This window comes from Ips typographus, linkage group LG12, assembly GCF_016097725.1.
Source record: "Ips typographus isolate SLU linkage group LG12, UJ_Ityp_2.0, whole genome shotgun sequence".
Taxonomy (NCBI): Eukaryota; Metazoa; Arthropoda; class Insecta; order Coleoptera; family Curculionidae; genus Ips; species Ips typographus.
The window spans coordinates 9878517-10129154 of record NC_138433.1 but is presented as its reverse complement, the minus strand read 5'-3'; the positions used below and the strand labels follow the sequence as shown (position 1 = coordinate 10129154).

The 250638-nt window shown below is 37.1% G+C and overlaps 3 protein-coding genes, 4 long non-coding RNA genes and 1 pseudogene across 8 annotated transcripts; 4 read left to right on the top strand and 4 right to left on the bottom strand.

Moving 5' to 3' along the window:
- Positions 1-15474: 15474 nt before the first annotated feature.
- LOC145736241 (uncharacterized) lies at positions 15475-16230 on the bottom strand. Its single transcript, XM_081990542.1, has one exon. It carries the CDS (start codon positions 16228-16230, stop codon positions 15475-15477), a length of 756 nt encoding a protein of 251 aa, XP_081846668.1.
- Positions 16231-40648: 24418 nt separating this feature from the next.
- LOC145736485 (uncharacterized) lies at positions 40649-42040 on the bottom strand. Its single transcript, XM_081990937.1, has 2 exons — positions 41386-42040; positions 40649-41325 (listed from the first exon to the last, which is right to left on the bottom strand). The coding sequence occupies exons 1-2, from the start codon at positions 41806-41808 to the stop codon at positions 40660-40662; spliced, it is 1089 nt and encodes a 362-aa protein (XP_081847063.1). The 5' UTR covers positions 41809-42040; the 3' UTR covers positions 40649-40659.
- Positions 42041-70734: 28694 nt separating this feature from the next.
- Positions 70735-215099, top strand: LOC145736461 (uncharacterized). The gene is made up of 2 exons (XR_014179951.1): positions 70735-70903; positions 214849-215099. It is a non-coding gene; the product is annotated as an uncharacterized LOC145736461 (long non-coding RNA).
- LOC145736496 (uncharacterized) lies at positions 175686-181817 on the top strand. The gene is made up of 2 exons (XR_014179981.1): positions 175686-176246; positions 181170-181817. It is a non-coding gene; the product is annotated as an uncharacterized LOC145736496 (long non-coding RNA).
- LOC145736619 (uncharacterized) lies at positions 196725-198093 on the bottom strand. The gene is made up of 2 exons (XR_014180054.1): positions 197376-198093; positions 196725-196928 (listed from the first exon to the last, which is right to left on the bottom strand). It is a non-coding gene; the product is annotated as an uncharacterized LOC145736619 (long non-coding RNA).
- Positions 198095-199426, bottom strand: LOC145736618 (uncharacterized). Of its 2 annotated transcripts, none has more exons than XR_014180052.1 (3): positions 199016-199426; positions 198247-198960; positions 198095-198187 (listed from the first exon to the last, which is right to left on the bottom strand). It is a non-coding gene; the product is annotated as an uncharacterized LOC145736618 (long non-coding RNA). The 2 variants fall into 2 exon arrangements; XR_014180053.1 differs by having other exon boundaries at positions 198101-198412; positions 198512-198960.
- A 17502-nt stretch (positions 215100-232601) lies between the features above and the next one.
- LOC145736240 (uncharacterized) lies at positions 232602-234799 on the top strand. Its single transcript, XM_081990541.1, has 6 exons — positions 232602-233149; positions 233712-233924; positions 234096-234248; positions 234311-234507; positions 234568-234730; positions 234789-234799. The coding sequence occupies exons 1-6, from the start codon at positions 233080-233082 to the stop codon at positions 234797-234799; spliced, it is 807 nt and encodes a 268-aa protein (XP_081846667.1). The 5' UTR covers positions 232602-233079.
- Positions 234800-234803: 4 nt separating this feature from the next.
- Positions 234804-237133, top strand: LOC145736505 (uncharacterized; annotated as a pseudogene).
- Positions 237134-250638: the final 13505 nt, after the last annotated feature.

The following is a 250638-nucleotide window of genomic DNA, read 5'->3' as shown; positions in this document are numbered from 1 at the left end:
TTTACAAAGTAATTACAAATATTAATAAAATTCAAGTTGCCGAGAACCAAATTATTGAAGGAATTAAAAAAGATATAAAGAAAACAAAATTGAAGTTGAATTTAAAAATAAAATGAAAAGGGAAAGTGAAATAAAAAAAAAACAGGAAAAGTTTTCCCAGTGCCAAGCCGTCTCTAACTGCCCTTACCAGTTTTTAAAGACGATGTTTGGGTCCTGGAACCTTTAGTATCCTCTCCCCAGTAGTCAGTAGTGGCCACCGCTGATTTCCAGGTAGGAAATGGGGTCCAGAGACTGGTGACAGGTACCTAAGGCAGAAAACAGCAGAACACCAGGGAAAACGAACAAACAGCTTCAACACTTGTTCCGGCAACCAAAAAGGTGACCAGAGGTAATGACAAGTGTTGAAGTTGTTTAAAGCAAACTAATATAAACTAAAAAAACCAAATAAAACTAAATCAAGTAAGGAATTGACCTGGTGGTTCAACTCTGACTGAGGCTCTGACCTTCTTAAACTCTGTGGCTACTGGTCGGCTTTTCCCACACGTGGGTTGGTCCGGTAAACTCTGGACGGAGCAGTCCCGGTTATGCTTATTTAATCCCCGATTGAAAAGTTCTTTGGTCGGGAAAACCCTTAGATCTTTAAAAAAAAATTTAAGTCACACACGTGCCACAACGCTCAGAACCTAGGTCAGATGTCGGCAGTTCGGGTGCTGTAGTGGTAAAAAGACCGATATCACAAAGTGGGCTGATTAAATAGGCCACATGGCACCTGACACAAAGAAACACGACCACAAACCGACGCTTCCCCGACAAAAATCGAAACTAATCACGTGACTACGGCACCTGATAACTCATCAGGTCACGCACCCACATTAACCACCAAAATGTGCACAAAGTGCAAATGGAGCCATCAAGCGATCGGAATCGGTCTACTAGTGTAACTAGGCCCATGGACATTAAAAACACAAACCAAACGAGTTACGGACGAAAACTCTATTTCGTACGTAACACACTCCCCTAAGTAACCAAAAAAAAATTAAACTTGTTTAAATTAAACTTGTTTAATTTTTTTTTTAAGTGAAAAAGCACCTCGAAACTAACCTGAAGAAAAGCAAACCAAAAGACGGTAAACCACCAAAATCAAGAAAACAGATGATGGGCGCAGTATACCATTTGAAGGAGGCATACAACCTTTCAAGCAAAAATTAAGCTCATCACAGCTATGAAGTAGCTCTGAAGAGGAAAAAAAACAAGGTACCAGTTGACTCGCTCCAGTCTCCCACTCAAACAATATTCCCAGGAGAAGTCGTCATGACCCTACAAATCTCTAACCGGTTTATGTCCAGAAAATTAAAGCGGGGTTGAACATGAAACCAACGTTGCGTAAACCTCGTTATGTGAGAGGAAACCTCATTCATTGGTCTCGGTAGAGATAAACAGAGACACGACTCAACGCTCCGGAAAACCACAGAAAGAGAAACCGAAACAAATCACCTGGCAGGTGGAAATGAAATAAAGAAAACTAACAGGAAAGAAGACAATCGTCCACCAACAAAAGGAAAGGTTTTTGATAGGAACCCTCTCTAGAAAACCCGAAAAATACACCGAACGGTTAGTGTATCAGTAACCACACAAAAAAATTAAATCTACTGGGGTGTTCCGAACGAAACCACTGACGCCAAATCTCACGTAACCAAGCAATTGGGGCTGAGGTCGAACACAGTAGAAAGTCCCGGTACTCCAGGGCCATTAAGGTACTTACAGGGACTCTGAGACTCTCCCCCCATGACCTACCCTCCCAAAAACCTTAGAGGTTAAGTGACCATGGCGGCACCCAATTCCGCTCAGCCCTTTACAACAAAGCAAAGTGGTTACAAAGAAAGTCAAATCCGGTAAAAGTCAAAATCAGGTAAATTGTCAAGTGTAAAAAGTCAAAAAATTGACAACAAGACAAAATAGAGAATAGAAAAAAAACGAAATTCCCTACATGTACGCAAGATTACACATTAACGCATTCAAGTTGCGGGAAAAAACAATTGACACAATTGAGCAAAAGAAAAAATTGACTCCCTGACACTCCTAAATCGTCCCAAGAACCCTGACCACACGGTAACACTCGTTCCTGAACAAAAAACTAAGAGGAGTATCCAAAACGGGAAAAATCAATAAAGACACAATTGAGAAAAAATGTACTCCCTGACACTCCCAAATCATTCCAGGAACCCTGACCACACGGTAACACTCATTCCAGAACAAACAAATAAAGGGGAGTATCCAAAGCGGGAAAATCAATTAATTAAAGACACAATCGAGAAGAGAAGAGAAAAATTAAATCCAATAATAAACAAGTCAAATTAAATTAAATTAAAAATGATACACGATGTTAAAATGTGTTATTCTGGGTAATACGGTATCCACAGAATCTTTCAATTAAACAATTGAGTATATTAGTACCCGCCACTGTCCCTTAATAATGACACTCATTGAAAAAGGTGTTAGGTAACAAATGTCATTATCACCAAATCAAGAAAACACAAACTTGTTCATTATGGATTCAATCAATTAGGAAAACATACGACCGACTCAAATCGTGTACACCTATTAAACCAACGGAATTGCATACAAAGTTAGAGTCAATCCTAACAAAAACTAAATCTCAATAATCAGGAGTCAGACGAATGAGCATCAGAATGCTCAGACTCGTCACTTAAAGTCACATCCGGTTTAATGTCAGATACATGCCAATCTCCCAAATTATTTCCATCCCTGTCAACCAAACGGTATACTAAATTAGAGAGGACTTTAGAAATAGTACACGGAATGTACCTAGGTGCCAACTTGGCAGCAAAACCGTCTATTGCTTTAGATAAAACATAATTTTTCCACCAGACCTGATCCCCAACATGATACTTAACATCTCTCTTTCGAAAATCATAACGTTGTTTACTTTGAATGTAAGATTTATGAAGTCGTTTCCGAACTTCTTCATAGATGTTAGGTAATTCCTGAACCGTATTGGGGTTATGCACTTTATCATGAATTTCCACCTTATTGTCAGCATTATCACTGATTAAACCATAAAATGAACCATCAACAGGTATATTCCTGCCAAAGTTTAAAAATGCAGGAGAGAAACCAGTAATTTCATGTTTAGCCAGTCTAATAGCCTGGGCAACTTGGAAAATAGATTTATCCCAATCTCTGTGATTTTCATGAATGTAGGATCTTCTTGCAGTGATTATCACTTGGTTGACTCTTTCAGTATGGTCCACTTGTGCATGATATTTAGCGTTAAACCAAATTTTCTGGACATTATACTTAGTCATGAGATTTTTAAACTCCTTGCTAGTAAACTGACTACCATTGTCACAAGAGAAAATTTGGCAAACCCCAAACAAAAGAAAAACTTGATTTTCAATGAACTTAACTATGGCCTTAGAAGTCGCTTTCGCCATAGGGTGCACAAGTACAAATTTAGTGAACCAATCCACCACAACAAGAACGTACTGGTTTCCCGATTTTGATCTTGGATAAGGACCAATAAGATCAGCTGACAATAACTGGAAAGGAAAATTAACATTTCGGTATTGACCCATAAGACCTGCCTGCGGTAAATGACTAGATTTACTAGCAGCGCAAATAGTGCATTTTCTAACATAACGGTATACAGAATCTCGCATATTTGCCCAATAATACAGTTCAGCAACCCTAGACAACGTTTTAGAGATGCCTAAATGACCGGCTGTTTCATGATCGTGAAACTTTTCAAGAATTTTCCGTCTATGAGCCGTAGGCACAACAATTTTCCAATTGGAAACATTGCCATCCAAGTTGTACTTAGAAAATACATGTTTATAAAGACAATTATTTTTCATCTTAAAAGTCGGAAATTTATCAGGTGATTCTTGAACTTTCACTAACATGTCACGATACCATTTATCCAAAATTAGATTGGTCAAATTTAAAACTGCAACATCTTCCAAACTTCTCGAAAGAGCATCAGCTACAGTATTGGCAACACCCTTTCTATGCACAATATTAAATGAATACTGAGATAACTTAACAATCCATCTAGCTACGAGCAGAAGGATTTGCATGTTATTCAACCAAACTAAAGAGGAATGATCAGTATGGACCGTAAAATGTGTCCCTTCCAAATAATATCGGAATTTTTCAATGCCAAACAAAACAGCTAACAATTCCTTTTCAGTGGTTGTATATTTACGTTGACATTTGTTTAAAGTCCTACTCGCATAGGCAATAGGGTGTTCCAAACCGTCCTCCTCTTGATACAACACACAGCCAACTCCTGTGTCAGAAGCATCACACATTAAACTAAAAGGCTTGGTATAATCAGGGCTGGCAAGAACAGGAGCAGTAGTAAGTGCCTCTTTAATTTTAGCAAAAGCAATGTTTGCTTCAGGGGTCCAAACAATAGGTTGACCTTTTTTACGCCCTTTCAAAAGATCTGTAATTGGACTACATAGGGAAGAAAAATCCTTAAGAAACCTACGATAATAACCTATCAAACCGACAAGTCTACGAATTTGCGTAGTATTCTTAGGAACAGGGTAATCCAAAATAGCAGAAACTTTATCAGGGTTGGTCCTAAGCCCATCACGATAATATAACCTAAAAATTTGAGAGACGACCTACAAAATTGACTTTTGTCCAAATTAATAGTCAAACCAGCATCCTTAAGACGCATAAATAGTTTTTTCAAAATCTCACAGTGTGTGTCAAAGTCAGGGGTTACAATAATAATGTCATCAAGATAATAAAATACATAAGGCTCTAAAGCCGGTCCTATAACCATGTCCATTAATCGAAACACTCTTTGGGCACTATCATTCAATCCAAAAGGTAAAACTTTATAATGGAAAATCCCTCTACCATGCACTGCAAAAGCGGTTTTCTCTTTTGAAGTGTCATCAAGTGGAATTTGATGAAAAGCTTGCTTTAAATCAATTGAAAACAGGAATTTAGCATCTCGAACCTTGGTGATAATAGAGTGAATAAGAGGCATTGGATACGCACTAGGAATACTAACAGAGTTAAGCTTCCGAGCATCCAAGCATACTCTAAACGAGCCATCACTTTTTTTGACAAGACACATAGGCGAACACCAAGGTGAATTAGAAGGTTCTATTATACCAAGTTCCAGCATTTCATCCACCTGCTCGTTAAGACACTTTTGCATTGCATATGACAATGGGTATTGTCTCTGTTTGACAGGCTTTTCATTACCGGTGTTAATGGTATGTTTAATTAAATGGGTTAAACCCAACTTATTTTTTGGTGCAATAGTTTTATACAGATCCTTGATCTTATTAAGTTCTTTAGTCTGTGTCAAAGTTAACTCTTCAGCAGACTGAATCTTATTTATAACAGACACTGAATTAAAGATTGATTGATATGACAGGTTTCTAAAATTTAATTGAATATTAAATGCTTTAAGAAAATCAATGCCCAAAATCAACTCATGTTTTAAAGAAGGAATAACTAAAATTTTCAAAAGTCTGGTAACATTACCTAAAGTTATAGGAGCCCAAAAATAACCTGACACACTCTGTAAGTTTCCGTCAGCAGTAGTGACGTGAAATGACGAATCTTCGGTCAAACATAAGTCTACGTCTTTAAGTATCTGCAGACCATCAAAACCCAAAATAGAGATAGAACTACCACTATCAATCAAAGCCAAAAACGAACAATCAGAAATTCTAACATTTAAATATGGACGGTCATCAAACGATTTTTTAGCACAAACAGGGTTAACGGAAAATTCCGTGGACAAAGACAACGCACCGTCTTCAGTAACTTGACTATCACCAACAATAGGAACTTTTTCAGACATAAAAAATTTCACTTGGTCCAATGAATTTTTTGTCGACCTGACAGAAGGATTGTTGGTCTTCCTGCCAGGTCTTGTGACGTTTTTTGAACAATTAGGACAGTTGGACTTCGTAAAATTTTCTTTACCACAACTGTAGCAATACAAACTCCTTTCGGCAGTACATTCAGTGTTTATATGACCGCGTTTCCTACAATTCATACGGCATTAAATTTTCTCTGATAATGTCTACAACTTCTTTTTCAGAAGGAGCCTCAGTTAATCGATTAAAAAGACCCTCCATAGAACTAATAAATAAACAAACTGGTTTTTTAGGGTTTTGTTTCCTAGCTTTGATTTCTTCTAATAAGTTTCTATCATAGTGGTCACGCAAAAAAGTCTCTTTTAATTTACACACTAAATCATCCCAATCAATAAAACGCCCCTTTTTATGATGATTATACCACTCGCAAGTCCAAGCTTGCGAATCAAAAAGGTCTCCAGCAGAAGCAAAAACCTCATCTGTTGAACAGCCACGAGACATTCTAAAGGTTTCTACCTTTTCAAGAAAAGCCATTAATGAACCCTCGCCAGTAAACTTTTGCAGTCCCCATTTATGTACAGGCACAGACTTGCTAACAACCTGACTAACTGCATTAGCATTAAAACTGACAGAACCCAAATTTGGGTCGAGAGGAGTCGAAGCAGCTGGAAAAACTTTAGCATCGAGATCACCTTCCAAAGTTAATATCTCAACATATAAATCATTCTTCCTTTGAGTTTCCTCATCAGAAGTATGATTCATACGATTAAGTCGGCCTGAGACATGCCAGAGCCGAGTTGAAATGTTCTTGTATGAAGGATCACTAGATGTACCGGTAAAACCTACTATTTTCACCTTAATTGATGCAATAGATAACACCAGCTCCTTTTCATCAAAATCAAATTCAAATGGGTTCGACACTTGACAAATACTACGATTGGCATTTTCTTGAGCCAAGAGTCAACTCAAAATTTTACGTCTCTGATCAACAGTACCCAATCGCTTAATAGATCTGATGGAAATTTCATAATCTAGCTCATGGGCTTGCAAGGCATTAATTTGGAGAGCCATTATTAAAATTTCTAGTTTAACCCCAAAAACTAAATAAACACAAGTGATATATAAATTTTACAGTTAAAGCGCAACAAAAACAACTGACTTGGACAACAATCAAAAACTTGATCACTACCTGTGATCCAAGTTACTCAAAACTGATCAAATAAATCAGTCAATCAATAATTAAACCCTTAATCAAATTAAGGAAAATTAAAATTGTCCAAATCAGTACAAATAAAATCTCTACCAAAAGAGAAAATCAATTCGCACTTTTAACTGCAAAACCGAACCACAATGTTATAGGTAAAACTACAAAAAAAACTTAAGATAACGGGGCAAACCTGAAACTTCGGTCTAAAAATAGATTGGCACGGTCACAAGCAAAGCAAAAGGTAAAAATTCAACGATAGTACGATAAACCAGCAATTCCAAACTTGACACTCTTTAATTTAATAATAAATATTTTAAACTATCAACACGTCTGGCACCGTGAAAAAATTAAGCAAATACTGTAGCCATGCAAAAATACACATGCACAAACAAGGCAGTCTGATAACCCACAATCCAAGCGCGTTCAATCCACTAAAAATCAAAAAGGCCCCACGTTGGGCGCCAATTTGTTATGATGAAACCTCACGTTAATGAGATTTAATGAGATTTCAACATTTTTAAATTAGATTGCTCAAGATCGTGGATTAATTGCATGAGTTCACAATTAGCTATAAATGAACACACTTGAATATTCTGCAGGAAATCAAACGAACCGTTAGTTGTATATGTACACGTGTATATTACAAATGAAAAAGAAAAACTACAATATTCACAATTTACAAAGTAATTACAAATATTAATAAAATTCAAGTTGCCGAGAACCAAATTATTGAAGGAATTAAAATAGATATAAAGAAAACAAAATTAAAGTTGAATTTAAAAATAAAATGAAAAAGGAAAGTTAAATTTGAAATTAAAAAAAAAAACAGGAAAAGTTTTCGCAGTGCCAAGCCGTCTCTAACTGCCCTTACCAGTTCTTAAAGACGATGTTTGGGTCCTGGAACCTCCAGTATCCTCTCCCCAGTAGTCAGTAGTGGCCACCGCTGATTTCCAGGTAGGAAATGGGGACCAGAAACTGGTGACAGGTACCTAAGGCAGAAAACAGCAGAACACCAGGGAAAACGAACAAACAGCTTCAACACTTGTTCCGGCAACCAAAAAGGTGACCAGAGGTAATGACAAGTGTTGAAGTTGTTTAAAGCAAACTAATATAAACTAAAAAAACCAAATAAAACTAAATCAAGTAAGGAATTGACCTGGTGGTTCAACTCTGACTGAGGCTCTGACCTTCTTAAACTCTGTGGCTACTGGTCGGCTTTTCCAACACGTGGGTTGGTCCGGTAAACTCTGGACGGAGCAGTCCCGGTTAGGCTTATTTAATCCCCGATTGAAAAGTTCTTTGGTCGGGAAAACCCTTAGATCTCTGGTCGGAAAACCCTCGGATCCCTGGTCGGAAAGCCCTTAGATTTCCGGTCAGAAAGCCCCTAGATCTCCGGACGGAAAACCCTCAGATTTCCGGTCAGAAAGCCCTTGAATCTCCGGTCGGAAAGCCTTTGAATCTCCGGTCGGGCCGAACACAATACTGTGTTGGAAAATTGGGCCGATACAAAATAATTCAAAAGAACTAACAATAAAACCAATTTACCTGTAATTCGGCCAGATGATCACGGATTAAAAAACAATTTAAGTCACACACGTGCCACAACGCTCAGAACCTAGGTCAGATGTCGGCAGTTCGGGTGCTATAGTGGTAAAAAGACCGATATCACAAAGTGGGGTGACTACGGCACCTGATAACTCATCAGGTCACGCACCCACATTAACCACCAAAATGTGCACAAAGTGCAAATGGAGCCATCAAGCGATCGGAATCGGTCTACTAGTGTAACTAGGCCCATGGACATTAAAAACACAAACCAAACGAGTTACGGACGAAAGCTCTATTTCGTACGTAACAACCCACATAATGCGAAGAAAATACTGTTACGGTTTGGGCCTACTATACTCGATTCGGGATGGAATCGAAGCGCCGCAATATCTGGCCGGGCGCGTATTAAAGTAGGCCACAGTTAGGAAGCGCCACACCTGGAAGATTCGAAGCAAACCGCGAAGCGTTTCGCGGTCATTCTAGAACGTGGTTTGCGAATATAAAAGAAGCGGCGTTGACGACGGCGTGGTAGTTAAGAGAGTAGTGTAGTAGTGAATTTGGGAACGCGGTTAAGTTTAAATAGTGGAATAATTGTGGAGTTGTAGTAGTGTTTTTAGTAGCTGTGTTAATTATTGTACGGAGTGTTTTGAAGTGTAATAAATTTATTAATTGTTGAGTTAAATTGACTTTGTGTGAACCCACGGGAAAAACGTAACAATTGGTGAATTTGAACTAAACTTCGGGTTAAAGACTTGTGTTCAGAACCGGACTAGAGATTTTCGGAACAGTGGTGTGTTAAATTTATTTTATGCCAATAACAAGACGTCAAAGTGCAAACATGGAGGCCCAATTTGCAGCTATTATGGCAATGCTTGGAAAACAAGAAGAGATTCGACAGCAAGACAAAGAAGAACAAGAAAGGATTCGACAACAAGACAAAGAAGAACAAGAAAGGATTCGACAACAAACAGAAAAGATTCGACAACAAGAGAAGGAAGAACAAGAAAGGATTCGACAACAAGAGAAGGAAGAACAAGAAAGGATTCGACAACAAGAGAAGGAAGAACAAGAAAGGATTCGACAACAACAAGAAAGAATGCTACAACAAGATATAGAAATGCGTCAAGAAGATAGAGAGCGGCAAGAAAAACGTAACGTAGAAATATTGAACGTTCTAGCACGGAACAAGACAGAAATCCAAGAGTATGTATCCGATAGTCTTAAAAAGATGGAGTGTGATGTTGAGGAAAAATTAAAGGATGTTCGGGAAGACATTAATGATGTTCGGGACGACATTAATAAAATTCAGAATGATGTTGAGATAAAGCTACGCGACTTAGAGCAGAAAATTGACAGCAGAGGAGCCAGCTCTACAGTGATCACCAGAAACGGGCTCAACAAGATCAAGCCTCCCACATACGACGGTCAAACTTCATGGGCAATGTACCAACTCCAATTTGAGGCCGCTGCAAATGCAAATGGATGGAGTAACAAGGAAATGGCTGTAGCACTAATAGTGGCATTACGAGGACCTGCATTGGAGCTGTTACAGACGGTGCCTATCGCCCAACGAAGCAACTATGAAGCATTAGTAGCTGCATTAGAACGTCGTTATGGGGATCAACATAAGAAAGGACTGTATCGAACGCAATTAATGGCAAGACAGCAGAAAACTGGTGAAAATCTAGAAGAGTTTGAAACCGAAATTCGTCGCCTTGTGCATCTGGCTTACCCAGCCGTCCCGGATGAAATCCAAGAAGAACTTGTGGCACAGTATTTTGTAGATGGGATTCGAGATCTGGAGGTAAAGAAATGGCTGAAGATGTTCAAAGGGAGCAACAACAGCGAATTACTGATTCGAGCGCTGGAAATTGAAGCTGCGTGCAATGATTTAAAGCCAGAGCCTATTCAAGAGGAAAGAGTACCGCCAGCCGATCATGTTGCTACACCAATGAATAAAATTGAATCAATGTTCGGCCAAATAGTGCAACAAATGGCAGCATTAGGAAATAGTCAGTCCACACAGTTAGAACGATCACGTCCTATCACTAGAGTGGAATGTTATCGATGTGGACGCAAAGGACACTATAGAAGGAATTGCAGACAGCGGTCTTGTTCTCCAAACCCACAGTGCCGACGAAATCAGGACATTAGAACAAATCACTGGAACTCTTCTGTTAAAAGAAACATTACATGTTATACTTGTGGACGTCAAGGACATTACCAATGGAATTGCAGACAGCAGTCTCGTTTACCGACCCCGCAGAACTGGCGTAACCAGGAGCAGGAAATGAAGAATCCAGAAAGTCATTTACCGCGATATGTAGAGGATCGTCAAGCTTTGGATAGTGATTTAAGGTACCGGAAAGGACAAATTCATAATGGTTGGAGGATTGGTACAAAAAGAATGAAGAGCAGCGTTTCTAAGGAAGACATATTGAAAGGACAGCGCTCAGACTCTGATTTGAAAGTAATCAGAAGATGGTTAGAGAAGGATTTGAAACCGGATTGGCAACAGATTTCCAGATATGGACCAACAGTAAGGGGTTACTGGTTGCAGTGGAATTCGCTTCGCCTGCGAGATGACTTAATTACTCGCAAATGGGAAAGTCCAGACGGAAAACGCTTTGTTTACCAAACAATAGTGTCCAATTCCTGCAAAGAGAATGTGCTGCGAGAACTACATGACAGTCGCGGAGGAGGACACTTTGGAGTAAACCAGACTTTGGCTAGAATAAGAGATCGGTTTTACTGGATTAACTTCAGAAAGGACGTTGAGGAATGGTGTAAACGGTGTGACCAGTGTTCGTTACAGAAGGGATCCATCACAATTCGGGAACTTGAGAGAGAGAAGATGAAACCAAACAACAACCGTATGAAGATGACACTGGACCACAGACCAACTGGTGGCAATTATAAGGAAGGTGATGCTGTCTGCATGTTTCAACCCAGGAGGAGCAAAGGATTAAGTCAAAGATGGCAACGACACTGGGAGGGACCTTACAATGTGGTAAAAAGGTTAAACGACGTCGCCTACAGAGTCCAACGCAGCCCCAAAGGCAAGATGAAAATTGTCCATCTGGACAGACTCAAGAAATACCAGGGACAAGATGAAGCGGATCGGGACGATCAGCTTTAAGAGGGGGGCAGTGTTACGGTTTGGGCCTACTATACTCGAATCGGGATGGAATCGAAGCGCCGCAATATCTGGCCGGGCGCGTATTAAAGTAGGCCACAGTTAGGAAGCGCCACACCTGGAAGATTCGAAGCAAACCGCGAAGCGTTTCGCGGTCATTCTAGAACGTGGTTTGCGAATATAAAAGAAGCGGCGTTGACGACGGCGTGGTAGTTAAGAGAGTAGTGTAGTAGTGAATTTGGGAACGCGGTTAAGTTTAAATAGTGGAATAATTGTGGAGTTGTAGTAGTGTTTTTAGTAGCTGTGTTAATTATTGTACGGAGTGTTTTGAAGTGTAATAAATTTATTAATTGTTGAGTTAAATTGACTTTGTGTGAACCCACGGGAAAAACGTAACAATACAAATAAATCGTGATACTTTATAAATAGTATAAATACTTTATCAGTAGCCACAGCCCAAAAATCTGGTAAGTTGCGTTATCAATATACCTCATTCAATGTCTCTACTCAACTTATTTACTTTGTAGCAAAATTCTTTAAGAAAACACTGGTTTTGCTTGCAAATATTTAATGAGGATGACCGAATCACCTATCTCAAGCCTCTTCATAACACTACCAAACGATTTAAAGTGATAAAAACAATGGACTAGGAAGGCCTGCAGATGTTTGAAGATAAGTTGCTTTACTATACAGGGACCACAAAAGAAGGCAAATACTTCCCTCAAAAGTGATGCAATTTAGTGCCCTATGTGACTGTTACTTTTATTGTATCCTTCTGTTTTGTAGTGTTATCAACACACCATAGTGTTTAAGTGGTTTTACATTGTATGATGTTAATAAAAAGGCATTTTTTATAACTGATTGTCAATGTTTTTTTCCTAGTTCTACGGGATAAGGTAAGTACTGATATTTAATTAGCTCCATTAGTTAACTTAAACATCATTCACCTACAAGGATACTTGTAAAATGTCTACTAACCAAGAATAGTTTATTTGCAAGTAATGTGTAACTCGAGTTCACATTTGATTAGTAAAGGTATGTCGTGTGAAATGGTGTATTGAATTAGAAGCAAATTGTTTCTCTTTAGAGACTTTCAATCCTCGTTTCACCTACCTTTGCTAATTTGGAACTCCATTATTATCCAAACAAACATTAGGTTAGTAAGACAGTAGTTGTTTTTAGCATAGCTTGTATGGTGAAAGGTTTACCCACTCACACTCAATCTGTGGAACAATCACTGTTTATGTGGTAAGACCAGTTTTCTTTGCCACCATTGTACCTAAGCTTTTCACTTGAAGAAAATGTATACTACCTTACCTACCGTACCTTGAACTGTGAATAAATAATTAATACAAATGTTCAGTGTACAAAGTTTTATTTGGAACAATTGAGTGTGTGGAAAAAAGAACACAATTATAATGTTAATACCTAAACCTAGAACAGAACAGCTCATGTAGATAGCTCAATTGAAAAGTTGGTTTTTTGACAATACCTACCCATATACAAAAACTTTTGTCTTTCTGTCATATTCTGTTCCTAGAAGGGGTTTCTCAGAGTTTCACAGTCCCATCAAATTTTGGGATTTAAGTCAGATGTCAACACTGAATTAATTTAAGTTTTAGTTGCAACACTGATGAAGACCCTCGCTGATGATAGTCCATGAAGTTAAGCACATTGAAGCTAAATCACACCACTTTTGAAGGAAGTATTTGGCCCCTTTGTTGTTGTCCCTGTACAGTAGGAAACTTATCTTCAAAGATCTGGCTTCATTGTCCACTGTTTTCATCACTTTAAATCGTTGGGCAGTGTTATGAAGAGGCTTGAGATAGGTGATTCGGTCGTCCTCATTAAATATTTGCAAGCAAAACCAGTGTTTTCTTAAAGAATTTTGCTACAAAGTAAATAAGTTGAGTAGAGACATTGAATGAGGTTATAAATGCAACTTACCAGATTTTTGGGCTGTGGCTACTGATAAAGTATTTTTATCACGATTTATTTGTATTTTCTTCGCATTATGTGGGTAGTAACTCAAAATTATTATTACTAAATAAACTTGTTTTGAATGTTTTGATTACAGAATGACTGACAACGATTTGTTATGATTTTGAAAGGTTGGTAGCACGGCTGGATATAAACTTTCCTTAACGACCGCTTGGCGCGAGAATTTCCGAATTTTAGAGCCGTTTTTCGTCTTAATGGTAAATCTACGGTATTGAAAAAATTACAAGTTGATAGCCGAAAATGTGCTCTACAACTTTTAGTGTGCGAAGCGAAGCAAAAGAGCGAAGTAGTGAAAAGTGGTAAACGTGACTTTAGTGGTTTAAAAATGATTTCTAGTGTTGTAAATTTTAGTGTAATTAGGTATTGAATAAAGTTTCTTGAGTTTATTCAAAGTCTCACGTCTCTAAAAGAACCCCGTAAAGTGTAACAATTTCAAATGGTGAAGCAACAGATAAGTTTTATTGCAGCACATGTGCGAAATTGACCGTTGGGGTTAAAAAATAAATGTGTTCTTTAAAGAAGTTAAAATTTGCTTCGCTTGAAAGAAATTTTGCTGAACCCTAAAAAATTGTTCTTAGTATCAATCGAGTATCTATCTGGCATTGGTTAATATATTTTTGGACTTCTACTAACGATCCAAAATAGTTTCATCATTGCTACTTTGCCGCTTGTATTAAAATCACATTATCATCACATCACCCTTTTTATTTTAAATAAAAAAAATCACTGTAGGTATATTCTTATAAAATTAGAATCGCAATGTGTTTCTAACCATTTTTTATTAATACGACTTTATGTCTATCTACCGTTTCCGAGATTTTGCTACATTTAATGTGTTTTTTTTTTGTCACTGAATCAATGAGGTTATATAGTCCTCATTTTGAGCAATTGTTAAAGTAAATTAATAAAGATAATGTATTTCAGTTTTTATAATTATTGTTTTAACAATCTTCATCTAGCTTACCTTGTGTTCCGATCAGCATACCTGACAACGAGAATTTATTTCATTTGTTATAATTGGCTTTACTACTAAACCTTCTTTTTTAAATTGACATTGCTGACAAACTAATAAATAAACTTCAATTGTTTGTCGTGTGATGTTACAATATTTTCTTTTCAGGTCATAGTCCATAACTGAAATGATTAAAATTATAAGTGTTAGTAGTTTTAACACTTACGATCTCTTTAAATAAAAAGTACATAAACTCACATGCTGATAATAGTATTTACGACTTTTCTTTGTAATTATTAATTATTAACCAAGGGAAAGAGGTTTTGGCAATAACGATGATGATTATAATTACCTCTTTTAAGTAGCAGGTATTTTATTAATTTTGAATTTGAACTGAAATACAAAAGTTATCCGGGATTATAAGCCGTGGTCCAAAGACATCTACACCAGTGAGGGCTGCACATGCGCATAACGGCTACGCATCGGCGCGCAAGAAGTCTGGCGCAAGGTTCGTTTCCACTCCTGATCCAACAAGGTGATCTCTTCCTTTCTGTTGATGATGTTCTCGTGCTTAAAGATCTCAATGGCATCTCTAGTTAATCTAGGATAGTCACGCTGTGATTGATCCAAAACCTCCACCTCTTCAAAACGAATATCATCTCCTCTAGAAAGTGCATGTTCTGCCACCGCTGATTTTTCGGTCTGTCCTAGTCTGCAACTTCTCTTGTGCTCTGCTATTCTTGTGTTGACTCTACGTTTAGTCGTTCCAATGTATGCGGATCCACTGCTGCAAGGGATCCTGTAAACTCCAGAAGCCGATAAAGGATCCCGTTTGTCCTTGGCCGATCTGAGACTCTGTTGTATCGTGCGGGTGGGTTAAAAGACCGTTTTCAGACTCGACCTTATGCTTCTCTAAAATTCTTCCAATCGTATCCGTGACCTTGTGTATGTATGGTAAGCAAGTCCAACCAACTTTCTCTTCAACATCCCCCGTTTGCTGTCTACGTAGTTCGATGTTTCTTGGGCGTGTGGCTCTGTTGAATTGTTGTCTACTGAATCCGTTCCATCCTAAAACCATTTCCAGATGTTTAAGCTCCTTTTCTAATTCTGATGATTCGCAAATCCTTTTTGCCCGCTCCGATAGGGTTTTGATCACTCCTCTTTTTTGGCTAGGGTGATGATTAGATCCACTATTGAGATAACGATCCGTGTGTGTTAATTTTCGATACACCGTGTGAGCCAGTGTTCCATTAGGTTTCCATCTCACCATTACATCCAGGAAAGGTAGACGTCCTTCTTTTTCGGTCTCCATAGTAAATTGAATTCTTGGATTTACGGAGTTTAGATGTACCAAGAATCGCTGCAGTTCGTCTTCACCGTGGCTCCAAACTACAAAGGTGTCGTCAACGTATCGAAACCAGCACTTTGGTTTCTTTGGAGCGGTGTCTATGGCATTTATTTCAAATGTTTCTATAAAATAGTTTGCTATTACCAGACTGAGAGGACTGTCCATTGCTACACCATCATTCTGTTCGTAGAATTCACCCTGCCACTAGAAGTAAGTAGTGGTTAGGCAGTGTCTGAAAAATTTGGCGATGTCCAGTAGAAAATCTCGTTCTATCTGCTCCATAGCCGTTTTGATGGGTACCATAGTGAATAAAGAAACGACATCAAACTCACAAGGAACGTCACCTGGAGATAAAGTTAAGGCATGTAATTTGTATTTGTCCACTGTTGATAATGTCCGCCGCAGATGTGGACGAAACGTCAGGAAGAAATTCAATTTCACCACGGCTTATAAGCCCGGATAACTTTTGTATTTCAGTTCTAACCGGCCGTGAAAGCCTTCATAATTTTCAATTTATTCAAAATAAATCATTACTTCACATACATGCTTTAAACTAAAAAAAATCATCAAAATTGATGATAAAACAAAATTGGTATTTATTTTAGTTTTACATATAAAAACTACTATCAATTCAATTTTATTTGTTCTCCACTTATACAGAGTCTTTTAATTACAAGAGAATCTTAAAGCTTACAAAAAGATCTAAAGGAAAATTTGGCTCGATGCCAAACAAAAAAAAAACTTTACACATAATATGATTTTTTACATCTATAAAATATACTTTCTATTTTTTGGTTAATTTATGCCTTGGCTGTATCCAGATTTTCCCAACGCTTCATGGTTTAAGCAGAAATTTTCCACCTTGTTAAACATTGTCCCTAATATTTAATATTATTTTTTTAAGGGAGCACTGAAAGTACTAACTACTTTTATAAATTATTATTTTAGGCTACGGTTAAAAATATAAGGACTGTAAGTAATTAATATTTATTAGCGTAATAAATAACTCTTCTTTATTTATACATTCATTTATAAGCGTCAAACAAACGTTCTTCCTGCGTAGAAACCTCCATTTTGTTACTAGTACAAAAATAAATTTCAATATTGTACTAGTAAAGAAATAATGTAATTTTGGATAAACGATGAATGGATTTGCTTGACATTGACATAAGTTGGTTGATGTTTAGGAGAAGAAAGATAAATAAGGTTATAGTGCTGGTGTATACAGTGGTAGTCACAGTAGATACGTCGATATTCATCAATTTAAAATGAAGAACGCTTGGAAACAAATATAGTATATAGTAGTCCATGTTACTCGCAGTGGAGGTGAAATCGTAAAAGTGGTGAAAAAACACGCAACCTTCTCCACAATATATTTATTAAACCCTCAAAATGAGGTGAAGGTCAAAATGCCTGACATGTTTCGAGCATATAGATGCTCATCTTCAGAGGCTGTATAAATCTTAATCTATTAAAGAGTACACCGCTAAAGTGGAAAACCTACCTTAGGTTTGGTAAACACCGCCGACTGTCTTTCTAGACGGGGAGAGACAGTAAGACCCAGATTGAATTTACATTAAGAATTTATGTGAAACATTTTAGAGTTAATAAATCTGAAAGTAATTGAGAAGTTGATATTAAAATTTTTATATAAATTAATATAGTTATCTATTATGGGGAGAAAAAAGAAAAAATAAATTGACTACCATTAAATTAAATTAATTAAATAAAATTGACCGGGCTACATTCGCCCTGGGTCAGGGTGACCCTTAATGTTGAACTACAGCCCTTGACAATTCCCACCGGTTCACACAGGCAGTCAGGACAAAATGGACGATTAAGTGGAAGAATTCCAAAAAACCGTTAAGCCCTGATAAGATGTAAAAGCGAAGAGTAGAAAACCGTTGAGATTCGAATTCAAAGGCTATAGGGGGCGCTGATAAACCGTTAACAAAATGACCGAAAGTGATTTACAAAGTGAATACTGACAGACTGTCAAGTGATGCTGTCGTCTGCCAACGTTGTCACTGTAGCGGTATAAGAGAGGGAACCAAACAAAGTAAACAAACGACTTTAATTAGTTGATTAAATTAACTTGAAGGTTTAAGCAAAATTAGAATGGATTATAATTGAAAGACTTGTTTTTTACATGCGCGACGAAGGGGAGCCTGAAGGGAGGAAAGTCACAAGGGGGAGGATAAAGTTAAAAAAACAGGGAAGAAAAGGGGCAGACGTGGTGGCAGGGTTAAAAATTCAGAGACCTGAAGAACGCAATGGCCGGGTGAAGAAGTTGGTCATTCAAGCAGATGTGTTAACTGTCAATGGAAGCATTATTAATTTCCAGAACCTCCAGAAGATTTCGAAGATTGCTCTTTTCACATAGATGTAATGCTTTTTTACCCCTGTTCAATGTTAAAGGAGTGATTAGTAACGGTGAGGTGTCGAGCAAAATTGGATTTGATAGTAGTGTTATCTAAGTTCGGGTTCTGCTGCAATTTATTAGCCTCTCTAGTGTATTCATGGACTCTGGTTGAAAACTTTCTACCTGTTTGACCGATGTAGAGAGCTGTACACTGTGGGGTACAGCAAGACAACCGGTAAACTCCAGATCTCTGAAGTAAGGGAGTGGGATCTTTTAAATTGGAACGGAACCGCCTGGAATTATGTTGAACTTTAAAACAAATGTTGATATTGTGTGATTTAAAAATGTTTCTTAATTGTAATGAAACAGTGCCATAAAAGGGTATGGAGAAAAAGTTGGTTTCTTTATTTACGTCAGGTATAATTAGATCTTTGTTAATGTATTTGTTAAAATGGTTGTAATTAAGTTTGTTTATTAAAAAGGATGGAAAGTTATTATTCAAGGCTATTGTTTTATCCATGAAAGTTCAGTGTTAAAGTTATGTTGGGACATTGGAATGCTGACAAGACGATGGAAAAATGAGTTTAAGGATGCAATTTTCTGGTTGAAGGGAGGATTGGAGTTGTAGGGTATTAAACAATCAGTACAGGTTGGTTTATGGTAGATTGAGAACTCTATGTGGTCAACTGATCTGTAAAGGAGAATGTCAAGGAAAGGTAACATATTTGATGACTCTAGCTCAACAGTAAACTTGACCGAACCATGCAAGTTACATAACCATATTAAAGAGTAGTAGGAGCTTATTGTCATTTCAAGATTTGCCATGAAAATTTCCGCCAATAGAGGTGAAAGGCATGATCCCATTGCAAGGCCTTTGGATTGTGCATAAAACTTGTTATCAAACTGGAAGAAATTCTGATCAAGAACCAAAGCTACTAGAGACACCAAATCCTCCACCTGGAAAGGGTCAATGTTCTCACAGCTGAACAGTAATCCCTGTACTAGGGAAATGCAGTCTTCAGGAGGGATGCTTGGAAAAAGGTTCGACACATTGAAAGATACCATCATAGCGGTTGGAGGTATGAATAGATTTTTCAATTCACAACATAATTCAGTGGAATTTTTAATTGAGTATCTGTTGTTGAAGTTGGTGATTTGAAAAATTGTGTCGTTCAACCAGGAACCAGGAGGAAAGACGGTGGCAGGGGGAACCACAAAAGGATAAGTACAGGTCTGATGGGGATGCTTTGTTTATGAATCTTATGAAGACCATTTAGTTTAAGGACTGAAGGATTAATAGGTGAAATTCTAAATTTATTGAATCCTAAAGGGGAAAGTGTGGTGTGGGTTCTGTTAATGACTGATTTAAATTTGACAATAAATTTTTCTAGAGGAGATGAGTTTAAGGTTGTGAAAGAATCCGAGCTGAGGAAATCAAGAACCTTGTCCACGTATTGGTTCTTATTTAAAACCAACGCAATTGCCTTTGTCGGCTTTTGTGACAATCAAGTCGTTGTATTTGACTTTCTGGCGGATTGAGGACAAGCTTCTGAACTCTCCAGAGGGGGGGGGGAGGTTGAATGTGATGAACTTAAAGTTAGGTGAGAGAATTTGTTCAACTGGGCAGAACAAGAAGATCTAACTATACCCTGTGACGAGACCCTTATTTAAGATGTCAAAGTCTGACAAGGTCAAATTGCAGTTAGAAAGGTTGAGTGTTCGGGGGTAGAAGCTGAACGTTGAATTTGAGTTGCGCTGAACCACAAAAGCGCCGCAAAAACCGCAAAAAACGTTATTGTCAAAAATGGGGGGGGGGAGGAGAAGAAGCGACGAAACCCCTGTCGTTTGACGGAGGGGAGAAGGAAGTATTAGGAAAAGTTGTATTTAAGGTAGGGGGGTGGTGTATAGGCAGGCACAAGTGTATTATTAAAAGAACTCAGACGTGTGAGCTTATCGTGAAGGGTTTTAAACTTCTTCTGGTCTTAGTCTTGTAAGGCTATCTACATTTGCACTCATTTTTCCTGGTCTATATTGAGCAGTAAAACTGTATTCCATTAGGAACATACTCCATTTGGCCAGTCTGGAACTTGGAGCCTTAATATTCAATACATATTTCAGTGACCGATGGTCCGTCATAATTGTAAAATGAGTTAAGTAGATTCGGTATTTCTTAACAGCGTACACTATAGTTAGGCAATCTTTTTCAATTGTCGAATACCGCTGTTCAGCAGTATTCAGCGTACGGCTGGCGTAACATACAGGATGTTCAACTCCGTCATATTTTTGCGTTAAAATGGCGGCGATTGCAGTTGCACTTGCGTCTGTGTTCAAAATAAATTCAAGATTCATATCTTGGTACTTTAGAATAGGCGGCTTAATCAAAGCTTGTTTCAGAGTGTCAAATGCAATTTGATGGTCCTGTGTCTACAGCCATTTTTCATTTTTCTTGGTCAACTGGGTCAATCGGTGACTAACCTTGGCAAAATTTAGAACAAACTTGCGATAAAATCCACATAGTCCAAGAAAACCACGTACCTCTTTAACTGTCTTTGGCACAGGATAGTTTTCAATAATTCCAGTTTTCTCAGGCTGTTATAAGTTCCAGTTTGCACCGGCTTTTATAATCTGTCCGAAGTATTCGGCTTCCCGTTGTAAAAATGTACATTTAGTTGGTTTAAATTGCTCTCCCGCATTTTTTCGAATATATGACGTAGGCGCTCTAAATGCACGTCAATATTGGCTGGACTAAATACAATGATGTCATCCAAATCCACGAGGCACTCATTGTAAGATTTGCAAATATATGGTTCATCTAGCGACTCCATGTAGCAGGTGCGTTTTTCAATCCCATGGCCATTCTAGTAAACTCATAGTGATTTTCCGGAGTCGAAAATGCACTTTTTTCTCTATCTTCAGGGTGCAAGGGTACTTAAAAATATTGTCACGATCTAATTTTTAGTCGTAACGCGGGGACGTGTAGGCTGGGGTCGTAGTTAAGTTAAACTCAAAGATTGGATAACAAAAACAACAACGTTTATTCATAGAGAAACTAATAAAGAAAGATCAAATGAAAACGGAATTTATAAAAAGCATTGTCAGACATAAGTTGGTTTAATTCAAATTATAGAGTTTGTACTTACATGATAATTGATTCACAAACCATTTTGGATGAGGGTAAGTGTCAGGGTAGAGTTCCCTTAACTTAAGCGACCGAACCGTCTAGTTTCGCGGATAATTTCTAACTCCCTCTTTCCCAATTTCTCGGCTATTTATTGTAAGGTATTGCGATCCCTTAGTCAGTTCAATTTTTTAATTGCTTGTCTAAGCACTTGGATCATTGTCCGAACAATTGATGACTTATTGCTGACTGGCGATTGCAACACCTTAGCTAGCTTCCGTTCTAAAAAGGTTCGATTGCTTATTTTGCAACTCAAGTGGTCGACGACTTGTTTCGGTCAGTGGCCGATTATTTGCTGAATAAGTAATTAACGAAAATCTACTTGTGACACATTCCCCCGGCCGACAAAAGGTAGTCCCTAGCTTTTCACAATCTTAAAATTAAAAATAAATCATAAAATGTAGTATCTATGGACATAAGTTCCGATAGGTTGATAAAAAAAAAATAATAAATTCAGTTATTTTCGTTAGTATCCCGTTCATACCCCAAAAGAAAAATTATAAAAGAAAACATATAACAATTGGGATAAAAAATAAATGTTTTTGTTATTTTCTTACCTCTAGAGTTTGTAAAAAAAAAACTTAATGTCTCTATGCTTTAACACTGAGGGGGGAGACTTTTCACTCGCGATTCACTAATATTCCGCGCACTATTGTCTGTTCGGGGATTCTATCTTCTTTTCGCGGCACTTCACTGCACTAAACACGGCTTCTGAAGACAATTTGGACGGTGTCTGGAGTCTGGAACTACATATCTGTTTACTGCTCTGGACGTGCAAGTGGAACAATTCCCAGAACTGTATTTTCACGATTGCCATGGTGTGTGGTCCGTGATCTAATTAGTGACGAGCCGGAACGGGACTGAATTATATCGGGGTGACCACAAGGGTACACCGCGGGTATCCATTTGTTAGTTATATGGGGCTGAGGTGACCGCATGGATACACCTCAGGGATTATATTTGCATATTATTTCATTATATTATTATTTGTATATTATTTAATTATATTATTATTTGTATATTATTTCATTATATTATTATTTGTATATTATTATAAGAAGGGAGTGAATGGAGTGTCTATTAGACTCAAAGCCAACTATTTTCAACTACTGTCAGCCCAACGGTGGGGCTTAAATCCATACAGGGTTGATTTTAGTGTGGACATTGATGACACCAAAACGAAAAAAAAAAAAAAAAACTGCTGGCTATCGGCGTCCGTCAATTTAATTTGACGGGTTATTTGTTTGACGGCACCGTGCTCTACACTCCCCATCGGCTACATCCTGAGCCGTGCGAATGTGTCTTTCATTTAAGATGTTGAGGATTGACAGTTGCTACGACGTACTGACGCAATGCGGCAACTCCAGAAACCCCCGTCAGGAATTCTAGCAGCGTCTTACCGGATACAACAACAAAACTTATCGTATTGAGAACTTGACGGGAGCCGATTTGGGATCATCCCCCGCGGCAGGTCACCACGGCCTAGTGTGTCTATTCCTACCGCGGCCACGATCACAAACCGACTCAACTGTGGTCGCGGTCTGACGTTCCCTGGTTGGTTTTTCATCGTCAGCGTTTCCAGTCTCCTGTGCCTGTTGCTTTTAGCTTTTGCTGATTTCCGTTTCCATTTCCAGTGGCGTGTATTAGTTTTTACCGAGTCTGATCCAAAGCCTTGATCGCTCTTCATTTTGTAGTGGTTTCCTTCTGGCTTCTTCGCGTAGTAACTCCCGTCAGTGTTAAACGCAATAAAAAAAACGTATTACTACCTACTGCTAATTAAATCTTAATGTCTAACATTCCCGTTATAATCGTAAAATCCCTCGTAAAATATATAGGCATATTGATAATAGCCTTAGTTAAGTTATGCACTAAAAAAAAATAAATCCCTTTGTTTTTCTCAAATATGATATAAACCTATATTATAAATTGTCCATTTGCCTGTCACTGGTTTTGTTTTAATACATTGTAAAGGCTTACTGCGATTCTTCGAAAATTTGCAATATGCTTATCAAGCGCTGCTTGCCCATATTATATCATGTGAAAACAGTTAACGTCCTCATATTGAAACTTGTAATCTTTTTCTTACGTGCCCCGTTTGACTTTTATAAAGTCTTCAAGTTACATTTTTCAACCGTTTATTTATTACATTTAGCAACTCATATAATTTTTGAAATTGTAAACCCGTGGAATTTAACGCCCCATATTTTGACTACGGTACTTAATTACCGCATATGCTCGTAGTGTATTTTTTTGCCCCAATATACTTTTTCTTTCATTTGCCCCTTCTTTTTATATACACTGTGTGTAAAAAGTCCGGCAACCCTGAATTATTTCGCAAAATATACAACTTATTGAAAAATATCCTATATAAATATTGACGCACTTTAAACGTTTTACCGTTAGGTGACATTCAGGAATATACAGGGTTAGCCACAATATGGCAATGAATTGAGGTTATGTTTTTTCTTATGGAAGGACCATGTTTCAATGACATTTTCTGATTCGCTCTCTTATTCTAATCACATTTCATGTAACATGTTGTATGGTTATCTTAAACAGTTTGGCAGCTATTTAATTATTAAAGAAAACTACACTTTAAATAAGTAAAAAATTTTTATTTGATTAAATGCTGAAAATGTGCCCCTTGAACTGTCTGACAATGAGCTAAATTAAAATAAAATTTTTCAATGACGTTTTGTAACATGTCGCGTGTTATAAGGTTGCATTCATCCATAATTCTTCTTCTTAAATCATCTAAATTTGTCGGTTTTGTTGCATATACCTAATTTTTTAAGTGACCCCATAGAAAATAATCTAGACGCGTCAAATCCGGTGATCTAGGAGGCCACTCTATTGCACCTCTACGACCTATCCAACGGTTAGGAAACACCTCATCCAAGTACGCCCGTACATGTCTTCCAAAATGTGGTGGCGCACCATCCTGTTGAAACCAAGTATGCTGGAAATTTGGTCCGACTATGTTAATAATTGATGGCACAATTTGGTATTGTAACAAACGAAGATACATCTCTGCTGTCAAATTCCCGTTAATAAAAAAAGGTCCCACTAATGTGGTTTCGACAATTCCGGCCCAAACATTAAGTTTTTGAGGATGTTGTGTGCGTGTCTCTCGCATCCAATGAGGATTTTCACTTGCCCAGTATCTGCAGTTATGCCGATTTATAACACCATTCAACATAAATGTTGCCTCATCAGAGAATACGATTTGATTAAACACATTTTGATTTTCATCGAATTTACGCATCATTGTCTCACAAAATTCCAATCTGCGATCAAAGTCTCCATCTGAGAGCTCTTGAACTAAAGTTATTTTGTATGGATGATATTGATTTTTTCCTAAAATGTTTCCGACAGATTTAAACGAAATATCTGTTCGGGCAGCAGCTTTTCTCAAGGATAAGTGGGGATCTTCTTCATAATGCAACAAGGTTTCCAACGCTTTATCATCACTTGTTGCTTCTTTTGGTCTTCCAGAACGGATTTTATTTGTGCAAGTTCCCGTTTCTTCAAATCTGCGAATGGTTCTTAAAACAGTAGATTTTGCTATTGGGGCTCTATTTGGGAAATTAATGTTAAACTGTTCCACGGTTTCAAAATACGACCTCTGCCTATCGCCAAAACCTCTTATCATAAGCAGAGTTACACGTTCCTTTTCTGTAAGGGACATTGTGTACAAAAAATTATTGACACTACCAGCTAATGTCAAAAATAGGTACCCGCAATCTACTATCAAATGTAACAATCAGGTAAAGGTGAGAATTACTATCGATAAACATGGGATACCATGAAAGCAAATTTGTCTTTAATAATTAAATAGCTGCCCAAACTGTTCAAGATAACCATACAACATGTTACATGAAATGTGATCAGAATGAGAGAGCGAATCAGAAAACGTCATTAAAACATGGTCATTCCATAAGAAAAAACATAACCTCAATTCATTGCCATATTGTGGCTCACCCTGTATATTCCTGAATGTCACCTAACGGTAAAACGTTTAAAGTGCGTCAATATTTATATAGGATATTTTTCAATAAGTTGTATATTTTGCGAAATAATTCAGGGTTGCCGGACTTTTTACACACAGTGTATATATGCCATTATATAATTATTAATCTTCGCGCGCGCTTTCTATTAATTATTCTCGTATGCTGGATTGTGCAAGTTAGAAATGAAATAACGATGATATTTATTCATCAGCAGTTTATATGATCATACCGCGATGACTTAAATAACAAAGTGATTGTCATCCGCTTGCAGCATAGGAGAAGAATTAATTGTCGATACATGTATCATTTTTTCCTTTTTCCCTTACTAAGGAAAATCACTTGCGTACTTTAGTACACTCTATTTGGGCTAATACTGTTTCGCCTTGGGACAGTGAGCGTAATTCTTTATTTTCTTTTAATTCGAGAGTAAAAATTTTTGATTCTGTAGAGCTTTTATTTTCGCCCATCTTAGTAATTTCAATTCTTTTTTTTTCTTTTATAGGCGATTTCAGATTTCCACGGCGTCTGCTTTTCCTGCAGTTTACTACGTATTTTATGAGTTTATGTGCTATAATAATTACGAAAAGAAGGAGGCACGCACAAGTAGTATAAAAGAATACATCATGTAGATATTCAGAGGATGATATTTCTTCCCTTTTTTGTCTGCTCTTGCGGCAGCTACTAAATTTGACGCTACTATTACCTTATTTTACCTTGGTGGCTGATCGTTTTGCCTCGTGTTACACGTACCCCTTGACGTACCCTCGTCCGAGCCGAACTTAGTCTGACAGTTTATTTAAGATAAAAATAATTTAGTTATACTAAAAAGTTGATCAAATCTATTCATTCATTGTAATGTGAGTGTAATGTGCTTTGAGGAAACGTAAAAATACAAGAAATAATCGGTCGAGCTTTCTGTAAAAATTTTTATATTAGTCTTTTTTTTTTTTCCCGTTTTCAACTTTAACATTGGGTCTGTTCTTATAAAATTCTTTTACGGCCCTTATTTACACATACAGCAAACAGAATTGCAATGTGCAATTTAAAATAAATGTACCTCTACCAATACAGACATTTCTGTATTATTTAAACACGCTGCGACATCATCACAATAATTATACATCATCCCGTTGCACGGGGTAAATTCATCCCAATCTAGGGGTATTTTCATCCCATTTTAGGGGTAATGTGCACCTAACACTCATAAGTACACAACGTAATAGCTGAAGTCGCTATAAGAACACAAATCATTGTTGTGCATGTTTACATCACCGCAACATAATAAGAAACCTTTATTTCGTTTTAACAGGTCGCTTGTAAGAACAAACCCTATGTGTCACTTTTATTATACAAAACTAAGCTACGTCATCAGGTGTTTATACGAGTTCGATTATTTCTTTTGTTTCATACTCGCTAGTTTTCTTAACAAACAAACAAAAAAAATTGAACGCTCTTTTGGTTTTAATTTTTACTTTTAACTAGAACTTTTCAAGTCCGATTCTTCTTATTTCAAAGATCTTATTTGAGTCACTCTTTTGACAAAAAAAAACATTTTTTTTTTTTTTTTTTTTTGACAAACGTTGTTATTAATGTCGTCCAACCTGTCTTAGCTTGTTTGATGCAGTTTACTAACTCTGTATATTCTTTCATAGTTCAAACTTTCTTCTTTAAAGTTGTACATACTAATTATGATATACTCGGCATGTAGGTAATGAAGACCTACATTTAGACTTACCCGGCGCCTCCACCAAGTTGTCACGATCTAATTTTTAGTCGTAACGCGGGGACGTGTAGGCTGGGGTCGTAGTCAAGTTAAACTCAAAGATTGGATAACAAAAACAACAACGTTTATTCATAGAGAAAGATTAAATGAATACTGAATTAATAATACTGAATTTATAAAAAGCATTGTCAGACATAAGTTGGTTTAATTCAAATTACCTTGTACTTACATGACAATTAATTCACAAACCATTTTGGACGAGGGTAAGTGTCAGGGTAGAGTTCCCTCAACTTTCGCGACCGAACCGTTTAGTTTTCGCGGATAATTTCTGACTAACCTTCCTTCCAAATTTCTCGGCTATTTATTGTAAGGTATTGCGATCCCTTAGTCAGTTCAATTTTTTAATTGCTTGTCTAAGCACTTGGATCATTGTCCGAACAATGGATGACTTATTGCTGACTGGCGATTGCAACACCTTAGCTAGCTTCCGTTCTAAAAAGGTTCGATTGCTTATTTTGCAACTCAAGTGGTCGACGACTTGTTTCGGTCAGTGGCCGATTATTTGCTGAATAAGTAATTAACGAAAATCTACTTGTGACAATATTTATATACGTGAACGAGAAAAATCGCAACTCTTTACCGAATTTAACTTACAGGCATTAACATTTGCCTTAATGAAATGGGCCAAGCGCATCAGGCGACCGCCTTTTATAGATCGCGCCGATCTCGCGATGATGCCAAATTGAAAGCACGCGGCGACAAGAATTTTCTTGCAAGAAGTGCGTTTCGACGAGTCGAGTACCTATAAGAACTTTATCTTGCACCAATCACAGATATGGGAAAAACATGATCAAAACGAGAGCAAAATATGTTCAACACTGGAAAAATGAGCAGAAAAATCAAATTTCCTGATTTTACGCAATAAACAACCGATTTTTATACAACATTTTTAGATTTTTACCGATTTGGAGCCAGACGTTCGGCAATCCTAGTATTTTTAATCACTTAAAATAATTGAGTGTTTTAAATGAAAAGCGAATACGTGTTTGTTTTATTTAGTATGATATTTAAATTTGTAACTACATGTAAAAAACCTACATTGGCATTGTATCCTGTACTCTGTACTTTCTTTTTAGAATACTATGATTGTCAGATAATTTGCAATGTTAGAAACAAAAGTTATGTAAGGATTATTCACATTATTCCACACAGAAGATTGTGGCCAAAATATGAAACTTTTAAAAAGTTTTACTTTTTTTGCTGAATGGGAAAATATTATTGCCACTTTTAAAATAATTTTTATTTTATACAGGGAGTCTTAAAATCTCTGAAAGTATAAAAGTTATGATTTTTAAATTAAACACCTTGTATATTATTGCATTTTTAGATTTTCCTTTTGATTATAAGAAAGTGTGGTTAAATGCATAGCACATCTATCGTACATTGTTTTCGCGTAAATGACAACCATACGTCAAAAATTTTCACTTAAAATTCCGTATAAAGTATTAAACTTATAAAACAAGGAAAATGACTTTTTTTTTTTTTTTTTTTCTTTCTCCATGGGTCTGTCGGCTGTCAGCTCCAGATAGCACGTAAGCCTAATGGCTTATTGTACTGTCCCCATGTTTGTGGTACTTTAGTTACACCAGTCCATTATCCCTGTTTGCCGTACGAGGTGAAGAAGGTCCTTGCTTGGTGCTCTTTGTATCTCTTTCAGTACTAACTTAGTTTTCCCGAAGATTGTTTGTCGCCTTTGACCAAGTGCTTCACATTCACATATGATGTGTTCAAACGTTTCGATTTCCTCCCCGCATAGTCTGCAGTCCAGGTTATCATCGAATAGTTTCATGGTGGACAGGTGTTGTCTCACAGGTCCATGCCCTGTGAGAAGCGCTGTTAGGTGTTTCAGTTCTTTCCTGCTGTACTTTAGCAGTTCTTGAGCCTTATTTTTATTTGGTCCTGCAATAGCTTGCTTCCCATGCTTATTTCCTGGGTACGTCTTCCAGCGTTCCAGGTGTTTTGTATTGATCCATTCTCCAGTGACCCGTCTTGTTGAGCATCTAGGTATGCCTACAGATGGTTCTGGTCCAATCATGTTTGCATTTGAGCCTTGCCTGGCAAGTTCATCTGATTTTTCATTTCCAGGAATGCCTGAGTGACCTGGTACCCATACAAGTTTTACCCTGTTATGTTCTGCCAGTTCCGTAATTCTCTGTAGACACTCATCTACCAGTCTTGACGATGTTTTGCACGTAAGCAGTGCTTTCAAGGCCGCCTGGCTATCAGTTATTATTAGAATTTGCTTATTTTTGTAAGTCCTTCTAATGTTTTCTTCTATGCACCATAACAGAGCATATATTTCCGTTTGAAAAACTGTGGCGTGTTTTCCTAGTGGTATGCTGATGCTTACCTTAGGTCTCTCGCCATAAACTCCTGCACCACTTCCCCTTTCCTGTCTAGATCCATCTGTGAACCATATTAGACAGTCCTGGGTCAGTTTTTTCGCATTATTTATCAAATTTCCTCTGAATGTGATATTTAGGACACATGTAATCCGATCTCATTTCAAGAATTGGATCCCTTACTGTGTTCCAAATTGATGTTGTACCTGTCGTTGTTATGTTCCCCGGCAGGTCAATCAAGTCCCGGAGCCTTTGGTAAGCACATCTTGCCTCCCCTAAAATTATTAGGTCCAGTGGAGGCAGGTCTAATATAGCTTCCATGCTCGCAGTAGGAGTGGTTCTTATTGCACCAGTTATGCCTAGACAGGTCATTCGTTGAATCCTCTCTAGTTTGTGTATCGCAGTGTTTTGTATGACTTTTGGCCACCAGCTTACAGCTGCGTAAGTTATTGCTGGTCTGATCACCCTGGTGTACACCCAGTGCACCATACCAGGTCTGAGACCCCATGTTTTTCCATACATTCGTCTAACCATTGCAAATGTGGTTACCGATTTGTTTATGACCTTTTCCAGATGCTGGTTCCAGGTTAGTTTTGAGTCTAGGATGACTCCTAAATACTTAACCTCTCCCTTGAATGTTAACTCTTCACCATGAAGAAAAATTGGTCCAATTCCATCCAATTTTTCCTTCTGGTAAATGAGACGATGGTGGCTTTTGTGGGGCTTATATTCAGCCCTTCACTTGCAGTCCATCTTGCTACAGTATTTAGGGCCATTTAGGGGGAAAATGACTTACACATTCCTATTTTAGTTTTTTCAGTAAGCTATTTGGCAATATCATTCTTTGGTTTGAATTAGATATTTTTTTGTTATTTCATTCAGTTTTAAATCTTATCTCTAAATAAAAAAACTTAAAAAAATATGTTGCAGCAACAAAACCATGTTCACAGTGATTTTAATTCTTCAGAAATTCGGTAAATATACGTGAAAGTAGATTTTAGAAAGTAGAAAATGAAGAATTAAAAAAAAAAATCAAAAAAATCATGATTTTTTTAAAAAAATCAGTGATTTTTGATTTTTTTAATAAAAATCAAAATTTGCCCAACCCTGGTTGAAACGCCCAGAGACAAAAACTTACAGGGGGTCAATATTTACCTTTTAGTCGGACACATGGAAAAACTACCAAAAGTTCGTTTTTTAAATGGATCCACCAATATATTATGGTTTGTAATAAAAGCACATTAAATTTAGAACAAATCTATGTGTACTCTTCCTATACCTAACTTCAACCGTTTCTGACTTAATAACAGTTTTTCCTTAAAGTGCGTATAAAATTGTAATCCGTACTAATCTGAATACGGACACCTGCTTGTGCTAAGTTTCAAACAAGGAAAAAAGTAAATTAACAATCACTATGTCACCGTCTGCGCTTATGGTTGCTGGTTACGATTTCTCTATGTGACCACTGTGTGCACCGTTTACAGCAGTACACCCATCCATTAAGTTACGTATACGAAAATATGCGTACAGATGTGTATGGTAAATACATTCTTCGCAACTTTTCGTATAATTTTCATACGTTTTCATACCTGGGTGCTAGATTACCACTCAATATTTAATGAATTTTTATACTGATTTTATGCTACAATATCAAATAAAGCTTCAGCTAACATTGGTTGATACCGAGGGTAAAACTTGACATTTCTTATATTCTCGTGGTAATATTATTTTTTTTGTTTCAGATATTCTCCCGGTGAAGCGAGAAGCAAAAAAAAGTCATCCAGGTCAATCTTCGAATTCTTATTTATTTTAATAATAAACTAAAGATTGGGGGCGCGGGTTGTGTGTAGTTTTATTTGCTATTTCGATTTGTTGTTATGCCATATGCAGCATTGTTATATCCACAATATCTGGCCGAATACTTTTTATTTAATTTCCAACTAAATGCTGAAGTATTAGAAACATTGTCATTCCTTTAAATGTCAATCTACGCATGGCGAACTGAGTAACTGTGCAGAAGTTGACATTGGGAGTGAACAAGGACCAGCAATCAGTCAATCATATCTATCAAACGTACAATTTATTTTCCAACTGATTAACATCTTACAGCAAATTTAACTATTTGTGTCTGCTCAGCTCCTATTTATATCGAAGAATCAATGCTAATCACGTGTGTTTTCTAACAACTATCCAGAATGCCCATTTATTACCCTTAAAGCAGCACAAATGTACTTCACGTTTTACACGATAAACATGTGTTTTTGATGAACAGCCTGGTAACTTGCACCTGGTATTATTGGGTTGGTCATCATATAATAGATAATGATCAACTCCATCTAGTCTTTTTTCTTTTACTGGTTTAGTTTCAACTCTTTGCCGTTTTGTAAGCTTGGCCTACCTCGTTGGGATGACTTTGCGTAATATACAAGTTTTTTGGCAACTTCATGACGAAACTGAAATAGATCATAAGTTTTGCTTCTTATACCCAAAGATTCGGCTTTTTTCCTTTACTGTAGCCAAGAGTTAACAAGTACAACGTCAAATGCATGGGAGATTACTCTAAGTGTCCATTTTCTAGATCTTTCATATGGGATCGATACAATGACAACAAAAAGTCCTCAGGAAGAAATTCCATTGGACCACGGCTTGAAAAAAAAAAAATATACACAAAGGGCCTGCATTCGCTTAGTGCGTTCTTCCATGTGGCCCGCAGATTACATATACAACTTAAAAACTAATATGGACAAACATTTCTATGACTATTAGTAATTTTAGCATATTTCTAATAGGCTTTCATGCAAGTACTTTTTTAAAGAACCTTTGGAACAATTGGTTATTTTGTGATAAATTGGTGAGTTCAGAATTGAGATAGCCTTATAAGGAAAACAATTCTTAAACCTAGCAGTCTTGTGTTGGGGTATATCAAACCGTATCATATTTCTTAACGCTAATCCATGTAAGTGTAACCTATTCCTAAAGTAACAGTATAAATAATTTGGTAGCTTATATATAAATATTTTTTGCACATACATTGTGAACTGCAGCTCAGCACGAAGGTTGTACTTCAGAATTTTATTAGCTACATATGTCGGGGTAATGTGGTCATATTTATATTTATTGTGTGCAAATCTAATGCACGCATTCTGTATTTTTTGAATTTTGGTTTTGTACTCAATTGATAGGTAGTTATAGTAAACCACGTTACAGTAATCGAATTGCGACAGTAACAAAGAGTCTATTAATTTAGTTTTTAGGTCTTTAGGCAACAGATATTTATAGGGATACAAACATTTTAGTCTAATCATTAGTGACGCCGCCTTTTTGTCTACATGTGACTCGAAACTTAAATCACTATCGAAATAAACTCCTAAGTTTTTTGCACTCCTAAGATATTTCAGTTCAACTCTTTGAATTGCAGGCAACAAGCTGAGAAATCTTGTGCTGGAATGACTAAGGACTTTCTTGTATTCTACCTCAGCCAATTCACAAAATTCTTTTAACTTTTCAGTTCTTACTGCAAAAATAAGGAAATATTTAAATATTTTTACAATTGAAGACCTTAGCGCAATACAATGGTAAGCCTCAAAATCAAAAGTTGAGATATTACGGTTTAAAGTTTTCAAAAATTCTGTAAAAAAATGGTTTTGATTTAAATATTTCAAACTTTGTCAGTACATTATGGCAAAGAGGAAAAAAGATAAGCAACTATTATTTAAAAAAAAATATATTTTTTTTACAAAAAATGGAGTTTATTTTGATAAAATGTGGCTTAACATGTTTTTGCTTAAACTAAACTCATTATAAAAATAACCGAAAAAATTCAATACTACTCATCCAAGGTTTCAATCTCTTCGTCTAAATTGTCAACAGCAACATTTAGTTGCGTATAAAATGCATGGTAGGCTGGCGGTATGTAAGGAAGTAATGTCTGTATGTTTTTAATTTTTTTTCTGCAATTTTAACTGACTCGTTGTATTGAAGTTTAAGATCTGACAAGCTTGTCATTGCAGGTCTACCTTGTTTTAAAACATTAATTTCCCTGTACTGACTGTGCTTTTAACGAAAAATGACCCAACATTTTCCGACTTAAAAAGAAAACTATACGTTCCTGCAAATTCTAAGTTCTGCTTGTCAGGAAAACGTGCTTTTTTGTTAATATTAGCTAATAAAGGCTCAAAAGAAAAAAAATCTTTTTGGGTCATTTTTGTAACAACAAAAGAGTTTTTTTTATTTGCTTTTTCAATAATATCTAGCCAACCTTCTGGTGAATAAATAACTGGAGCCCGATGTCTCTGGCGTTTTTTGATCAGAGCAAAATCTCTGTCTGACGGCATAACGGAATGACCGCTAAGAAGAAAGTGATGAGTTATTTTTCTAATTTTTTTTACTTTTACCAATTGCAACCAAAATGCCATCATCTGCCAGTTCTTATTCTGACCCGGACAGTTATCAGTAAAAATAACAAGTTCATCATAATCTAATTTTGTTTCTAAAAATTTCATTAGGACAGACGCCACTTCATCAGCTCCGCGCTTAGCCTGATCTTCAGTCCACAAATACATAAAACCTTTTTTATTTGTGCAATCGTGAATTCCAAGGTTATACAGCCATATCTTTCGGCAGTAAAATGCTGGACCAGTTGTGAGCTTTGGAAGGGGCATACTTTGTTGCAAATCAAAGGAGATTACCAATTTTTTTTTAGCAGGCGTGTCTATTTCACTTTTAAGCAATTTTTGCATTGTGTCAGCTCTAGCCTGGTGCAGGTTCAAAAATGTAGTTAGCTCTTTTTCTAGCTCTATATTATTAGCTTCCTTTGCCGCCTTTATTTTAATACCCATCTCATCGCAGGTCTTGCAGGTATCCGATTTTGGTAGTTTGAATCCTATGTTATATTGGGTACAGAATATTTTTCTGTAAGCGCTCTCTTTAACTGGACTGATATTTTGTTCCCTACACCAGGGCATATAGAAATCTGTATACAGTCCAGTAATAGTCATATCGCAGTTCAGATATAGCTTGTCTATATTTTTGGCTCTACTGTAGTGGCTTTGATATTTAGGTATTTATTCAATATGAGTTTTAACCGAATGAATTTGTTCGTCCGAATATCTGTTGGGTCTAGTATTGTGTTTGCCACGCATATCAGGTTTAGGAACCATAGCCCCTCCTACCTTCATTTTAAGAATCCTTTCAACTCTTCCCCGAGATTTCTGAAGACCGTGAACACTCAAGAATTCAGTTTTGCATATTTTTATTTCTTCGTCTCCTATATTAACCAAATAATCAGCGGTAAACTTTCTTCTGGATACATTATTCTTTTGTTTTTTCTTGTATGACCTTTTTTTGTTTTTTGCTCTTATACAACCAAAAAGATAACTATTTTGGATATCGAATGAACTCAAATCCCAAAATTTTGTGAACAATTGTTCATGGTTACCTTGCAATTTCTATCTGCATTTATTTTTACAGTCACAAGGCAAACCAATTTCACGCGGATTGATAATCTTCTTAGTTTTTGTGGCCGTATATTGATGTCCCGAATTGCGCCTCCTTTTTCTTTTGTTTCGTTCATGGTTTTCTTTATTCCGATGTCTCCATCTTGTCGGCTTCGGTTCCTCTGGAGAGTCTTTTTTACCCCTGCTAAGCCTAGCATAATGCTCTTGCGATTCATTCTAAAACATAATAAAATAAGACTTAAAATGCAACTTAAAAAAAAGTTTACGCAATAACATGTCAAGCCACATGGCATACCATGTTTTTGCATGAATTAGTTACAAAATATTTTTACCCAAGAACATGGTAAGTCAAAAAAAAAAAACAAAATGTAGCTTACCTCTGTAGAATCTGACGATATATTATTGTTACTTGGTACAAAGTCATTGTCGGCACAATTGTCATCACTATCCTCAAAAAAATCAGAACTTGAACTGCTATTTCCACTAAAAACGAAACGAAAGTCATGACGCGCTGTGTGGTAGGCGAAAATTGCTTCTTTTGCAACACAAGCTAAGTCCTGGTCCGTAGGTTCAATTTTCTTGAAAAAAACGAAGTGACCATGTTGCTTGTAAGTGATGCATTAACAATGTTTTTATGTTTTTTAGTATTTGTGTGCTCCAATACATCTCGTCGACCTCCAAAAGCAATTGAAAATTTGCAAAAATGTTACATTTGGCACATTTTACGTTATGATCTACTTTTCCTTTTTTGATAAAGGAAAAGTCACCCTTCAATTCAGGTGGAAATTCGCACTGTTCGTCTGTCACCCGTACCTATTAAAATAAAATACTTATTAGTCTTTGACTTAAATCATTACGGGTTCTGATCCGAAATTACAAACCGAATACCAATTGGCCATAAGACATTTAAATCATTTACAATTTTATTATGTAACACATTTATACTTACTAGTTTTTTTGGGATACAAACACTACTAACTTATGGTGATATCACGAAAAACAGCTATGTGTGAACTGTGAACGCTCAACGCTGATTGAAACCCAGTCCAGACAAAAATGTTTAAGGTCAAGGCTTTGGTGATTCACCGAATTAAGCAGAGCTCGGTAAAGAATTTCGAGCGCTCCGAACATCTTCAGCTCTCACTTCAGCTTGTCGAACTAGGCTCAAAAAACAAAAGATTTCGATTTTCTTATGCAGTATTGTGCAGTTGAAATCGACGAGTATGTCGATTTATGTATGATTAATAAACTGACACACGTGACATAACGCGGACCAGACAAAACGGACACTCTGAAATAACGGACTGTCCGTTGGAAAAACGGACGTATGGCAACCCTACGTTATACAGGGTGGACCATAAGTAATAGGACATAGAGCTACAGCATATTCTTGACATCAAAATAATACGATTTAGCTAAATTGTCCTATGCCGAAAGTTAATATTAAAAACGATACAGGGTGTAATGGCCCAAAAATGCCTTCTTCCAATTTTGGGTCTTACAAGCTTATTTTTGGGGTTCGAGGGGCAAGCGCTATACCCTAAATGACACAACCACCAATCTTGGTTTAAACATTTATTCAGATTCCAAAAACATAGATAATTACCCAGCTAGGTACGGTTTGGTACCAAAGACTTAGGTCTAGTTAGCAACTCTGGCTTTAACGTACCTTCTGGACATGTTGTGTTGAGTTGAAGCGACAGGCTTTAGGTCAAGCGGCTACGTGGTTTATTTACGAGAATTTTGGAGGGTTTTCCAAACACCTTAGTTTCACAAATCTTGCACACTGAAGAATTTTGGTAGAACTTATTTTGCACTACTGAACATGACTAGAACTTGACCCCATTAGGTTTTTTTTGGACTTTAACCGACTTTTCACACTTGTCTTCGACTTGACGACGTTTCAGTTTTGACTGCCCGTTTCTGACTGACCGTTTGCCAAAATGGTGTGAATATTTATACTACGAAATTTACATCATTCTGTGAGCAGGAATGCGACAGGTCAAAAGGTGGAATTTCAAAAACATGTCGACGAGTGCAATAAATAATAATAATTTTTTTCCTGCAGCTGCAGGCAATAAAACATTTTTGCTTGGGGGTCAAAAAGGTGAGAATTTGTGGCGACAGTATGACTTGGAAAAATTCCTTTCCTTATAAACACCTACTAATAGAAATATATCCCCGCTTCTGGATTAACGACGCTGGCCAATTAAATCTCTTAGAGGTTTGGCTTAGGATTTGAAGTCAGATTTTTCTTTCAAACTAGTCTTTCATTTAAGTGTTGTGTCTAGTAGTGTTCAGATGTGTCTCAAACTAATTCCGTAAGTTCTAATTTAATTTTGATTACAATTTTGACTTTGAAAAATAAACAAAAAGAAAATTGCTAATATTTTCCCGGGACATCACATCCCACCCATTCCTGTAGGACAAAGCAAATATAAAATATATTTACTTTGTAACAGTGCAACGTTTGAACTACTCCGAATCATATGTTCAGCGTAAATCCGAGTCATTCACATCGCACTTGACCTAAGGCAATGTATGAAAACCTTGTCGAATAAGCAAATCTGTCCAGAAGGTCTAACAACAATCGCTTACGCGTGCCAGTCACAATAAAATATTTTTAAGTCTACTATGCACGTATAAATCCTATCCTACGATTACTCAACAAAATCTAGTAACAATAAAATAATGTTCCATGATTACTCCCATAAACAATTGAAAAGGTAAATAATTATGCGGCACTCAAAAGGAAAAATAAAAAAAATAAAGAATAAACTAACGTACCGACTTTAATTACCAACCGGTCACTCTCGGGATGTTCCTGGCTGGTTTGGATCATGGGCCCGTCGTATGCGTACCCCCGTTTGGCTTCCAGGCAAAAGGTCTGCCTCCAAAACTGGGTAGGGTCGGCTAGCGATTGGCCTAAGAACTCGCGTTTGCCTTGTTCGGCCAACTGGATCCTGGTGGGTTGGCGGTACCATGGGTTGCATCGGCGGCGGCAATAGTGATCCGGCTGCGACTTCCTGAGGGTGAGTTTGGGGTCTTAAGTGCGGTTGTGGGGGTTCAGCTGGGCTACATCGCCGGATGGCGCAAACGGGACAGGCGCAACCTTCAATCATGACATTGCCCCATGCGTTTCATAATTGCGACGGTGTAAACATATTCGGTGGAGGAAGGACGCAGAAGGCACAGTCACATGGTCGGGCGGGGTCTGTTCTCAACAATTGGAACTCCAAGTGGATCACTTCCGTCCATAAATTTAACAGAGCCCGGGTTATTTCCAAGGGTTGAGTCACTCGAGGTCGGTAGAGAGTCGCCAGTTCCCATAGGTGGTAAAGAGCCATCCGGTACAACATAAATTTGCTACCTCTGTCCCGTACTAATCGGACATAGTAGAGAAATACTACTATGTACTCCATCACTGTTTGTTAACTCTTTTTTTTTTCGCCAAGTAATAACTAGAGTAACTTTGAATTTGGTAACACAACCGGCAGGATTATACACTGGCTATCCCCCATTTAATTGTTGCTTCTTATATGGACTTAAAGTTTACGTCATTTTAAGCATCATCCGTGGTATAGACTAGGAATCTGCGGACTTTTCAAATTCCTTTTTGTGGCCAGGGTCGGTTGAGGAATGTGAGTTCCTCGACAAAATTTGTTTAAGTATGTTGAGTTCAAAAAGGTTAATTTAACTGTACAGATTAAAAGCGGTTTTATGGCACCTTTATTTCCTGTTTTGTTCACTTTGTTTACGAACAAAAAAGTCGCAACTTGCATCGTCAATGTTTTCTAATTGCCGGACTTCGGAAAACTCCTCTCGCACTTGGAAATACGTAGTTTCAGCCTGCGTGGAATTATTTAATATTTTAACCGATTCTTGGTTTTCATACTCCTTGCTTTCACTGGGAGCGCTTGCGCTTAATTTTCGGTCTGTTTGTGGAGGCTTAGAGTTTGTCGACACATTCTTGCTGGGTTTTTCTTTCCGTTGCAATACAAATAGAGTTAGAGTATTCCAAAATGAAGCAAGCATGTGGAAACTGCATCCAAGAGCTTTATGAATGGCCAACGCATTTAAGGTCGTCTCAAAGACAAACTTAACAATCCGAAAGGTTACATAGAGTCCAAGTATTCCACTCGATATATCTCCTAAAATTGTAAACTACCCACACAGTCTCTGTAAGGTGGATGATGCGATTTTTTCGCTTGAACCAACACAGTACTCTCAGTAGTTGTTGTTGAACAGTCTGGGATGGAACTTGTAGAGGGAGAGGGTAATGTCAGTATTGAAGCAGAACTTCCAGAAGATACTGGGTCGAGCCAGTCGAGCGGCACTTGGATGTCCACTCTTGTTTCTTGCTGTTTTTACAAATTTCACGGTGCGCCTTTAGTCGCTGAACAATCCCTTGAATTTCTTTCTTGCAATTCTTACAAGTCGCTCTACAACCTGATTTTTTTGAATCCGTTGTTTTGAGGTAAAACTGCCATACGCTGTCTTCTTTTCTTCCAGCCATTGCGTTGTTTTCAATTTATATTTATATACGTGAACGAGAAAAATCGCAACTCTTTACCGAATTTAACTTACAGGCATTAACATTTGCCTTAATGAAATGGGCCAAGCGCATCAGGCGACCGCCTTTTATAGATCACGCCGATCTCGCGATGATGCCAAATTGAAAGCATGCGGCGACAAGAATTTTCTTGCAAGAAGTGCGTTTCGACGAGTCCAGTACCTATAAGAACTTTATCTTGCACCAATCACAGATATGGGAAAAACATGATCAAAACGAGAGCAAAATATGTTCAACACGGGAAAAATGAGCAGAAAAATCAAATTTCCTGATTTTACGCAATAAACAACCGATTTTTATACAACATTTTTAGATTTTTACCGATTTGGAGCCAGACGTTCGGCAATCCTAGTATTTTTAATCACTTAAAATAGTTGAGTGTTTTAAATGAAAAGCGAATACGTGTTTGTTTTATTTTATTATTTTTTTAACTACATGTAAAAAACCTACATTGGCATTGTATCCTGTACTCTGTACTTTCTTTTTAGAATACTATTATTGTCAGATAATTTGCAATGTTAGAAACAAAAGTTATGTAAGGGTTATTCACATTATTCCACACAGAAGATTGTGGCCAAAATATGAGACTTTTAAAAAGTTTTACTTTTTTTGCTGAATGGGAAAATATTGTTGCCACTTTTAATAGTATATTCTATATTAAGAGCCGAAAGTATATATTTGCCGCTTGCACATGAAAATTGCAGCGTGAGGCGAAGCCGAACGCTGCAATCATGTAAAAGCGGCAAAAGTACTTTCGGCTCGAAATATAGACGATACTTTTTCGACGACTGACCATGCTACCTTTCACTCCTTCCACTTCATACAATTAAGTCACAACCCATATTTTTACACTCTACTTTATTATGAAAAACAGCAATATAATTATTAGTTTAAACTCTATTTTCACTGTTATTGTGGACAATGTAATTTATAGTAAACTTCTTACAATTTTGAATAATGATTGGCTCATTCTTGTTATCAGCTACGACTGCAGAGGAGGTCGTTGCATAGCTAATTTCATTTCCTAAGCTTCCGGAACTTTTTCCTAGAATTTTTTCCGATATCTGTGTTTTGTTTTGAATAGAATCTTCAATGTAGCCTTCTGCTGTTGTAGCTGAGCGCCAACCTCCTAGGCGTTTTAAAGTAGTGATACTCGCTCCTGCGTCTGCTAACAAGGTAGCCGAAGATCGGCGGAAGCAGTGCCCTGTATAACTAGACACATTAGGCAAATTTAAAAAAGATGCTATCTGTTTTGGCATGTTTGCAAAAATGTTCATTCCAACCACTTGCTTGTTACATATTCCATTCTTGTATCGTAAGAAAAATCGTCTGGTTGGTGTATTTGGAGGGCGCAATTCAACATATTTACGGTAGAATGAAATATAGTTAGTGTTCTCAACTCCACCATTTGAGACAATAAATGTACGTGAGATATTGGTTTTTGTGTTTGGTATTTTTATTATGAGAACTGATTCCTTGTCTTCTATGTCATCAATTAACATTTTTGTTAATTCGTCGCGTCTGCATGCACCGGAGATCCCGAATATTAAAGCAACCTAAAAATAATTAAAATGGCGTTTTGTAAAGTAACGGGTATACAGTGTTGAGCATATTACCTTGATCATTAAATATCGGTCATCAGGAGCTTCTAACAGAAACTTATTAATTTCCTCACGTTTGAAAATTTCCGACTTTTTGGCTTTATAGCCTACCGACTGCCTCTTTAAAAAGGCAATCACTTTGGTATATTTACTAATGTCTATATCATGTTTAATTAAAAGGGTTGTTCGAAGCATAGAGTAAATAGACCATAATGTTGAAGACTTCTTTGATTTTCCAATTTCAGCAAGATATGTGAGCACTATATTCTCTGAATATGACGACCCCGCTTTATTTGCTAAACACCACTTAATAAAAACTGAATACTCCTTCTCGTAACGGGTTTTGGATTTTTGTGGAAGTAAATTTAAAGTTACATTCCTTGCACTTTCTCGAATGTGGGGTGGAGTAGAAGGATAACTCACATCGCTTGAACTCATTGTTACCGATAAATCACTTTCACGGAATGTGTATATTTCAAACAGGTATGTCAAGCGTTGTTATGGAAACGCCGAAAAAGTTGGTGAGTAGATTGTTAGTAGAAAGCGAAAACGCTCTAGAGCAGAAAATCTCTCTTTCTGCTCGCGCGCGGCAAATAACCCCTTTCTGCTTCTAAATGGAAGCGTACATGAGGTACTTTCAAAGTAAGTCGTCGAAAAAATAATTTTTATTTTATACAGGGAGTCTTAAAATCTCTGAAAGTATAAAAGTTATGATTTTTAAATTAAACACCTTGTATATTATTGCATTTTTAGATTTTCCTTTTGATTATAAGAAAGTGTGGTTAAATGCATAGCACATCTATCGTACATTGTTTTCGCGTAAATGACAACCATACGTCAAAAATTTTCACTTAAAATTCCGTATAAAGTATTAAACTTATAAAACAAGGAAAATGACTTACACATTCCTATTTTAGTTTTTTCAGTAAGCTATTTGGCAATGTCATTCTTTGGTTTGAATTAGATAATTTTTTGTTATTTCATTCAGTTTTAAATGTTATCTCTAAATAAAAAAACTTAAAAAAATATGTTGCAGCAACAAAACCATGTTCTTCAATCTAGTTCACATCAATCTAGTTTTAAATTTTTAAAAAATGTAAACTCTACTTTTACTTTAGGTGTTTCAAACACCAACATGTGACGTTGCTTTGTGATCTTGGTATCATTTTGATGGCAATAAATTTATTATTATTATTATTATGTTCACAGTGATTTTAATTCTTCAGAAATTCGGTAAATATACGTGAAAGTAGATTTTAGAAAGTAGAAAATCAAGAATTAAAAAAAAAATAAAAAAAAATCATGATTTTTTTAAAAAAATCAGTGATTTTTGATTTTTTTAATAAAAATCAAAATTTGCCCTACCCTGGTTGAAACGCCCAGAGACGGAAAATGACAAAAACTTACAGGGGGTCAATATTTACCTTTTAGTCGGACAGATGGAAAAACTACCAAAAGTTCGTTTTTTAAATGGATCCACCAATATATTATGGTTTGTAATAAAAGCACATTAAATTTAGAACAAATCTATGTGTACTCTTCCTATACCTACCTTCAACCGTTTCTGACTTAATAACAGTTTTTATTTACAACCATATATGTAATGCTGTCATTACTAACGTCATTGAAGGTTAGGAAGTATCATATTGCGCACCTCTACTTCCCGCCCTCACTTCCCGCCCTCACTTCCCGCCCTCATTTCCCGCCCTCTAAAATTGTGATTGTTAATATTTAAAAAAAAAAAAAAGATGATTGAATCAAATTTTTTAAATGTCAGATAAAGTCGGATCGATATTCAGTTCGCAAATAATAAATTGAGAAAAATGTCCTGGATTACAACTCGAATTGTATGCATTCTAACGGTTATAATGCCTATAATACATTACAATACTAAAATTAACATGATCTAAACTAAAACAAACTACTTATTGAAATTAATGGTTACATTTGAATTATTATAAGTGTTTATAGAAATATTTAGGCCAGTACCAGCACTGGCGTCTCCAACAGTTGTCTCTTTGGTCGACAAATTAATTTGCTGCTGAATGACTGAGGTTTGTGAACTACTTGCAACAGCTTCAGAAGACATGGCACGTTGGGACAGCATAACGGCAGTTTTGGTTTTATTCTCCATTGAGCTATCCACATAACCTTCTGCCACAGTACTAGATTTCCATCCTCCCAGCCTTTTTAATTTTTTCTTCCCACCACTTCCTATATAATTCAATAGCTTGTAGGTAGCGATGCTTACTTTTCTCTGGCACCAAGCCGTGTGCTAATGCGTCAGCAGCCTGTCGTATTTCTGGCGGGGTACACGTCAATTCTTCACCGGAGGACATTTTTCTCAATTTATTAATCCGGAAATGAATATCGATCTGACTTTTTCTGACATTTATTTATATTGGTGAGATGTTTACCACATAGCTACGGTAACAATATACCTGATTGATTATTCTGAGAAAAATGCCTGCTTGGTAGTTTTTTGTTAAATGTAATATTCTAGATATGTTCAGAATGAAACAATGATTTGTAAATTTTGATAGAAATATGATGGTAGTAAATAAAATAGTATACAAACCTCGGTAGGAAGTTTCATTCCTGTCTCGAGATCCTAGCTAAACCTCGACGCTTCGCGTCTCGGCTATCTAACTAATCTCTCGACAGTAATGAAACTCTTCCCACCCCGGTGTGTAATATACTATTACGGCCGGTGTCAATAGCAACGGCCGAAAAAAAATACAGAAAAAAAGTAAATTAACAATCACTACGTCACCGTCTGCGCTTATGGTTGCTGGTTACGAATTCTCTATGTGACCACTGTGTGCACCGTTTACAGCAGTACATCCATCCATTAAGTTACGTATACGAAAATATGCGTACAGATGTGTATGGTAAATACATTCTTCGCAACTTTTCGTATAATTTTCATACGTTTTCATACCTGGGTGCTAGATTACCACTCAATATTTAATGAATTTTTATAATGATTTTATGCTACAATATCAAATAAAGCTTCAGCTAACATTGGTTGGTACCGAGGATAAAACTTGACATTTCTTATATTCTCGTGGTAATATTATTTTTTTTGTTTCAGATATTCTCCCGGTGAAGCGAGAAGCAAAAAAAAGTCATCCAGGTCAATCTTCGAATTCTTATTTATTTTAATAATAAACTAAAGATTGGGGGCGCGGGTTGTGTGTAGTTTTATTTGCTATTTCGATTTGTTGTTATGCCATATGCAGCATTGTTATATCCACAATATCTGGCCGAATACTTTTTATTTAATTTCCAACTAAATGCTGAAGTATTAGAAACATTGTCATTCCTTTAAATGTCAATCTACGCATGGCGAACTGAGTAACTGTGCAGAAGTTGACATTGGGAGTGAACAAGGACCAGCAATCAGTCAATCATATCTATCAAACGTACAATTTATTTTCCAACTGATTAACATCTTACAGCAAATTTAACTATTTGTGTCTGCTCAGCTCCTATTTATATCGAAGAATCAATGCTAATCACGTGTGTTTTCTAACAACTATCCAGAATGCCCATTTATTACCCTTAAAGCAGCACAAATGTACTTCACGTTTTACACGATAAACATGTGTTTTTGATGAACAGCCTGGTAACTTGCACCTGGTATTATTGGGTTGGTCATCATATAATAGATAATGATCAACTCCATCTAGTTTTTTTTCTTTTACTGGTTTAGTTTCAACTCTTTGCCGTTTTGGAGAAGGTTCTTCAATGCCGTTTTGTAAGCTTGGCCTACCTCGTTGGGATGACTTTGCGTAATATACAAGTTTTTTGGCAACTTCATGACGAAACTGAAATAGATCATAAGTTTTGCTTCTTATACCCAAAGATTCGGCTTTTTTCCTTTACTGTAGCCAAGAGTTAACAAGTACAACGTCAAATGCATGGGAGATTACTCTAAGTGTCCATTTTCTAGATCTTTCATATGGGATCGATACAATGACAACAAAAAGTCCTCAGGAAGAAATTCCATTGGACCACGGCTTATGAGCCCGGAAAACTTTCATATTTCAGTTCAACTCTTTGAATTGCAGGCAACAAGCTGAGAAATCTTCTGCTGGAATGACTAAGGACTTTCTTGTATTCTACCTCAGCCAATTCACAAAATTCTTTTAACTTCTCAGTTCTTACTGTAAAAATAAGGAAATATTTAAATATTTTTACAATTGAAGACCTTAGCGCAATACAATGGTAAGCCTCAAAATCAAAAAGTTGAGATATTACGGTTTAAAGTTTTCAAAAATTCTGTAAAAAAATGGTTTTGATTTAAATATTTCAAACTTTGTCAGTACATTATGGCAAAGAGGAAAAAAGATAAGCAACTATTATTTAAAAAAAAATATATTTTTTTTACAAAAAATGGAGTTTATTTTGATAAAATGTGGCTTAACATGTTTTTGCTTAAACTAAACTCATTATAAAAATAACCGAAAAAATTCAATACTACTCATCCAAGGTTTCAATCTCTTCGTCTAAATTGTCAACAGCAACATTTAGTTGCGTATAAAATGCATGGTAGGCTGGCGGTATGTAAGGAAGTAATGTCTGTATGTTTTTAATTTTTTTTCTGCAATTTTAACTGACTCGTTGTATTGAAGTTTAAGATCTGACAAGCTTGTCATTGCAGGTCTACCTTGTTTTAAAACATTAATTTCCCTGTACTGACTGTGCTTTTAACGAAAAATGACCCAACATTTTCCGACTTAAAAAGAAAACTATACGTTCCTGCAGTTCAAGTTCTGCTTGTCAGGAAAACGTGCTTTTTTGTTAATATTAGCTAATAAAGGCTCAAAAGAAAAAAAATCTTTTTGGGTCATTTTTGTAACAACAAAAGAGTTTTTTTTATTTGCTTTTTCAATAATATCTAGCCAACCTTCTGGTGAATAAATAACTGGAGCCCGATGTCTCTGGCGTTTTTTGATCAGAGCAAAATCTCTGTCTGACGGCATAACGGAATGACCGCTAAGAAGAAAGTGATGAGTTATTTTTCTAATTTTTTTTACTTTTACCAATTGCAACCAAAATGCCATCATCTGCCAGTTCTTATTCTGACCCGGACAGTTATCAGTAAAAATAACAAGTTCATCATAATCTAATTTTGTTTCTAAAAATTTCATTAGGACAGACGCCACTTCATCAGCTCCGCGCTTAGCCTGATCTTCAGTCCACAAATACATAAAACCTTTTTTATTTGTGCAATCGTGAATTCCAAGGTTATACAGCCATATCTTTCGGCAGTAAAATGCTGGACCAGTTGTGAGCTTTGGAAGGGGCATACTTTGTTGCAAATCAAAAGAGATTACCAATTTTTTTTTAGCAGGTGTGTCTATTTCACTTTTAAGCAATTTTTGCATTGCGTCAGCTCTAGCCTGGTGCAGGTTCAAAAATGTAGTTAGCTCTTTTTCTAGCTCTATATTATTAGCTTCCTTTGCCGCCTTTATTTTAATACCCATCTCATCGCAGGTCTTGCAGGTATCCGATTTTGGTAGTTTGAATCCTATGTTATATTGGGTACAGAATATTTTTCTGTAAGCGCTCTCTTTAACTGGACTGATATTTTGTTCCCTACACCAGGGCATATAGAAATCTGTATACAGTCCAGTAATAGTCATATCGCAGTTCAGATATAGCTTGTCTATATTTTTGGCTCTACTGTAGTGGCTTTGATATTTAGGTATTGATTCAATATGAGTTTTAACCGAATGAATTTGTTCGTCCGAATATCTGTTGGGTCTAGTATTGTGTTTGCCACGCATATCAGGTTTAGGAACCATAGCCCCTCCTACCTTCATTTTAAGAATCCTTTCAACTCTTCCCCGAGATTTCTGAAGACCGTGAAGACTCAAGAATTCAGTTTTGCATATTTTTATTTCTTCGTCTCCTATATTAACCAAATAATCAGCGGTAAACTTTCTTCTGGATACATTATTCTTTTGTTTTTTCTTGTATGACCTTTTTTTGTTTTTTGCTCTTATACAACCAAAAAGATAACTATTTTGGATATCGAATGAACTCAAATCCCAAAATTTTGTGAACAATTGTTCATGGTTACCTTGCAATTTCTATCTGCATTTATTTTTACAGTCACAAGGCAAACCAATTTCACGCGGATTGATAATCTTCTTAGTTTTTGTGGCCGTATATTGATGTCCCGAATTGCGCCTCCTTTTTCTTTTGTTTCGTTCATGGTTTTCTTTATTCCGATGTCTCCATCTTGTCGGCTTCGGTTCCTCTGGAGAGTCTTTTTTACCCCTGCTAAGCCTAGCATAATGCTCTTGCGATTCATTCTAAAACATAATAAAATAAGACTTAAAATGCAACTTAAAAAAAAGTTTACGCAATAACATGTCAAGCCACATGGCATACCATGTTTTTGCATAAATTAGTTACAAAATATTTTTACCCAAGAACATGGTAAGTCAAAAAAAAAAACAAAATGTAGCTTACCTCTGTAGAATCTGACGATATATTATTGTTACTTGGTACAAAGTCATTGTCGGCACAATTGTCATCACTATCCTCAAAAAAATCAGAACTTGAACTGCTATTTCCACTAAAAACGAAACTAAAGTCATGACGCGCTGTGTGGTAGGCGAAAACTGCTTCTTTTGCAACACAAGCTAAGTCCTGGTCCGTAGGTTCAATTTTCTTGAAAAAAACGAAGTGACCATGTTGCTTGTAAGTGATGCATTAACAATGTTTTTATGTTTTTTAGTATTTGTGTGCTCCAATACATCTCGTCGACCTCCAAAAGCAATTGAAAATTTGCAAAAATGTTACATTTGGCACATTTTACGTTATGATCTACTTTTCCTTTTTTGATAAAGGAAAAGTCACCCTTCAATTCAGGTGGAAATTCGCACTGTTCGTCTGTCACCCGTACCTATTAAAATAAAATACTTATTAGTCTTTGACTTAAATCATTACGGGTTCTGATCCGAAATTACAAACCGAATACCAATTGGCCATAAGACATTTAAATCATTTACAATTTTATTATGTAACACATTTATACTTACTAGTTTTTTTGGGATACAAACACTACTAACTTATGGTGATATCACGAAAAACAGCTATGTGTGAACTGTGAACGCTCAACGCTGATTGAAACCCAGTCCAGACAAAAATGTTTAAGGTCAAGGCTTTGGTGATTCACCGAATTAAGCAGAGCTCGGTAAAGAATTTCGAGCGCTCCGAACATCTTCAGCTCTCACTTCAGCTTGTCGAACTAGGCTCAAAAAACAAAAGATTTCGATTTTCTTATGCAGTATTGTGCAGTTGAAATCGACGAGTATGTCGATTTATGTATGATTAATAAACTGACACACGTGACATAACGCGGACCAGACAAAACGGACACTCTGAAATAACGGACTGTCCGTTGGAAAAACGGACGTATGGCAACCCTACGTTATACAGGGTGGACCATAAGTAATAGGACATAGAGCTACAGCATATTCTTGACATCAAAATAATACGATTTAGCTAAATTGTCCTATGCCGAAAGTTAATATTAAAAACGATACAGGGTGTAATGGCCCAAAAATGCCTTCTTCCAGTTTTGGGTCTTACAAGCTTATTTTTGGGGTTCGAGGGGCAAGCGCTATACCCTAAATGACACAACCACCAATCTTGGTTTAAACATTTATTCAGATTCCAAAAACATAGATAATTACCCAGCTAGGTACGGTTTGGTACCAAAGACTTAGGTCTAGTTAGCAACTCTGGCTTTAACGTACCTTCTGGACATGTTGTGTTGAGTTGAAGCGACAGGCTTTAGGTCAAGCGGCTACGTGGTTTATTTACGAGAATTTTGGAGGGTTTTCCAAACACCTTAGTTTCACAAATCTTGCACACTGAAGAATTTTGGTAGAACTTATTTTGCACTACTGAACATGACTAGAACTTGACCCCATTAGGTTTTTTTTGGACTTTAACCGACTTTTCACACTTGTCTTCGACTTGACGACGTTTCAGTTTTGACTGCCCGTTTCTGACTGACCGTTTGCCAAAATGGTGTGAATATTTATACTACGAAATTTACATCATTCTGTGAGCAGGAATGCGACAGGTCAAAAGGTGGAATTTCAAAAACATGTCGACGAGTGCAATAAATAATAATAATTTTTTTCCTGCAGCTGCAGGCAATAAAACATTTTTGCTTGGGGGTCAAAAAGGTGAGAATTTGTGGCGACAGTATGACTTGGAAAAATTCCTTTCCTTATAAACACCTACTAATAGAAATATATCCCCGCTTCTGGATTAACGACGCTGGCCAATTAAATCTCTTAGAGGTTTGGCTTAGGATTTGAAGTCAGATTTTTCTTTCAAACTAGTCTTTCATTTAAGTGTTGTGTCTAGTAGTGTTCAGATGTGTCTCAAACTAATTCCGTAAGTTCTAATTTAATTTTGATTACAATTTTGACTTTGAAAAATAAACAAAAAGAAAATTGCTAATATTTTCCCGGGACATCACATCCCACCCATTCCTGTAGGACAAAGCAAATATAAAATATATTTACTTTGTAACAGTGCAACGTTTGAACTACTCCGAATCATATGTTCAGCGTAAATCCGAGTCATTCACATCGCACTTGACCTAAGGCAATGTATGAAAACCTGATTTTTTTGTTCCAAGCCCTCAGTCAAACGCAGTACCACTTTTTCACCCAAAGAATGCTCAACGTAATTTTTGCTTTTTCTTGTGTAAATATCAAAATTCTAAAGATATCCTTCAGAACCAACTAAAGCCCATACTTTGAACCCACGCTTTATTGGTTTTTTTGGCATGTATTGCTTCAATCCGCATCTACCTTTAAATTTAATCATCGACTCATCGATGGCAATATTTTCATGCGGCTTGTAGTGTTTTTGAAAATTTTTTCGTAATGCCTCGATAAATGGCCTAACTTTGTATAGTTTGTCAAAATCCGGTTGTTGTCTGTTTGGGAGTAAGGCATTATTGTTCAAGTGCAAATGGCTTAACATCCAGCCGAATCTATTTACAACCATCAGTTTAGAAATATAAGGGTCATTCAAATCATTATCAGTCCACCAATAATCACAATAGCTCGGAAGCACTTTTATTCCCATGAGTAGGTTTATTCCAAGGAATAATTTTACTTCGTCGGTAGATGTTGGAGTGTATTTTTTACTACTTTTTTGGAATTCCTGCTCCGCGTATAAATTAGTTTGGAATGCAATATCATCTATTACGTCATTTGTCAGGAACAAACTGAACAAAAAATACGGCGTAATATTATCGTTCTCAATTTGTAATAGCTCTTGAGATAAACCATATTCGTGAGTGAAAGAGTCAGGTACCCCAGCAGATGTAATATTATATTGAGACCATAGAACAGGAGGTTCTGGTAGTGAGGTGTTTTTACTCACATATTTTATAAGCGATTCGTCGTCAATGGATTCATCTGACTCCTGTAAAACTAGATCTTCGCTTTCAGAAAACACTTTTTCCAAATTTTCATCTTTGTCATCAGAAAGAACCGAATTCTGATCACTTGGTATGCTATACACATCCTCCAGTTCCCTCTCAAATTCCGCTTTCGACATCCCAACCAAACTGAATGGAAGATAATCCGAATCCATGGCGATCACCTAAGATGCGAAAATAATCAAACATCACCTAATTGCATGGAGATCCAAAATCTGGACACAATATATATATAGCCTAATCTCAAACAAATTTCGATTTTATGCGAAACTTTTTAAAGTATATATAATCTAAACTAACTATTATAACTGTCTTAATGTTAAAAATCACTAAATTATACTTACTATTTTGATTAATCGTAACAAACAGTGGGTGATTAAAATATGCGCAATTACTCCTACTACAACGCGTGTTTGTAAACAACGGACTAAAAAATTGCGGGAAATTTCGCTCCACGACCTTCGCAACAGGATATTACGCGAGTGGGGCTTGTGGTTCATTTTTTGAGCGACTGTGCTGCAAGGTATTTAGCGAATTTGAAGTGGTTTATTTTATGTACCACTATGCATCTGTTGACAAATATTAAGTGGTCCAAATTTTGCTCCATGGTGCATCAAAGAGTTAACGTGTTGGAGCAATCTGCTTTTTAAACTGTTTGGAAGAAACTATAAAATGAAAATTATCAAAGTCGTGTAAATCATAAGGTAATTCCAAATTTGATACTAATTTTAATTTTGTCAACTCATACCTTAAGTGCCTTGGGGTAATTATGTTTGGATGCAATATATTTTGCTTTGAAAATAAGATTGATGCTATCATTACATCAAATTCTTCGTTTAGTTCATTGTATAATTGACTAATTAAGCTGAGATGATCAGTAACCGTTTGACTGTAAGTTAAGGAGTTGATTCTTTTTACAGTATTTTTAGAGAAATTATTGAACTAACATATTTTCATTAAGTATAACAATTTCAATTGCTATAACTGCATGTCGTGATTTTGGTGGACAATGGTTTCTGTGTAAAATATTGCATCATCGGCATCTGGAGTTCCAAAAAGTCATTTGATAGCATATGAAACACCGTCGAATAATTCGCGTCTAAACCTTTTGACGTCTTCGTGACCAGTAAGGTGGCAAATCGAATCGAATTTATCATTTAATTTCTCAATATAAAGTTCTATAAGTTCTAATGATTATTTACAAGCGAATTTTAGATTACTGCTTTAGTCTTTAGTTTTATTACTTCTTTTACTATCAATTTTCCAAACACATCTTATCGAAACACACGTATACAAGTGCAACAGCTATACGTCTCACTTACGACATCTTCTCCTATTTCGACTTCTAAGGCGCTGTCGTTATTATTTTGGTTTTCTTCTCCCAATAACAAGAAAAATTTAAATTATAAGCGTTTGCAGCTTTACAACACACATCGCAATTCATATGAAAAAAGTCATGTTTATGCACTAGCAAAAAAGACACTCCCTTGTAGTGATAAGCAACTTTTTTGTAAAACTCATCAACAAAACCTTCATGACATTCAATGCAAATATTCATAATTAAATTTATAGATCTTATCGCAAGAACATAATGGAAATTACAAAACACTATTGATTCATGGTGTCGTACAGCACGATTCCATAACCACCAATCCTTATCGCGTTGATTAACAACTCCAGTAATACCGGGTGCGGCAGAGAGGACGGACGGTTTTAATAAAATCATAAAATATTAAATTTTTACTCAAAAACAAATTTATTGATGGAATCAGGTTCGCAAGGAAATAGCATTTGAGACAGTCAAGTGTGGAAAATCACATCAGGCATGTGGTGGCCGAAATCGTTGATGCAGTGCTGGAGGCGTTCTTGGAAGTTCGCGTAGACTCTCTCCAACATCGCTCTCTCAACTTGGGCGACTTCCACGCGAATTGCGTCCTTCAATTTGTCCAGAGTTCGGGGATTGTTCTCGTATACCAGGGATGGGAGGTAATTAAAAAATAACCGGTTAATGATTGACCGGTTATTCCCGCTAAAGGTTTAACTGAAATCGGTTAACCTGTTCAAAGTTAACCGGTTATTAAAATAACTGTTAAATAAAGTGTTTTAACATTTTTATTTAAAAAAATCCACATTTCTGATTTCCGGTACATAAATAAAATAAAACATTTCGGGTCCTTAGACGATAATTAATACATATTGGAAAATCAATATTAAATTTCCCAATATTCAACGTCTAACGATCCTAAGAAAACCAACTGATCAGAGTGCTTTGGAGTCAGACGACTTCTTTGATCAGTGCTGACATTGTTTAATAATGAAACTAGTCGCTCTGATGGCACCGAAGCACCCAATACAGTTGGATATTTTGAAGCAACTTGGCAGGTCCCTGGAAAAGCATTCTTGCTGTTCTTCCAATACTCCAACGGGTCCCGATCTCTTGGTTGGATTGGTTGATTGAGATAAAGTTTTAATTCACTTGGAAGTCCTTGTTGACTGCCTCCATGGCCTCCAACATCCTCAAGATTTTGATTTTGAATCGCAGCAAATTCGTCATGAATACTCCATATGTCTCCACATGACGTTCTTGTTGAAGTTGAGTTAGAACTAGAACTAGAAGTGCCAGCTTGAGGGGGACTACCGGATCCTTGCTTTCTTAATTTCATTACTCACAACACGAATAGCATTTGCCGCATTTATGGGTAATGCAAAATGTATCTTTTTAAACCTGGGGTCCAGTATTGTAGCTGCGGACAAAAGGGTATTAGATTCCAGTGGAGTTAATCTCTTTACCATTTGAATTTTTAATTCTTTCTGAATTAATTCCACTTCAGCATTACTAATGCATATTCGGTCAAAAGAAGTTCTTAAACAATTTGCAAGCGGAATTACTAGACTTCCTGAAACATATTTTTCTCCGGATATGTCTTTTGTCTAAGTAATTGAAGACATTTCTCAATTGTTGCGATCTCAGATGGTGTTAACATGGCAGGAGGTTTTTTGTGCACTGGTGAAAGAAGAATTTTGCCCACATGACCTGACAGTAACACAAATCTTTCAAGACAATAAAAAGTTGAATTCCAGCGTGTTGCTCTCTCTTGAATCAAATATAAAAAAGTTCCATCACTCTTTCCTTATTTTCTTTGCTCCTCGCGCAACATATCTTGTGCTATATTACTGTGCTTAAAGAAAGCCACAATTGCCTTGATCTTCTCAATTATATGTTCAATGTTTTTATTCTTTTCACTCCCTAGGGCTTTTGACACAATTAAATTTATAATGTGTGCAAAACAGGGCACATGCCTGTCATTTTGTGATTGATTTTCACTTTCTGAACTGTCATCGGTGGTAGATCCAGATAGCAATAATTTTACACCACAAACAATATTTGCTCCATTATCAGTTGTAGCTGAAACTATTTTTGAAGTGGGAATTTTCCATTCATTTATCATTTGACTCAAATCTTCACAAATATGTGGACCAGTATGATGTGGTATAAGGTTTCTTACTCCAAGATTCATGATCTTCATAGCTCCTTTGTCTTCATCTAGAACATATACATAATTATACAGAATTCATACCACACAGAACCTTTAATTATAATATGAATTTTGACTTATCTACTTCAAGAAACTCACCAATGTAATGTAAGGTTAAAACAATAAAACTGCATGTGGCATTCATTACAGTGGCTATGTCAGTAGTAATAGCCAACACTTTCTATATCAGTTCAGAGTAATATATTTTTGTTCAATAAGGGTAGTAATCTACAAAGATATAAACTAACTATAGTATTGAGGAAATAAAAATTAAGGCAATTATAATTACAGTTTTTCTACTTGGAGGTAAATATAAAGGAGCGACAACATGTAGAAACTTGGTCAAGCCTTCTCTCTCAGTACAACTTAAGGGCATGTCATCTTTACAGATCATATAAATTAATGCCTGAGTAATTGAAACATTTTTTTTTGCCACCTCCTTAAAAATAAATAATAAGATATTGTAACTTGAATTGGACTTATATGCAACATGCTTACTTTCATAACTTCTTTGGTGGTTGAAGATGTGTGATATAGTAGGTTGTACTAAAAAGTTACTTAACACTGATGAAGCTCTCGATGAGGCTATACCACTTGAGCCAGCAATAGTAGTTTCTGAATCTCTGGATGAATCCATATCAGAATCCTTGTTGTATGTGTTCTGGGAACTATTGGATATTACAGATTCCTATTTATAAAAAGGAATTAAATCACAAAAAGATAGATATGTAAAGTATGTGATTTTACCTTATCCATACTTGACATTGTGAAGGCATCTGTATCTGTGTCTGTATCTGATTGCACATCTTCAACAATGACAGGCTTTTCTGCTGGTTTTTTTAACTTTCCTGATGTGGAGGGACACATTTTCTGCAGCTTGGCTGATAGTGAAGAATGTTTGTGAAAAAGATGGTTTTTTAAATTAGTTGTTCCACCACCCATTTTATACATTTTTCCACATAAGTTACAAATTGCTGCATTGTTAGCTCGTTTAGTAAAATAATCCCTAACTCCGCTTTTTTTACTAGACATTTTATGTAGTTAGAACGTGTGGCCAAAAACTAAACCAAAACCAATCAGTTCAATCTGTCCCCGAATCTTCAATTCTAACTGATAATAAACAACCGGTTAATTTATCCCATCCCTATCGTATACTTAGCCTTGAGGTGCCCCCATAAGAAAAAATCGCATATGGATAAATGTGGGGATCGAGGAGGCCAATGAACATCGCCAAACCTGGAAATAAGGCGACCAGGGAAGAGAGGGCGAATAACGTCCATTGATGCTCTGGCTGTGTGGGCGGTCGCCCCATCCTGTTGGAACCACACACGTCGGATTGAAGTAAGGGCCAATGATGAGAAGTGGGCTTCGTCACTCATGATCAAAATGAGGTTCTCATTTTGATCGATCAGTGCTTCCATCTCACGTGCGAAGTTCATTCGATGTGCATAATCTACGGGCTGTAACTGTTGCACAATGGCCAATTTATAGGGGTGAAAGCGGAGATCCATATGCAAAATTCGCCTTACCGAACGATCACTGAGGCGAAGTCCAGCAGCATGTTTCCGGGCAGATCGAGTCGGACTGCGAAGAAAGGCTTGTCGAACGCGTTCAACATTTTCAGAAGGTCGAACGGTTCGCGGAGCTCCTCTTGGTCTTCTGTTGATCAGTTCACCATGCCTGCGAAGTGATTCAACCCAACGAAGGATGGTGTTTCGAGAGGGAACAGCTCTATTCCGATGAATGTTGAAGTGGCGACGAAACTCACGCTGTACGACGGTGACTGACTCATTATTTCGGACGACACAATCATAGGTGAAAACGCGGTGCTCCACCGTCCACGGCTCCATGACGACAACTGGTAAAACAATCAGTGTTGCAAGAGCGATCTACTGAAATATTGCCACGAGCGGATATGAAAAGTCGCCACTTTGTCGACACGTCTTTCAAGTACATGGGAGAGTAAATATGTAAAAGAAAACAATGTTTTTTACGGAACAAACGAAAACAAACTTTATTATCCTAGAATAAATATAAAAAAGAAAATAAATACATTCCTAAATTTGGCAAAATAACAAAAATAAAACAAAGTCTATTACTCACAACAACAAAAAAAATAATAATATTAAAAAAAATACAAAATACAAGAAAAACAAAACATTCAGTTTGATTCACTATCGGAATCTGAACATAATTTTACATCATCTTTTTATACAGTGTGACCCATTTAGAATGGAAACACCCCTTTAAAATTTTAGGTTATGAACCGATTTCAATGATTTTTTTTTTTGAAATAATTAGGAATGAAATGTCTATTACGGGAGAAAATTTTAAATATTTATTTCAGTTTTCAGGTCATATTACGATACTTTTTCTTGATAGAAAATGGAGAATTTTTATTAGCGATTTTTTTATTGAAAAAATTACTACGCCACTGGATCTATAGTGCTTTCAAATGGCTGTGACCAAAATTTCATGAAAATCCATCCAAGTTATGACAAATTAAAATTCAAAAATCCTCTAAGCTAACGGTCACAAAAGAACACCCTGCATCAACTGTTGCCATGGAAATGGTGTTACTATTTACTTGTTTATTATTAATTATTAATTGATTAATTTAATCTTTACAAAAATCTAACTGTAACAAAAAATTATCACCCAATTTAAATCTAATAAATTACTATATTATCATTTAGATTGCAGTTGCCTCTACTAATCCACCATTTAGTTCAATACATTTGTCGTAGCGCTTCCGAATATTTGCGGTTACATTGCGTAGTTGTTCGGGGCTAATTTCTGCACATGCTTGTCGAATTCGTGCGCATAGTTCATTTCTGTCTGTTGGGCGGGTTTTGTAAACCTTTTGTTTGAGAGGTCCCCAGAGAAAGAAGTCTAAACTTGTGAGATCTGGAGATCTGGGTGGCCAATCTATCAACGGACTTCCACGACCTATCCACCGGTTTGGAAAATGTTCGTTCAACCATTGACGAACAGCTCTGGCATAATGAATTGAACATCCATCCAACTGGATAAATAAATTCAAACGTTCATTGAGTGGAAGATCGTGAATTTCATCCAAAAAGTTGGTATTTAAAAGTCGTAGAAAGTTTTGCGCGTTCATGTTGTCTTCAAAAAAAAAGGACCAATAATTCGCTCATTCAGTATCCCACACCATACGTTGATTTTTTGAGAATACTGGCTTTTACAGTTTATTACCCATCGGGGATTTTCCGTTGCCCAATAGCGACAATTTTGTGATGACACTACTCCGTTTGAAGTGAAAGATGCTTCGTCGTAAAACAACACATTTTTTAGAAAGTTCCTATCGCTTAAATATAACCCTTGGGCCCATAAACAATATTCCAAACGTTTATTTTCATCACCTTCTTGCAATGTATGTAAAAATTTTGGTTTGAAAGGTTTAATATTGTTTGCCTTAAGACATCGCCGAATATTTTCTCGAGGTACATTCAAATCTAATCTAGCATTGCGTAAACTGGCATTTGGACTAGGGGAACGTGGGGCAAAGTGAAGACCTAGAAGACCTAATGGTATAATAGTGTTTAAATAAAAAAAATAACGGTTTTTAGAAAATACAAAAATAACTTTTATTCTTAGAAAAGTATGCATAACACTTTATAAAGTGAAAAATTAATTAAACATTTGGTAACATTGAATTATCTTAACTTCTTAAAAAAATGATTGACACAACACCTGAACACCTTGCCCCAAACTGCGGGCAAAGTGGAAATATGTTGCTAGTGTTAACAAAATCGAATTTTTCCATGACGGAGATTTTCGAAACGATTCCGCCTTCCTACAATTTCCTCTGGATATGCAACGCTTTCATCTGGAACCTCAGGAAACACATAAGTATCGGCTTTGTTGCGATACTGTCGCATGAAAGACACTAAAACACTGTTAGAAAAGCAGCTTTTTATTTCCGCTATGAACTTTTTACCATAGCGCTTTTTCTTGTCTGTTAGTTCGACTAGTAGAAAATCTTTGGTGTCAACTGCTTCGTTGTAACAGTTTCAAAAGAAAGTTGTTCAATTGATTCAACCTTCTCATACTTCTCCTCTTCGCAATCAGACGAAGGTTCAGAAGAGTCATCACAAAGTTCACCGTTGGATGATTCCGAAGTTGTAGACTCTATATCTAACCCTATAGACTTCCGCCTCTTAGGGTTGTCAATGTTCCTCGAAACTAATTTTTGTTTAACACTTCTTGACACTTTAGGAGTGCCACGGCTTGCTGATGCCTTTACTTCTTCCATATTTGGAGTGCTTGTTAATATCATAGTTTTACCTTTTCTCGTTTGTTTTCTTTCCTTAGGTCTAGCCTTAGGAACAGGCAAGATTTCACTGGGAGAATAATAAAGTTCGTAATGTAATGTTATCTTTTGATTTAGTGTGGGAACATTCAGGCTGAGGCGATTCGGCACGGAAACATCCAGATTGAGGGGATGTGGCACGAGAACATCCAGGCTGAGGTGATTCGGCATGAGAACATCCAGGCTGAGGCGATACAGTATGAGACTTCTGATCATGTTGAATTTCTTGTTCGGTAGTTTCTGCAGGTAGAAACAAATCTTCGGGAAATATATGTGGATCGTAAGGGCAAATTCCCGTGCTCTTAAAACCGCTTATTGCGTTTTGCACAGTAGCGGCACGCTGAAATGCTTGTCCAAATAGCGCTCCAACATCATGCACAGTTATGACTTGTCCGGGATGGTTTCTAAGCCAGTTTTTTGCAGTCTGTTCATAAAATGCATTAAGTGGGAACATGAATGCGACATCTAATGGCTGAAGGCGATGTGATGTGTGTGGTGGCAATACAAGAATGTGGACGTTATTATTTCTAGCCATATCTATCAAGGTTATATTCTTAGTATGGGTCGCATGCCCATCTAGAATTAAAAGAACGGGATCCTCAGCAGTTGGTTTTGCATATTTCAAGAAGTGATTAAACTATATTGGCGCAAAGATATTCGACTGCATCCATCCCGACGGATGGTATTCAACTATTGTCTCTGGAGGTAATCCGACTTCAAAGAGTGGATTTCGTCTGACTCTTGGGCAAATGAGTAATGGAGGCAAGTAAAACCCAGATGCGTTACAACATATTTCTGCTGTCACAAGAGTTCCACGCACCGCAGAACATAAGACTCCAACTTGTTTTTTTTCCTTTTAAGGAGAGGACTTTTGATGGCTTATTCGGAACGGTAGAAATTCCTGTTTCATCACAATTAAAAATGCGACTTGGTGTAAATTTATATTTCTCCATTAGTTCGCTGAGCAGTTTAAAAAACTTGTCAACATTTGGTTTATTAAAAGCAGCAGCTCTAGCAGCCGATGTGTTTTCTGGCAGGCGCAAGGAAACTGTTCTATTCCTATTTAGAAATCCGCTAATCCAATCTAATCCAGCTAAACGCCTTTCAGAATTAAAATTGTTTGGAATTCGGTTTTTGTGTGCATATTCATATGCTAGTGCTGTTAAATCTTGTTTTGTTAGTCCAAACAATTTGCTCTCCATTAAGAGAATGTAATCTACCAATTCCTGTTCTTGGTCTTTATTGAAAATAGGTTTGTAGCGCCCTAATGATTTTTGACAAGCCTCATTGGGATGTTTGTTTGACTTTACCCGTCGATGTAACGTTCCCACTGGAACATTGTATTTTTTGGCAGCATGAAGGTAACCGCAAGTTCCATTTCTTATTTCTTGAATAGCTCTTTGCATGGAATCTTCATTCCAGGAGTGCTGTGTCGAGGTTCTTTTATAGTCTCGTACCATTTTCTATAAATAGAAAATAATTTTAATCCTAAATGTTATAGGAGGTAAAGTGGAAAGACACTCCACGTTGCCCCATTATTAGTATTTTCCACTTTGCCCTTGTTTACCTGTTTATAACCTTTCAAAAATTTTTAGAAAACACACTGCTTTTTACCTATTATTACAATTTCATTATTTGCCAGAATGTTTTTTTTATTCTCTAGCTCAAAACTGGATTATTTTTGTGAATTATTGCAGAGATAAAAATCAGTTTCTTACCTTACGAAATTACAATTTGCCGGCGCCCGATTTAATTTTGTTCCATACTCACGTGTGGTTGCTCTGCAGTGTAAACTCTTACTGCCCGAAAGAAACGATAGCTAATGCAAATGTTACTATTGAAGAGGATTCTAGGTGGCACTGTTTTAAGTATTTATATATACGAAATTCCACTTTACCCCGCTATTCAACTTTGCCCCACGTTCCCCTACAGCAGGAGAATTTCCAATAGATCTAGAAAAACTGTTATTAAAAGCGAATTCAACATCTGCAAGGACACAATCCCATTTATTCAATTCAGGAGATAATTTTGACAACATCGGTCGTAAGTCTCTATTAATCCTCTCGATTTGCCCGTTGGCTCTAGGTGTTCCAGCTGCAACTAAAATAAGTTGAACATTGTTCTCATCAAGAAAAGTCTTAAATTCCTCTGATCGAAAATTGGAACCACGATCAGCTATAATCCTATTTGGTCGACTATAGCTATTGAAGTAACTAATTAAATGTCGAATAGTTTCAGCGGCGTTAGTTGTACGACAAGGAAAAAATTTAACAAACTTGGAAAATCCATCAATCACTGCAAAAATATATTTAAACTGTTTACCTGTTTTTTCCAGGGGACCATAATGATCACAGTGTATAGTGTCGAAAGGAACATAACCCTTAGGGATTGGGTGTAAAACTGCTTCACCTTTTCCACTTCGTGAATTATAAATATTGTCACGAACGGAAAATCCATTGATTGAAAAGATGGACTGATTAACTTAAAAAACATCGAGGATTGCGAAATGTTAAGCGCACGAGGCAAGGTCGCATCACGTTGCACCGAGTGTGTCATCCTCCGAGTGCACCATATCGGTGATGAATCACCACCACCTGCTATGCAGAAATGTGAAAAACAAGCGACAATAACAAACTGCGTCAGCCGATCAATCGGGTATAAAATACGCCGATTTTAGCAGTGTAGGAGAAGTGTGAACCGATCAACGGTAGTGTGACCAGCTGACCCGAGAAGTCGTAATGTCGACTCTCCTCGGAAAAAGATTAAGTTAATTAGTCCGTTCTCTAAGTTGTTTAAAAACGCGAAGTGACCAAGCCATTGCCAGGAAAAGCTAAGTCCTTAGCTATGATTATGTAAGTACAATTGTTAATTGTCAACCTTTTATTTTACAACCGTATTGTGCATCCATTTGTGTATTCCGTATTTAATAGATCTAAGTGTTATACAAGGAAAACTCAGTGTCTAATTCCATCCCTAAAACTGAGATCCCGGCGCGACATTATCGTCGCGAGTCAGTTTAATTGGTGAACCCAGAAGGGCTCATAAAATAAACGTGACATTTGGTGGAGGCGCCGGTCTGTTTTGGGATGGATAAAAAACAATAGTTGAGTTTTTTATTTATTTTTATTTTTCGGGGTATGATAAAGAATCAGGAAAATAATGTGTGGACTATAAAAGAAATTTTAGTATTATTTTCTTTTGGCTAGGGATAGTAACGTTGATTTATTTAGTGATTTTTTGGGGATTACCTGTGCTATTGAAGCGTTCATTTGATAAAATTTTGGTTTAATATGGGTGGTACATCTTCAAAAGAGGAGGAAATTATTATTTCCCAAGCGGGAAACAGTGGAGGTGTATCAAATAGTTCAGGAAAAGATAATTCATGGTCAGCAAAGGAAATTTTGGTTATTATTTTTCTGTGCATGGGAATATTGATGCTTGTGTATTTTAGCGTCAAAAAATAATTAGTTTGATGAACAAGCAAATCGCAAAGAAATTGCTAGGAATAATCAACTTGCTTAAAAAAAAAATTTAATTTAATCTTTTGAAAAATAATTTGAAAAAAAAAATAAATATAGCACTAAATGAATTTAAAAATTGTCCATGAGTGAGTCGAGTGACAAAGATCGAGTAAAAACTCGCAGTAGGGCTCAAAGTTTGTCGGAAAAAGAAAAATTCGTGTTACGTGAAGCTATCGCTAGGGGTCGAAACCCAGAGAAGGTGATAAAAGAGTTAAAAGATTTTAAACCCGAGCATCACAGTTCGACTGTGAGTTTCCCTGCTCCGACACAAACAGCCACTTCTTCACACAAACAGAAGCTTGACAAACCCAGTTCAGTTTGTTTGACAAGCAGTGCGGACGAAGAAAAAACTCTTGACAATACTGTCGTGGGCATTGGCATGGCTCAAACTTCCCAAGCCTCGGCTTCGACTTCTAAGCCCCAATCTACGGAAGTTTATTTCAAACCAAGAGCTTCGTTAAGTAGAACTCCGCCAAAACCACGTGAAACAAGAGGATCCTTGGCAGGAAAGTCCCTTAGAAGTGGGTAGAGCCACCAAAATCCCGCCCCTCAGAATTATTACAAAGTTCTAATAATTCTTGCCCACCCCCTGTGATCCGGGAAAGAAACCGTGCCAAACGCCCTAACGATATTTTAATAATGGCTAACATGACATTACAGGCAGCTTTGGCTGAGCCAAAAACTCCGGCCACCCCAAAGTTTACATGCCCATCTACATTTAACTCCTTCTATTGACTCTCCCAGTATTTTTATAAATAAATACGAAAAAGCAGCAATTGTGAATAGCTGGTCAGAAAATCATAAAATATCTTATTTGGCTAATTTTTGGAAGGTCCAGCTCATACGTGGTTTAGTAATTATATTAGTGAACCAGAGAATCAGATGAAGACATGGCTAAATATTAAATCAGATTTTTTAAAAGAGTTTCGGGAGAACAGCCACTCAGGAAATTAAATTTAGATTAACCACCCGCAAACAGCAGGACGTCGAGGACATTAAAAAATACTATTATGATCTATTGGCAAACGCAAACGAGGATTGACCCAGAAATGACTTTGACGCGTTTAGGGATCATTTTGAAATGGGTTACATCCATCTTACTATGAGATGTTATTTGCTTAGTTCTAGCAATAGAAATTTTGACGATTTAAAACAATTGGTCATTAAAATAAGCGAATATAAAAGAAAGGACATTGGTAAACCAAATGACACAAAGTACAGCTTTATTGTCAGTATCTGCGGCAGTCAGTAACAGTAACAGTGGAATAACCCAACAAACCGGCAAAGGACCTGGAATGACACCAGGCCACGGACATTTTTTAATAGGAATTTTCGAATACGGTTCAAAATCAAGCACGAAATACCTGTGTTCCAAGGGTGAATAATTTTAGACCGAATCAAAATAGTCCGAGGAACACCTCATTCAATAGGGGGCGACAATTTGTAGGAAACAATTCGCAACAACCCCGGAACCAGGATACTTTTAACGGGAACAGAAATCAGAACTGGAGGAATAATAATAGCAATAATTATTTGCCTCGTACGAGAACGCACGACGGCCGGGTTATTTGCATTGATTGCCGTAGGCCCGGTCATGTGTCTTGCAACTTCAATAATAGGCCTTTCCAAAGGAATGCACCTCAAGGCCGAAGAAACCCAAACGACAGAGGACAGTTTCAAAACTAAGAAGCCCGACCGAAATTGTCCAATTGTCATCTACGGGCACCAGTAGACAAACATTAATAGTAAATATCACAGTTAACGGTAAAGATAACGTCCCTGTTTTACTTGATACAGGAGCTTGTAAAAATTTAGTCGACATAGATTATATCAGTAACATGAGACGATTACAAGACAATATACAACTGATAACCGCGGGAGGTTATCCAGTTCAACCTCTCGGCAATTCTGAGGTAATTATAAAGTTAATGGCACAATTATTTCCGTTGAGGCACTAGTGGTGCAAAATTTATCAAAAGCCTTAATTTTGGGACATAACTTTTTGGCTAGTAAAAAATCATTGATTGACTATAATGCCAATACTGTGACATTATACCATGAACTTGACCCATTGATTTTACATTTTGGCAACAATGTCAACAAACAGATCAACAATGTCCTACAAACAACTCCTATACTGCAATGAACAAATGGAAGATACTAATAAGGTATTTGCGAACGTCGAGATTGAGTCACCGCGCGAAGTTTCAAGGTTGCACTTGAAACCGACTACAGGGTCGAGGTTGGTCAGCGAGATAACGGTACGACTGAACTGTGCCTTATCTCCGCACGAGTTCACGAAGTACTGCTTTATCGAGAACGATAAATACCTACGACCAAAAGGGTTGATTTGTTCAAATATTTTTGTTAGAAATGGCAAATGGTACATCAAAATTAATAATATGAGGTTTAAAAGACGTAGTTCATATTGAAAAACACACAATCGGTGTATTTACAGGAAAATATAGAAATGGATATAACAAAAATTCCAGTTCATTTTATTGATGAAACTGAAGATGATGAGGAAATGATTACCATGAATGAACCATAATCTAAGCAATGTAACAAACCCAGAATTGTGTAACAAGTTGCAGACATTACTTTCAGAGTATAGTGACGTTTTTTTCAAAAACACCAAAATATATGGGAAAAACCGATGTCATTGAACATGAAATCGATGTAGGGAACGCTAAACCTATAAAACAGAAAACCTACAGAGTGGCACAAAAGAAAGAGAGATAATAGATGAACAGATAAGAGAATGGAACAATACGACATAATAAGGCAAAGTAACTCGCCCTGGGCAAGTCCCGTCGTATTAGTAAAGAAAAGTCGGGAGAGACACGATTTTGCGTGGATTATCGCAAGTTAGACAATGTGACGGTAAAAAATTCATGGTCAGGATCTAATATTGAGGATATTTTGACGTACTTAGGAAACGCCAAATATTTCTCATCGTTAGACATGTATTCAGGTTATTGGCAAGTCAAAGTAAAAGAAGAAAGTAAGCCACTCCTGCCTTTACCAGCGCCAGGTCACGGATTATGGGAATTTAACGTAATGCCTTTGGATTGTGCAATGCCCGGCAACATTTCAACAGTTGGGAGATGTAGTGTTTAGAGATTTGAAATGGAAAGAAGTTTAATTTACATGGACGACATTATAATATTTTCTAAAACGATAGATGAACATTTAGAAAATTACGTAAAGTTTTCAATAGACTCCGAAGTGCAGGCTTAACACTAAACCTAAAAATGTGAATATTTAAAGGAAAAAATAATCTTCTTGGTTTATACAATTTCAAAAGACGGAATTTTTCCTGATAATCGAAATTAGTTTCAATTGAAAATTTTCAAAACCAAAGAATGTAAAAGGTGTACAAAGTTTTTTGGGACTTTGTAACTACTATCCGGAAGTTTATAGAAAATTTTGCAAAAATTGCACGTCTTTACATGATGTTAACAAAGAAGCAAAATAAATTTGATTGGCAGGACATACATGACAAAGCATTTGAACCGCTAAAACAAAAATTGATTAGTGAAACCAGTTTTGGCACATTTTCAAACCAATAAAGGATGTGAATTGAGGGTAGATGCATGTAAAGATGGAATCGGAGCAATATTATTGCCAGGAAGATCATGAAATGCGTTACACCCAATAGCATATGCAAGTAGAAGCCTTAGTAAAGCTGAGAAAAATTATTCTATAACAGAACTTGAAGGGTTAGCAGCTATATGGGCGCTATCCATTTCAGACATTTTATTTATGGAAAACCTATAAAAATAGTGACTGATCATCATGCGCTAGTTGGTTAAAAACCTTGAAAGAGACTACTGGACGTTTAGCGCGTTGGGCGTTAAAGTTATCTGAATTTGACTACACGTACATCATAAATCAGGAATTGCTCACAGAGATGCAGACTGCGTAAGCAGATATCCTGTTTTGCCAGCAAATACGAAAGTACAGGAGATTGGACGAAATACCAACCTTTTTATTGGATATGCGTAACATTGCAGAATTGCAAGCAAAAGATAAAAACATTGTGGAAATAGTTCAGGCTATAAAACATCCTGAAGAAGCTACAATTGGTATACGCAAGCAAGCGAAAAATTTTAGGCTTGAATCAGAAGTTTTGTACCGTATAAACCCGCATGAAGTGGGCCGGACTAAACTTTTAGTGATACCGCAACAGTTAATAGGGGAAATTTGTACTCCCCACCACTCAGAACCGCTGAGTGGCCATTTGGGATTGTCAAAACCTTAGCAAAGATAAAACAAAGATACTATTGGCAAGGGTTGCAAAAGGACGTGGAACGTTTTGTAAAAGGATGCCCGGATTGTCAGGCCAGGAAAGGCCAACAAAATCAAAAGCCTATTGGTCTGTTACATCCTATTCCAGTTGGCACCCCATTTGAAAAAGTTGGGATAGATTTGTTAGGTCCGTTTCGCAGAAGTAGCAGCGGAAAAACCATGATAGTGGTAGCGACAGATTACGCCACAAGGTGGGCGGAGACTGACGCATTACCGAGCGGCAAAGCCGGACCTGTAGCCAAAATTTATACTAGAGAGAATTATTACAAACACGGTGCACCCAAAGGAATTGTTAAGCGATAGAGGGAAAGTTTTTCAATCAGAATTGGTTACGGAGTTGCTAAAAAAGATGGGGACAACGAGTCAGTTTACTACTGCGTATCATCCCGCAACTAATGGCTTAACAGAAAGATTTAATAAAACTTTAGCCAATATGTTATCTATGTATACTAATACTGATCAATCTAATTGGGATGAATATCTTCCACATGTGACTTTTGCGTACAATTCTGCAAAACAAGATAGTACTAAATTCTCACCATTCATGCTGGTGTACGGTCGTGAACCTATTTTACCAACAGGAAGCAAACTTGTGCCACCCTTAGAAAGTAGTAATAGCGACCAAATTAGAGACATTGGTTTAGGCAGTCAGAAATTTGGCAGTTGAAAATATAAAACGGCGTCAAGACATAGATAAATTACGTTATGATTGTAAACACCGCCATGTTGAATTTGAAGTGGGGGACCAAGTGAAAGTTTTCACCCCTATTAGGAAAGTAGGAAAAAGTGAAAAATTACTGCTTAGATGGTTTGGTCCTTATTACATAAATCGGAAAATGTCTGATGTGGACTATGAGATACGAAAGGGCATTTCGCCAAAATCTAAAACTGAAGTGGTCCATGTAAGCAGAATTTTACATTATCATGACCCATGAACACCAGAAGGAACCCCGCAACAAAATAATACAAGCATTTCGGTTAATAATTTATTTTGTTAAAAAAATAAAATTAACAGTTTTGCGCGTGGCTGCCAATGGCTTCGACAGCCAAACGCGGCGCCACCGCTGTTGAGGCGTCGTTGACGCCGCCTTCCTCCTGATCTTCCTCTGGGGGATGCTGGAACCCCAGGAGGAGCCTCCACCTCCCCTGCCACTTGAGGGGGAGCCCTCCGTCTCGCTGGCCGTAGAGGGACCAGCTTCCACTTCAGTAGAGGACCCCAGCTTGAGGCTGGCTGCACCCACGGTGTGTCTGGCCCGCTGGGCAGCCAGGAGGGCCATCAAACCGGCACCACGGCCCCGGCCCCGGACCTTTTCAGGGGGGACGTCACTTCCAGGTTCCATCTGAAAGGGAAGATATTGTTAACATTGGATAGCGAAACAAAGAGAATTTTTCTTTGGAAGGAAAAATATATCGAAATGATGAATAATAAAAAAACCACTTATACTTACTTTCAAAAATAACACGACACAGAAACAAGAGTAATGACTAAAATGCACTGTGAAGACGAACTGTGCGGATGTGATAAGAAAACTGTATAAATACAATTCAGATCCCTCTCCACCGGAAAGCCAGGATGCTGAAATTAGCAAATTACTTCCAGACGATGAACTTGTCAAATGTTAAGGTTATCAGAGAAATGTTTTCCCAACAACCAAATGGTGCACCATGCTTAAACCCATGGGATTCGCTGATTTGGCCAGTTCGGAATAATATCTTAATGAGACCAGACATTGTTCAGTGCAGACCGATTAATGCATAAAATGCAAAAATGCAATTAAGCATAATGTTGAAACAAAGTAACAATTATAATGTACGGCTCCACATATTGAGCTATGTACCTATTTTTACAGGGCCCAAGGATTTTATTCTGTTATCTGCGTCTGAATTTTTATTGCGCAAATTCTTAAAATTCAAGAACAGATATCACTTTAATTTTCCCTATGAGATAAAAAATGGTTACATGTAATATTGTTATTGTAATGTAGGTACCTACAAACGAATAAAGATGAGTAATGATGTTGTCGGTGTAATAATCACCTTGACCATATAGTTGTTTATGCATTTGGTGAAAGAAAGCAACTAATTCGCGAGCGATAAGACAAATTTGATTCATCGCTACGCGCAGTTATGAATAATGACTAATTACTGGATTAGTTTAAATAAACCCGAATGGGACAACAATTTACAGTGTCATTTTAGAAATCGGTCGTGAAGTAACACTTGGGTAAAGTCAACCTATAAGTTTCGCGGAAGTGCCAAAAATGGAATGGATTGTGAATTTCTTGTTTTACATTAGGTGTGTTACCGAAATAAACACCAAACTGTATTTATACAAGTTGGCACTGTACCACTTGTGGGAACTGCAAGGAGAGTTTGATCAAGTGGTACCAATACAATTATTGGGGATTACAAAATCTCTACTTGGCCTGTGGACTCAGATCATTCATACGGAGTATACCATACTTCTACTTAGCGAGAAAATACGTCAAGGGGGCACTCCGTTTTCGACATGTGATTGTGCAATTTGCATATCACCCCAACAACCTCAATATCGACCTGAGGATTTTTGGCGAGCATGGGAAAATGTATTTTTGCAAGGATGTCCTTGTGCTACATGTGTGTACGGGAGAACTCAATTTTTGAGTCAACCAGGTCATCCGCCATATCCGCATGCTATGTACGCATGATATGACATATCAGTTTCGGGTACCAGTAGTGCCCCAAACGCAGGAAAGGGATGAAATATCAGAAGTCAATTCTGCTGGCACATCTTTCGGGGGTGCATTTGGATCTCCGGAATCGCACGCAAGTCAGGTCGACCGCAATCCGGCACTAGGCCCGAATCCGGAAAACCTGGCGCAGGTGCCAGAAGGGGGGTCCATTAATCAGCAACAGACTGAAGAACTTCTTAGACACGCGGTAACACAGCCGTTTATCGCGCAATTAGAACCATTCGACAACATGGGCCCATATGCGTATCAGCAGCTATGAGATCTGCAATCTAATTCTATGTTACCTTCATTATTGTTTGTTTATTATGTATTGTTTTGTATTTTAATGGCTATATATATATGCATATGTTGATACAGACGTGATATACACAAGTGGATGATATATAAAAAAATATATATACAATAAAAATTTTTGGAATGTATGATGCCATATTATCCCCAAATAGCGAGTATAATCTAGTCACATTGTCATGAAATTAATCCAATTATTTTTTTAGCGCCATGAACTAATAGGTGTGATAAAAAATGTTTCGCTGAAGAGGCGAGTATTCCTGAGACGACGCTCCGACAATCTTGTTGGTTGATAACGAGCTACTAACATAAAAGTTCGACGTTGTTTACATGACTAATCGTGATTACGCGGTGCATACACGGGATTCCTTGCTTTACAGCAATTGGAAAATGAATTTCACACGTTCCATTTTTATTTTTTTAATGGAAAATGGGTCGTACATACTAACAAATAAATAAAGGTTACAAATGATGCTCAAATTAATTTTGTTATAAGACATAATATTGTATATTAAGCCTTAAGTAGCACATACTAACCTTTTGTCTTCTATTTCATGTAACACTGAGGGCTATGTAAGAAAGAGGCGAACTATGATGAGCCATTATTTTTGTTGGAACTCCCGATGGGCCTGTACATTAATACGAAGGTCCAAGCTAGCCGAATCATCGATTCATTGATCGACCCACACCACAAACATTTATGGAACAGTGATCACAATGGTGTTCAGTGATGTGAAATGCGAAGTTTGGCTCATAGGACTAAACCTCTATTGAACTTTTCTCAGTGTTGCAATATTTTTTTTTGTTCTGCCATTGCCGGAACCGAATATTAGGTTTCTTGTTAGAATAAGTACTAACTTATTATTAAGACATGATTGTAAACTTAACTGAGTACCATGAAATACTCACATATGTAAACCTACTAACCATTTATCATAATATCTTGGTATGTACCAATGTACATTTTTGAATTTATGTTAACGATATGTTTTTTTTTTTCTATTGTTTAAAGTTTTATTATGTTCATATAAAACTGGGGACCAGTTTTTCTGGGGCGGAGGCATATGTCACGAATGGAAAATCCATTAATTGAAAAGATGGACTGATTAACTTAAAAAACATCGAGGATTGCGAAATGTTAAGCGCACGAGGCAAGGTCGCATCACGATGCACCGAATGTGTCATGCACCGAGTGCACCGTATCGGTGATGAGTCACCACCACCTGCTTTGCAGAAATGTGAAAAACAAGCGACAATAACAAACTGCGTCAGCCGATCAATCGGGTATAAAATACGCCGATTTTAGCAGTAGAGGAGAAGTGCGAAACCGATCAACGGTAGTGTGACCAGCTGACCCGAGAAGTCGTAATGTCGACTCTCCTCGGTCAAAAGATTAAGTTAATTAGTCCGTTCTCTAAGTTGTTTAAAAACGCGAAGTGACCAAGCCATTGCCAGGAAAAGCTAAGTCCTTAGCTATGACGATGTAAGTACAATTGTTAATTGTCAACCTTTTGTTTACAACCGTATTGTGCATCCATTTGTGTATTCCGTGTTTAATAGATCTAAGTGTGATACAAGGAAAACTCAGTGTTTGATTCCATCCCTAAAACTGAGATCCCGGCACGACGTTTAACGTCGTGAGTCAGTTTAATTGGTGAACCCAGAAGGGCTCATAAATTAAACGTGACAGTATACTCAGGCATTGCAATAAAGAACATTGTCAAAGTTTGCTCTGCACTTGTACTTGACATTCGAAGCGAACAGCATGTACATTACGAGGTTCCCCATCTGCAAAAGAAACTGTCAAACTTATTTTCGTAGAGGGACAGCTAACTTGTTTTAGATGTTGATACAGCTTTTCACCGGCAATACTGTACTTTGCTCCAGTATCGACAGTGGCAAGGCCTCGCAATCCTGCAATTTCAATCTCAAGAATGGGTTTTTCATTTGAATATGAACTTGAGCAAATTTCAAGGTTTAAAACATCCACAGAATTGGTCTCAGATGGACTGGGTCTTAGAGTTCTTCGGCACTGTGGACAGTTACTGCGAAGGTAACCAGCAAGTCCACATCCATAGCAAGAAAAACTGGGTTTCACTGTGGAACTCGAGGTGGAAGGTATTGACAACTTCCGTAGGTTTTGTAGACGCATATTTACGACATGCTTCATCTAATTTTCACTTTGGGCGAAGAGTTACTGAGATTACTGTCAAGTTTTCTGAGAAGTTAGCTTCAACAGCTCTAGCTTTGTAATTAACGTTTCAAAAGAATTAATGGAATCACGTGGGACATTTCGTCTAATACGACTATGTAATAGGCCATATATCATGTCAATTTGACTCTTTAAACGCTCATCAGCTGATGGTAATTTGGACAAAAGGGCTCTTGCTTTATTCACAAATATATCTGTAGGCTCCTTACCTTGTTCTTGGAGAACAGTTCACGGTAAATTTGATATGGAGGCTGGTTTCTTCCAAAAGCATGTTGCAAAGCTTCCATGGCATCTTTCCATGTTGTCACAGTTGTTTTTGCACCTTGCCACCAGGTTGCAGCATCACTGTCTAATAGCATGGATAAACCGAGAAGTGCATTTGCATCAGATACATTTGCACACTGTTTGTACACTGAAATGCCATCGATAAAGGCATCAACACTGTCTGTACGTTTGCCCGAAAAGCGCGATTTGCAGTCCACAAAGTTTCCTTCTGGTATGAGTGCAGGCACCGGTTCCACGTTACGGGGAACGTTTATCATTACTCCAGTAAGCAGTTGTTGTAACATTTCCTGTGTCATTACGATGTTGGTTGCCATGGGTGGATAATTCAACGTTGGGTTGTTGGCTTTTTGCAGTTTCACGTCTGAGTTATCGCTGAGTTCGGGAACTGTCTTTTTCCATTAACAGGGCACCAAAACGTGGTGATTGGCGGCAAACTAAGCCGAAAAGCAGACGCAGAGAATCAACAAGATTGCTCCGAAAAGTCTGAGAAAAAACACTACTACACGAAAAAGAATTTACCGGCACCACGTTGGGCAGCCACTTTGTAGCCGGTTTACGTTTTAGAGTCCTTTATTTCTAATTCAAAGTATTAAAACTAACTACACAACAACTTTCGTCCACAACAACCTTCATAATCCTATTTTTGTCACCCGTCAGTTCTGTCAATTCTTCCGAAAAGGCACTGTCAAACGTCAGTCTGTCACTTTGAAGTCCCTACAACCCGCCTTACAGCGGCTTGTACGGTGGCTGCATACCTGGTCGCTACATTATACAGGGTTTTATTCATAAAACTCCAGATTTCTTGAAAATTTCTCTCTCTAATTATGTATGGATTATGTCACACCAGTAGTGTGAATTCTGTCTATTGAACATTCAATTTTTAGTAAATTTGACCTCGTCGCTCTAAATAATATTATTCAAAAACAATTCTTCTCCATAGTGACTAGTCCAGCAAAAACTCACTAAAAACCACTCTCTTCGGAAATCCAACCTCTTTGAAGTGTTGCACTAATTTAAATGAAAAAGGGTGAAATTTATGTTTCTTCAAGATCCTTTGAATTGAGCTTTAGGATATGTTGTAACAATGGAATTTGCTAGATTGAAAATACTAGGCGAAAGACTTATTTTACAAAACAAGATTGGGTGGTCACGGGACCTCTTCAAGCCACTCGGTGAATGCCCCAGGCTAACTACTCACGGAGAGTGGTGTAGGTTAACAAGCTAAATTTCAATGGCGCCACCCACTTTGCACCGTCGTGTTGGGCTTGAGGAGAGCAGTAATCGAACGGTAAAGCGGGAAATCCCCAAACGCTAGACCAAATATCAGTAATGCAAAATACAAATCCTAAATAATACCACCAAGTACCCCGTTTTATGGCAAAGGCCTCTTCTTTATTTAAAAACAAAATTATCGACTGTCAAAAATCAAAGTATTCGATTAATGTACTGAGTGACAATTCAGAACCTAACCTTAAAATGTCAAGTTCAAAAGCACAGCAATATGTATCACATGTTGTGTATGCTATTTATATCAAATCAGTTTACAAAAGGGGAAGGTAAATGGTTATTTTAATGACGGGCTCAAAGTTGGGTATTTGGGAATACGGAACCTTAACTACGGTACAAGTCTGGATAGGTGAGTGTTAATTGTGTTCACAGAAGGTTGGCAAAAGAAAAAGGTAACCTTCAATCAAATATTTTAGATCAAATTAGACAAACTTGTGCTTCCAAGCAGCACTGGACCCCAACTAAATGCATTTAGTGTGAGCTTACAAACCCAAAAATCTTAGTAAGCACACTCTCACTGGTAATGGAAGATGTCAAAGTTCCTTATTACTACTATATAATGACTGCTTGTGCTCAATGGTGAATCAGAGACCAGGAAACTGTGTTTGCAGCCTGCAGATCTGCTTATGACTAGACTGACCTTATTTCAAGATTGCGAATACTCCCTGGACACTTCAGTTAATGCTGCACAGGCAGGCCTAATATGCCAATCAATCAGGACAGCTTAAACTCTCAACAAGGGCTGATTGCAAGTGTATGTGCTGGTGTTCGTTGAGTTGGTGTTCGTTGAGTTGGTGATCGATTGTGTCAAGTGCTGTTTTCCTTGTGGAGCACCGGAGGTAAAGTGGGAAAGGAAAAAAAACCTAGAAAACATGTTCTAGTTACAATGACTGTCAAGCACGCTAGGATTGACAATAGCAACCTACATTAAGTGAGTATTTATAAGCACAATTGCAACTTAAACTTACCCGAGTTGTTGATGGGCTTTTCCTGGTAATACAAAATAGGAATTTACCAAAGTCTTTTCTTTAAATCCCCAAGAAGGTATTTCAGAAACTTAATTCTATATTTTTAAAGACTGATGAACCTACTTTGATTTGAAAAATCCGCTCAAGCGTTAATGGTTAATGTCCACCATGTGGAATCAAAACCCAAAAGAAAATGGCAGTTTGCCTAAACTAGATTCTAGACCATTCTTAAGTTAAGCTGCAATTGGTCAAAATAGACACCTGTAATAAAACTATTTTACCATTGGTCGTTAATTTGAACTCTAAACATGACAGAATACAAACGACAAAATCAATACATCAATCAATACAGTCAACCGTCGCTGAACCATCATGTCAATGTCAAACCAGAGAATGTTTACATGTATTATTTATTGAAATTAAAGTTTTATGTATTACTATCTTTAAGGTTAGATTACTTTAGAAGAAGTGAAACATTTTGCTTAGTTGCTCAGATAGTGTGTGAATTAGTTAAAAAAAGGTAATTTGTGACAGCCGGCCTACTGTAAATTGCAGTAGAATAGCGAAATGTAAGTACCCCCCCAAAATCAAAGAAAACAAACCTTTTGCCAAAAAAAACCCGTAACAATGTCTGATTCTGCGGAAACTTGTCTTATTAACGAAGTTTGGATTTCCAAACAAAATAGCCCCAAAATTGCAATTTCTACATTTGTATTATTAAGGATTGGTTTTGTTTTAATATAGCTTTTATCTTCACAGATCCCGTATTCTTAAAATTTTCAATTATTTGCTTCACAGTTTTTCTTGATGGCTTTGGTTTTTTCTGGATAACGAGCGGCAAATACCTCACACGTTCTACTCACAACTTTATCACATTCTCCGTAAATAATAACAGATTTAAGTAATCTTGGTTGGAATAACGTAACTGCGACGGCATATTTGCAGTTGTCAAAACACTCAAAACTAGTGTTATTAACATGCTCTGCAGGTCTCCAATATCACCGTGTGTCAAGAGCTTAGCCAGCTAGAGTACCAGCTAATCCCAACCATGCAGCCTAATAAAAAAATGTTTATTTCTCAAATAAAACGAAATGGGTTGGATTTAGGTATAGGCAAGTAAATTGAAACGTATAGTAATTTTAATGCTCAAATGATTACTTCATAAAAAATGTGGGTTTCTATTTAAAAATCTTAAAATTTTTTCATTTTTTTTAGTGGCAAGTTTATGATTTTTTTTGACGACCCTGTATACAAATGGGGTCATTACGCACCCTCAGTTTAATAAACGATCCTTTATTTACAATAACCCAAAGTTTCATTGCAAATGAAATACGGTTTTGACAGAGTACAAAAATATGTTGAGCGTTGCAACTGTCACTTTTTTGGAAAAACATCAAATATTTCGAAAACGACTAGAGATAGGCATAGGGTATTGTAGACAAAAATTGGTCAGAATTTTGTGAGGAATCCAAATATGTAATAATATTGTCACAAGTAGATTTTCGTTAATTACTTAGTCAGCAAATAATCGGCCACTGACCGAAACAAGTCGTCGACCACTTGGGTTGCAAAATAAGCAATCGAACCTTTTAGAACGGAAGCTAGCTAAGGTGTTGCAATCGCCAGTCAGCAATAAGTCATCAATTGTTCGGACAATGATCCAAGTGCTTAGACAAGCAATTAAGAAATTGAACTGACTAAGGGATCGCAATACCTTACAATAAATAGCCGAGAAATTGGGAAAGAAAAGTTAGTTAGAAATTATCCGCGAAACTAAACGGTTCGGTCGCGAAAGTTAAGGGAACTCTACCTTGACACTTACCCTCGTCCAAAATGGTTTGTGAATTAATTATCATGTAAGTACAAACCTTATAATTTGAATTAAACCAACTTATGTCTGACAATGCTTTTTATAAATTCAGTTTTCATTTAATCTTTCTTTATTAGTTTCTCTATGAATAAACGTTGTTGTTTTTGTTATCCAATCTTTGAGTTTAACTTGACTACGACCCCAGCCTACCCGTCCCCGCGTTACGACTAAAATTAGATTGTGACAATATATAGGGTGTTCTAAAGCCCTTTGTTAACTAATTCTGAAAAATATGCCAATAGAACGGATTCCGAATAGCGCTTTACATCTCTCTGCTGGCACCACATCTTGAATTCAGAGTAGGTTTTTTTCGTATAGTCTCCGGCTTTTCTCAGGTAGTAAATTAGAAAAACGGCTTTTGCTGTATTTTTATATCGGGAGGGGTCAGGCTTTCCATGTTTCTACTTACGTATTTGCGCTTATCGATATTTTAAATTAAAATTTTAAATAATGAAAAAACTGACATTGACAGTTAGCTCTGTCGGATGGTGAACTAACCTAGTGGTAATTAAAGTACGTCTATTTCCGTCTGTCTAATACAGTTAAAAAAAAGATAGAACTACTATGAGCGTATATTTGGTTGTCTATGATAAAATCGTGCATTAAAGTAAAACAATTGAAAATCATGCATTAATGGGACTCATTAATGAACGATTTTGTATCTGTTATCATCTATTAAAAAAGCTGTTCTTTATGCACAGCCACACATTTATTGCACATCATACTGTCATACTAATTTACAATTCTGACAGCCTATTTACAACATCGCAGCACTGAGTTTTAAAAGTACCTATCTAAACCTTAAAACAAAAAATAAATACCTAGACTAAAACTTCACTAACAAAAAATTTGTCGGTAAACAAATCGGGAAGTTAAAATTCAGTTATTGATATACACGGGGTATCTTCGCCTTCTAAAACTGACGGAATCTCTACTAACTCAGTAGGTCCTACCATCTGAAAAATCCCTTGAATCTATTGAGCCCGGGTCCGGGTAGTAAATAGTGTTATTGAACTTCTCTAACATTTGCTTGGTAATTTGAAAAGAATTGCAACAAACTTAGTTCATAATGCAGTAAGATTTAATCATTAGCAAGGAGTTCAACATTTTTAAAGACATTCTATTTCGAATTTTTGATTTTGTGATATTCATGAGACTGAATATTCTTTCTGCCGATGCATTTGACATCGGCAGAGACAAGATTTTTAAAACAAAGGACGCTAGTTCATAAAAAACTGGAATGTCTGCTAAATTTTTATATTTTAGGACAAAAGCCCAAAACTTATAACTATTACCCAATTCGTCACTGGTCATCAAGGAACGCCAGTCTACTTCCAATAATTTACTGTACTGGACATCCAGTTTATAGATGTCCTTTTCCTCTGTTTTCAATCACATTTTTTTGGGACACTGTTAGTTCACTTCGCCCAATTTCTCTGTGATAATGCACTCCAAAATCCATATCTTTTAATTCCAAAAACGCCAATTCATTTTCAATGTGATGTTGTAGTTCATTAAAATCTTTTAGAAATTGAGGAAATTTTTTTGCTAAAAACATTATAACTTGACGAATTTCATCAAAAGCTGTTCCAATATCTACATTATTAGCTTGAAAGTTCAGATTTAAACTTTTAACTTCATACAAAACCGGTCTTATTATAAGAAAATATAAATGATTACTCTTATCCTCCAACATTTCGTTAATCAGTCTGCTTGTATAACATTTTTCTTTCTGCACAACATATTTAGAATGAGTTTTTAGCTCCTCATAATGCTCTAAAATAGCATTTACAGCGTTGTATCGTGCTAACCACCTTGTAGGGCACATCTGAACAAACTTATGAAAGGGCTTTCCATTAGCATTCAATATACTAAATAATCTCTTATACTCAATTTGTCGCAGGGAACTATGAGAAAAAAATGAATATACTTCTTTACAAAGAAAATCCAAATTACTTGGTAATACTTCTGATGCATGGGAAGCTGCATTGTCAATGGAATGACATATGCATTTAACCAACTGAATATTTTAATTATTCTTTGAGTTTAGTGAATAGCGAATTATTAACTCCACAAAGATTATTTGCGCCATCCGTCCCAAGACCAATCATGTTTTTTATATTTATATATATATATATATAAACAATCTTTATTTCCGAGGAAAAAGGCTATCGACCTACCGGTCTTTCTGCCAATGTTACAGAAACAAAACTTAATGTACCTACATAAATATTTGTTAAAAAAAAAGATAATGTTTTACAAAGAAAAGGTTAAAATTAATAGTTAGTCCGTTTTTTTAGGTAAAATGTTCCAACAGAGTATATTGAGGAAAGGCGTAGCGAGATTGTCTATTTGGTCTTGTGAGGGAGATGGGGTTTATAATTGTCCAGTTGTGGGGGTTGCCTTTCCATTTTGCCTCTAGTTTCGTTAATCGTTCTGTTATTTTTGTCATTTGTGTCCGTTCGTAGAGTAATTCGTTGGTTGGGTTATGTAGCGGGTTTTGAGGATGTCTAATCTTGGTTACTAGTCTAAGTGCAATTTGTTCTGTAGTTTGTATGTGTTTTTTTGTTTTGCTGGTCGCATTAACTCTTAGTATGTGTCCGTAGTCGAGTAGAGGTCTGCAAATAGATTTGTATATTTTAGTTGCAGTTTTTGTGCTTATACCTCTGTTCTTGTACGTCAGGGCTCAGAAATGTTTAGTTCGTTTAATAATTTCAGTTCTCACATTTTGTGCATGTTTTGTAAATTTGAGTTTTTGGTCAAGTGTTATCCCTAAGTATTTTATTTCTGGGCTTGGTGTAGTTACATTACCGTCTGCTGTTATTGTAGGAGAGTTGTCTTTTATTTGGTGGTTTGGTAAGAGTAATTGGTTTTTCGTGGGGTTTGGTGTTAATCTCCATTTGTAGAACCATGCCGTCGTGTGGTCTGTGAATGTCTGAAGCTCCTCTACAGCTTTTGCCGTAGTTTTGGCATGAACTATGAGTGCTGTATCGTCAGCATATTGTAGAATGTAGTCATGTTTGCTTATGTAGGTTTTGTCAAGTAGATTGTGGTTGTATATGTCATGACAGTAGATATTGTAGAGGAAGGGTGATAAAGGCGATCCTTGTGGTAGTCCTTGTTCAGGAATAAAAGGAAAGGAAAGGGTGTTGTCTATATGTATTTCTAATTGTCTGTTTTCCAGTAAGTTTCTAATAATGTGGATTAGGTATTTTGGAGTATTCAGTTTGTGTAGTTTGTATAGTAGTCCTTTGTGCCATACGCTGTCAAATGCTTTGTTGATGTCCATAAAGAGACATGCTGATTTCTTGTTTTCAAGATGCGTAGTTTGAATGTTGTTAGTTAGTATAAACAAGGGGTGAACAGTTAAGTGCTTATGTTTAAAACCAAATTGGTATGGCGGTATGTGTTGTCCAATTAAGTGTTGTAGTCTATTCTTTATAATATTTTCAAACATCTTGCTCAGTACAGGAAGTAGTGTAATGGGTCTAAAGTTTTGTACTTGTGTGTTGTTTAGTCCCGTTTTTGGAATGGGAATTATTATTCCCGTTTTCCAAGTGTCTGGTATTACGTTGTTTTTTATGCATTTATTGAATAAGTTAAGTATAATTTTGTGCGTTTGTGGAGTTAAGTTTTTCAGAATTTTACTTTTTATATTGTCTTTTCCTGGAGCTGTGTTTTTAATGCGTGCAAACCACACAGCAAAAACACGTTCAATGTATATACAGCATATATGTTATTCATGAATATGTATATACACAAATTTATATTCAATATTCATTACATATTCAATGTAACTGAAATTAAGATCTTATGCATGTACATTTGTCGCCAACTTCTACTGCAAATGTACATCCATAATATGTGAAAATGGTTATCTATCGCATATACATATTACGTAAATACATTCGTATGTACTACAGTTCATATACAATGTACATATTTTACATATTGGAAACTTATCCAACAGATTTACATTGGATCGGTTTTTTCAGGCATTTATATACTATTTAGATGATGGACTGTATATACTATGTATGTGAAAATATCATCCTATGTACATACTTACCATGAGTTGTGATTAACTGTAACTTTTGAAAGGGAACAAAAGTTTATTAACATTAAAGCAACAAAACACAAAACGAAAGATGTTGAGAGCACTGAACAAAATTATATTTACAGGTTTCCACCATCAGCCTCACTTATTTGTTGCTTAGAGAGACTGAAAAAAAAAGAAGTATTAAAACACAAAGATTCAGACAAATTGAGACAAATTGACGACAGCTTATATATATATATAGCTATATTTAGCAATCACAAGCCGCATGCCATTTTTGTGTACTAATTTTCAGACTGTTTCCTTATCTACAATATTTTACACCAAATTACTAATTCATAGTTTTTGCTTATATCAATGCCTTGATATGTGTAAACAATATCATAAAATTCACCCACCTGGCTTTTTTTGTGTTGTTAATCAGTCTATCCTTCGCCCAACTAACCACTGCTTGATGACTTTGATAATTTCGTCATTATCCGCTTGCATCCTGGAATTCTGTTGTACTGCTTCTAAAATTATATTAGGGATATAATTTATGATTTCCTTCAACTAATTATACGATATACAACTTACTAATTATAACATAACTAATTTTTATTGATTTAAAAGGTCTTTTGCCTTTGGCCCCGTCCCAGCTATATTTTTGACCCAGATCGTTGCTGAATAGCCTATACATAATTCTTTTGGTTAATTCGCTGGCCGAGTTCCCTCCAATCCTGCTTAGTTCCTTGGTCTAAAAAACAAATACATTTTGTGTAATCTATTCTTAAAAAGTGTAGTTTTAATCATCTAATTGGGTAAAAACTGAGCTTTCTAGATTAACGATTTACTAATATAATATCACGTAACTATTGTGATAACGGTATGTATGGATAACTGTTAATTGTTGCTAAAACTTGTTTTTAATAATCATCAATACAACACCAATATGAAAAGAATAATTCCACCGTTTTGAAATACCAGGTGTCCAAGAGCACCCTGGACATAGGAGATTAACATGGGGAAACGGTTTTGATTTTTTTGCGCCTGTACGGTTGATTTGATCGAAAAATCGTATTAATGAAAGTTGTAGTACCTATCACGAACTAGTTTTCTGTATTTTTTTTAGAACTCTAATTTGAGCCCTTTCGTCGTAAAACACGAACAAAAATGCGAAAATGTTAACTTTTTACCTGCACTGTATAAGCGGTTGTCGAGCAACCGTACCAGCAACAATGACCTGTTTACCCGTTGCCCGACAACCGCCTATACAGTGCAGGCCAAAAGTTTAAATTTTCTCATTTTTGTTCGTGTTTTACGACGAAAGGGCTCAAGTTAGAGATCCGAAAAAAATACAGAAAACTAGTCCGTGATAGGTACTACCACTTTCATTATTACGATTTTTCAATCAAATCAACCGTACAGGCGCAAAAAAATCAAAACCGTTTTCCCATGTTAATCTCCTATGTCCAGGGTGCTCTTGGACACCTGGTATAAGAAAGCTATGTTTTCCGTGATAATTATACCATTATTCATAACTGACTAATGTTGAAAACTCACCAATATATTAATATTTTGCTTATCATCTAAGAGGCTTTCCAACTGCTCTAAAGATTCGTCAGATTTTAGAGGAAGCAGGTCTGACAGTTCTTCATCTAGAAAGCTTTTGAATGAATTGCTCTTACTGTCTCTTACTGTCTTAGTCGAATTTAACAAAACTTGAAGACTGTCAGATTGTTCTGACAACTTTGCATTTATAATGCTTAGCTGGTTTAACACCTGCCTTTGAAATTCTACAATGCATGAAAGACTAGTTAAGTGGCATAGCATAAACCACAATCAGCTTTAATTAGTCTAGAGTTTATGATATCCCAAATCATAATATGACAATAAGTTTTAGTTATATTATCTACAGGGTGTCAGTTATTTATACTAGGAGGATAAGCTTTGGCAATCGATAAAGTAGCTTGTATTCTAAAATAAACATATGTCAGCTAGCGTTTTTGTTCTTTGAGATACGAAGTTTTTGCAATCTAATTCAAGTCAATGGGTTGGAAGTAAGTTGTCTGCCCCTATATTATTATAGAACCCATATATTCAACATATGGGACTATGATAAAAATACTAAGGCTTTATATTAATTAGCTTTATCTTAAAATTAACTACTTTATTAAATGTCAGTTTGCTAATATAGACTTTATACATCAATAAAATGACACTTTTTATATAAAGTTGGGTTCCATATTTACCTTTATTCTGTTGTGATGACGGTTCTTGTGGGAACTTCAGGAAAACTACCCGTCTTAATGAAATTTCCCGGATTAGGTCAGGCAAGATACTTTAGTGCTCTCGATCTTCTGCCGTGCGGACAATACACTGTAAACTTAACTGCTCATACTTTTTACATTAAAACACTTTTCTATTAGAGACATTATTTATTGCCGCCTTTTTCTACTCATTACTCTACCACAACAACAACTTCTTAACCTAACTTTTTCGACAGTGGACGTCTGACACTGTTGACAGATTTGAACACGTTCCGTAACCTACTCTAGTGTCACTACATCCTCCCACCTTGAGAAACTTTGATCCTACTTTTTCTCAACAACTTAATACTATACTAAAAATAACATTTTCTAAAATTTAAACTAATTCAGTCTTTCAAGAATCTAGCCGGAACTTTCACATTCCGGCCACTACGAGTGGTTTTTGTAACTTTGCTTTTGTCACCCCCGCTTACATTCTCACAGCCACTAATACGTTCGGGTACTCTGCTTTCAGCACTCCCGTTCGCGCTCTCACAATCACTGACGGATTCGGGTGCTCTGCTCTTATCACTCCCGTTCGCGGTTTCGCCATCAGTGGTTTCTTTACAAATCTCGACCATTGGTGTCACTCGATCTGGTGCTTCTCCATTACTCTCCAAATCACATCTGTCTTCCAGGGGGTACACCCGCTGGATGGGCCGCAACAACTGCCCCGTCGCAGTGGACACTCGAACCAATCGGACGCGTCCGTCTTTCCGTGGATACAACTCGTCCACACGTCCAATAGGCCACTGTAGTCTTTTGTCGTGGTCGTTACCAATCAGAACAACCTCGCCCGCTTGTATTGTTCTCGAAGTCTTGCTGTGACGTAGTAGCTTCAGTTGTCCCAAATACTCATTTCGAAAACGGCGACGAAGATTTTCTCGTAACGACTGCAGTCGAACCACCTTCCTGGAAAACGATTGCCGGTCCACCATGTCGCAATCTGGTACTCCGTCTTCCTTAAGCTCCTTTAAGAACATCATGGGTGTCAAAGTCATCAATTCGCTAGCGTCATTTGACATGTAAGTTAGAGGACGATTGTTCATGATACATTCACAGTCACATATAGGAGTTAACAACTCCTCGTATTCAAGTGACGCTCGACCCAACACTTTGCGGAGTAACTGCTTGAGGATGCCCACTAGCCTTTCCCAAAAACCACCCCACCAAGCAGCAGTTGGAGGGTTAAAATTCCACTTTATCCTCTCTACGGTTGAGTATTCCAAAATTTCAGTCCAATCAAGTTGCTTAAATAAGTTTTCCGCACCAACAAAATTGGTCCCGTTGTCGCTATAGATGGTTTTGGGTCTCCCTCGCCGCGCTACAAATCGCCTGAGTGCCCGCAGAAAACATTGCGAGGATAAAGAACTGACAAGTTCAAGATGCACAGCCCGATATATCGCGCAGGTAAACAAACACACCCAGACCTTACTTCCAGATTTTAAATACAAAGGGCCGGCGAGATCTATACCAGTGACCTCAAAAATTGCAGCATCTCGCACTCGATTCTCTGGCAGTGGAGGACTCGAAGTCTGAAAATGTTTAGTAGAATAACGCTTACATAGCGTGCAACGCCGCACGATGCTGCGTACGTATCTCCTTCCGTCAACAAACCAAAACCTCTCTCTTAATAAGCTCATCAAGCCCTGAGTACCAACATGACATGCCCTTACGTGTGCATCGTTGATCAATCTATCCACAACTTCATGTCGAGGTAGTAAAATAGGAGAACAAAAATATTCTTGGTCTGGGCGATTTACAACACGCGACTTTAGACGTAGTACGCCCAATTTATCTCGAAACAAGTCCAAATTTTTCAATTTCTGCTCAATCTTGTTATTTCTAATAAAAACTTCACTTTGAACTTTTCTTAAGACAAATGCCTCAGCAGTTTCAAATTCTTCAGCACCAATAACTCCAGTACGTTTTACATTTTTTGATCTTAAGTTATTAATGAAACGAAATACCCAGGCCATCATCCGGACAATCTTAGAGTACGTGGAAAAATACTTTAGATGCCATGGATCTTCGTCTTCTTCATTTTTAGATTCATTACTTTCCCTCAGAAGTGTGAACACAGGATTAAATATACTATTCATCATTGAGATTGTTATACGTTTCTCTCTCGAGACTGCATCCTCGTCACAACTATGACAGTCCGGCGGCCAGTTGTCTTCTTTCTCACGCAGCCATTCTGGACCGCTCCACCAGTGGGAGTGTAACAAATGACTAGCCGAACAGCCCCGCGAAGGAAGGTCAGCCGGATTCAAAACACCAGGAACATGCCTCCATGACTGCGCTGGTGTTATTGAGCGAATTTCTTTCACTCGATTCCTGACAAAAATCGCCCAGTCTTCTTCTCGCCTAATCCATTGCAAAACCGTAGTTGAATCCGTCCAGAAATAACATGGAATTGTTTGGTTAAAATTTTTCATCATATTTTGGTACAGTCGGGCCGCTATTGTAGCGCCGAGCAATTCCAAGCGCGGTATAGTAATCGGCTTAAGGGGTGCAACTCTTGCTTTGGCAGCTAAGAGGTGCACTGCTACATCGCTTCCTCGTTCCATCCTTAAAAACATAGCAGTAGCGTACGCCTTATTGCTCGCATCACAAAAAACATGTAGAGAGGAGCTACCGTCGCAGTCAGCGTTTATCCATCTAGGGATTTCTATATTTCGAAGCTCGTGTAACTCATTTTTCCATTTGCAGAACTCCCTCTGAGTGTCTGCATCAACCGGTGAATCCCACATCAATCGTTTCTCCCAAGTTCTCTGCAAAAGCAATTTAGGCAATAAAGTTGTAGGACTTGTGAAACCGATCGGGTCAAAAAGTTGATTGGCAACTGACAAAATAACTCTCTTAGTCACAACCTGTTCTTCTACTTCCTTATATAAACCAATGGACTCTTTGACAGATAAGGTGTCTCGTCTAATGTTTCAGGTTAAACCAAGGACAGGTACATCCACGTTGTCAGCACCCACATACTGAGTTCTCTCCCACCCTGTTAAATCAAAGCGCCCTTGAGCCATTAGAACCGACGACTCCTTGATAAATCTACTCAGACTCTCTTCATCACTAAGACTGGTTACGCAATTGTCCACATAAAAACTTTTTGACAATTGACATACAGTATCTAAAGAGTAACCCAGCCTCAGTCTTGAGGAATCGCCTTCAAGTTGGCACAACTTTTTAGCTTCACTCAGATGATAACTTATAGTTGCACCCAGAAGAAACGGACTGCTGCTAACCCCAAAAACAACCCTCCTATGTCTGTAGATAATTTCGTTTCCATCTTGATCAATCCATAAAAATCTTAAAAAATTCCGGTCAGCAGGATCCACAGATATTTGCAAAAAAGCTTTTCGAATATCAGAAATCACACCTATTCTTTTTTGCCTAAACTTTATCAAAATATCCGGAATTTCCTCAATCAAATTTGGACCCTTTTCCAAGCATTGATTCAAGGATGGAGCACCTTTTTGTTTGGCGCCAGCGTCAAACACTGGTCGAATTTTTGTGGTGGCAGAGGAAAGCTTAACCACGGGCCTGTGTGGTAAATAGTGCCCCCGGTCAGAATTCATTTCACCAGCAACTTTCTCGATAATCCCATCATGGAGCCACCCGTTAAAAACTTCATCATATTCTTTTCTCAGATTACTAGAGTCTAAATTTTTCAATACACGTCCTAGACGAATCCTAGCCAGTTCGAAATTACTGGGAATGGCAGGGTGGTTCTCCAAAAAAGGCAACTTCACTTCGTATCGTCCCTCATTATTAATTTTAACTGAACTCATAAAATGGTCCAAGGCGGCAGCTTCTATTTCCTTTCTGGTATCAGTCTTGCATGGATCAGTGATACCTAAAACGTCCAGGTCCCATAATCCACTGATATCACCAGCAAACAAGCTCAATGTAGACATGCTCACTCTGTCCGTTTCAGACACGGGAATCTTTCCCATCAACGTCCAACCAAATAAGGTTTCTAATGCTACCAACCCGCAATGCAACTGGTGACGTCGACCTGTATAAAGTTTCCCAGCACCATCGGCACCAATTAGAAGCTCAATTACAGTCGAAGTGGAGGTGTCACTAACAGGAATTCCTAAGGAATCAAGCTCTTCAGACCATTCTCCAGAAAACAGTGGTGCCACATCGTTACAAATTCTTGGTTGGTCAAGAACTTCAATTTCACAACTGTAAACCCCCTTTTTAGCAATCAAGATATTGTACACATTGTGACACTGTTTTGATGTGGCACCGCCAAACAGACAATGCACAATTACCTCTTTATCTTTTGGGGACAAATCTAACTCCTCTGCTGTACTCCTTAAAATGTAAGATCTTTGAGACCCAGAATCAATAAGGGCTCGGATTCTCCGACTTCCATGAGTTCCAACCACATCCAGACACAAAGTTTGCATAAACACATGTACACCTGAGTAATTAGTAGCATTTACCTCAGTATTTGTCCGGCTGCTTGGAGTTTCTCTAGGTTGAGAATTTTCAGGAGCACCTTCCAATGTTCTTCCTTGCTTATTTACTGCTGCTTCTGGGCAAAGAAGAGTAGAATGAAACCTATTGCAAATTAAACACTTTATTCGAGCATAACATCTTCGTGACTGATGTCCTATTCGTAAACACCTAAAACAAGCTTTTTCTTGAGCAATTAGCTCCTTTTTCTTGTCCAGAGGAAAATGTCTGGCTTTTTGACAGGCAGAACTGTCATGAGCCCCTTTACAAAAAATACACTTTCCAAAAGTATTAACTGAGGTGTTACTATTCAGCAAATCAGCTCCAGTAGCAATCCTAGTTCCAGGTGACTTACTTTTAGCTATAGTACTTACAGGTTTTTCAACTAACTTTGTACTATGTAGACCAAAACCCTCAGATGCCAATAATATGCGCTGTTCACTCTCCACCTCACTTCTCAAAAAAAGCATCAAGGCTTTCAACCGCTGCTCCAAGGTAGTATTTGACCCTACAGTTTCAGTACCACTGGATCCACTGGCATCATCTGGTTCCTGACAAACGGCCCCTCTACTAACTCCAGCACAAAAACTTACTGCACTACGCTGCCAAACTCTTAACAACTCTTCAGGCAAACAGGATTCAATTAGAGGGAATAGTATTGCTGAATATTTGTCAGATGTAATGCCAAGGGTTTCCAATGCCCTCAATTGGCTCTCAATACTGTCATATAAACAAGAGATATCACTTCGGTTTTTCGAGAGAGCATTGTTTAAGATTAATTTTAACAGTTCACGAACATAAACCTCAATCTGAAGGTCTTCACGACCAAATCGTGATTTTAAACTGTCAATAATTAATTTATAATTTTCGGCAGTAGCAGGAAAACTGTCTACTAAATTCCTAGCCCTACTACCAGGCGCTGTTGCTTGTACAAGGTATTCTACTTTATCCGCCAGGTCAATACTCGGATCCTCATCCACTTTTTTAAACTGTGCCCAAAAGGACAACCATTCTCGAATACTACCATCAAACTTTTTGAATTGAATTGCAGGCAACTTAAATTTGCGCTTACCTGCTTGATCTGGAACTGAAGAACTACTTGACACTTGATCTGCTTGCTGTTTTAACCGCCATATTTTGTCACTTTTAATACCCAGCTGCTTAAATCTTCTACTGTAGTTATCGCACCCTTCAGTTTCTTCTTCCAAGTCTGCTTCAATAACATTTTGTTCCAATAATAAACTGAATATTTCAGCATTCAAATCTCTAAGTTCAGTGAACTTTCCCTCTAAAATTTGCATTGCAACATGAGTCTCTTCAACATCTGGTGAGGAATGTTGCAAAAGGGCTGTCAAATCATTGGCTACCTTAGTAAAAGAAGCCCGGACCACTCTACGGCGTTTCTTAATGGTTTCTAAATCAGCCATCCTTCCACGAAATTAGTAAACGGCAATGCACAAATGGACAATGTTCGAGCTGGTTCAAAAACCGACCACACCGGGTGAAACTCGCGAAACTCTTAATGTCTTTCGATTAGTGTCCCACAGAAAAGAACCGGAAGAGTAAAAACACCAAATATAACCGGCCTAGTCCTGTCACGGTCGCCAAAACATGTGGGAACTTCAGGAAAACTACCCGTCTTAATGAAATTTCCCGGATTAGGTCAGGCAAGATACTTTAGTGCTCTCGATCTTCTGCCGTGCGGACAATACACTGTAAACTTAACTGCTCTTACTTTTTACATTAAAACACTTTTCTATTAGAGACATTATTTATTGCCGCCTTTTTCTACTCATTACTCTACCACAACAACAACTTCTTAACCTAACTTTTTCGACAGTGGACGTCTGACACTGTTGACAGATTTGAACACGTTCCGTAACCTACTCTAGTGTCACTACAGTTCTGAATAAGATGGTTCTGGCTTCGTGGATTGCCCAATTTTGCTCACCATGAAAGGTGTACTCCTTGGTGTACTCTCTATTGGCAATCTTCTAATTGGAGAACTCAACTAAAAATGCAAAATCAACTTTTGTAAAACATAATTGTTTCAAAATGAACTAATCCAAATAACCTTTTTCTTTTTTTTATTTGGTAAGGCAGGATACAAGGTATTTTCATTTTCATTATCCGAATCATCTGAACTGGAACTGTATTTTATAGGTGTTTTATTTTTGCGCTTAAGATCACAGTTATCACTTGACAAATCCGTTTGACTTTGAGCTTTTATAGCTTTATATTTTGCCATCTCCAGTGAATCTAAAGAAAAAAAAGCTGAATTTGACAAATACTTTGTAATGAGACAATAGATTTTATTTGCTTCATACCATACTGTCCAAGCACTACCGCCGGGTAAAGCTGCCAATCTTTGTCTGGATTCTCTTTTTTTTTTAATGAGATCCTTGATCAGCCTTTTCAAATGTTTGGGGGGCCAGTAGCAACATTTTTGTTCCGTATCCATCCATATTGTAGGTACAGCTTCTACTGTTTCCTCTTCAGTAAAATGACAAACTGTCCATTGCTTATCATCCATTTTGCTGATGTTACAGAACAGAATCAGAAAGTAACAAAAACTATAACTAACAATTAAGTCAATAAATTCCTATACATATAATCCTAAAATTTTGCAGTATACCAAATGTCTACATTAACACATACACACGTACATATTATATGAATACGGTCTACATTGCTAACACTTAACAAGTAAAATGACAAGACAAAAAAATAAACATACTGGTAGGACATTACTTTAATGCTGTGGAAATGTCAGTAAATAACATACAAGTTCTCTCTTTCATTATATTTTAATACAAGCAACTTTTTTACTGCTTTTTTAAATGAAACACACTTCAGAACTGTTTGATTCAAAGAAATAATGTTTAAGTCAGAGGACTTACAAGGTTTATCAAATAATTCTTCATTGATTTTCTCAACAAAATATCCCAACATGACAAAGTCTTCTTCGCAAAAGCAGATATTTGTTATTTCCATTATTGACCCATCTTCAAGTTCAACAAGCCTGTTGGCCAAAGAATCACATGATACCACAAGGCGACCCATAGTGACTTTTTTGTATTGAGGATTTGTACATCTATTAAGGAGAGGGCCTTTCAAATGTAACTTGGAGTAGATGATTTTTGAGTCAATCTCAGTATCTTCTCTTGAGATATTGTAAACCAAACTTGACTTTCACAATTTGTTGTAACGGCTTTTCAGATTTCCTAAAGCTTTTTATAAGTTTTTGCAAGTAGTTTTCAAATGGAAAACAACTAAAATTGTCCAAATTTCCAAACTTTATGGCACAATCTACTATATGCAGTAAGTTATGCACATTATGGGACAAGAACCTTAAATCATATATATTTTTACAATTTTCTACAAATATTTGTAATAGCTTATGAGAATAATTGAGGAATTCAGAGCAGTGGGCATGAGATTCATCAATCAATATAGAAATGGCAACTGAAAGACAAATAAAATTATTGTATTGTTGTTTTGGGAGAATTTCCTTCCAAACTACAGGTCCAGTGTAAATTAAAAAAGTTCGTAACTCAGTAGCCTTGTACCTTTTACATTCAGATATTGACCTTGTTTTTCTAGAAAAGTCTGATGCCATATGTCTTTGCAGCACCAAAAGCCTTTGAGAAACTTTGTTCACTAAGGAAGCTCGTAGTTTATATGGAGGTTTACCAAATATCCACCCATAATTTTTGTGAACCAAAAGTCTCTTGACTACTCCTAGACAAATAAGGTGCATGTAGTCAAGGGGAACATGTTCAATCATATTGAAATTAGGTAAATTCTCTAATACAGAAGAGCTAATATGGTGTTCAATTTGTGATCTTTGACGAAAACTGTCATCAGTTCTTAAATTAAAATTTCTGTCTACATAACACACATATCCATCAATTACATCTCCCTCAACCATACACTTAGAACAGGAAAAATATCCAGAATGACCTTTTATTTGCATCACAAAAGATTTTGCAGGTACATCACACAAAAGCATTTCAATTTTAAAAGCCATTTTGTAGTTTCCAATCGAAATACCATTTGTAGACAATTCAGAACATTCCTTTACAAAATCTTTTAATAAAACATCAGGGTGGCTGGGTTTACCAGGGCCATGAAAAATTGATACAGGAAAAACTTTGTTTTTCAGAATTTTTATACCTTTTATCATACATAAAACAGGCCAAAAATTGTTATTGGTACTTTTACTTAAAGGTACGCCATCAGTATTTACTGCTAATTTTATCTCTTCAGGTTGGCACTGACTTAGTACAGCATACTGCATAAACAAAGTAACAATTGTCTTTTCTACACCAAAGTAATAATAACTACTATCAGAATCCAAATGCACACTGTCCACACTTCTTGGTGTTTTGAGGAGAGTTCTAGGGTCTTTCGGAAGGCCAGTACCAGGAAAAGCACTGTTTAATATTTTAAATAGCTTCCTCAGTGCAGACTGCTTAATGTTTTCATTGACAGCCCATTCAGCTAGATCAGTAAGCAGTTTTGAGTGAGAAACAGGTTGAGAAACACTTTGGATTGATTGATCTGTTACAGTGGACTGGTCAAGAGAGTTGGGATTAAGTATGTCATTATCTTGAGAGTTGTTAAAAGATGATTCATTATCAGATGTATCTTGATTAGAGATACCTGAGAGGTTTGGCTCCAAATACGTAAGGGGTATAAGGATCAGTATTGTTACAAAATAGCACGCTTGAGGATGATTTACTACTGTTACTATCAGTATCAAGAGGGTTTCTTGTAGCATTATTTAACAGTATTAAAGAACTGTCCCTTTTCCCTTTTACAAGGCGTTGAAACTTACGAAGTTTTGCAGGAGTGTACATTCTTAAAGTTAATATTTGAACTACAAACTTACGTTCGAACAACCAGTTCACACTACACTAATGGTGAATGAAATTACAACAAAATTATGTGTTAAACGTTAACGTTTTGTGTAATCCGTGACGAAAACCAAAAACACAAAATGCCGACAAGAGCAACGACTCCACGAACGACGTCGACGACAACCCACCCCGACAGCGCAGCACGCGGTAAGCTCCATTGACATTATTTGACGTTTGACGTTTGACGGAACTGGCACTATTTGGCATTGGCACTTAGCACGCAAAGCAAATTTGCAGCAAATACAATAAAACATCTAAAGATACAATTTTAGTTTTGTAAACAATGGTTTTATCTTGTAAAATATCAAATAAATTTATATTTCTGAATAGCGAAAATAAAATACGGTCCCAATCCATTTCAGTACTTGAAAAATTATGTTATTTTATAAGTTGCAATTTGCATTCTGCTGCGCAAAGAAAAACATCTATTTTTATGTATACTGTTTCGTTTACTGATATAGATTATAGACAGCCAGCAGCCTCCATATACCAGGTGTCCAAGAGCACCCTGGACATAAGAGATTAACATGGGAAAACGGTTTTGATTTTTTTGCGCCTGTACGGTTGATTTGATTGAAAAATCGTATTAATAAAAGTTGTAGTACCTATCACGGACTAGTTTTCTGTATTTTTTTCGGATCTCTAACTTGAGCCCTTTCGTCGTAAAACACGAACAAAAATGAGAAAATTGAAACTTTTGGCCTGCACTGTATAGGCGGTTGTCGGGCAACGGGTAAACAGATCATTGTTGCGGGTACGGTTGCTCGGCAACCGCTTATACAGTGCAGGTAAAAAGTTAAAATTTTCGCATTTTTGTTCGTGTTTTACGGCGAAAGGGCTCAAGCTAGAGATCCGAAAAAAATACAGAAAACTAGTCCGTGAGAGGTACTACAACTTTCATTAATACGATTTTTCAATCAAATCAGCCGTACAGGCGCAAAAAAATCAAAACCGTTTTCCCATGTTAATCTCCTATGTCCAGGGTGCTCTTGGACACCTGGTATGCCAATTTATGCGATATGATATGCAACAAAATATGTGTTATGTACATACATGAATGCAACACAAAAGATGTATTTTTAGATGTATGTAATGTATATTCATAAAAAGATATATTCTCGTAAATATGTCATGTATATACAGTGAATGTTTTATTCATTCTTTACTATTTAATGAACATACATTACACGTACATATCCATTGTGTGCTGTGTGGGAAGTGCTTCGTCGTATTCTACGTCAGTAATCAATTGGTGTGTAAATGGTAAGTCATTGTTGAAGTAGTTGTCGTACCAATCAGTTATTCTAGTCCAGTTCTGATCATCAAAATTAGGGTTGGTGGAAATTGCGAAAGCTTTTTGAAAATGTCGGGCGAACGCGTCTGCTTTGTCTTTATCCTGTATCTAGTTCAGTACCGTTTTCATTGATTGTGCCAATAAAGTTGTTCTTTTTTGTAGCGCGAAAGTTTTTTTATTTTTTGCCAGTAAGTTTTTCCCGCGTCACGTTCGATTTCTTGGCAAGCTTCTAGCCATTTTTCTTGTCTATATTGATCAATTAGTGTTTTTACGTTTCTGTTCAGTTCGTTTAGTTTTCGTTTTAGTTCGTTATCATTCGTTTGTGTGTATAGTCTGTATAATTCTCTTTTACGTTTGAGAAGTCTGAGTATGTACTTCGGAAGAGTATTGTCACGATCTAATTTTTAGTCGTAACGCGGGGACGTGTAGGCTGGGGTCGTACTTTAGTTAAACTCAAAGATTGGATAACAAAAACAACAACGTTTATTCATAGAGAGAAACTAAGTTGAAGACTGATTTTATACACATTGTCAGACACAAGTTGGCTTATTTATAAATTACAAGTTCGTACTTACATGATAATAAATGCACAAACCATTTTGGACGAGGGTAAGTGTCAAGGTAGAGTTCCCTTAACTTTCGCGACCGAACCGTTTAGTTTCGCGGATAATTTCTAACTAACCTTTCTTTCCCAATTTCTCGGCTATTTATTGTAAGGTATTGCGATCCCTTAGTCAGTTCAATTTCTTAATTGCTTGTCTAAGCACTTGGATCATTGTCCGAACAATTGATGACTTATTGCTGACTGGCGATTGCAACACCTTAGCTAGCTTCCGTTCTAAAAGGTTCGATTGCTTATTTTGCAACCCAAGTGGTCGACGACTTGTTTCGGTCAGTGGCCGATTATTTGCTGACTAAGTAATTAACGAAAATCTACTTGTGACACATTCCCCCGGCCGACAAAAGGTAGTCCCTAGCTTTTCACAATATTAAGAAAGTTGACTATGCAAATCTTCTAAACAAAATAACATTAAATTAATTATACTTTTAAATTTTTAATCATGGTGGCAATATAAAAGAAATTTGACACCACAAATTCTAATCTCTTTCTTCAAATCTAAATGTAGAACAAACATAAAAATTTCCTTAATGAATTTTCCCCCTTATTACAACACAAACAAAATTTATCATAGTTACTTGTAAAAACTAATCAACAAAGTATAGCCCCTAGTTTTTCACAGAATTAAAATTAAAAATATCCCGTTTCATACCCCAAAAAGAAAATTATAAAAGAAAACATATAACAATCGGAATAAAAATAAATGTTTTTGTTATTTTCTTACCTCTAGAGTTTGTGAAAAAAAAAACTTAATGTCTCTATGCTTTAACACTGAGGGGGGAGACTTTTCACTCGCGATTCACTAATATTCCGCGCACTATTGTCTGTTCGGGGATTCTATCTTCTTTTCGCGGCACTTCACTGCACTAAACACGGCTTCTGAAGACAATTTGGACGGTGTCTGGAGTCTGGAACTACATATCTGTTTACTGCTCTGGACGTGCAAGTGGAACAATTCCGAGAACTGTATTTTCACGATTGCCATGGTGTGTGGTCCGTGATCTAATTAGTGACGAGCCGGAACGGTACTGAATATCGGGGTGACCACAAGGGTACACCGCGGGTATCCATTTGCTAGTTATATGGGGCTGAGGTGACCGCATGGATACACCTCAGGAATTATATTTGTATATTATTTCATCATATTATTATTTGTATATTATTTCATTATATATTATTTATTTATTTATTTATCATGCCTGAGTGCCTCTGAAGCCGTATCCTTTCTGGAAGGAAAAGATGGGTGACCATGGAAGAAGACGAGCATCCAGCGGACATTTGATTCACGCACTAGCTCGAGCGGGCTATGGTGCGAAACTATGCTATGCTCCGTTGGTTTATGCCTGAGTGCCTCTAAGGCCGTATCCTTTCTAATCAAAGCTGGCAACGACATCTCTCTGACCTCTGAAGGTTTTTTGAAAGATTAGTGACCGTGGAAGCGGACGAGCATCGTGAGGAAGAGCGGGCGGTAACCCACAAGGAGTTTGGGCGAGTCGGTAGGGCATGGTAGGCGACCAAGACCTGGTGAAGAGGTATCTGCTGGTGGTCCTCGTAGTCGCGGGGGTGCGCGGACGGACCAATCGAAACGAAACTTAATTGACACAATGCGTCAATATAACTTGACGGGAGCCGATTTGGGATCATCCCCCGCGGCAGGTCACCACGGCCTAGTGTGTCTATTCCTACCGCGGCCGCGATCACAAACCGACTCAACTGTGGTCGCGGTCTGACGTTCCCTGGTTGGTTTTTCATCGTCAGCGTTTCCAGTCTCCTGTGCCCGTTGCTTTTAGCTTTTGCTGATTTCCGTTTCCATTTCCAGTGGCGTGTATTAGTTTTTACCGAGTCTGATCCAAAGCCTTGATCGCTCTTCATTTTGTAGTGGTTTCCTTCTGGCTTCTTCGCGTAGTAACTCCCGTCAGTGTTAAGCGCAATAAAAAAACGTATTACTACCTACTGCTATTTTAATCTTAATGTCTAACATTCCCGTTATAATCATAAAATCCCTCGTAAAATATATAGGCATATTGATAATAGCCTTAGTTAAGTTATGCACTAAAAAAAAAATAAATCCCTTTGTTTTTTCTTAAATATGATATAAACCTATATTATAAATTGTCCATTTGCCTACCACTGGTTTTATTTTGATACATTGTAAAGCCTTCGAAAACTTGTAATATGCTTATCAAGCGCTGCTTGCCCATATTATATCATGTGAAAACAGTTAACGTCCTCATATTGAAACTTTGTAATCTTTTTCTTACGTGCCCCGTTTGACTTTTATAAAGTCTTCAAGTTACATTTTTCAACCGTTTATTTATTACATTTAGCAACTATACTTTTTGAAATTGTAAACCCGTGGAATTTAACGCCCCATATTTTATCTACGGTACTTAATTACCGCATATGCTCGTAGTGTATTTTTTTCCCAATATACTTTTCTTTCATTTGCCCCTTATTTATATATATATATATATACCATTATATAATTATTAATCTTCGCGCGCGCTTTTTATTAATTATTCTCGTATGCTGGATTGTGCAAGTTAGAAATGAAATAACAATGATATTTATTCATCAGCAGTTTATATGATCATACCGCGATGACTTAAATAACAAAGTGATTGTCATCCGCTTGTAGCATAATAAAAGAATTAATTGTAGATACATGTATCATTTTTCCCTTTTTCCCTTACTAAGGAAAATTACTTGCGTACTTTAGTACACTCTATTTGGGCTAATACCGTTTCGCCTTGGGACAGTGAGCGTAATTCTTTATTTTCTTTTAATTCGAGCGTAAAAATTTTTGATTCTGTAGAGCTTTTATTTTCGCCCATCTTAGTCATTTCAGGCACGCACAAGTAGTATAAAAGAATGCATCATGTACATATTCAGAGGATGCTTCCCTTTTATCTGCTCTTGCGGCAGCTACTAAATTTGACGCTACTATTACCTTATTTTACCTTGGTGGCTGATCGTTTTGCCTCGTGTTACACGTACCCCTCGACGTACCCTCGTCCGAGCCGAACTTAGTCTGACAGTTTATTTAAGATAAAAATAATTTAGTTATACTAAAAAGTTGATCAAATCTATTCATTCATTGAAATGTGAGTGTAATGTGCTTTGAGGAAACGTAAAAATGCAAGAAATAATCGATTTAAAGTGAATAATAAATACAACCAATAAGAAAACTTCCAAAGTAACGCATAACCGAGTGCTGTCAGTATTAGGAATCTTCGATACATGAAAGTTTAGACAAATGTAGTTGTTTTTCAATTTTCATCTGATTAAAAGAGACAAGAAACGAGCTTTTTGTAAACATGTTTGTATTAATCTTTCTTTTTCTTGTTTTCAACTTTAACATTGGGTTTGTTCTTATAAAATTCTTTTACGGCCCTTATTTACACATACAGCAAACAGAATTGCTATGTGCCATTTAAAATAAATGTACTTCTACCAATACAGACATTTCTGTATTATTTAAACACGCTGCGACATCATCAAAATAATTATACATCATCCCGTTGCACGGGGTAAATTCATCCCAATCTAGGGGTACTTTCATCCCATTTTAGGGGTAATGCGCACCTAACACTCATAAGTACACAACGTAATAGCTGAAGTCGCTATAAGAACACAAATCATTGTTGTGCATGTTTACATCACCGCAACATAATAAGAAACCTTCATTTCGTTTTAACAGGTCGCTTGTAAGAACAAACCCTATGTGTCACTTTTATCATACAAAACTAAGCTACGTTATCAGGTGTTTATACCAGTTCGATTATTTCTTTTGTTTCATATTCGCTAGTTTTCTTAACAAACAAACAAAAAATTGAACGCATTTTTTATTTCAAAGATCTTATTTGAGTCACTAGCCCTTTTAACAAAAAAATCATTTTTTTTTTTTTGACAAACGTTGTTATTAATGTCGTCTAACCTGTCTTAGCTTGTTTGATGCAATTTACTAACTCTGTATATTTTTTCATAGTTCAAACTTTCTTCTTTAAAGTTGTACATACTAATTATGATATACCCGGCATGTAGGTAATGAAGACCTACATTTAGAAATACCCGGCGCCTCCACCAAGTTGTCACGATCTAATTTTTAGTCGTAACGCGGGGACGTGTAGGCTGGGGTCGTACTTTAGTTAAACTCAAAGATTGGATAACAAAAACAACAACGTTTATTCATAGAGAGAAACTAAGTTGAAGACTGATTTTATACACATTGTCAGACACAAGTTGGCTTATTTATAAATTACAAGTTCGTACTTACATGATAATAAATGCACAAACCATTTTGGACGAGGGTAAGTGTCAAGGTAGAGTTCCCTTAACTTTCGCGACCGAACCGTTTAGTTTCGCGGATAATTTCTAACTAACCTTTCTTTCCCAATTTCTCGGCTATTTATTGTAAGGTGTTGCGATCCCTTAGTCAGTTCAATTTCTTAATTGCTTGTCTAAGCACTTGGATCATTGTCCGAACAATTGATGACTTATTGCTGACTGGCGATTGCAACACCTTAGCTAGCTTCCGTTCTAAAAGGTTCGATTGCTTATTTTGCAACCCAAGTGGTCGACGACTTGTTTCGGTCAGTGGCCGATTATTTGCTGACTAAGTAATTAACGAAAATCTACTTGTGACAGTATGTTGATAGAAGGTATTTTTTATGTGGGGAGAAAATTTTTGTATGGCTGTTGTCAATTGTTTCTGTATGTTTTCAATAGAACAAGTCTCTGGCTGCAATGAATGAATGAAGTCGTGTGTGTGTTCTTTTACTTTATCTACGTCTGTTTTATTTAGGTTAATTGGTTTCTGTGAGTTTTTCGGTAATCCCGTCGTTTGTGTCTGTCCGAGGTCAATATTAAAAGTTATTGCCAAATGGTCCGACCCGAGTTCGTTTGTCAAATCGACATTTGTAATCACATTAGTCAAGTTAGCTGTATGTAGTAGTAGGTCCGGAGTTGAGTCTTGGTTTTCAATCATTAGAAATGTAGGTGGTGTGTGTTTTCTTTTAAAGTCGGAATTGTTCAAAAATTGGTTCAGTTGCGCTGTCTTTTGTCGGTTTACGTTAAAGTCTCCAATCAGAATTGCATACTTGTAAGTGCATGCTTTCGTGAATATGGTCGGTTCGATGTTAGAGTGAGGATGTATATATACCACAAATATATGGATGAGATCTTGTAGGTAGGGTATAGTAAAATGTAGGCAGGTCATTTAGTGGATTGTTAAGAGACGGGGGATTGGCTTTTCCCAATTTTACTTTAGGCGTGAGTAACACTGTAGCACCTCCCCTGGCATTCTGAATTGTATTGCCATGTCTACAAATATAATTCCAGTCTCTGTATGTTGGTGTTTGTCCAGGTTTGGTCTTTGTCTCCACGAACATACAGCAGTCAGTGTTATTTCTTTCTATATAGTTATAGACAAGATGCTTTTTACTATTTAGTCCGTTAATGTTGGCGTATGTAAGTCTTAGATTGAATGTTCTATATTTGTGATTGTTTGTCTAAGCTGGTCGTGGGGTTCAGTCGGGGAATTTCTGGTAGGTGAGAGCATGTCAAACATCAGTATGTACATGTAGTTTCCAAAAAAAACAACGGAAGTGTCAACGCTGTGGTCGTCAATAATCTGTTGTTGCTTGTTTTGTTGAGTTGGTGTTTGTATTTGTTTATTATGTAGTCGTGTGTAGTAATTGGTTTGTGAATTCGGCTGTCTGTCGCGATCGATCCCGACACCTCGTCTGTTCTCTTGTTGACACATTTTACCTTAACATTTGGAATTCCCTCTATGGGTGCTGTAGGACGTTTGGGACACTTCATGCTCCAGGCTGCATGATCGTCCGAGTTGCATGTTGCACATTTAACTGGAAGTGGTGAAGTGCAGATATTAGTTGGATGGTTTCATTGGCATTTGGTGCACTTAACGGGCTTCTTGCAGTCCTCCGACCGATGTTCGTATAATCAGCATTTACTGCAGGGTGCAGGCATGGGTACAGGTGGCTTGCTTTTCACAATACGGTAGATGCGGCCCAGAAAGTGCACACTTCTATCTGTCATCAGGCTTTCGTAAGTCGCGTGGTCTCCCGTAATTAGACGCATCATTAGAGTAGGTGCTCCTCGTTGCCTTGATATAATTCGCTTGCAGAATCTTATCTGTGGATGAATTTCTTTAAGGTGGTTTAGGAACATCTCGTCAGTGATGTCGAGATCGACCCCGGTGGCCATCACCGAAAATGATGGCCGGACACCTCTGTTGACATTAGTGGTCATTGGTGGGTTTGAACTGTGCGTCTGCATCTTAAACGACATGATTACTCCCTGTTCTTTGAGAAGTTCCAGTGAGTTGGTTGTGTTGAACTCGTTGTTGGTTTTGATGAGAAAGTTAGTCTCATATTTAATGATTACGTCTTTATTCGTTTTGTTTATCTGTTCCCATTTTATTGCCAGTTGAATTCTAGTTAGTGTTGGTGGTGCAATGACGCAGAATGATAGTTTAAACATTAGGTGTCTCGATTGGTTGGAGTTGCTCATAGATGTTGTAGGTGTTGGTGTTGATAGTGTTGTAGAGGTGGATGATGTAGTGCGTGAAGTTGCTTTGTCTAGTGCCGGTCTCTTCATGTCTTGAGTTGGAGTAGTAGGGTTCGATGATTCGGGTGTAGATTTTGGTTTTCTACCCCGTTTTTTGGATTTGGGTACGGTAAATTTATCGTCCTGGGAGGCCAAGTCCGATTCGGACTGAGAACTCCCGGGATACATTATAACTTTTGACCAGACCCTGTATTTCTAACGGGGCCCGAAAAATCGTTTCAAAATAGTTTAAATTCTTTTTGATTCGTGCGTTTATCAGCAAAAAAAATTGTTTTGATACACTCGCACCAGGCGAGTCACGTCCGCTTCCTATCGAGGTTGCAACGAGACTCCCGAGGAGACTCCTTTATATTTATATTTAAATGAGTTAAAAACATTTTTAAAGCATTGTATAGAGCATCTGCCGTGGCGCGTTCAATTTCCACTAAACCCAAAAACATAACAACAATATCATTAACTTTTCTGCTATAATATCTAATACATACACATAAATATTTAATAGTAGAAACGTCCGTGCTCTCATCTACTATTAAAGAATAGGGCTGATTCTCTAAGTCTTTAATTACATCATCCCTAATACAAGGTGCCACAACTTTTCTTAATAACAATGAACATTTTGTACGATGCAGTTGTAGGTTTACTTTTTTATCAGATAAATGATCTATTGTTTTAACAGAACTATGAATTCCTACATGGACTGCCAGAAGTAGTTCATTTTCCTTTTGTTTATTGGAAATTATTACAATGGGGTCATCAACCAATTTTTTTTTTATTTTGTTAATCGATAGCGCTTCAAAAAATATTTAACACGTATTTTTTGTTTTCGGCTTTAGAAGCATTTAAACCTAAGAAAAATGACAATAAAAATTGTATTTGGTTGTTTCACCCTATACAGGGTAATTCAAATTCGACCCTCACCATTGGGATCTCAGAAACCATCAGAGATACAAGAAAGTTTAAATTGGGGCAAAGTTGCGCAATATAAAGCTCAACCAAATGCTGTTTTAAAAATTTCGATTTTCCGAGTACTTCCCAAATATCCCAAAACTAAAAGCATCTTTTCATTGCCACTTCTTCCTAGCTATTCGATGATGGATTCAAATTTGTCACACGACGTTTCGTTTTTTGTCAGTCATCATCAACTTTCTTTTTTCTTATGGGCGCCATATTGGATTTTTAGCCCACCAAATAGTACGTTTTATGCTGATTTTAGTAATGTATAATAACTTATGATTTGCTTCATAAATAACAAAATAATTCCATAAAAACTATTTTTACTTTAGGTATTGGCTTTGAATTAATGGGCCGTTTTATAAAATGTCATTATTTGACAGTACTTGTCAAACACGATAATTCGGACGATCATTAGAGGGTCAATCATAGTTAAAAATGTATCTAGAAAATAAACCCCCGCAGAAAATGTTATTATTATACAAGCATTGCTGAACTATTTAGGTTAATCAGAAAAAGACATTTTTTACCATTATCTCTAACTTAAAAGGCTCATTTATGTTTTCAAGAGAAAGATCATCATTTTAGGAACTTCATTTTTTGCCAAACTTCAATTTTTTATAATGTTAAGTGCAAGTTTATAGTTATTTATACAGCAAGTGACTTAAACCATTTTTTATTCATTCTTATTTATTCGAGTGAATAAACCGGTTTAAGTCACGTGTTTTATACAGTATTTTAATAAATTTCGACTTCTTATATTAAAAAAAACTCAAATTACAGTTCTATTAAATTTGCACCGCGTCCCGTAGATGTAACATTGATGTTTGTTTGTTTACATCTGTAAATAGGCGAATGTCATTCAGAGTGATTTAATAGTTATTTATACAGCAAGTGACTTAAACCATTTTTTATTCACGAAAAGAACAACTAGGTCCACAAGCGTAGCGAGTGGCCTAAGCTCTTCGAGTGAATAAACCGGTATAAGTCACGTGTACACTTTTGTGACTAAGTATGTTCAGGTCAATTGCGTGTGACAAGTACTACCAAGTAATATTCATAAAACTCTCATTAACTCAAAGCTAACTAAGGTAAAATTAGTTTTTATTGAATTATTTTGTTATTTTTGAAGCAAATCATAAGATATTATACATCACTAAAATCAGAATAAAACGTACTATTTGGTGGGCTAAAAATCCAATATGGCGCCCATATGAAAAAAGAAAGTTGATGAAGGCTGCCAAAAAACGAAACGTTGTGTGGCAAATTTGAATCCATCATCGAATAGCTGGGAAAAAGTGGCAATGAAAAGGTGCTTTTAGTTTTGGAATATCTCTTCAAATAAGATTAGAAATAAATAAAAACAAAAAATCAAATTTTCAGTTTTTTTCGGATATCTTCGGAAGTACTCGGAAAATCGCAATTTTTAAAACGGCATTTGGTTGAGCTTTACATTGCGCAACTTTGCCCCAATTTAAACTTTCTCGTATCTCTTATAGTTTCCGAGATCCCAATGGTGAGGGTCGAATTTGAATTACCCTGTATACGTTGTATCCCGTTTGACGTCATAAGGGGACTAGTTTTTGACGTAAAACGGTGTTCGCTGTTTCTTTTCAGCTTAGCGATCAACGAGCGAAATAGAGTAGAATAATAAAATAGACAGAGCAGTCGCCAGTCGACAATGAAAGCACTGAAAACTGACACTATAGTTGGATTTTTACCTTTTGAGAATGACGTCATCTTTTTACGTCTTTGTTTATCGCATATCAAACATATGTTTGATATATCAAACATATGTTGTTAATTTTGTCGTCCTGTCAAATTAAAAACTTTGACATTTACTGTCACTTTGATTTAAACGAATATCAAAGGTATAAAAATGCTGCGCTACAATGAGAAGGCTTAAATGCTAATTCTAAATGTGCTGCTTTTTTTCGAGTACGAAAAGAAACAGTTTCCAGATGTCAACTGAAACTCTCATGATCATATGATTTTCAAGGCACTTGATCATCAGTCACTTCCGAACGCACTAACTTTTCAAAGCATTTGTAGGTTAAAATTTGTGATCTAATTCCAGACATGCGTGTTTTTTCACCTGCTTGACGTCATTCTCAAAGGGTAAAATTTTGACTATACCGACAGTTGACACAGTTATCTCTTTCTCTCTCAGATTTCCTTCCTTCAAATGAAATGCCGGTGGTAACACCGGCAATACACAATGTGCTTATGAATGTAGAATTTCACCTACGTTAGCATATTGAATTGTCCCATACATACGTCACGCATAGGGGTGTGCCAAGCTCAATTTAGTATGTAATCAGTTTTTTATAAAAAAAACTAGTGGCGTAAAGTTTAAAATTATCAGTTAATACAAATTTTTAAACAGGAAACTTTATAATATTATTGTTTTGTACGGAAAATTGGACTATAGTTGATGACCCCATTCCATTAGTATGCATCTTGAAAGGAACTCTTCATTTCTGTGGCATCAACAAGCCAGCCTGGACAAGTAAATAAAATAATATTTTATTAATGCTCCCATGCTCGATATTTAGGTGGCTTAAAATTAGTTTTGACTGTAACTACTATATATCTACTATAATCTGTCACAGTCACAACAAAAATTTAGCTAGTAATGGTTAAAGACAACAAGAAAACAAGTAAAGCTCTACATACCTTTGGCCCACGGTTCCATGCACCATCTTTTATTAAATTTTCGGACTTTTTCAACTTTTGGCGACATGTTTATTACGCACAAACAAAACCACGATTTAAAATCAAATACCAGGTGTCCAAGAGCACCCTGGACATAAGAGATTAACATGGGAAAACGGTTTTGATTTTTTTGCGCCTGTACGGTTGATTTGATTGAAAAATCGTATTAATAAAAGTTGTAGTACCTATCACGGACTAGTTTTCTGTATTTTTTTCGGATCTCTAACTTGAGCCCTTTCGTCGTAAAACACGAACAAAAATGAGAAAATTTAAACTTTTGGCCTGCACTGTATAGGCGGTTGTCGGGCAACGGGTAAACATTTCATTGTTGCTGGTACGGTTGCTAATATTTTTCAAAAGCAAAGCTTTTTAAATTATCGGCTAAAATAACACATACACATGGCATGGCATTTGAATTTTTTATAATTTTCAGTTTATAATTTTTTATAAAAAAAACGGTACATTTTTCGGAATAGCGATTTGAAAATTTTATAATTTTTAGTTTATAATTTTTTACAAAAAAACGGTACATTTTTCGGAAAAAGTGTACATACGAAAAAAGTTGCGTAAAGTTCAGATACATGTACAATAAAAATTTCAGTTTCTTAAATTAAACTGTTTCCGAGATATTTAGGAAAATGTCCGAAAATGTCTCTTATTCAATAGGGTACCGACCATATAAGAGTACCATCATATGGGTACTATCTCTATGAAATTCACAGCATAAACTAATTCAAACCTGCTGAATCCAAATCTGACGTCAGATTGACAATAAGTTGTACCATTTCCGAGTTCACCTAAAAAAAAACAATTTGTACGCACATTTTACGTCATAGCTCCTTTATTAAAGCCAATCTGTCACTTTGACAGTATAAGTTATTTTTCTACTACCAATCCAAATATATTTGCACAGTCAAAGTCAAAATTAAAATTTCAAAATTTATTTTTTTTTTGTATTAAAAAACTGTACGTGGTACAAAAAAAGTGTTCATTAGGAGAAAGTTGCGCCTCATCGAGTTCCACACCCAATAAAATTTTCAACTCAATCATTTGAACCATTTCCGAGATATTTAGGAAAATGTCCGAAAATTTTCAGTCAACTTTGACGCCCTCTTGCGGCCAAACGGTACAACTTAGCGGTGCGCAGTTTCCACCAATGGATAGCCCCATTCATTGGCTATCTATAATCCTATTATGTGTAAATGTTTTAAATAACTGAGTTATTCACGATTGAATGAACCGATGCACAAAATTTTTTTTTTTGGTACTATCTCAACGAAATTCACATAATAAACTAATTCGGACCTGCTGAATCCAAATCTGCAATCAGAAAAATTTAGGTAAATTTATATAGTATAGGTTCCGAAATAAAAATCCTAGCGACAAGTACCATGAACCATATCTCCGGAACCATTGATGCTAAAAATCTGATTTTTTAATCGTAAGCTAATTCGAACCTACAAATTCGAAATCCAGTTTTTGATCTAAGCTGCAGCTTACGATTTGTCAAGTTTACCGGTACCCCACAAATGGGTTCTTGGAGAAGGCGGCCATTTTAATTTTTTTAAAATTCACTTTGGGTATCTATGGGGTCCCTAGAAACTAAATCCGGAATGAAAAAAAAATTTTTCCCCATAGGTTCCAAGATAGAAAATCCTAGCTACGGGTACCATAATTTTTTTCTCGGGAACCATCAACGATAAAAGAGTGACATTTTAGACTTTGACTAATTCGGACCTACTAAATCGAAATCTGGTATCAAATCTGGGCTCCGACCGACCGTTCGACATGTTTACTGGTACCCTACAAATGGGTTCCTGGAGAAGGCGGCCATTTTAATTTTTTTAAATTTCACTTTGAGTATCTATGGAGTCCCTAGATACTAAATCCTGAATGAAAACATTTTTTTTCCTCATAGGTTCCAAGATAGAAAATCCTAGCTACGGGTACCATTTTTTTTTTTCGGGAACCATCAACGATAAAAGACTGACATTTTAGACTTTGACTAATTCGGACCTACTAAATCGAAATCTGGTATCAAATCTCGGCTCCGACTCACCGTTCGACATTTTTACTGGTACCCGAAAAACGGGTTCCTATGAAAAACGGCCATTTTAGTAATTTTTAATTTTGTTTTTTTTTTTACTTTGGGCATCTATGGAGACCCTAGATACTATTTCCGGAATGAAAACATTTTTTTTCCCCATGGGTTCCTAGATAGAATATCCTAGCTATGAGTACCATAATTTGTTTTTTCGGGAACCATTAACGTTAAAGGACTGATATTTTAAACTTAGACTAACTCGGACCAACTAAATCGAAATCTGGTATCAAATCTGAGCTCCGACTCACCGTTCGACATGTTTACTGGTACCCGAAAAAGGGGTTCTCGGGGAAAACGGCCATTTTAAATTTTACTTTGGGTACCTATGTGGTCCCCAGATTCCAAATCTGCAATCAGAAAAAATCCATCTAAAACGGTTCTCGAGATATCATACATAGCAACCGTTACCAAGGGCGATATAATTTTTTTGGTCTCCATGACCCACCCTAGGAACCCAAATCCGCGTTGAAAAAATTTCCAAGTCCCATAAGTTCCAAAATGAAAAATTGTCACTTTTGGTACCATATTTTTTATCTCTGGAACCACTAATGTTAAAAATGTGATATCTATATCCGAGACTAACTGGGACCCGCTGAATACATGGCCAAAGTCAAAACTGCAAAATCATGTACTTTTTAAAACGATTTCTGGTGATTGCTCCATTATCAAAAAAAGATGAAATGTATAATCCAAATTTCTGGCCTAAGTTTGTGGGAGTTACTAGGTTCAAGTTTGACATGCATAAGGAATTTTTGAAAGCATCTGGCGAGTTTTTTGTTCTGCCATAAAAAGTTGTGCATCCGAAAAAGACTCAACTCTCCAAACTGGGAATGTGAATGTGCTTGGCAGTGGTGATTTTGTGGTGGCTCATGTGAATATACGGTCAATAATTCCATCATTCAGTGAATTATCTGACATTATTTGTTCGGAGGAATTTGACATATGTGCAGTGACAGAAACATGGTTATCGGAAGATTTTCCGGACAGTGTTGTTGGAATAGCTGGATATCAGTTGCACCGCAAGGACAGAAAGACCAGAGGGGGTGGAGTTTCTTTGTATGTGAGTAGTGCAATTCAAAGTAAAACAATTGGTTTGGAACGCATTGAAAATCCGGAAAATAATATGGGTATTGAACACTTATGGTGTGAGGTACAATTTAAAGGATTGAAAGGTTTGATTGGAGTTGTTTATAGACCACCGGCAGTTAGTTATAAGAGTTTAGAACATGTTGAAGACGTGTTATTTCATTTAGGTCCGTTGTATGATTTTACTTTGGTGATGGGGGATCTGAATATAGACTTACTAACTCAAGATAGAGAAGCCAACTATTTCAATTCACTGTTAAACAGTTTCAATTTGGTACAAGTAATTAAAGAACCAACGCGTCTGTCTAGAGTTAGCGAAAGCTTAATTGATCTAATATGTATTGACAAACAATTAAGGGTGCACGAATCTGGTACTAGGGAGATGTACAATCTTACTGACCACAGATTGGTGTATGCAAAAATAGATCTGAAAGTAACTAAAGGAACAAGAAAGAAAAAAATAATGTATAGGGATTTTAGGAATTTTAATCAAATCAGTTTCAACACTGATATGTCGAAAATAAATTTTTATTATACTTAACAGAAAATACTACATTTTCAACTGTTTATAAAATACAGTAAATATGACATTTTCCGAACAGCGCACGGAAATTTTTTCCCGATCCCTCTTTCCGTGCGCTTAATAATAAACATAGATATCCATGATACTAGATATCCTATGGCAACCCGAAGAAAAAAAAGAAACGAGTAATGTGTCTATAGCAACGATTTATTTATTAATGACAAATTTTATTTTCTGTCAGTGAAAATTAAGTATTTATGTATTTATTACATTTTGCAAAAATGAATTCAGATTGTGAAAAAAATCGGGATATTCCCGAAAATATCTTACAACGAGCGGCAGAAGTGAGTGCAGATTTATTACCAGTGAAATCCAGGTTGAGATATGAACAAGAATATAACAGTTTTACCGAATGGCGGACTCAGAAACGAATCAAAATTGTGAGTGACGATATTCTTTTAGTATATATATATATAAACAATCTTTATTTCCAAGAAAAAACGGCTATCGACCATTACGGTCTTTCTGCCTATGTATACATGTTTTTTTTAATATGTACAGGTAATCTTATTTCTAATTAATATATACAAATTATACATTGAGAAAAAAAAAAAAGTTCTAATTAAAATGTTCTAACAGGGTGAGAGCGGGGAAAAGATAACGGGATTGTCTAGTCTGTCTGGTTATGCATAGTGGATTTACAATTGTCAAGTTGTTTGGGTTATTTTTCCACTTGGTTTGTAGTTGTATGAGTCTGTCAGTTATTTTAGTCATGTTCGTACGTTCGTAGAGAAGTTGGTTGGATGGGTTGTGTAGTGGGTTTGCAGGATGTCGTATTTTTGTTATTAGTCTTAGAGCAATCTGTTCAGTAATTTGTGTATATTTTTTAGTCTTGTCCGTCTTTTAGTATATTTTTCTGAAAAAGCCAACACTATGAAATCCTCCACTTTATGGAGTCGATTCTCTATGTTAAAGAGTTGTTTGGCAATAAAAGAAAATACTCACCATCAATATCCAAAAACGATTGCTTTTTTGAAACGACAAGCTGTAGGATATATACCAAAGAAATCCAAGATTCTTACAGCAGAACAAGTAACCAAATTTTTATGTGAAGCTTCAGATGGAGAATATCTACTAGCAAAAGTAATTTTAGTGTTTGGCATCTCTAACTCACAGGTCAAGAAGTTTTACCATTACCAATGAAAATTGCAAATTCGATCCCTGTACAATTTACCGTAAATACGCAGATCTCCGCCCTAAACATATGGAGAGTAGAAGATTATTTGTTGCATACCGAAACCAAAGATGTTACGCTCAACATGTTGGGTGCCATACTATCAGTGGTATTCCAAAACTTGTTGCAAAATACCTAAAACTAAAAAATCCCGAAGAATATACCGGACATGGGCTAAGGCGCTCTTCGGCAACCATGTTGGTGGAAAACGGCGGTGATTTGCTCACTTTGAAAAGACACGGAGGATGGCTTTCTTCCAATGTAGCAGAAGGATATATAGAAGAGTCCATACAAAGAAAAATTGAAGTATCACGGAAGTTGTTTAGCCCTTGTAACTTGGAAACTACAACATCTGTAACAGTCAATCAAGAGAACCAAAGCACACACGAACACTCCGCTTCAACATCTTTAGCAGAGTCTTTAGTTCAACAAAAAGAAATGCAAAAGGGATTGAGCTTCAATAATAATACGAATTGTACAATAAATATTACTATTAATAATAACGGTTCTGTCCAAAATTAATTTTCTTAGAATTACCTACTTGTATTTTTTTTGTTAATTTGAGTTGTATGTACTTACATTTTTACTGTTTTAAAAATAAAAATAAATATTCCCGATTTTCTTAATAATTTTTTGCGATATTTTTTGTTTATGTTGATTTCAGGTACCTAAGTATAATAAAAAATATCGTTCATTACTCGTCCAGAAATGGATTTTCCGTTCTTGCACGACTTCCCGTGTTCGGCTGCGCCTCACACGAGAATTTGTCACGCGCGCACGGAAAAATCCTCATTTCTGTACTGGTAATGAAATATACTATTTAATAACTGGGAAATGGAAAACCCTGACCTTACTGTCGAAAACTTGAACTCTTTATTAATTTCCAACTTTCAAACCCATGCCCCAACTAGCACAGTGTGCATTAGCCGTAAACCAAAGCCTTACATTACTGACACAATAAAGGAAATAATTAAATTAAAAAGAAAAATGTACAATAAATACCTGCAATCTAAAAGTACTGCTCATAAGAACTTATACATGGATATTAAAAATTATTTAGCCTTTGCAATAAGAAGTGAGAAAAAAGCTTACATGACATATGAGTTGGGTAAAGTAAAAAAGGACCCAAAAAAGACTTGGACAAAACTCGCGGAATGGAATATACACTCTAAATCAATATGTGAAATACCGGGAAATTTAAAAAATATAAATGCAATTAATGATCACTTTAGTGATGTGTGTGCAGCGAGTAACGAAAATAATGACACCCTTGTCGAATTCTTTAATAGTAACCGGTACTTGGCACGGGACGTGACATTTTCCTTCAAGGAGATACTGGACTTTGATGTCTACAGCGCGTTTAACCGATTGAAATCAAAAGCAATGGGAATAGATGGCATTAGCTATGACATGATGCTATTTAGTATAGATTATACTATAGCTCCAACACTAGCAAAGTTGTACAACTTTTGTCTTCAATCTGGTGAGTTTCCTATAATCGGGAAAACTTCGCTAATAACACCTCTTCCTTAGAAGTCGAAAATTGAATCTGTTGATGAACTGCGGCCAATAAGTAAACTGCCAATTTTTGCTAAAATGTTTGAGATAATCATATCTGACTTGATTAATGAATATATTTCAAATAAAAGCATAATGCCCACAATTCAATCAGGTTTCAGAAAGAATTATAGTACGGCAACTGCTCTTAGCAGGGTAAGCTCGGATATCTCCCAGTATATGGACCAGTCTTGTGTCAGTTGTTTGGTGTTGCTGGACTTCAGTAAGGCTTTTGACCGGATAGTGCACACTTTACTTATTGCTAAATTGAGATATTATGGGTTCTCAGATATGGCATGTAATTGGTTCAAGAGCTATTTCAATAACAGGACACAACTTGTTGAGCTTGAGGGTGAAAGGTCAGGGCGCACCACGATCAGGAGGGGAGTACCGCAGGGCAGTATTTTAGGTCCTTTGTTATTCAATATTTATACAGCAGACCTTCCTCGTCAGGTCGGCTTCTGTGCTGTTCATATGTACGCTGAAGATTTACAGAGTATTTATAGCTGGTCGAAAAACAATGGACTAGAATTAAACATTAGTAAATGTACCCATCTCATTATTGCTTCAAACAATGTTAGAAATAAATATTTAAATCACAACTTTAGTACTTTGCACATTAACAATATTCCACTTGAGCAAAAGAACACTGCAAAAAACTTAGGAGTTTATTTCGATAGTGATTTAAGTTTCGAGTCACATGTAGACAAAAAGGCGGCGTCACTAATGATTAGACTAAAATGTTTGTATCCCTATAAATATCTGTTGCCTAAAGACCTAAAAACTAAATTAATAAACTCTTTGTTACTGTCGCAATTCGATTACTGTAACGTGGTTTACTATAACTACTTATCAATTGAGTACAAAACCAAAATTCAAAAAATACAGAATGCGTGCATTAGATTTGCACACAATAAATATAAATATGACCACATTACCCCGACATATGTAGCTAATAAAATTCTCAAGTACAATCTTCGTGCTGAGCTGCAGTTCACAATGTATGTGCAAAAAATATTTATATATAAGCTACCAAATTATTTATACTGTTACTTTAGGAAGAGGTTACACTTACATGGTTTAGCGTTAAGAAATGTGATACGGTTTGATATACCCCAACACAAGACTGCTAGGTTTAAGAATTGTTTTCCTTATAAGGCTATCTCAATTCTGAACTCACCAATTTACCACAAAATAACCAATTGTTCCAAAGGTTCTTTAAAAAAGTACTTGTATGAAAGCCTATTAGAAATATGCTAAAATTACTAATAGTCATAGAAATGTTTGTCCATATTAGTTTTTAAGTTGTATATGTAATCTGCGGGCCACATGGAAGAACGCACTAAGCGAATGCAGGCCCTTTGTGTGAAATGTATATTTTTTTTGCACAATAAATATTATTATTATTATTATTATTATGTACCGTTCGACCGGTTTACTGGTACCCGAAAAACGGGTTCTCGGGGAAAACGGCCATTTTAAATTTTTTTAATTTCACATTGGGTACCCATGTGGTCCCCAGATTCCAAATCTGCAATCAGAAAAAATCCATCTAAAACGGTTCTCGAGATATCATACATAGCAACCGTTACCAAGGGCGATAGAAATTTTTTGGTCTCCATGACTCATCCTCTTTATTTTCCCTCGATCCATCCCTGCAAACTTGCCAATACATTTTGTTTACCGTTTGGCCTACAAACACCTTAGTTACCGTTGCCAAGTCCAGCCGCCATCTTGAATTTTGAAAATGTTTCTGTCAAATGGAAAGTCCACCCTAGAAACCCAAATCCGGGGTCAAAAAAATTTTAGGTACCATAGGTTCCAAAATAGCGTTCCATAGCAACGGTTGCTATGGACCTGTAGCCTAAACCGGAAGAGCTAAAAATTAAAAAAAAATTCCCAGGGGCCCAGTCTGACCTCTAGATTCCAAATCCGGCGTCAAAAGTGCGACTTTCCTTACCGTTTGGCAGATACCGGAACCTCACGAACGGGTTTTCCAAGATGGCGGCCATTTTAATTTTTTTGAATTTTACATTATATATGGGTACGACCCGTAGATTCCAAATCTGCAATCGAAAAAATTCCATCTCTTACCGTTTTTGAGATACCATACCTAACTACCGTAACCAAGGAACCTAATTTTTTTTTTGCCTCGACCACTCCTCCCCTATTTTTTCTCTATCCATCCCTGCAAAGTTGCCAATACAAAATGTTTACCGTTTGGCCTACAAACACCTTAGTTACCGTTGCCAAGTCCAGCCGCCATCTTGGATTTTTAAATTTTTTTTGTCAAATGGAAAGCCCACCCTAGGAACCCAAATCCGGGGTCGAAAAAATTTTAGGTCCCATAGGTTCCGATATACCGCTCTATAGCAACGGTTGCTATGGGCCTGTAGTCTAAACCGGAAGAGCTAAAATTTTTCAAAAACGCTCCGGGGGCCTAGTCTGACCTCTAGATTCCAAATCCGGCGTCAAAAGTGCGCCTTTCCTTACCGTTTGACAGATACGGGTACCCTCATGACGGGTTCTCCAAGATGGCGGCCATTTTTTTTTTTAATTTTACATTATTAGTATGAGCACCGTCTTCTTTACAAGAAAGCCTAGAATGTGTCTTTTAATGGCGGCGTTATCGGATTTTTTTTTTTACACAAACCTATGGAGATGCAGTAGAAAATATGTTTTTTTTTTATTTTTTCGTGTAGTTGATTAGAAGTTGTGAGTGAAAAATCAAAGAACGCTTCATTCCTGATCCAGATATGTATAGATATGGCTTTTTATATCCAATAAAGTCCAGCCAAAGCAAGTTTGGTTAGAACCCTTTGTCTTGGAAAGTACAACAAACTAATGTAAAAACTGCTCAATCAAAGAAAATTTGGAAATCCTTGAATCTAGGTAAGCAAAACTGGTAAATGGGTTTTATATTATTACCAAGACCTTTCTTTTAAAATGTAAATGTGCCAATAGAACTTCTAAAAGCTGTCCTGTTTCTTCAGAGTAAACCTTTGTTGCTCTCAAAATGCAGGCGGCCTCAAAATGTAACTCACATAAGTCACATACCAATGTATGTAAGAGGCAATAAGTTTACTGAATGAGAAAGCATATTGTACTTACCACTGAGTATTGTGTTGGAGTAAAATCATTCCACTTCAAAGCTTTCAACCACTGTTGGGTTCGAGCAGGGTCTTTTGGAAAGTAAGAGACTGACACTTTTGGGCCTTTCACCAAATTGCTTTTAGAAATTTGGCAAACAACCAGTGGACGGCATATTGTAGAGGCAATAGAATTTAAGTTAAAAAACCAACCACAAATTATAGAACAATGAAGGAACAATAACAATAGTGATAACACAATAAAATGAACACAAACTACACTTTCACTAGAACAATAAACATATAAACAACAATTACTTTGGCAAGTAATCCCAAGTCTTGACTTTAAACCTTAAAAATTAATTTAATCATCCAAAAACTCAATTTCCACAATACAAACAAATGCAAACTGTCAATCCCATATTTCGGCCATATTGGAATTTTTGGCATGCACCTTCTTGGCTTTCTTGTACAGAGGGCGGTGGTATGAGCCCTAGATTCCAAATCCGGCGTCAAAAGTGCGACCCGGTGTACCGTTTGACAGATACGGGTACCCTAGCAACGGGTTCTCCAAGATGGCGGCCATTTTGAAAAATGTCATATACGTCACTTTACATGGTTGGGCACGTAGAGTCTAATGGTGCAATCAGAAAAATTCCATCACTTACCGTTTTCGAGATATCAACCCTTGGTACCGTTGCTAGGCAACCTAGGTGAAATCTGATTGGCTTAAAAGAATCAGCGGGGTTCAAAACCTAGGGTCTGATACCGGTCTAGTTTCAGGGTCGAATGGTCTGCCGCCCTCTAAATCTGTGTTGGTGGGTGTAGACAATCCGACGCTTGAGCTGGCCTTAGGACACCTGCGTTATTCTTTGACAGATGTACCGCCCCAGTCAAACTCCCCGCCTGGCAGTGTCCTCGAATCAGATCACACGGGAGCATAAAACGGCAGCCGGAAAATCGCGCGCAAACAACGGCGACGCAAACGCCGCGAGGCGCTCGGCAACCGCAGCAGGCGCAACCATCGACACGCGTTCTGCCTAACCGAGTAAGTAAAGAAACGATGAAAGTAGTGGTATTTCACCGGCGATGTTGCCATCTCCCACTTATGCTACACCTCTCATGTCTCCTTACAGTGCCAGACTAGAGTCAAGCTCAACAGGGTCTTCTTTCCCCGCTAATTTTTGTGCGTTTAGTGCTTGCAAAATTTTCGTATCCTGTTCGTACTTGGCACGTTTGTTGTCGTGCTGTTGGCTCGGATTTATAGAGCCTTCCCAGACCACTTGGACGTCAGTAATCACCACTTCGTCGTTGTCTTTAGTGATGATGAGGTCTGGTTTGAACAACGTGCCGTCGGGATGGCGGATGTGAGGTTGTTCAGTTGTTGTCCAACCTTTGCCCCGACAATGTGTCGCTAGTTTTTTGGCGACTTGATTATGCCTTTTTATCCTTTCCCAGTGCGTTGCTGGACACCCTTGCAGAACGTGTGACAGAGATTCGACTTTATCGCATCCGGCTCGGCAGCGTCTTCTGTCAGGTGGATTAGACATGACACCGGCGGTGGCAAGATTGGCGGTTCTAAGTTGGACTGCCCGCAGAAAATCTCGTCCAGTCCAGCCTTGCGGCTTTTGTTCAATCCACGCTCGGCTTGCATGGTCGTCTGTTGCTGCCTCGAGACCGGATGTTAGTGGACCATTTTTGATCGCGTTAGCCCATCTCAAATCGTACGGAATCTCGCCCGATAGCTCCTGCATTCTAGCCATGAGTCGATGTACTTGCTCAGACTTTATCACGATGACGGAGGTTGTGAATTGTGGGTTTTAAGATGCCGCTGGAACCCAGTAAGTGACCCAAGTACTTTGTGGGCTCAAAGTTATGAGCCATTTTTATGAGCTCTCCTTTATGTATAAAGGGCTTGCTACGCGGCACAATTCTTCCCTCACCTGGAACAAGCGGACCTGATATTAGAGCGCTTTTGCCGATGTTTAGGCTCATTCCTCTGTTCACCAGGAATTTTTCGATGATGTTAAGATCAATCGGCATCGTCTCTTCCTTGTCATTCAATAATAACAGGTCGTCAGCAAACGCGAGTGCGGAACATTTCACAGTGCCATCTTTGTCGAGGGATCCACCTCGTCCCGTATTTTCTAGCCTGCATAGTACTTCGTCAATCACCATATTAAATAGGATTGGACTGAGCGGGTCTCCCTGTTTAACCCCTCTTTGTACTTTAATTTGTCTGGTGCTGTTGCTGCCTACTTTTATACTTGTAGTTGCCTCATTAAAAGTTTCTTGCACATAGCTAATTGTGTGAGGGTCAATGCCAAGTCTTTTCATGGCCCTCAGCACTGATGATTGCCGTACTGTGTCGAACGCTTTTTGAAGATCAAGTGCCAGCACGTTATAGGGCTTGCGGTGGTCAATGCGGCCTCTTATGTAGTGCTGGATGATGGTTGTATTGGCGACAGTACCGTCAACATCCGTAAAGCCTCTCTGATTGGCGTTGATGTTAATACCCTTTTTCAGTCAAAAGATGACGTTGACAACAGGCAAAGCTTGCTGTTATCGCAAAACTTCACCTGCTGGACCGTGATTCTATCGGGCCCTGGGGCCGAGGGTGTCCATCCGTCTTTTGCCTGATTTATTTCATTTTCCTCGAAGACGCTGCAAGTGTTTAGGTTTTGCGCAGTCGCCTTGGGGTCAATTATAGCCTCGGAGTCTTCATTAACAGGTTGCTCAAGCAACTCGCCAAAGTATCGTTCCACTTCGCTCACTGGTGGAATTTTGTCTAGATCCCTGTCGTGTCCCTTAGCCATTTTGCCAGACATTATAATTTCGGCCAACGCAGCCCGATTTTTGTTGTAGAGATCCTGAGCTTTTTTGTATTGTTCCACCCTAGGACCTCTTCCGGATGATCTTTGTCCGTATTTAGGCGTTTTACGGCGTTGCGTATTTTGCGTTGGCTGAGTACTGCCCTGGCTAGCGGAAACCGCTTCGCCGCTATTACCTGTCCTTTTGATGTTGCGCTGGCTCTTAAGTTTGAAATTATGTTCCAACCATGCGTTTAATTGTGATTCCACGACATGAGTTGGTTTGGCCAGCGCTGCTTTTTTGAGATTAATGGTGAGCGAGTCTCTTTTGGAGGGTTCCAGCTCAGTTGCCTCTAACATTTTTGATTGCAACCAAGACTTGATGTTATCGGGACCCTGCACTAAGATGTCGGTTGGAGACGATTGGCTCCGCGTTATCGCGGGTGCAACTTGTAGTGCTGGTGTCTCCATTGGTGCATGCTCAACTGTCCCATTAATCGGCCTAGGTGTTTCTGGCGTTTTATCGGTAAACGGCTTAGTCGGTTTCCGTTTTTGTGTCGGCTGGATGGCCACGTCCGGTGTTGTGTCCGGAGTCCTCATTATTTTCTTACTTGGCCCAGCGGTTATAATTGTGTTTTTACTGTCTCTCCCAGTCAGAATTTTTGGAGTGGCAGTATCCAGAAGTTGTTGGTGTCTGAGCTTCTCTCTTTGGTACTAAAAGCACTCGAGGAGTAAGAATTTGAGGTGGCGTATAAAATACCTCAGGTTCGGTTGTATCTAGACGATTTGGCGTGTTTTGACCTTCATCGATTTTATTTGATGTGGCGGTTGCGAGAACGCTGGTATCTGATTTCTGGTTGGTTTGGTGGGTACTTGTACAGGTTTTATTTACAGTAGGATTTTTATTTACAATTTTAGGCGAGCACACTTATACGTTTGATATTATATTTACACGCTTGTAAAGGTAGTAAATGATACTCCGGCAAGTTCCCTGTATTCAATATATATTTGCTGAATCAATCAATTATATTTATGCATTACACTCTTGTATCCACTACTAGCTTCTGGGTGGCATCGTACTCTATTATGCCTACTCATACAATATAATATAGGTTGCTGTGTATACATAAAATACTTATAATAGCGAACCGATCGATGCAATACGATTAATAATAATACTTAGCTGTGCATGTCAATGGACTGTTACAACTTCAACTAACTATGTTACACCTCCTTTTCCTAGAGAATGACCTTTGCTATGGCCACTTGAAAGGGCACTTTACTAAAAAAAAAAGGTTACTGATGCCAAGTTAATTAAAACTGTTTTAAGTTAATTTAATTACAAATTTGCAATCTTTAGTACTTAAAGCTATACACTCTCAAAATATAGTTACTTTTACGACAAAATTTTCTCTGTGCCTACTACTTTTCCGACTATAGCAATAACATAAAGTATAGTCAGTGGTACTATAACCATTTCGCTGCGGCGCGTGAAATCGTCGTCTACTGCCATGTACGGCTGCCGCGGAGCTCTGCGACTGTATGCGTCTCCCGCGGTTTGGGCACCTGAACGTTTTGCGGCGCACTTAGACAGAGGCGTATCTACTTTTTATTGTTTTATTAAAAAAAAATGTAATTCTGGTAATTTTTATTTCATTATTTATTTACACAACTTAACATACAACACGACAAAAAACTAATTCAACAACTTCACAAAAGTTACAAATTCAAACATTACCAATGAAAAACATATATTTGAATTTAATATCTTTTTAAAGTATGATATTGTTCAAAACATGGAACAACACAAAGCGCAACATTGCATTTTGAACATTTATACGAGGTTTCCTTTTGCTTTTTGTTCTTGCAACATACCACGCAACGTTTGGGAACAAGTCGGTTTTGGTCATTTCGCTGGTTTGTCACAGATGGAAAGTGTTTGTCTATGAGGCGCAGTGGATAATCGTCATCACTAGTGCTTCCACCTTGACGAGTTTTTCCTTTTTTGTGCTCTTCAATTAGTTCTTTAACAAGTTGCAATTAAAAATCAATCAGGGGCAACGTATTCCCTGTTTTTAACATATATATTGCATGTGCATTTAATATTGACATATCGCAACAAATGAAAAAAAATCTTCTTATAACATTTTATTGATTTTCTGACAGTTTCGGTAGAACTATAGAGCATATCGCATCTATCAACCGCACCCATGTTCATGTTATATTCCCGAATACACACAGGTTTTTTTACTTCCTGACCCCTTTTGTTTTGAAAGGTTGTAATTCGTGCAGTGTGCATAGTCGTTAACATTATGACCTCCCGTTTGTCCTTCCATTTCAATGCTAACATCTTATCAGTAGAAGCATGTTCTATTTGACCAGTTTCCAATTTTTTTTTGAGTGGGGGCATGTGTATTCTATTTGCTTTAACCGTTCCACAGGAATTTATTTCATTTTGATGTAGAATGGAGAACAGTGTGCGGCTTGTGTACCAATTATCCAGGAAGATATTATGACCATTATACATATATGGCTCTATAAGGGTCAATACTATGTTCCCCCCAACTCCAACATTTCCTTCAAATTCTTGAATGTTCGTGGAAGATCCAGTATAGATAATAAAATCTAAAGAATATTCGGTTTTGCAGTCACACAAAACAAAAAATTTAATTCCAAATCGGTGTCTCTTTGATGGAATATATTGTTTATATCCTATACGTCCCTTGAACATCATCAAGCTCTCATCTATACACAGATTTTGAAATGGGTGCAAATTTTGTTTGAAAGCAGACCTCAAATGATCAACGACATACCTAATTTTAAAAAGACGATCGTTAAAGTTTTTCTGATCATCATTATTAGAAAAATGCATATTACTTAAAATAAGAAGATATCTGTCACGCGGCATTATTTGAGAAAAAATAGGTGTCTCAATTAAAGGATTAGTCGACCAATAGTCAGTAATTTTCCTTTTTTTTGCATGTACCATTAACATTGAAACTGCGAGAAATGTGTAAAATTCATCACAATTAACACATTTCCACTTGGCCTGACGCGATGTGCTTGGTGAAATTTGGAATGATATATTTGCGTAGCGATTTGTCTCGTTTACGATGTGTCCTAATAAATCTGCAGAAAAAAATTGCTTGAAACATGTCATGGGAGTAACATCAGGATCAACGGCGTTTTTCAATTCGGAGTGAGCCGCATTATAGACATGAATAATAGGTTGAAACTCCTCGTTATTCCAAGCAAACTCTTCATTTAACTTTGGTATTTTACTCGGTTGAAATACATCATCTTAAAGTAAATTATAATATATACTTTTAAAATTTTATTACACGTAACGTCATAATGGCGACATTTCTTACCCGCTGAATTATCTTCCGCTTTCTCTCCGTTTCCTTCTGCAGGTGCCTCAACGTCTGCTTCAGTTTCTATTGTAATAATTTCCACGCCATCTTCGTCATCACTGTCAGACTCTATTTCAGGCCCATCAATCATTTCCTCATCGCTATCCAAAAGCACATCAACAGATCTGTTTCGGTCAAAGGTTTTTTTCTTCCCGACATCTAAGTGTGAAAAAATAGTAAACAAATAATAAACATAACATATGAAGCAGAAAGGAAGAAAACAACAAATTATCTAAATTAACATATATTATAAAGAAATTACTACTTACCTCTAATTTGTACACAGCAAAACAAAAAACACAGAGAATAAGAACGGGGATTAAAAAAACACTAGGGCGAAGCGACTAAAAGTACCACTAATTTTTATATACCTACACCACTGACAAGTCAGGACGAGATTGAACGTCTCCGAACGGTTCCCGCAGTTGTGACAGCAAAAAATTACATATTGTCTGTCGCCATCTAGCAGCAACAAAAAGCAACAACATACATGTAGAAATCTATCATTGGACGTACGCGACCGGTAATAGCAGTAAACCCCTCCGGAAACCATTGCGTGTATACACGGTTCCCGTACCTCGGATGTCACTTTCTTATGCGGCTTTATACGGTTCCCGCAGTGAAAGGGTTAACTTAACCTAACCTAAATATATTTCTACCCCAATTTGCGTATAATTCATGTGTTTTAAACAGTAAACTGCTTGTTAAATACATTTATATGTATGATGGAGAATATGCATCAGCACTTCCATAAATTGTTAACGTAACCCCCGAATGTAAATTTTAGGATTGAATAACCCTAAACCTAAATCTATATACTAATTTTACTGATACAAGAGCTAACAATAATACCAACGATGCACATTAAGATTCTGCCCACAATAAAAAAACAGTAGGAACACTAATAACTGAACACTTCGCACGTTGAACACTACCGGCACGATGAATGCTAAGAATAGTATAATATACCTATAAATTAAATGTACGTACAGTATTTAGGGTATTTACACTGTGTACTTTCGATATTTATAATAGTTACGATATTTACAGACAGGCCTGTTTATCTAACTTACAACTTAATTATCAAGAGACATTATATTTCTTAATTCTATTTTTATGAACCTTAATCTGCTTGTTGTTATTGTCTCTAACAAAGCAATTTGGCCCTTCAATTAATATGATTCAAACGGACCATCAAACCAAGAATCTAGTTTTTGACGATCTTCGTTGGTTATAAGCACAAAATCTCCCGGGCTTATTTGTAGTCGACTAGTTTGCTGATCATAATACAACTTACGCTTTTGTTTGGTTTTTTCAAGAAAGTCTCGAGCTTTATTTTGCGCTAACTGCAACCGAAATCGAAATTCTTGATCATACGATTCTAAATTGTATAAAGGATCTACACGAGAACCATTAAATATTTCAGGTAGGTCTGCTCTTTTACCAAATACTAGCTCGAAAGGTGAGTTATGATAAGTACTAGGAGTCGTATTATAACAAAAAGTGTAGTAATTTGTCCATATATCCCAATCTGTATGAGCTTGATCAATGTACATTCGCATAAATTCATTAAGAACTCTATGGTTTCTCTCGCATCCACCTATGGACTGACTGTGATACGCAGTGCTAGTTTTATGCGGCGTATTTAACATTTTTACTAAACTTTCAAAAATTTCAGAAAGAAGTAGTAGTCCATATTCTTTCAGTGGAGTCGCAAGAGTACGAAAGGAAGGAAATGACAAACAGTCTTCTCCACAATACTTTATTATGACCTTAGATGGTAAGGTCTGCTCAACAAGTTTCGGTCACATAAATGACCATCTTCAGGAGCTTAAATCGATCGATCAATGTGACTACTGTCTTTTTACAAGGGGAGAGACAGAGAGACCCATGTTATAACGAATTAGTGACTATAACATAGTTAAGTAGGTGAACAATGCTCATTATGGAGAAAAAACTAACTATAGCACATTAAATTAAAATTAAACAAAAAACTTAAACTAGACCCATTTAGGGCTGGGTGAGACCCTAGGGGGAAAAAAAGATCTTAAAACTCGTGCACCATCCACTGAAGAGGCGATCAAACAGGAAACCCTGTTTGATCGCTGTTTCCTGTTTGATCGCCTCTTCAGTGGATGGTGCACGAGTTTTAAGATCTTTTTTTCCCCCTAGGGTCTCACCCAGCCCTAAATGGGTCTAGTTTAAGTTTTTTGTTTAATTTTAATTTAATGTGCTATAGTTAGTTTTTTCTCCATAATGAGCATTGTTCACCTACTTAACTATGTTATAGTCACTAATTCGTTATAACATGGGTCTCTCTGTCTCTCCCCTTGTAAAAAGACAGTAGTCACATTGATCGATCGATTTAAGCTCCTGAAGATGGTCATTTATGTGACCGAAACTTGTTGAGCAGACCTTACCATCTAAGGTCATAATAAAGTATTGTGGAGAAGACTGTTTGTCATTTCCTTCCTTTCGTTTCAAAAATTTTATTCTTGTATTCTGTTCCTAAATCAGTTAGGTCCATATACTAAGATAAATTTTTCAAAGATAGCTCGTGCTACTGTGGAAGCTTCTTTATTGGGTATTGGAAGTATTACGATGTATTTAGTTAGTTCACATTGAAGCGTCACTGCATAACAGTTATTGTGATTTGATTTTTGAAGTGGTCCTATTGTATCTATACAGACAATGTCAAAAGCTTTTTGAGGAGTTGGAGTCAAAGTTAAAGGTTCTATGTATTTAACGGCGGCTTTATTTACCTGACACTTATGACACTGCCTAACATATTTAGCGATGTCACGTGACATATTTTTCCAGAGATAAAATGACCTTAATTTTTTCAATAATCTTTTCTGGCCACAATATCCACCTAACATAGGATCATCATGAAATTGTTTGATTAAATTAAGTTTCTCGTCATTGTCTATGATTAATTTTCTTTCTTTACATAAAATAATTTTAACTTTTGAAAGTATTTTATGCCCTACTTCCTTTAATTCATTTACGGTGCACCGTGTGAAAATCTTGTCATCTAAATTCAATCGCAAATGTGTAAGCTTACTATCACCAGCCATGTTATTCAGCTTAGACAATAGTTTCGGTAATGAAAAATTGCCATTAGTAATTGAAAGCCAACAACGAGCGCTCTTTTTGCGATAATTAATAATAATGTGAATGCATTCTTTATCAATTTCAAATCTTAAGGAAGGAAATTTCAATACATTATAATTATTAAGGGCTTCATAAATCTGAGGTTCTTCAGTACGTGATAATTGTTTATCCCCAGTAGTAGTGTGTTTCGAGATAAGGCGTCTGCGCCTACATTATCTGTTCCTTTTATATATTCTATATCAAAGTCAAAGTCTTCTAAATCCAGTCGTATTCTGGTTAATTTGGACGACGGGTCTTTCATAGAGAATAAGTAAACAAGAGGTCTATGGTCTGTTTTTTACTAAACATTTTTGTCCATATAAATAACAACGAAAGTACTTTATTGCCCAGTGAATAGCTGTGAGTTCTTTAAGAATAGTTGGTTTGTGAGACTCGCCTTTTGTAAACATACAAGATGCATAAGCTATAGGTAGTTCCTGACCATTAAAATTTTGTGAAAGAACTGCACCACAAGCAAGTTGGGATGCGTCAGTAACTAAAATAAACTGTTTTGAGAAATCCGGATATTGCAAAATGCGAGGACTAATTAGTGCTTGCTTTAAACGGTTAAATGAACTTTCGCATTCGCTTGACCATACAAACTCAGCATTTTTCTTAGTTAGCGAATTTAAAGGTAATGTGATAGTTGCAAAATTTGATATAAACCTTCGATAATAGTTGCAAAAGGCAACGAACCTTTTTACCTCATCAGCAGCTCGCGGCGTCGGATATTTGTTTATAATATCGTACTTACGAAAGGAAGGAAATGACAAACAGTCTTCTCCACAATACTTTATTATGACCTTAGATGGTAAGGTCTGCTCAACAAGTTTCGGTCACATAAATGACCAACTTCAGGAGCTCAAATCGGTCGATCAATGTGACTACTGTCTTTTTACAAGGGGAGAGACAGAGAGACCCATGTTATAACGAATTAGTGAATTTAACTTAGTTAAATAGGTGAACAAAGCTCATTATGGAGAAAAAACTAACTATAGCACATTAAATTAAAATTAAACAAAAAACTTAAACTAGACCCATTTAGGGCTGGGTGAGACCCTAGGGGGAAAAAAGATCTTAAAACTTGTGCACCATCCACATCATCCACCACACCACAGGAGTGGATGGTGCACAAGTTTTAAGATCTTTTTTCTTTAATGTGCTATAGTTAGTTTTTTCTCCATAATGAGCGTAAAAGTGCGCGTTTTGTTAACAGGAAAAGGAAAAACGCGTAGTGACTAACTTAACCTAACCGCTGTGAAGTAAAGCAGTGAACCAAGTGACATTAATACAAACAATTATACTACATTAAACAAAACCAAACAACACTGTCAACACAAACTACAAAGAAACTACTACAGACATGGAACAATTGAACAAAATTGTAGAAAAACAGGAGCAGCTAGCAGAAGAACTTAACAAAAAGTTCATAAACATTAAAAAGGATCCAAGGTGACCAGGGGAAAATTTGTGACCAGGAAAGAAGAATTGATCTCCTAAGAGCTGACATAGAAAGCTCAAAAACGGCCACTGAAGGATATGAGCAATATCTGGAAGACATAAAAAAGCAATTTATGATAGTTGTAGACAAGGATATAGAGCTAAGCCGCATAAGGCACGAATATTCTGACCGTCAATACTATACGGAAGATACATTTCATAACATTAAAAGGGAGTATCGAACTGCAACAATAGCGCTAGACAGACAAATTAAACAGCAACGGTGTTTACCTACACACACCACCAACACTATGGCATTACCTAGGCTAACAATACCATTTTTCAATGGAAAATATGACGAATAGCCTACCTTCCAGGACATATTTGCAACAATGATCGACACGAACGTCAACATTAGCATGGTTGAAAAAATGCAATACCTTAAAACGTACGTGAAAGGAGAAGCAGAGAAAGCAATTCAACATTACGAGATAACAGAAACAAACTATACTAGTGCCTGGAATGAACTTAAAGAGAGATATGACAATAAAAGACGAATTGTCAATAAGCTCATTAACAAAATACTACATATTCCACAGACGCAAAGAGAATCAGCCGAACATTTGAAAACCCTGTACAATACAGTAAAAGAGTGTTTGGAAGCGTTAAAAATGCAAAAAATTGACATAGCATCATGGGATCCTATTATAGTATGCATCGTCAGCAATAAATGGGATGCCAGAACCAACGACTTGTATGAGTCGACGGTTGACAACATCTTCGAAGTGCAATCATTGGAGAGTGTACTGAAATTTATACTGAAGCGATTTCAAACCATGGAGGCGTCAGAGACGAAATCAAGTGAGAAAAGAGGCGCACCCTCAGGCTACAGGGGCTTTGAGGAAAGAGGCGCACACTCAGGCTACAGAGGCTTTGAGGAGAGAGGAGGCTACAAGGGCACTTACGAACGAGGGCTCCAGGCAAACTCCAGAGATGTCGAGGACAAGAGAATAGCAGTAACTAATTGTAAGTATTGTAATCGATCGCACTCTATTTATTCATGTGTAGATTTTAAAGGGTTAGACAATGTACAGCGTCATGAATTTATAAAAAAACAAAAATTATGTTTTAACTGTATAAATCATGATAGTAGTAAAAGATGCCTTTCTCGTCTTCAATGTAGAACTTGTAACAAAAACCATCATACGCTGATTCATATAGATAACTACAGAAATTCAAAAAATAGCCACAATTATAATTCAGACAAGGCAAAGGGCCAAGAATAGGTGCACGGGTTGCAAACCACATGACTGTGCAAGGCGAAACGGTGTTATTAGCAACAGCTTTAATTAAAGTTAAAAACGTGAACAATACATGGGAATATTTTAGAGCATTAATTGATCCTGGATCTCAGGCGGCATTTGTTACCGAAGAGGCAGCAGTACTGTTAGGTTTGCCACGCGAAAAAGTTCGAGCAGAAATTACCGGGTTAGGAGAAGAACAGCCTAAGTACAGCAATAATAAAATAAGAGTAGAATGTAAAGCGCGAGCTTCAAGTGCGTACTCGCTAAGTACAGAATTGTTAGTGTTACCAAAACTAACAAAAAGTTCGCCGGAGCGTGAAATTGATTACGACGAGAATTATTGGAAAAACGTAATGTTAGCAGACCCACTATTTTACAAGCCAGGTCCGGTAGACATTCTCTTAGGGGCAAAGGAATATCAGGAAATTTTGTTGAATGGTATAAAGAAAACGGATGTTGGACTAACAGGACAAAATACTGAATTCGGATGGATTTTACTTGGGTGTAGCCCAGGAAAAACTAATGGCACCATAGAAATTGCTAGTATGATGACAAGAACACTGCAAGAAGAAGACATAACGAGATTTTGGGAGCTAGAAGAAGTAACGTCAAAACCAGCTGTAAATAACCAAGAACAAGAATGTGAACGTGACTATAATCAAAATACAATGAGGAACGACGATGGGACTTACACGGTCAGCATTCCATTTAAAAACACAGACCTGACCTTAGGTGAGTCAAGAACTAGGGCAATGGCACGGTTATTGCAACTAGAAAAAAGATTACGTCAACAAATGAACGAAAACATTGCATATAAAGAGTTTATGCAAACTTATATAACGTTGGGCCACATGAAACTTGTCAGCCAAGCAGACGAAAAGAAAGGAAAATATTACATACCACATCATTATGTAATAAAAGAAGAAAGCACAACAACTAAATTAAGAGTTGTGTTTGATGCATCATGCAAATCGTCAAACGGAAAAAGCTTGTGTGTCAAAAAAGAGCAAAATTCTAAATCTACATCCATTCGTAGATTACCATGGAGTACTTAGAGTGGGAGGCAGGCTTCAACACTCATTACTAAGTTACAGTGAAAAACATCCGATCATAATTTCTGCGTCAGGTCACTTAGCAGGATTGATTGTAAGGAATGCACATGACCGAACCTTACACGGCGGAAATCAACAAACAATGGCTTTTGTAAGAAGAAAATATTGGATAATAAATGGGAAAAAGGTTACAAAGAAAATAATTAATAAATGTGCAAGGTGTATAAGATTCAAGGCTGAGACAGCTGGTCAATTGATGGGTAACTACAACTACCACCAACAACAGTTAATCCGGCGTCAGCGTTTTTAAATGTAGGAATTGACTACGCTGGACCCATTCAAATAAAAACTACTAAAGGCAGGGGACATAAGTCCTACAAGGGCTACATGCGCAAATATATTCTCCGATAATGGTACGACATTTGTGGGGACAGCTAATGCATTAAATGTTGAGGTAGCAAACACGATTAAAACTTCCAACATTGTGGACAAATTAGCAAACATTGGAACTCCATGGCATTTTATACCGCCATCAGCACCACATTTAGGAGGGCTCTGGGAGGCAGGTGTGAAATCAAGCAAACATCACCTAAAAAGGGTGATTGGAGAGTCAACCCTAACTTATGAAGAATTAACTACATTAACACACCAAATTGAAGCATGTTTGAATTCGAGGCCTTTGTGTAAACTAACAGAAGAAATAAATGACATTTCAGTACTAACGCCAGGGCATTTCTTGATAGGGAGAGAACTATTATCACCAAGTAGTCCAATTATTACCCATAATGATACAGGTTTAGATGGCAGATGGAAAATAATACAAAAAATGAAAAAAGACTTTTGGAAAGTGTGGACAAATGAATATCTGCATGAACTTCAACAACGAAACAAATGGAAACTGGAACAAGAAAATCTAAAGGTGGGAGAATTAGTACTTATAAAGGATGATCGAATGCCACCAAGCAAATGGCCAATGGCAAAGGTGGAAGGAGTTCAAGTAGACGACAAAAATTTAGTGAGAGTCGTCACGTTGAAAAAAGCGGAAGGAGCAGAAATTAAAAGACCAATCCATAAACTAGTACCGCTATCGATAATCCACAATGAAAACAACTCACAACCACGTAGAAAAACAAGTAACATTTGGAAAATTTGGACATTGGCAATTATTTTTGCACTCCAATTGTACAGCGGTAAAGCACATGCAGCCCACATAAAAACAAGTACAGCACAATATCACGTGGAATATCCAAAACCTGGATTCTACATAGAACATCTTGGAACAGCCAAAATTGATCGAGGATTTTTAAGAATCGAAGCTAAAATAGGAAAAGAAGATTTAGAGGCACACATAAAGTCTATACAGGATGTAATATCAAAGGTAGACAAGATGTGCAATGAGGTTAAAAAAACCACTATTCACGTGGATTGCCAACCACTGATTGATCATCTTCACGAAGAAGAAAGGCGAATCAAATGGATACATAAAGGTGTGTCAAAAATTGTTTTAAATAGGACAAGACGAGGTTTATGGGGAACCCTACTAACTTCAATTTTTGGCGTGAACGATGAAGTATACAGGGAAATCGATGATCTTGATAAAAATCAAAAAGAGTTGATTCAAGCGTCAAATCACCAAACCAAGTTTATGCTTAAAGCACTATTAAAGTTTAACGACACGGAGGAAAGAATATCTAAGAAGCTCAACCAATTTACAGTAAAAATTAAGAAAGGCATGGAGGTGATAGAACAAATGCAAAATTGGTACTCCGAAGTTGACAATAACAAATTGGAAATTGAATTACTAAATCTGTACGATGTAGCAAAAGGGTACATCGACGAATTGATAGATTACTATCAGAATATATTAAATATACAAACCAGTAAAGAAAACATTTATGAGATAGTATCTCCAGTACATATAGAAGAAATTGTCAACGAAGCATCTATAAAATTACCTCATAACATAGAAATTCAGTCACAGCCTATAATTAAAACAGAATTAACACAAATTGGCAACGACACGTACATTTACGTTTACCTTGCAATGACGGAAGTTACACAGTTTGACCTAATTAAGGCAAATGTACTTCCACTAAAAATGAAAACGAACAACTACTGGATATATGATATAAGCACCGACATTATCGCAATAGACTATGATAATCAGCGATATTTTCAACTAAATGATGCGATGCTAAAAAACAGTGTAAAATTGAATAAGACAGTTTACATCTGTTCTCCATCTATCATAAGGAATATTGAGAACAACCCGAATTGTTTGATAGACGAATTATACCAGAGAACCGAAAATGTGACGTGTCCAGTGAAAGAAATGAGACTAACGAGTACTATCTGGAAAAAGGTATACACAAGCAATACGTGGATTTTTGTGGCACCTGCAAGGATTAAAGTGGCAATCACTTGCAGTGGGCATAGAGAGGAGGTAATGTTACATCAATGTGGCATTATTACAATCACAGAATTGTGTGATAGTAACTAGAACAGCGACACTATCACCGGCGAGAATACAGAGCGTTCCAGTCATTGCCGGCTATATGAGGCCGGTGGAGGCAAATTTGACGTTGTCAAAAACACCCACACCTCACAGCAAACCATCTCACTCTACAACGGAGAATGAGGACATTATAGAACCCGACGAAGAAATTAATGATCTCTTTGAGGAACAAGAGAAGATCCAAGAAGAACTTCAACATACAGTTTGGAAAAACTTAAGACATCACGCATCAATATCAAGTGTGATTACTACACTAGTACTCACGGCAGTAGTAGCTATAGTAATGTTTGGAGGTTGGCGACTTAGAAAGCATATCGTCGCTAAAAAAGGATTAAAACCAAAAACTCCTAGGGCACCAACTGAGGATGAAGAAGAAGAAATCGAACTACGCCCGTTAAGAACCACAAGACAACAACTGCCGCCCTAAGATCAAGGTCATAAAATAAATACGCCTACTCATAGAATGTGGTCAACCATTTTATTAGCATATCATTGGTCCGACTATAAATCTTGACTTATAATGTTGGCTTAATATACGAAAGTTTAGAGTTGCACTATTTAGTTAGATTTGTGCGTAAGGAACAAAATTCCTTTAGTTAGAAGTATACTACATTAACCAGGGTAAATTAGGGGATAAGATATCTTTATAATTCAGTTATTAGTAGTCTATTGCACTGAAACGATTAAAACAACATTAAGCTGTATTTAGGATAAGATCCATGTGAGCATCAAACTGCTGCGGTTATACTGTTACAGAATCAATTTGCCGTCACTACAGTCATCAGGCAAACGACACCCATGATTAACACTGCAAAGCTGACCTAAGGAAAACACCTCGACCACTCACCTCTCAACTTGAGAGTTGCCAGCATGTTTAATCTTCATTTAAACAATAGGTTATTGACATGACATGATTTAAGTGTTTAATTACTTTCAATATGGCTCAATCGAAAACCATTAAGAAATAGTAAACATCCGCATAATGTGTTTGTACAAGCTATATTATGTAGGACGATCAGTAGGCAGCATTTGCAACATCAGGTTTACAGCGACCACTAAACTGTTTTGTTTGTGAAACCAGTAAATATATTGTGCCTTATGTTTGTACAACAGTTTGAACATCACTGGTAATATTGGTTAGTTTTAAGTGATTGTAGAAGTAGATAGAAGAATAAAGTTAGTATTGGTTAAAGCACAGTCTTATCATTACTCAACTAAACACGTCATTTTCAGTAACTGAATGCAATACCTCTTGCTGAACTTCAACAATGCGTTTCCCAGTATGATCGAGAAGTGCCTGTAGCTTTACCTCGGCCACTTTGCCGTTTATTTGCATATGCTCTTTTGACGGATAACAACGTTTTTTAGCCTCCTGAATTTTCTTGTAAGACGGAAATTTCTTTTTATCTGCTTCTCTAATAATAATGTATTGATGTCTAGTCAATTTAGCTTCTATTAATACGGATAAAGCTTTATCTTCAGACAGGTACAGTGATTCCCCTTCTCGTCTTTTGAATGCTTGTCTATATTTCGACGCTCGAGTAGGTGTACTAAACTTTACTTCTTTTACTATGGCTGCAGCGTCGACACTTCCCTCAGCTCTAAGGCTCATTTGAGCGGCATATGTCACTTCAGCTGAAGAACGATTTATTTAGTTTTGTTTCTTTTGGTTCTCTCGCTACTGTGTAAATAATCGTTTGTAGGTCTACCAATTCTTGGCTTGCATTTGTTGGAGGATTGTAAGAACATAGGAAATGTTATAGTACCTTCCAGCCATTTTGAATTTTCAGTAATAAATCGATCCTTTTTATACTGAGCAGCTTTTATCTTTGCCTTAAATTCTGACATGAAACGAGAAGTCGTTTGCTTTATTACCTTAAGTAATGTCTCAGGACAACTGGTAATATTTATCACATATAAGATTACGCGTTGAGTCCTGTCATCAATATTTAATGTCGGGTAAGACATTAATACGTCAAAAAGTTTTCTTTTAGATAATTGGATACTACCATTTTTATCTAAACTTTTAGAACCTGAAAAGGATAATTAATAATTATATAATATTTATTCCCAATTACGGCTTAGTTTCCTTAAATTAATGGGGCGGCTTATAAAATTCCTAAAATCAACCCTATGTCGCCATTTACATGCCTTTCCATGCTTTTGTAATTTAAAATATTAAAATAAACAATTCAATTAACTTACCACTTGGTTTTGGCTCCATGGTGATAAAAATTATAGAATTACTATAATTCGAACTATGAATTTATCGATTCAACTTTAAATACTATCCACAAACAATAGTACCAAAACTAAGTTCAACTATTTGACATATCTAGTGGAGTTCAACATGGCCGCCGGCCGTCCGCAAGCGCGTGTCAAATATTCGGGGTCACCACTTTCTTGACTAATATGTGTATAAATTACATTAAGGGAACGTTCAGAAATACTATGGTTGCAATCACCGTGACGTCATTTCATCAATTTATTGCCAGAACAAACCAATGTCACGTGATACACTGTCAAATGACTTTACGGTTCTCGCACTCGCTGCAAGTTCAGGTGATGAAAATTAGTCGCGACAGACTATAATTAATAACCACGATTTTTTTAATGGCGGAAGTTTGCGGAAAATGTTTTAATGACATCTTGTAGCTAAGACTCAGGGGTATAATGTATGAAGAACTATTCCAACGGGAAGAGACCGGAAATCAACTAAATTCATTAATGTTTTATACCTAAATTTGTGTTTAGCAGCGAAACAAGAAAGTGACAAAGTGGTTTAATATTATTCAAATCTCAATACATTTTTCCTATATTTATATATTTAAAGGTATAATTTAACATTTTTTTTAGATTTCATATTGATAAAAGTAACAAAAAAGTTGTAGTTGAGACTAGAAATTGACCCGTTAAAGTCGTATCATGTGGTTCTACAACATAAAAGTATTTACCATGTCAACAGCGGAATAGTTGCATTACAACTCCCTCTGTAGGTCATTTCTAGTACTATGATAAATGTATTATTATAATATATAGTTAGAAAAAGAATTACTGAAAGTTCGTAAACTCGACTTTCTGCCACCTTATTAATAAATGGCCCCTCTGTGCATCGTTCAGAGATAGACTTGAGCTCGTTTTTGAGGAAGCGTCAAATACGACGCGCAATTTAGTGGTTGTGCTAGATAATTTTTGAACACAATGATGTGGAAGATAACACGATTTCTTTGGGATGGGGTACTCAGTAATTTTTGACATGTGTTCTAGTTTTTCGTACTCATTCAGAAATGAATTATAGCTGTTTCTCAGCCTAGTGTCCCTTGAAAGTTTTCTTTCTAAGCTCTAAAGACGTTTTAAAGCTGTTGATCGAGATTCACCTAATTCACTAACAGTGTCTTTAAAAGGCATGTTTACTATAAAACGGCCTGAATTATTTCTTTTCAGATGATTGATAAAATGAGCTTCAACGTAGCTCTCATCTATAGATGGTTTTAGAGTGTGCTTTACTTCCTCTAATTCCCAAAATGTGGGCACCACTATGTCTAAAGATTTTTCCACAGAGTGATGAGCTAATAAAGTGTTAGATTGAGATACATTCGATGACTTTGCGTTAAAATTACAATTATCAGATAATATCCATCCAAATACTGTTTTTTGCAATATGGGTAGATTCTCTCCAAGATGTATTTGACCTGCGCATAAGACTTGCCAAAATGTGGAAACTCCCAGTAGAAGATCAACTGGTCTGGACTTATTGAACTCAGGATCCGCTAACTGTATATTACTAGGTATATTTAATTTCGAGATATTTAAAGACTGGGATGGAAGATAATCCGTAATTTGTTTTAAAACCAAACATGAGATACTAGATTCAAAATTATTTCTTTTTGAATGTAACTCTAAGTCAACCTTGAACCTGATAAGAGATGAAATATTAGAGATTCCAGCTACACTAACATTAACATTGTGCATTTGGAGATTCAAACGACGACAAAAGCCCTCAGTTACAAAATTAGATTGACTGCCGCAGTCCAGAAGGGCTCGGCAAGACACTAGATTTGATTGATTGTCTTTAATTGACACAACAACTGTTGCTAATAGAGATTGATTAGGATAAAAATCGACACTGGTAGAATGGCACATTGAATGGTTACTCAAAACACTATCTTCTTTAGACTCTGAGTGTGGTTGTATAGTTTGATTTGTATTTGTAACGATAGATGTTGAATTTTCGAAATGTAAAAGGGTGTGATGTTTTTTATTGCATTTTCTGCATGTCATAGCATGACAATCTTTAAGCTGATGATTTGTTCTCAAGCAATTAAAACACAAATGTCGTTTCTTGATTTCTTGACTACGAGATGCAACACTAAGGTTCAAAAACTCAGGACAGTTATAATTCAGATGAGAATTCTTACAAAATACACAAGTTTGTGCACCAGTAACAACATAAGACCTTTCCTGATTTTCAAGCTTAAAACTGTTAAAATGCCCTTGCCTACCAACTGCTTCTTCGGATTTTAGAATATTATTTGCTTGTACTTCACTGTAATCAACCTTTTATCACGTGTGTTTTCTAAAACGAGCCAGAATGTTTATTATTAGAACTTCAAAAACCCGCGTTTTTTTATGTATACAAACTTAGAACGTGTTTGTAAATAATTAAATAAAAATATTAATTTTGACCTTTTACACTGATATCCCAAAACTAAAAGCAACTTTACATGGCCACTTTTTCCCAGCTACGCGATGATGGATTCAAATTTGCCACACGACGCACAGTGGTCGATTTTTAAAAAATCTAGGCAATAATTGAAAGAGTTAAATGCAGTTAAGCAATTTTTAATAAATGACACAATGGAATTTTTTAAGCAGAGTTTTAAAGAAATTAATAGTCGCACAATATAATATACAGAGTATTTCATAAAGATAAATAGTTGTTAGTTAAAGTAAAGTGCTGAATGGTAATATTCGGTTCAATGTGTCTAATGATTTCATTTTAAGGTCTTATATATCGTACATAATTCATTAAAAACATCTTTTTAATTAAAAAAAAAATACCTAATGATATTTTTATTCTTCATCAGAACTACTTAACTCTAAAAATTTAGTATCCGTGGAATTATTTACTTTTGGAGTATCTAATAACTCAAAAGTTTCAGGAAGGAAACATTTTAATTTTTTAATAGGTAGTTTACGTAAACTCGAGATGCAAGGATCTGACGAAACCAGAAGGCGATTTATTATATCTTGTATGTTATCTTTTCTGGAAATATCCGCTCTATACTTCTTGATATCCTTGTTGCGTGCCTCTTGTGCCTCCTCGGATAATTGTCCTATTGGCAAGCAAAATGATTTAATAACTTCAAAGCCATGTATTAAAATTTTGTGTATAGTTGGAGGCATGGCATACCAAGGATATAATGTTACAAAAAGTCTTGCAGTTGTTAAAGCATATTCCTTAAATCTATCTGTATTGATGTCAAATCCAGACGATAAAGTTTGCAATATTACATGAAATTTTGTAATTAATTGTTTGTCAATTTTGGTTATATTTGATACTACTTCTACATTTTCAAAGAACCTACGAGCTGTGTTACCATCATTGGAGCTACCAAAACCAGGCTTAGGCTTATCAACCATAAGCCCTATCTGGTTGCGCAATTGCCCTTGAATACGCTTTTTGGTATCCAACACAATTTGTTTATCAATATCACTTCTAGCTTGCCATTTTTTAATATCCATTTTATAATCTAAATGTAAGAGACATTCAAAAAAACGTATCCAAGCATGTAAAGTAGACAGGCCATACTTAAAGTTATCAGTATTTGCTGGTCGTAGAACAATATTGTTGATATTATTAAAGTTTTTAGAACAGGCTCCACAAATATAACATCTTTGAGTAGATTTGTTTGAAGTTAAAGAATTGCAAACGTCAATCATTGTAAAATGTAGTTCAAAATTAATAGTTACATTTGAGTTATTAATGGTACAAGTAAATGGAAACGATATTATTAATTTGACGGTCCACAAACTCTTTTTCTAGTTTAATTAGCTCTGCTGTTTCGTGAATGAACTGTAATTTTAAAGGACGACAAAAACGAGGCGATGAAGTTCTTACATTTTGCCAAATTATTTGATTATTTTTATTGGTTTCTGTACGATATATAAGCCTTATGGGTACTAATGATGTCAATACTATACTAGAGTCAGAACTACCGGTTTTGTCAAATTTTTGTTTGTACTCCGATTGACCTGAAGAACCGTCTAGGCCCCATTTACATATTAAAACTAAATTTACGTTTGAGCAGGAGTTTAAACTATCAATAACTTCTTCTTGTAACTGAAGCAATCTTTTGCAAGTATGATTCAGCATTGACTGCATTGGAACTTCGGCTACAGTATCCGAAGAGACAATTATTGAGTTAGGGTAACATCGCTTCTTTGCTTTAAGGATTTCATCATAGGAAGGATAAATAATATGACAGTTTTTTTCTTTGACTTGACTCCTGATTAAATTGTATTGACTCTTGCTTTCTATTAGAAGAGAAAGTGCCTCATCAGCACTCAATTTAGTATAAGAGGTTGTTGCTAAACTTAAGTTGTTGTTTGATTTTTTAAGGCGTTGCAATACTCGTGAGCTTTTGATGGTGTATTGGTAATGTCTTTGAGTATTTTTGCAGCTTGATTGTTTCCTTCGGCACGAAAATTCATTTGCTTTGCATAGGCGAGTTCTACTGCACTAGATGTATTTCGCAAATTACTAGTTTTCATTCTTTTGGAACGATCACTGCTATCTTCAAAAGATACTTTAGGTCGACCTTTATTGCTTGATTTTCGTTTGACTTGATTGCTTCTTTTGAAAAATTTCATTTGCAAACTCAACCATTTTGCATGTGTTTGTATGAATCTGTCTTTAGATCGACACGAAACCATCCATTTTTTTAAAAAATCTGATTTAAATCATTTTTCGTCTGTTCTAAAATTTTATTTTCTAAAGTAGTGAATCTACTATTAATACTTTTATCGGAAAAACTCTGAACCATGTCAAAAAGGTCCTGGTAACTAATAATAAAAAAGTTTTCGTCCACATCTGTAAGCAGAACAAAATATAGGTAAGTATAGCATTTTGAACTTTTGAAACGTCAGTAAAAAATTAACCCCGTATTTTAGACTTATGTGCAAATATGAGCAAGGTTTCTGTTTAGCATTAGTTTATTAAGTAAGTTTCTTCAACAAAACACTAAACAAACCCGTGGGATATTGGGCGGAACATAAAAAAAAACATTCAAAATTTTGTCTCTTAATAGTGACGTAAAAACGCATTTCCATTTTGAGTATATTAATATTTAAAAGTAAACTTTTGATCAAACGTTTTTATGTGAAAAACTTACTACTTACCCCTACAATTAGGATCCATTTTAAAACAAAAATGAAACTTGTCTACTTCTACTAAGTTATAACAACAAAACCTTCGTAACGCATCCAAAAAAACTTACTAGAAAAAAATAATGCATTTGAGTTTGACGAATCACTGTCAAACAATAATAAAAGAATGTGACATTCTATCATAGCCAACTTGTTCTTTGAAAACATTATTCGACATTTGAATGACTTTTAGCCAAATATATAAAACTCCAAGTATTTCTTTTATGCCAATGAAATTAAAAAAACTACCAGTGTGCGACGCTTCGTTTGTTGGCAGTCATCATCAACTTTCTTTTTCCTGATGGGTGTCATATTGGATTTTTAGCCCACCAAATAGTACGTTTTATTCTGATTTTAGTGATGTATAATAACTTATGATTTGCTTATAACAAAATAATTCAATAAAAACTAATTTTACCTTAGTTGGCTTTGAGTTAATGAGACGTTTTATGAAGATTACTTGGTAGTACTTGTCACACGCAATTAGCTTGAACATACTTAGTCATAATGAGGAAAAACGAGGAAATATTATTTTAAGCTTCTTCACAAATTTGATATTAAGTTACTAATATGAGAGCAAGCCAACTGTAATCATTAAGCCAACCGCCCAACATAACTTTATTTAATAAAAACTTAACCAAAACATGGCTCCATTTGGTGTTTTTCAAAACCCAATATTAAATTATTTAAAATAAAGTTCCTAAAATGATGATCTTTCTCTTGGAAACATAAATGAGCGGTTTAAGTTAAAGATAAGGCTAACAAATCTGTTCTTCTCATTAACCTAAATAGTTCAGCAATGCTTAAATAATAATAACATTTTGTGCGGCGGTTTCTTTTCTAGATACATTTTTCATCATCATTTTTTTTCATCATTTTTTTTCATCATTTTCAATCCATCATCGAATACCTGGGGAAAAGTGGCAATAAAAAGATGCTTTTAGTTTTGGGATATCTCTTCAATTAAGGTTAGAAATAAATAAAAACATAAAATCAAATTTTCAGTTTTTTTCGGATATCTTCGGAAGCACTCGGAAGATTGAAATTTTTAAAACTGCATTTGGTTGAGATTTAAATTGCGCAACTTTGCCCCAATTTAAACTTTCTCGTATTTCTTATGGTTTCTGGGATCCCAATGGTGAGGGTCAAATTTGAATTACCCTTTATATTTGATCATCATCAGCATACAAATGATATTTACAGAAAGAAAGGGTATTTGTAAAATTAAAAGTATAAATGCTGTACAATAGAGATCCCAAGATTCTCCCCTGCGGCATTCTACTCAAAACTGTGTAAGTTATCAGAGACCTTATCACCTATTTGAACTGTTTGATGTCTATCAACAAGGAAAGATGCAAGAAGAGACAATGCTCTTTCTCCAAACCCTATAAATTTTAAAATTGCAATCATAGATTTATGATCTATTATGCCGAATGCTCTAGTATAATCCAGCAGTATGAGAACAGTAGCTAAATTTTTATCCTGAGCATCAACAATGTCGTCCACTATATCAGACAACGCGGTAGTACACCAGTAACTTTTACGAAAATCAGATGGCTTAGGGGGTATTACTTAGGGGTATTACACCACAAGTTGTCAGAAACGCAGCTATTTGGTAATACATCGCTTTTTCAAGAATTTTTGAAAATACTGGTAGTATTGATATCGACCTCAAGTCACTCATTTCTGTTGGATTATTTTTCTTTGGTAGAGGAATAACCTTAGCGTGTTTCCAATTTTTTGGAAAGTACGATTTCTTTAAACAAGAATTTATACTGTGTGTTAAGAAGGGTAATATTGTGGGACAACAGAAGTTTATAAGGGTGATATTCAAGTCATCTGTTCCAACCGATTTTGATTTAAGTGAAAACAAAACTCAAAGTCGATCTCCACAAAATATTTATTAAGTTCAAAAGGAAAGGAATGACACGCAGTCGTCTCCACAATACTTTATTTCGACCTTCAAAGGGTAAGGCCTGCTCTACTAGTTTCGGACACGGTTAGGTTAGGTTAGGTTAACACGGTGGTCCGGGGTGGAACCCACATAGGCCAGAGGCCCGTTGTGATGCCGTATGGGGTGGTTACCACCCCCACCATTATCGTGAAAACCAGTAGCTGCTGTTAATAAACTGCATGAGGCTTTTGATGCCAACCGACTGAAGATCGGATAGGTTGTCAAAAAGGGGCTGTCCCATAGCAGAAAATCTTTTTCTGGATAGGGCAGGGCAGTGACAGAGTAAGTGGACCATCGTCTCTTCCTCCTCCTCATCTCGACAGCTTCTGCAGAAGTCATTTTGTTCTAGGATTCCCATACGTGCAGCATGGCATCCTCCAAGCCAGTGTCCAGTAATGGCCGCAATCGCGTTTCCAATGGAGTTTCTGGAAAGAGATAAAATATCTTTAGTGCGTCGCAGGTTAAGCTCCGGCCATACCTGTCTTGACCAGGTGCAAGAACGCTCCTCCCGCCACCTAAGGTTGGTTAGGCGGAGTATTTCCTTCCGGAGGAGCGACCTTCGTTCAGCGATAGGTGCCCCTGGTATAGTATTAGCGGATATAGCCGCGAGCTTTGTACCAGCTCTTGCTAATTCGTCCGCCATGCAGTTGCCTGTTATGTCCCTGTGTCCGGGTACCCATACAACATTGACTCTTACTTTAGTCGCCAGCTCATTTATGGCTTCCCGGCATTGTATAGCCGCCTTTGAGGTCAGGTAGACCGAGTTTAGAGACTTGATGACAGCTTGGCTGTCACTTAGAATAGATATTTCATTAGACTCAAGTCCACTTTGAAGTACCCATTTGGCTGCTTCATTTATAGCTACCATTTCTGCCTGGAAAACACTACAGTATTCCGGCAACCGAAATGATAGATTGAGAGGTGGGGACTCTGAGAAGACTCCACTTCCTACTCTCCCCTCTAGTTTTGAGCCATCTGTATAAAAAAGCGTCCCATTTGGCTTAACTAAGTTCGCCGTCCATTTTTCTCTGGACGGAATGTCCACTGCGAAATTACGGTCGAACATCGGGGTGGGTTTCGTGTAGTCTGTGTTTATTAAGGTGAGATTAAATTCTTTCAGAATCTTGGAGTGGCCGTAGTTTACTTTAGGCCATCGTGAGACTGCATTGAGCCTGAGAGCAGCGCTGGCTGCGCACTCCTTTCCATATAGGTCTAATGGAGTTAGATGTAAGATCATTTCCAGGGCTTTTGTCGGGGTTGTCTTAAGACACCCCGTCGTGAGAACGGCAGCTAGTCGCTGTACTTTTCCCACCCTTTTTCGGTTAACCTCCTTGCATAGGGCTGGCCACCATACTAATGATCCATACATAAGTGTGGGTCTTACGACCGTCGTGTATAACCAATGAACAATGCTGGGTCTCAGCCCCCATTGTTTGCCAATGGTTCTTCTGCAGGTGTATATTAGTGTAAATATAAATGTAACAGATACACCCCTGTATCGACGATGCTCAACGTCTTGAACATTTTATCTGTTAAACAAGGGATTATGTTTGATGTTTATGTTTTTATATTTAAGATTAAAAATGGAATGATACCGCCATACATTTGCGATAGGATAAAAGTTTTTAAAGATGTACACCAATACAATACGAGAAACTGTTTTGATTTTATATTGAGTGATAAGTGTAAGAGCAGCCAAATGTTCAATTCTATTTTGTATGGTGGATTACAGGAATACAACAAGTTACCCAATGTGATTAAAGAGTGTGATATGGAAGTTTTTATGGGTCTAATTAGAAAACATGTTTTAGGATAGGTTATTTGTCGAATTATTAATTACTGTTTGTATTTTATTTTTATCTATTTTAACTTTGTGTGATTTGTTTTTATTTTTAATGTTTATTCCATGTAGCTTTTTATGCTAAATAAATATTATATTATTATTATTATTAAAAACTTGACCTGCTGCAGATATGTTCTATATGTTTGTTGAGACGAGTTACTCATTTTTTCTTTGTTTATTGGGTCTTCTGTCTCACACAAAAAAGGTTTGTTGGGAAAATGGAATTTCGCACTGCACCTGCTGCATTCTCAATCCTTGATGTATCTGTTGACACTGCATTCTTCTCCTCCTGATCAGCCAACGCCTACGCCCCAAAGTTAAGAAAACCGCTAATCCACCCGAATCCCAATATATTTACCCTATTACTACAGTTCAGAAGTGGGATTCGAGCAAGAACGAGAATTTGAGGAAAACCAAGCACGAAGACACGAGGTACTTTTACTATGTCTTCTGAAGATTCACCGCATAAGGCCCCACAGGTGTTGGGTTGTAATCAGCAACAGAGTAATAACTTTGAACGTTTTATTTTATGATAGGAAAATTAAATTAGACAGCCCGAAAAATTACACAACATCAACTTCAAACAAAACGGACTTGTACCATATTACAAAATGGTAATTTTACCTTTTTACAAACTAGACATAATTTTAACTCGTCTTATTTAAGATTAGTTATAACAAATTCTAACACCCTCTCCTAATCCTAAATAAGAATACTTATTATCTATTACAAGTACAAACAGATAAATCTAATCCAACATCGTATTACATTTAAAATTTTGAAATTTCACTTTATCTAAAGGTTTGGTTAAACTATCTGCAAGCTGCTCACTACTCGGACAATAAAACAATTTAACAATACCTTCAGATACCTTCTCATTAATAAAATGATACCGGACATCAATGTGCTTGCTGCGTTTGTTAAACTGTCCATTTTTAATTATAGTAATAGCACTTTGATTATCAACATGTAGATTTATATGGTTACGGTTTGGGCCTACTATACTCGAGTCAGATTGAAACCGATGCGCCGCAATATCTGGCCGGGCGCGTATTAAAGTAGGCCACAGTTAGAAAGCGCTACCTGGAATATTCTTGAATGGTCAAGGCAACCCGCGAAGCGTTTCGCGGTCATTCTAGAACGTGGTTTGTGAATATAAAAGAAGCGGCGTCGACGAGAGTTAGTAGATTAGTGGAGTAGTGAATTTGAGAACGCGGTAAAGTTTAAATAGTGAAATAGTTGTGGAATTGTAGTAGTGTTTTTAATAGCTGAGTTAATTATTGTACGGAGTGTTTTGAAGTGTAAATAAAGTTATTAATTGTTGAGTTAAACTGACTTTGTGTGAACCCACGGGAAAATCGTAACAATTGGTGTCAGAAGTGGGATCAGACTTTAGTGCGACGTGAATTTGAACTAAACTTCGGGTTAGAGACTTGTGTTCAGAACCGGACTAGAGATTTTTGGAACAGTGGTGTGTTAAAGTTATTTTATGCCAGTAACAAGACGTCAAAGTGCAAACATGGAGGCCCAAGTTGCAGCTATTATGGCAATGCTTGAAAAACAAGAAGAGATTCGACAACGAGACAAAGAAGAACAAGAAAGGATTCGAAAACAAAACAAGGAAGAACAAGAAAGGATTCGACAACGAGACAAAGAAGAACGACAACAAGACAAGGAAGAACAAGAAAGGATTCGACAACAAGACAAGGAAGAACAAGAAAGGATTCGACAACAAAACAAAGAAGAACAAGAAAGGATTCGAAAACAAAACAAGGAAGAACAAGAAAGGATTCGACAACAAGAAGAAAGAACGAGACAACAAGATATAGAAATGCGTCAAGAAGATAGAGAGCGGCAAGAAAGGCGTAACGTAGAAATATTGAACGTTCTAGCGGGGACCAAGACAGACATCCAAGAGTATGTAACCCATAGTCTCAATAAAATTCAGAACAATGTTCGGGAGGACATTAATAAAATTCAGAATGACGTCGAGATAAAGTTACGCGACTTAGAGCGGAAAATTGACAGCAGAGGAGCCAGCTCTACAGTGATCACCGGAAACGGGCTCAACAAGATCAAGCCTCCCACATACGACGGTCAAACTTCATGGGCAATGTACCAACTCCAATTTGAGGCCGCTGCAAATGCAAATGGATGGAGTAACAAGGAAATGGCTGTAGCACTAGTAGTGGCATTACGAGGACCTGCATTGGAGCTGTTACAGACGGTGCCTATCGCCCAACGAATCAACTATGAATCATTAGTAGCTGCATTAGAACGTCGTTATGGGGATCAACATAAGAAAGGACTGTATCGAACGCAATTAATGGCAAGACAGCAGAAAACTGGTGAAAATCTAGAAGAGTTTGAAACCGAAATTCGTCGCCTTGTGCATCTGGCTTACCCAGCCTTCCCGGATGAAATCCAAGAAGAACTTGTGGCACAGTATTTTGTAGATGGGATTCGAAATCTGGAGGTAAAGAAATGGCTGAAGATGTTCAAAGGGAGCAACAACAGCGAATTACTGGTTCGAGCGCTGGAAATTGAAGCTGCGTGCAATGACTTTCAGCCAGAGACTATTCAAGAGGAGAGAGAACCGCCAGCCGATCATGCTGCTACACCAATGAATAAAATTGAATCAATGTTCGGCCAAATAGTGCAACAAATGGCAGCATTAGGAAATGGTCAGTCCACACAGTTAGAACGGTCACGTCCGATCACGAGAGTGGAGTGTTATCGATGCGGACGTACGGGACACATTAGAAGGAATTGCAGACAGCGGTCTTGTTCTCCAAACCCACAGTGTCGACGAAATCAGGACATCAGAACAAATCACCGGAACTCCTCTGCTAAAAGAAACATTACATGTTATATTTGTGGACGTAAAGGACATTACCAATGGAATTGCAGACAGCAGTTTCGTTTACCGACCCCGCAGAACAGGCGTAACCAGGAGCGGAAAATGAAGAACCCGGAAGGACATTTACCGCGATATGTAGAGGATCGTCAAGCTTTGGATACTGACTTAAGGTATCGGAAAGGACAAATTCATAATGGTTGGAGGATTGGTCAAATCGCGATGGTGACAGATAAAGGGGCTACAAAAAGAATGAAGAGCTGCGTTTCTAAGGAGGACATAATAAAAGGACAGCGCTCAGACTCTGATTTGGAAGTAATCAGAAGATGGTTGGAGAAGGATTTGAAACCGGATTGGCAACAGATTTCCAGATATGGACCAACAGTAAGGGGTTACTGGTTGCAGTGGAATTCGCTTCGACTGCGAGATGACTTAATTACTCGCAAATGGGAAAGTCCAGACGGAAAACGCTTTGTTTACCAAACAATAGTGCCCAATTCCTGCAAAGAGAATGTGCTGCGAGAACTACATGACAGTCACGGAGGAGGACACTTTGGAGTAAACCAGACTTTGGCTAGAATAAGAGATCGATTTTACTGGATTAACTTCAGAAAGGACGTTGAGGAATGGTGTAAACGGTGTGACCGGTGTTCGTTACAGAAGGGATCCAGCACAATTCGGGAACTTGAGAGAGAGAAGATGAAACCAAACAACGACCGTATGAAGATGACACTGGACCACAGACCAACTGGTGGCAATTATAAGGAAGGTGATGCTGTGTGGATGTTTCAACCCAGGAGGAGCAAAGGATTAAGTCAAAGATGGCAACGACACTGGGAGGGACCTTACAATGTGGTAAAAAGGTTAAACGACGTCGCGTACAGAGTCCAACGCAGCCCCAAAGACAAGATAAAAATTGTCCATCTGGACAGACTCAAGAAATACCAGGGATTAGATGAAGCGGATCGGGACGATCAGCTTTAAGAGGGGGGCAGTGTTACGGTTTGGGCCTACTATACTCGAGTCAGATTGAAACCGATGCGCCGCAATATCTGGCCGGGCGCGTATTAAAGTAGGCCACAGTTAGAAAGCGCTACCTGGAATATTCTTGAATGGTCAAGGCAACCCGCGAAGCGTTTCGCGGTCATTCTAGAACGTGGTTTGTGAATATAAAAGAAGCGGCGTCGACGAGAGTTAGTAGATTAGTGGAGTAGTGAATTTGAGAACGCGGTAAAGTTTAAATAGTGAAATAGTTGTGGAATTGTAGTAGTGTTTTTAATAGCTGAGGTAATTATTGTACGGAGTGTTTTGAAGTGTAAATAAAGTTATTAATTGTTGAGTTAAACTGACTTTGTGTGAACCCACGGGAAAATCGTAACAATATTTATATTTACTCCCAAAAGCTCACCTATAACTGACTTTAAAAACAAAGCTTCTTTAATACACTCTGCAGCAGCTATATACTCTGCTTCAGTACTGGAAAGTGATACTATAGGTTGGCGTTTAGAACACCATGCCACAGGACCACCACAAAATTTTATGATATACCCTGTAGTGCTTTTCCTTGAGTATATATATCCTGCAAAATCTGAGTCACTATAAGCTAACAAATTTAAATCCTCACTATGACTTGTATATTGAATGCCCAAATTGATTGTTGAAACTAAATAACGCAAAATTCTTTTAATATTTCCTACGTCACGTTCTGAGGGTTTATCTAATTTCCTACTACAATATCCTACCGCATAAGATATGTCTGGCCTAGTTTTATTTGAAACATATAGTAATGTACCTACTAATTCTCTGTAAGGAAAAACTTTGTTCAAACAAGTATCATCAGTACTTGGATTATAAATCATAGGAGTACTAACTGGTTTCAGGTTTTCCAAACCAAAATCATCCAAGATTTCTGATATGTACTTACTTTGAGAAAGTTTAATAGAATCTTTGCCTTTGCAAATCTCAATACCTAAAAAGGAAGTTGGATTTTTACAGGACACTATCTCAAAATTAGTTGTTAATTTCTGAATCAAAATATTAATCTGTTCCTCATCATTTCCTAAAATTAGACCATCATCTACGTAAATCGCTAGAAATAAGGTAGAGGATTCATTTTTGAATATACATTGTTCACTTTTAAGGTGTATCAAACCAATTGATTTTAAAACAGAAGTAAAATGTTCATTCCACCTCATTGGACTTTGTTTAAGCCCATAAAATGCTTTTTTTAACAAACAGATTTTATTTTCACAATTTTATCTTTTAATTCGCTATGCAAAAAGGCCGTTTTGACATCGAATTTCCTAATTATTAAACTATTTTTAGCAGCTAAAGCAATCAAAATTCTTAACGGAGCTGTACTTATGACTGGACTAAACGTTTCCGTATAATCTATTCCCTGTTCTTGCTCAAATCCCCTAATTACTAGTCTAGCTTTATATTTATTATTTTCTTTAATTCGAAAAACCCATTTACTACTTAAAATCTTCTTACTTTTAGCCGCCTCTCTGTCCACATACATCTAAGTTTGATTTTTCTCTAATGACTCCTTCTCTTCATTTATTGCTTCAACCCATTTGTGCTTTTCAACCCCATTTATAGCTTCGTTTAATCGTTGAGGCTTCTTGATGATTCTTCCACTTCTTGTTTGAACATTATTTTCGATTTCTTCTTCGACATCAGAAACTTCTTCATTAGGTACATTTTCATTGCAGATTTCATCCATGACATTTTCAGGTAAATTTACATCTGAAGCAGGTTCCAGATGTTCAATCTCTTTATTTAGATTATCTTCCAGAAACACGTTTTTTTTAGTTGTGTTAAATTCTGGTCTAACCACTGGTTCTTTAAAGATAACATCTCTGGAAGTTACGATTTTTCTATTTTTATTGTCCCACAGGCGATAACTTCCTAAAGAGTATCCAACAAAAAGGTACTCATCACAACGATAATCAAGCTTCTTCGTTGGTCCCAGTCTTTTCGCATAAACTATGCATCCAAAGATTTGTAAATTTGTTAAATCAGGTTTTTTTCCATTCCACATTTCAATAGGAGTTTTATCAATAGTACTTGAAGGACTTCTATTTAACAAATAAGTTGCAGTGTATACAGCTTCACCCCAGAAAGCCTTGTCCAAGTTTGCCTCAAATATAAGAGCTCTAGCCTTTTCCATTATGGTTCGATTTAGCCTCTCAGATCGACCATTTTGCTGAGGAGAGTAGGGCCACTGTATAGTCTACAACTATACCTTTAGCTTTGCACCAATCCATGAAGTTTGGATTTTTATTTTCTCCTCCATTATCGCACCGTATTTTTGAGACTTTTAAATTTTGACAAGCTTCCACTTCGTGTATGTAGTTTTTAAGATTTTCAGCTGATTCACTCTTATGTCTCATTAGGTAAACTTGAGTGTAATGAGTGAAATCATCCATTATTGTCAAGAAATACCTATTGCCATCCCAGGTTTCTGGTTCAATTGGACCACACACATCACTATGTATCAGTTCTAATGGTCTTGTGGCTCTGGTCCTAGTGCTGTTAAAGGGTTTACGAGTTTGCTTAGACTGTAAGCAAACTACACAATCCTTTATCTTTTATATATATTATTACACATTCTACAGTATTTAAAATCATGCCCTTTGAAAAATCTTGTAGTTTTTTCATACTACCACTAAGGGCCTAATTTTTTATGCCACAAAACATTTTGATCCTTTCTTTCTGTCATTAAAAATGTTTCTTCAGTTGACAACTTAATACAATAAAGTCCACTACTGTCCTTTTGACCTTGCAACACTGGTAGTTTATTTTTAGAAACGACCCCATTGTTTTTTGTAAATATTACTTCACCACCATTTTCAGTAATTTTATTGACCGATAATAAGTTTTTGCTTAACTCCGGAACATACAACATATTTTCAAGAACACATTGATCTGTTTCAATGAATCCTTTACCCTCTGATGTTATAGATGAATTCTTCTTGGCTACTAAAACATCTGAACAATCTGCTTGTAATGAAGTGAACAGATATTTATTGCTTGTCATATGCGATGAAGCTCCAGAGTCAATGAAGAAAGTTGCTGTATTTGATTCTAAATCCATATCTTCACATAGAAAAGCTATTTTGCTTTGAGTTTCCTGTCGACTTTGATCTTGGCTTTGTCTGTTTCGGAAGTAACAATTGCTTTCTATATGATTTGTTTTTTTACATATTTTACATGACCTTTTGTCACAATAACGAGCAATATGTCCTTCCTTGCCACATTTAAAACATTTTCCTCCAAATCTTGTTTTATTCTTATTTACTGGTTGTTGTAGCTGAGCTTTAAAAACCATACCTTCGGGTTCGCATTGTTTCTTCTGTCTTTCTTCTTCTCCAATCAGTCTGTTTGAGAGATTTTCAAGGGTTTTATCACCTTGTGAAGTGGATTCCCAAGCCGTAGCAAAATTTCTAAACTGATCAGGTAATGTTGCAAGTATTTTAGATACCAACATACTGTCTGGGATATCTTGTCCAAGTACTCTCAGCCTACATGCCAAGTTTTCAATTTTGCTAATGTGCATTAAAATGTCACTTCCAAAATTGTTGCATCCAATAACATTTTTCGTCTTCTGTTTGTTTCTAGTGATGAGCGAAATATAACGAACTGTGATTTAATCACTGATATTTAAAAATCACTGATCACGACTGCTACCAAAAGTATCGCAAAAGCGTGACGTGAATAACGTGATTACGATTACAGTTTTCTGATTTTTCCAAGTTCCCATCTCAAAGTTGCGACTTACTAAAACGCGGTTTTTGCTATAAAGTCGATTATCGAATACCATCGTAAGACTTAACACGAGCCGCAAGCGACATCGCGCCTTATTAACAGCACGTACATCGAGCTATGGCTGGAAGATGATCTTTATTTCTTGTAGCCGAAATCGTGAATGCCTGAATGTCGTGATCACGTCACACTATTAAATCACTGATATCAAAATATAACGGTAACAATTAACGTTGTGATTTAAATATCACGGTATCGCTCATCACTATTTGTTTCTCATATATTTTTTTAAGCTTGTCGTACATTTCTTTAGAACTTTTACAGTTAAAAATATGCATTAGTTGCTTCTTATCTATGACTGTTATTATTATTTTCTGAGCTCGGGCGTCTTTCCTTTCAAAATCTGCTTTTTCCTTATCATCTGCCAGATCTTCCATTTTCTTTATTCCTGACACAATTTCCCATAATCCATGTGCCTTAAACAGGATTGTGACTTGAAATTTCCAAATTTGATATGTTTCACTATTTGTTAATCTCTCAATCTGAGAAACGTCTTCCTCCGTCATTTTAGTTTTTAATTTTATGCCTTTATGACCACGACCAAACACCAGGTCCAAATTTTATTTTTACTGAAGACCTCTGTAACACTATCTTCAAAATCACTTCCGCAGCTTAACGAACTCTGGGCCCATAACCTGTTGGGTTGTAATCAGCAACAGAGTAATAACTTTGAACGTTTTATTTTATGATAGGAAAATTAAATTAGACAGCCCGAAAAATTACACAACATCAACTTCAAACAAAACTAACTTGTACCATATTACAAAAAGGTAATTTTACCTTTTTACAAACTAGACATAATTTTAACTCGTCTTATTTAAGATTAGTTATAACAAATTCTAACAACAGGAGCCTTCTGGAAATGCCGGAGCAGTGTTAATAGACGACATTGTACAGGCAACAGTTAGAGCCATGATTAGTTATGAAGAAATCAGGGCTAGTAGAGGCCAAGTTAACCTTGAAGGACAGGGAAATCCCGAGCAACAAGCAAATGAAGGAAGGAAAAGGTACTCGAACGCTGAAATAGCTATGTTACTACCGGAATTTAGTGGACAAGGCCAAGATATTGAAACCTGGTTACAACGTGTGGAAACTGTGGAGTTAACTTATGAAGTCCCGCCCAAGGTGTGTCTGATGACCTTAATAGTTGTTGGGAAGTTTACAGATCAAGCCAAGACGTGGTACCATTCAAAGCCAGAATACGTACTGTTAGACTGGCAAGGCCTAAAATATGAGATGAGAAGAATGTTTAACTTTAAACATTTTAGGGATTTTTGATGGGTCTGTTATGATTAATAATTTGGATATTCCCATAATTTTTCATGTTGTCAGTGACGATACAATGTCACAACCTGCGATTATTGGTCGTGATTTCACATCTCTAGAAAACTTTCAAATTACTTTAGGTAGAAATGTTATGGTTGAGTACATTTCTAATGGAAAATCTTCAGAATTGTCTGAATCACTTAATCTTGACCAAGCTTTAGATAATTTTGAGCAAGAGCTACTTTTAATTGATTATGACGTTAATCTTGGTGATTCCTTGAAAATAAACCCAAATTTACCTTCTGATGTTATTCACACTGTAGAAACTCAGTTTTTAAATGAATATTTACAGGCTCCCAGACCTGAGAGACCCAATGTTGCTTTTGAAATGCGAATTGGTTTAAAAAATGATCAACCTGTTTCTTGTAGACCTAGGAATGTTACTCCGTGTGCTGCATATTTTCCAATATATCAGGGACCAACGACAAGAATTTGTCGTTAAATTTATTTGCTATAACACAAGGATCACCCGCTATATCAGTCTCAAGCCAACACTGAGTTTTCCCCAATATCTCATTACAAATTGACCACATACATTTATTTTTATTGTCAGAAGATTCTATTTGTTTTTTATAACTATCCGCTCTTGATGTTAATAAAATGTTGTCATATTCCTTTTTTTACAGTGATATACTGAGGTTTAAATCTTATATCATGTCTTGACAGCTGAAGTAGCAAATCTAGCTTGCACTCATTTAATTCATCCGATTTGTAGAATGTTTTGCACTTATTTCTGCTTTTATTTGTTACTAATTTCTGAGGAAAGCATTGATTAAACAGGATTGTAAATTCCGACAAAAATAAGTTCCATTGCTCATCGATGGTTTTGTAACGAAGTTACTAATTTTTCGCTGATTTAGTTAAAATACGCGTGACCTTCACTGCTGGGTGCTAGACCGAGGCCGTCGTGGCGTCGATTCTATCGGGACCGTCCGGGGCCGTTCAAAATGGTTCGGTGGGCGCTGAGAGTGGGTACCGCCACTAACAGCCCCCACCGTGGGATTTGTGTATAAAAGAAGGCCCCGAGCCGGAAAATAGGGATTCTTCGATCATCAAAAGATCGAAACCAGCCAGCTAAGCCGATCCGTGCCGACCGTTATCTCTTATCTCCGCGAATTTGTAAGTAAAAAATAGACACATACCGACCGTCCGGTATTTGTTCTGTTTGCTGTTTAAAACCCGTACCGTTAACTATAGTTATTTTAATAGACTGTAAATTGGGGCATTTTTAGTATTTTCCCGGGGTTTCCGTTTGGGGGATTTTCAGTATTTCTCCGGGGATTTTCATTTGGGGCATTTGCTATATTTGTCCGGGGATTTTTCATTTGGGGCATTCACTAAATTTGTCCGGGGATTTTCATTTGAGGCATTTGCTATATTTTTCCGGGGTTTTCTGTTAGAGGGTATTTCTGGTGAAACGGCGCCGGCTTCAGTTACTTTGTTTGTGAAACAGTCAGGTAATCCTTCTGGTCCTGTTCCTGTTTGTTGAACACCGGGGAAACGGTGTAGCAAGCGGGAACGGTGAAACCTGTGACTCGTTTGCTTAGCTCCGGGGAAACGGAGCAGTAAACGGGTTTGGGGATACTGGAGGGATTAGCGGCTGTGTGACTGGCAACGCCACGAGACTTCAAACCTCTGTTGCATGCTTGGGGAAACAGTGTGCAACGGAGGCTCTATTTGTCGAACCCCGGGGAATCGGGGAGAGGCACCTAGAAGTTAGGTCGAGTGACGGGAACACCGCTGGTCACGTAATTGGGCCTCATTGGGTTTTGGAACGAATTCCGGCGCCGAATAGTCAGTTTTACATAACCGTACCGTACCGCCGTTCTTTCACCGTGTCACAGTCAGTTTTAATCTACCGTAGTCAGGCTAATCAGTAGTGAAGGGTCCGTAGGTAGTTTTCATTATCGTTACACGCTTTCCCCGTACCACCGTATAAGGTAATTTCCGTTTCATTGGGTATTCGTTACCGTGAGTATTTACTGTAAGTATTGAGAGCCGTAATACAGTGCAATTAGTGAAAACAGTTGTTTTAATTTTGTTTTCTTCCCGAACCCTTTGGAACTTTTCTCCAGCTGTCTAAAGGCTACCCAGGTACCGCAAAGTGGACCTTCAGCCACTATAAATAACGAAGGTGGCGCCCGAGGCAACGTAACCGAAGAAAACCGCGAGAAAAGCGCTACAAATTTGGCGCCCGAGCAGGGACCGATTTTTTTTTTTCCCCTTTATTATAGACTGTTTTCTTTTGCCGGTTTTCTTTAGCTGAAGAGAAATGGACGAGGAAGGCTACAGCGGAGACAGGGCCGCTGGTGGAGTGACCGAGGGTCGAGACAGCGACAACATGGAGTTGTCAGTAGTACCGGGACCGACTGACGTGAGGGTGAGTTGGATTTACGGGTTGAAAAAGGAAGAGTTGCAGGGTCAACTCAGTAAGTTTTGCCTGGATGTGACTGGGACCGTGGAAATGTTGCGTAGACGACTGGTGCGTTACATGCGTGAGGGTGTGGCAACACCGTCCCCACACTTGCAACAGTTTGCGTTTCCTGCAGTACCGGTTGTTGGGTTTCCAAACCACCCACTGTCACCGCCAACCACTACCGCCGTAACGTCGACGACCACCCGGTATGTTACGACTGTTACAGGTACTTCTGTGGTGACAACGCCTCCTGTCACTATGACAGGCTTGCCAGCCGTCACGTTTGCCCTGCCGCCGACCGTTCACTCACCGCCCGCCGTTTCTGGATGCCCGTTTACCACCGTACCGCCGCCGACTGCCCATGTGCAAGTACACAACTGGAAAGTGTACTTTGATGGCCGAAACGACCCCGTTGCATTTGTGGAGCGTGTCCAAGAGCTCTGTGACGCTCAAGGCATTTCCATGGACGTTTTATTGCCACATATGCCTGATTTGTTACAGGGTGAGGCCGCTTTGTGGTTCCGTAACAACAGAGGAAGTTGGCGATCCTGGGGGCAGTTTCTGGCTGATTTTCGCAGCTTCTACTTCCCCATAAATTATGCCGAAGATTTGGAGCTGGAAATCAGTCGGCGACGTCAGCGACCGAATGAATCGGCTGGTGCGTATATAACTGAGCTGCAGACGTTAATCCGCCGTCATGGGGGAATTAGCCCGGAAGAAGAGCTGAGGTGGCTCTATCGTAATTTGTTGCCGGAGTACCGACAACAAATCCGTCGGGGCGATTTTTCGGATCGCACCAGCTTTGCCCGATCGGTTCGAGAAACCGAACTATTGTTCAAGGAGCTGCACTCACCGCCGCCGCCTATAATTCCCGCCTCCGTACCGTCGTCACGGCCTTTCTCAGGGCCCCGAAATTTTACTAACACCCGTCAATTTACAGAAAATCAAGCAAACCGGACAATTAGGCCAACGACAGTGCCGCCAGCTAGACCATCCACTGGGACCGAAGAACGAGCCGGACCAAGCCAACAGGCTACGGATAACGGCCCTCAATGCTGGAACTGCGGTCAAAAAGGCCATTACCGTTCGGCCTGCAGAAACCAGGCAAGGCTGTTTTGCTCCCGTTGTGGCAAGGCCGATGTATTGAGCCGGGATTGCACCTGCCGGACGGGAAACTAGATCGGTGTTGCATTGCAGCAAGGTCCGTCCAGCACCGTCAAACCGAAACCTTGCCTGTCCGTACAAAAGAAGATTGCCGTCCGCACCTGCCTGTTACAATTTTAGAAACACCGTTTAGGGCATTAATAGATACCGGAGCAGCTCATTCTTTCATAGGTGACGCCGTTAGGGAGTTGTGTGTTGCTAAACGTTCGCAACAGATCACCCCGCACACCAGTTCCGCTCAAGTTGCTAGTGGAGGCGTGGTCAAGATCACCGAAGCTTTCCGGCTTACCGTCTCTATTAATGATCTTAGTTTGCAGGCAGATCTGAGCTATTTGCCAAATCTCACTTCCGACGTTGTGTTTGGCATGGATTTGTTAAAACAACATGCTTTTCAGATTGATCTAAGCACCAGTCAGGTTACCGTGGTACCGCTGCCTCTTCCATGCAGTCCGTTGGGTCTTACCGCACCGCCGAAACTGTTGCTAACCGCCGATGAAGAGGACCGACTTCAGAACTTTTTGGCCGCCGAACTACCCGGTTTTGAGTCAATAGAGGGCACAACACCGCTGATTTACCACCACATTAACTTGACACAAAGCGACCCCATAAAACAAAGATACCACCCCCGCAATCCGAAAATGCAGGAAGTGATCAACACAGAGGTTGATCGGATGCTGGAAGAGGGCGTTATTGAGCCTTCCATGAGCCCTTGGAGCTCGCCGGTGGTGATTGTCAAGAAAAAGGATGGTAAGCACCGGTTCTGTATCGATTTTCAGAAAGTGAACTCTGTGTCTCGTCCGGATGCGTACCCGTTGCCGTTTATCAACGCAATACTAGACAAGCTGCGCAGAGCCAGATACATTTCTAGTATAGACTTGAAACAGGGTTATTGGCAAGTACCGTTGACGGAAGAAAGTAAACCGATTACCGCGTTTACCGTACCGGGTAGAGGCCTGTTCCAGTTCCGAGTAATGCCGTTTGGTCTTCATTCCGCCCCCGCCACCTTTCAGCGCCTAATGGACCGTGTGATCGGGCCTGAGTTAGAGCCGTACTGTTTCGCCTATTTAGATGATATAATAGTACTGGGCGAGACATTTAACGAGCATTTACACTTTTTAAAACAGGTGTTTGACCGTCTACGAGCCGCCAACCTGAAACTGAATCCAGAGAAGTGTCAATTCGGGCGCCGGTCGCTCCGATATTTGGGTCACTTTGTCACATCCGAGGGAATCCGCACTGACCCGGAAAAGGTCTCGGCAATACTCAGTTTACCGCCGCCGACTAACGTGAGGGGCGTCCGAAGATTTCTGGGAATTGCATCGTGGTACCGCCGTTTTGTGGAAAATTTCTCACAATTAGCCGCCCCGTTGAACCACCTGTTAAAGAAAAACGTACGCTGGCAGTGGCAACAGCAGGCTGCATTTGAACAGTTAAAAATCCGGCTTACAGAGGCTCCCGTATTAACATGTCCTGACTTTACCAAGCCGTTTATTTTACAGACTGACGCCTCCGACGCTGGGTTAGGGGCAGCTCTAATTCAGCATGACACCGATGGTGACCATGTCATAGCGTACGCCAGCCGTAGTCTGTCCGCCGCCGAAAAGAAGTACTCCGTGACTGAAAAAGAGTGTCTGGCCATAGTTTGGGGCACCGAAAAGATGAGACCGTACTTAGAGGGCTACCGGTTTACCGTGATGACTGACCACCAGTCGCTCCGCTGGTTACACTCCTTAAAGAGCCCGTCCGGCCGTTTGGCTCGATGGAGTGTGTATTTGCAACAGTTTGACTTCGAAATTAAATACCGTAAGGGAATACTTAATAAGGTAGCCGATGCTTTGTCTAGGAGTCCGGTAGGCAGGCCTGAAGACGATGTGGACCCCGTTTCCGCTCTCGAAGACTTCGTACCTTGTCCTTGGTACAGTTCGAAGAAAACCGCCGTGGAAAAGAACCCCGAAGCTTTTCCGGATTTTTGTGTGCGCAATGGCCGTCTCTATCGACATTTCTGGGACATGACCGACTTGACTGAGAACGAAATGGCCGATCCATGGAAGGTTTGCGTGCCTAAAGATGCTCGAAGAGCTGTACTGGATGAAAACCACTCTCAACCGACCGCCGGCCATCAGGGCATAGCCAAGACAATAGCCCGCATTGCCCGCCGCTATTATTGGCCAGGGATGTTCCGAGATACCGCTCGGTTCGTCCGGAATTGCTCTGTTTGTCAGCGATTTAAGGGTGAATCCCAGAAACCGCCTGGAAAGATGCAACCGTCCCGCAACTGTCAACCGTGGGAAACCGTTAGCACTGACCTAGTGGGGCCGTTACCGAGGTCCTCTAAGGGTAACTCTTATTTGGTTGTGTTTCAGGATAGGTTTACAAAGTGGGTCCAGTGCAAAGCCATCCGCAAAGCTACCGCCAAGGCCGTCAGTCAAGCTTTACACGAGGAAGTCTTAATGCGCTTTGGGTGTCCGAAAACCGTAATTTCCGACAACGGGACCCAGTTTACTGGTAAACTGTTCCGTGGTTTACTGAAGGAAATGGGAATAAACCACCGTCTGACTCCGCCGTACACACCGCAAGCAAACCCGGTAGAGCGTACAAATAAAACTTTGAAAACTATGGTGGCTTCCTTTTGTGAGGAAAACCACAGAAAGTGGGATGTTTATCTTACAGATTTGGTTTTCGCCGTGAACACGTCCCGGCATGAGTCTACAGGGTTTACTCCGGCTTTTCTGAACTTTGGCCGAGAGTTGGAGCCGCCCGCTGCATTGTCCCGTCCGCCCGTCACCGACCTTACAAACGACCGCCCGCCCGTCACCGACCTTACAAACGACCGCCCGCCCGTCACCGAACTTACAAACGACCGCCCGCCCGCCGAAACCGACTACCAAGGCTATACCGAACATCTCCGAAAGCTTGCTGAAGTTTATGAGTTGGTCCGAGTTAATCTGGGCCGAGCTTTCTCCGCTCAGAGCCGTAACTACAATTTGCGCCGACGAGAATGGAGATGTAAAGTTGGGGACCGAGTTATGAAACGGGAAAATCCGTTGTCATCCGCCGACAAGGGTTTTGCTGCAAAGTTAGCCCCGAAGTTTTCCGGACCGTACTTGGTAAAACGAGTTGTGTCACCGGTGGTGTACGACTTAAGGGATGAGAACGGAAAATGGTACCGCCGTATACATATCAAGGACTTAAAACCATTAAGTTCTGCGGAGGTGATGTATTAATGTACCGTAGAGTTCCGGGGGTTGTAATTGGGGTTGTGCCGTTTTTTTTTGTATCGTCTAGTGATTATGTGGGCAGGTAATGTGCCGAAATACCCGTATTTTACGACTATGTTTACAGAGAATGTCTCCGCCGCCGTCAAAGCGCCCCTGTCTCGAGCAGTTTCCCCACCTTCGGGATTGGCCAGAGGAGCTGCTCGAGTTCCTCGGCGATTTAGGGGAGCCGGACAACCGGGTGTTCGCCCCGCCATCGCGACCGTCACCGCCGACCGTACCGCCACCCCCGCCGCCGTCGACCGACCTGTTTGGCCCGCCGACGCCGCCGCCGTCTGTGCCGTCCCCGTTTGCCTCGCCTCGAACGCCGCCGCTGCCCTGTCTGTCCCCGATGCCGCCCTTATTGTCTCCAATACCGCCGTCGCCACCACTGCCGCCGACATGGAGGTTAATACCCGTCACTCTGCCGCCCCCAACACCCGGCCTGTCGGCGGCCGAAATCCTGCTGGCCCGGTATGGCGGTCGGGCACCGCGCGTCGGAGAGGCTTGGCCAGATCACCAGGTTGCGGACTTTGCCGGAGTATATCCGGACCCGAGGGACTGGCCACCCGATCTTGTGGCGGCGTTGGGAGGGAGGTTTTCGGCGTCCAGCGGGCGCCGCCGTGTCCTGTTGACCAACTCCACAGGGGCGCGGGTGCGCGTGGCGCTGCCTAGGCGGTCGCAGGCACCGCCGTAGGGCGCCGGGAAGGGAGAAAACAGTTGGTAACACCGTAAAAGTAGAAAGGGGGTAACAAGTATTGTGGGGGTAGATTGTGTTGTCTGTTCGTTTGTTTCGGGGGTTCAGTACCGACAATTTTTTTTTTTTCTTTTCTTCTCTTACTAGCCGATATGAGCGACAGTGACGCGTCGTCCGATGTTTTGGTGGTGGTCCCAACGGGAGGTGACCCCTTTTATCGGGAGGTGGACCGCCACGCACCGTCGCCGCCGCCCCCGAGCCGACCTGAGACGCCAGTGGCAATCCGACGCCTCCGAGAGGAGACCAGGTGGATGGAGGACCACCGGGTAACGGTGCACCCAGACTCGTGCTGGAGGTGCGGTCACCGGGGGCATTACCGGACTGAGTGCCAACTGTCGCCTCTGCTGTTTTGCTCGCAGTGTGGGAGGCTGGGTGTCACCACCCGTCGATGCTGCCCACAGCCGCTGCCGCCACCGCGACCTTCGCGCTCCCGCATGTCGCCCGCCGATCCGTCTCCTGTCCGCCGCCGATCCTCGTCCCGGGGTTGCCCACGGTGTGGGTGCCCCGAGAGACGCCACCGTCTAGTCGATTAGTTTTAGATTAGGTTAAGTTAGGTTAAGCTTTAATTACCGTTAGAGTTTCTTTAGTTATAACAATGACGTCACACGTGACCACAGCGGTAACTTGCTATTGAAGATAGTTAGCTGACTAGGTTACTGTAAATCTGTGATAATCAGATGTAACAATGCTTATTTTGAAATTAAAATACTAATCAAAAGCCAGTGACCTATAAAGCATATTGCAAATTCTGAGACGTTATGCAGGAATACCCAGTATTAATAAATAAAGAAGAAAAACAGTGAAAACTCTTAAAACAGTTATTTTTGTTATTCAGGCACAGCTCAACGCCGCATTTCTCACACTTCGTTCTTGTAAAGCCTTTACAAATGGGATTCTTGCATTTCATTTTTGAATCCTGAAGAACAGGCCAATGACCGGTTTGATCTGTTCTCACTTCTTTGGGAGGAATATGTTTGGTTGGGCCACTTTTTCGTTTTGCTGAAATCTCTAGTTTTAGGTTGCTTGGTCTGCCACGTTTGCATGACGATTACTTCAGGTGGCATAACTGATAAGCGATTTCGGCTCGGAACTCAGCTTGATTGAGGAGTTTATCAGATCGTCCGTTTTCACAATGAACTCGTTTATAAAGCAGCCACGCATTTACCATGCTCATGTCAGTTAGGTGGTAAAAAAGTCTCATATACCATTTTCTACTTTTTAGACTTATTTTGTATCTACCCATCAAACTGTCTAACAAATCTACGCCTTCCATGTGCCTGTTATATTCTTCTATTTCTTTTGCTTGCGATCAAACCTTTTGATGGACGAAACAGGATTTTTCCCAGCAAATGATGAAAGGAGAGTGACATACTTATTATCTTTCCATATTAGAGACGATATATCTACTCCATCAACTGTGGTTACATATTCATGACTGGTGCCACGAGGAGCTTTCTTGAGTGAGCATTCTGATGGCAGCTTACAGTTTGGCAACCTATTTCTGCGTATAGTACCCAATGAATACAGGGTGTTCCACGACGAAAGACATCGATTGATATTGGAAAAAATATAAATAGGAGAGTTTTGAAAATTTGGCAGGATACTGATGTGGGCATGCCCAATCTAACTAAAATACTTTCAAGATGGTTGCACTTCCGTTTATACCGGAAGTCGATCACAACTTTCTTATTTTAAATAGAACACCTTATATATTATTACATATTTGGATTCCTCACAAAATTCTGACCAACTTTTGTGTACAATGCCCTATGCCTATCTCTAGCCGTTTTCGAAATATTTGATGTTTTTCCAAAAAAGTGACAGTTGCAACGCTCAACATCTTTTTGTACCCTGTCAAATGCGTATTTTATTTTGCAATGAAACTTTGGGTTATTGTAAATAAAGGATCGTTTTATTAAACTGAGGGTGCGTAATGTATCATTTGTATACAGGGTCGTCAAAAAAAAATGATAAACTTGCCACTAAAAAAAATGAAAAATCTCATGTTTTTTAAATAGAAACCCACATTTTTTATGACGGAATCATTTTGAGCATTAAAAATTACTATACGTTTCAATTTACTTGCCTATACCTAAATCCAACCCATTTCGTTTTATTTGAGAATAAACATTTTTTTTTATTATGCTGCACGGTTGGGATTATCTGGTGTTCTAGTTGGTCATGCTTTTGACACACATGATATTGGAGACCTGCAGAGCATGTTAATAACATTAGTTTTGAGTGTTTTGACAACAGCAAATATACCGTAGCGGTTACGTTATTCAAACCAAGATTCCTTAAATCTGTTAATTATTTACGGAGAATGTGATAAAGTTGTGAGTAGAACGTGTGAGGTGTTTTCCGCTCGTTATCCAAAAAAAACCAAAGCCATCATCAAAAGCTGTCAAGCAAATAATTTAATATTTTAAGAATACGGGATCTGTGAAGATAAAAGCTATTAAAATAAAACCAATCCTTAATAATACAAATGTAGAAATTGCAATTTTGGGCTATTTTGTTGCAAATCGAACTTCGTCAATAAGACAAGTTTCCGTAGAATCAGGCATATCCTAAAGCTCAATTCAAAGGATCCTGAAGAAACGTAAATTTCACCAGTTTTCATTTGAATTAGTGCAACACTTAAAAAGAGGTTGAATTTCCGAAGAGAGTGGTTTTTAGTGAGTTTTTGCTGACTAGTCACTATGGAGAAGAATTGTTTTTGAATAATATTATTTAGAGCGACGAGGCCAAATTCACTAAAAATGGAATGTTCAATAGACATAATTCACACTACTGGTGTGATAAATCCACACGTAATTAGAGAGAGAAATTTTCAAGAAATCTGGAGTTTTATGAATAAAAAATGTTTATTCTCAAATAAAACGAAATGGGTTGGATTTAGGTATAGGCAAGTAAATTGAAACGTATATTAATTTTTAATGCTCAAAATGATTCCGTCATAAAAAATGTGGGTTTCTATTTAAAAAACTTGAGATTTTTCATTTTTTTTAGTGGCAAGTTTATGATTTTTTTATGATGACCCTGTATACAAATGAGTCATTACGCACCCTCAGTTTAATAAAACGATCCTTTATTTACAATAACCCAAAGTTTCATTGCAAAATAAATTATGATTTTGACAGAGTACAAAAATATGTTGAGCGTTGCAACTGTCACTTTTTTGGAAAAACATCAAATATTTCGAAAACGGCTAGAGATAGGCATAGGGCATTGTACACAAAAGTTGGTCAGAATTTTGTGAGGAATCCAAATATGTAATAATATATAGGGTGTTCTATTTAAAATAAGAAAGTTGTGATCGACTTCCGGTATAAACGGAAGTGCAACCATCTTGAAAATATTTTAGTTAGATTGGGCATGCCCACATCAGTATCCTGCCAAATTTTCAAAACTCTCCTATTTATACTTTTTCCAATATCAATCGATGTCTTTCGTCGTGGGACACCCTGTATATGCCTTGCCTTGCAAGGTAAGTCATAAGATAAGATATAATTTATAATTTTTTTGTCTTGGTATTATTCGAGCTAGTCGCAACACTATATTTGAGGTTGCACCAAAATTTGGTTCACCTTCATTTAGTTGCTCAAATTTTTCTTGGTCAGTATAAATCTCAAACTTATACGCAAATCCGGACACTCCAGATAAAACAAATAGTTTGAAACCCCACTTGTGAGGTTTCATCGGCATGTACTGTTTTATACCAGGTGTCCAAGAGCACCTTGGACATAGGAGATTAACATGGGAAAACGGTTTTGATTTTTTTGCGCCTGTACGGTTCATTTGATTGAAAAATCGTATTAATGAAAGTTGTAGTACCTATCACGGACTAGTTTTCTGCATTTTTTTCAGATCTGTAACTTGAGCCTTTTTGTCGTAAAACACGAACAAAAATGCGAAAATTTAAACTTTTTACCTGCACTGTATAAGCGGTTGTCGAGCAACCGTACCAACAACAATGACCTGTTTACCCGTTGCTCGACAACCGCCTATACAGTGCAATCAAATGAACCGTACAGGGGCAAAAAAAATCAAAACCGTTTTCCCATGTTAATCTCCTATGTCCAGGGTGCTCTTGGACACCTGGTATAGTGTCGAACTTTGGTGGAGCACATCTGCTCGTCGATACTCAGATGCTCTTCCATAGCAACCGTTGAGAATTTTTTATTGAGATGATCAATGAGAGGCCTTATCTTGAAAAGACTATAATGTCCTGGTTGATCCCGAGGTATGAAAGTTTGATTATTGTTCAAATGTAAAAACTGCCTGATTTTTTCAAATTTGTTCACAGGCATACAGTCTGCTATGTTAGAAAATCTTAGATTTTTACTCCAAAAAGACCTAGTGTTAGGCATATGAACTAGTGACTATATATTATGATTCCAAGATATTATGTCCAGTTCTGTAAAAAAAGGGGGCCCCTCAGGTTTCTTCTGTACCGTATATAAGTTTGTTTCCTGTACAATTTTCTCTAGAAGATCATTTGAAAAAATATAAGCAAAAAAATCAAATGGTGCTTCCAATTCCCCTATATCGGCAGCAAGTCTTGTGTCTCCATTGAAGCGCAACGGGTCATCATCATTTAGTTGCAGAGATTTTTGTTTCCACAAAATATTCTTATTTGTAGGTATTTTATTTGTGAATTGTTTACCTTGTAAAACAGATAAAGGTAAATTGTCTTCTTCGTCGCTAACTTGCTCTTCTTCAGATTCCATTTCTGTGCGGCGCTTCTCTTTACTAGAATGTTCTTCATCATTCATTGGAAGGGCAAAGTCCGAAATACCAGAAGGACCCTCCCCTGCATCAATTTCATCATCTTCGCTATCATCCAATTCATCATCGCTTTCTAAACCTGTGAAGTTATCCCAGTATTCAATCAGGTCTCTTTCTGACAAGAGTTTATTATTTTTGCTCATCCTAAAATAAATAAAACAACACTTGTAATGTTCACCACCTAATGCATAATGTCGCCAATTGGCATCAAAACAAAATATTTTTTTTGTTCTAAAACGTAAGCACCAAACTAATTACTTATTATCATACCGTGAAATACAAACCTAGATTACAATTTTTCCAAGTGTCGCTACAAGAAAATTATAGCATAAATACTATGCCAACGATAAACTGGTTGAAAAAGTTTATACGCAACTGGCAATAAACGGTTTGCATTGTGGCGGTCGCTATGCCTTTCCCTGACCACCTGGAGCCAACCTTGTCCACCGGTAGTTCCACGGCATCACAAACGAATGGATTTACATACTTATATGGAACGTAGCCAATTGGATACAGCATGCAATAAACCAAAATTTCTTGTCCAGTATGTTGTATGTATTTAATTAGAGGTATGTTGCCAAATGGCAACTAGATGCATTTAAGGGTTAAGTTTTCAGTCAGTTGTGTTCCTAATTCAAAATTACTAAATTATTTATTTATACTTCACGCTATTCACTTCACTTTAAAATTTATCAAGTAATTTATATATTATAGGTACTTTATATTTATTTTTATTTACTTGCTTGGGTTTATAACTTATAAAAAATTAAACAAAACGAAACGAACATTGGTATGGGTTGCTGCAGCTCATTCTTCAGGGCAAAATATTTGGCCATAAAGACTCAGCACGGAGAAGAAACTCTTGGCTTCAAAACCTCAGACAATGGTTTGCCTTAACCACTACTGAACTGTTCCGTGCAGCAGCCAATAAAGTCAGAATAGCCATGCTAGTCGCCAGCATCCGAACCGGATAGGCACTGCAAGAAGAAGAACAAATTAAACTTTTTTTTAATATCATTGTTGTAGATGACCAAGACTAAGAGAAGGACCAAAAGTGAGCCCCCATGATATTAAAGGACATTTGAACATCCAAAGACTTATTTGTCAATGATGACACCATTCCGGATATTGCAAGATGGATTCATTAATTAATAGATTTTTTGAAGTTTCAAAACAAGTGAAGAAACCATTATTGTGCTCGATGGAAGCACCCTTCTTTAACTCGGTCGTTGTTTTAATAGAGTGTTTAATCTTATAGGTTAGGTTAGGTTAGGTTAGGTTAGGCAATGGGCTTTGCATAATTTTAAAACGTGATATTTTTCTTCCGAATTTAGATGATCGAGTCGGAGTTTTGATGTGTCCAATTTAGGTTCTGATGCCATATTATCGTCGAAATTGCTTAAATCTATATTTTCAGTTTTTGAAATATCGAAACTTTCTACTTTAATAGGTTCAGAGAAATCAATTGTCGCTGGTGAAATGCCGCTGTTTAAAACTGTGGTTAACGCATAACCATCTTTTGCAACTGTCAACGATTCTGGAATTTCACAGCTGTTAATTTTTTGGTAAGGAACTATCACATTACCATTTGCAACCGTAGTTTTTATCTTAATTACTTGCTCCATGCGGGGACTTACAGTAATAAAACAATTTACAGAATTTGTTTGATGAAATTGAATTTGGATACTTGCAAAAGGGGTTTTTAAACGTTTTGTATTATAGTTAATGTTGGCTTGCAAATATTTTAAGTTATCTAATCCTAACAAACCGTCGGACGCATGATGAACTTTAAAAAGGACTAGTAGTAGAACTTTAAATCTTGGTAATTTGGTAAATTAAATATTTTTGAAGTTGGCAACAGTGCACTAAACTCGTGGTTTGATTTTTGGAAAACTGTACTTACTACAAATGGGTCGTTAGATATTCGATCAGGATAAATTGCCTTTACTACGTCAGGATTCATGAAAGATCTGGTTGATCCTGAGTCAATGAGTATCTTTAAGTTATGTTCAGGGAATATTATATATGATAACTCGCTGTTAGAATCTAGGTTAAAGGATATAATTTGGGGTTTAGTTGGTGGTGTTATTCAGTGTCGTTGTCGCTTTCGAAAAGTTGGTGAAAATTTCCTTCTTGCTGAAGGGACTGTTGGAACAGATTCCTCAGGCATAGTTTCTTGAAAAACTTCATTTTTGGTTTGTTCATTGACGGTTCCGTCAAGATAATATGTACTTTGATTTTCACTTTGGTAATTAGATGGACATTGATCGTATGTAGGGTCTAATTAGGTATTGTATACATCTTCAATGACTGGCATATTATAATGTTACGATTTTCCCGTGGGTTCACACAAAGTCAGTTTAACTCAACAATTAATAACTTTATTTACACCAAAACACTCCGTACAATAATTAACACAGTTACTAAAAAAACACTACTACAATTCCACAAGTATTCCACTATTTAAAGTTTACCGCGTTCCCAAATTCACTACTACACTACCCTCTCTCTCGTCGACGCCGCTTCTTTTATATTCACAAACCACGTTCTAGAATGACCGCGAAACGCTTCGCGGGTTGCCTTGACCATTCAAGAATCTTCCAGGTAGCGCTTCCTAACTGTGGCCTACTTTAATACGCGCCCGGCCAGATATTGCGGCGCATCGGTTTCATCCCGAAGCGAGCGCTCGTTAAGAAGTATCGAGCATAGTAGGCCCAGACCGTAACACTGCCCCCCTCTTAAAGCTGATCGTCCCGATCCGCTTCATCTAGTCCCTGGTATTTCTTGAGTCTGTCCAGATGGACAATTTTCATCTTGCCTTTGGGGCTGCGTTGGACTCTGTACGCGACGTCATTTAACCTTTTTACCACATGGTAAGGTCCCTCCCAGTGTCGTTGCCATCTTTGACTTAATCCTTTGCTCCTCCTGGGTTGAAACATCCACACAGCATCACCTTCCTTATAATTGCCACCAGTTGGTCTGTGGTCCAGTGTCATCTTCATACGGTTGTTGTTTGGTTTCATCTTCTCTCTCTCAATTTCCCGAATTGTGATGGATCCCTTCTGTAACGAACACTGGTCACACCGTTTACACCATTCCTCAACGTCCTTTCTGAAGTTAATCCAGTAAAATCGATCTCTTATTCTAGCCAAAGTCTGGTTTACTCCAAAGTGTCCTCCTCCGCGACTGTCATGTAGTTCTCGCAGCACATTCTCTTTGCAGGAATTGGGCACTATTGTTTGGTAAACAAAGCGTTTTCCGTCTGGACTTTCCCATTTGCGAGTAATTAAGTCATCTCGCAGTCGAAGCGAATTCCACTGCAACCAGTAACCCCTTACTGTTGGTCCATATCTGGAAATCTGTTGCCAATCCGGTTTCAAATCCTTCTCCAACCATCTTCTGATTACTTCCAAATCAGAGTCTGAGCGCTGCCCTTTTATTATGTCTTCCTTAGAAACGCTGCTCTTCATTCTTGTTGTAGCCTCTTTATCTGTCACCATCGCGATTTGACCAATCCTCCAACCATTATTAATTTGTCCTTTCCGGTACCTTAAGTCACTATCCAAAGCTTGACGATCCTCTACGTATCGCGGTAAATGTCCTTCCGGGTTCCTCATTTCCTGCTTCTGGTTACGCCAGTTCTGCGGGGTCGGTAAACGAGACAGCTGTCTGCAATTCCATTGGTAATGTCCTTTACGTCCACAAATATAACATGTAATGTTTCTTTTAACAGAGGAATTCCGGTGATTTGTTCTAATGTCCTGATTTCGTCGGCACTGTGAGTTTGGAGAACAAGACCGCTGTCTGCAATTCCTTCTATAGTGTCCTTTGCGTCCACATCGATAACATTCCACTCTAGTGATCGGACGTGACCGTTCTAACTGTCTGGACTGACCATTTCCTAATGCTGCCATTTGTTGCACTAATTGGCCTACCATTGCTTTAATTTCATCTATTAATGTAGCAGCATGATCGGCTGGCGGTACTCTTTCCTCTCGAATAGGCTCTGGCTTTAAATCATTGCACGCAGCTTCAATTTCCAGCGCTCGAATCAGTAATTCGCTGTTGTTGCTCCCTTTGAACATCTTCAGCCATTTCTTTACCTCCGGATCTCGAATCCCATCTACAAAATACTGTGCCACAAGTTCTTCTTGGATTTCATCCGGGACGGCTGGGTAAGCCAGATGCACAAGGCGACGAATTTCGGTTTCAAACTCTTCTAGATTTTCACCAGTTTTCTGCTGTCTTGCCATTAATTGCGTTCGATACAGTCCTTTCTTATGTTGATCCCCATAACGACGTTCTAATGCAGCTACTAATGCTTCATAGTTGCTTCGTTGGGCGATAGGCAGAGTCTGTAACAGCTCCAATGCAGGTCCTCGTAATGCCACCACCAGTGCTACAGCCATTTCCTCGTTACTCCATCGATTTGCATTTGCAGCGGCCTCAAATTGGAGTTGGTACATTGCCCATGAAGTTTGACCATAGTATGTGGGAGGCTTGATCTTGTTGAGCCCGTTTCGGGTGATCACTGTAGAGCTGGCTCCTCTGCTGTCAATTTTCCGCTCTAAGTCGCGTAGCTTTATCTCTACATCATTCTGAATTTTATTTATGTCCTCCCGAACATCGTTCTGAATTTTATTAATGTCCTCCCGAACATCATTCTGAATTTTATTGAGACTATGGGTTACATACTCTTGGATTTCTGTCTTGATCCCCGCTAGAACGTTCAATATTTCTACGTTACGCTTTTCATGCCGCTCTCTGTCTTCTTTGTCTTGTTGTCGAATTCTTTCTTCTTGTTGTCGAATCCTTTCTTGTTCTTCCTTGTTTCGTTTTCGAATCTTTTCTTGTTCTTCTTTGTCTTGTTGTCGAAATCTTTCTTCTTGTTTTCGAATCCTTTCTTCTTGTTGTCGAATTCTTTCTTCTTGTTGTCGAATCCTTTCTTGTTCTTCCTTGTTTTGTTTTCGAATCTTTTCCATAATAGCTGCAAGTTGGGCCTCCATGTTTGCACTTTGACGTCTTGTTATTGGCATAAAATAAATTTAACACACCACTGTTCCGAAAATCTCTAGTCCGGTTCTGAACACAAGTCTTTAACCCGAAGTTTAGCTCAAATTCACGTCGCACTAAAGTCTGATCGCACTTCTGACACCAATTGTTACGATTTTCCCGTGGGTTCACACAAAGTCAGTTTAACTCAACAATTAATAACTTTATTTACACCAAAACACTCCGTACAATAATTAACACAGCTACTAAAAAAACACTACTACAATTCCACAAGTATTCCACTATTTAAACTTTACCGCGTTCCCAAATTCACTACTACACTACCCTCTCTCTCGTCGACGCCGCTTCTTTTATATTCACAAACCACGTTCTAGAATGACCGCGAAACGCTTGGCGGGTTGCCTTGACCATTCAAGAATCTTCCAGGTAGCGCTTCCTAACTGTGGCCTACTTTAATACGCGCCCGACCAGATATTGCGGCGCACCGGTTTCATCCCGAAGCGAGCGCTCGCTTCGGAACCCGAAACGCTTTTATGAAATACGATATAAAATTTAACGATCAAGTAGCAAAGTTTTCACACATTCGCCAGTGGTACAAACTTGACCAACAAAGAAAGTTTCGAAAAATTCGCCAAGCCTATTTATATTTAAATGATCACAATCGACTCAAAATTAAACTGTTGCCAGTGCCATTGAGTCCATGATAGCTTCTGGTAGTTCTGGTTGCTCAGGCGGCTTTTTGCCTCCGGAGGCCATGCACACTGCTCAATTTTTACACGACATGGATAACTTGTTTGATTCCCTTAATGGAAACAGTTCTAGAGGTGAAATGGGAAAAACTTATCGAAGATGTCTGTCTAAAAATTCTCCGCATCTCAGGTTATGGGACGAATTGTTACCAAAAATTAATAGTTGGATTTTTATAAATGGCGAAACCAAGAAAAATAAAATGCCATTTAAAAACGGGTGGCTGACAACACTAAATGCGATAAAAAGGCTATGGAGAGTTTGTCAAGAATTGGGATTTTATTTTTTAAGGACAAGGGCGTTAAATCAAGTCTTACTAGAAAATAGTTTTGCAGGTATTAGACATTTTGGAGCACAAAACACAAATCCTAATGCTTACCAGTTCATTTCCTCATTTAAAACTACAATGCTGAACAATTTAATTACCCCCCAATGCAACCGCAATTATGAAAGTGATGAAAACGCTATTTTAGATAACTTGCAAAACTTTTTGGAATCAGATGCCACCATAGTTCCGTTAATAGATCTCGAACCAAATGAGTTACTGTCTATAAATATTCCTGATTTCCCTGCAGATTCAGCATTGCAGAACAACACACTGTTTCCTATGTTGCTGGGTATTTAGTAAAAAAACTGAAATCTTGTAATACATGTGAAGTGTGTGCAGCAAATTTAACGACAGACCTGTTGGGTTCAGAACATTTATTTTACTTACCTTGGGACACATAATTACTTTTGTATTGCCTAAATATGGATATATATCGCATTTGTCCAAAAAAGTTAACTTACCTTTAAAAGAACATATCACTTTCAGCTGGTATACTTGTGACGAACATTTTTAAATTTAATAACAAGTAAATTCTTATCTGTTTCGACCAAACTTATAATTCGCAAATACTACGATGACATATATAGAAAATTCCAAAAAGATAGATCAAAAAAAAATTAGAAGCAAAGAAAATGAGTAAATTCAAACATTTATGATTCATATATTTTAATAATATTATGTGATATAACTAACTGCAATTGTACCTTGGCTGTTACTTATTAACGAAAAAACGTTTTTATTTTATAGTATCTAGTCATGTGTTACTTTTTGATGTAAAATAAGTTTCTATCTATGTGATTTGTATAATTTATTTCAAATATGTGATACTATGTAGTATGTATTACCCCCTTAATGTTGGATTTTGTTTCCTATTTCTACACATTATGAAAATATTACGTGTTTAAATGTTTAGACTGTTATTTTATTTAAAAAAGTGTTTCATGTTTTTTTTTTTAAAGAACTAGGTACCTTTTTAAGTTAAGCTTTGTTCTATTTTATTAGATATCTTGTGTCTTTGTTTTTTGACAAATTAAAAATTATTTAAACATTAACTACAAATTAATGGTTTAAATTAATGTTACTAATTATTTAATATTTGTTGCACATCAAAGTCTTTATTTTTACCCCTTAAGATTATTTATTGTTTTAATTTCTGCTTATTTGTGTGGAAAGCTAATTGTTCCACTTGCTATTGCTGCTGGTTCTTGATTCACTTCTTTCGTTTCGGATTTCGTTCGGATGCTATTAATCGACAACTTTTAACTGGTATGATTCATTTATTAGACAAAATACTAGGTAAATAAATGAAATACGATTAACAAACGTTGAGAATAAAGATTATTTTTTACACGCTTTTTTTTGTTGTTGTCGCTACAGAGTACGGTTAAGTTCACACCGTCGCTCCACAAGTTTGTTTTTTAGGGTTAGATCCAAACACTGACACTTCACTTCTTATGAATATTTTCGGCGTTAACATCGCCCCCGCCTTGAAAGGCTCCTCTTTCAAACTCGACTGGAAGTTTGCATAATTTGGCTACAGGCCTCTTGAGGACTCCTCCCGCAGTCCTTACGGTGACTACTCTTGTGATTCCATCAGTGCCGGGATGAAGAGAAACTATCCGTCCCAATGCCCATTTTAAAGGTGGTTTGTCTTCGATAATCACAACCAGGTCATTGATAGCAATAGGGCAAACCCTTTTGGTCCATTTGTTGCGACATTGCAATTCGGTTAGGTATTCGGTGGACCATCGCCTCCAAAAGTGTTGTTGAAGTTGCTGTATACGTTGATAATGATTCAGACGGCTTTCACGAACATCGTGTAAATTGACATCTGGTGCAGCCATTAATGGTCGGCCAATTAAAAAGTGAGCCGGAGTTATGGGAGTCAGGTCGTTGGGGTCGTTAGAGAGGGGGAACAAAGGACGTGAGTTTAAGACTGCTTCTATCTGTACGAGCAGAGTATAAAATTGCTCATAAGTGAGTATCGCGTTTCCTGCTACGCGCAGTAGGTGTGATTTAGCGGACTTTACTCCCGCCTCCCACAATCCGCCAAAATGAGGCCCGCGAGGTGGAATAAAACACCAAGAAATTCTTTCGTTTTCCAGAATTTCAGTAAGAGCAGAGCCGTTTTTATTAAAAAAGGCTGCTAAACGCTTCAATTCTGCGCTTGCACCAACAAAATTAGTGCCATTGTCCGAGTGCATTTTACATGGTTTTCCACGTCTCCAAACAAAACGCCTCAGAGCCTTTGGAGAGTAGAAGGCTTCCGTTGTAAAGTCCGAAACAAGTTTGAGATGTATTGCCTTAGTGGCAAAACAGACAAAAACACTAATGTAAGCCTTACTAACCTTACATCCTCGACCATTTCGGTCTTTTATGAGAAACGGACCGGCGTAGTCTCCGGCTGTATTATAAAATAGTGGTGCTGGTTCAATGCGCTCTGAAGGTAAATTACCCATGACAGGTGTCAAGTTTTTTGGCCGCGCTCGATAACATCTTATACACTTGTGAATGGTTTATCGGGTTAAACTTCGACCTAATAACGGCCAGTAACTCTGACGTACTGATGAAAGTGTAAGTTGTGGCCCACTATGAAGTAGTCGGATATGTTCACGTTCAAAAAGCATTTTTGTAATCCGATGCTTCGAACTAAGAATAATAGGATGTTTTTTAGCATATTTAAGATTCGCATTGGCCAATCTACCACCTACTCTTAGTGTACCCTGATGATCTAAAAACGGACTAAGTGGCATTAACTTGCTTTTAGGATTGATGTCATTGCCGGAGGCTAGTGCAACTATTTCTTCACCGAAAGTTTGCTTTTGAGAAAGACCTGCCAAAACCAGTGAAGCTTCTTTAATTTCAGTTGCCCGCAAACATCCGAAGGTTCTATCTATCTTTTGTTTTGAACAGTTCCTTATGAACCTAATACAGCAGGCAATTACACGTTCTAATTTGGTCAAAGATGAATATCGCGTAAAATCTATGCTATCAGTTACTAAGTTTATGTTGAGTAAGATTGCAACCTTACGCAACTCAGGTAAATCACGAGCAGTAGGAAGAGTTTGAGGCCAATGTTCTTCTGACAGTAAAAGCCAGTTGGGTCCCTCCCAATAAGTATTGAGAAATAAAAGCTCTTGACAACTAATGCCACGTGAAACACAATCGGCTGGATTATCTGCTGTTGGTACATGACGCCAGCTGCTAACCTGGGTAAGTTCTAAAATCATAGAGATTCGATTTGCCACAAAAACTTGCAGTTGATTTGGCTCCATGCGAAGCCAACCTAAGACGATGGTGGAATCAGTCCACAACACGATTCTGTCGATGGATATGTCGAGTGAATTAAGTATTTTAGTGACTAGATTTGCCAAAAGAAGAGCACCATTTAATTCAAGTCTAGGAATGCTTTGAGTTTTAAGGGGGGGTTATTCCATGACTTTAAGTACACACACGCTCCATATGCTTGAGAAGAGGCGTCACAAAACCCGTGTATTTCATTACGAATTACGTTTCTACAAGTAATTTGTCTGGGTATTTTCAAGTTATTTAATTATGTTAGTTAATTATTTTATAAGTATGAAGGTTGTCACGAAAGTTTAGCCATCTTGTATGTAGAGGCTGCGTTAAAGAATGATCCCAGTCCAACTTTTCTAACCAAATGTCCCGTAACAACAATTTTGCTCTAATAATACAAGGGCTCAAGAGTCCCAAAGGGTCAAATATTTGTGATATTTCGGAAAGAACATGACGCTTGGTGACATTCTTGCTAAACTTGTTAGTGATATTATAAAAAAAGTAATCATCATGGCCGTTCCAAAACATACCCAGGGTTTTAGTATTTTCATTGTTGCCAAAATCAATGATCTCTCTTTGATCTCCAGTCTGAAATCCCTGAGAAACGCGAATAGAATTGCTAGCCCACTTTCTTAAATGAAAGCCTGCCTTTGAAAGAATGACAGATATCTCGTTAGCCAGAAGAATGGGTTCTTCTTCTGTGTCGGCGCCCATGAGTAAGTCGTCTACATAAAAGTTCCGCTTAATGATTTTTGAAGCCTTAGGATGACTTACTTCAGTTTCTATTCCTAGTTGAAACAAACACCTGATTGCCAAGAAGGCAGCGGACGCGGTTCCCTATGTTACAGTATTCAACTCGTAAACTCCAATAGGCTCGTCCGAGTTGTCTCTCCAAAGTATGTGCTGTAATGGTATCTGCTCCTTTACTACTCGACACATTCTATACATTTTTTCGTCAGCATACTACTATAGTATGCTGACGAAAACTGATTAGAACGGAAAATAAATCAGATTGTATAGTAGGACCAACCAGCTGTAAATCATTGTGACTGATTCCGCTACTACTAGGACATGAAGCGTCGAAGACCACTCGAAGCTTAGTTGTTGAACTCCTTTCCTTAACCACTCCATGATGAGGCATATAATAATTGTAATTGCCTAGATGGGGACTATCAACCTTACTCATATGACCTAACGTTTGATATTCGGTGATAAACGTATGATATTCTTGTTTAAAGTGATCGTCCCTGAGATCTACGCTCTAAGTTTATGAAACGCTTTTTAGCGGTTTCAAACGAGTCTCCTAATCTACCAGGGTCATCTTTGAGAGGTATAGTAGCTAAAAAATGTCCGTCTTTGTCTCGTTTAAAGGTATTTTGAAAATGTACTTCACAAAGTTTCTCATTCTGGGAAAGCGGCTTTGAAGTTTCTACTTCCTCTAGTTCCCAAAAACGAGTTAACCCTTTGTCAATATCGATGCTCCTGCTTAAATTGCATTGAACTAAGTTAGTGCTAATTGAAGCTATTTGTCCAGCTACTATCCACCCGAGTTTTGTCTTTTGTAAATACGGCCCTGAATTTCCTAATTTGATCTGTCCAACACAAATTAAGTCCCAAAAACAATCTGCACCTAAAAGCATGTCTATGGATCTGGATACACTAAACTGTGGATCTGCTAATTTAATGTTATTAGGTATTTGTAATATGCTTGGGTCTATTCGAAAGTTTGGTAGGCATCCTGTTATGTGGGGCACTACCAAACATGAAGTTTTCGTAGAAAAGTTGCTTATTTGTGATTGTACAAGAAAACTTGCTTTACCTGATACTTTTGACTCGCTTCCATTCAAACCACCAACACGTATATTTACTGGTTCACAAGAAATCCCTAATTTGTTTAAAACATTCAATGTTACAAAACTGCTTTGTGAGCCTGCTGTAACATAGTTAGTTGAAGTTGTAATAGTTCATTGACATGCATAGCTAAGTATTCTTATTAATCGTATTGCATCAATCGGTTCGCTATTATAAGTATTTTATGTATACACAGCAACCTATATTATATTGTATGAGTAGGCATAATAGAGTACGATAAATATAAGCGATTTATTCAGCAAATATATATTGAATACAGGGAACTTGCCGGAGTATCATTTACTACCTTTACACTGCATCAAGAAGTGCTCGAAGTGTTACTGGATGGTTATTTCGATCAAAGACTTGAACCAAAACAGTGGAAAGAAAAACTTGATTACATTGTGCCAGCAGATTAGTTGTTAAATTTACATTGTTTTCTGTACAATCTATTCTATTATTTTCACAAACAAGCTCGACGCCCATACTGGCTGGATTCAAGTTACTAGAAGTTGGGATTGGCTCTTTTTCAATGTGTAAAAGTGTATGATGACGCCCCTTACAAATTCTACATGAACTGGCGACACATTGCTTGATAATGTGGTTACTTCGTAGGCAGTTAAAGCAAAGACGTATCTTAATAGCTTGATCATTTCGTTCCTTAACTGTTAGCTGCACAAATTTACTGCAATCTTGAATGTAATGATTTTCTTTACAAAATGAACATACATTTTGCTGCTTATGTCGGTCTTTGTTTAACTGCATACGATTTGCATAAGTTTTCTTAAATGAATCACTACTAGCTGAAACATGTTTACTTGATTCTAAAGTTTCCAACAAATCACTGCGCTTTTTGAGAAAAAGAAAAAATTGCTTCTAAGTCAGCATTTGGCAATAATGCCTTTTCAGTTTCCCAATATCTCAAGGTCACATCATCCAACTTTGAAAAAAGACTTGTCATTATTAAATCTGCTGCATATTAAATCCCAAGCAACATCATAGTTATCTGTTGAAAACTCTAAACTAGCTATAATTTCTGCTACACGTTGCCCTATGAATGCCCTTAGATAGTGAAACTTGTGAATGGGAGGCAAAGAATCATTCAAGTGTATTAATGAGTTAAAAGTATCTATAAACTCAATCCATTTATCATATTCACCATTAAAGGTGGAAATATGAATAGGAGGTAACTTTAGATGGTTTAAATTTGAGCTTAGATTAATATTGTTTAGAGAACCTGAACAAATTGAAACAGCACCATCCACATTCTTAGTTAAATTCTGTTTATGCAAGGTTTTAGCTCGGCTATACAAGTTATGATATTTGGAGTCAAATGATTCACGTTCACTGAGCTGTGTATCTAAGCCATTTTCATCACACAACTCCTCTATCTGAGATTGAATGTCTTCAAACTCATCTAAGATGCTTACAAAGCGTTCAACGCGTGACTCTAGTTGTTCAACCTCAAACTCATCGGTTATCTTTCGATCTGCATACTTTGTTTCTAGTTGAACTAGAAAATGGTCAACTTTGCTTTTACTGAAGCCCTTTTCCTAAATAATGTTTCAATTGCCGCCATTTTATGTTTATAGGAGACACTAGATTCCACCACACCTACTGTTTTCTGATTGTTTTAAAGCTTAGATTACACGTTTAGGTATAGATGGCTAAAATACGATTTGTTTATACTCCTACACATAAAAACAGCCACTAAGTAGCGGTTAAATAGGAAAATGGAACAGACTCACGTTTAACTTGACTAATATTTGGCTGTCGAAGGACCAAAATGTTTTGATTTCTGCTTATTTGTGTGGAAAGCTAATTGTTCCAACACACTTGCTATTGCTGCTGGTTCTTGATTCACTTCTTTCGTTTCGGATGCTATTAATCGACAACTTTTAACTGGTATGATTCATTTATTAGACAAAATACTAGGTAAATAAATGAAATTCGTTTAACAAACGTTGAGAATAATAGCTATTTATGTAACCAGTTACAAAAAGATCGATTTTGTGTAACGAATAAATGTTTGTAGGGCGAGCGCAGCGAGGTCCTACAATTTGAAATCAAAACACATTTACGTTCTTTGAAGGAAATGTATTGAAACAAATGTAACAGATACAAAACACTTAAAACACAGTTGAGTGTGGAACACACTATAACTAACGTAAATGGTCTGGCATACAAGGACGAAACTTTGGCCTAAGTATGCCATGGATGGGAATTAAACTGCGTAGCTTTATTATACTAAAAACTAAAATACAAATATTGAGATATATATTTTATCTTAGAAACTTGATAACACGAAAAAACTAACAAAAAAAAAACGTCTTACCCTACTGAGATCTTTACAATCACAGAACATTTGCCTAGCCATATGAAGACTAGATCCAACTTACAAACTATTTGAGAAATAGCCGAATAATATTAAACCTAATAGGAACTGTTCAGTAGTAGTAAGCATGAGATATGCGATATCTGAGGACGTGGCAACTGCGCAAGACAGTCTCCACGCATTACCGAGACAAGCCACACGGCGCATTTTTCGTTCTTAAATAAATCAGTTAAAAACCAGTTCAGGGGTGTTTTTAACCACCAATTCTTCACCTAAAATCATTATACCACAACTATTTACATGGTCCTTCGAGCAAAATATCTATAACGGTTGAAGAATCTAGTGAAATCACAAAAATCAAAGTAAAATTCGATGTACGACGGCCATTGACGAACATCGGATCCAGCTAGCAACACAGAAGGTCGGCGACGGCGACGCGACGTGACGAAGTTACAATCGTCCAACTGAACTAAAATCACAAACACAGCACCGCACATAAGCAGAAACGGCAACGACGATCAGCCAGACGTATGGTTCGACAACACCGTTGAAACTACGCAGGAAAATATTCCGTCTTGGATGCAATCGCCGAGTTCACAAACTAAATAGCGAAGCAGGGCCGATTCACACGGAATTCAAGGTTAGGTTATTCGCTATTGAGGGTAAGTGTGGCCGTATAATTGTGAATAGCTTACTATTTTATACACATTCTCATTTTATCACACAAATCAAATTAAGAAATACCTTTATTTTTATCTTAATTGTTAATTTCTCAAATAAATCATGGAACGCACTGTAGATGAAGAGTTAAACAAATTAAAATCTCTTCGCCGTATAAACATCGCTCAAATTAATCGTTTTGAAACTTTTTTAAATAATATTTCAAGTACAGATAACAAAATCGAAGAAATCAAGATTCGACTGCAAAAGCTAGACGATGAGTGGTATGCCTTTCAGAAAATTCAGTGCGAAATTGAATTAAATTCAGTTGATAATTTAGATAGCGAACTTGAAGAGAGACAGTTATTTGAAGACAAATATTTCAGTTTAACTTCTTTAGCACGTACTTTAGTAGAAGATTTTCAAGCGGGAACAAAAGTAGAACAGAAAGTTGAAATTAGTCATGACAATGTAAATGTAAAACTTCCTCTTATAAATTTACCTAACTTCTTTGGTACTTATGAAGGGTGGTTACCATTTCGAGAAGGGTTTACTGCTTTGGTACTCAGAAATGAATCGCTAAATAACGTACAAAAATTCTATTATTTGCTTTCATGTTTAAAGGGCGATTCCATGCAAGTAATTCAATCTTTAGAAGTAACAGATAATAACTTTCCTGTAGCTTGGAAATTGTTACAAGAACGTTATGAAAATCACAGAGTAATTGTTCACTCGCATGTAAAAGGAATTTTTGAACTTCCAACTATGACTAAAGAAAATCACAGTGTTTTAAGAAAAATCATTGATACATTTCAAAAGCACTTTCGATCGCTTCAATCTTTGGGGCAACCGGTCGAACAGTGGGATACACTTTTGATTTATATTATAAATAATAAATTAGATTTTCATTCTAGAAAAGAATGGGAAAGTTCAATTAAAACAAATGAGGTTCCAAATTTATCAACCTTTATCGATTTTCTAAAAAATAAAGCTCAATTACTAGAGACATTAAACACAAAAGAACATAAAAATATATCAATTTCACACGAAAAACCTATAAAATGTAATCACGTTACCACCACTGAAAACAATCACACACATGTACACTCAGATCGATCCAGCATAAAATGTAATTATTGCAAAGATTTACATTTTACTTTCAAATGCGAAAAATTGTTGAGCATTGATCCAAAGCATCGTTATGCTGAGTTAAAGAAACACAAAATTTGTAGTAACTGCTTGAGATTGGGGCATTATGTGGATTCTTGCAGAAGCGAACGAACATGTTTAAAATGCAAGAAAAAACACAATACTATTTTACATGTAGAGAATTGGATCTCGCCCGGAAACCAATTGCCCAAAGATCAAGAAGCTTTGAATCAAAATGCTAACACAATCACACATGAAGAAAACACAACAAATTATCATGAAAATGCATCACTACATTCAAATACGCAAAACACACAAATTTTGCTGTCTACAACACAAATGTATCTAAAGGATGTAACAGGCCAATTAATAAAATGTAGAGGTCTTTTAGATTCTGGATCTCAGTCTAACTTTATCACCGAAAGGTTATTTAAAAAATTAAATCTAAACTCTACAAAAATAAATTTGCCAGTTGCGGGTATAAATCACTCAATCACCAGTATTACTCACAGAGCCTTGGTACAACTTTCATCTCTCGATTTAACCTATTCAGTTGATCTTCCTTTTCTTGTGATTCCAAATATAACTGGAAATATTCCTCAAAGTCCTTTTGATCCACGGATTCTAAAACTTCCTACCGATGTGGTTATATCTGATGAAAGCTATTACAAACCAGGTGAAATCGACGTATTACTAGGTAATCAAATATTTTTCTCACTTCTCAAAGCTGAACGTCTTGAAATTGGAGACAATTTGCCCATTATTTTACAAAACACCAAATTAGGTTGGATCATAGCTGGTCCTCTTAGTCCTACTTACTATTGGGGTCCAACTTGTTCTGTCGCAACACTAATGAACAAAGATCTTATAAAAGATCAGCTAGAGAAATTTTGGCATATCGAAAACGTTTCGACAGATCACACTAAATTCTCAAATGAGGAATTAGAATGCGAAGTAGATTTTCGCGAGCACTTTTATAGAAACGAAGAAGGACGATGCGTTGTTAAAATGCCATTAAAGTCCAATTACACTCAACTAGGAGAGTCTTTCTCAATTGCTCTCAAACGATTTAACTTAGTAGAATCAAAATTATCAAAAAACCCAAAATTACATCAACAATACAGCGATTTTCTTCAAGAATACGAGAACTTAGGCCATATGACCCCGATAACTTCTCAATCCTTTAAAACAAAAGAAATTTGTAATTACTTACCTCACCACGCTGTCGTCAGAGAATCTAGTTCTACTACTAAGCTTCGTGTTGTATTTGACGCTTCGTCAAAGACATCGTCAGGACTATCCCTGAATGATGTTTTAAAGGTTGGACCGTCGATTCAAGACGATCTGTTTAGCATTATAATTCGAATGCGCACTTATAATGTAGTTTTGACGGCTGACATCACAAAAATGTACAGACAAATTTTAATCGATGAATCACAAAGAAACTTACAAAGAATAATTTGGAGAAAGAACCCTCAAGACCCTTTGATTCACTATCAACTAAACACGATAACTTACGGGACCGCTAGTGCTTCATTTTTAGCAACCAGATGCTTGCATGAAATTGGTATTCAAGCTAAAGATGAAGAACCGTCGGTGAGTGAAATCATTTTGAAAGATTTTTACATGGATGATCTTATCTGCGGAGCTCCAGACATAAATACAGCCAAGGAAATCAAATTCAAAATAGAAAATCTGTTAAACCAGGCTGGTTTACCATTAAGAAAATGGTTATCTAACAGATCAGAAATTTTCGATAATTGTTCTGAAAGTTCTTCACAATCTCATTATCTAATTTCGGCTGATAACGAAGTAAAAACTTTAGGTATTATCTGGAATCCTAATAGCGACGTTTTTAACTTTAGTTTAAAAAGTTATGATCAATCAAACTCTTTAACTAAACGAGAAATATTATCTTACATAGCAACTATATTCGACCCTCTGGGTGTGATAAGTCCTAGTGTCGTAATTCCGAAGATATTTCTTCAAAAATTATGGAAGTGCGAAATTGGATGGGACGAGCCAATATCAACAAAAATGGCTTCTGAATGGCAAGAAATAGTAACAAGTTTTTCTAACATTAATTCAATAAACATTTCTAGACCAGTATTTCCACAAAACACCATTTTAATTACTTTACATGGTTTCAGTGACGCTTCCGAAGTGGCCTTCGGAGCATGCATTTATGCTGTTGCTACAGATAACACAGGAAACATTTCATCAAATCTGCTTTGCTCTAAATCACGTTTGGCTCCTGTTAAAGTTGTAACTCTACCTAGGTTGGAGTTATGCGCTGCGCTATTACTTGCTGAGCTTATGAGTAAAATAAAATCAACACTAAGAATACAAATTCAGCGCACTTATTATTGGACAGACTCAAGTATTGTTTTGTCATGGTTGAACGCTTCTCCCGACAAATGGAAGATATTCGTGGCTTATAGAGTAGCAAGTATTCAAGCTCTTACCGAGATGAACAGCTGGCGACACGTAAGTTCTGGTGAAAACCCAGCTGATGTTGTTTCTCGAGGTCAAAGTATCAAATTATTAAAGGAAAATAATCTGTGGTGGCATGGACCATCTTGGTTACTCAAGGATGAAAAATACTGGCCTGACGAATACATTGTAAATATAGAAAATATACCCGAAGTTCGTAAAAATAAAATTAATTTAACTTACTTAGTAACGCAAATTGATAACTCGATATTTGAAAGATATTCAAGTTTTTCTAAACTTTTACGAGTCACAAGTTATGTCTTGCTTTTCATTAGAAGATTGAAAAAACAAAAACCTTTGGAAGTGACTCTTACATCAAAAGAACATGATGAAGCTTTAATTTGCTTGTGTAAGTTAGTTCAACGGGCTGAGTTTTCACACGAACTAAGTGCATTACAAAAGGGTAATGCAGTTTCAAAAAAGAGTAAGTTGACATCTTTGACACCTTTCTTAGACAAGGATGGAGTTATTAGAGTAGGGGGACGATTAAGTAATGCGATCATTCCATATAATGCTAAACATCCCATCGTCTTACCCAGCAAACATGCGTTTACAAGTCTTTTAATTAAACACGAACACTACAAACATTTACACGCTGGTGCTCAACTAATTCTTTCACGTATTCGAACTCAGTTTTGGCCTATTGATGGAAGAAACGCAGTTCGCAGTGTTCTTAGGAGCTGTGTAGTTTGTTTCAGAGCCAATCCCCGTCCAGCTTGTCAAATCATGGGCGATTTGCCAGCGTGTCGTGTAACAACTTCCAAAGCATTTTTAAACTGTGGAATCGATTATGCTGGTTATTATCACATAAAGGATGGTAAATTACGTTCAAAAAGGTTTATAAAATGCTATCTTTGTATATTCGTGTGTCTGACTACCAAAGCAGTTCATGTCGAGTTAGTAACGGATCTCACTACTGATGGTTTTATGAACGCGTTCAAACGATTTGTTTCTCGACGAGGTTTGTGTAAAAACTTATATACTGATAACGGCACTAACTTTGTGGGTGCTGCAAATCATCTTTTCGAGGTTAGTGAGTTAATAAAGAAGGCACCACAAGACTCTAGATATGCGTCTTATTTTGAAAATAATAAGATAAATTGGCATTTCATACCAGCTAGATCCCCACATGTTGGCGGCTTGTGGGAAGCTGCAGTAAAATCGTTCAAATTTCACATTAAACGCGTGATGCTAGATTCTAATTTAACCTTTGAAACTTTTTACACTTTATTGACACAAATTGAGGCTATTCTCAATTCACGACCATTGCAACCTCTATCTAGCGATCCGACCGACCTAGAACCCCTAACACCAGGCCACTTCTTGATTGGAAGTGCCTTGATTTCCGTTCCTCAGGAACACGTAGCTGAAATCGCATGTAATCGCTTAACGATGTACAAGCATCTACAAAAAAGGCTTCAAGGATTCTGGAAGGTTTGGACAAACGACTACTTAAATACTTTACAACAACGCGCAAAATGGCGGACAGATGCAGACAATATTAAGGAAGGAACCTTAGTTATTGTCAAAGAAGACAATGTTCCACCAATGAATTGGCAGATGGCGCGATTGATAGCTGTGCACCCCGGAAAGGACCAAAAGGTTAGAGTGGCGTCAGTGAAAACTAAAACAGGTGTTGTGAAAAGAAGTATTCATAAGTTGTGTCCACTACCAGTTATTGACAATTGTGACTAATTTAAGTAAAATAATCTTTGTTAGCTTTAGTCATTTTGAAGAAATTTTGTCATTAGTTGTAGTTTAGATTTGTTTGAAACACTTAGTATTTCAAGGCCGGCGCCATGTTCAGTAGTAGTAAGCATGAGATATGCGATATCTGAGGACGTGGCAACTGCGCAAGACAGTCTCCACGCATTACCGAGACAAGCCACACGGCGCATTTTTCGTTCTTAAATAAATCAGTTAAAAACCAGTTCAGGGGTGTTTTTAACCACCAATTCTTCACCTAAAATCATTATACCACAACTATCTACAGGAACTAAATTAATACATCGATGTACCAAATAGGCTACCCCGCTTCTGTACCACGTTGGCCACGCTTCCAGAACAATCTAAGAGCTTTCAAGACTGTTTAAAAATTTCTAGAAGCTTTTAGTAATTTCCACAAGATTCTGGACCAATCTAAAAACGTTCAAACGTTTCCAAAACAACCCAAAAGCTATCCAAACTCTCTAGAAGCTTCCAAAATCGTCTAAAAACTCTCTAAGAAGCTTCCAGACATTTGTAGAAGCTTCCAAAAGCTTCTAGATTATTTTTTACACGCTTTTTAACTAAACGTAATAGAAAAAGACTGACTACGCCATTGGATTCTACGTCAAAACTTCTACCGGAAACCGTTTTTCCTTTTTTGATAACTTTAATAGCAAATGAAATACAAAGGAGGTTCCAAAATGACCATTTTTCAAAAACCCCCCGTATCTTTGAAACAAAAGAAGTTTGCACAGCCTACTTTTCGCCAGTCATCTCAGCTCAGATAAAGAGATCAGAACACGTATGCTACTTTTTTTCTATCTATTACCGTTTTCTCTGTACCCCGTAAAACTATCGAAAATGCACCCTGTACAGGCGCAAAAAAATCAATTCCGTTTCCCACATCTCAATATTCCCAATCTCCTATGTCCAGGGTGCTCTTGGACACCTGGTATACAGGGTGTTACAAATTCATTGAGGCAACGTTGCTCATTTTATTGCTAAATAATTTGGCAAAAAAAAATTCAAAATTTTTTATTACATCCGGAGTAAATTCCAAAATAATCATTAATAAAGTGGTAAAAAACAAATAGAAATTTGACTTTTTCGGTTTTTGTCGGAAATCTCCGGATGTAATGAAACGTTTTTGAATTTTTTGTTAGGTATTCAGCTGAAATCGGTTAAAACACGTTGACTTTTTTTATGTTCTTGTCGTTATGTTCAGATACGGGGGGTTTTTGAAAAATGGTCATTTTGGAACCTCCTTTGTATTTCATTTGCTATTAAAGTTATCAAAAAAGGAAAAACGGTTTCCGGTAGAAGTTTTGACGTAGAATCCAATGGCGTAGTCAGTCTTTTTCTATTACGTTTAGTTAAAAAGCGTGTAAAAAATAATCTAGAAGCTTTTGGAAGCTTCTACAAATGTCTGGAAGCTTCTTAGAGAGTTTTTAGACGATTTTGGAAGCTTCTAGAGAGTTTGGATAGCTTTTGGGTTGTTTTGGAAACGTTTGAACGTTTTTAGATTGGTCCAGAATCTTGTGGAAATTACTAAAAGCTTCTAGAAATTTTTAGACAGTCTTGAAAGCTCTTAGATTGTTCTGGAAGCGTGACCAACGTGGTACAGAAGCGGGATAACCTATTTGGTACATCGATGTATTAATTTAGTTCCTATTAGGTTTAATATTATTCGGCTATTTCTCAAATAGTTTGTAAGTTGGATCTAGTCTTCATATGGCTAGGCAAATGTTCTGTGATTGTAAAGATCTCAGTAGGGTAAGACGTTTTTTTTTTTTGTTAGTTTTTTCGTGTTATCAAGTTTCTAAGATAAAATATATATCTCAATATTTGTATTTTAGTTTTTAGTATAATAAAGCTACGCAGTTTAATTCCCATCCATGGCATACTTAGGCCAAAGTTTCGTCCTTGTATGCCAGACCATTTACGTTAGTTATAGTGTGTTCGAAGAACGAGCCAGAATGTTTATTATTAGAACTTTAAAAAAGTTCTTATAATGAACTTTTTTAAAGTTCTAATAATTAATTTTTTTTTAATGTTTTTTAATGTATATGTTAACTTAGAACGTGTTTGAAACACTCTTTGAGAAAGAAATATAATATCAATCTTTTTCACGTGACATGAGGCATGATCCAATGATATTGGTTGGGACATTAAAACTCATATTTTTACGGAGTGAAGTAGTAGTCCTAATAGTAGTATGTTACTCGCAGTGGAGGTGCGGAAGGGGTAAAAAAATACGCAACCTTCTCTACAATATATTTATTAGACCCTCAAACTGAGGTGAAAGTTAAAACGCCTGACATGTTTCGAGCATATAGATGCTCATCTTCAGAGGCTGTAAAAATCTTAATCTACTACCGCATAAGTGGAAAACGTACCTTAAGTTTGGTAAATATTTTATATTGTAACTTCTTTCTAGACGGGGATGATGTACCTGATAAAATTATTTTGTACCTTCCTTGCGATTAATCTCTTGGTTTTCAGTGAAATCTTGACAATTCGTCGTATCATTCTTGGGTAGCAGATTAATATCTGAACACTCAGGAACTTCAGTAATAGTTTCATTTAGCTTTTCATTTGTAAATGGCATATAAAACTCCTTCGGCTGTACATTTTCTCCAAAAGCTAGTTGAGCCATTAAGTATCTTGATTCTGTACTACAGCTTGGAGCATTTAAAGATGCTCTCTGAAAGTAATGTAGAACCCCTGCCTGGTGCTTACAAAAAGAGCCTAGTCTTCCTACTGAACAGCTGCAAAACCCGTTTGAAATGTCTACATCATACGTTTGTTCTGCTTTTTCGCTCGGAACAGAAAATAAATCGTTAGACAATTGTCGAATGTCTTGTTTTGGTAAATATTTTATTTTTTCCAAATACCTTTTTAGATCTTCGCAAATAATACTCTTCCATTGCGGTGCAACAGAAATCAACTAATGCAACGGCATTATATGCCTTATTCCTTGAGAGTACTATATCCTTGAATAACCTAACGCTTATCTCACTAAAGTTATTAGTTTGATGTTGTGACGCGTTTTTAAAATCCTTCTAATTACCGGCTCTAAACTCGGGCGCCACCTACTGAGTCGTTACGTGCCAGTAGGAACACGATTGCCTTCGGGCGGCTTTTAAACAGTGGAGAACGAAGTTACTGGGTTTGTGAGCTCCGCAAGGATGAGTAAAACAAACCGGTAACAAAACAACTCTCTTTATTCGGGAAAGTTACCATACGGTGAAACTTAAAACAAATCTAAAACTCCGCACGGTGCAAGAAACTTAAAAAGTACCCCTTAACCTTAAACTCCCGGTCTTATCCTAGCGAGCGCATGCTTAACCTACGGTGCCTAAAACTAACGCGGCAATGTTCGGCGGCCGTCTCGCTTTGGTGAGAACTACCTTAAGAAAGAACAGGACGAACGTCTGCACGACACTACGCCATACTCGGTTCGGGACAGGACCACGTTCGACCATACGCCAAAACGTGTTACGGTGGGGGAAAATATGTCATGCGAACTACGCCAACATGACCAGGTAACCCTGCGACCCTACGCCAACAGGGGGAACAGGAGGGGAACGGATGTGTTCGACCATGCGCCAGAACACAGGGTAAAGGAGCGTCGTGCGACATGCGCCTGTACGACCAGGTATCCCTGCGACCCTACGCCAACAGGGGGGTAAAGAAGGGTGAAGGACGTGCTCCGATCATACGCCAGAACACAGGGAAAAGGGGGCATCATGCGACATGCGCCTACATGACGAGCAAGCCCGGCGACCCTACGCCACCAAGCCACGGTACTTACGGTTACGGACGGACGGAACGGTTCGGTTCGGTATATCGGAGAGAGAGTCTTGCGAAGGCGGTGCAAGACTGCCGGCTTAGTGCTACGGAGCTACATTTATACTAATCGCCGGGCCCCCACTACAATGACGCGTCGGTGGTGGGGGCCGCCGCCGCACAACACAGGAGCGCCACAGTTCCGATCGGTACGTTGCTCGAGGCTTACCCCCTCCACAATTTCGTCAAACCGCACACAGAAGCGTATTTACAATAATCCACGGTGCACAGTTCCACCCGTTCAGTGGAAATTAGTAACGAATTTAAACGCTTCGTTACACACCCCTCCTTCTTTCGGAAAAAAACAGTTACTTGATCGCTGTTTTTTTTTCCTAATGCTAAAGAATAAAAGTACCCCGGCTTCCCTTAAAACCACCTTTATTCAATTATGAAAGTATAACGTAAAAAAAAACCCAACATGATGCGGAAAACTAAAATGACGTGAAATACCATAGTAAGGCGGAAAACTAAAGCAACGTGGAGCACCACAACAATGCGGAAAACTAACTTAACGTGGCACACTAAAATAAGGCGGTCAACTAAAATAACGTGGAACACCGCAGCAATGCGGAAAACTAACTTAACGTGGCACACTAAAATAAGGCGGTCAACTAAAATAACGTGGAACACCACAACAATGCGGAAAACTAAAATAATGCGGTGGCCTAAGCTCTAGATAACGGTAACAACTTATCTACAGAAGGTACAGCGGCACGCCAACGCTGAATTCCCGCCAGCGTCGGCGTTCCGTATCCGGATTAGGTACGGCTCAGCCGTCCTGTATTGAGCTGGGGTCAGTAGTCGGGTCGGAGGCGGAGGCGGAGAGCACGTGCAGGTACGAGAGAGGATTCCCAGCCTCCCACACCCTGAACAAAACAGGATGGCGGCGTTCTGCGCTGGGCATCCCTGCCGGCTGTGCCCATGTTCCCCGCAACGCCAGCAGGTGTCCGGTCCCACCGGGATGAAGAGGGCAGCCCGACTCAGCCTCGTCCACTCATGCCGGAGTAAGGTAAACGGTACCGGGCCGACTGGTTGGTCCGGTATTGTTTTCAAGGGATCTTCCCCCTCGACAGCCGGTTTCAGACCTCTGGGCAGGGCGACAGCCAGGACCTCGGCCAACTCCTGGGCTAATTGTTCGGTGGTGTTGGTCATGACGGTTACCTGCGAACAATATACTATAATACCCGGAATACCCCATTCAGCTTGTTTTCACAAAAGCGAGGCGAAACGGTACTAAAACAAACTTTATTCAACGGACGTAAAATAACAACTAAACGGTATATACTAAAAAAAAACAACCAAAAGGACAAGGGGAAGGGGAATTAGGGTTTCGGTAGGGTTACTCGGACCCAACCGCCGCCGGACACGGGGAGCTTTCGGCGCACTCGGCCCTCCACGCCCTGTGGCCTCAATGCCCGTAGGGCCCCGACCACCCATGGCTCCCAACTATCAGGGTTTGGATGGCCCTGGATATAATCCCCCACGGCTGTCGGGGCGGTTGCAGTATCGCCCCTTTCCGGGACCTCGTCCGGGACCGGTTGGCGTGGTGGGGTGTCCGGAATTGGCGACAGCATCCGCGGTATAGGGGATGGCCACCGGATAGGAGACCCTTCCGGAGAGGGCCTCTTGGGGGCTTGTTTTCTGGCCGGTACTGGTCGGGTCGGTACCCGCTGGTAGGCGGCCGTGAGTAACTTGGCCTCCCGGACCAGGATTTTCACAGCCCTGGTACGCTTTGCATTCTGCTCGCGCTTCCGGTGCCGGTCTAACACCGGGCGAGCTAGCGGGCCAGTTGTCGCTTGTCGGGGCGGAATGGTAAAATCCTTGGGCATCTATAAGGCGTCATACTAAACTTGTAAAATTACGGTACAGGTAAACAAAATCATAAATCCCAGAACCACTAAACAGAAAAAAAAAAAAAAAAAAAACAAAAAAGAAAACATAACGTCGTATTCCTCAAATAACTTAAGTTTAACGGATCGGCGGCGGTCCGGTTTGCCCAAACAAAAAAAAAAAACGAAGCGTCAGTCAGTATCATGCGAAGCTGGTATGGTATCCGAGGCAACAAATAACAAACAGAACCACTTCCTGGGCTGCCATCCCTTTTGCAACGGAGTTGGAACTCGGGTATACGGTCCATGGACAGCCAGTCAGTTCGGTTCAACGGGTGCCCCTGAAAAACGTTTAGAAAACCTCGCCTGACTCTCCAAGATGTCCCGGATATCCTCCAGGAGTCACCGACAAAGTCCTCCAAGGTACTCCCATGTACCCACCAGGAGGTTTACGGTCCGTCGGTTCTCCAAGATATCCCATCTATCCTTACAGGCACAGTCAGACCTGACCTACCAAGATGCCACGGCGCATCCTCCAGGCACGGTCAGTGGTTTACTTCCGGACCTCACGGAGCTCTAAAAAAACAAACTAACGACTTACGCCAGTCTCGGATACCTTTTACAACAGGAAAGGAACCTCTGCCATGTTGGTGGAGACACTTACGGCGGACGGACGGTAGGTTCCTGCAAATAACTGATTAAACTGCCAAAAGACTACGAACTACGAACCGGGTACAATCTGGGCAATGACTAACTACGGACTCTCTAATCCCTCAAACCTTTCGGAGCTCAAGAACTTACTTCGCGTGGTCCCCTTTAATAAAATAAAAAAAAAGGTCCCTGCTCGGGCGCCAAATTTGTGACGCGTTTTTTAAAATAAGCCTTCTATTTACCGGCTCTAAACTCGGGCCCCACCTACTGAGTCGTTACGTGCCAGTAGGAACACGATTGCCTTCGGGCGGCTTTTAAACAGTGGAGAACGAAGTTACTGGGTTTGTGAGCTCCGCAAGGATGAGTAAAACAAACTGGTAACAAAACAACTCTCTTTATTCGGGAAAGTTACCAGACGGTTAAACTTAAAACAAACCTAAAACTCCGCACGGTGCAAGAAACTTAACAGGTACCCCTTAACCTTAAACTCCCGGTCTTATCCTAGCGAGCGCATGCTTAACCTACGGTGCCTAAAACTAACGCGGCAATGTTCGGCGGCCGTCTCGCTTTGGTGAGAACTACCTTAAGAAAGAGCAGGACGAACGTCTGTACGACACTACGCCATACTCGGTTCGGGACAGGACCACGTTCGACCATACGCCAAAACGTGTTACGGTGGGGGAAAATATGTCATGCGAACTACGCCAACATGACCAGGTAACCCTGCGACCCTACGCCAACAAGGGGAACAGGAGGGGAACGGATGTGTTCGACCATGCGCCAGAACACAGGGTAAAGGAGCGTCGTGCGACATGCGCCTGCACGACCAGGTATCCCTGCGACCCTACGCCAACAGGGGGGTAAAGAAGGGTGAAGGACGTGCTCCGATCATACGCCAGAACACAGGGAAAAGGGGGCATCATGCGACATGCGCCTACATGACGAGCAAGCCCGGCGACCCTACGCCACCAAGCCACGGTACTTACGGTTACGGACGGACGGAACGGTTCGGTTCGGTATATCGGAGAGAGAGTCTTGCACCGCCTTCGCAATCCCGCCAAATTTGTGACGCGTTTTTTTAAAATGGTTCTAAGCACCGGCTCTAAACTCGGGCGCCACCTACTGAGTCGTTACGTGAGTTAACTAGTCAAAAGCCGAGATTGCTTTTTTAAAAAATTATTTAATTACTAAAAATTACAAATAAGTGTATCTTACAACTAACTTCAACTGACTAACTCTAACCAAACTGGAAGCGCAACTATCTAGGAGAAAACAACAAGCTAAGCATTTATAAATGTATACTAAGCACTTAGAAATATATAGTCGGCACTTTAGGGTGACTTAACTCCTCCCCCGTTGAGAATGAACTTCTAGGCTAGACGAGGAAGTTCAACATCTATGGATTCCCTGGACCTTACGTTAGTGTTCTGGGTCTTTTTGTAAAGTAAGATGGGTAGAACTTTCTTCAGGATCAGGAACACACAGAGTATGGCAACAACGAAGTAGATGAGAATTGTCCAAAGGCTAGGAACTGTCGACACTTCGGAGAACATCATCGAGGGTTGGTTATTGACAATTTCGTTTTCCCATTGATGGAGTTCATCCAGCTTCACTTGTCTAAGATGTACACTAAGGTTGATAACAGGCAGAGATGCAGCAGTGTCAGCAAAATCAGGAAATAAGATTGGTTGTTCACTAGTTTTTCCATCTACATCATTACTTATATGCACGGTGTTTACCGTCATTTCACAGTTCAAAGGAATTTGGCACAAATATGTCCCTTTTATTCGCACAACTTCATTTTGATTGTTACATTTAAGTTGTACAGATTCTTTTTGTGGGAGTACAAGAATCCATTTATTTGTAGATTCCAATCGATTGGCTAAAATTGTCCTTGTTTTGACTTCAACTTGTTTACATTTGGAAATGTCCTTCTCGGAGTTCAAAAGCTTGATTTCGCAGGAGCTAGTGTCCTGGATGTCTTCAAGGTCCTTTTTTGTACAAGTGAAAGATTGTGGGTTGGTTTCGATGCATTCTTCACCATAGTATGCATAGTGTAATTGATTTTTTAGGAGGAATTTATTTCGCGGTAGTACAACCTTAAACAGGCTCTGATGGTATACTGGTACGGAATATAAATGGAAATAATCAAAATATTCAGGTGCCATTATTGGTATACGAATTATGTATGTCATTCTATTATTAAATACATATGCATCTAGGGTGATTACTTTTTCAAAGAGCAAAGTGTTCTGTAAAGTAACAGGCATCACCATTTTTTCAATCCCTATTTTGTCTTGAAGGGCTTTGAGTTCAGCATAAAGATCCTTAGTTTGAATGATCGATGGATGCATAATGCGTAATTTAGAAAATGCTAATGAATTTTCCAAATCTTGCAAAATGGAATCAATAATTTCGTATACATTCACTACCTGATTGATTAAATCTTTAAGATTGTATACGTTATTTTGTTTATAAGCTGAATTTTCTAGCAAAGCTGCTACTTTATTAATTCTAGACTCCAGTAGTTTCTCATTGTGATTGATTTGTTGTAACGTAGAGTTAAATCTCCTAATCACTACCAATGACAATGAATTTTGTTTCAAAATACTTGCTTCTAAATTTTTCTGGTTACCTTGCAGTTCCTTGATGAGATGCTCGTAATGTATACCATCTGACGCATCAAGATTACCCGTAATTGTCTTAAATATTGAGCCTAAACCGTTTATTAATCCTCTTTTTACTCTGCCGGTGTGTGGTATTATTTCTGTTAGTTTGTTCTCAACTCGATTTTGTGTCAAATTTAAAAGTTTCAAGTAATTATTGATTTCGTTATAATATTCTTGATGTTTATCTAATAGCATCGTAATGTCATTTGATTTTAGATGTAAAATATTTATCTCGTCAATAATTGGTTTTAAGTCGTAGTAGTGTAACAATGTATGAGAGTAGTCAGTGATTTTTGCAGTTCCTAATTTAACGGGTATAAGTCCAATGTTGTCGTCTAATTGTCTTAACACAATTTGTTCTTGCGTTCCGAACACGTAACCTAAAGCGCTGAAATATAATAGCTTAGTATTACAAAGCATGTAGTGCGAGAGTTTAAACTAATTTCTTATATTAAATACTTATAGTTAAATTTTAATTATTAAAACTATATTTATGTCTAAAAGGACGTTTAAGGTTGTCCATATGGGTCTTTCCTTGAGCAACTGTAGTCACAGTTTTTCGAATAGGGTCGATTAATTCGATATTAGTAGGCGGGTGAAATGTATTGCCTAATTTTTGTCGTTGATGTTTTTTTATATAAGTTTGAGTTTCTGGTGTAAACAAGGTCGGTGGGTCTCTATCTTCATTGAGTTTACCAATAACTTTCTCCTTTTTATTAATTAAATTTTCATTAATATTTGAATATAATATTTTGACTCTGTCTTTATGTTCTGAAACATAATTACTCATTAACGTTTGATCTAATTGGATATTAAAAGGGTCGTCGTTGTTAATATGACCACTTATAATGTCAATAGGTTTGAAGTTGGTACATGAATGGATCGAGTGATTATATGCCAGTATAGCATATTTAATTTTTTGTATGATAGGTGTTTTGTCAAATCCTTGATTATTTAAGAGTCGAATATGTTCAGTCAATGTCGAATGAAAACGTTCGATGACTCCGTTTGATTGGGGGTGGTTAGGTGAGCAAAAATGTATCTGAATTTTGTGTAGTTGTAAAAGTTCGGTAACAGTTATGTTTTTAAATTCAGTACCATTGTCTACAATTACTTTAGATGGAATTCCATGATGGGAGAAAAATGTGATTAAGTTTTCAGCTATTTCTGTGGCTGCTAGTGAATGCAACGGATACGCTTGAGCGTATTTAGAAAAGCTGTCAATGATAGTTAGAAATTTAGTTTTGTCTAGTGTGTATGTATCTAGATGAATGATTTCAAATGGTTTGGATGCTGTGGGAGTGATATTCATTTCCATTTTAATTGGGTGACGTTCGTACTTACTTTTTTGACATACTTCACATTCGTTGATATAAGACTGAATAGAATTTTTTAGGTTGGGCCAGTAGTATCTCATTTTTATTCGTTGTTCTGTTTCGTCGATACCTCTGTGGTTGGTTTTGCCTTCATGATAATTTTTGATCACTGCTTTTACGTCATCATTATTAATTACGTCTATGAGTTTTATAGTACATCGCTTAAACTTTAAGGAGGGCCATCTGAAGTTTCTACTAATTACGTCACAGAAAGGTTCATACACATTTGGATCATCAAAATAAATCGAGTACAATTTTCCCGGTACAATATGCTCCTTAATGAATTTCATTATGTCAGCTTCGAAATTATCTTCGGATAATTGAACGTGAAATCGACGTTTTTTCTCAAACATGATAACTGTTTTAGTGTTTGCTGGTGAATGACGTACTCGTGTGATTATTATTTGATTGGCGCCGTAATTAACAGCTGATTCTATAATTGGGACACCTACTATCGGATCTTGATCTCTATTAGTGTGTACTGTTTGGTCATCGTCCTCTGCTGTTTCCTCAGGCAAATTGTGTTGGTCTAGGTCAGGTTGCACTACTGTTGACATCTGATCTATGTTTTCATCCGGGTCGTCATTCGGGTCATCAGCATCCTTGTTGTCGGGTTTTTCTAGACTTTTGTTGAATTCGTTCATATATTCAACTAAGTTTTGAAAGTTGTCCGTTTCTTTAATGTGTAGTTCTATTCGGCTAAGGGCGTCGGCATTGGTGTTCAATTTTCCTTTTTTGTATATGATATTATAATCGAATTCATCAAGTTTTATGCGCCAGCGTAATAATTTTGAATTAGGATCTTTTAAACTAAACAACCACTGAAGGGGTTTATGATCCGTAATTATATTGAATTTTCTGCCAAACAAATATGGTCTGAAATATTTGGTAGCCCATACGAGACAAAGACATTCTTTTTCAATCGTTGAGTAATTTTGTTCTGACTCGTTCAGTGTTCTTGAAGCATACGCTACAGGTCTATCTTGTCCTATAGTGCCTTGGGAAAGTACTGCTCCTAAAGCAACATTGCTTGCGTCACATGTCAAATTAAAAGATTTTGTAAAGTCTGGGTACTGGAGAATTGGTTCGTTCATAAGCAAAGTTTTGCATGTTTCAAAACAGTCAACAAATTCTTGATTGTGTTCTATTTTTGCACCCTTTTTTAGGCATTTAGTAAGTGGTTTTGTTAGTTTGGCGAAATTATTGATAAATTTCCTATAATATCCAAGCAAGCCTAAAAATCCTTTGATTTGTTTTGTTGTCGTAGGTAGGGGGTAGTTTCTAATCGCTTGTATCTTATCGGGATTAGGTTTAACGCCATCGGGTGTTACTACATGTCCTAGATATGCCACTTCGCGACGTAAGAACTCGCTCTTATCTAACTGGATTTTAAAATTAGATTCACGAAGTCTCTGAAATACTGATCTAAGTCGCTCTAGGTGTTCTTGTAGAGAAGTGGAAAATATAATGATATCGTCTAAGTAAACTAAACATTTTTCGTTTTGGATTCCTCGGAGGATGTTATCCATGACTCTTTGAAATGTCGCCGGAGCGTTTTTTAGTCCAAACGGCATTCGCGTGTACTCGAAATGTCCTTGTTCAGTACTAAATGCTGTTTTTGGAATATCCCTTTCCTCCATCTCAATTTGGTGGAACCCACTTGCAAGGTCTAGAGTAGTGAAATATTGACACTTGCCAAGTTTATCGAGTAAATCAGTAATATTCGGAAGGGGGTATTTATCGTCCACTGTTTTTTCATTTAGCTTCCGAAAGTCAACACAAACACGCCATTTTTGTTTTCCCGATGCATCAGCCTTTTTGGGTACAACCCAGATAGGTGCTGACCAAGGTGAATTACTTGGGCGAATTATATTTTGTTTTAACATCTTGTTTATTTGACTTTCTACTTCTGCTTTATGTATAAATGGATACCTATATGACTTCGCATACACAGGTAGTTCATCACTTGTATTAATTGCATGCTTAATTTTGCTTGTAAAAGTTAGTGGCATTCCCTCATAGTAGAAAATATCGGAAAATTCTTTGCACAAGTTTAAAATGTTTTGTTTTTCTTCCGAATTAAGATGATCGGTTCTTATCTGTGAGGGGTTGAATTGGTTCTGTATGTCGCTGCCATTCTCAAAATTATGCAAATTACTATCAATTAGTTGGTCATATTTGGTGTCATATTTTTCAACATCAAAAGGCTCTGAAAGATCTAGAGTTACAGGGTTACAAGTGTTATTTGTTATCGTGGTTATCGCATAACCGTTGTTAGCTACTGTAATACAGTTTGGAATTTCACAATTATGCAGTTTTTGATATGGTATTATTATTTCACCATCTTGAACACTTGTTTTAATTCGAACAACTTGTTGTGCACGAGGAGCAACAGTAATATTGTTTACTTGCATTTTTGTTTCATGGAACTGTAATTTGATATTGGCATAAGGTGTATTTAAGAATCCCGTTTTATAATCGATGTTTGCTTGTAAAGATTTCAAATTATCAATGCCTATCAAACCGTTAAAAACATTGTGAAATTTAAAGAGATAAAATTTGAGAAATTGGGGATTAGGTAATTTGAAAATTTTGGAAGCGGGTATGACTGCACTATGCTGATGAGATGATTGTTGGAATACAGTTGAAACTACAAAAGGGTCAAATGATATGCAACTTGAAAAATACTTTTTGGCTACATAGGGATCAATAAATGATTTTGTGGAACCCGAATCTATTAAGAATTTTAAGTTATGCTCTGGGAAGATAATATATGAGAGTTCACTTGTGTTAACGTTATTAAAGGGTATTATTTCAGGTTCAGGTATTATGTTTCTTGGTTGCTGGGGCCTGGTACCTGAAAATTTGCGTCAGCATTGTAAAATGAACTTGGGTCATTGTCTGATTGGTAAGGTTCAGTGTATTGCGAGGTGTAATAATCATTTTCCTGTGGTATTAATGTTTCTTCATTTTCTAGGAAAATTTGTTTTTCAGAATAGGCATTATTACAATATTCTTGACTACTTTGACTGTCAGCATGTTCTTTAACGTCATCAAATGTCTGTGTATTATAAAGTTCCTCTACTGTATAATTTGGTTGATTATAGTGTCGTTGAAAATTTTGGGGTTGCCTAAACATATTTGTCGAATTGCGAGTCGTCGTACTCATCGGAGTTGGATTTGGAAGGGACTTATTTTGATTAGGGCGGAAAACGTTGTTACCCTGTCTAGGTTTAAAAACTTGCGAATTAGTCGGAAAATGTTGTCTAAGTTTAGAGTAGTCAGGTCTAATTGGAATCGGTTGTGAAGGAAACTGAGGTCCTTGCCTAAAGAAATTATTAGGTGTTTGAGGATTATATGAATTACTAAAGTTTGGTCTGTATTGGGGCATTTGAGGCATAAATTGATTTTGAAATGGTTTAAAATTTTGTGTTGGTGATTGTTGTCTTACTGCCGATTGTGTAGGTAGTTTATTAGTGTTTTGGAAATAGTGGGTGTTATATTCTTCAGTTACGAATTGAAGAGCTTGTGGAAGATCTCTTGGACGCATACAACGTATTGTGGTTCCTAACGGTTCTTTAAGTCCCGAGAGAAATGTTTTTAAAGCTAGTTCGTTATAAAGGTTAAATTTTAATTGTTTTGCAGCATCACTATCCTCATGTACATTAATATAACAGCAAAGTAAATTTAGGATATGCAAAATTCTGTCATAAAACAAACTTGGTTTTTCATTATTTTGTTGACGAAGCATGACTAAATCTCGATTTAAACAGGCTTCATCCCTTTGGTCCGCAAAATTCCTATTCAAAATATGTTTAAGTTCGTCCCATGTTGTCACATTTTGGGTTCCTAATACTAATTTTGCATTTCCTGTTAATTTACCAATAATACAATTTAGTAGGTAAATATTTTGAAAATCATTGGGTTGATTAGGTTTATAGAATGCATCAATCACACTTTGACAAACTGCTAGATATCTTTGAAGATCATTAGGTTTGCCATCAAAAGTAGGAATGCAGTTCAAGTATTCAGCTTTGAATTCAGGCATTTTGACTTGATTAGTTTTTAATGTTTTATTACTAATAGTTTGAATTTCTTGTACTTCTTGAGAATGTAAACTAGAAGCAGAGCCAGTTGAAGGTGCAGATAAACGTAAATTATCAAAAAATACTCTTAGGTCGTCAACTTCAGACATGAAAAATTGTCAATTACACTTACATAAAAACGATTATGGACTTAATCATCATCTATAAGGGCTGGCACCTCGGTTGGCAATGTGGTCCTTCCAAAAATGCTGGTCCTCGCGAGAATTGGGCAAAGTTGGTCCAATCTCCTTATTGAAGAGGTTTTGTAACACTCCACAATAAACGTAAGTTCTTTATTTCTCGGTTAGTTCGATACCGTCGATTCGATAACGAGCCCGAAAATTATCCACTAAGACTGCGCCAGTTAACTAGTCAAAAGCCGAGATTGCTTTTTTAAAAAATTATTTAATTACTAAAAATTACAAATAAGTGTATCTTACAACTAACTTCAACTGACTAACTCTAACCAAACTGGAAGCGCAACTATCTAGGAGAAAACAACAAGCTAAGCATTTATAAATGTATACTAAGCACTTAGAAATATATAGTCGGCACTTTAGGGTGACTTAACTCGTGCCAGTAGGAACACGATTGCCTTCGGGCGGCTTTTAAACAGTGGAGAACGAAGTTACTGGGTTTGTGAGCTCCGCAAGGATGAGTAAAACAAACTGGTAACAAAACAACTCTCTTTATTCGGGAAAGTTACCATACGGTGAAACTTAAAACAAATCTAAAACTCCGCACGGTGCAAGAAACTTAAAAAGTACCCCTTAACCTTAAACTCCCGGTCTTATCCTAGCGAGCGCATGCTTAACCTACGGTGCCTAAAACTAACGCGGCAATGTTCGGCGGCCGTCTCGCTTTGGTGAGAACTACCTTAAGAAAGAACAGGACGAACGTCTGCACGACACTACGCCAACATGACCAGGTAACCCTGCGACCCTACGCCAACAGGGGAACAGGAGGGGAGCGGATGTGTTCGACCATGCGCCAGAACACAGGGTAAAGGAGCGTCGTGCGACATGCGCCTGCACGACCAGGTATCCCTGCGACCCTACGCCAACAGGGGGGTAAAGAAGGGTGAAGGACGTGCTCCGATCATACGCCAGAACACAGGGAAAAGGGGCATCATGCGACATGCGCCTACATGACGAACAAGCCCGGCGACACTACGCCACCAAGCCACGGTACTTACGGTTACGGACGGGCGGAACGGTTCGGTTCGGTATATCGGAGAGAGTCTTACGAAGGCGGTGCAAGACTGCCGGCTTAGTGCTACGGAGCTACATTTATACTAATCGCCGGGCCCCCACTACCCACTACCTTAAGAAAGAACTGGACGAACGTCTGCACGACACTACGCCATACTCGGTTCGGGACAGGACCACGTTCGACCATACGCCAAAACGTGTTACGGTGGGGGAAAATATGTCATGCGAACTACGCCAACATGACCAGGTAACCCTGCGACCCTACGCCAACAGGGGAACAGGAGGGGAGCGGATGTGTTCGACCATGCGCCAGAACACAGGGTAAAGGAGCGTCGTGCGACATGCGCCTGCACGACCAGGTATCCCTGCGACCCTACGCCAACAGGGGGGTAAAGAAGGGTGAAGGACGTGCTCCGATCATACGCCAGAACACAGGGAAAAGGGGGCATCATGCGACATGCGCCTACATGACGAGCAAGCCCGGCGACCCTACGCCACCAAGCCACGGTACTTACGGTTACGGACGGACGGAACGGTTCGGTTCGGTATATCGGAGAGAGAGTCTTGCGAAGGCGGTGCAAGACTGCCGGCTTAGTGCTACGGAGCTACATTTATACTAATCGCCGGGCCCCCACTACAATGACGCGTCGGTGGTGGGGGCCGCCGCCGCACAACACAGGAGCGCCACAGTTCCGATCGGTACGTTGCTCGAGGCTTACCCCCTCCACAATTTCGTCAAACCGCACACAGAAGCGTATTTACAATAATCCACGGTGCACAGTTCCACCCGTTCAGTGGAAATTAGTAACGAATTTAAACGCTTCGTTACAATGTCCATGTGTTGTTGAATCTCTGTATGCCAAACACCAATCTTCCCTCCTATTCCAGTAATCTGTTAAATATTGTTGCCATGCCGGCAGGGAGCTACAATTTTGAATTGCTAAGCTGTATTCTTTTACAGCTATGTCTTCTGTAGAAGCTACCAAAATGTTTTGAAAGTTTTGATAGAGGTCTTTTCGACGATTTGCTGGAATGTTATGTTTTTTCTCCCACAGCGCCACACAGATTGTGAAACATGGAATCGACAAAGTAGGGTTTTGGAATTTGGCCACAAAGATTTCAAAGCGCATCTTTCGGAATCCGAATCATCTGTAATGAAAATGTTAGGAAAACCTTGCCCGCAAAATGAATTTGGCATCGCATCTTTCAGCAATTGAAATCCTGCTTTGTAGTCACTTGCTGACTGACCTGAAGTTATTATGACTGCCAAAGGTACTGCCCCAATTTGGCAAGGTGTCAGTACAAAAGTTAAGCAATGATTTAGGGCATCGCAGGATGATGTACTGTCAACAAATTCGATATCTTTGGAGAATGGTAAAGTATGTGCTCTTTGCATTAACTTGGTTACAACTATAAGGGCAAATGGGTTTACTGAATAATTTACAATGATCCCTTCTGACTGCAATACTTCTCGTTTCTCAGCAATTTTCTGGAAAAAAAATAACCTGGTTCTTATAAGCTAAGGTAAAATGGCAAAAATAATTTGCTACCTCCTTAGCACTTGTTTGATTTGATGCACTATACAATGCGTCCAAAAGCTATGTATAATTTCAATAAAATTATATAATATCAGCTATTTTGTGGAAAAATATTCGGAGACGTCTATTAGTATTAAATAATAATAAGTAGGCAGGAATCTGTAATACATAGTAATTCAAAACATTACGATTCTTTAATTCTATATAGTGTCACGAATGGAAAATCCGTTAATTGAAAAGACGGACTGATTAACTTAAAAAACATAAGAGTATTCGAGTATTGCGAAATATTAAGCGCACGAAGCAAGGTCGCACCATGATGCACCGAGTGTATCATGCACCGGGTGCACCATATCAGTGATGAGTCACCACTACCTGCTTTGCAGGAATATGAAAAATAGGCGACGAACAATAACAAACTACGTCAGCCGATCAATCGGGTATAAAACACGCCGATTTCAGCAGTATAAAAAGAGTGTGAACCAATCGACAGTAGTGCAACCAGCTGAACCAGGAAGTCGAGATGTCGACTCTCCTCGGTCAAGAAGATCAAGTTAAGTAGTCCATTCTCCAAAATTGTTCCAACACGAAAGTGACCAAGCCAGTCGCCAGAAAAGCTAAGTCCTTAGCTTATGAATCTATGTAAGTACATTTGTTAAATTGTCAACTTTTAGTGTGTTTATGACCGTATTGCGCATATTGTGCAGACCCATTTATGTATACTACATTTAATAGATTTAAGTGTTTAATAGAAAACTCAATGAATCCGAAAGGGCTCATAAATTAAACGTGACATTTGGTGGAGGCGCCGATCGGTTTTGAGATGGATGAAAAACAGTAGTTGAGTTTTTTATTTTTATTTTATCTTTTGGGGTATGATACAGATTCAGGAAAATAATGTGTGTAAATGTGTGTATAACACTGTTAAAAAAAAAAGTGAATTTTTAAACCAGAAAAAATATTTTTGATTTTTCTCATCGTGAGTGAAAATTACCTCTTTAAAGCAAAAATACAATTTTTCTTTTTGCATAATTCATTTTGTTCTACATTGCCATTTTGAACATTTGTTTTCTAAATTGTTAAAAGCATGTCAGTATTACTGAAACGATCGTGTCTTATGTTAAAAAAGTCAAGAAATTAATGGCTAATATAACTTTACGTACAGCACTGGCCGAACCAAAAACCCCGGCCATCCCTAAATTTACGTGTCCACCTACGTTTAATCCATCAAGTGATTGCCCCCATTTTGAAACTTTTAGAGATTATTTTGAAAACGGTTTGAATCCGTCGTGTTTTGAAATGTATTATTTGCTAAGCTCTAATAATAAAAATTTGAGTGATTTAAACCAACTAGTCTTGAAAATAAGTGATATTAAAGAGCGTGTATTATTTAATCAAATGAATCGGCAAAGTCAATTTTACATTTCGGACGGAATGAATTTTCGGTCTCGTAATGATCGGTTGAAAAACAAATTTGACAAATACAGTACTAATCGTACTTGGCCAAATAAGTATTGTAAAAATTGTGAATTTCAGTCCAACAATTATTGTGGAAATAATAATTACAAAGGGACCAAGTTAAACAAAAATGATTTTTACTATCGAAATGTGTCACAAGAAAAGCAAAATTATTCTAGGTTTGATCAAAATCGAGGTATAAGAAATAGTAATACTGTTGAGGCGGAAACAGAAAACGTGGCAACCGCGGAACTGGACCCGGCGACGAAAAAAACGACAGACTAGTTTTTAGTTTCAAGAGAACACGTTGATTTTTAAAAGCTCTGTTTTTGGCAATAGATTTTGTTAATTTAAACTGTTTCCAAGTGTTTAAATTTAATACAGTCCACACCGAACACGTTACATGGTCCTTCGTCACCGGATTCAATAGTTGAATCAGTGAAATTAAGGTGAAAATCGAGAAAAACACGATTAAAATCAAGAAACAAACGAAAATTCGAGGCCACCGAAGCAGTGGACCTTCAGAGAGAGTGGGAGTTCAGCTGGTAGATTGTAGCCAGACAAGCCGGTTCGAAACATAGTGAGCCGGGTGAGTTTTCCTATTAATTTTTATCCGTTTGTACTCATTTTGTTGAATTGTGCGGCTGTAACGATTCCAATAATTCGTTTATTGTCGTTTACGGTAATATTTTCGGGTAGCAGCGAAAGCCTACTTGTGCGTATTTTGTGATTTGCATGCGTAGTTGGTTATTGTATTATAAGAAATACAAAAATAATATAATAACAGATACTTTTCAAACGTTACATACCACACTAGAAAATAAAGTTTTATTTTTACGCAAATACCTACTCAATCATGGAAACAGAGAGGTTGGGCGAGTTAACAAAGAGACGAGGCGTTTTAAAATCGAAGGTTACACTTTTCGAAAAACATTTGATTTCAGTCAGGCAATCGATTGAGGTGGACATGACACAGGATCCTCAAAATGAAAGAGCAATGGCTGTTCAGTTAGAACAACGCATTGAAAGGTTTACAGGAATTTTGGATCAGTTTGATGAAATTCAAAACGAAATAGAGTTTCTTAGTGAAACTGAGACCAGTATTGAACGCGAAGAATTTGAATCGAGATACTATTCACTATTAACTAATGCTAAATTAATTATAGAGGAATTGCCAAAGAAAAGTAAAAGTGAGTCAAATGACGATGATGCCCAGTCACAAATGTCAAAAAGTTCTTCGTGGTCAACCAAGCTGGAAAGTGTTAAGTTTCCGGAAATAAAGATTCCTAAGTTTGAAGGGGAATATTATAATTGGTTAGAGTTTCGTGACATATTTGAATGTCTAATTCATAATAATGATAATATTAGTGACATTCAGAAATATCATTATTTGAGAGCAAGTTTAATTGGTACAGCAGCACAGGTCATTCAATCATTAGAATTTTCTGCAGATATTTATCATACGGCGTGGAAAGTTTTATGTCAACGTTTTAATAATAAACGATTGCTTGTGCAGAATCATCTCAAAGCAATTTTCAATGCTGAAAGTATAATGACAGATACAGCGCCGAAATTAAGAAATCTTTGTGACAGTGTTTCAAAACATTTGAGTAGTTTGGAAAAACTTGGTGAGCCTACAGAAAAGTGGGATACATTGGTTATTTACATTATGATGAGCAAAGTAAGCATTTATACCGCACGTGAATGGGAACGTCATCGGGCAAAGTTTGAAACGGTTTCACTAGATGACTTTAAGACGTTTTTAAATAAACGAGCAAATGTTTTAGAGACACTGGAACATAATTTCGACAAACGCGAGAAAAAGATTGTTAATGTTAATTCACGGCGGGAGACTCGTGGGCTAATAGGTGTCACAAACGAGGAACCGACAGAGGGCAAAAAAGAGTTTGGATGTTTTTTGTGTAAAGCTAATCACCGTTTATACTCGTGTGCTCAGTTTCTTGCAATGAGTATCAAAGATAGGAAGTCAAATGCGCAAAGGTTAGAATTATGTTGTAACTGTTTACGCTGCGGTCATAATGCGAAAGATTGTAAATGGTCGGGTTGTAAATTCTGCCAAAGAAAACATAATACGTTACTTCACGATTCTGAGTTTCATAGAACTAGTAATCGTCAGGAGACTGATACAAGAAACGAATCTGAAATTGAAGTCTCTAATTTTAACTTTTGTTCTTCAATTAGTTCAATTCTTCCAACAGCACAAGTTTATGTTGTTAAAGATGATGGTGTTCATGTGAAGGCTCGAGTGTTTTTGTATTGCGGATCCGAGTCGAACTTCATCACAAATTCATTTTGCGAGAGTCACAATTTGCAAATGGAGTCTACAAAATTACTTGTTACAGGAATCAATAACAAGTGGTCGTACGCAAATAACAAATGTAATATTCGTTTGCTTTCATTGGATAGATCTTACTCATTTCAATTATCTTGTTTTGCCATTGATCAGATCACAGGTTCATTGCCTCAGAGAGCAATAGACACTAGAAATTTGAGCATTCCATCAGATGTTCGGTTAGCAGACCCTACTTACAATGTACCAAGTTCCATTGATATTTTAATAGGGGGAAATCATTTTTGGTTGCTTTTAGGCAATCGCCTAAAAAAGTTTCGGTCCCGATAAACCAATTCTACGAGAAACACGTTTAGGTTGGATTGTGGTAGGTCCCATGGACTTTTCGTATCAAAATTCAAGTGATACATCTACCTGTAATTTTGGGCAAACTTTGGAGATTGGAGATCAACTCAGAAAATTTTGGGAAGTCGAAGAAATCGATAACATTGGTAGTACTCTGTCAGGTGAAGAGTTACTATGTGAAAATCATTTTAGGGCAAATCTAAAAATATCCGAACAAGACGGTCGATTTATTGTTTCCATACCGTTCAAGTCCTCGCCAGAAAAGTTAGGGAAATCACGCGATATAGCGGTAAAGCGTTTTGTAAATTTGGAACGAAAATTGACTCAAAACATTGAATTACGAAAATTGTACTGTCAATTCATGGAAAACTATGAGAAGTTAGGTCATATGACGGAAATTTAACCCGAAAGAGACGCGATAGAGTATTACATGCCACACCACGGGGTGTTACGGGAGTCTAGTTCTACAACAAAACTTAGAGTAGTTTATAATGCCTCATCACCTACTTCTACAGGTATTTCACTAAATGAGTTACAAATGACTGGAGCTAAGATTCAACCAGATCTTTTTGATATCATTTTACGATTCAGGACAAAGTCCATAGTAATATCGAGTGATATAAAAATGATGTATCGACAGATTTTAGTCGATCAATCGGATCGTAAGTTTCAAAAAATCTTGTGGCGTAGTAGTCCAGGTGAGCCATTAAAGACATATCAGTTGAATACCGTAACGTACGGGACAACTGCTGCCCCTTTTTTAGCTGTTCGGTGCTTAAAGGAGGTTGCAAACGAGATCAGGCAAAAGGATCCAACCGTAGCAAAAATAATCGAGAATGATATGTACATGGATGATCTTTTGACAGTGACAGATTCAGTAGAAAGTGCAGCTAAAATCTGCAAGAACATCACTGACTATTTCCTAAAACGAGGTTGTGAATTAAGAAAGTGGAAATCTAACAATGCTAGCATTTTAAAGGAATTAAACACAGTTGATGATGACAATTTTATAGACTTCTCAATGAGCGACAATACTGCAACAAAAACATTAGGTCTTTTGTGGTTGTGTCAATCTGATTCTTTAGTATACAAAATTGCAACACCTAAATTACGGAAAGATATTACAAAGCGTATATTATTGTCAGACATAGCCACCATATTTGATCCATTGGGTTTGATTAGCCCTTGCATAATAATGGCTAAGATTCTTCTTCAAAAATTATGGTTGGAAAAGTTAACTTGGGATCAACCCGTTCCTAATAGTTTGGCACAGGAATGGCTTTCTTTATACAACGAATTGAGCGAATTACATACGTTAACAATATCGAGGCAAATTAAGTGTAAAAATCCAATATCGTTAAGTTTGCATGGATTTTCTGATGCTTGCGAAAAGAGTTATGGAGCATGTCTTTATTTGGTATCGGAAAGCGCTGAGGGTCATAGAGAATGTCATCTAGTTTGTGCAAAATCGAAGGTAGCTCCTCTAAAGTCGTTGACCATGCCCAGATTGGAGCTGAGTGCTGCAGTAGTTTTAGCGGCGTTAATAACTAAATTCAAGGATACATGTGATTTATCACTAGAAAGCATTTACTGCTGGACAGACTCAACAATTGTCTTAGGATGGCTTCGTACGACTTCAAATACATTAAAACCTTTTGTTAGTCACCGTGTGGCAGAAATTCAGAATTCGACAAAGGGTTGTCAATGGAGACACGTTCCTACTGACAGTAACCCCGCTGATGTAGTTTCGCGTGGATCGCGTCCGAGGAATTTAATTTTGAATAAGCTGTGGTGGAATGGTCCTACCTGGCTAACTGAAGATCAAAGTCAATGGCCAGATTTGATCACACCTCCAGTTGACTTACCTGAAGTAAAAAATTGTATGTTAATAACACCAAGGCAAAATATCGATTTTCCGTTTGAACGATTTTCAAGTTTGATTACACTTAAACGTACAGTTGCTTTCATGTTTCGATTTTTTAATATTACTCGAAAGGAATATGATAACCAAAAATCAAGACATTTAATCGTATCGGAGATTAATTCGGCATTTGAAAAGGTTATTATAATTTCTCAAAAACAGTCATTTTTCGAAGAGTACCAATTACTTGAACAAGGAAACCCGTTACTCAGGAAGAGTCGTATTTTGGGTTTATCACCATTCCTTGATACTAAGGGAATAATGAGAGTTGGTGGTCGGTTAAGGCACTCTCAGTTATCTTATGCTACAAAACATCCTATTTTAATTTCACATAGTCACTATTTATGTAAATTGTTATTTGAATTTGAGCATAAAAATTTGTTACACGCAGCACCGCAGCTTCTTTTAGCCCACATACGTGAAACCTATTGGCCTACGTCCGGTCGTAGTTTTGCCCGTAAAATTTGTCATGATTGTGTAATCTGTGCTAGATTTCGAAATCAACAGATACAGCCGATTATGGGTGATCTACCAGCGGTCCGTACAAAACCGGCCTTACCTTTTACAGCTGTTGGAATTGATTATGCCGGTCCGTTTGATACTAAAGACCGTCGTGGAAGAGGTCCAAAATTCTTGAAATCCTGGATATGTCTGTTCATATGTTTAGTTACTCGCGCAATACATTTAGAAATTGTAACTTCTTTAACAACAGAAGATTTTTTACAAGCGCTCACTAGATTTATTAATCGTCGTGGTAGACCTAGTGAGATATATTCTGATAACGCCTGTAACTTTGTTAAAGCGAACAAGGATTTGCGTGCCATGTTTGATTTTCTTAACACAAATGGCGCTGAGATTAAGGAATCAGCTGCAAATAATGGTATAAAATGGCATTTTATACCTCCAAACTCTCCACACTTTGGTGGAATATGGGAGGCAGGAGTAAAGACAATAAAACATCACTTAAAACGCACTTTAGGCGATCGCGCTTTATTCATCGTAGATTTTCAAACTTTAATTATTATTCGAATTGAAGCAATCGCCAATTCACGTCCAATATCCCCACTATCCCACGATCCTGATGATTTAACACCCCTCACACCGGCTCACTTCCTAATTGGACGAGCAATGCACGATATCCCGGAACAATCGTTTATTGGGACACCAGACAATCGTCTTGACAACTTCAAGCAATTAAGTAAGTTGTACCAAATCTTCTGGGAAAGATGGAGCCGTGAATACATCCTGGAGATGCAACGGAAAACAAAATGGAAATCAACCTCCGGTTGTTTGCATCCTGGACAGTTGGTTCTAATTCGTGACTCGAACCTACCACCCCTCAAGTGGAAGCTAGGACGGGTGCTGGAGATGATTTCTGGAGCAGATGGTGTATGCAGAGTGGCGCTAGTAAAGACAATAGACGGAGTCCTTAAGCGGGCAGTAGTACGACTATGTCCATTACCAGTAGCAGTTGAAAGTCGAGACTTTCAAGGCCGGGGGCATGTTGAGGCGGAAACAGAAAACGTGGCAACCGCGGAACTGGACCCGGCGACGAAAAAACGACAGACTAGTTTTTAGTTTCAAGAGAACACGTTGATTTTTAAAAGCTCTGTTTTTGGCAATAGATTTTGTTAATTTAAACTGTTTCCAAGTGTTTAAATTTAATACAGTCCACACCGAACACGTTACAAATACCAAAAATAATTATTCATCAAAATGTAAAAATTTTGATCGAGGTAGCAGCAAGTTTTACAGTTTTGAACAAAATAAGAATTTTTCTTCACATCAGAATCCTAGTGAATGTGAAAACTCAATGTTAAGTGTCGATGAAGTTGCTCTAAACTCGACAAACAGTAAAGATAGCAATTTATTGTCAATCAAAGCTTCAATAAATAACGAAGACAATTTGTTTGATGTAATTTTAGATACAGGATGTGAACCAAATTTAATTGATTTAAATCTTATAACTAACATGTCTTTATCATCAGAGAAAATCCAATTAACTTCAGTAGGAGGTTATACATTAGTAGTGAAAAACCTTTCTAAACCTTTAATTCTGGGACATAATTTTCTATCAAATTTTAACGCAATAATTGATAACAATAAAAATATTTTGAGTTTTTCAACAAACAACAACGATAAAGTAACAGTTAATCTCAATCGACCTGATTTAGATGTTACATCTAAAAACCAAGTTCAGAAAGAGTATCTAATGGGTGTAGAAATTTCTGACGTCGAAAAAACAGTAAAACCTGTAATAAAATTAAAAGTTGCTCGAAAGTATATTGTAAAACCAAATACGCAAATAACGTTAAAATTGAAAACCGCGAATAATGTGCCGGATTTAACAAAATGCAATTTTATTAAAAGAGACAGTTATTTATGTCCAAGAAATCTGTGTGTAGACCCACCATTTTTGCAAAATGGGCACAATTTATACATTAAAATTGTCAATAAGGGATTTAGAACAGTTCCTATTTTAAAGCATTCTGTTATAGGTAAATTCGACGTTAATGAATCAATCAATACAAATACGACAAAAGATTCAATGTTTTGCATTTCAGAGAAACGCAAATCAAAAACTGCTAATAAGTTTCAGTCCGATTTTCCTATTCAACCGAAAATGTTACATCCTAATTTACAGACAAGTAACATAAATGAAATCGATAATATTGATTATCGAAGAAAAGTTGCGATGTTTAAATCAACTCGTAAAACTTCACACCAAAATAGAGACACAGCTGACCAAGTCGAATTAAAAAATGTAACATTCCCTGTATCCCAATTTTGTGGATTACAATATTTAAAGCAAAATGTGTGCTTTTAGCATTTCTATTTAGTAGAAGTTTGTATAGAAATTAAGCTAAAAAATAAAATATTTTGGAGAAAAAATTGAATTTTACATACTGCAGCATGCTATTAAATTATTTTTTACATGACTTCTAAATCTAAAGTTAAAAAATAAAATCCACACTGTAAAACAGCGGATTGTGTTATTTCGATGTCGAGGTCAAGCATTCCCGATAACGACAAAAAATGTGCCAATGAAGTCGACAAGTAGTTGTCGACAAATAGTTTTTTACTTATTATGTTTAGGTACCCGCTTTAAATAAAAGCAAGCAGCAGGATAGCGATATGTTTCCACCGTTGAAAACGAACAGTACATAATAAACCGAAGGTTATTATTTGGTCGCTTGCAAAAATCGCGACATTAGTGGAAAATAAAGTAAAGCAGACTAATTAGTTCTATTTGACGCCGCGTGCCGGTGTGACCGACTTGCCTTATTGCACTCGTCTAGTCGCATCGCCGCGAAGGTGTCGATAAGAAAACTGCTGATTGATGAATTTTAATGTTTTTTTTTTTAAATGCACATGATAATTTACCTACATGGAATAACAAGTAAATATTGTATTGGCTAAGAATAATTAAATTTGATTTTACTATGGAAAAAATGACAACTGATTTAAAAAGTGACAGAAGTTTTTTTTTTTTAATACGAATGGTAAATGATACATTTGTAATGAAGTATTTCTGAAGTGATATTTAACACATTCAACACACATACTACTCGAATGAGACGATAAGACCCACACATCATGATAATGTGACTTTATTTTTAATTTATTTCAGCTGAATTTTATTACGTTAAATAATTAAGGTGAAAAACGCTAGCTGAGCGTAATACCTTATTATGTAAGTGGCACATAGAGTTTGTTTCTTTAACCGACCCATTGTAATGAGTTTTATGAGTACTAAAGTTTCAACTTACATGCAGTTGAACTATTTTTGGTGCATCTGTACGAAGATGTCCAGCTCAGGATTCATAATTGAATGAAATAATTATTGAATTGCCAATGAAAAAATGTTGGTATCTTTTATAAAGGAGTAATTTAAATACTCAAGAATTCAACAGGAAAAACAGTATAATTCAATGTTGGTAGGAGTATTAGCTCTCAAAGTAGTTGTTTTTGATTTTTCCCTTCTCAGTTGAGAAGTTTCTGATACAGAAAGGTCTGTACATGTTGATAAAAATTTGTTTTAGTGCCACACAACAATATTGTTTGCTGTTATCGATGTTAGGGCGGTGTATGAATTTTTCTTAAGGAACAAACCAAAAATACTCGTTGAATGCGAAATTAGTAGCAGGCTGAAATGATTGTGTGTATGCTAAACCTTATACATACGTTTATTAAGTTTTGAAAATTGGGTCTTTGAAGCAAATTGATACTAGACTTGTTTAAACTCGGATATAAAAAGGTCCATATAAAGTAGCTAAATTTGTCAATATTTTCAGGCAACGGAGATTCCTATTCCTGACAGCAACCGGTTATACGTTATCCTGGAAGTTTGCGTATTAGTTGCTTTAATCGTTTACCTTAATTCCGTTTATAGGATCATTACGAGGTACAATAAGTTGTACAAATTTCTAGCAGACTGACTACGACTACTTTTTGAAACAAATATTGAACTGCTGAATAATTCAGAGTTACAAGTTACAAGCCCGATAAAATCATAATGCTCATAACTAATAGTTTTGTGCAACATCTGGTGACATCTGTACTCAACTCTATGAGTTAGAAAGTACAGATGGCGTTCCAAAATCTAGGAACAGCACCATTAATGCCGCATCATTCGGTAAACACCGATCTGATTGGTTGAAAATGGTGAGGCTTTGTTTTTTGTTTATCAATCCCAATCCTCTGACCGGTTTCGCCGTATTACGGCTCATCAGAGAGGCTATAGGGCTTGATAACCAAAGAACAAAACCTTCGTTCCAGTATAGTCAACTGGATGCCAGAAATGATAGTTTTGTGCAACATCTGGTGACATCTGTACTCAACTCTATGAGTTAGAAAGTACAGATGGCGTTCCAAAATCTAGGAACAGCACCATTAATGCCGCATCATTCGGTAAACACCGATCTGATTGGTTGAAAATGGTGAGGCTTTGTTTTTTGTTTATCAATCCCAATCCTCTGACCGGTTTCGCCGTATTACGGCTCATCAGAGAGGCTATAGGGCTTGATAACCAAAGAACAAAACCTTCGTTCCAGTATAGTCAACTGGATGCCAGAAATGATAGTTTTGTGCAACATCTGGTGACATCTGTACTCAACTCTATGAGTTAGAAAGTACAGATGGCGTTCCAAAATCTAGGAACAGCACCATTAATGCCGCATCATTCGGTAAACACCGATCTGATTGGTTGAAAATGGTGAGGCTTTGTTTTTTGTTTATCAATCCCAATCCTCTGACCGGTTTCGCCGTATTACGGCTCATCAGAGAGGCTATAGGGCTTGATAACCAAAGAACAAAACCTTCGTTCCAGTATAGTCAACTGGATGCCAGAAATGATAGTTTTGTGCAACATCTGGTGACATCTGTACTCAACTCTATGAGTTAGAAAGTACAGATGGCGTTCCAAAATCTAGGAACAGCACCATTAATGCCGCATCATTCGGTAAACACCGATCTGATTGGTTGAAAATGGTGAGGCTTTGTTTTTTGTTTATCAATCCCAATCCTCTGACCGGTTTCGCCGTATTACGGCTCATCAGAGAGGCTATAGGGCTTGATAACCAAAGAACAAAACCTTCGTTCCAGTATAGTCAACTGGATGCCAGAAATGATAGTTTTGTGCAACATCTGGTGACATCTGTACTCAACTCTATGAGTTAGAAAGTACAGATGGCGTTCCAAAATCTAGGAACAGCACCATTAATGCCGCATCATTCGGTAAACACCGATCTGATTGGTTGAAAATGGTGAGGCTTTGTTTTTTGTTTATCAATCCCAATCCTCTGACCGGTTATCTGTACTTTCTAACTCATAGAGTTGAGTACAGATGTCACCAGATGTTGCACAAAACTATCATTTCTGGCATCCAGTTGACTATACTGGAACGAAGGTTTTGTTCTTTGGTTATCAAGCCCTATAGCCTCTCTGATGAGCCGTAATACGGCGAAACCGGTCAGAGGATTGGGATTGATAAACAAAAAACAAAGCCTCACCATTTTCAACCAATCAGATCGGTGTTTACCGAATGATGCGGCATTAATGGTGCTGTTCCTAGATTTTGGAACGCCATCTGTACTTTCTAACTCATAGAGTTGAGTACAGATGTCACCAGATGTTGCACAAAACTATCATTTCTGGCATCCAGTTGACTATACTGGAACGAAGGTTTTGTTCTTTGGTTATCAAGCCCTATAGCCTCTCTGATGAGCCGTAATACGGCGAAACCGGTCAGAGGATTGGGATTGATAAACAAAAAACAAAGCCTCACCATTTTCGCTCATAACTAAGTTATAAAAATGATCTACTTTTACTTGCTTAAATGAAATATCCTACAGTAGGATATATTTTGTTTTTTTTTGCACATGAAAAAATGCGATATATAGGTACGTACCTAACCAATTGATTAGATAATTCTTTTCTTATGCCGCAGGCAGATGGTGATCACTTTGTTATTTAAGTCATCGCGGTACGATCGTTAACAAAAACTGCGTATGGATAAATATCATTGTAATTCCATTTTGACATGCAAATTTTTAGCATATGAGAATAATTAAGAAAAATGGCCATTGTTATTGTAAAAGTTAAAAAGTGTACACTTGAGTTTTGTATCGTGATTTTTCATTGTATGAGTAAATGGATTAATTGAAGACTTTACGAAATAAAACTGGGCTAAATACTTATTGAACATTGACAAGTAAAGACTGTATTGCACGGTCAAGATTTCAAGATACTAGTAGGAAATTTTGAAACTTGAACACTTGTCATATTAGGTTATCAGAAAGGTTAATTAGTGCACCATGCTTAAAACCATGGAATTTGCTGGTTAACCAATTCGGAATAATATCTCAATGAGACCATGTAGGTACCTACCAACGAATAAAGATAAATATATGAAAAAATTAATATTGTCGGTGTAATAATCACCTTGAACATATAGTTGTTTATGCATTTTTGCGAGGAACGCAACTAATTCGCGAGCGATGAGAAATGAATGTGTCGCTGCGCGCATAAATAAATGACTAATTTAAATAGTCCGAGTTAGGAAGACGGTTTACATTATGTGCATATTGATTTTCATTAAGTAATTTTTGAATCAACCGAATCATTCCCAATACACGCATCCTTATATACCGAATGCTACGTTTAACCAGTTTCGGGTACCAGTAGTACCCCAAACACAACAAAGGGTTGAAACATCAGAAGTAAATTCTGCTGGCGCATCTTCTGGAGGTGCATTTGGACCACAAACTTTTATGGGACCACCTGAATCCCACGCAAGTCAGGTTGTCCGCAATCCGGCACTGTGCCCAAATCCGGATAACCAGGCGCAAGTGCGAGCAGGGGGGCCCATTAATCCTCAAACTAGAGATGATTTAGAGCAAGCGGTAGCACAGCCGTTTGTTGCTCAGTTGGAGCCTTTTGGAAATATAGGGATAATACAATAACAAGATACTACTTATTACCTATTCTGATTTTTATACTATTTGGAAAATAGTAAGACAGATACATGGTATATTATGAATTATACCACACGAAGTAAAGAGTTACAAAAATACATCAGCTCCTAGACTAAAACAAAAGCGTACATTGCTTATTTCTACTTCGTCCGGCTGATAATCCGAATGATGACAAACTTTAGCCTTGATTCAGCTTTGTAAGGCAAAGTGAAATCAAGACAACAATGCAAATTTGTGGAAATGCAATAATTAGAGTTTTTTTTAATACGCCAGAAAGGATTTAAGTTAATCATTTAATACCTACTTGCATTTACATACTGATGGCATATTTTTATTTTTACAGAAATCAATGAGGGAAAAGCATTTGATTGAGGACATTATATCCAATTTTTGATAGAACAATCTTCTCCAAAAGGATTTGAAGTTGGTTAGAGACGGTTAATGTTTCTGTATTTTTTTAAACAGGCAAATACGTTCTACTTTCCATAAAATGAAAACTAGAGCGTCTTATACTTACGGAGTTCAAACTTTTTAGTTTCAGGACCGGATTCCTGTTTATTTTAACATGTCAGTTAACTTTATAAAGTAATACGTAACACTGCATGCAGAGTATACTTTGAATATAAGTATATTAAGCCTTAATGAACACATATTAACCTTTGTTCCTATTTTTATTTCATGTAAACGCACACATGAGATTCAACAAGCCAGGGTGCGTATTCTTGAAACGAGGGAAGGGAATTATCAAGAGAAAGACCTGTAGAATGTGACAGGAACCCGCCATTGTCAGCTTCTTCTGTCACATTCTATCAACACTTCTCTTGAGAATTCCGTTCCCTGCTTTCAAGAATAGGCCCCAGATCGAAATAATACCACACGTTGATCCTGCTCTGCTGAAGACATTTAATTTCTTCCACGACTGTTGACGTTGGTATACAACATAGTCCACACGCAATACCAACACGTCATTGGACTTTTACCCACGTCACATCTATCAATTTGATGCAAGTAATAAGGAATACGTAAGATTACATTGGCATTCAGTTATGCGCAGTGAACATCTTCGTGGTAAGAGTGAACTATTCTCGGCTTAACAATAATGTGCTCTGTGTTGCGCTATTAAACTATGTTAGATTTAAGAAATTATTTAAATGGAAGCGATGTAAGGCAAATGGAGTAAAGTATTTTTACGCACATTCAATAATTGGTATTTTCAAAGCCTAGATACTTCTTTCTTTATAAATCTACTCCATTATCCTTTTCTGGGTTTATTAGTGATAGTAAGTTATTTGTGTTAACACGTTGGCGACGTCATGACCCACTTGTGGGTCACGCGGCGTTTTCTTACTGGACATATGTGCCCACCGGTGGGGAACGGACTATTGGGTGTTATATTGCTTATAGAAAGCTACGTTTATATAGAACATCTTTGAATTTGGAGCTACGGCTGTACCACGGATTTATCTTTGTATGTGCAGCGTGGTTTCGTAGAATTCGGAATTTTGAGATTAGAACGAACTAAAACAACATATAATGCTAAAAGAATAGTGTTATTCTTTATTTATGAATATAAGTAACTACATTTTTTATTACTACATCAATGAACTCTTTTATTTTAACAACTTAACAAATGAGGAAAAGGAAACAAAATTAAAAAATCGGGAAAAAATTTATGGTGAATTTTTTTGAAGCAAAGAATACATATGGTGTTTTGCCCTTCACAGTCTTCGCAAAACGTTGACACTTTTTTTGCTTTCACTCTTGCTTTTGACAAGACAAAAACAATTTTTTTTTCAACATTTTGCTGATACGGTTTGACCCACCGGTGGGTCACGATGGCTGCAGAATAAATTTTTCCCCAACAGCCGTCATGCTCCACCGGTGGGTCACAGTTAAAACTAGCAATTACTACAAAATAATGTCAGCAGTTTTACATGATGACACATTTACCCGGTTTAAAATATGAAAAGTACAATTTTGACCGAAATGTCACTAACGTCCCACAGAAAGAATGTAAGAAAACTCTTTGTGTCCCACGGGTGGGTCACAATGTCGCCAACGTGTTAATCATAAGCAATACTATGCTTTAATCATAATGTACTTAGTAGTACCGTAACTTATCGATTGTTCTAATGGTTTTTATGTACGTCAATCTGAAATTTTGGTTTAATTGTATAATACTGTTACAAGTTAGATATTTTTTCAAGATGGTTGTTTTTAAGGAGAGTATAGTTTTAAAACCTTTGTTTTAAAACTGGGGACCAGTTTTTCTGGGGCGGAGGCATATGTCACGAATGGAAAATCCATTAATTCAAAAGATGGACTTATTGACTTAAAAACATAAGAATATTCGGGGATTGCGAAATATTAAGCGCACGAGGCAAGGTCGCACCATGATGCACCGAGTGCATTATATCGGTGATGAGTCAACACCACCTGCTTTGCAGGAATATGAAAAATAGGCGACGAACAATAACAAACTACGTCAGCCGATCAATCGGGTATAAAACACGCCGATTTCAGCAGTAGAGGAAGAGTGTGAACCAATCGACAGTAGTGCGACCAGCTGAACCAGGAAGTCGAGATGTCGACTCTCCTCGGTCAAGAAGATCAAGTTAAGTAGTCCATTCTCCAGAACTGTTCCAACACGAAAGTGACTAAGCCAGCCGCCAGAAAATGCTAAGTCCTTAGCTTATCAGTCTATGTAAGTACAATTGTTAAATTGTCAACTTTTAGTGTGTTTATGACTGTATTGTTTGGTTAATAGATTTAAGTGTTTAATAGAAAACTCAGTGTTTGATTCCATCCTTAAAACTGAGATCCCGGCACGACGTTTATCGTCGTGAGTCAGTTTAATTGGTGAACCCAGAAGGGCTCATAAATTAAACGTGACAATAATAGTCCCAAGACATGTTTCAATGGTAAATGCCAAAACATTAACCATACACGGGTTCTGTGACGCTTCTATTACAGCATATGGTGCCTGTTTATGCGTGGTCTCACATGGTCCAGAAAGTGTGCATTCTTCTCAACTTTTATGCGCCAAATCGCGTATCGGTCCATTGAAAACATTAACTTTGCCTCGTCTTGAACTCTCTGGTGCACTCTTGCTGGCAAATTTATATGAAAAGGTCCGGGATTCTTTGAGTGTGCCTGTAACCGAAACATATTTGTGGACAGATTCCACAATTGTTTTGTCTTGGTTGGCCATGGAGCCTAGTGATTTAAAAACATTCGTGTCAAATCGCGTTTCTTCTATTCAGTCTCTAACCAGTAGTTGTCACTGGAAACAAATTGTTGCAATTTTTTGGTGTCCAGTATCTGGTGGTCTGGCCCTGATTGGTTAGTGAAGGATGATTCATCTTGGCCTACTAGCAAATTTGAAATGGCAAATGTGCCAGAAAGACGAGAAAATAAAACTGTAATTTTTACAAGCACTGTTAATGATTTTAACCTATTAAAACGATACTCATCTTTTTTAAAATTATTGCGTGTAACTGCTTATACATTACGATTTATTCATAATGTCCGTAATCCTGATAATCGTTTTAAAGGCTCTCTGTCTGTGAGCGAATTAGAAAGGACTTTGAATGTTTTAATAGGAATTGCTCAAAGCCAAGATTTTTCAAGTGATATAGAATCATTAAATAAATTAAAAACCGTTTCGCATAAAAGCAAAATTTTATCTTTAGACCCATTTAAGGACGAGTCTTTGATACGAGTAGAGGGGAGGCTTAGACACTCAAATTTACCATTTGAACAGAAACACCCGTTACTGTTGTCTGATAAAAATCATCTCACTAAACTTTTAGTTAAATATGAACATGAAAAAATGTTGCACGCTGGAGCACAGACTGTATTATGTAATTTAAGAAGCCGGTTTTGGCCTCTAAATGGAAGAAGTTTGGTGAGAGGTATTATCAGACAGTGTGTTGTCTGTTTCAAAGCAAAACCTAGAGGAGTTTGCCCTAAGATGGGAGATCTACCATCGTCACGAGTGTCATATTCGCCGCCATTTACTAAAACTGGTTTGGACTTTGCTGGTCCTTTGATGTTAAAGGACGGAAAGGCACGAAATCGAACTTCTGTAAAGGCATATGTATGCGTTTTTATATGTTTCACTACAAAGGCGGTTCACCTCGAGCTTGTGGGGGATCTTTCATCTCAAACCTTTTTGGATGCTTTGAAACGGTTTGTAGCACGCAGAGGGTTGCCTAGTGATATCTATTCTGACAACGCCACAAATTTTGTGGGTGCAGCTGCTAGTCTTCGCGAAATATATAGAATTACAAGCGATTTTTCAAAAATAGATATTGTCAAAGACTTTTTAGTTGGCAATGGAATTCAATGGCATTTCATTCCTCAGCGATCTCCACATTTTGGTGGGTTATGGGAGGCTTGCGTAAAATCCTGTAAGTTTCATTTAAAGCGTATTGTTGGGAATGCCCATATAACGTTCGAGCAGTTATATACTGTATTGGTTCAGATTGAAGCCATTCAGAATTCCCGACCTTTAATTCCGTTGTCCTCTGATCCCAATGACTTGGAACCCTTAACCCCAGCCCATTTCCTCATCGGACGTTTGCTTACTGGTTTACCGCAACGTTATTTGGAAGATACACCGACCAACCGACTTCGTCATTATGAAAGGATGCAGCAACTTGCACAGCACTACTGGAGAAGATGGCATAAAGAATATTTGAACACCTTTATGTTACTGGTTATTTGTAAAACCTTTTTAAAAAGATTATTTTATTAAAATAGTTACAAAATTAAAAATACTCATAAAACAAAATAGATGTTAATACAATAAAGTCTATGTCCATTCTGAATAGTGATTCCGGGGCCCGATGGATGGTCGCCGCAAAACTCCTGAGCTGGCAATATGCAGGAGTGGTCAAATATGCATAGTCTGCATAGTCAGGTGAAGACACACACATAACTCCTCCATCCCTAAAGGGAACGCAAGGGTGGAACAACTTGCGTTTCATCAACCATTTCCATATCGGATGTCGGTACGCGTCTCTTGTTATTCATAATCCTTCTTCTCAAGAAACGTAGCAGCAAGAAACAGGTAATGGCCAGAAGAATTGTTATTACTGATGATAAGGACCATTTGGAATAGTTGGTGTGAGATTTCAGTAGTTCGATAGGTTCTTCTTGAGATGCCTGAAGTTGGAGTTCGTGAAGTTTATCCAAAGAAGTTTTTTCTAATTTGATTTTTTCCACTTGTAAAACGGGTATCACTTTTGCATCTTGTACATCCAGTAGACTAACAGGATGGCCATGAAACATTTTCTTCTCATTTTTAAAGACGTATCTAGCTGTGGTTATCGTGCAGTTAGGTGGTATTACAAAGAGGTAAGTTCCCTCCAAAATTAATATTTCATTTTCAATGCAACTAGTTTGGATTTTTTCGCTTTTTGGAAATATTCCTATGTAGTGGGCGGAATCAATTTCTTCTATAATAGTGTTTCCAATGTGAACTGGAACTAGGCGGCACTGGTCCAAGTCTTGTTTGATTGAAAGCAGTGACGTAATACAATCAGGATGTTCATGCATAGGTAGAAGATGGTTGTTCTTGCAGTAATAGTTTGGTTGTAGGTAGATGCATCCTTCTTCATGGTACTCGTACTGGGTTTTACTCAGGGTTAGGTAAGTTGAAGGTGGAAGGAGAGTACATTGATTTTGATTAGGTATTGAAAACAAATGATAATGTTCAAATAAATCTGAATGCACTAATGGAAAATCTAGTGAAAAAACGATTTTCTTTTCTATTGCAAAAACGTTTGTCTCTACCACACTATAATATTTTAAATAGTCTGACACAGAAAATAGCAATTGATCTAAATTATGTGAGTTTTGAAGATCATCGACCAATTTTCTAAGGTCATGAGGCGAAATTATGCTTCTGTGCAGAATCTTTAAAGCGGCAAAGCTGATTGCATTTTCTATTTCAGTTAAGAAATTCAATAACGAATCTAGATTAACTTTAATCTGGTCCAGTACTTCGTGTACTTCTAAATAGGCTACATAATTAAATTCTGTAGTATTTAGATCAGATATAATCTCGTTTATCTTGTTTTCGATTGACTTTTGATTATTTGTTACTGTTGTTACAGTATTGTTGAAATTTTGCATTAAATGATTTGTCAGAGAAATTTGCTTATTAACCTTTTTGATAACATTGTTTTGACTGTTCTCAAGTTCCAAAATGTTCTGATGAATTTCTTTAGCATCATCTTCATCTAAGTTACCTGTTATATATTTTATTAAGGATCCCATGGGATTAATTAAACCTCTTTTAGCTCGAGAAGGGAATAAAGAATTCATTTTTTGATTAACAACACTTATTTCATATCCTAAATATTTATAAGCTTCATATAAAGGAATTCGGTGTGTTAAAGAAGAGCTATTAATCGTTTTCTCTAATTTTTGATAATGATTTATGATTGATTTTACTTGATTATCCAATGGTCTAAGATGAATATAATAAAGAAATGTATGCGAAGCAGTTTTAATTTTCGCGTTACCCAGTTTGAATGGCAGGATACCGGGGTTAGATTTCAAGTTCTGAATTTGAACTCTCTGCGCTCGTGTCGGGTCTCGTTGCATCAAGTACAACAGTGTCATCAATCTGTAACACAGGATTTTGTGTCAGTTTTCTGGGATTTTTAAATATTTGCTTGTGATATGTATTTTGAGCTGTAGTTACAGTTAAATCATTACTTTGCAAAATGTGTTCAGGGGTGTACAAGGGATTTATTTTTGCTTGCCTATCGGTTAGTCTTCGGTATGCAATTGCACCGGGTTGAATTACAGGGGGGTCTTTCCTGTTTTCATTTAACTTACTAATGACCTTTTGTTTATTTTCAGATGTTTTTTGGTATATTTCTTTGTACAGCTTTTGCATTGATGACTTATGTTCATTGACTTGGTTATTGATTAACAATGCATCGTTATTAATATCTATCGGTTCTTTAAGTTGAAGATGACCAAAAATCAAATCAATAGGTTTTTGTTTAGTCACAGAATGTATGGAATTGTTATAACCCAATATTGCAAGATTGAGCTTTTCAACTGAATTTAAGTCTGGATTGGTAAGATTTAAAGTACGCAAATGTTCTAAGAGAGTTGAATGAAATCTCTCTACTATAGCATTACTATTAGGATTCAATGGCATTGTATAGTGCCAATTTATTTTGTAAAGCTTAGAAAAATCCTTGATCAGACTTTGATTAAATTCAGTTCCATTATCGGAAACTATGTTTTCGGGAATTTTGTAATTCGAGACAAATTGAATTAAAGATTGGTATACATGTAAGGCTGATAATGTTGGAAGAATAAAAGCTTGTCCAAATTTAGAAAAACTGTCACAAATAGTTAAAGCAACAACATTTCCAAATTTGAAAGTGTCAACATGAACTGTTTCAAAGGGTTTTTTTCGGTGTGGGTGTAAGTTGTAGTTTAATCAAAGGCGGATGACGTTCATATTTAATTTGTTGGCATATTGCACAATTATTAATAAATTTCCTTGTATCGTCATTCATTTTCGGCCAGTAATATTTTGTTCGAAGTTGGTCTATCGTTTCTTTTATACCCCTATGATTAGTAAGTCCTTCATGTTGTGTTTTATTAAACTTTTTTGTTTTTCTTCCTTAGTGACATCTATAAGTATTTTATTAGATTTTAATAACTTATAGGATGAATATTTAAACGTTCGTGGAATAAAATTACACATTTGCTTAAATAATGTGTCATTTTCGTCATTCTGAAAATAATAGACATATTGACGTTTTGGTTCTCCGTATTGTTTGAGATGTTCGATGATTTGAGCTTCAAATGACTCATCTGTAACGTAAAGATACCATCTTGTCCTATTAACAGGTGTTTTAAATACCTTTTTGATTTCCATTCGCGGATTTGCGTCAACTTTTGTTACAACTATTTGACATAGGAAGTAATTAATCGGTTTTTTCAGTAATATTGACTGACAATATGGGATCTTCAGCACTTGTGTGCACAGTTTCACCGTCATCGTCATCTTCGGAATCAACTTGACCAATAATCGATTGATTATCTGAAGCAATCTCTGTTTCGTCCGATGGTTTTGTGCTAGGTCCAGGTTCAGATTCGTCTAGTGTAGGATTTTTATTATATTTCCGCATGTAACGCAGAATCGGAAGTTCATCCGGGTCACTGTCAGACGATGACTCCGATATCTGTTTGTTACCACTGGTTTCGTTCACATTTAATTCGATCCTAGACAAGGCGTCAGCATTTGTATTTTTCTTGCCTTTTTTATAGATGATATCGTATTCAAATTCCTCGAGTTTAAGTCGCCAACGAACTAAACGCGAATTAGGCTCTTTTAGGTTCATTAACCATTGTAGTGGTTGGTGGTCAGTAATGATCTTAAATTTTCTTCCAAATAAATAAGGGCGAAAATAGCGTGTTCCCCACACTATTGCTAAAAGTTCCTTTTCGATTACCGAATAGTTTTGTTCTGCCGGATTCAAAGTCCTAGATGCATATGCAATAGGTTTATCCTGTCCTATAGGACCTTGTGAAAGAACACAACCTATAGCGAAATTGCTAGCATCAGTTGTCAGATTAAATTCTTTAGAAAAGTCAGGATATTGTAGCAATGGTTCATTAGTTAAAATAACTTTACAATCTTCAAATGTTTTAATATAAATAGGGTCATTAACATTTATAGTTGCACCTTTACGAAGACAGCTAGTAAATGGTTTTGTTAATTTAGCAAAATTTGGAATGAACTTACGGTAGTATCCTAACAAACCTAAGAAGGCTTTGATTTCCTTTGTGGTTTTAGGTATCGGGTAATGTAAGATGGCTTTAATCTTATCTGGGTTTGGTTTAATTCCGTCTGGTGTTATAATATGTCCTAGAAATGCAACTTCTTTTCTAAGAAACTCAGATTTATCGAGTTGGACTTTCAAATTATTTTCACGCAATTTTTCAAAAACTTTTTTCAAATTTACAATATGCTCCTGAAGGGATGTCGAGAAGACGATAATGTCGTCCATATATACAAGACAGATTTTATTTTGTAGATCTTTCAGGACGTTATCCATCACGCGTTGAAAAGTCGCTGGAGCATTTTTGAGTCCAAAAGGCATGCGTAGATATTCGTAATGCCCGTTTTCAACGTTAAATGCTGTTTTTTTAACATCATCTGGGTGCATTTCAATTTGATGAAACCCGCTCGCCAGATCTAAAGTTGAAAAATACTGACAACGACCTAATTTGTCTAAAATATCGGATATATGTGGTATAGGATATTTGTCATCGATGGTACGATCGTTAATTTTCCGATAGTCTACACATATGCGCCATTTCCTCTTTCCGGACGCATCCAATTTTTTAGGAACCACCCAAATTGGGGAGGACCATGGTGAATCGCTTGGGTCTAATTATTCCTTGTTTTAGCATATCGTTAATTTGACGTTCTACTTCTGGTTTATGGATGAACGGATAGCGATAAGACTTGGTGTAAACTGGTGATTCGTCAACTGTTTTAATTCTGTGTTTTACTTGATTAGTGAAAGTGAGAGGAGCGTTTTCACGGTGAAAAATGTCGGTGAACGATCGACATAATTTTTCGATATGATATTTTTCTTCCACGTTCATATGGGATGTTCGAATCAAGTTTGTGATTTCATTTCTATTATTAAATTCATTCGGGGTACTTTCAATGGAAACATTGTAGATCTCAAAATTAGTAGAATGACATGATTCGACTGGTATTGGTTCGAAAAGTTGAATATCTTGAATTTCGTCACTTAAATTTTGAATTTCTACAGTAGCGTATCCATTGATTGCAGTAGTTACACATGCTGGAATTTTACATTTAAGAATTTTTGTGTCTATTATTATGATGTCCCCATTTTGAACATTTACTGGTATTTTAAAAGTTTCAACACTGCAAGGTTCGACTTGAGCATAAAATAAAAGTTTAGATTTTGATTCGTAATGAGATAAAGGTAGTTCTGCATCTGGTGTTGAAAGAACGTACTTTTGAAGATCTAATTTTACATTCATGTCTTTGAGAGTTTCATAGCCTATAAGGCCATCAAAGAAATGATGAAATTTAAAGATATAAAATTTCATATTTTTATGAGATGCAAATTCATTAAAAGCTGGAATTTCAATACAATAATCCCTGTTGGTAGTTTGGAAAATTGATGAAACAGTAAAAGGTTCTTTCTTTACAAAATTTTGAAAATATTTTTCTGCTATATCAGGGTTAATAAACGATTTTGTTGCACCAGTATCGATTAATAGCTTGAGAGGTGGGTTTGTTATTTTTACATATGGCAGATCTTTTTTGTCATAGATAGAATGTATCTCTATGAACCCTTTTTGCGTACACGACCTCTTGAAAATTTTGATCTAAAGAATTTTCAGATTCAATTACTTCAGACGTTTCTGCAATATTTTCAGGAAAATCAATTTCAAGATTACTTGCAGATTCTGGCTGGTCCATATCTTGATAATAATAATACTCAGCGTTTTCGCAAGAAGTAGATGGGTCTGATACATCGTAGTAATAATAATAAGGATTAGGATCGGCTGTTATATTATTAACTTGAAATGGGTTTTGTGGTCTAAAGGGCTTAATAGTTCCATGAGATATGCCACTCATTGGAACTGGTTTTGGCAGATATTGAGCTCTCTGTGGATTTGGTTTCCACACGTTAGTTGGGTTTCTTGGAGGGCCAAAAACTTGACGATTTGTTGGAAAATGTTGAGGGGGTACTGGTCTCGGTTGAATATTAATTGGTCCACGAGGGAACGATGCTTGATTTTGAGGCATAAATTGCTGAGGTTGTGTATTATTGTAATTAGGCAAATATTGGTAATTTGGTAAAAATAAGTTTTGATGAGGATTATTACTGGTCCTAATCTGATGTTTAGGTTTGAACTGATTTTGATTTCCTTCAAAACGATTTGGATTTTGAATATGCCTGATATTACTTTCAGAAATTATATATTGTCTAGCTTCAGCTAAATCTTTTGGTTTCATTGCTCGAACTGTTGACCCTAATGGTTCCTTTAATCCTGCTAAAAATATTTTTAAAGCATGCAGATTATAAAAATCCTTTTTCACTCTGAATGTATTAATATCAGTTGTATCAGTATGGGTATCGACATAGTTATGTAAAGCACTTAAATTAGACATTACACGGGTATAAAATTGTAAAGAAGATTCATTGGCATGTTGTCTCAATTGATCTAAATCAAATAGTAAACCATTTTCGTCACGTTGATCTCCAAAATGAGCAATTAATGCACTTTTAACAGTTTTCCAATCTTTAGAAACACAAATACTGTATACTTCTCGGGCTTTTCCGATTAATTTTGCATAAATACCGTATATTAATGTAAGATTTTGAACACAATCAACTATCTCGCTGTTCCAGTAAGTAATAATCAGCTTATTACTGGTTTCTAAATAACTAGATAGTTCTAGAGGATTGCCATCAAATTTTGGGACGATATCTAAGAGTTTAGTATCAAAAACTGGTGGAGCCATTATTGGTAAACTTTTAGTAATAGTAAGGTTACTAAATAAATTTTCTAAAACTAAATGATCGTTTTCTGCAATAGAAATCGGTTGCTCTAAACCTAACTCGTTTTCACTGTTTTCCAACGTGGAATCAGAAGAATTCGAGGAGAATGACATAGACAGGAAAAATAGATATAATCAAGGATAACTTACAGGAAGGAAGCCTTCATTCTTCTTTCTGCTGGTCGTACCGGTTTCTTCTATCTACCTTACGCACTACTTGTCCCGACGAACACGTTGAACAATGTTTCCGGTCCACTTTCTTAATAATACAAGTTCGATTTTCGAATAAACGGTTGAAACCGACGAGATTTTCGCGATGAAATCCCTTTCGAAATCCTACTGACTGCGCCACTTTATGTTACTGGTTATTTGTAAAACCTTTTTAAAAAAGATTATTTTATTAAAATAGTTACAAAATTAAAAATACTCATAAAACAAAATAGATGTTAATACAATAAAGTCTATGTCCATTCTGAATAGTGATTCCGGGGCCCGATGGATGGTCGCCGCAAAACTCCTGAGCTGGCAATATGCAGGAGTGGTCAAATATGCATAGTCTGCATAGTCAGGTGAAGACACACACATAACTACACGCTCCAAACGCGGCTGAAATGGAAACGGCCTGGTGTAGCTCTGAAGCCAGGAATGATGGTCCTTGTAAAGGATGAGCAGCTTCCTCCATTTGAATGGCCACTTGGCAGGATTATTGAAGTCCATCCTGGACCTGATCAAGCAGTTCGAGTGGTAACGGTGAAAACTGCGAGGGGAATTGTCAAGCGAAGCTTCTCGAAGATTTGTCCTTTGCCCGAAGATAAAGAGTTGAAATTCGTCCACAAAGTTTCAAGGGGGGCGGCATGTTCAGTCGCGAAAGAAGAGGAGAAGAAAAGGGTGACAGCCGAAGAGCAGGTGGACGTGAACTTAACCAAACAAAAGTGACATTCTTTTTAGAAGTGTGTTTTTCGACAGATTCTTGTCGGTGAGATATATTTTGTCTAAAAAGCATGTGGTTTGACCATTGGTGGTGTGTTGAATAAAATAATCAAAAAAAAGATATACAGTCCACTTTTATTTAACAACAACCAAAAAGAAGAGAGAAAATACTGGGTCCAGCCTTCGGATTCAACAAGAGTGTTATCATATATTATATCTGATAAAACAGTGTCATATATTTTACTTTTATATATTCTTCTTGCATATTTGAATTTATTGCTTTGCACACTTCTGGTATTATAAGACTAATAGTGCTCTCATGTATTCTACTTGAATACATGAGATCCCGAAAAGAATTGCCACTTGCTAAATATCGTAATGTTATTGCTAACCTGAAAAAAGCCACACTTTTTAACTAAATATAAAAACAAATGAAATCAAAAATCTAACAAAATGATTTTATGTACAAGACAATCCATTCAATTTTTTCTAATATTTATCCTCAATTAACAGATACAACACTTTGGCTTCAGCTTAACCCATTAGGTATAAGTACTTACGTTTTACTTGTTATATATCAGTGCAAGACACATGAAGTTATAGTATAACATTGTAACATCAGTAAACGAAAAAATATGACTGTAGGGTTATTAAATCAATAGCATTTGTGCTATTTCCTAATTACCTATTTTCAGCAGATATGGGTTCTCTTAAGTGGGTTGATTGTTTCTGTATGTCATCTTTAATAATATCCAGAAGTTTGACAAAACAGGGGTTGTCCATTCGTAAAAAGTTCCTATAATGATGAGGATCCTCCAACAATAGTTCATCCTTCAGCAAACTCAGAATTCCTCAACCTATTTGTCTCCTTGCAAGCCATTTTTCTTGCCACACTTTTCTGGCAGACTTTCTTTGCAAACGCTTTTTAGCAATTCCTCCTTCACAAATTTTTTTTACCACAAAAGTGGACCAATATGCAAATTGGAATATAAAATACGAATCAAGGTTATCCATATCAACTTTAATATTGTTTTTAAACACGATTTGTGCACAAAATCCAGAATAAAAAACACAAATAATAAACTATTAATCAATTAGCATCAATATTGAAACTTTTAATTTTTGAATCTTTAAACTTCAAAACCGGGTTATAAACTATCATTCATGTAATTTTTCTGTCAAGCATCAAAATAATTCGATCATATCTGAGAGCATTTATGGGACAGTGTAAACACCGAAAATTATTCAAACCAAGTCAAACCCATCCCAAAAACCTCACAACTATGTGCCAATTTCTTATACAAGATCTGGTACCAAAAATATGACAGTCTAAAACGGGCTTTAGATAAACAGTTATTATACAGGGTGTCCCAAATTTCAGTAACTAAATTAACCCTTAATCACATAGTCGAGGCAACAGTGTTAAAGTAACAGATGCTGCTGCGGAAACAGTTGAATATCGATACAGACATTTTACATCAACTAAGTCTAGAATTTGACGTAGAATTGAAATATCGGATAAAAAGTTGATCATTGTATTTAAAAAAAAACATAAGTTTGGTTCGTTACTCAAATTTGGGACACCCTGTATAATAACTGTTTAGCTAAGAATAAAGTAGACCTAAATATCTACTAGTTTTGTATTTAACGTTTTTTTCTAAAATCAAAATTATGAAAGTTAAGGGGGTGGTCAAAATTCAATCAATCACCCTGTACATAAAAAATTCAATCTACTTTTTAACTTTGAAATTACAAAATAATTTGTTGTCTGAAATCCTTAAGGGGCCAACAACTGTATAGCTTACCTTACTTATCAATGACAAAGTTTGTATGAAAAATCAAAATATGCCGACTGATGGTTGGGCAAAAAACAACACCATCATATGCTTTATTTCCAATTTACTTATCTATTAGGTATCAATCTGGTTCCAACTACCATGTGTTATTACTACAAATCTAAGAATCAGAGGGCTAATTAAGGGTTCAAAGGGTCATACCGCGGACGTCACGGAAGTTTGGATCCATACCAATTTCAAGACAAGATTTATTGGAATTTATTGATCCTCCAACAGTTACATTGAATTTGGTCAGAACTACACCAGATATTACCGTCACAGAAATAAGTTAATATCATTTGGATGACATTGATGAAAGAATGTGGGCTCTTTTAGTATACATAGCAGGTATGCTGCTCACGCTGCAATGCAAACAAAATGTGAGTATTGAATTTTGGAGGACTGCAGTTATCAAAACTTTAACTGTTCCATTAATTTATGAATAGTGGGCTTTGCTACCCCAACAAAGATGTAGTACTGTGTACAGCTTTTACATATTTAACCATAAAAAGTTTAGTAGAAGAAGCAGAAGAATATTTTTAACTTGTAATGCCCAAAAATCAATTTTAACTACACATACTTTGTTAAACTTATCAAATATTTAAATATTTGAGGGGCATAGCTGCAATACACATAACTGTGAATATAATTTTAATATTTTATTAAATTCATTGACCAATATCTTTTTAAATAACTACAGTAAAATACAAAATGTGTACCTAAAATTAAAAATTAAAGAGATTCTTGGTGATACTCAAAATGAATGATCCTCCCTTTTGAATAATTAAAACTTGTACTTATAGTTTAATTTTAAATAAGAATAAATTAAATTTAGTACTATATGTATTAGATATATTAGAGTTTACATGTCCCATCGGTCTCACAAAATTCTTAGTAATAGTCTGAAAAAAACTTATTTTTTTTAGAACTTAAGAAAACATGTATTTACCCTTAACTAGAGGGTCTACTAATGTGTTAAGTTTCTGTAAATGTATATTTTAGTTATTGTGTACATTGTATGTATACATGGTGCTGCATTTTCGATGGTTTTACGGGGTATATAAGAAACGGTAATAGATAGAAAAAAAGTAGCATACGTGTCTCTATCTCTTTCTCCGAGCTGAGTTGACTGGCGAAGAGTGGGCGGCGCTAACTTCATTTGTATCAAAGATACGGGGGGTTTTTGAAAATTGGTCTTTTTGGAATCTCCTCTGTATTTCATTTGCTATTAAACTTACCAAAAAAGGAAAAACGGTTTCTGGTAGAAGTTTTGCCGTAGAATCCAATGGCGTAGTCAGTTTTTTTCTATTACGTTTAATTTTTGACATATGACAGTAAGTTATATTTTTTTAAATGGAACACCCTACATCTTTTTACGTCATTTAATTCTGTTGATTTTTACTTTTTCAACGGTGTATTAAAACATATAAGTTTGTAAACGATAATCTTGGTAATTAGAAAAAAGGCGTTTTCTTAACAAAAAAGTGTTAAATAATCTACCAAGTGTCCTACCATGAGAAAACGGTTTTTTTTTGCGCCTGTACCGTTCAGTTTAATCGAAAAACACTTTAGATAAAAGTTGTAGAGCACATTTTCGGCTATCAACTTGTAATTTTTTCAATGCCGTAGATTTGACCATTAAGACGAAAAACGGTTCTAAAATTCGGAAATATTAAATCTCCCGCCAAGCGGCCGTTAAGGAAAATTCCTATTCGGCCGTGCTACCAACCTTTCAAAATCATAACAAATCGCCGTCAGTCATTCTGTAATCAAAACGTTCAAAACAAGTTTATTACTGTACTAATTTTAAGTTAATACCCACATATTGCAAAGAAAATACAAATAAATCGAGATAAAGATACTTTATCAGTGGCCACAGCCCAAAAATCTGGTAAGTTGCATTCATAACCTCATTCAATGTCTACCCAACTTATTTATTTTGTAGCTAAGTTCTTTAAGAAAACACTGGTTTTGCTTGCAAATATTTAATGAGGACAACCGAATCAAAAACAGTGGACAACGAAGGCCTGCAGATGTATGAAGATAAGTTGCTTTACTATACAGAGACCACAAAAGAGGGCAAATACTTCAAAAGTGATGCGATTTAGTGACCTATGTGACTGCTAGTTTTATTGTATCCTTCTGTTTTGTAGTGTTGTCAACACCATAGTGTTTAAGTGGTTTTATATTGCATCATGTTAATAAAAATGCATTTTTTATAACGGATTATCTATTTTTTTTCCTAGTTCTACAGAGTAAGGTAAGTACTGATATTTAATTAGCTCTATTAGTTAACTTTGTTAGAATATTTTTCATATACCTATTTGGTTAACTCCTTAACTAATGTAAAAAAGAAGAGTGAGGTTAGAAATAATTGAATGAGTGTAATAATATAATAACGTCTCCATATTTTTATTACTTTGTTAAGTTTCTATTTTTTTCTTTAATGTTTATTAAATGTATTAAAAGCAAAGCAGAGTTTTAATGTTGACTGCGGAGAAGTAATCGTAACAGGTTATGGGCCCAGGCTACGTTAGAAATACGCCCTAGTAGGAAACCAGACTTTAAGGTTATGTGGAGCATTTTGGAGACCCTTTAGTATCAAAATATCACAAACAAGAGGTACAGGTAACACTGGAAGCTGTTTGCAGACAAAATGAACTCCATACTACATAATTTTCCTCAATTGAGTTCCACCAATTTCATAATTGGAAGTTTCGGGTACATGCTTTGCTTGAAGAAAGAGGACTGCTTTAGAAAGGAAATATCTACTTTGGAAACAGAAAAGGAAAGAACAGATTTTCAAGCCAAGGATGCTAAAGCAAAATCAGTGATTATTCAGTGTATTACAGATAAACATCTGGACATTATTAAGGATGCTAAAAATGCAAAACATATGTTAAAATGTTTGGAGGATGTATTCGAAAGAAAAAGTATTTTCACAAAGTTAACCTTAAAAAGGAAACTTTTGACCCTGAAGTGTGCTAAAACTGATAAATTGGAGGATCACTTTTTGAGGTTTGACACTTTAATTAGAGAATTAGAAAGAGTAGGTTCAAGGTTGATGAATCAGATAAAGTGTGCCATTTATTATTGACACTTAATGACAACTATAGTGCTGTAATTACTGCTATAGAGACAATAAATACCGATGTTACCATGGATTTTGTCAAGTCAAGACTATTAGATGAGGAGTTGAAACTTAAAACTAAAAAGGATGTTTCTCCTAGTGAACAACAAACAAGACAGGAGCTAAGTGTTGCTGCAAATCAAATTATTTGCTATCAATGTGGAAAAGCAGGTCACAAGAAAAGCCAATGTTATCGACAGGCCTATAATAGAAACTTCAGAGGACAGAGAGGCACATTCAGAGGCACAACTAGAAGTCGAGGAACTGGAATGTATTCTAATCCCCAAGAACCAAGGCAAAATGCAAAGTTGATGGAGGAAGTTCAAGAAAGACCAGTCTCATTTATTGCTTTGAGCTGTAGTAACCTACCAAGTCTCAAAACAATTTTGTGCTGGATTCGGGTGCAACTGTACATCTAGTTATGGAAAGTTGGAGCCATTTATGAAGAATATTGAGGCGTTGAAGGAGAAAATCAACATCAACATTGCTAAAAATGAGATGCATTAGTGGCAACAAGAAAAGGGACTTTGAAGGCTGTTTGTCAAGGTAGGGACATTTCTATAGATGCTCTGATTGCTAAGGGTATATCACATAATTTGCTGTCAGTTTCTCAGCTTTTGAAAAAGGGTTTCAGTGTTAATTTTAACACCAGTGGTGCTTATTTAATGTTGAATGAAATGTCATTTAAATGTGATGTAGTAGGAGATTTATTCTTTTTAAATATTACTTTTCCATTTAAAGAAAGTTGATATAAAGCAAATCAAAGTGAGTTTGATGATTTATGGCACCAAAGGTTAGGTCATCTCAATAGATATGGATTAAAACTTTTAGGTCTACCCTTTAGTAATAAGATTTGTTCAACTTGTATAGAAAGTAAAGCTACACGTAATGTTTTTCATAACAAGGAAAAGATAAGGTTACAGATTGGTGACATCATCCACACTGATATTGCAGGTCCTGTTACTCCAGTAACTGGCTATGGTGAAAGATATTTTCAAGTCCTGTTGGATGATTTTTCAAATTTTGTAGTTGTTAAACTGCTTAAAACTAAAAGTGAAGCTGTTGACAATGTAATCGATTTTATAAATCTTCTTAAGACTCAACATGGAAACAGTACTAAAAAGATACGATGTGATAATGGTGGTGACCCAGCTAGCAGAAGCACGTTATAATGACGTCAATATCTGGTGATTAGTCGTCATAAGACGTCATTTGACCGAAAGACGACGTGATATTCACGTTTCGTAAATGACGTCATAACGTCGATTAACATATGACGACATATGACGTCTTTTGTTGCTGATAAAATGATCATTAGGTCCATTGTGGTTTTTGTGAGTTTTACATATAAAATAGGTCGTTTTGTAGCGATTACCGTTACTTGCAATATTCAAGAATGTGTTACTGTTATCCTAAAAATAATTTTCATAAATACTTTTTTTTTAAACCTGAAAAAATTATTGTTTATATAGTATTCATCCCATGGGAACACCAAGTACTCTCATACGTATGTAAATGGTCAAATTAAGAAACCATGTATTTAAATTCGTATGTTTTTTAATGTTAATAGCTTAACACAAATAAAAAGTAACAATACTTATTTAAATCTGGCGCCATTAATTTACCGGTAACGGGCAGCGCCGCAGCACCTACCGCTAGAGCTCGAATCAGCTAAGAAAAGGCCACAGGCGTCATCAAACGATGATGTCACGATCTATGTACGTCTCGCTTTAAATATTGCTGCTCTCGTTACTTTCCAAGTTGTTGCAGCCAGTCAGTGGCGTGCTATTATTTTATCAGTAAAATGAAACATTTTCGTCGTTTTTAATAAAGAAAATAAAAGACAACAAGTTTTTCAAAGGAATGGAAACTCCTTCTGCTTCTTTCTTCATAAATTGTAAGACGTTACTGACGATTTCACGGCCTTGGCTGTATATGATAACACCTTTCTTTCCAACCTTTTTGAAAGACATTTTGACAAAATAACGTTTTTTATTCATAACACTATGTGAACTTCAACTGCGACCATCAACAATACAACCAAAACACCAGACTAAAACGGAACCTAACCTAACCCCCTAAGTCTCCCTGTCCGCCACTACATTTTTTTAAACTTGGCAACACCGTTTAGAGTGCCGGCTAGTAAAAGCATATAAAAAGGTCCAAATGTACCTGGCCGCTGCCGCATCTGTTTTAATTGTGTCCAAGTAAAAACCGTACTACGTTGCCAAGTGGCTTTTTGACCGCTTAACAATATATTTTCGGGAATATTTTAATAGGACGCCTCTGATTATATCTAATGCGACGGCAACTGTAGAAGGAGAAAGAAATAGTTTTAAAAACTGCGTCATTGATGATGCGGTGGCCTTTTCTCATCTGATTCGAGCTCTACCACAGCCGTTCTCCGGCCGCCATCCGGCAGTGTTGCCAAAGTTATAGTTGTAAACATTGTAACATATTTGCTATCTGTTTTTAAATGTCTGTTGATTGATTTTAAATTGAAAACAATCATTAAGTTCAATTATTAAGGTTGTTTGGAGATAAGGATTGTTGGAGGTAAGGTTGTATAAGGACCGTTTGGAGAGCAAACCGAATTATATGTTACCTTTGTTATAATTTTATCAGTACTAACAGAATATTTTTGGCAACACTGTTATATTTCCCGCTCAAATCGGCCAATGACGACTGACCATACAGTCACGTGTCACGTCTGGCCCCCAGCTCGACAGCGTCCAGGCAGCCATTGCATTTAATTCGAATTCGATAACGAATTTGCCATTGTTGGTATTTTGTATCGTTGGACAATAAACGGGAGTAAACGTGATTTCCTTTAATCGTGGTCATCGTGGTTGAAAACTGCAGAAACAAGTAAGTAGTTACTTTATTTTACCTTGTATATATTGATTTTACAATTATTAGATTAGATCTGAATCTGGTTTTGGTTACTTTGCTATACTGCACCCCTTGCCCTTGCAGCTTGCATGCATGGGTATTTTTATAGGTGGGTCGGAGGGAAAAAATCCATAAAAATGACTTTGGGTGGTTTTTTTTGGTAATTAAATTAACTTGTGTTTATAGTTAAGGTGCGAGGAGCAAATTGTACAGATATAAGTACATAGATAGAACTACCGATAAGTACTTCAAAAATGTCTTATGTGGGTGTGGAGTTTCTCGAAAATGGTGCAATGGGTCTTGTCCATGCCTCTTGGCTTTCTCCTCTAAACGAGAAGTTTTTTGGCCTCCATACAAGTCTTCAAAAAGTTTTAATAAAGCACTGATGATTGCCGAGGAGCCAAATCAGAGCACATGGAAACTAGAACCTATTAAACGCTCTTTTTTTGAATGTGGTGTGTATAGAATAAAGTTTTTTTAGTAGTTTATAATTTCTATCTAGGTAGTGAATGTAAAACATTTACTAAATATCAAAAAGTCTGGTATATCAATTGTTTTGACTGCTCACCGACAATATTGTTTTATTGTAAAACATTGATCTATGGAATCATGACAGTACAATTTTTATATTTTATTTTCTTAATTATTTTGGTAGTTGTGCCAATAAAATGATAAACCAGGTTTTTCAGATCAAGATATTTGTCTTATAATAGCATAGATATAATATAGTGATTTAGCTTTATAACGTGTTTTACAAATTGATTTAGTAGATATGCAGAGTATTTCTGACTACTTCGGTGGTACAAAACTTCTTGGAAAGGCTAGGCATATTTCCTTATAAGCTTCTTTAAATTTTTACTAGAAATGCTGCAACTTTTCACTTTAAATCTTGCTTTCAAAAAGTTAAGTTTTTCTACAAGAAACTAAATTAGGTGATAGAGGTTTTAGGGACACTTATTCATATATACCAACTGTCTTATAAATCAAAATAAATTTATTGCAAATTATTATTTACAGATGATCTTGACAAAGCCAGACGAAAACTAAAAAAGTGTGAAATCACTTCAGACATAACCTCTGAATCAGAGGTGGAAAATAAAAAAAGAACTAGAATTAAGAAAACTCCCAATTTCTTGTCTAGTTCTTCAAGTGGTTCAGAAGAAGAATTGCTACTGAAAAGACCACCCCAACTTCCAAAAATAAAAACCACTTCAAATGTGAACAATTTTGGTATGTATATTTTGAGAAGTTCAGATTTACTCTTTATTTAACTTTTTTAACCATAAAATAGTTTTATCTTTAGTATAAGTTTGATACATTCATATTTATTGTACTAAACCTGGGTTTTGTATAGTTAGTTTAATTGCTAATCATGGTTTAACTCAAAATTTTATTTTGCAGTAGCAATTAATCCACAAGGGAGCCATTATTCACCAGCTGAAAGCGTCATTGCACATCAAAGCATCAGTAATAATTGTAATTTAACACCATCAACTTCACAATCAGTCAAGGGAAATTCAGTTCAGAGATTAAATGAAACTGCATCCGCGGGTAGTAAGTATTAATGTACATTTAAAGTGAACCTTCTAGAACTTTACAAAGTCGTCAACTTTCAGGTTTCGAAAAGATTTTCCATGAAATAAGCAAATTACGAGAAGAAGTTAAGGAAGTAAAAGGTTTGCTTAAACAGTCGAAAAACTGTATAACTGTTAACTTGCCAAATGATGCACCAGTCACCTTCCCTTTAAATGATTTTGACAGCTTTCAAATACTGGAACAATATTTGGGCGCAGAAGAAAAACATAATGATTTGGTAAGGTGCATTAGTCAACATGTATACAAATATGTGCTATTGTTTTTGTTTGTATTCAAGGCTTCTTACTTTTCATCTCTGGGTGGCAATGGAATAACAGCCAAAGTTAATAAAATTCTTAGGTTTGCAATCACCAATAGTTTAGCATCCAAATTTAATTATGCAGGGCAGAGAAACCAGAAAGTAGCTTTTGGAGACACCAAACTAAAATCAGTGATTACACGTAGGTTTATTTCAAGGAAGTTTAATTTTATTTTATTTATACTTGATTGTTGTTTTAGGTGCCATTTAGATCAAAAGCCCAGGTGTGACTGAAGTTGAAATAGAAATGCCATTAAAGTATGGCTAAAACATTCAAAGCAGCGAATGGAAAAGAAAAAAACTGTTAATATTGCTCCTGATAATTAAGGTTTTTGTTTTTATTTATAATGTCAAAACGAAAGTTAAAAGAGTTAGTTGGTCCAAGACAGCAAAGTAGGAGAGTTTTAAAAGCTACTAAAGAAGCTTTCTCAGAAGCTTTCAATAGTAACCTGTGTAATACTGAAGAAAACTTTGTCACTAATTTTATTGAAATTGACCATACCGAGCATGATTTAAATAATTTAAACTTAGAAATTAATGTTGAAAAAGTTGCCTTTGATAGATCTGATGCTGAACTCTCTGATAATAACAGCTCTTACAACTCAGACACTAACAATTTATTAATTTCATTTGAATCCACATCTCCTTTAAATTCTGTTTACCGTCATAAAACAGCTGACAGTCTTTCTAAACAACTATCTGAATGGACTGTTAAGTATAAAGTTTCCCATTCGGCTCTAACAGACCTTCTTCATTTGCTGTCGCCATACCATTCTGAGCTTCCTTTAGATAGCCGAACATTATTAGCAACTCCTATTTGTACACCATTACATAACTTAGAAACAGGGCAGTTTTGTTATTTTGGAATTTGGAGTGCACTTTTGAAAATTGTCCCAAATAACTTTGTTGGAAAAATTAAATTAAGTTTTAATGTTGATGGAATTCCACTTTTCAAAAGTTCCAAGTCACAACTCTGGCCCATATTAGGGTTGGTAACAAATATTCCAAATAATTCGCCTTTTGCAGTGTCAATTTTTTGTGGAAAAGCAAACCAAAGCCTTTGCAAAATTTTCTGAATCCTTTTATTATAGAGTTGAAGAGTTACTACAAAATGGATTTGTTGACAATTTTCAGAACCATCTTGAAATTGAAGTTCATAGTTTGTGTGCGACGCTCCTGCCCGTTCTTTTTTGAAAGGTACTAAAGCACATACAGGATATTCTTCTTGTGATAGGTGTGTAGTTCGTGGAGAATACTATAAAAATAAAGTGGTTTTCAATTCTCTTGTATCTCAAAACGTACAGATGAATCTTTTCGTCAAGAAATTGATGAAGATCACCACGTTTCACATACTCCACTTTCTGAACTTCCAATTGATTTAATCACCACCTTTCCAAATGATTATATGCACAATGTTTGTCTGGGAATTGTCAGAAATTTACTTAACACATGGATTGGAGGGGGGTCTTTAAAAGTTAGGTGCAACAACACCAAAAAGTACAGGTAATTTCCCAACGTTTACTTGATTTAAGAAAGATGATACCTGTTGAATTTAATCGTAAACCTCGTTCACTTGAGGAACTTCAATACTGGAAAGCTACTGAGCTTAGAACTTTTCTTATTTATGTAGGTCCAATAGTTTTAAGGATGTTGTAAACATTGCTGTTTACGAAATTTCTTGGCATTTCACTTTGCTGTTTCAGTACTTTTATCAGATCGGCATATAAAAAATTTGGGAGTCGCCTTGGTTAGAAATATAATTAACGTTTTTATTGATCATGTAAAAGTTTTATATGGTTTAGAATTTATGGTTTATAATGTTCATTTGTTGTCTCATTTTTGTGATGATGTTGATATGTTCGGAGTGCTTGACAATTTTTCAGCTTTTCCTTTTGAAAATTATTTAGGACAATTAAAGTTATTAGTAAAAGCTTCAACAAATCCACTTCAACAAATTCATCGGCGGCTACACGAAACAAAATTTATTGATTTCAAGCTCTAACTCCCAGCTCAAAACCAAAATTGAATTGCATTTTCCGCATTCAAGAGGGTCTCTTATATCATCAAATGAAAATGTAAATGGCATAAACAGTTTGACAAAGTAAACTTTATAATGTGACTTTTTCAACGAAAAATAAAAGTATAGCAGATAGTTACTGTTTAATATGCAAGAAAATAAAGTTATGCAAATACACAATATCACAAAAACTCATGATAACGAAACTTATGTTATTGGCAGAGAATACCTTGAATATGATGACTTTATACATATCCTTATGCATCAAGTAATTAAATATATTTGAGGTCAAATCCTTGTCTGAACTTAAAGTATGGTCAATCAAAGAAATATGTGGCCAAATGTATGGTATTACCTGTAAAACATCTTTTTGTAGCTATACCTATCATTCATTCAGTATTATGAATATTTTTGTTGTCAATAATTAAGGTAAATTATTATTGAAGGAATTAGGATGTTCCCATTACAATGTCACTCATTTTAGAAACGATATGTATACTGTATGTTCTCAGACTTTAATAAAAACACTTCTAGATTTTCAACAATGCTTTAGTTTTATTTCTATTTTTGCGTTGATAAATGGCAGCGCTCAAATATTTTTTCTTAATTGTGACGTAAAAATCACGTCACATTTGACGGACTGACTTTTGGATTTGACTACTGGATTGCCAAAATAATTATGGGGTGAAGCAATACAATGCTCAGCATATGAACTAAATAGATCACCGACTTCAGCTAATGGAGGTGAACCCCCAGTAATGAGATGGTACAAACAGAATGACTTATCGAAACTTAGAGTATGCATGGTCATGATTTTACCAAAAAGAAATAAATTAGAGCCCAGAGCAAACCATTAATCATGGTTGGCTATTGTGGAAGTGGTTACAGATTGTGGGATCTAATAACAAATGAATGAATAATTCTTTCTAGAGATGTATCATTTGATGAAAGTCAGATAATCTTTAGAAATACAACAAATGAAAGAAAGCAAAGTGCAAATAAATTAATAATAGAAGATAAAACAGGAGAAGAAAATGAAGAATCTTATGAAGAGAATTTGATACATAATGATAGTACAGAAACAGATGAAGAAACAAAACTGGACTCAAATGATGAAGTAGACAGCCGAGAAGAATCAAGTCATAAAAGAATAATAAGAAAACTTGAGTGAGTATGAAATATACAATGCATACTGGTTAATCATGTCACATAAGAACCAGAAACCTTTTCTGAAGCCATTTAAGATAAATCATGGAATGAAGCTATTCAAAATGAATTAAATCACATCAAGAGTTAGATAACTTGGACAGAGACAGAGCTACCGGAAGGGATAACTCCAATAGAAACAAAATGGGTATTTAGAATAAAGAAAATGGAACTAAAAAGGCTAGACTTGTCGCCAAAGGATTTTCAAATTCAAGAGGAGAGCTACACAGAGCCAATGTATGCTCCTGTAGCCAGGTTATTCTACTGTAAGGCTTCTATTGTCCATGGCCTTTCAAGAAATTGGACTGTAAAGCAACTAGATATCCAACTGCCTTTTTTAAACGGCAAATTAAGTACAGATGTATATATTTATCCACCTGATGGTTTACAACAAATCAATTGCGTTGAAACTAAACAGAGCTCTATATGGTTTGAAAGAGTCGCCCAAAGTATGGAACTGACACATTTCATAGCTTTTCTGAGGCAAATAATTTAAAAAGGTCTAAGTACGATTTATGCTTATATGTGGGAAAGAAAGTTTATCTTTTACTTTATGTTGATGACATTTTAATAACAGGCGATATAAGAAAATTGATATTTTGATTGACAATCTTAAAATTCTTTCAATGCAAAAGAACTAGGAACACAAGTTCTTTCTTAGGCATGGAAATTTTTTAAATCAAATGGGGAATTAAAAATTACTCAGAGTAAATATATTCAGAAACTGGTAGTAAATTTCAGTATGTAAAACTGCAAACCCAAGTCTACACCAATGGATAAAGGATTTCAACTTGAGGAAAACAGTGTAATAATTGATGTTCGATTTAGACAACTTATCGGAGGACTTTTATATTTAAGCACATGTACAAGGCCAGATATTACATATGCTGTTTCATATTTGAGTAGATTTTTGGACAGCTTACTACACAAGTTTGGATTGGAGCCAAGCGCATTTTACGTTATTTACAGGGAAGTAAGACAAGGGAATCACTTTTAGATGTGATAAGTCTTTAGACATATCTTGAATGCATTCTCTGATTCTGACCGTTTAGACAGAAAAAGTGTTGTTGGATCAATAATTCTACATGGTAAAAATCCTGTTGTTTGGTTTTCGAAGAAACAAGGATGTGTGGTGACACTATCAACAGCCGAAGCAGAATATGAGGCTGCTGTTGCCTGTGCACAAGACTTAGTGAACTTGAGAGGCATATTGGAGGAATTTGAACTTAACACCAACTCTGTTCTATATTGCGATAACAGTACTCTTTCTATAATTAAAACAAATGAAAATTCCAACGTGTAAAACATATTGATATTAGAAATCATTTTATCAAGAATTTGGTAATATCAAAAATTATCTCTGTGGATTATGTACCAACTGAAGAAAAATTTAGCAGATATTTTGTCTAAGCCTTTGTGTAAAACTACATTTGAATATCTTAGAGCTAAATTTGTGTCTTAAGTTTGTTTAGTTAAGATAGCAGTTAGATTTTTTTTTGTCCGATTCTCACTGCGTTCAAATGTTCGAATCGAGGAGGAGTGTTATATTTTTCATATACCTATTTGGTTAACTCCTTAACTAATATAAAAAAAGAAGAGTGAGGTTAGAAATAATTGAATGACTGTAATAATATGTATAATAACGTCTCCATATTTTTAGTACTTTGTTAAGTTTCCATTTTTTCCTTTAATGTTTATTAAATGTATTAAAGCAAAGCAGAGTTTTAATGTTGACTGCGGAGAAGTAATCGTAACAAACTTGAACATCATTCACCTACAGGATACTTGTAAAATTTCTACTAATCAAAAATAGTTTATTTGCAACTAATGTGTAACTTGAGTTCACATTTGATTGGTAATGGTATGTCCTGTGAAATGGTGTATGAATTAGAAGAAAGTTGTTTCTCTTTAGAGACTTTCAATCACTACATTTCACCTACCTTTGCTAATTTGGGAACTCCACTATTATCCAAACAAACATTAGGTTAGTAAGACAAAGTTGTTTTTAGCATAGCTTGTATGGCGAAAGGTTCACTCACTCACACTCAATCTGTGGAACAATCACTGTTTATGTGCTAAGAGCAGTTTTCTTTGTCACCTATTGTCCCTAAGCTTTTCACTTGAAGAAAATGTAGGTATACTACCTTACCATACCTTGAACTGTGAATAAATAATTAATACAAACGTTCAGTGTACAAAGTTTTATTTGGAACAATTGAGTGTGTGGAAAAAAGAACACAATTATAATGTTAATAAACCTAGAATGGAACAGCTCATGTAGATAGCTCAATTGAAAAGTTGGTTTTTCGATAATACCTACCCATATACAAAAACTTTTTGTCACCTGACTAATAATTTGACTGTGTAAGTCCATATTCTGTTCCTAGAAGGGGTTTCTCAGAGGTTTTATAGCCAGTTTAAGATCCTTCACATTTCAGTCGATCAAATTTTGAGATTTAAGTCAGATATTAACACTGATATTTTAAGTTTTAGTTGCAACCTGATGAAGACCCTCGCTGATGATAGTCCATGAAGTTAAGCACATTGAAGCTAAATCACATCACTTTTGAAGGAAGTATTTGACCCCTTTGTTGTTGTCCCTGTACAGTAGGAAACTTATCTTCAAAGATCTGGCTTCATTGTCCACTGTTTTCATCACTTTAAATCGTTTTGGTAGTGTTATAAAGAGGGCTTGAGATAGGTAATTCGGTCATCCTCATTAAATATTTGCAAGCAAAACCAGTGTTTCTTAAAGAATTTTGCTACAAAGTAAATAAGCTGAGTAGAGACATTGAATGAGGTTTAAACGCAACTTACCAGATGTTGGGCTGTGACTACTGATAAGTGTTTTTAATCACGATTTATTTTTATTTTCTTTACATTATCTGGGTAATAACTCAAATTATTACTAAATAACTTATTTTGAATGTTTGATTACAGAATGACTGACAGCATAGACTGACAGCGATTTGTTATGATTTGAAAGGTTGGTAGCCACGGCGGATATAAACTCATAAACGACCGCTTGGCGCGAGATTTAAAATTTTCGAATTTTAGAGCCGTTTTTCGTCTTAATAGTCAAATCTACGGTATTGAAAAAAATACGAGTTGCATAGCCAAAATTGTGCTCTACAACTTTTATCTAAAGCGTTTTTCAATTAAAATGAACCGTACAGGCGCAAAAAAATCAAAACCATTTTCCCATGTAATCTCCTATGTCCAGGGTGCTCTTGGACACCTGGTATTTTTGTAACTAATAATATCGAATTTTAATAATTTTTTTGGTAACACATTACAGATATAGAGCGGAATGATGTAGAAGGCGAACACCTGAAGAAGATGAGGGAGCGGTGCTCTATTGCAGCCAGTGCAATCTATTGCATTGTAACAACAGTTACAACCACAACGATAACTGCCGTACAAGACAAGCCACTCCAACGGTGGAACAGCCACCGGTACACCGAAGAAGTCATTAGATACCGTCAGCCGGCCAAAAAGAGGCGTAGAGAATAAATGTCTTGTTGAAAGTTGAATGGTGAAGGTAAGTTTTGCAAACTGACTTTATCCAAACTTTTCACAAGCGGTAATTTTTTTTTAATACAAAATAGCTCGAAACCATATAAATTCACTATAATAACATCCGGACAATCACCGTTGCCCAGAAAATTATTTTTCCACATCGCTTACGTCACGTTCGCCGACAACTGCCTTTCCTAGGGCAGCTTCACCATTATTTTCTTCTACATTTTAAAACCATCACAACATTATCAAACAGTCACCGATCGCCTAGGCATTGAATCCCTCAGATAAGGTAATTTCTTTGTTTATAAACTTACAACATATATTTTATTTTTAATTCTTCCCCGCCATACGCAACACTGTGTTTATACACTTTACTTTATCACATATTACATATTTCAAACTAAATATTAATATTTTTTTTTTATTTCAGAACAATCATCATACTTCACTAATTTAGAAACAATATATACATACAATAGTTTGCACAATGCAGCGCGAGGTTGTCGGTGGGACCAGCATAGCTGTGGGGAAACATTGGCACTTAACCAAAGCAGAGAATGAAGTGTTTAGTGAATTAAGTATCTGGTGAGCCAGGGTTTACCTCGAGATAGATGGTCGGCTACGTTGACGAGGATGGTCAACAAAAATGCATATTTCTCTAAAAAAAGCAGAGAAATTACGAAAAAAAAAATTAACAATAATAATCCTTTTTTTTATCAATTCAAGAATGAAATGTTTACTTTGTCACTCTTTAAGCCTAAACGCTCCACTAGTTCTTTAGAACAAAAGTTGGATTGGCTTGCTGCATCCAATAATGCTCTACCTTGAACCACTGCTCTACCAACATTATTTGAACTTAGAACATCTACAACTACTATGGCTGACCGTACTTGTGAGTTAGGACTTTGTGTTTAATTTACTTTAGGAACTACTTGATGACTACAAGCAGCAACATTTGACAACTCAGTTACCGACAAGTTATAGTCACCTTCAGGTTGATTTATTATTGGAGATGTCATTTCAGCATCAGAATTTGTTACGGTTACATTACAATTATTATTGTTGCCTGTAAATGACCTTGACTGTGATGTGGCTTGTACAAATGGACAAGAATTGTTTGATCTAAAATTAAACTGTGTTTGTTATTGCATAACAACCTCTTCCAGTGCATACTTCTGAATTGGACCATATTTAAGGCAGTTTGTGCAAATAAATTTTATTATTTATATTTTATATAAATTTTCCTTAATTGTTGATATCTTTCTCGAAATGAAAGAGCTAATAGCTGTGAACACTTATAGGTAAAGTGATTTATTTCACGACAAAAAGAACACCTTTGTGTGTTTGATTGAGGGTTACGCCTGGACTCACTCTTTAAAGATAACTCTTTAGAGTCATTTAACTCCAAATGAGCCAAAACTTTATTGGGAACTTGTTTCGCCTATCTAAGTTGTAACTATTACTTACAGTTTTCAACACTTTTATTTTTTTTAAATGTTAAAAAATCATCAAATTTAGGAAATTCTGTTTTGGAAATTTTGTTAGATTGTTCGAACAATCTAAACGTTTTGTAACGAAACTATCTTTCTTATTATTATCTAATTTTTGAAGTATCAGAAATATTAATAAAGTATCTCACTGATGAACAGGTTGATTTAAACTTGCTAAGACTCTGTGATGACACATTAAGTGATCAATTAGTCTTCGAAAAGCTTGATGTGATTATTTTAAGATTGGTGTAATATCAAATAAATTTCGAACGTGATTATTTATTAATAATCTCTTATTTTCATAATGCTCTTTCAATAACTAAATTGCTTTTTCATACTTGGCTTAATTTCTAAAGACTGTAAGATATGCATGGCTTCACCTGACAGACAAGACTGCAAATAATAAAATTTCTAAATGGTTGTTAATTTTGTATTCTTATGCTTGGAATATTTCAAAAAATTGTAACCATTTATCTATAGAGCCACTAAATTTAGGTAGTCAAATAGCCTGGAGTTTAGTTGTTGTCACAAGTTCTTTAGTTTTGAATTTTGAAATTTTAAAATTATTACTGAAAAATAAATGTTAGGTAATGGAAAGCTGCTGGCTTCAAGCCAGACAGGTGCATTGGTGAGGTCGAAAGGCATCCTCTTGAATTGGAATAAACCACGAGACGGCACGGTATAAGCAGTCAAAGGTCGGGAATCGTTGGCCACCGGAATCTGCCAATAAGCGGAGTTTATGTCTAACGTACTCAAATAACGCGCATCCCGCAGCTTGTCTAAGGTGGCAGACACGAACGGAATCGGGTACGCATCCGGAACAGTCACTTTATTTAACGGGTGATAATTGACACAAAAACGCCATCCCCCTGTTTTCTTCCTAATCATCACTATAGGCGACGACCAGGGAGACTCTGAGGGTTCAACAATGTCGTCGGCCAGCATCTGCTCCAACTCCAAATTAACCTCCGCCTGTAACACTCGGTACAAAGGATAATAACGTTGCTTTATGGGCTGAGAATCGGTTTTGATAACCATTTCCACTAAATCAATACAACCTAACTTGCTGTTTTTAGAAGCAAACGTTTCCTGAATAAACGATTCCAAAGTTTCCTTTTGATGTTGGGACATAGAACTGGTCGATTGGATCGCAGCAAGGTTAAAATCACTATTGACTGTCTGACTCGAAAAAGTCTATTCTCCACTATACAAGTCTGGAATTATGCGCATCTTAGTCCAAAAATCTACACCCAGAATCAAGACATGAGGCAAATCAGGTAGCACCAAAGTATCCAACAAAATCACTCTCTCCTTCAACCTAATAGGCAACTGAACAGTTCCCAAAACTTCACGTGTTTGTCTATTGGCAACCATGCAGTCAACTCTTCGGCTGGGCTGAATGGAACAAAGAGCGTTTAACATAGCCCATCCCGGAGATCCGAGAATAGTGCGAGATGGCCCACTATCCAATAATCTGAATAGAGTTAAGAAACGATCGGAGTCGTAGAATGATGTTGTGGATTCTGATAAGCAAGTTCCGGTTCCAAGAGCTGGCGACGATTGGTGGATTGGCGGTGGCGCAAATCTCTGAATGCGCACCTCCGTTTCCTCAATGGCCCGTCCAAGACGAAGAAGTTCTGCCAAAGACGAAATATTGTGAACAGCTAGTCGACTCTGTAGATAGGGTAACAAGTTCCGACGTACAATATGCAGTTTCGTCTCTGCGGATGGTGATTCAGGCAACTTCCTAAACAGATTCTCCATCGCTACAATATAGCTGAAGACCTTTTCCTGACTCCCTTGGGTCATTCGCCGGATCTCATCCCATAAAGAATCTACATAATCATAAGGTTGGAAAGCTTCGCGTAACTGATAAGTCAAATCATCCCAACTGACAAAGCGTTGAGTGCGATACCACAGTAATGCATCGCCAGAGAAAAGCTCCGGAGCTGCACGTAGTAGACTGGCCTTTGAAAGCCCCCTAGAAATTCTCAATTCCTCAACACGCTCTAAAAAATCTCCCACACTGGACTGACTATTATATTTCACGTCCCAATGGTTAGAAAATGGTTTAAAGTCGACAAATGTTGACTCACGAGGTGGATGCTATATCGGTGAATACTTCAAACCTTCAAGAAGTCGGGCCAGGCTATCGAGAGTCACAGTCTGATTCGAATCTTCCGCACGTAATGTGGAATTTTGTCGGTCGAACAGGTTCATCAAAACGCACTTGACTTTGTCGAGGTGGAAAACGTAAACTATCCGGACCAAAGTTCATAGGTTCTCTTTCCTGGGCCTCAATGAACTGGTTTTCTCTATCTGGTTGATACAGCGATGACCTTTGAGACTGATGAACAACGGGTGGCTCATTAAGTTCATATGAATTTGTCTGCAACCTTTCAGTTGTAGATAAGGTTGGTTGTGTAGTAGACCGTTGAGGGTCTGATGGAGAGTTTTTTGCATGTACATCAAGGCGTCTAAAATTCTCTCTACTTACTGATTCGCCTTCTGGGTTTCCAACCCGATGCTGCTCAAACAAAGGATCATCCGCAAAAAGAGAACGTCCAGAACCAAACTGTAAAGCGTGTTGTAGCTTTAATATTACGTATGTTTTACAATAGTAAAAATAAAAATAAAAATAATCGAAAGGTTGGTCCTTTAACAGCTATTGAATTATCAGTTGCAATGAATATTCTAATTAAACTTTCACAAAGAGATAGCTTTTCAAGTGAAATAAATAAGTTGCTACAAGTGCAAAGTGAAAAGTCTGATCAACAATATTTTGAGCTTCCTACTTTAAAACATTTAAGCCCATTTCTTGATGAAAATGAAATAATGAGGATGGGAGGAAGATTGCAGAATTCAAACTTTGACTATCATAAAATACATCCCATTATTTTGCATTCAAAACATCATTTAACCAACTTGATTTTTCGAAATGAGCATTTACGACTTTTGCACGCTGGACCTCAATTAATGTTAGCTTCATTACAAGAAATCTTTTGGCCAATACGCGGGCGTGATCTCGCAAGAAATATAGTTTATAAATGCGTTACTTGCTTTCGAATAAACCCTAAAACTATTGATGTAAAAATGGAAAACCTGCCAGAGTCACGTCTACGCCCGGGAGCTGTTTTTGAAATAATTGGTGTGGACTACGCCGGACCGTTCTGAATTAAAGATAGGAAAGGTCGTGGTGGAAAGATATCTAAATGTTGGATGGCACTTTTTATTTGTTTTTCTCCAAAAGCCATTCACTTGGAATTGGTGACTGAGTTAAGTGCTGATTGTTTTTTGCAAGCTTTTAGGCGTTTTACTGCCAGGCGTGGTAAACCATTCATAGTATACTCCGACAATGATACAAATTTTGTAGGTGCATACTCAAAATTGAAAGAACTTGGTAATTTTTGTCCAAGCAAGCTGATGGCATTGCGGAAGCATTGGCTGTTGAAGGAGTTGAGTGGCATTTTTTGCCTCTCAGTGCTCCACACTCTGCAGGACTGTGGGAAAGTGGAGTTAAAACATGTAAATATCATTTGTATAGGGTAATGGGTGAGGCTCACCTAACCTTTGAAGAATTTTACACATTATTGGTGCAAATAGAGGCAGTGGTAAACTCCCGACCATTATTTACCCTATCAAACTTACCTAGCGATCCTATTCCTATTACCCCGGCTCACTTCCTGATTGGAAGACCATTAACTTCGCTGCCTGATAAAGATGTCACATTAATAAGAGAAAATAGACTCACTACGTACGAGCGTGTGCAGAAATTGGCACAACACTTCTGGGAGAGATGGAGTAAAGAATATGTCTCAGAACTACAAGTTAGACATAAATGAACAAAAGCTACTGGTCGTCTAAAACTTAACGATGTAGTACTAATAAAAGAAGATCATGTTCCTGTTTGTCAATGGAGACTTGGACGGATCATAAAATTGATACCTGGTAAAGATGGAATTATTACATTCCGGTGAATTAAATGAGCGGTGATGAAAATGGTAAGGATTTTTCTCTAAGTAGGATACATGTAGCTATCACATTCTTGGAAGACCTTGGAAAGCCCGACTCTTATTTTTTTATGGATGTATCGTAAAAAAAAAAAACGTTTTTGAAAGATTATTCAGTTGGTGGTTAAGTACGTTCGTATTGGCAACATTGCCTTCTTTGACCAGGAGCTTGTTGCAAGGCTCAGCGTTTTCTATTTTCACGATTCACGCGTGATGTCTGTAAATTCCTGTAATGGAAATTCAGGAAGAATGCTCAGGATACTTGGTAGTTTATAGTAGTTTAGGTTGGAAGGTTGAGTAAGAACCGCTGTTGGATTAATACTGATTTTTATTTAACAATTAACAACTATTTACAAACGTTATAAACAAATGAAAATAATAAGTGCTGACCAATATTGTTCTGTGCTCCACATTCGAAGGTTTGGTGATTTTCCTGCTGACGCTGCGTTTGGTACCTGGTTGCCCGGTGACCTGCTGGCGGTGCATTAGCCGCAATAACCTAGTTAATTACCTTTGTGTTGTTTATGAAATATATAAAAAGATAATATTTTTATGACTAAATGTGAATTTAGACATGTCTGTTTACATTAGATCCAGACACCGCCAGGACGGTGTTCTTTGATGTAAGCCGAAGTATAAGAAGCCGAAGTCGTTGGAAACCGCCGAAAAATTGGCAAAGCCTATATAAAAATTGTCTAGAAAGAATAAGAGTCATATCGTATTATTTATTTCTTTTCCTCACGTCTTGTGGGTATGCTTTTGTTTTAACGTTTTTAGGCTTAGTTTAGTTGCTCTGAATATATCTGACAAAGGGGTTGAATTGGTTTTGTTAGCGAATATAAGAGCGACTTTCTAGCATAAGCGGCATTCTATTTACATTTTTGATATTTGGAAATACGCAAGTTAACCCTGCACTATTTTGTAGATTAGATATTACGATTTACGAGTTTTTTTTATTTGTTTTTAATACCTGTCCACCATACCCTTAAATGTATATAATCCAGTTACAATTGTACATAAAATCAGGCACATAAACGGGCTCTATTGACTCATCATTTTATAAAACTATTTGTTCAATAAAAATTTGTATGAAATGACACAAACACACTTATTTTCCTAATAAAATATAAAAATACAGGGTCTCAGAAATACATGTATTAATAAATAAAGAATAAACAGAATAAAACAAATAAATGTATTTAAAAAATATATAAAATTATTGAAAATAAACAACCTTCACTACCCACAAAGTTTGAGTTAAATTGATGAAACGGTTTTGCAGAAGTTTATGGTTTTGTATTTTTTAGAGTGTTTGACTCTCTATATCTCGAAAACGAAGAGTTTTCGGATCCACGTATATTTTAACTTTTTTCATATTTGGGCCAGCTCAGTTTATCCCTAAATTTACGGTACTTATTTCTAAGACACCCTGTATATTATTGAAATATAAACATAATAAATTGTTGGAGATATGTTCTATAAGTTGGTTGAGGAGAGTTATTCATTTATTTTCGATTTTTGGGCTTTGCGTCTCACCGCATCAAAAAGGTTTGTTGGGAAAATGGAATTTCGCACTATTTTTAACTAAATAGAAAATAACATTAACCTAGTCGTCCCAACACAAACCACTCACTTAGGTTCGGTCTTGAACCTGAAAAACTTCAAGAAATCTGAAAAATAAAAAACAGCAGAACACAGCAAACCATAACTTATAATAAATAAACAACCTGATACTTAGTAATTTTGAATCCTGAGAAAGATTTTTTGTCAATTAAATTGACAAAAAATATTTCAACTATTGTTGCAGTGAATGGTTGTAAAAATAAAACAATAGATAACCTTTGACGCGAAGCCCAAAAAACAAAAATAAATAATACATTATAGTATGCACCAAGTTCATGTGTAAAGCATGGGAATCTTGAAAACAGTAATATGTTGCGAAGAAATTGCAAAATTTGGAGTACAATATTATTCCGGTTTAAAATTTAGCATAGCAATGTCAAAAAAGGCAGCTTTGCCTCAAATTAACCAACCCTATGTCTCTTACGGTTATCGAGATCTCCATATTTATAAATTAATTTGGTTTATTCCTTTATACGAATAAAACAAAAATTTACAAATTATAATTTCCATAGGGCACTGGTAGAAAATGAAAGCAATCATGCATCTCACCATATTTTATAATTTTTTTAATCTAATCCACACGCTATTTTTGGCATAACAATTTTTTTTAAATTTCGTGAGATGCACAACTGCCGTAAATCTACCAATGCCCTCCATAATTACAGATATTTAGGTATGTGGAAATATTTAGGCTTTGTGATCAAATTAATTATTTTGAAACCCTTGGAAAACTGCAGAAGTGCATAGCCCACTTTGCCCTGCTGAGGCCCATGGGTAAAACTATCACCCCCAAATTTTGATCTAAAAATATAAAATAAAACATAAAACATTCAGGTATTTATTCAGCCGAAAACAACTCGACTTCAGGTGGGTTTATAAAACCAATAAAATAAAAATAATTTAATAATATAAATGATCTGCCGTGGTTGAAAAGGGTTTACAGAACAAAATAGAAATTACTATAGCGAAACTACCAGATATTTATTATTACCTCAGCTGATGCCATCCCTAAAAGAAATACAGGTAGTTGTATGTCTTCATCACTAGCGTGATTTCCAAAATAATAATTTATGTATAATTAAGTCCAGCAAATAAATTGCTTTAAACCACAGAAGGACTTAAATAGGACCCGATTTAAAATTTTAATTTATTCAAAACAGAACCAATCAAAATTAGTGTTTAAGGTTAACAAAAAAAAACAAAAAACGAAGTTAAAATAAGTTCGCAAGCTTATCTTATTTTATCTTATCTCTTATTTATATATTATTTATTTTCTTATAAACGCAACTCAAAGACATAGCAAACAGGAACTTTCAACAATTATTTTATTTCATTGATTTTATAAACCCACCTTTCATATTGTCTCTGATACATTTTGTCCTTTTACTCAAACCAAAAAAAGCGCTCAATACTACCACAAAAAAGCGGTTACTGTTAGTGAGCATATACAGAAAACGTATAGTGTGTAGTGCGCACCTTTTTTGTTATAAAAAAATACTTCAAGTTTTATTCAAGTAAAATGTTTGCCTTTTAGCTTACTGATTACAATGAGAATTATGAAAAAAAAATAGTTTTAACATCATGACCTAATCTCATCAATAATTATAATACTAATGCAATGGTCTTCGCGTTAAAAGTAAACAAAAAACGGTTGTTTTTTTCTAAATTTCTTATATGAAATTTAAAAAAAATCTGAATAATCTGAAAGCCTTCATCGAATGAAATTGAACATTTCTAAAAATTTTAAACTTTGACTTCCAGAATATAATTGATATAACTAACAAACAAAATATACGAGTGGTGTTCCACTTAAAAAAACATTTGTTTTTGTCATAATTTAAAAACGGATAACTGAATTATGAAATTAACAGCGTTAAGTATCCATTTTACCTTTATCGAATAATCTAAAAATACGTAAGATACAGATGATGTCTATAAAAAAGTACAGTTTTTCAATTTCACCCTGTAGTAAAAACCAAAAAAAATAAAATTTGCTGGTCACATCCGTAAATTACACGAAAATGTACTAAACTGTTGTTAAAACTGCAATAATGTATCTATAAAAATAAGAGATAGCAAACACAAAAATTAAATAATTTTTCGTGCAATGCCCTTGGACATTTTTAAGTCGGCAGACACGCAGTGTACCAGAGCATACTCGGGGTGAAAAGAAAATAAATCC

Bases quoted from the DNA above. Each gene is read 5' to 3' on its own strand.
- LOC145736241 (XM_081990542.1), bottom strand. From the start codon at position 16,230: ATGGACAGTCCTCTCAGTCTGGTAATAGCAAACTATTTTATAGAAACA.
- LOC145736485 (XM_081990937.1), bottom strand. From the start codon at position 41,808: ATGAGTTCAAGCGATGTGAGTTATCCTTCTACTCCACCCCACATTCGA. The intron at 41,326-41,385 runs GTAATATGCTCA...AATTATTTTTAG, and splicing joins ACCGATATTTAATGATCAAG to GTTGCTTTAATATTCGGGAT.
- LOC145736240 (XM_081990541.1), top strand. From the start codon at position 233,080: ATGATTGCCGAGGAGCCAAATCAGAGCACATGGAAACTAGAACCTATT. The intron at 233,150-233,711 runs GTGTGTATAGAA...TATTATTTACAG, and splicing joins ACGCTCTTTTTTTGAATGTG to ATGATCTTGACAAAGCCAGA. The intron at 234,249-234,310 runs GTAAGTATTAAT...GTCAACTTTCAG, and splicing joins TGAAACTGCATCCGCGGGTA to GTTTCGAAAAGATTTTCCAT.